The 256,957-nt window shown below is 46.8% G+C and overlaps 8 protein-coding genes, 1 long non-coding RNA gene and 1 pseudogene across 16 annotated transcripts in view; 3 read left to right on the top strand and 7 right to left on the bottom strand.

The window, feature by feature from the left end:
- Positions 1–4,126, bottom strand: part of SLC35C2 (solute carrier family 35 member C2) — an 8,237-nt gene extending 4,111 nt beyond the window's left edge. The window contains exons 1-7 of one of the 3 annotated variants that reach the window (XM_054046159.1): positions 4,061–4,126; positions 3,543–3,842; positions 3,102–3,252; positions 1,068–1,131; positions 756–828; positions 367–535; positions 33–116 (exon numbers count right to left, since the gene is read on the bottom strand). In XM_054046159.1, coding sequence (XP_053902134.1) covers positions 33–116; positions 367–535; positions 756–828; positions 1,068–1,131; positions 3,102–3,252; positions 3,543–3,662 — 661 coding nt within the window. In that variant the 5' untranslated portion in view covers positions 3,663–3,842; positions 4,061–4,126. Of the gene's footprint in view, positions 1–32; positions 117–366; positions 536–755; positions 829–1,067; positions 1,132–3,101; positions 3,253–3,542; positions 3,843–3,909; positions 3,945–4,060 lie in introns of those variants that run through there. The other 2 variants (XM_054046160.1, XM_054046161.1) reach the window with 2 other exon arrangements.
- A 9,443-nt stretch (positions 4,127–13,569) lies between these two features.
- ELMO2 (engulfment and cell motility 2) lies at positions 13,570–65,512 on the bottom strand. 6 transcript variants are annotated; one of them, XM_054046046.1, is made up of 22 exons: positions 65,472–65,512; positions 51,654–51,788; positions 51,479–51,519; positions 50,916–50,988; positions 50,426–50,476; positions 49,272–49,453; positions 47,247–47,346; positions 42,720–42,871; positions 34,026–34,104; positions 33,361–33,396; positions 29,670–29,720; positions 29,236–29,358; positions 28,782–28,916; positions 28,187–28,291; positions 27,996–28,104; positions 18,127–18,263; positions 17,632–17,795; positions 16,966–17,078; positions 16,583–16,690; positions 16,145–16,227; positions 15,681–15,758; positions 13,570–15,005 (listed from the first exon to the last, which is right to left on the bottom strand). In XM_054046046.1, the coding sequence occupies exons 2-22, from the start codon at positions 51,729–51,731 to the stop codon at positions 14,805–14,807; spliced, it is 2,199 nt and encodes a 732-aa protein (XP_053902021.1). In that variant the 5' UTR covers positions 51,732–51,788; positions 65,472–65,512; the 3' UTR covers positions 13,570–14,804. The 6 variants fall into 6 exon arrangements, with proteins under 6 accessions (XP_053902021.1, XP_053902023.1, XP_053902022.1 ...); XM_054046048.1 differs by having other exon boundaries at positions 51,654–51,791; positions 65,472–65,490; XM_054046047.1 differs by lacking the exon at positions 65,472–65,512 and adding an exon at positions 64,886–64,969 and having other exon boundaries at positions 51,654–51,791.
- A 2,657-nt stretch (positions 65,513–68,169) lies between these two features.
- Positions 68,170–72,571, top strand: SNRPB (small nuclear ribonucleoprotein polypeptides B and B1). The gene is made up of 7 exons (XM_054046227.1): positions 68,170–68,277; positions 69,006–69,157; positions 70,517–70,628; positions 70,877–71,029; positions 71,482–71,620; positions 71,947–72,072; positions 72,382–72,571. Exons 1-7 carry the CDS (start codon positions 68,275–68,277, stop codon positions 72,417–72,419), a joined length of 723 nt encoding a protein of 240 aa, XP_053902202.1. The 5' UTR covers positions 68,170–68,274; the 3' UTR covers positions 72,420–72,571.
- A 6,613-nt stretch (positions 72,572–79,184) lies between these two features.
- Positions 79,185–87,016, bottom strand: DDX27 (DEAD-box helicase 27). Its single transcript, XM_054046079.1, has 21 exons — positions 86,894–87,016; positions 86,681–86,812; positions 85,799–85,861; positions 85,426–85,582; positions 84,931–84,980; positions 84,673–84,759; positions 84,294–84,399; positions 84,035–84,208; positions 83,505–83,655; positions 83,262–83,361; positions 82,994–83,135; positions 82,691–82,844; positions 82,505–82,586; positions 82,239–82,416; positions 81,997–82,103; positions 81,571–81,673; positions 81,334–81,428; positions 81,112–81,238; positions 80,511–80,595; positions 79,724–79,798; positions 79,185–79,414 (listed from the first exon to the last, which is right to left on the bottom strand). Exons 1-21 carry the CDS (start codon positions 86,981–86,983, stop codon positions 79,399–79,401), a joined length of 2,274 nt encoding a protein of 757 aa, XP_053902054.1. The 5' UTR covers positions 86,984–87,016; the 3' UTR covers positions 79,185–79,398.
- Positions 87,017–87,141: 125 nt separating this feature from the next.
- Positions 87,142–114,229, top strand: ZNFX1 (zinc finger NFX1-type containing 1). The gene is made up of 14 exons (XM_054045459.1): positions 87,142–87,226; positions 88,894–88,999; positions 90,249–92,081; positions 93,462–93,593; positions 93,855–94,003; positions 94,292–94,435; positions 96,032–96,149; positions 97,599–97,849; positions 97,983–98,122; positions 98,420–98,574; positions 102,345–102,490; positions 102,862–102,972; positions 105,700–105,795; positions 111,387–114,229. Exons 2-14 carry the CDS (start codon positions 88,939–88,941, stop codon positions 113,817–113,819), a joined length of 5,769 nt encoding a protein of 1,922 aa, XP_053901434.1. The 5' UTR covers positions 87,142–87,226; positions 88,894–88,938; the 3' UTR covers positions 113,820–114,229.
- On the bottom strand, positions 103,439–115,341 carry LOC128846393 (uncharacterized). The gene is made up of 3 exons (XR_008446781.1): positions 115,253–115,341; positions 105,478–105,582; positions 103,439–104,828 (listed from the first exon to the last, which is right to left on the bottom strand). It is a non-coding gene; the product is annotated as an uncharacterized LOC128846393 (long non-coding RNA).
- A 110-nt stretch (positions 115,342–115,451) lies between these two features.
- CCNDBP1 (cyclin D1 binding protein 1) lies at positions 115,452–127,465 on the top strand. The gene is made up of 11 exons (XM_054045462.1): positions 115,452–115,748; positions 115,858–115,917; positions 117,803–117,882; positions 118,547–118,628; positions 119,101–119,197; positions 119,562–119,635; positions 119,923–119,999; positions 121,273–121,526; positions 121,908–121,968; positions 122,572–122,618; positions 125,226–127,465. Exons 1-11 carry the CDS (start codon positions 115,652–115,654, stop codon positions 125,332–125,334), a joined length of 1,038 nt encoding a protein of 345 aa, XP_053901437.1. The 5' UTR covers positions 115,452–115,651; the 3' UTR covers positions 125,335–127,465.
- Positions 127,466–139,354: 11,889 nt separating this feature from the next.
- Positions 139,355–146,392, bottom strand: LOC128846352 (protein-glutamine gamma-glutamyltransferase 5-like; annotated as a pseudogene).
- Positions 146,393–189,807: 43,415 nt separating this feature from the next.
- On the bottom strand, positions 189,808–215,020 carry LOC128846390 (protein-glutamine gamma-glutamyltransferase E-like). Its single transcript, XM_054045460.1, has 14 exons — positions 214,992–215,020; positions 213,200–213,302; positions 212,028–212,201; positions 211,547–211,786; positions 203,224–203,342; positions 200,854–200,982; positions 200,501–200,681; positions 199,821–199,956; positions 197,378–197,481; positions 197,045–197,287; positions 194,293–194,610; positions 193,301–193,464; positions 192,086–192,210; positions 189,808–190,762 (listed from the first exon to the last, which is right to left on the bottom strand). Exons 2-14 carry the CDS (start codon positions 213,204–213,206, stop codon positions 190,609–190,611), a joined length of 2,094 nt encoding a protein of 697 aa, XP_053901435.1. The 5' UTR covers positions 213,207–213,302; positions 214,992–215,020; the 3' UTR covers positions 189,808–190,608.
- Positions 215,021–223,285: 8,265 nt separating this feature from the next.
- Positions 223,286–238,877, bottom strand: LOC128846391 (protein-glutamine gamma-glutamyltransferase E-like). The gene is made up of 13 exons (XM_054045461.1): positions 238,795–238,877; positions 235,509–235,682; positions 234,917–235,159; positions 234,125–234,243; positions 233,354–233,482; positions 231,927–232,104; positions 231,580–231,715; positions 229,363–229,466; positions 228,956–229,201; positions 227,638–227,943; positions 226,447–226,604; positions 226,038–226,171; positions 223,286–224,441 (listed from the first exon to the last, which is right to left on the bottom strand). The coding sequence occupies exons 1-13, from the start codon at positions 238,799–238,801 to the stop codon at positions 224,294–224,296; spliced, it is 2,082 nt and encodes a 693-aa protein (XP_053901436.1). The 5' UTR covers positions 238,802–238,877; the 3' UTR covers positions 223,286–224,293.
- Between the last annotated feature and the right edge of the window lie 18,080 nt (positions 238,878–256,957).

Genomic DNA, 256,957 nt, shown 5'->3' with positions numbered 1-256,957 from the left:
AAAAGAGTCCCTCCTGTCACCAGCCAACTCACCCTCAAACACAGCAAAGAGAGGGAAGAGCCCCAGGAACATAAGAGGCTGCAGGTGGAACATGGTGTCAATTGGATTCTGAAGCCCTGTATGAAGAGAGTTGGGGCAGACTTGTCAGCAAAATTTGGGTGAAGAGGCAGGCCATAAAGAAGCCTTTACTAGTTCTGTTCCTAGGGCAAACACCCTATCCCATGTCCCAATGACCGCTTCTGCCTCCCGCCCCACCTCCCCATTTCCTCCCCACTTCCTCCCCTGCCTCAGGGGCCACCACCTCCCCATTCCCTCCCCTTGCTCTAGGGATGCTACTGCCCCTCCACGCCCTGCCTCCCAACGTACCCAGCTCGGCCTTCTGCATGAGCATCTGGGTGAGAGTCCAGCGAATGCCCCCAAGGAAGGAGGCACCCAGCACCAGCGCAAACCCCTCCATGTTGAACTGTGTGGACTCGTACGTGAACATGAAGAGCCCCCCGGCAATGAGCAGAACCACCAGCACCAGCGCCATCCTCTGAGCGAGAACAAACACAGAATCACCATGGAAGCTTCCAAGGCTGCATAAGGACAAGTTGCTCTTCTCTTCCAGACCCATTAATCAGGCAGCTGCTTCCCCTCAAGGTCCCTTCCTCCCTCTCCCATCTCAGGATCCAGGCCCTCACCTACACTCATCCCCACACCTTGGGCCCTGACCAGCTGCCTCCCCAAGGGGCTCACAACACTAGAGCCCTTACCAGCTCCTCCAGTTTGAAGATCAGGGAGAAGAGCAGGATGAAGAGGATAGCAGAGGATTTTGTCATTGTGTAGCTGTAAAGGTCAAAACACAATCAATCATTCTCCAGCATCATGTGGCACTTACGAACACAACACCTTGGGAAGCCAGACCACCCAGCCCCAAACCAATATCCATTTCCATAGGTCTGGAACCTGAAGACCGCCCCTATAAGGCCTGGTGCTCAGGCCTGGACCCGCTGCCTGGCTCTGCCAGAGCACTCACCAAACCCACTACTCATGTCTCCCAGGGTGGACATGGGGATGCTACTTACAGGGAGACTGTGATGTACAAGAAGCTCCAATTGCTCAACCCAATGTCCAAGGCAGTCGACAATGCTAAAGAAACAAGAACCCCCCAGCATTAATGTCCTTTTACCAAACCAGAATGTGCTGCCAACCATGCCCTGCTGCCCCAGACAACTCTGTGCCTGGACAGAGTCTCCTAGGTCAACCTGATGAAAATATTCATGGGTCCTTGTATTTTTCTCTCAAGCCTATTCTTCGATTAGTGCCCATCACTTTAATATCTGAGTGCTTCCCACGAGTAAGAGTTCTAACAATGATCTCTCCATTCTCTGTGTTTAGGAACACTGGGGGTCTGCAATTTTTTAAACCTTTTCAGAATTTAGCAGGGTGAGAGTCAGGGGCTACTAAATGGAAGCTGGAGTGAAGGGAGGATTCTGCGTTTAGCTCTGAATGCACCAACGTAGTGCTCAGTCAGATTTCATTTGGCAGGATAGTCTCTCATCTAGGTATGACTCCTGTGAAGGTCCTGTGTGCCCATCCACGAACCTCCCTCTGAGGCCAACAGTTTTATTGCTTCTGTGGAACACGGGAAAGAGGGAGGACATGGTCACATAAGGCGGGAGACGGTCTCTCAAGGAACCAGAGCAGGTTTCCTGCTGGTTCTGTAAGTCATGGCAGTGATTGTGGACCAGACTCTGTTCAGAGGAGAGCCACTGCAGAAAAGATCAAAGCTATGTTGCCAGAAACCTGTGCAGCTGAGTAGCAAAGGTGCTGTGTTATGAACTAGCTGGACATTTATCAGGGCATATACCTTTACTTCTGTATATGGAAAATTGCAGCAGCTGAGCCTGAGTATTATGAATTTGTGCATCACGATGGCACCAAAAATAATTAAAAACAAAATCCCACCCAAAAAAACCTTGACTAAAACTTGTTGAAATAACTAGGTAAATACTTCACTCATCTTAAATTAAAGGACTGGGAGTGACCAAGAAAAATAATTTCCACAAATAGTTTATGACTAGGGTTTGTATATTAACATGCAAGTCCTTCAGTACAAACATAGGTATAACTTGGACTATGTACGCTAATTGTCTCTGTTACAGATGGCAAGAGTGAAGCGAAAATGAAAGATAAGGCTAATTAAGTGAATTTCCACATCTCTGTATCATGGTTAATGATACACAAACTGTCAGCATTGCAGAATACTGCTGTAAATTGTCTTAACTGGTCACTTCAAGTCTTTTTAATGTTAACGCTGTAGATACATGTTTAAAGGATACATTTAGGGTCCTGTCCATTCTGCGGCCACAGAATCTATACCTTCCTACTGAATCATGCTCCAGCATTTCAATTTTCATGAAATAATTCAACATAGCCCTCACAGCTACGAAGAAAGTCTTGAAAACATGGCCTGACGGTAAACTGACTGCAGATAGCCAGAAACAATTATTCTAATAGGTGTGAACTGGCACGTTAATCACAACAGATATTATCTCCAAAACCTAAATGTGATATATTAAACATCAGCTGCATTAACTATTTGACTCCTGGTCATTATAGCAGACGCAATTCAGTGAAGGTGCTTATCCCACATCCCAAGCTGCTTCTCACATCTTACCAGGTGCCAACAGCCCTAAATGTCTCCTACCAACCTACCACACCCACCAGGATTCCCTGGCAGTTTTTGTGACTCAGCTTTTCAATACAAAAGTCTGTAACATCAAAAACTGAAAGCATATTTATCGTCAAGATTAACATAAAGGATACCATATGGTTTGTACTAGTCATCATCTACACAGTTAAACCATAGAAACCTACATTTTAAAATTTAATTTAAATGAAGCCATTCCAGAATGGATAGCCACACTCTTCTGCCACAGAACCCAGGTACCATGCCAAAAGCTGAGGGTCACTTGTAAAATACCATTTGTTATTTTAGTTACTTCACCAATTTTATCTGTAAGTTAACAATGATTTTTGTGTTGGAAAGAAAAGTAGAGGGCTCTCTTCTCTTCCTAATCTGTGGGCAATGCCCTCCATTCCATGGCTGTACATACCTGTTGGAGCCACCCTTCTGAGATAGTCATCCCAGGTCAGCACCACACGGGACCTCTTGGAGCAGCAATGCATCAGGGCCCTGGTCAGAGCGGAGAGCAGGAAAATAACCAGGAGGTGCAGCAGGGTCATGAAAAGAGGGAAATGGAAACTCTGCAGGGAGCCAGACACAGACACACAGATCCTGTCACAAGATACACAAGGCACTGCTAGCTACCCTGTCACCTCCCACCAAGTCACCCAGCACCTGTTGCCACCCACCCTGCATTTGCCCTCACATATCATCCCTTGCTTCTCATACACCCATCACCAGCAAGCTTCTAGTACCCCCACCCTAATCAGCTGTGCCCCAGCAGCGCCCCCACCTTGGCGCTGGGCACCCTTCCCATCCCCCTGGACAGTGCGGTGGGGCGAGGGGAGGGCGCTGCCCAGCCCTGAGTTACCTTCATCAGCCACTTGTTGTAGAAGGTGATGCCGATGGAGAAGCAGTAATAGAGCAGCACCAGCCCCAGCGTCAGCGCTGCCTTCCCCAGCAAGGGGATGCCTGGCGGCCGCCTGCCCATGGCACAGCTCGGGGCTCGGGCACAGGCCTCTTGGGGCTGCCACGCACCCGAGCGGGCCGCTGCAGGGCTGCCGCCAAGGACAGAGACAGCCCGTGGCCCAGCGCGCCTCAGAGACAGCGGTGAGGGGCGCCACCCTGGACAGCCCAGACGGGGAGAGAGACGGGGGGTCCAGGCTTCATCCTGGGGAGCAAAGGCCAGTCAACGCGGGGCAGCTGGGACTCCCACGGCCCCTCCCCCCTTCACCCACGCGGCCCGCCCCGGCGCGGGGCAGCTGGGACTCCCACGGCCCCTCCCCCCTTCACCCACGCGGCCCGCCCCGGCGCGGGGCAGCTGGGACTCCCACGGCCCCTCCCCCCTTCACCCCCTTCACCCACGCGGCCCCTCCCCCCTTCACCCACGCGGCCCGCCCCGGCGCGGGGTAGCTGAGCCGGCGCCGCTCAGTCCCTTCCCCTTCCGCCTCCTGACGTGTCCCCGCGCGGAGCATCACGGAACCAGCCTCGGCGTCCGCAGGGCCATGGGGGGGGGACCCCACCAGGCGGTGCCATAGAGCCCCCCCCCCCCCCCCCGCGCGCGGTGCTCTGCACACACCCACTTCGCTCTCCGCCCGTGGTGCCCTGCAGCTCCCTTCTCCTCTCCCCCCATCCTCCTCCGTGGGCGGTACCGTACAGCCCCCCTCCCCGCCCCCCTGCGCGTGGGGTACTGTACAGCCCCCCTCCCCGCCCCCCTCAGCGTGGGGTACTGTACAGCCCCCCTCCCCGCCCCCCTCAGCGGGCTGTAGGTATAGTCCCCCATCCCCTCCGTGGGCAGTGCTGTACAGCCCCCCTCCCCGCCCCCCTCCCCGTGGGGTGCCGTACAGCCCCCCTCCCCGCTCCCCTCAGCGTGGGGTGCCGTACAGCCCCCCTCCCTGCCCCCTTCAGCGGGCTGTAGGTATAGTCCCCCATCCCCTCCGTGGGCAGTGCTGTACAGCCCCCCTCCCCGTGGGGAGCCGTACAGCCCCCCTCCCCGCCCCCCTCCCCGTGGGGTGCCGTACAGCCCCCCTCCCCGTCCCTCTCCGCGGGCGATGCCGTACAGCCCCCCTCCCCGCCCCCCTCAGCGGGCGGTGCCGTACAGCCCCCCTCCCCGTCCCCCTCCGCGTGGGGTGCCGTACAGCCCCCCTCCCCGCCCCCCTCAGCGGGCTGTGCCGTACAGCCCCCCTCCCCGTCCCCCTCAGCGTGGGGTACTGTACAGCCCCCCTCCCCGCCCCCCTCAGCGTGGGGTGCCGTACAGCCCCCCTCCCCGCCCCCCTCAGCGGGCTGTAGGTATAGTCCCCCATCCCCTCCGTGGGCAGTGCTGTACAGCCCCCCTCCCCGCCCTCCTCCCCGTGGGGTGCCGTAGAGCCCCCCTCCTCACCCCCCTCCCTGTGGGGTACCGTACAGCCCCCCTCCCCGTCCCCCTCCGTGGGCGATGCTGTACAGCCCCCCTCCCCGCCCCCCTCAGCGGGCGGTGCCGTACAGCCCCCCTCCCCGCCCCCCTCAGCGTGGGGTGCCGTACAGCCCCCCTCCCCGCCCCCCTCAGCGGGCTGTGCCGTACAGCCCCCCTCCCCGTCCCCCTCAGCGTGGGGTACTGTACAGCCCCCCTCCCCGCCCCCCTCAGCGTGGGGTGCCGTACAGCCCCCCTCCCCGCCCCCCTCAGCGGGCTGTAGGTATAGTCCCCCATCCCCTCCGTGGGCAGTGCTGTACAGCCCCCCTCCCCGCCCCCCTCAGCGTGGGGTGCCGTACAGCCCCCCTCCCCGCCCCCCTCAGCGTGGGGTGCCGTACAGCCCCCCTCCCCGCCCCCCTCAGCGGGCTGTAGGTATAGTCCCCCATCCCCTCCGTGGGCAGTGCTGTACAGCCCCCCTCCCCGCCCCCTCCCCGTGGGGTGCCGTACAGCCCCCCTCCCCGCCCCCTCCCCGTGGGGTGCCATACAGCCCCCCTCCCCGTCCCCCTCAGCGGGCGGTGCCGTACAGCCCCCCTCCCCGCCCCCCTCAGCGTGGGGTGCCGTACAGCCCCCCTCCCCGCCCCCCTCAGCGGGCTGTGCCGTACAGCCCCCCTCCCCGTCCCCCTCAGCGTGGGGTACTGTACAGCCCCCCTCCCCGCCCCCCTCAGCGTGGGGTGCCGTACAGCCCCCCTCCCCGCCCCCCTCAGCGGGCTGTAGGTATAGTCCCCCATCCCCTCCGTGGGCAGTGCTGTACAGCCCCCCTCCCCGCCCCCCTCAGCGTGGGGTGCCGTACAGCCCCCCTCCCCGCCCCCCTCAGCGGGCGGTGCCGTACAGCCCCCCTCCCCGTCCCCCTCCGCGTGGGGTGCCGTACAGCCCCCCTCCCCGCCCCCCTCAGCGGGCTGTGCCGTACAGCCCCCCTCCCCGTCCCCCTCAGCGTGGGGTACTGTACAGCCCCCCTCCCCGCCCCCCTCAGCGTGGGGTGCCGTACAGCCCCCCTCCCCGCCCCCCTCAGCGGGCTGTAGGTATAGTCCCCCATCCCCTCCGTGGGCAGTGCTGTACAGCCCCCCTCCCCGCCCTCCTCCCCGTGGGGTGCCGTAGAGCCCCCCTCCTCACCCCCCTCCCTGTGGGGTACCGTACAGCCCCCCTCCCCGTCCCCCTCCGTGGGCGATGCTGTACAGCCCCCCTCCCCGCCCCCCTCAGCGGGCGGTGCCGTACAGCCCCCCTCCCCGCCCCCCTCAGCGTGGGGTGCCGTACAGCCCCCCTCCCCGCCCCCCTCAGCGGGCTGTGCCGTACAGCCCCCCTCCCCGTCCCCCTCAGCGTGGGGTACTGTACAGCCCCCCTCCCCGCCCCCCTCAGCGTGGGGTGCCGTACAGACCCCCTCCCCGCCCCCCTCAGCGGGCTGTAGGTATAGTCCCCCATCCCCTCCGTGGGCAGTGCTGTACAGCCCCCCTCCCCGCCCCCCTCAGCGTGGGGTGCCGTACAGCCCCCCTCCCCGCCCCCCTCAGCGTGGGGTGCCGTACAGCCCCCCTCCCCGCCCCCCTCAGCGGGCTGTAGGTATAGTCCCCCATCCCCTCCGTGGGCAGTGCTGTACAGCCCCCCTCCCCGCCCCCTCCCCGTGGGGTGCCGTACAGCCCCCCTCCCTGCCCCCCTCAGCGTGGGGTACCGTACAGCCCCCCTCCCTGCCCCCCTCAGCGTGGGGAACTGTACAGCCCCCCTCCCCGCCCCCCTCAGCGTGGGGAACTGTACAGCCCCCCTCTCCGCCCCCCTCAGCGGGCTGTACGGTATAGTCCCCCATCCCCTCCGTGGGCGGTACCGTACAGCCTGCCTCCCTTTCTCCCTCAGTGAGCGGTACTTTATAACCCCCCCTGCCCTTTTCCCCTACCGTACAGCTCGCCTACCCCCCCCGAGCAGTTCCGTATAGCCCCCCTCTCCTTTCCCCTCAGCAAGCAGTACTGTATAGGCCCCCCCCTCCTCTTTCCCCTTAGTGAGCAGTACCATATAGCCCCCCCCCCCTTCTCCTCAGCAAATGGTACTGTACCACTCCCGCCCCCCGGGTGGGCTGTAGGTAAAAGTTTGACTTTAACAGGAAAAACTAGCAATACTGTCCTTCCTGCCCAGCAGAGCACACCAGGAGAACCTGTCTCTAGCCCCTGTGCTGACACTGCAGCTATTGCAGAGCAGTTAGTGCAGAAGCGGGATATTTTACAAGGTTGAGGGGAATGGGCAATGTGTTGACTGCTGGGTTGGACAGACGGAGCTGATGGCTCCTTTTCACGTCTGTCTTCCATGGAACTTTGTGTTTCTGGCTAGTAAAGTTCTTAATTAGAAAAAATAGTTACCTATCTTTCTGCGACTGCTCTTCGAGCGGTGTTGCACAGGCCCATTCCCCTGTAGGTATGTGTGGGCCTCGTGCACAACCAGGGCAGTTTGAACGCCCTCTGTCACCATACGCCGCTACCTGCTGGTATAAGAGGGCAGAGCTGCCCCTGGTACCCCCCCCCGCCCAGTTCCTTTGTACTGAATAGACTCTGCTAGAGAGGGAAAGGAGAGCAGGTTGTGGAATGGACATGTGCAACATCTCGAAGAACAACAGTTACAGAAAAACAGGTAACTTTTTTTTCTTCTTTGACTGCTTCCACATGTCCATGCCCCTGTAGGTGACTCACAAACATGGAGCTGGGCTCAGCATCTACCTGATCAGTGATTGTCAGACAACCTGTCTGAAATTGGCATCATCCCTGGACTGATAGGAAATAGCATAATGAGAAGCAAAAGTGTGGACTCATGACAAAGTTGCTTCTTTACAAATGTCTACAATCAGAACTTGTACAACAAAGGTACTGAAGTTGCCGTGCTCTTGTACTGTGCTTCTCAACCTTTCCAGACTACTGTATCCCTTTCAGGAGTCTGATTTATCTTGCATACCCCAAGTTTCATCTCAATTAAAACCTACTCGCTTACAAAATCAGACATAAAAATACAAAAGTGTCACAGTACAGTATTACTGAAAGTGGCTTACTTTCTCATTTTTACCATTCAATTATAAAATAAATCGACTGGAATATAAATATTGTACTTGCATTTCAGTATGATACTTAAGCCTGTTTTTCACTTGTGAGCCTTGTCTGAAGCCTGAGCCTCAGCCATGGGCTGAAGCATCTATCTTAGCTTTACAGGAGTGTGCTTTTCATTGAAGCTGCAGCACTTGGCCCCGAGTCAGCCTAGGTCAGCCTAGTGTCCTTATCCTTTGTCTTAGGAACTAGGCTAACTATATGTATACACTATGTTCACAAAGATTGAGAGAAGAACTGTTCCAGTATAGAACAGAGTTCCCATGACTGTCATGGTCAGTAAGAAGGAACTGAGCATGACTAGGGGCTGCTCTGCCCTTTATACCTGCATGTAGTGGTGCACAGCAGCAGGGGGAAACTGAGGCTACTCAACGGGTACCACTGAGGGAAAAAGTTTCGTGGTCACGTGCTGGGCACACAGACACTAAGTGCAGAATGCACAAAAGAAAACTAACTGAAACAAGAATAACCATGTGGAATTTTATTTTCTTCAGGTATTTGTTCAACTGCCTCAAATCTAAAATAAGCCTGAGACCCCCCCTTTTGCTTTGGGGATAAGGAAGTAGAAGAATAGAAGCCTTTCCCCTGAGGCCCAATGGGACTTCCTCTGTGGCCACTGCCTGAAATAGCGACTAGACCTCCTGCTCCACACTGATCTCATGAGCATGGTCCCTGAAGAGGGAAGCGGGGTGGGTAGGAAGGGTAAAAACAAACTGGAGGGCATATCTCAGCAACACCATGCTTAAAACCCACTGATCTGATATTTCTTGGGCCCAAACACTTAGGAAGTGGGATAAGCAATTTGTAAAGAAAAGGTGGGAAACAAATGGAACTACAGTAACTGGTACACTGTCCACCAATACATCAAAAAGTCTAATTGGACGAGGTGGCTGGACAGGATGAGGAGGGTGGTGATGTAGTCTCCTAAACTCCTGCCCTTTCTCCTTAAGGGATCTTGAGACTGCAGAGAAACACCCTGGTGTCTGTATGGTAGCTGAGGACTGAACTGTTTCCTCTTTGGCACTGGAGTGTAGATTCTAAGAGATGTTAATGTTGCCTTGGAATCTTTCAGGCTGTAGAGTCTATTGTCCGTCTTAGCGGAAAACAAAGAAGGACCTTCAAAAGGAAGGACTGGAATTATCTGATGGACTTTTGTGGGGGCCCACATGATTGTTACCATGAACATCTTCTCATAGAAATGGCTGATGGTGTGGTTTGAGCCACCCGCATCTGCACCATCTAAACCGGGGCGGGAGAACTTCTTGGCCTGAGGGCCGCATCGGGTTTCCAAAATTGTATGGAGGGCTGGTTAGTGGAGGCTGTGCTCCCCCAAACAGCCAGGCATGGCCCAGCCCTGCCCCCTATCCCACCCCTCCTGCTTCTCGCCCCCTGACTGCCCCCCTGGGACTTCTGCCCCATCCATCCCCCCTCTGCTCCCTGTCCCCTGACTGCTCCCCGTCCCCTGACTGCTCCCCAAAACCCCACCTCTGACTGCCCCCCGCCACCCTATCCAACCCCTCCTCTCATTCTTTACTGCACCGCTGGGACCCCTGTCCCCCTTCAACTCCCCTGTTCCCCGCCCTCTGACCGCCCTGACCCCTATCCACACCCCTGCCCCCTGACCACCACCCGGAACTCCTCTACCCAATCCCCCCTGCTCCCTTACCGCACTGCCTGGAACACCGGTGGCTGGCGGCACTACAGCCATGTTGCCCAGAGTGCCAGGACAGGCAGTCGCACCGCCCAGCTGGAGCCAGCCAGGCCACCGTGCAGCACAGAGCACCGGGTCAGGCCGGGCTCTGCACCAGTGCTTCCCCAGGAGCTCACAGCGGAGGAGGGGGAACCACAGGGGAGGGGCCAGGGGCTAGCCTCACGGGGCAGGAGCTCAGGGGCCGGGCAGGAGGGTCCCACGTAGTGTGATCAGATGTCCCGATTTTATAGAGAGAGTCCTGATTTTTGGGTCTTTTTCTTATATAGGCTCCTATTATCCCCCATCCCCATTTTTCACATTTGCTGTCTCGTCATCCTAGTCCCGCTGGCCGTAGTTTGCCCACCCTCTGATCTAAACTGTCCTGGAGAGCAGTTCTGGCAATTAGCTTACCTTCATCCACCATTACTGCAAATTCCCGTCTATAGTCCTCTGCTAATTTGTGTTTAAATTTTATAATGTTCTCCCAGAGGTGATGTCAGAGGGGCTCAGTAGTGCCTGCTGGTTGCAATCCTGAGTTGTAGAGTCCCTGTAGAGTACTAAACAAGTCCAGCCTCTTCAAATCTTTACTTTTCGGCACTGATGCTTGGTGTCCTTGTCTCTTCTGTTTGTTAGCAGCTGCCACCACCAAGGAACCAGGGGAGAGTGAGAATACAAATGCTCATCTCCCGTAGAGGGGATGTAATAGCTCCTTTCAGCTGGCTTTGATGGATGTGTGGATGGGTAAGGAGTATAGTGTCTGCCACAGGGCTTTAACTGGCTCCATAATGGCTTTGTTAATCAGCGGAGCCACTCTGGCAGGACTGCCAATATCAAAATGTCCGTCGACTGGTGAGAACTTACACGCCCTCCTTTGCCTGAATATTAAGAAGAGAGGTCACCTTCTCAATAGATTCTGATGAGCTTTGTGGGCCTCTGGCAGTGGTGAATCACTTGCCACCTCAAACGCCTCACCTGGTGATGAGGAAGAGGACACTACAGCATTCTGAGGTGATGGCTGCTCCATGACTTGTAGTGGGGAAGCCACTAAGTGACTTCTGTCTGTTCAGTACCGACCTTGGTATTGGGTACCGGAGAACTGTGCTTGTGGTGCTGATGCTCCCAGAGTAGTTTCAATGACAAAGAAGGGGATGGTTGGTTACAGGGAGGTCCTAACAGGAGGAGGGACACCCCATGGAGTTCAGAATGGCCTCTGATATGGGCCGGGGACCCGTCCTTGATTGGGCCATTTCCCCTTCGGAGGCCAGCACTGTGACTGTTGCATGACCCATTTGGGACTCTTTGGTGGAGGGTATGCCCTCTGTCTTGGATGGGATAGACGAATGCATCTCCGAGTCCAAAGAATTCAGAAATGTCTGACAATGGGGGAGGGTGTGTGTGTGTGTGGGGGGGAGGATGTGTGTGTGTTGGGGGAGGAGATGACAGAACCAGTTGGGATTGGGGATAGATAGCCTGAGCCTGGGAATGGTGGTACTGGGGCTATCATCAGAGGCTTGGCCTTTGATTGCACCAGCCTTTGCGGAAGCTTGGGAGGTAATGGTACTGCGGGTTCCTGCGGTGAGGTAGGTGCTGCAAGCATTGGTACTGACTGCAAACCACCTTGCTCTGCCAGGGATACCAATACCGAGAGGCTAAGCAGATTCCTTGTGTCTGCAGGTGCCTCCACGGTAGTTAAGAGCAGCAATGACTGATGATTTTGCTGCAGAAATCTTTCAGGGGATGCCCTCGACAGACCTGTCACAGCCTCCGGAGGCAGAGATCCCTTCTTCTTAGCTGAAGAGTGCTCCAGAGAGAGACTCTCCCCCAAATGTCTTATACATTCTCTGCCTCTACTTGGCTTTGGCATCAGTACACCCAAGTGAGGTATTGAGCCTGAGGAGGGTCTACGTTTTTTCTTCAGTACTGGCAAATGGGACCGAGGAGCAGTAGACATCTGCAGTGCGCTTTGTACTGAAGCTGATGCACTTGGGGCACTCTCTGCATGAGACGAGTCCAATGAGGGGAAGGGAGAAGTTCTGCCTCCATGAGTAAACATTTGAGCCTTGCTGCTCAATCTTTGATCAGGGATTAAATGCTTTGCAGATGTGACATTTGTCACCTTTGTAGGCTTCTCCAAAACATTTCACACAGGCTGGGTGTGGGTCACTGACCGGCATAGACTTAAAACCTGGGGAGTATGGCATCGGTCCAGTACTGATTCCGATACCAAAAGATGAAAAATTGGTCCCAAAAGACCTAAGACTAAAATTATTACCAAAACTAGCTAAAACAAATGTAAACTTAACTAATTCCTAACAATAACAGGAAGTAGGTATACAAAGGAGTGAGGGAAGCATTTATGACAACAAATCTGACACCACTCCAACAGCCATCACTGGCAGTAAGAAGGAACTGATGTTGGACAGGGTGGCTCCACCCTGTTATAGAAGCACGCAGTGGCATATAGTGACAGGGCACTCAAGCTGCCCAATGGTTTTTGCTGAGGGAAAAAAGTTCAACTGTGCACGAGGCACACTCAAGCCTACAGTGGAATAGCCATGTGCAAGCCCTCGAAGAACAATATGATAGCATAGGCGCCAACTTTCTCCAGCACCGGTGGGTGCTCGCGTCCCCCCTCCCTGGCCCCGACTCCACCCCCATCCCATTCCCAAAGTCCCCGCCCTAACTCTGCCCCCTCCCTGTCCCTATTGGATCCCTTCCCCAAATCCCCACCCCGGCCCCGCCTCTTCCCCCAGCACGCCGCGTTCCCCCTCCCTCCCTGCCCCGCGAATCAGCTGTTTTGCGGCACAAGCACTGGGGGGGGGGGGAGGGAAGCAGGACTTAGCGGCACGCTCATGGAGGAGGCAGAGGTAAGCTGGAGCAGAGGGGCAGGGTGGAGCCACGGGGAGCTGACGGTGGGTGCTGAGCAACCACCAGTTTTTTTCTGTGGGTGCCTATGCATGATGGATGTAATTGGGGAAAGTAGCTGGCTTGAAAGTTTGTTTCACCTGCCAAGTGGCTGCTACATTCACGGTCTTCCCAGCCTCCAGGAGTGGGAGGGAAGGAGAACAACGCTACTTGGAGAACATTAGTTCACATATGATTCTCATTGCTCCATGACTCCCTGGAAGAGCACTCACTCCTGCTGGAAATTCCTCCTTACCTCTCCCTGTGCAGAGGCTTGGAGTATGTGATCTGGTGAAGCAGCAAAGAATGTCTGATGCCCTTGAAATACAGAAGCAGCATCAGTGTCTTGATGCTGGATCTTGGTATCGCATGGATGGATGGACGGACAAGGAGATACTCAATGCTTGTGGGAGGAAATAGCTACAGAGGACAAAGCATAGAAGCTAGATGCTGTGACCCAACTTAAACCCATCTCAGGCAATGACCCTTTCTCTGTAGCCTTGGACAAATCACTAAATGTCTGTCACGGACTCACAGATCGTGCCCCCTCTTGGCCCCGTGCGGTCCGTGGGGGGTGCCCCTTTTAGTGAGACAGCCCTTCTCGGGCGTCCACTCTTTCTCAGGGTCCGGCCCCTCCACCTCCTGGGTCCACACCTCTCTGAACCTTTGCACGTCTGTCTCTGCCGTGGGCCCCCTCAGGGAGTCCACTCGCTCTGGATCCCCGGGGCCTCCACCCCCGAAGGGGTTGATGCAACCCTGTTCTCTAGACCGGAGTGACTCTCAGCCAGCAAGAAACAGGAGGGTTTATTGAGAGTTGAACACAGCACAGGAATCTCTCTGACCCTCAGGCCTGGCCTCCCTCAGCACAGCACATCCCAGTCTCTCAGCATCCAGGTGGGCTTCCCCTCTCCAGCCCAGAGCCCCCCTGCTCGCAGCTGGGCATCTGAGATCCCCAGCCCCAGGCCCCGCCTCTGTCCATTGTCTACTCTCCAGGTAAACAGGGTCGTAAACCGGGGCCTCCTCTCCTGCTTCTGTCCTCTGGCTGGAACCGGCTGGTTAGGTCACCGGGTCCTCACTCTGCAGCCCATTGTCCTCCCACTGGCCAGAACCGGCTGCGTCTCATCAGCTGGGCCTCTGGGTCGCCAGGTCACCGGTCGCTGGGGTATCCATCCTCCCGGCCATCGGCGGGGTCCCCACGTCCTCTCTCCAGCCCTCTGCAAAACACACTCCCTCTCCCCTCACCTCATTAAACCAGTAACACCCAGGGAAACTGAGTCCCACCCCCTCTGCATGCAAACCATTGAAACTCCACAGAAAACAAGAAAACCCCCCACTTCGTCACACCCACCTCATAAAAAAAAAGGGTTGTAGGATTAACATTAATGCTTATGAAGCGCTTCAAAGAGTTAAATACTATAGATATGGTAAGGATTATTATTTATATTATAGTAATTCATATAAAATCAGACAATAATGAGTTACTGGGGGATGCTGACCCCCAACAGTTCATTGGCTTCTGCTCTCATCCCTCAGGCACCAGTGTCACTCCTGTAGTGACCAAGGGACTCCCTCTTTGCACCATTTTCTGCTGCAGCAGCTGTCAGTCACTCAATGGTTTTATTGTGTTTTCTGGTAGGTGGTGGGATTAAACGGAGACTCAACAGTTCTGGGATACAAGGGTGGATGGCAACCCTGTGGCCAGGGCAGAAGCTCCTCCTCTTGCTAGGCATATTCCTCACCCAGTGCCATGCAGTGTTGCTGTTGAGAGAATGGGGTGCCTCCCCCATATGGCACCCCAGCATCATGACTCTCACCCCATAACGAGGTGGTGAAACAAGAAGCTGCAGGCCTACTGGAATGGCTGGGGCATAGAGAGATTAGTGATCAATGGTTGCCATGTTCAGAACTGGTCCTGTACAAACAAAGAACATGATGTCAATCTCAGAACAAGCTCCAGGGTTCTGAGGCTCTTTTCAGCAGTAGCTGTCCCTTCCTCCCCGTCCCTGTCCAGTTCTGCCTGTGTCAACCGTAGTGATAGACAAAGTCGTAGCTGCTGGGCTCCTTGGGGATGGGTGGTGGGGCCTCAGGGATCTGGATATTCTCCAGGTCCAGGAGTCTCAGCTTCATTTCCATGCTCAGCAGGGTGTCCAGGTCACTCTTGGTTAGCTCACTGGACATGTCCTTCCCGAGGAGGGCATTGAGTCCATCGATCCAGATACAGTACTGTGGAAAACAAGTAGACAACTTACACCCCTAGGCATAAACCATGGTGAATGCCCTGTGGAGCCCCCCATCCCAAAATACACCAGCACAAACCAGGGGTAGGAACATCCCTCTGGAGGCCCCCTGAAATTGGTGACACCAGCAGGAAATAAAATGAGAAATTCAGCAAATGCAGTACATTAATCTGGGGGAAAGTAATTCAACCACAGACTCCTAATGGGAAGGAGAAGCTAGGGAAGCAAGAATGACTGAGACCCCCAACACGAGAGTGAGCAGACAATTGGACATGAGTTTGCAATGTGACATGGCAGCAGAAAAGACCATACAATTTTAGGAATCATGTCTCAGAGCATGTGAGGAACAGCCTGTTGATGGCCAACGCCAAGGACCATAGATGCCGACTCCATGGGTGCTCCAGAGCAGGGGTCGAGCACCCCCCGGCAACTTAGAAAGACGGCACCTCTACCAAGGACTAAGGGAAGTCATTCAGGGTGGTACAAGGGGCTAGAACTTGCCCTAACAGGATGATATTACAAACAAGGGAGATTTAGGTTGAGCATTAGGCAACATTTTTTAACAGTGAGACTGGTGCATCTTGTCCAAAGCTTGGGGGGGGGGGGGGGGAACTGGTTTTTCCCTGTCTCCTCTTTGCAGTTTGACAGCCCCATTTCTTACCTCATACTTATTAGGTGCAATGAAGTTCAGTGTCTCATCAGGATCATACAATATCGAGAAGGCCAATTCCAACACTTCCTGAAGGAAGAGGTTTTTAATCATCAGCTAGATAAATCATCATAACAGTCCTTTCTGCTACACCAACAATGTTGGGGGTCCCAGCTGCAGCCCAGGACACCTCCACAATGCAATCCTGTTCCCTGGGCACCTCCTCACTGTGCAACTAGTACCAGGGCACCTTGCCAGTCACAGAACAAGTTGGGTGGGCAGTGGTTCTAGGAGTGAAACAGCAAAGAGACCAGGGACTGGAAAGGAGATGTAGGGGTCCCAGATTTAGGCTGGGACTGTGTGTAAATGGTTCCCATAGACAGCTGTCATTTAGAGCTTGTTTCTGCTGCTTCCACCCCTCCAAGAACTGCTCATCAACCAAGGGACTGTACTAAAGAAAGGAAGAGAGCAGTTACCTTGTTCTGCTTCAGTGCACTTTTCTCCTTCATGTGTGGACAGTCCTTCCCTGTGACGACGGCCTTGATGTCTGCTACAGGGACTAGGAGTGAAACAGGAAAGTCACAACAGGAGGAACCCTGACTATGAAGAGATGGGGCTTTACCTTGACGTTATATGGCCCCATGTCCATCTGTCTGGTCACAGGCTTTTCTACAGACTCCATTACCAGACTGTTTGAGCCTCATAAACACAAATGAACTTATCCCCATAGCCCATAATGTGGGAAGTACCAAGTGACATCAAAGGTCACACAGGGGCTTGGGGAAGGGCCAGGAACTGAATTCAGATCTCCTGAGTACCAGTCAGTGCTGTAGCCACTGGTACGAATGGTCGTAGGTGGCAGAGCACAGGGCATTGCACATAGTGCCAGCGTCAGAGCAATAACCTGGACCTACTTTTTTCCTGCAGCGACTCGAAGGTCACTTCGCCCTGGGCATTGTCTTCCAGGTCTCCGTAGTGTAGAACCTTGTGGTTCAAGGCCAGACGACAGTACCAGAATCTCTCTGGAAAACACAACATACAGCATGGCGTAAGACGAGTCATTCAGACAAGGCCCCCATGATAGCCCTGTATAGCCCCACTCTCTCATTCTCTACAGTGCCACCTGCTGGCTGTGACAAGGATTGCAGTCTCCTGTATGTATGCACCTCTGTGCCATCCCAGCCTGTTGGCCGGTGTAGCAACCCTGTTTATCCACCCCCTTCCTTGCCAACTGGGAAACCCACTTGGTCCTATTTGCTTCAGTGCTCCTACACTGGGAGGCTGTAGCAGGCCCCACCTTGTCTCCTGCGATTCCCAATTTTTCGGAAGCTGCTTCCCTCGCAAAGCCGGTTCAGACGCTGCTGTTTTATCAGCTCCAGGATCTCAGGCTGGATTTTCTCTCTCAGCTCCCTGGAGATCAAAGACAATTGAGTAAACAAGAGTCTGGGGTTAGCAGCCAGCAATTCAATGCAAGGGAGGCCAGTATGTGGGGAAGAGAGCTGCCCCTGTCAGCAGGGCCGGCTCCAGGCACCAGCCCACCAAGCATCTGCTTGGGGCGGCGCCTGGAGGAGGGCGGCGTGGCGGGGCCGCAACTGGGCTCTCTGCCCTCCCCCCGGCACTCTGGACGGTCGAGGAGAGCGGGGCCCTGGCCGGGCTCGCCGCCCTCCCCCCGGCGCTCTGGCCACTGGGGAAAGCGGAGAGCCCCGGCCGGGCTCTCCGCCCTCCTCCCGCCGCTCTGGCCGCAGTGGGCTCTCCGCCCTCCTCCTGGCGCTCTGGCCAGGGAGAGCGGCGGCCGCGGCGGGCTCGCTGCCCTCCACCCGGTGCTCCGGCTGGTCGGGTATTGCGGGCCCGCGGCTGGGCTCGGCCCCCTCCCCTGCCACGCTGGGCGGGGGGGGCCGGAAGGGGGCTTTTTTGCCTAGGGCGGCAAAAAAGTCAGAGCCGGCCCTGCCTGTCAGGCACTTACACAATGGGTGGTGACTGAAAGTCATCTTGGCTCATTCTCTCCGACTGGCGCAGTCGCAGGATCTCAGAGTAGCTTAGGCTGCGCAGCTTGCTCTTGAACTGGTCCAAGGAGTTGGGTTTGGAGGGCAGAGCCCGGGTGATCTGCTCACGTACAACCTGCATCACCTAGAGGGATGGGATGGGAGAGAACAGGCAGCTTACATTCCTGCTGCCCAAGGGGAGCTGGGATTCAGGGCTGAATTCAGCCAAGGGCTGCAAGGGACGGATACAGCGAGAGTGTGGTCAGGAGGCACATCCAATTGAGGGCTTTGAGGGCCCAGGGCAGGGAAAGCAGAGGTCACAGGGCTGCCTTCTTCACCAGTATCCTAAACATATTCCTACATGCACTTGTACACACCTCCCCACTGCTCCATACTTTGCTGAGTAAAGAGTCTGTCTGTGTGCTCTCCCTCTCCGATACAGAGCCCTTCCCAGGGCAGGTTCCCATCCCCCTGACCTTGTTGAAATCCTCTGCCGTTGCTCTCATCTCCTTCCAGGTCTTGTTTAGCAGCTGGATGCAGATGGCAAAGAGCTCCTCAAATGCTCGGTCATGGGTGAAGAACATGGGGTGGTAGTCGTTCCGGCCCTCATTGGCTTCAGGGACAGAGAAGGAAATTATGTGAGTGTCTGAGCAGCCAGGGCAGGAGGTCCTGGAGCTCGTGGGAAGAACTAAGCTTGTTGCAATCAGAACAGACTGACAGTGTGCGTAATACACGCTTCCGACCGCAGCCAAGTAGTTCATTTTATCATCCATTAATCATTGTGATATTTGGGGTCATGGTCAATTCATATGCTATTTCATATATAATAAATGTTTGCTAAATAGATTTAAATTGTTGGATTATAGAAGTATAAGATTGACAAATATTTTGGATGGTTTTAGAATAGCAGCCGTGTTAGTCTGTATCCGCAAAAAGAAGAACAGGAGTACTTGTGGCACCTTAGAGACTAACAAATTTATTAGAGCATAAGCTTTCGTGGACTACAGCCCACTTCTTCGGATGCATATAGAATGGAACATATATTGAGGAGATATATATACACACATACAGAGAGCATAAACAGGTGGGAGTTGTCTTACCAACTCTGAGAGGCCAATTAATTAAGAGAAAAAAAACTTTTGAAGTGATTTGGGCTAGCTTGATTATCACTTCAAAAGTTTTTTTTCTCTTAATTAATTGGCCTCTCAGAGTTGGTAAGACAACTCCCACCTGTTTATGCTCTCTGTATGTGTGTATATATATCTCCTCAATATATGTTCCATTCTATATGCAGCCGAAGAAGTGGGCTGTAGTCCACGAAAGCTTATGCTCTAATAAATTTGTTAGTCTCTAAGGTGCCACAAGTACTCCTGTTCTTCTTTTTGCAAATATTTTGGAGTGATGAGTTTGTATTAGGTGTATCAGTAAAGCATGGCTGGAATGCAAGACCTGAGGCCTGTAAGATTTTAGCTTAGCCATACTAGGCCATACACTTAAGAATGCTTGACATGAGTGGGTGATCTAGAAATAACCCTATGCCAGTAAAGTCACAAGATTACTGTAAAAGATGTGCCAATAGGTGATATTACAGAAAACTAGATTGCAATAAACTACCATGTATTGTCTAAGACCACAAGACACCTGATTGTAACATGGACTGTCCTGTCCTGACTGCAGGTTACATGTTGTACATAGATGCTAATGAGAATAAGAGGAACTAAGAAACAACCTATGAAAAATGGGACACCCCAGTATTCATGGGGTGTGGAAGTACAAATAAGGAAAAGAGGGTTGAAACCCTCATGCATATGTCATCAGAACAACAATATAGAAGAGGTTAATTGGTTGGGTAAAAGTGGGAAGACCCCAAGGGACAACCCCATGGGGAAACCCCAGCAGGAACCATCCCTCTATCAATGGTCATCTGCTGAGAGATCTATCAGACGCTAGAATATCTTTGAGGATATGAATATGACTACTGTCTTAGTCATTGCATGAGTTTTTGTAGGATTTATATATGCATGGGTAATTTTAACTTTACTTAGTGCTTTAATAAAACTTGTAGTACAGATAAGACCTTTGTACTCGTGATTGTGTCTTTGGTCACTATCCTTGGTCTTCATGTGTTCCTGGAGTCTCCAAATTTGAAAAAAGCACCAGAGGTCATTTTCACTCTGCTGAGCTTGAAATTAGCAAAAGGAGCTGAACCCATGGTAGTTTAATGCAAAATTACTAAATTCAATTTAAATAAATAAAATAAAATAAAACTACATGAACCTGTGTATGGTTTACCTCCCCTGTCCCCATGCTAGTATATGTTGGGGATGGGGAAATTACTTCAGAGTCCAGATCTGAGAATCAGTCCGTGTCTTTAACCGGTGAGCAAAAATCACTGTGCAATACTCTGCTACTTCTGCTGCTTTATTCAGGCACCTTATTCATCGATTCTAAGGTCAGAAGGATCACTGTGATCATCTAGTCCAGTGGTTCCCAAACTTGTTGAGGAGAGGTTGAGGGAACTGGGATTATTTATATCTGCAGAAGAGAAGAATGAGGGGGGATTTGATAGCTGCTTTCAACTACCTGAAAGGGGGTTCCAAAGAGGATGGATCTAGACTGTTCTCAGTGGTAGAAGATGATAGAACAAGGAGTAAATGTCTCAAGTTGCAGTAGGGGAGGTTTAGGTTGGATATTGGGAAAAACTTTTTCATTAGGAGGGTGGTGAAGCACTGGAATGGGTTACCTAGGGAGGTGGTGGAATCTCCTTCCTTAGAGGTTTTTAAGGTCAGGCTTGACAAAGCCCTGGCTGGGATGATTTAGTTGGGAATTGGTCCTGCTTTGAGCAGGAGGTTGGACTAGATGACCTCCTGAGGTCCCTTCCAACCCTGTGATTCTATCCTCTTCATTATTTATCACTCCCCCAATTTTTGTGTAATCGGAAAAGAGTGATTTTATGTTTTCTTCCAGATAATTGATAAAAATGTTAAATCGCATATAGCCAAAAACCAGTCCCTGTGGGAACTCATTAGAAACACACCTGCTTGATGATGCTTCCCAGTTTACAGTTACATTTTGAGACCCACCCGTTAGTCATCTTTTAATCTATTTAATGTGTGCCACGTTAATTTTAGATCTTTCTATATTTTGTTAATCAAAATGTCTCATGGCACCCAGGAATATTGTATCAACAGTATTAGCTTTATCAACCAAACCTGTGATCTCATAAAAAAAAAAAAATATATATATATATATATATATATATATATATCAAGTTAGTTTGAAAGGATATTTTCTATAAACCCATGTTGATTGGCATTAAATTATATTACCCTCCTTTAATTCTTATTAATCGAGTCCTGATTCAGCAGTTTCATTATGTTGCTCAGGATCAATGTGAGACTGACAGGCCTATAACTTCCAAGGTCATCCCGTTTACCCTTTTTAAATATTGGCACAACATTCGCTTTCTTCTAGTACTTCCGCAGTGTTCCAAGACTTATTGATCATCAACATTAACTGTCCAGCAAGCTCCTCAGCCAGCTCTTTCAAAACTCATAGATGCAAAGTATCTGGCTCTGCTGATTAAAAATGTTTAACAGTCTCCTGAGATATTAGTGGATTTGGAAAGAATGTTATCATATGATATAACTATATCACCTGTTTTTTCCCCAAATGCAGAACAGAAATATTTATTGAACACTTCTCCCTTTTCTGCATTATTATTGATAACACTAACACTCCCATCTAGTAAAGGGCCAATACCAGTTTTAGGATTCTTTTTATTCCTAATATACTTTAGCTCCTCCTCATTGTCCTTAACTCTGCTGGCCACAGATTTCTTCTTCTGTCCCTTTGCTTCTCTTATCAATTTTCTACTATTCCTAATTTTTGATTTATAGTCATTACTATTGACTTCCCCTTTCTTCCATATGTTATTCCCCCTACTGTGATTTGCACTGTACCATAAAGAATTATTAAAAGATTAGTTTCTTACCCTATAGTAACCATGATTCGTCAGTGTGGATCCCACTGTAGGTTTGCATGCACCTCATGTAGCAAGCTTGGAATCTTTTCTGAGTAGCAGTGTCTGTCACAGCAATGCATGTGCCCCATGCCTCCTTGCATTCCTGTGCTAGAGCATAAAGCAGCCACGACCCTCTTTCAGTCCCCTTGCAATTCGTAGCCCATGACTGCTGAGGAGTGTGAAAAGCCTGGATGGAGGGGGAGTCATGGGATCCACACTGACTACAACATCTTGATGAACCACAGTTATTGTAGGTAAGTAACTGTTCTCTCTTCTTTGAGTATGTGTCAGTGTAGATGCCACCTGACTGGCAAGCATTGTCCCCTCAGGATGGTGGGAATGAGGAGTATCAGCTGCATCAGTCAAATAGAGATTGGAGGACTGCTCTCCCAAATGGACATCAGATCTATCAGCTAAGTACAGTCCATAGTGTTTGACAAATATGAATGGATTGTTTAACATAGCTACCTTGCAGATTTTGGATACCTGGCATCTTTTGAAAGCAGGCGGATGTTGCTTGGGCTCTGGTGGAGAGAGTCTTAACAGTCAGTGGGAGAGGTATAGTGGCCAGCTAGTAACACAATGAGATACAGTGAGTTACCCATTTTGATAATCTTTGTGATGAAATAGTCTGCCCCTTGGAGCAGCTGGCCACAGTCACAAATAGATGTGGGCACAGTCTAAAAAGTGTGGCCCTGTCACTATAATATTGGAGAACTCTGGATATATCCAGAGTGTGCAGCAGCTTCACCTCTTGGGTGGAATGTGGCTTTGGAAAGACCAGAGATAAAGTGATAGATTGGATTTGGAACTCAGAAACCATGTTGGGAATGAATTTTGCAGGAAGTCTTAGTACGATCCTGTCTTTATGGAACCAGGCATACAGGGGTTCTGCATGAGTGCCTGAAGCTTTCTCACCTTGACTTGGGTGATGGCCACCAAAAAAAGACTGTTTTAAGACCGAGATGGTGGATAGCACACTCCAAGAGGGGCTCAAAGGGGAGCTCCATTAGCCTTAGAAGGATGATGCTGAGGTCCTATGTGGGAATAAGTTCCCTGACCGGTGGCTAAGTAGCCATTAGACCCTTGAAAAACTTGGATACTGGTGGATAAGAGAAGATCAAGAGCAACTGTATTGGTGGATTTTGCCACCAGGTGGACCTTGACTGAACTAAAGGACAATCCAGAACATTTTAACTGCAGCAAATAGTTGAGAATCTTCTCGTCTAGACTGTATCAGGCAGCCCATACAGAGAACCTTTTCCATTTGGTGGTCAGTTTTCCTGCTCTGTACCAGGATTTCTTGAACTTGTAAGGAGCAATCCTTTACCATGGTGCTTAACCAGCCAGCATTCAAGTGCAGGGACTTTGGTTCCGGATGGAGAATCTGACCCTGTGAGAAAAGATCTAATTGGCCCAGCAGCCTGACTGGTGATTGCAAAGACACCTGCAACAGGTCTGTCAGCCAGAACTGCCTCAGTCAATAGGAGCTCTGAATATGGCCCTGTACTGTGTGACTTTGCCAGTAACCTTGGGGATTAGCGGAATTGGTGGGAAGGCAATACGAGGTCTTGATTCCATTGCAGAAGAAAAACATCCAGCAATGATCAAAGGCTCGTGCCCTCTCTGGAACAGAAGTTTGGACACTTGGTGTGGTCTTTGGTGGGACACGTCAGAGGTGTCGCCCACTGATGGAAAGTTGACCTAGTGACAGAATCCTGCATCAACCCTTGTGACTGATGACTGCCTGCTCAGGACATTCATCAGATTGTTGACAACTCCCAGGAGATGCAGAACTCCCAGGGTTATGCTATGCAGATGATACCATTTCCACGGTTTGTTCATTCCTTTGAAGAGAGGCAAAGAGCTGGCACCCCTTCTTTGTGCATGTAATGAAATGACAATATATTGTCTCTCAGTGTCTGCACTATGGAATGTCGTAAGACTGGGAGAAATGCCATACACATCAGTTCAATTGCTCTGAGTTCTATGACATTTATATGCAGCCCCGTGTCCTCTGGGGACTAGACTCCTGGTATCTGTAGATGGCCTAGGTGAGCTTCCCCAGCCTGTACCCGATGTGTCGACTAATGCCATAGTTGGCAACAGGGTCACTTTGACCTGCATCCCTTTCTGGGCTTTGTTGGGATGCAGCCACCAGTCCAGCGCTAAGAGGACATGAGATAGGAGTAGGACTTTCCTGCTCATCAGGTACTTAGCCTAGGAGTAAACTTACCTGAGCCAGAATTGTAGAGGCTTCAGATGAATTCTGGCAAGCAACATCAGGTATGTTCACAGGGACATATAGTCTAATAATGCAAGATAAATCTGTACCATCATAGCTGGTTGTGATTTCACTCTGTTCAGTGCTAACTAGAAAAAGAGGAATCTGTCTTCTGGCAGGTTAGCCTTTGCTGTCATGGAATCTATCCTGGCCCGTATAAACTATAATCTGTGATGGGATAAAAGACAATTTCTTGTAATTCACCAGGAGGCCCAGCTGCGCAAACAGGGAAAGGGCACAACTAAGGCTGGTCAGAGCTTCCTGATAGGATCTGCCTCTGATCAGCCAGTCATCTAGTCAAAGTTGCCCTCTTAGGTGTGCCACCATTGTGGCAACACATTTTGTAGACACTTGGTGTTGTGAAGAACCTGAAAGGCAATACTTTGTACTTGCAGTGATTGGTCTCTACTGTAAATCTCAGGTACTTCTGTGGCCCAGGTGGATTGCTGTGTGGAAGTACATTTCCTAAAAGTCAAGAGCCAGAAACCAGTCCACAGCCTGTCCTATGGATCCTAGATGAAGCAATAAGGCCACTTTTTTGTAACAGGCTCTTGTGAGGGGTCCATGAAGATGGACAGGGAAGGCGAGTGGGTAGGAGGCAAGGAAAAGAATTACATGGGGCACACCCAGCACTCATTTGCTGGTATTATTCCTGACCACACCAGATGGAAGTGGGTGAGGTGGTTTCTCAAGGTCAGCTCTGGGATGGTCTTGATGTGGTTCTCAACACCCCCATCAAACCTGCTGCATGACAGAGGAAGATGACAGGCGCTCCTGGAGTTACAGGCCTGCTTTCTGGATGCGTATCTGGTTGGTACCTGGCAACAGGATGGTGTTCTTTGCCTTTGCAGGGTCTGATGTTGGAAGAGCTTTGATATGGTGCAGGGATGTAGATCCCTAGGGACCTCAGCACTGTCCTTGAAGCTTTGAGGGAATGGGAGTGCCTCAGCTATCTGGTTGCTGAACAGGTGCCTGTAACCAGGAATCCTGGTGCATTGTGATTGCCATAGTCATGGATCTAGCAACCATACCAGACTTGTCCATTGCTACTTGTAGCGCTGTTTTTTGCTATCATCTGGACCTCTGATGGTTTCTCTGAGCTCTTCTCTGCATTCCTGTGGGAGACAAAATAGGAAGCGGGTGGAACAATCACACTCTTTCCCCCATAAAAAACTCTTTTCATGAACAAGATCTTATAGTTCATGATACACACCTGGAGGGAGGCAGATGAATGTGCCATCTGACTAATTTCCTGGGGTCCTTATCTTTAGGAGTTCCTTGGTGAATCTGGTCTTTTCTCCTGAACAACAGATACTACTAGCAACCCTGGTGCTGGATGCATGTAAAAATGTTCAAAGCTCTTGAACAGTATTTGGCAGTGCTTTTCTTCTTAGTTCCAAGCAGGGGAAAGCGAGACTGGGGCATGCCACAGTCCCTTTGCTGGGTCCAGTATGCCCTCATTAAATCAGGAGGGCAATCCTTGATGGCACTGAGGAGCTCAAAAAGTCAAACAGCTTGTGCATGTTCTCTTGCATCACTTATCTCAATAGCTGATGTTTCAGCTATCCTGGAGAGCACGTCTTGGAAGGCTCTAAAGTCAACAATGGTTGGTGTCTGGGCTGAAGCAAGCACCTCATTAGGAGAAAATGAAGACCCCTTTAGTGGGGAGGACAATTGGAGCATCTCTCAAGCTGCCTTGCCTTGCTCATGAAGGGCTTCCCCTAGTTCTGGTGAGGGGAGGGCTTGGCCATTGACCCAGTGGTGATTGAGATGTCATCCTTTTCCCCTACACATGCAACAGGGGTCTGCTCCTGGACTGTGGATGGCTCCAGGAGGGCCAGTATGGTCAAGGTGCAGATTATAAGGGTACTGGCCAGACTGGCAGTGGACTGGTCAACTACAGTCATGCATCAGTGCCTGGTAAGGAATGTTACTGGAACTCCCTCTAAGATCCTTTTCTGAGAGTAAGAGACAGAGGCGTAAGAGGTTTGACCTAGCGGTTATGGCTGGACTGGTGTCCACACAGTCAAGCATGGCCACGAGGGAGTAGTCAGTGAGCAGGGATAGGAGCAATCGCTAGAGATGGGATCAACAGACAAAAGTAAAGGTCAGAGTCAGGCTGAGTTAGGAAACTGGAGATCAGAAAGCTAGGGGAGGTCTGGAGTTGCAGCAGGCCAGAGGTCTGTGTGGTTGTCTAAACAACTTCCTGGGGCACCCTCTAGGGTTAAATAGTGAGCATGGGCCAATCAAAAGGCTTCAGGGTATTGCTGCTCTGGACCCAGTGGGCAGTTCTAATCCCCACAATGCTCCTTGGATGGGGCTCTGGATGGCTCCCTGGTGATGATGTAGGAACTGCAGCCCTGAGCTCTACAGACCTGGGTTCTAGTCCCACAGATCCTTACACTGATCTGATGGAAGAGGGTTCCCTACTTGAAGTAGAAGAGAAGGAATGGGTTGGATATGGTGAAGAGCATTACATCTCTGTGAACAGCAGTACCATTGTGGGTATGTCTGGTGCTGGGGCCTCCAGTGCTGGTGTCTGTCCCAAGTGCAGAGATGATGGCAGTACCTCTAAGGTGCATCTTGGTACCAGAAAGGGTTGTTGACTGGCACGGATGTTGGTACCGGTGTGAGTCTCAGTGTCAAAATTTGTAAAAGTACAACTGTCTCCTGTGCTGTCTTCATAGTCTGTACCTTGCTCCTAGCCCTCAATGTCATGGAGGGGTTAGATTTGTCTTTGGAGGAGTGTTTCAAATCCTCTTTTCGGGATAAAACTGCTGGATGCGCCAAGCTGCACTTGGAATCCGTGCCAGCCTGTTGGTACAGGGTCTTTTTGTCCTGGAGTTGGTGCTAAAGCGTTGAGCAGTAAGGCCATCTATGCCAGTGCTATGACTGGTCTTGGAGATCTTGGGGCTGATACCAATGGTCTTGGCACACTTTTTGATGACTTCTTCCCCACCGACGGAAACCAGGGGTATGTGGTTAGTGGAGCAGTTTCTGCGGATAGCCTCCACGACTCCAGCTTGGTGGAGCTCTCATCTCCAGGATTGGATGCATCATTCATGGATCACTCAAAGAGATGTTACTTGAGCCTCGTGTCTCTTCACGTTCGTATACTGGATGAGAAGGAACAGCAGAACGAGCACTTGTTGCAGATGTGCCCTTCCCCAAGGCAGAAATGGAATCTGTTGTGCTCATCAGTTAAGGACATGAGACTGTCGCACAATGGACAGGGTTTTAATCTATAGCATGTGTGAAGTGCCTCACTGTGCTGTGCAGGTTGTGTGCACGGGAGCTTTTAGGCAGATTTCCCCCTATCCTTTCCCCTTTTTTTAATGTCCAAGTCCAAGTTAATAACGAGAAAGTGAAGAGGAATTCCTTCACAGAATAAAGTAATCTGAAGTGAGTTTGAAGCTCAAGAAAGAGTAATGAGTCAGACACTCATTTTGTTTAGTGTCTCTGCCATGGGTGGCAAGACGGGACCAAGGGAGGGCTGTGGTCTCTTTTCCTTTTATGCCCTTGCACAGGGCAAACACGGAGCCCAGCAGACATTGCTATTCAGAAAAAGATTGAGCTTGCATGCATGAGTTACATGCACCCCTATAGTGGGATCCATACTGACACATACCTAAAGAAGAGCTAAGCACTGTCATCCTTGTAGCCCCAGAAGAGAGCTTCCCTCCTGACTCACACATCACTCAGGAGGCCCCAATAGCATCCATGGCCTTGCCTACATAAGGACATTTCTTACCTGCTCTTCAGCACTGGTGGTACCAGCTGGGTGAGCTGTAGTGCAGGCAATTTTACCACTGTGTCCTCTGACCCTGTACAACCCTACTCCAGCCCAAGGAGCCTAACTCACCAAAGAGAGCACAGACCCTGGTCTCAGCTCTCATGGATCACAAGAAAGCAGACTCCAGGCTCTCTGCCCTTGGGCACAGAATGTATACCCTGTGGGTAATTTCTTCAGGGGAGCACCTTCCCAGTACACAGCACATCTAGAGAAAGGTTCCAGGGGTTGGGATGGAGGCACTTACGGAGCTCCCCAACCTGCAGGATTTCACACAGCATCTTGGTGAGCTCAATGGCGCTGCGCCCAAACGGGCACTCATGCTTGTCCTCCCGACTGCTGTTTTCCAGGACAATCTAGAGAGAGAGAGAGAGATCACGCATGACACAGCACAAACCAGGGTGATGTTGTTTGCAGGAGGTACTCTTCTCTCCATACCCTTATATAGGTGTCCTGATGGAATTTGGCCAAGTAGAGCATGTTGTCCAAAGCCAGCATCCCTGGGGGAGTCTGGGTAAAGTCCATGGCTGGATTGATGTGATTCTGTGGGTAGAGTGTAGGAAAAACCCAAAACACATTAGTCCTAGGGAATCCTGAAAGAAGCCCCCCTGAATCTGCCCGTGCAGGGGGTCCCTAACCCTCCCAGAACCCTCCGCCTGAGATGAGCAATCCACCCAGGGAACACTTGAGTGCCACCTATCCAAATTGTCTCTGGAAATGTTATTTGTTGCTCCTGTGGAGATAAACGTGACTTGCACACAACAATCTGTGCCCTCTGAGAAGATCCTTGCGCATCATGCCAAGAGACCTGAGCCTAATCACTGGCTTTAACTGAGCAGTGAATTCACAAGGATACGAACAGGGAGCCCTGTCTCTGCAGAGTTCCTCTCTTAGGAGATGTCTTAGGCTCCGATACAGAAATGGGGTGTGATCTGTTGCCTTTGTGGCCTCCTTCTGTTCTCCCCTCCCCAATAGGGAACTCTTAAGCTGCCTTTAGCAAACTGTGGCATCAGCAATCCCTCTGGATGCATACAGTGAATCCCAGCATCTTGTAGTCCTTGGTGTACATGGCTTTGCGTTTCTCTGTCCCGCCCCCAGGTATGGTGTTGCCATCAGACTCTGCATCAAAAGCGATTCTTCTCAGCTCAAATATGATGTCTCTTTGTGCCTGAGGGACAGAAGGCAAGGAGATTGCAGCGCATCAGCAATCACACAGGCAATATTTCTACACAACACCATGCAGTCCTGTCTCTCTCCAGAGTTCATATTATGGGCATGGACCAAGTGCCAGGAATTGAACTGGCACTTTTTACAATGACACTCATTGGGAACTCCAGCTTTTAACACTCCTTGCAGCTGAGGTGGGCTAAGGAAGCCAGTCATGAATCAATTCCCCTCTTTCAGCACCTCCTGTCCCTCTAATCATACCCAGCCTGCTGACCCTGGGGCTTCCTCTACAGTGCACTCACTGCAGCCCTAACAATGACCTGATCATTGGGATCCATCTTGGTCATCATCCGCTCTTCCAGGAGGTTAAAGGTCAGGACCTGCAGCACGTACAGCTGATGCGCCATTTCTGTTTTGATTGGGCGGTTTCCTCTGATCACATGCTGCAATATCAAGGGTGGGGGTAAGAGTGAACAGTAAGAAAAACTACTGAGTGCTGCTTGCTGTAGGCACAAGTCAGGCTGCCCATACCCCTGTGTTCGTGAAGATCCAATACCTGACAGGACCTGCTCTAATGCCAGGAGGAAGCAGGCTGCAAACTCTCTTCTCTCTCTTGGACAAGTGGTTGCAATTCAACTCTGCACAGACTCATACTCCTGGAGGTGCCCTTAGGCAGCAAGATTTAAACTCAACATAAGCGAGGTTTCCAATTAGTAATGACTAAGAAGCTCCCTGTCATTTGTCACATACTCACATTCAGGATTATAGACCTCAGGTGCTTCTGGGCAAACGCATTAGCCATTTCCTGTTGGGGATTCAGAGATAAAAGAAATATGAGAGAAAAACAAAAACAGAATCCACCTCTTGCAGAAAGGAGAGAAAAGGCGAGCGACAGATCAGTGATAGCCCATACCATGTAGGACAGATAACTCATTACAGACAATCACCATGGGACAATTCCTCCACCCTACCCATGTCTCTTTAGAGCGCTGGTCACCCTGAGATCTAAGGGCCTAATTCATTATCGCTCTATGGCCCCTTTGCACTGGCATACCACCAGTGCAAGAGGATGTGTGGAGGTCTGGGGGCAGGAGAAAGTTTGGCCCTAGATGTCACCTGCTGGCCATGCCTGTTGGAACTATGGCAGCATGGAGTGTTACTTGGGCTGCCCTAGCCTGTGCTGCTGGCCAAGACTGTCCCAGATGCCCGTGAACTGGGGACGTGTACTCTGACCAGTGCAGGAATGAATGTCTGCAGAAGTCTTACTGCAATCAGGTAAACAGCCCAGCCAGCATGTTCCGAGCTGACACAAGGTTTCCCCTGTTTCAACAGCTTATCACTTTCTCAGAACTCTTCCCCTGGAGCTCACATTTCCCTTGTCTCAGCCCCAAAGGTGATTTTTTAAGGGGCAGTTTGAGGACAAAACACTGAGCTGATTTTGAGTTACACAAATAGAAAGGAAATAAGTTTCATGCTTGAAGTTTTCAGTTGCTATTTTTGTTCAGTGGCTTTGTTTCCTAGTGACTCCCTCGGCCTGTACCTCAGCCTGAGGAGCAAAGGCTCTCTAACTGCGCTCTTTCAAATTTAGCAAAGAAATAAAGAAGTGTTTAAACATCACACATGCTAAGGAGGTGCCTTATCCCAACAGACAGACATGTGAGTCTGCTGCAAACCTATGTGTCTGGGACCAACATGGCCAGCTGACCAGACATCATGCACATACCACCTAACCTGCCATCTCTCCACAGGCCTAGATGACATGTTGGTTAAAACACCAGCAACCTGTTTACAGTAGCAGGTGGAGCGGTGCCAGAGCTAATATAATGGTGGGAGCTTTTCAGAAATTTGCTATTGGGGCAAGGTCTTTGGATGGGCCCATGATAATAGGATGCGTACCTATCAGGCCACTTGCCATCTGGAATGGATTCAGCGGAACAGTCCATTTCAGAACCCCTGCACATTGTGAGCACTGGTGAACATAGGCTGGGCAAGCCCAGAATTGGATCTGAATATGAAATTATACTTAAATAATTACACCAGTGCAACTACCCCTCCTGATCTCCCTTGCATTGTCCCAACTCCCCAAGCCAATCCTGCTAGTTCCAGGCCACACAGGAAGTATGGCAAAATGTACATTTCAGCCTGCTCCTAGGTCCTTGTTTTCACTCTTTTGGTTCTATATTGCTGGAGACAGGAACCACTAGGAAGAGCAGAGTGACACTCTGGCTGATAGCCAAACCACCTAGAGCTGTGAGCTCAGCAGGGCTCACACGCTAACTATAGTCAAAATGAGTCAGTACTTGGATGGGAGACATCTTAACATCCAGCTGCTGCAGGAAGTGGTTCAAAAGAAGATACACTGTCCCTTGAATTAGCACTGTTTCTTATTATTTATAAATTCTATTATAATGTCCTTAGAGATTTGTGCCGTACAAACACAAAATAAAGGGAGTCCCTGCCCCAAAGAGCTTACAGGCTGTATATCTGATGAGACAACAGATGGATAAAGCAGGTAAATGGTTGGAAAGAAAGGAGACAGTGAAAATCCTGATTAGCATAGTAAGTAGAAGTGTGAGCACACACACACACTGCCTAACCACTGTCAGGTGATTGATATTGTCCCTAATGCCCCAGCACGGTCCTGGGGACACTGTGCTGCAGGGAATGGGGAGGGTGACTCTGCAGAGGGGCTTTCCTCTCCAAGTCAGTATTGTCCTTAATGCCCCAGGATGGTACTAGGGGCTCTGTGGGGTTGGAGGTGCTCTTTTGGATTGTTATTACTGTAGTGCTGAGAGCCCTAGTTGTGGACCAGGACCCCAATGTGTTAGGCACTGTACAAAGGATGCAAGGAAAATTTAAGTGGTCATTAAAGATCCCTTGGAAATGTTATGAGTTGGGTATTAGCCTTGGTATCTTGGCCAAACTCCTAGTCACATAATTACGTTCTTCCTCCCTGAATTATCTGTGAACTTTCCATTTGAGATGGTAAGCCCACCCATTGTCTGTCTTAAAATATTACATCATGTTTGCTAAGTACTGTTAAAAGCGTCAACAGAGCCACCTCAGAGGTGGCTGCATTTTTAGCAAGAATAAAGTGCTCTCTGCTGCTACAAAAGTCTGCAAAACGCTTTGAGAACCTACCAAATGGAAGTTTCTAAATCATACTCTAAACTGCATGGGCAGTGGGACACAAGCAACAATCCCGAGGCAGACAGCTGGAGGCTGAAGTGTATTCTTAGGGCACAATTGCTCAAGGGGTGGCCCCAGATCAGGCATGACATACACTACAACCTGAGAGCATCAGCATTGAGTACTGTGAATGTTCCCCTTCACCTCTGCTATCATAAGGTCTTGTCTACATAGCAAGTTTTCTAGGGCTTGGCTACAATTGTGAGTTACAGTGCAATAAAGCAGCCCCGGGCACCCTAGCTCACTCCCCATCCTGGCAAGGCACGTAGAGCGCTCCGACTCCACGGCTACAGTGCTGCTGGTACTCCACCTCAGCGAGAGGAATAACATTTGCTGCGCCTTGGCTACAACGCACGGGCGTCAGTGTGAACAAGGTGTTGCGTTACTGTGTTCTGATCGGCCTCCAGAAACGTCACATAATCCCCTTAAGTCAAGTGGCCACTCTTGTCATTGTTTTGAACTCCTGTAGGAATGTGGAAATGCCCTTTCAAAGCTCCATTTCTGACAGCTGGCATGCAAGCTGTTACTGTGGAATGCTGTGTGAGAGGGAGAGAGGCGGGGGGAATGGGAGGTCTGCGGCTGTCTGAACTTACAAGACAGCATGCTGACATGCTGTCAGCCCCCTAAAAACCCACTCTCTCCCCCAACATACACACAACACACTCCCTGTCACACTCCTCCCCCCCCCCATTTGAAAAGCACATTGCAGTCACTTGCATGCTGGGATAGCTGCCCATAATGTACCGCTCCCAATGCCGCTGCAAGTGCCCCAAATGTGGCCACGCCAGTGTGCAAGCAGCTGTCAGTATGGACAGACTGCAGCACTTTCCCTACTGCGCTCTCCAAAGGCGGGTTTAACTCACAGCACTCTACATCTGCAAGTGTAGCCATGCCCCTAGCCTATTTTAAAACCAATCAGAGCTGTTGCACAGACTCAGTTTTAGACAGTTTAAGGTGGCTTGGCCTGTTTTTACTGAACTGGTTCTGGTTTTAAAATTGGTTTAGCTGAAATGGTTTTAAAAGTTTCCCCAGCGCAAACAACCCCTTTATGGACCATCGTTATAAATATCCTCTATTCCAGCTAAAGTCAAGCAGACCCTCCCTATGGTTCCTCCAGCACCATCCTCTGGACCACCCCTCACCTCCAATCCCCATGCAGCATCTCTGGCACTAGGACAAATAGCTGGAGGCTAACTACCTAGGATGCCTACAGCTCAGCAGGCTTCTGACCCTCCCCCAGGGCTGGAATTACTTACAGTGACAGGCAGGTCTAGCGGGTTAAGGAGCTTGTCCTGCTGGCAGAAAGCAAAAGGCACAAAGAGAAGCAGACAGAGGAGTTAGCTCAGAGCCCAGAGCAAAGGGCACAAACAGGGCACTGGAGGAGGAAGGGTTAACAGAGCAAAGCTTCACGACACAGACGCATGCACACCCCACACCTCACTAAGATCTTGGGGTGCCTCAAGCAGAGCAGAGATCTTACTTCTCTTATGCATGTCATGGGGACACGCCCATGGGACTCAGAGATTGTGTATGTGCATGCTGGACAGTCCCATGGGGCTCCTAACTTCCCCAGCCCATGCTGCACTCCCATGTGGCATTTCCACAGGACTCAGCTTCTCCAAAGGGTGTCCATGCTCTACACACAATCACTCTATGCTTCTCCCCCAGCAACACCCCATTTTCCTGTTGGACATCCCCCACACCAGCAGCCTTCTGCACCAGTCAATCTCTCTATTGGAATCGCCGCATTCCCCCAAGGCTGAACCACTGCAAGAGAGTCCCACAGCAATAGAAAGAGCTTGGCTGAGTCTGGGCCCCATTCTGCCTAGACAGAGGGACTTCTCAGATGCTGCAGGTGCCAAACAAGCAGTCAGCCATTAATCAGGCCCGGGGCTTTGGCTATAGAAAGGAGGTCACAGACCTGTCTCTTGTCCTCAGGCGCCTTCAGGAAGAGGGCATTGATCAGGGCAATGGCATACGTCTGAATCTCCTGGTTTGAGCTGCGGGGACAGAGACACATGGAGAACTGGAGATGAAAGAAGCAGCTAGTGTTTGCAGAACAGGGAGGGGATTATTACAGGCTGTCACTTCACCCCATCTATTCCAGGATATCTGGAAGCAGGATCTGCACTGGTGCAGTGCCTCAGACAGGACCCAACTATTTTTACCATCATGTCATCTAGCTTTGCTCAGAACTCCACTGAACTGACAGGTAGAAACTGCTCTAGTTGGGGGAAAATACACTATGACAAATGCTTCCAAACATGGTCTACACTATTTCTTCTGGCTCACATGACAGGGACACTGTATCAAGAGTTTATAAACCATTCCCAAGCCCAACAACCTTTGGCCTCAGTCTCTGAAGAAACTCAAACTGCAGCAACTGCCAGAAGCAGCATCCACATTCTGAACAATGCAGCTCTTGGGACTCAGGGGCCAGAGCCTCAACCTCTGGGCTATGGGAGGTGGGGGTTGTAACATTACAGGCCCTGACTCATGAGCCTAGACTTTTCATGCGGAGGACATGGAGGCTCTATGGGAAAGGCTGACCAAGGGGAGAGGTTGTGATGGGTCGTTCAGGTCGGGGGAGGAGAGGAGGAACTGGAGGGGGCATGGTAGCCAGCCCCATGTGTGGCACAGAGTTGAACACACAAAAATAAAGAGTGAAGACATGAAGCAAACAAGACAGGAGCAGCAGCTGGCTCCCTGGTGGGAAGTGAATAAAAATCATGATTAAAAAGTTTTAGATTTTTAAAAATTTAATTAAAAAATTTAAAATGAGATATTTTATTTACATGTTATTAGTTCTTTACTTTCTCCTCATTTTATAGTCTTACATTATTAATAATGAGGTTTTGTACTTGTTTATATAATTAGTATCCTAACAGTTTGTGGCATTTCAGGGTCAGGTTTACTTAGAGGTTTTTTCTCTTAATAAGCTTCAGCCCTGAAATGAAGCATCTCTGATTTTTTGAGAGAACATCAAAGCTCAAACATGAACTCAATAAGCAAATAGTCAGTGTTATATCTGCAACTAGAGCTCAGCAAAATATTTCGAGCAAACAGTTTATTTCCTGAAAAATGCAGTGATGATGATGCCCTTCTTATAAAACTTTTAACAGCCAGTGATTGGGCACTTACCTGGGATGTGGGCAACTGTGATAGAATACACCCCTGTGTTCACACCCTACACACTATTGTAATAATGTTTGTACATGGTATGCTTTTTGAGGTATTTAAAAACTCATAATTTGCTTATCAATATCATGGCAAAAATGCACATAGTAGTGCAATATGTGAAATTATAAACAAAAGCTGAGATCTTGACTAAAAGTATGTTTCCCATAGAAGTCTGGGAAATAGCCAACCAGTTCCTCAGAGACAAAGGGCAAACTGATGCCTCAGCCAGGTGTAAACAAGACTGATGGACCATTACCTGCTAAGTGGCCATGCTTTGACAGGAAAGGAGGCAGGGCAAAAAAAAAAAAAAAAAAAAAATCTACATCTTAGCAAAGAAACAGCATGAGTTTCCTTCCACACAGACTGCCTGTTGCCTTGCTCCCAGCTGGAAATGCTTCTCAAAGGGGGGCAGAACTATAAAAGAAGGGGAAGACACCCCAAGATATCCCCCACACCCATGCCCATCAATTCACTGTCTATGATGGGACAAAGGAAGCAGCCATTAGATTGCGGGAGGGGTCTTGACCTAAAAAGTTTGGTCAGAAAAACTGCTGAGAGCACGTGGTGAGAAAACTTGGCTTTAAATTTAACATTGTTTGTTAAGTTAGGATATGGGTTCATAGCACTTTTGTCGGTCAGGATGTGAAAAAAAAAAAAAAAAAACCCACACCCCGACCGACGTAAGTTACAACAGAAGTGCTGGTGTGCACAGTGCTATATCAGCAGGAGAGCGTCTCCCACCACTATAGCACTCGTTGAAGGTGGTTTAATTGCACCGACAGGAGAGCTTTCTCCCAGCCGCATAGAGAGGCTACATGGGAGACCTTACAGCGGCAGCGGTACAGCTGTGCCATAAGGTCTGTAGTGTAGACATAGTCTTAAGTACCAGTAAGTGTTTTATCCTTATTTTTCTTGTAACCGTTTCTCGCTTTTATGCCTCATTACTTGTACTCACTTAAAATCTCTCTTTGTAGTTAATAAATTTGTCTTAAAGGATTAACAAACTAAATATTTCTGGACTGTCTGCGAGGGCGCTGGACAGTGCACAACATACAGAACATTGCCAGCAGATCGAGGGACATGATCATTCCCCTCTATTCGGCACTGGTGAGACCTCATCTGGAGTACTGTGTCCAGTTTTGGGCCCCACTCTACAAGAAGGATGTGGAAAAATTGGAAAGAGTCTGGCAAAGAGCAACAAAAATGATTAGGGGGCGGGAGCACATGACTTATGAGGAGAGGCTGAGGGAACTAGGATTATTTAGTCCGTAGAAAAGAAGAATGAGGGGGGATTTGATAGCTGCTTTCAACTACCTGAAAGGGTGTTCCAAAGAGGATGACTCTAGACTGTTCTCAGTGGGAGCAGATGACAGAACAAGTAGTGGTTTCAAGTTGCAGTGGGGGAGGTTTAGGTTGGATATTGGGAAAAACTTTTTCACTAGGAGAGTGGTGAAGCACTGGAATGGGTTACCTAGGGAGGTGGTGGAATCTCCTTCCTTAGAGGTTTTTAAGGTCAGGCTTGACAAAGCCCTGGCTGGGATGATTTAGTTGGGGATTGGTCCTGCTTTGAGCAGGGGGTTGGACTAGATGACCTCCTGAGGTCCCTTCCAACCCTGATATTCTATGATTCCATGATTTCTGGGGCAAAGTACTGGACCGGGAGTATGTCAGAGTCACCCTACAGTATAACCAAGGCTGGTGAAAGCCAGGTTGTGATGGGCATGCTGCAGTTACAGAGACACATCGGGGAATGGCCTGCATGCTGGTGGCTGGTTGTGAGCAGTCTAGGTTGGAGACTATAACAGCAAGACATTGTAAGGCATCCCAGGTTACAGGGAAGAGAGTCACATAGCCCCTCATTGGTCTGACTTATACCCAGGCATGTCAGTGACCGAGGTTCAATTCCCCATTGTGCGTGATGTAGAGAAGAGATTTGAACTTGGATCTCCCACATGACAGGAGAATACACTAGCCACTGGACTGGGGGTTAGTCTGAGGTGTGTGGGAGGGTCTCCCTCTCTCCTATTGAAGCTATTCTACTGTGTATAAATAGTTATTGGAGTATGGACTTGAACTTGGTCTCCTGCATCCTAGATTAATGCCCTGACCACCCGGTTATGCAGTCATCTGCAGTTTCCCGACGGCCAGGGCACTCATGGTCAGGGCATATTTAAGTTTGTGATGTTCTCACAACAAAATATACCAACAAAGATCAGAGATGCTTAATTTCAGAGCTGAAGCTTCCTTAAGAGAAAAAACCTCCCGATAAACCTGAAATGCCACAAACTGTTAGGAAACTAATTATACAAACAAGTAAAAAACCTCATCATTAATAATGTAAGACTATAAAATTCATTCCCTGCTCCAAAAACTATTTTGTTATTGCTACACAATGGAATAGCTTCAACGGGAAAGGCTGAGAGAGACCCAGACTAGAATATCCCAGAACCCAGTAGCTAGGGTGCTCTCCTGCAATGTTCAAATCTCAAGTAGAGGAGGGAACTGAACCTGGGACTCCTACATCCAAGCTACGTGCCCCAACCACTGAGTCAAGAGTTAGAAAGGAATGCACCATCACCTCCACATCCCTTTAAAAATGCCCTCCAAAAAATGTTTTTGGTCAAAAGACCTTTTTAGTTCAACCTGAAATTGATTTTTCAATTTGCCAAATTTTTTTTCACAATTTTTAGATTTGACTGGACCCAAAATTAGTATTTTTACATTTTTCAGAACTGCAAAATAAGTTATTCACCCAGCTCTATTGGCAACTGGCACCACCTTCCAATTTGTCAAATATCCACAAATCAAAGCTCAAGTGCTTCGACTAGGCAATGCTTCTCCCTCAGGGTTTGCAGTGGCTGGACATCTTCTGGATGAGGTGATTCAAGAGGAGATGAAATGTCTCTAGATGTAATGTGCACAATGCATCTATTGTGTATGCAATTGTCATTACTGAGGGAGACGCTGCTTACTTGTGTGACAAGCACAATAGCTCCAGTCATCCACACGTATCTGAATATTTGACTGATCACTAATAATCCAGTTAGAGGTGAAAGAAAATATGATGCCATGTGATTAGCTTTATGACAATGAATGTAGTCAGTATGGTTAAGTTAAGCAGAGCTTTGCAAGAAAAATCACAGTAACACACATTCTAGAATTATTCTCAAAAGTTTTGGAAAGAAAGATGCCAAAACATATTAGCAGCTGTGGTCCCAATATTGCACGCAATGCACATGGGAAGACCCCAGCACATGCATGGACCCTCACTGACTCCCATGGTGCTCAGCTCACGTGGATCCAACTGCAGGAGTGGGCTTGATGGGATTAAACAATTTTGCAACAACCACCTTGCAGCTGCCAATCACAAACAAGGAAGGTAGCCGTGCATTTGTCAGACCTTAAGTTGATTGCCCTCAAGCAATTCTGAAAGCACAGAGGGCATCCTCAGAGAATGCAAATACATCGCTACCTCGATATAACGCAACCCGATATAATACGAATTCAGATATAACGTGGTAAAGCAATGCTCGGGGTGTGTGTGTGTGTGTGTGTGTCTGCGCACTCCAGTGGATCAAAGCAAGTTCGATATAACGCGGTTTCACCTATAACGCGGTAAGATTTTTTGGCTCCCGAGGACAGCGTTAACTCCACCAGAGAGGTCCTTTGGGGCCATCTGCCTGTCCCAAGTCAGGATAAAGGAGGAGGGATGGGCGTGGGGCTAGCAACTCCACCCCGTAAAAAAATGAATTTGCTACAGGAACGCCAACAATAGAGATAACAGAGACTTTTAGCCTGGAAAAAGAAGGGCCTTCAACTCGAAGACTCATGACGCTGGGTGGTGAAAGTCGTGAGGAAGCCACTAAGCCGATTACCCTTCTTGCAACTAGGAGGATTACCATCGGTACATGGAACGTGAGGACCATGTACGAGTCAAGAAAGACGGTGCAGGTCACAGCAGAGATGAGGAGCAACAACCTGACCCTACTAGGCATTAGTGAGACAAGATGGACGCAAGCTGGACAGAGACGATTGGTGACAGGAGAGCTGTTGCTGTATTCCGGACATGAAGAGAGCGATGCACCCCACACACAGGGAGTAGGCTTCATGTTGTCCAAGCAGGCACAGAGAGCACTGATTGGTTGGGAGGCACATGGTTCCAGGATCATCACAGCATTCCTTCAGAACTAAAATGAAGAGGCTTAAGATGAATGTTGTACAGTGCTATGCTCCAACCAATGACAGTGAAGAGGGGGACAAAGACTATTTTTACAACAGACTTCAGAAAATATTAGAGACTCCCAGACAAAGACATTACCATCCTTATGGGAGACTTTAATGCCAAAATTGGACCTGACAACACAGGATATGAACAAGTCATGGGGACCCACGCTCTGGGAGAGATGAGTGAGAATGGAGAGAGCTTTGTGGATTTGTGTGCACTTAACAACCTGATCATAGGAGGTAGCATCTTTCCTCACAAGCGGATCCACAAGAGTACCTGGGTATCGCCAGCAGGCACGACAGAAAACCAGATCGATCATGTCTGTATTAGTAAGAAGTTCAGAAGATCTTTGCAGGATGTTAGAGTTAGAAGAGGAGCAGACGTAGCGTCCGACCATCACTTAGTGGTGGCCAGATTGAAGCTGAAGCTGAAGAAGAACTGGATAGACGCGTCAGATAGAAGAGCGAAGTACAACATCAGCCTTTTGAAGGATCATAAGATCAAGGAAGATTTTGGACTGACGCTGAAGAATAAGTTTTCAGTACTACAGGATCGGTCTGAGGAAGAGGAAGACAGTGTATCCAACAGATGGCAGAAAGTGAGAGAGACACTTAGGTCAGCATGCCAGGAAGTGCTTGGAATCAAGAAATACCAGCAGAAAGAGTGGATCACAGTAGAGACCTTGACTAAGATAGAAGATAGAAAGAAGAAGAAGGCAGTAGTTAATAATAGCAGGACTAGAGCAGCAAAGGCTAAAGCGCAAGAAGAGTATGCTGAAGCCTATAAAGTAGTGAAGAGGAATATTAGGAAGTATAAGAGAGATTATGTGGATGGACTGGCAGCAGAAGCAGAACAGGCAGCATACAATGGTAATATGAAACAGCTGTATGACATCAGCAAGCAACTGTCTGGAAAGTTCAGCAAGCCAGAACGTCCCGTCAAAGAGAAGCAGGGAAAGTCTATAACAGAAATAGAACAACAGATGAATAGATGGGTGGAGCACTTTGAGGAACTCCTAAATAGACCAGCACCACTAAATCCACCAGACATTGACCCAGCCAACGAAGACCTTCCAATCAATTGTGATAGACCTACCAGAGATGAGATCAGAAAAGCCATCACTATGATGAAGAACAGGAAGGCGGCTGGACCTGACGATATTCCAGCAGAGGCCCTGAAAGTAGATCTGGATGCTTCAGTGGAAATGCTGTTCCCCCTTTTTGAGAAGATATGTGGAAGAAGAAGTGATTCCGGCAGACTGGAAAGAGGGATACCTTATTAAAATCCCCAAGAAAGGAGACCTCAGCAATTGTGCCAATTACAGAGGAATCACAATTCTGTCGGTGCCAGGGAAGGTCTTCAACCGAGTTCTCTTAGAGAGAATGAAGGATGCCGTCGATCCACAGCTACGAGATGAGCAGGCAGGTTTCCGGCAAAATAGATCATGCACGGACCAGATAATAATGCTCCGCATCATAGTCGAGCAGTCTATGGAATGGAACTCCTCATTGTACATCAACTTTGTTGACTATGAGAAAGCATTCGATAGCGTGGATCGAGAGACTCTCTGGAAGCTCCTTCGGCACTATGGCATCCCAGCAAAGGTGGTTAACTTGATTAAAAAAACTTACATGACGGCATACACTGTAGAGTGATCCATGGAGGGCAGCTTACAAACAGTTTCCAGGTGCGAACCGGAGTCAGACAAGGATGTTTGTTGTCACCATTTCTCTTTCTCCTTGTCATTGATTGGATTATGAGCACAGGAACGGAATCCAGTGGACGTTGTGGACCCAGCTTGATGACCTGGACTTTGCCGACGACCTTGCACTCCTTTCGCATAGCAAACAGCAGATGCAAGAGAAGACTAACGTAGTGGCAGCCACATCATCACAGGTTGGCCTCAACATCCACAAGGACAAGACCAAGATCCTCAAGATTAACTCCATCAGTAATGACCCAGTCACACTGAATGGAAGCCCTCTGGAAGAAGTGCAGTCCTTCACCTACCTAGGCAGCATCATCGACCAACGGGGTGGCACAGACGCAGACATCAAAGCAAGGATCGGTAAGGCAAGAGCAGCTTTCTTACAGCTCAAGAACATCTGGAGCTCCAGAGAGCTGTCTTTGACAACAAAGATTAGACTGTTCAATTCCAACGTGAAATCAGTTTTATTGTATGGAGCTGAAACCTGGAGGACAACTAAAACAACCACCAGGAAGATCCAGACCTTCATAAATAGTTGCCTTAGAAGGATTCTCCAGATCTGCTGGCCAGACACCATCAGCAACATCTACCTCTTGGACAGGACCCATCAACTTCCAGCAGAGGAAGAAATTAGAAGGAGAAGGTGGGGCTGGATAGGACACACACTACGCAAGCAGCCAACCAACATCACTAGACAGGCATTGCGGTGGAACCCCCAAGGCAAGCAGAAAAGAGGCCGTCCAAGAAACACCTGGCGACGCGACCTTCAGGCTGATAACATAAAAATGGGCTATACCTGGAACCAGCTAGAGCAAATGGCCCAGGATAGAGGACTCTGGAGATCTGTGGTTGGTGGCCCATACCCCGATTGGGATGACGGGCATGAGTGAGTGAGTGAGTGAGGACAGTGTTATATCGAGGAAGAGGTGTATTAGGACTCCTTGGTAACTGGCCTGTGATTTTTGATCATGGATTGTAATTAAAGTTGAATGTGTTGCATTATGAAATATTCATGTTAATATCAATGTTTGTGAGTTTGTATAAACAACGTTCACAAATTTTAACTTTGTTAATGTACTGAAATACTAAACAACTTTACATTGGTAACACTGAAGTAATTTTGCTTTACAGTGCAAAAGATTTTGTGCTATTTGGATTTATAAAAAAAAGTTTTGACTAACAATACAATTTTAGGCCCCAATCCTGCCAACTTCTCTGTACATGCATATTAATAACATGATTAATCCCACTGAAATCAGTGAGACTATTCACATGAGGGAAATTACTCATGTCCTCAAGTATTTCCAGGATTAGTGCCATAATTTTCCAATTTCTCGTTCTTTGCCTTTAGCAGATTTGTAAAGTTCAGATAAGACACCCTACCAGTCATGCCATTTAAAACAGCACTGTTATGAATTTTAATATAAAATGATAATCTAAAAACGTTTTACAAATCTCAGTTTAGTTTTAGATCTCTCCACTCTGGGTTGTTGGATACTCACACCTGGAGGTGAGAGATGAGCTGCCCCACAGTTATCTCCTCCGCTATCTTCTGGTACAGAGTCTGGCTGTTCAGCACCATGCTCTCTAGGATGGCTAGGGATCGCTGAAGAATAGAGACGTCCACCATGGGCTGACTCACGTATCCTGCAATCTAAATCCAGAGAAACCAGCACCTCAGCAGATGCCCACCACAGAGGCTATGTGACAAACCAGATACCAAAGTACTTTGACGCAGGCCGGCAGAGGAGGCAGCCTCAGAACACCAGAAGGAAGTGTAGCAACTGCATCATACTGTTAAAATCAGCACCACCTCACCTTGCATCCAGCTGCCTGCAAGAGTCACACTGTTCCTGGAAGCTGCATCAGAGCAGGAGAAACCCACTCAGTGTGGAGCATGTGACGTGTACCACAATCCCAGAAGGTCCAGCTGCTGCAACTGTGAGAAGGACACTACCTCAACTCTGAGAGGCTGTGGCCTGGGCATCTCCTGCTTTTATGGAGTAAGATGGTCTATAACCTTCCTTAGCATAAGACTGTCTCACTCATGCCTCACGTTGCACCTACCACACAGAGAAGAGATTCTGACATCCCTACAATCCTTATTTGCAGCATGCTGCAGGATTTTGTATCAAGACCCAATAACTACATTGGAGAAGCTGGAGATCTAGGCACCTAGAGACGCATAGGAGCAGTTTGGGAAGCTGGTTGTTTCTGCTAGGATAGGGAACAGTGACACAATTAACGTTGACTTTTAAAATGGGCTGGACTACACCTATGGTTCACATTCTGGTAAGGCAAGTGGAAAAGTATAATTAGGCAGCCTTCAGATTCTATTTTGGCCCAACTACCAAATGCCCCAAAAACTAACTACAATTTTTTTTTTTAAGTACCTCAGAAGCAGGAAGCCTGCCAAACAATCAGTGGGGCCACTGGATGATCCAGGTGCTAAAGGAGCACTCAAGAAAGACAAGGCCATTGTGGAGAAGCTAAATGAATTCTTTGAATTGATCTTCACTGCAGAAAATTTGAGGGAGATTCCCACACCTGAGACATGCTTTTTAGGTGACAAATCTGAGGAACTGTCCCAGATTGAGGTGTCAATATAGGAGATTTTGGAACAAATTGATAAATTAAACAATAATAAATCACCAGGATAAGATGGTATTCACCAAGAGCACCGATGGAACTTAAATATGAAATTATTTACTCCTGGGGGAATTCTGCACCACTGCGCAATGCAGAATTTAACAGAAATTGTTTTTTTGTGCATAATTTCCTTTCCCCCACAGAAATGGGCTGCAGTGCTGCTGGCCACCACTAGGGGCTGCTGGAGCCGGCAAAGCCCAGCTCGCATGGGGGAGAAGAGAAATAGCTAGAGGGTTCCTGCCTGGCAACTGCAGTTCTTCACATGAGGGAAGGAGACAGCAGGAAACTCCACACAAGCCTGGAACCCAGCAGCAGGCTGTTTCTCTCTCTGGATCCCCGGCTGGTAGGGGGGCTGTGTTTGGGGGGGGCATGGCTGGGCCCATGGCTTGGCTTGGGGGGAGGGGCAGAAGTAGGGTCTGGGCTGGGTTCTGGGGGGGGGGGGGAGGGGTTTGGGTTTATTGGCTGGGGGGGGCATGGCTGGACTCAGGGGGATGACTTGTGGGTGTCTGGCCACCCCAGCTGGCTTCGGGGGGCAGGAGAGGGAGAAGGCAGAGAAATAGGAACTAGGTTTCTTTAACTCTCTACTCCTGTGGGAATTTTTGTGTCTCTGTATTGTTACAGACATACTTGCTGACAGGTATTTTGAAATAAATTACCAAAAATAATTGAAACTGGCATGATTATCTAGTGTTATTTTGACAAATAAAATTTGCAGAATTTTAAAATATTGTTTGCAGAATTTTTATTTTTTTGACACAGAATTTTTAATTTTTTTAGCGCAGTATTTTCCCAGGAGTAGAAATTGCAGAACTACTAACTGTGGTATGTAATCTTTCCTTTAAATCAGCTTTTGTACTAAATGATTGGAGGATAGCTAATGTGATCTCAATTTTTTTTAAAAGCTCCATATTCAATCCTGGCAATTAGAGGCCAGTAAACCTAACTTCAGTACTAGGCAAACTGGTTGAAACTATAGTAAAGAACAAGAATTATCAGACATACAGATGAACATGATTTGTTGGGGAGAAGTCAATATGGCTTTTGTAAGGGGAAATCATGCCTCACCAATCTATTAGAATTCTTTGAGGGAGTCAAACAAATGTTGACAAGGATGATCCAGTAGATATAGTGTACTTAGACTTTCAGAAGCCTTTGACAAGGTCCCTCACCAAAGGCTCTTAAGCAAAGTAAGCAGTCATGGGATAAGAGGGAAGGTCCTCTCATAGATCAGTAACTGGTTAAAAGACAGGACGCAAAGGGTAGGAATAAATTGTCAGTTTTCAGAATGGACAGAGCTACATAGCAGGGTCCTCCACAAATCTGTACTGGGACCTGTGCTGTTCAACATGTTCCTAAATGAGCTGGAAAAATGGGGTAAAAAGTGAAGTGGCAAACTTTGCAGATGACAAAATTACTCAATACAGGTAAGTCTAAAGTAGACTGTGAAGAGTTACAAAGGGATCTCACAAAACTGGGTGACCAGGCAACAAAATGGAAGATGAAATTAAATGTTTATAAATGCAAAGTAATGTACATTGGAAATCCCAACTATACATACAAAACAATGGGGTCAAATTAGCTGTTACCACTCAAGAATGAGATCTTCACGGCATTGTGGATAGTTCTCTGAAAATATCTGCTCAATGTGCAGAGGCAGTCAAAAAAGCTAACAGGATGGAGGATAGATAAGAAGACAGAAAATATAATAATGCCACTATATAAATCCACGGTAGGCCCACACCTTGAATACTGAGTGCCGTTCTGGTTGCCCCATCTCAAAAAAAGATATATTAGAATTGGAAAAGGTACAGAAAAGGGCAGCAAAAATGATTAGGGGTATGGAACAGCTTCAATATGAGCAGAGATTAAAAAGACTGCAACTGTTCAGCTTGGAAAAGAGATGACTGAGGGAGGATATGATAGAGGTCTATAAAATCATGAATGGTGTGGAGAAAGTAATTAGGGAAGTGTTATTTACTCCTTCACATAGCACAAAAACCAGGGGTCAAAGAAATTAATAGATAGCAGGTTTAAAACCAACAAAAGGGGTACCTCTTCACACAACGGATAGTCAACCTGTGGAACTTGTTGTCAGGGGAAGTTGTGAAGACCAAAATATAACTCGATTCAAAAAGGAATTAGATACATTCAAAGAGGATAGGTCCACTAATGGCTATTAGCCAAGATTTTCAGGGATGCAACCCCATGCTCTGGATGTCCCTAAGCCTTGGACTGCCAGACGCTGGTACTGGACACAGGGGATGGATCACTCGATAAATTGCCCTGTTCTGTTCATTCCTTTTAAAGCATCTGCCATTGGCCACTGTTTGAAGACAGGATACTGGGCTAGATAGACCATTGGTCTGACCCAGTATAGCCGTTCTTCTGTTCTTGTGTCTTATGGAGTTATTGTTTCAAACTGTCCCCAGACTCAGAAAAACAGCACTGCAGTACCTACACTAGAGTCATGTTTTCTCTGCAATAACAAGGGCTAGAAACTCAGTTTTATTTTTAACTGAAAGCTGAGATTCTGGAGCACAATTCTGTGGATGATTCCATTACCACAGAAAACACAGGCTATAATCTGATCCCTGGCTCCTGTGCCTGCCCACCACTCTGATCCCAGCCCTGCCTACAAAAGTGATCTAGTGTAGCAGGGCTTAGAGCCCAGACAGAAGCAGAATCCAAGCATCTATAACACTGGTGGTTGCTGCTGTGTCCTGTCTGCCCAGGTGAGCAGGAGCCAGGAGCTGCAATCACCAAACATGAATCTACAGGAACCACCATGAACAGAGACCCATTTCCGGAACGGAGTAGAACCCAACCAGAATTCAGGTCAGCAGGGTGTTTGTAACACTCCCTGCTAGCAACAATGACACTGCGGGGGGTGGGCTGTGCTAGAGCTGCAGGTGGGGTCTGAATAGTCAGCAGGAAAGCTTTTCACCTCCTCTGCTAACTCCAGACACAAACTGCCACAGAGACAAGCCTCCAGCAGAAAACCCACTGGGGAAATGTTGGAGTTAAGCTGTTCCTTTCCCAATCGTTCCACGCCATACCTGCACCATGTGTGTGCATCACGTGCCCTACTTCACCACTCTATGTCAGGCCTTCCTCCACATCATGTCTCCTTCCCTGCCCCATGCCACACTACACCCAATTCCCCCACAGTATCATGTTCTGTTCTCCCCACAGGCCATGCCATATCTCCGCCCTGCTCATGGCACACCCTGCCCCATTCTCCCCCTCCTTCTATGTCATGTGTGTGCCACACCACGTTCCCTTTTTCACTCCTCCCACTACCATATGCAACTCTCCTCCCCCTGATGCCACACCTCTACTGCTTCACACAGCACCCCTTCCCCCTTCTCCTCGAGCCACACCTGTTTGATGAAGGTTATTGAGACCATGTCCCAGGAGACGATGCCATGGTCCATGAGCTCCAGGAAGGCAGTCAGGGTGAATGCCAGCATCTCGCTGTAACTGAGAGGATGAAGGGGAGTGTGATTACAGGAGACACGGAAACCAGCCTGTGCAGAAGACACAAGCCACTCAGCAAACACTGTGGCTTCACAAGATTCACCCCACCCCCAGTCTTGCAGCCAAAGCATCTGCTCAACACAGCCCCTCAACTGGCCAGAGGGTTCATTACTAAGAGGCAAGATATTCCACTGCCCTGCCTCTGCAATGCTCCGAGCCCCAGCTCTCACAGCTAGGTCTCCTGTATGTCAAGGTTCAGAGTTATCCCTAGGACATTGGACTGGCTTCTGCAGTGCTCCCAGACCTGGCTCAAGTGATCGGGTCTCTCATGTGAAGTGCTATGCATGCTAAGCATTATTAGTATTAAGTGACATACACCATCCATGTCCCTGTAAATAACTCTCTGCATTGACTGGGTCCCACATTTCTACTTAAAGAGGCACCCTGGCAAAGCTGCTCCAGCAAGACCCAACAGGACAAATACCCGTGTAAGGCTTCCCAGCTCTCCAATACAACCTGACAAGCTGTTCTACCTTGAACAGGATCCCTAGACCCCAAGATCAGCTGCGCAGAGGCCTGTATCCTAAGTCATTTAAAGCAGGTGGAAGGCAACAAAAGTTTAGCTCGATCTGTTATAAAAACTGTATATAAAAAAGGAGAAGTTGGAGATCAAACACATTCAGTTTGTATCAGTTTTACACAAAGAGCTGGGATTCAGGGTCTCCAAGACTCCTGGGGAGGCCACAGGCTGACAACGAGCTATGGGATTCTGGAAATGGTCATATGTGGAATCACTGGATGTGTATTTTGATAACTGTGGATGGGACGGGGTTGCTACCCCCCTGTGTGCACTGCTTTGCTGGGGGTTACTTGGCAACTAGCTACACTTGTGACCTGGACAGCTGGCAGAAAGGGAGTGAACGGCACCATTATGAATGCTGCTGCGGCCACACACCCCTCTGCTCCACCTGTTGAGGCCCAGAAATCAACCATCACACCCCTGAGCTTTCAGTGTCCTGATGGTGAAAGATGTCCTGACCAGATCAGAGCCAGGGTTTGGGAATTGGAACCAAAACACATCACCCTCTCTATGGGTTGAGATGAATCCTGATCAACAGCTAGACTTGGACCCAAGGTTCCTGCTATCACCTCCTCCTAGTGTGTCATTTTACCTCTCCCACCATATTTCCCCTCTTTCCCATATATCTCTTCCTGCCTTTTTGCCTAGCAAGAGTCTGGCATAGTCAGCCACAACAATTCCACCTTTTGCAATTCGGTTGTACCCTGAGAAGCAGCTATAAACTATGCGAATACACTCTGGAAAAAGTCTGCCAGGTTTTTGAGTGGCTAATGGAGCCCATGTGCCCGCTGTACCTGTAATTTCTGAGCAGCCAGACTGCAAGAAAAACACACAAACTTCAAGACAGAAAACTCTGTCTTATTTTTTGCTATTCCTGTCTTTTCCATTTTGCGCCAGATTGTCTCATTTGGTCTTAAAAGGAATGGGATCCAATTTCAACAACTCAAGACCATATACTGCTGACTTTTCCCCAGCAAGAACATTTAACACTATCTTTTAAAACCATCTAAAGATGCATGAGCAAGACTTCTAAAAGACTCGATAACTAAAGTGGAAGGGATGAGGGTGACTGTTAAAATTAAGTTTTCCCCTGAAATTTTAAGTTTCAACAGTTGTAACGATTTCTCCTCTTTTCTGTGTGTTTAATAAATGTTTTTTATGGTGATTGTTATATTGGCAGTTGCCAGAGATAACCTGTCATAAAACCCTGAGTTTAACATTGTAACAGTCAACAAATGTTTTAGAAAATTCTAATCCCTGCTGGAACCAAGACAGTTGTTGCTGCACCCCCAGCCTCCTCACCCCCACCAGTCCCTGCTCCAAGAGTCCTGAGTACAGGAATACTTACTGGGACAGAAGCTTGGTGCCACTTTCCACCAGCCGCGTCAGCACTGTGATGCCCTCCATGTTGATGAACTCTGTGGCAAAGGTCACATCTGCAGACAGTTTAGCCAGTTCCTTCATGGCATCCAGTCGGGCCTCCATACTGTGTGACTGGGTCCTCTCCATCAGCTGTCGTGCTGCCCTGGACTGGGAGACAGGCGAGATCTTGCCAGTTACTCATGCGTCTGCTGACACTTTCTGAGCCTCTGCCAGGGATGCAGCAATGGGCAGAAGGAACACAGCAAGGCCAAAGGGTTACTGGAACTGGCAGAACAGAAACCAGTTGTCTAGGCAGATTGAGTTGGGATCAGGAATGCTGCTCTCAGCTGTAACTACAGCCAACTGGCAGGTGGGTCAAGTGTTCGTTTCTAATGCTGGATAAATCACCCAATCCCACTCCAGCAGGTACAGGCATTGAAAGTGGGAACCATAAGAAATATGAGGCCCCAAAAGACCTTTTAGTTCCAAAGAAAAATATCTCTAGAGCTTTTTAATGCATCCACCACTTTTTCCTTTTTCCATCTGTCCTCACACTGAAAGGAGATAGAACTCTTCTCCACTTCTCACACAAAACTGGTAAGCTACTTTGCTGTGTGGTTAAAAAACAACTGCCATCTCCCATCCCACAGGTGGCTGTATTTCAAAGGAGGACAAGCGATCCCTGTGTAAGCTGCTTTTTAAAATGTATTTATTTTTACTGTTATGTGACAGTGGTAGTCTCCAGCATCCATTCAGGATTGGGCCCTACTGTGCTGGGCGCTGTGCACTCAGGAAGTTACAGGCCTTGCTCCAAGGAACTTAAATTCTAATTTAAAACAAGATGCAACAAGAGAAGTGGGGATGCAGGAGGAGCTAATGGGGTGAAATTGTGAGGTTACATCACCTCACCAGAGATGCAACCCAATGGGTCAAGTCACTCAAACTATTTATTTTTCTCTTGTAAGTAAATCAGTAAAGCTGGCTCTTCTGCTTGGGGCTAAACTGCTGCTCAGAGTGAGCATCATCTTTCAGTTTAGTCCACCAAGCAGCAGGAGTAGGCCCAGCACTGGGAGGAGGAGCAGGGCGCTGAGTGGCTGGAACGAGCCTATGGCAGGGAGACAGCTGAAGGAAGGCATATACCGGGGAGACAGCCAGCTGCAGGATGGTCCCATTTTTAATGTCACAACGAGTCTGCAAAGAGAAAAGAGAAATATTTGAGCGGCATGAGGTGGTGATGGGGAAATGCAGTTGGCCATGGCCCTGTGCATCTATGTGTGCGCATACACATACACATACACATACACATACACATACACACACACACACACACACACACAGAGGGAAAGGAGTTATGTTGGACCATATGGTCCCTGTGTCCAAAAGCAAGTTGTGGGGAGGAAGGGGAAGTTGGGCCATGGGACAACTGTACTCAATCAGGTGTAGGGGAAAGGGGAAGAAGGGTTGGGACTGCACTGGTTAATATAAGTTTCCATGTTTAGTGGCCATAGAGGAGAATGGTGGGGCAAAACCCCACCCAGTAATGGAGACAGCTTCAGCTCAATGCTGGCCAATGTAGAGACTCCTTCAAACCCCTTCCCTGGGGACCATCACACCATCCCCCTGTACTGACCTGTTCTGTGATGTACAGCTGGGGCCCATCTGCATATCGCAGGGTATAGTATTCAGGGTTTGGCAGCGACCACCTGGCGGGGGGAGGATGACACGTAAGGCCCTGTCTCTTCCTTCTACCAGGTCATCACCTATGTCCGGGGCTAGGACTCAGACTAGGGGTGGCTTGTTCCAAGTGGAAAGAAATGGAGATTTGGAGAGAAGCCCCAATGAGAAGATTGTGGTTCCTGAAGAGGAGGGAGAAGGTGGGATCTCAGCCTGAATAAGACCAGGAGCTGAGGGAAACTCTGTGAAGGCCTGGACTGCAGAAACCTTAGAGGAGGCCAGGCCAAGCCAAGCTTCAGGAGCCCTGAGTACCAGGGCACAAACATATACAGCAGGGGATCCCGTCACTCAGGAGTTCACACTCCCAGCTAGAGCCTTGGCCTGCCCCATGTCCAGGTGGGAAGCCTGGAGGGAGGCAGTCCCACTGTGCCAACAGCATATTTGATAGGGTATGCGAAAGGCCAGGCCCACTAGGGTGACTGGTCTGCTGCAGCAGGGCCTCCAGAAAGCCAGACTCACCCATCACAGACCTCCTTGATAACAGACGCCAGGGGTCTTTTCTAGAACAGAAAGAGAGAGTGCTCAGCAGTGACCCTTTCTCCCAGCCACAAGGGGAAGCTTTATGATTCCGTTTCCCCACGTTCAGCACCATGCTCCAAGTCCCGCTCCTGCACTCAGCACCCAACTCTCTCACCTGGTCTATTTCAAGCAGCTGGGCATTGGCTCCAGGCCATTCAACAGCCACTTTAACAATGTCCGCAGGCGGTGGCATGGCTCCAGACTACTCCAGTTCCTTCTGAGATGGGGGAGACAGCATCCACCCCCAAACCTGCTGAAAGGGGAGATGGTGAGCAGCTCTTTTCAATCCATTTGGGTTCCTATATTGCTCCCATCCCCACAGCACCTGAGCACCTGCAAGAGGACCATCTCGTGCGAAGCAGGGTTGGGCCTTTGAATAGGAAACATCCAGGCAGTCTGTGGAGCGCACCCCACCAGTGTTGCCCTACATGGCAGTTGTTCTACCCCATCTCCTACAAAACCTCAGACTGCCCCTCTGGCTGACAGTCAGAGTGAAAGGTCCCACATGGTCCATCCTACCAGGGGCTTTCATGAAATGAACACACAGCAGTTGCATAAGTTACACCAACCTAAGTGCCAGTGTAGACAGCACTATGTCAATGGGAGAGCTTCTCCCACTGACATAGCTACTGTCTCACGTGGAGGCAGGAATTATTAAGCCAGCAGGGGAGCTCTCTCCCGTCGACTTAGAGCATCTTCACCAGAAGCTCTACAGCAACACAGCTGTAAATGATGTACTGTAGACATAGCCTGAGTCTGTAAATGTGTTGAGCTAGGACGAGACTCCTCAAGTGTTCTCCCAGCTGGAGGTCAGGGGTACCTTTCTACAGAGTATGGTATTTTACGTTATGAGGTTTTATGCCTTAGCAGCAGGCATTGGCCCCTGGCGCATTCAGGCCTGGTGCACCCATTTTATCTCCTTTTCACTGACTCTCAAGATGCTCATACAGGATTGACAAGATTTCTCTCTTGGTACATTTCAATCAGCTGAAGGAGCCAAAGGAACAGCCCCAGAGAGCGAGAGGGCAGGTATAACACAGGTCACAGCAGGCCAAGATTCCACACCCACAAGTACATCTCAGCCTTGACTAGAATGGCCCCAGAGGCAAGTTGAGTCTCCGTGACCCATTAAGTCCTTGGCTGTTGAGGAGGCCAAGAACTGCGAATTGTGGTGGTGGTTGTGTACTGGACACATCATCCAGCTCCTAGTGGACTGAGACCAAACCACTCAGTATAGCAAAGAAAATGTCAGCTGGAAATGACTCAGAGACACTTGCCCTGGGCCCTCCTACAGAGATGAATAGCTATATCAACCCACTCCTGTCTGCGCAGCACTGGAGGCTCCCCAGCCCACTCCCTGCTTGCCTCAGTGGCTGGGTAGTGCAACACAAACAGACCAGAGTCACAACTGTGCAGCTGGGGCTGGTGCCCAGGAGAGAAATGATTTTCAGAAAACAGGTGAGAAATTAACTTGTTACCAGGCTACAGCTTCATGCTGAGAAAAGAGCAGGGTTGGGGAGTTGCAGGTCTCAGCAGCGAGCCCCCTGGCCTTGCTCTGCCAAAACAGCCTGGTGATAGAGGTTAGGGATTTGCTGTCACTATGTCTGCAGAGCTATGAGCAGGAGAATGACACTCACAACAAAACCCTCTGCTAACTCCTACCGCAGGCTTCCAGTCTGTATTTGGGTCATGGTGCAAGAGAAATAAGGAGCTTACGGAGCCTAGTTGCCATCAGTGTGCAGAGAAAGTATGGGTGAAGGGGGAAAAGTGCAGACTGAGCATTAGGCCCTTTCCCACTCCGAGCAGCTGCAAACTGCACCCATTGTTCTGGGGACATGGGAACTTTGAAAGAGGTTACATGGTTCAGAGATATTAATAACCACCAGCTTGTCAGGGAAAGAGACTTAACGGTCAACTTCTTGACCCACACCAGGCACACAAGCAGGTTCCTAGACAGAGCCACAGCAACATCTCCATCCCACACCCTTAGTGCGGCTTGCTCCATCACCATGCCAGGCACGGACACATCTGAACTGCGAGCTTCTGACAGAGCTACGGTTATACCCAGCAGCTGCCAGGGAGTCAGGCCCTGCCCAGGCCTGAATGTCACATGGTGTCTGGGGTTCAATCCCCTGTGGCATCTGGCATGCAAGTCTGTGCTGCATCAGTGGCAGGTTGCAATTCAGTGAGATGCTATTGCTTGGTTCCTCTCTTTTCAGTTTGTAATACAGTTGCTTTTGCAGGCTGGAGGCTGCCTGTCTCCCTCCCACAGGGCTGTGGTCACTAACCACATGTGATGTGGGTTCCAGCTCCACCATTCGCTCTCAGGCTAGGAGATTTCAAACAGCCTATGTGAGATCTGAACTGTCATAGAAAAAACAGCCTCTCCCCAAAGGGAAAGGCCAGGTGCTGCCTGAAAAATCAGTCCCCAGCACAGAGGTGTCTTTCCCACAGGCAAGACCTGGCAGGAGATGGGTAACAAGCATCTGGAGTACAAAGTGATTTCTCCATAGGGCCAGAACCTGGGGCAGCCCCCTGCCACTATTAGACTGAGAGGCAATGCCACAGCCACCTGCAGAGCTGGAACCCAGCCTTAAGATGAATGCATGAGGATGATTTCCTTGATCTCTTAAAGAAGTGGAAGCCAGGACATGTAGACTGGGAGTGTTGAAGAGATGCTAGCAGTCTTTGCAGCAGTGGTTTCCTGACCCAGGCTGAACGCATGCTAGGAACACACTTCCCTAGAAGCCTGTGAGAACTTTCCACTGATGGGCAGACAGCAGGTCCATGGGGGTCAAGAGAGAAGCCTGCCTGGCCCAGGGCCTTAGTCTACATCCCACTGCACAGAAGAGGGTGTTTCTATATGAGCAGGTGAGCCTATCAAGAGACATACGTGTGCATGGCCTATCCTTTGAAGGGATGCTGTAGGACAGTACTGCCCATACACTTCCCACCTAGAGTTGGGAATCACTGCATGGAAAGGCATGCTAATCCACAGCCTTCGTTCTGTGGGGAGGTCTGTCTGCCCTGACTGACCACCTGACAGCCAGCCCACAGCTTTGCTCCACCCAGAGCAAGCCAGCTGCCTCACCCCCCCCCCCCAGCTTAAGCACACTCACTGCACTAATTGCAGCTCTCCTTCTGCTGGTGGAATATTCTGGCTCCAAAGCCAGGTTCCTGTGATTCCTCTGGTTCAGGGCTCTGTAATCACTGAGCAGAGGGTCGGTGCTCCTGGATGCGGAAATGGAGAACGTGGGGAGTCAGCTCAGCATTTCCCAAGGGGGCCTGGAAAAGCTCAATTTTAATGCTCCAACAAGTACCCCTGCAAATTCCCCCAAGCATCCATCAGATCAGAGTGACACCCCTGCCCTTGAGCCGAAAGCAACCAGCCGTAGGCTACAATGAGAAGGCGCCACTGAAGTTGCCTGCTGAACATACTATTGTCAGCAACTGCAGTCTCTCTTCAGCGCGTGAAAGGCTCTTGCGAAGCCTGAATTCCAAAACAAGCTGAGGCTTCAGCCAACAAAACCTCCAGGAGGGAGATCGCTGCTCTCCACACAGACACACACACAGGAGTCCCATCCTTCCCATTCATAGAACAGAACTGGCACTGGCCCAATTCACCATCCCACCTGCTCCCCAGCAGGTAGCTGGGATTTAGACCCAAAACCCAGCACAACCCATACAAGCCTGGGTATTTGCTCCCCTTTCTAGGATCCAAACTCAACACTCAGCATGACCCATTACCAGCCCTGGGATGTGGTATAGCATGGTCCTGGTACTCCACAATAATCAGCACTTTCCTTGTTTGTAGCAACAAATAACCAGCCCTGCACCTCCTGGCCTCTCCCTCTATTTCCAGCATCCATTCCCAAAAGCCTAGGAGTCAGTGGGATCTGTGTGTGAATGACTAGTGACAGAGAGAGGAAGAAAACAACTGATGCAGAAAAGTGCCTATTATGATGACGCACATGTGACTCAGTCATGCCGTGTTCTGGTTACACCAGCTCCTTTAAAAACCCAACTCTCTTATTTCAGAGATGTACAATCTCAGATCCTATAGCAACACTAGTAGAACAGAAAAGGCAACATCTGTTCTGCAAGCCGGAACTGGGGCTAGGCAGGAAAAGGCCCAGCTATAGGTATTCCAACAATGAATGCTGATTGATATTTGCTTTCCCAGTTAGTGTCTCCAACAGAAGGGGAACAAGTGCTCATGGAAAAACAGAATATTCTGGGTGCAGAGTGCATTGCTAAACCCTGCCATTCACAAGTGTAACCCACACATAACCGCTGCTCTGATGGGAGTGGAGCATGGACTGAATCAGTGAGATCTCCACAAATGGAGGAACCTCGCATGATTGCCACGGAAATCAAACAGCATTATTTGGAAAACACCTTCAGAATAAGAGAGCTCTGCTATTGCATTAAGAAAAAAATATCATGAGGGCTCAATGGAAAGCTGCAGAGGAACTAAGAGGTCTTCGAAGGGCAGATGCAGCACAAGCGCCAGCACGGCTTCCAGAGACACTGGTATACACATCACATATCCAGGAAGGATTTCACAGGGCACCTGGAATGTGAGCCCTTCAGCAAAGGATAGGTCTGATATTAAACTGGCACAGCACTTGATTTTAGCTCAAAGATACACACAGAACATCTTCCACTTTCCACAGGAATGCTGGCCTGAGCACCTATGCTTTAAGAAGGAACTGATCATAAGTGCAGAGACAGCACGGTACCGCAGTGAATAGGAAACACAAAACCTCAACAGGAGTCACACGCCCAGCTAGATGGAACCAGGCCATTCAGACAACATGACAAGAAAGCAGCTGGAAAGCCTATCCCAATTCCAAGCACTGTGGATAAAAGTTGCTAGGTCCATTCTCTCCCACACAAGAAGAATGTCTGCTATTTCACTCCTTTAACGCTGAGGCAACCCAATCGGGGCCACTGGAGGGAATGATATCCTTCTCCGGGATTCCCTTTGGATCAGGACTCCACCTCCCTCATTGGGATAACAAACAGAACAGGATGTCCCTGCAGGACAGGACACCAGACAAGATATCCACACCTTGCCACAGTCCTCTCTTTTAGACTTTCCTGTGGAATCACCTGAAGGAATTAAAAAACTCACCTGAGAATTCAATTAGAGAAGCATTTAGAAAAGCCCAGTGCTGCAGACCACAGCCATGGAGCAGTTCAGAGAGAGAGAGAGAGAGAGAGAGAACGCTGGATAAAAGCACCCCCCTCTCACTCTCTGCTTAAGATGCTGCCTCAGCACACCACTGACCTGTTGCCATGGGCTGCCGCTGCCTGTGTGTTAATGTTCTCCCATTTGTGGTAGGGTTTTGTCTTAACCCTTCCCGGTCTCTCACTGGAGAAGGCAAACATCCGGCTCTCTCCTACCTTCAGCTTGGGTCTAAGCTGTTCAAGACGTTATGTTAACATTGTGAAAATATGTCCCAGGGAGAACTCTGACATGCTTCTGGTGTCACTTCCAAGCTCAGGGCAGTCTGCAGGCTGAGCCCTGCTCCTGCAGCAGGGTCCTTTTGTCTGAGCTGGATAGGTCAGAGAATTTAGGGACCATGAACCTTGCCAGAAGCAGGGATGCACATTGTTCCATGGCTGGGACATACCAGGGCATGTAGGAAATACTGACATATCATTTGCCTTTTGGGAGCAACAGAATAATGATGCTTCAGGCCCAGGCATATCTGAGAAAGGACAGCCCAGGCTGGCTAGGAAGGAAGCCACATAACCAGTTCTGAGGCTGTTGAGGGTAGTATCCATAACAACTCTGCCTAGCCAAATGGTCTCCAGCCTTTCTCCTGAGTAATTAGGCTGCTACTGGCATCTTTATGGTCCCATCCATCCTGCTCCTCTCAATGCAAAAGCCTCTCCTGAAGCAGAGGCCGAGAAAGAAACACTGCTATTGTTAGCCAGATAATCCAGCACAGATCCGGGCATTTCCATGAGGGCACCCTGAACAAGGGATGACCAGACAGCTAATAGCACACACAATAATGAAGGTGGAGACCCTCAAGATCCCTGGGACAGTTGGACTGCCCCTTCTTCCCTAACAAAGCATGAAGTCTCAGTCCCTTGCACAAGCTGAAATCTCGCGACCAATAGAGAGGGCTGGGAATACTGAAAGCAAACTCTGTGCATAGTTTACAGTGTGTTAATCATAATTATGGAGTTTTGGCAATACAGACACACTGAGAAAAGTGCTCTTCTCACAGGTCTAATTTCTTGACAGTGAAACAGATGCCAGAACTCAGAACCAAATTCCTAATGGCAGGAGGATGCTAAAGTGCCCATAGCCACAGACTCAAAACTACCAAAAATGAGTCTCTCTCTAAAGCGTGACACCTGAATGTCCAGATCCACACTGCACTCAGCCTTAAGCCCTCTGTAAGAAACCCCAATCCTGGTTATTTCAGAGGCAGAAGGAAATCTCCCGCACAAGTAACTACCTACACATAAGGGGAGTGCCCTTCCTGACCACTGTGACAAGGGGCTGATGCCTTGAAGCCTGGATTCCCTTAAAGTCCAGTAAACTGCAATGATAATAAGGGTGAGGACTGAAATATAGACCCAAGAAAACCTGCTGAGGCAGGGAAACTCTGCACCTCCAACTGGAGAAATCCATTACAGAGCTCTCCTCATCCCCCTTTTTTAACAAAGAGGGGGGAAGAACCCATCAAGACAAACTGAGACTCAGCCTCACTTCTTGAGTCTCCTGAGTAACAGCGTCAAGAAGCCTCACCTATCAGAGAGTCACAATGCAGCAGCATCCAGAGTCAGACACAGGAACTAAGTCTTTATCTACATTTATTGTGATTAGGGTACAAGGAGCAGCACCACCCCACAGGTCCTCAGAGACAATGCATGATTTCCATAACAACTCCAAGCCTGTGGGACCTAACATACAGGTTCTCATCCACAAAGGCCAGCGACAGGCAGGGATGAAAACTTCCCACAACTGACATGGGATCCTTATTTCCTGCTCTCCAGTCAATACCTAACCAGGCCCCCAAAGTCTGGGAAATCCTAGTCATAGGAAGCGAGAGTTAAAAACACCTGAGGCCTGTTGGGATCCCCCAGTCTAGTGTTAGGGTTACGAAGGGTAGGGCTCTCCTGGCTAGAGTCAGGGTTACTAAGGGCAGGTATTCCTTGGCTAGGGTTAGGCCTGGGGCCTGTTGCAGACCCCAGCCTGGGCTCCCTGAACAAATAACTACTGCTCCCATAAACAAACCACCAGACCAACCTCACTTTGACTAACTGGGGCCAGAATTAAATGCACAGCAAGACCCAATCAAGAGAGGTAGAGCAGGTTCAAGGAAGGTTTCCTCAACTGTCTAAATCTGTAGCGTGCAAGTCCTGTAACTATTATAGCTGCAATTAATTTAACTGGAATGTATCCTGGCCATGAACCACATGCTCATATGAATACAAGAGAGAAGGACAAACAGAAGACAAGCTGAAAAGAGCTGGAATTTGTAGGGAACTGACTTTCCTAATATTTCTAGACACCTCTCCACTTCTCCTGGTTTCACTATAGCTAGAACAGAGATTTGTGTTTGAATAATATTCCTCCTTCCTCTTCTGCCACTTCTTGCAGGGAAATCACAATCCTGCGTTTGGGACCTCATTACCAGTTGCCACAGAAAGACATCACCTCCAGGATTCACAGACTGAGAGGGAAGAAACTCATACTGGGATGTAGAGGGAAATAGGATTAATTATGTGCAAGAGCTGTGGAGCAAAATGCTGGGTAAGGCTGTGAGGTGTCTTATAGGGTCTCTGGCTCCTTTTCTCATCCTGTGAGAAACGTGGGTCATTCTGGAAGTGGAAGTGCAGATTAAGATGAAACGATTCAACACTAAGGGGAAATTCTCAGGGTTATAAATAGATCTCCTGCTCTACAACTAGGCAGCACTACAGAGATCACTGCAGAACTCCCAGAGACAGCTGAGCCACATCTGCAGTTTGGACTGAGAATGCCTTCAGTAAATCTGCACTTTACAAATACGTCACCAGAAATTATATTAAACTATTTCCCCTTTTGTAAGAGACGTGTACAAAACTAAAATAAAGTTCAGGAACGCTACTCCTTATGTATAGTTGTGTATATTGTGGACTCAATTATGTATGTATTATATATAGTGGACTCAACTTATTCAAAGCCTTTGAACAGTCCTGCTGCAGACTGTACAGGGACCACTCAAGGAAGACAGACAAGCATCAAAGGTGAAATGACCAGACATGGAGCATGAGAAGAATCCCAGCAGTTTATGAAATAGTCAGTGGAAGGTTTGTACAGGTATAACAATGTGCTATACAGAGAAATCACTCAAGAGACCCACAAAAACAACGACTCAGCAGAAGAAGCTTTCTAATGCAGGAGAAGCAAGGCTCAATATATTATACTGGCGATACTTTGGGTCAGCACCTAAATACAGGGGATTGGGAGACTACCTTTATTAAACAAACAGGCTTTACTGTATGGCTTAACAAAAAATGACCCCGCAGGTGAGAGATGCTGTATTTTAAATTGGAATGAAGTTTTGCAGAGTTAAGGGAAGTTCAGCTATATCCAGTAAGATCTCAACTTTGAAACTCTCGGGAAGCAGCACAGGTTGATATGTTATGTGTGATTATTAGCATCAGACAGTTACTAGTCTCTTACAACACACTCCGCGACTGCATGATGATTTACAATTTCTTGTGGGGAGATAAGAGCTTCGTCAAAACTCATCAAAGATCAATTTACTATGCGCAGGTACCTCACTGGAGAAATGTCTTCAAATAAAGCGGTGACGGAAGGGGAGGCTAAAGCGCAAAGGCAATCAGCAGAGAAGCTCACAATACTGTGTTCAAAAGGCTCCTGCTCTGGGAAGCGGCAAATCTAGAAGACTGCTACACTCCAAATAGAATTAATTCTCCTATTCAAAAGCTCTGTTTCCTTTGCTTTATGGAGGGAAAGCAGAGTGTGTTGCACACAGAATAAAAATGAGGAGGAAGAAAAGAGCAACACAAGAAAAGAAACCACATGGCTGAAGCCCCCAAACAACGAATAGCTCCAGCTTCTGAAAATCTCTGGACGTGGTATAACGTACTAGGCGATTCTCAGAAAGTCCCCAGTTGGCACTACCAACAGACAACAAGCTCCCTACAACAAAGGGGTGAGGATATGACTAGTAGGGAAACTCATGACAGATTGTTCTCTTGTCCAAGCAGAGTAGGGGCAGGGAAAAACAAGGTCGTTGGAGAAAGCCTATGCTGCGCTACAGTCCCGTCTTGGGGCTTTCTTCCAGTATCCCACATCATCTCCCTCACCTCAACCCAGAAAGAAACGAAGGGAAACATACTTATTGTCTAGAGAACTCATCTCATACACGTTCTAGACTTAGCTTCCTCTGTGTCCCTCTACCTCCTAGCACCCTTATAACTTTTTCAGAGAGGCTGCGTATTATGACAACCAGAAGTTTGCACTGGGCATCTTTCATAGAATATCAGGGTTGGAAGAGACCTCAGGAGGTCATCTAGTCCAACCCCCTGCTCAAAGCAGGACCAATCCCCAACTAAATCATCCCAGCCAGGGCTTTGTCAAGCCTGACCTTAAAAACCTCTTAAAAATCTCTCTCATATGACACTTGATTCCAATAAATCTATACTCTGATGTGGTTGTTTTAACTTGCCTCTTGCACGATGATTGGGTAGAAAATACTTCATAGGAAAGATGCAGATACCTAGTCACAGATAAAAAGGGAGGAGAGTTAGAAAAAGAAAGAGAACAATACAAACCAGACAGATGGGCAAGGAAAGAAATGCTGTAAGCTGAGTCAGCAGAACCTGGAGTTTGGTACAAAATTCATCTTAAAAAGCTGCCTCCCAAAAACTGATCTGAGCAAGTGCTGTGCATTGTACAGCTTCAGGGATGCAGAATAATGATGTATGGCACCAAATATGGCATTCTTTAAATCTACTTTATCAATTGCCATATTTAAAAGAACTGTGGATTGTTAGCCAGAAACATACTCCCCAGGCAAGGAATATAGCTCTCATCATCCATCTCAAAAGCAGTCTAAATATTCTGCTGATTGAGAAGACAGGCTAATGCTCAGAACACAGAACAAATTAATACTGACCAATTAGACTGAAGCTGCTCCCCTAGGGAGCTGAGCTGTGAAAAGAAGAATTTTAAATGTATTTGAAAATTAAACCCTCGGGGGGAGGGATAGCTCAGTGGTTTGAGCACTGGCCTGCTAAATCCAGGGTTGAGAGTTCAATCCTTGAGGGGGCCACTTAGGGATCTGGGGCAAAATCAGTACTTGTTCCTGCTAGTGAAGGCAGCGGGCTAGACTCCATGACCTTTCGGGATCCCTTCCAGTTCTAGGAGATAATATTATAGATAGATAGATAGATATCCTAACAGGAAGTCAGACTCAGGACTATACAGTTGGAATAATGTGTGCGACCTGTGTCGTGTATGCTGTGGAGACAGGGGATAGGCTGCAGTCCCAGAAAACAAAAATATCAAATCTAATCAAGATAGACAAAGAGCATTTAACAACAGTAGCTCATTTGCCCTGAGCAACAGTCACAGCCTGCAGGTATTCCTCAAATGGCAAAATGCAATATTAAATGCAGATGTAGGCCCATTGATAAATCTGATGCTCCAGACTTTTAATACTTTAAAATGGAGTCATAATGGCAGTATCAAATGAGATTACAAAAGTGACTCTCTGCAAAGACTTGGATACTATCAGAAAAACATTGGGTTTATTATGGATGGCTTTAATAAAATCATGCACCAATGATTGCTTAATGCTACACAAACTACAAGACAAAGACAGACGTGTACCTTGATCATTTGAGTGTGAGGTGATGTATAACTGAATATTGTCTGTGTATTAATGGAAAGGTGGCTTGCATATTTCCATATAATGGGGACTAAACAGGAACATGTCAACACAACCCCAAGTGAGGATCTGAAACAGGTGTCTGAGAGACATCACCACAGAATAAAACAGATTCTGAGCTCCAATGACTTTGTGAAAGCAACAGGAAACATTTAGACAACAAAGATTCAAGAGGGACCAAGAATTGACTTCTGTCTGAAGAAGAGAATGCCATGGGTCACTGTGTCCAATGCTGCTGAGAGATCTTACTAACAGCAATTGTTATCAGTGATGCAAGATAAACTTCTAGCAGTGCAGGCTCTGTATTATGTGGTTTTCAATAGCTCTGTTGGAGCTTTCCACATAAATCAAGCAGGCCCAGGCTGGCACGCAGGAGCTCTCTCAAGCACTTTCTCAATAGGATACACAGCTTAGAAATTGGCAAAGAATTGACAGAATGGCTGCTCTTAACCCAAAGGAAGAAACAACACCAAATAACTGAACCATACAGTGAGGCAATTTGCAAAAGAAACTAAGGATGGTGCAGAGTGTGTGCGCACACGTGCAAGAAAACCTGGAAAAGCATAGGTCAGGTAGGACAAACTCAGGCTCACTGTGAGATAAGAATTCCAGCCACACCACTGCAGACTGTGATCACATTGGATCTTACAAGATAAATAGGATTTGGCTTGTTTAGTATTTTGATGAGAAATCTCCGAGAAACATCTAGACGCTGTAGGAAGTGGTGGTGGCGGACATTCTTCCCTCTGGTCCACTCAAGAGGTGCAGTGGGTGCATTCTTAAAGAGAAAAGACCAAAGCTCTGGTGTCCTGTCCCAATCCTAACTTAGGTAACTACTTTCTAGCCCTACCCCAATTCCTTCTAAAGTTTTGATCAGTGCTGCTGTGAAACTGGTGCCAGGCCCTCCCCCACATGTGGCTGCATTTCTGGTTTGTGATCCATGGGGATGGACAGTGCTACAGAAACATAAGGTTACTAACATCAAGGAAAGCACAGACTCAGCACGGGGCAAGGTGGGGCCCAAAGGGTTATTCTCTGGCACTGGCACTGCATAGAGGCAAGCTCAGCCAGGCAATGCCCAGGCAGCACTGAGTGAACACTGCCACAAGCAATGCCCACACCCCTGCTGGGACTCCCTCAACCCACCTGGCACCCCGCCCTCAGCAAGGCCCCCAGACCTCAGTTCCGTCTTGCAACTACCTTGAAGTACCCAGTTCCCCTCATGGTAGCCGGTTAAACCCAGCAGGCTCCCTGTACTGAGGCACTTTGCTATAAACAATACTGACACTCCCCCTCTCCCCCACCCTGGGCACTGCCTTCCGCTCCCAGCCCCCCTGTCCCAATGCCCCCCCCAGCTCGCCCAGGCACCGGCCCCCAGACCCAGCTCCCCACTATCCCCCCACCCACAGCCCCACAACATCCCCCATGAACTGGTTAAAAGACAGGGAACAAAGGGTAGGAATAAATGGTAAATTCTCAGAATGGAGAGGGGTAACGAGTGGTGTTCCCCAAGGGTCTGTCCTAGGACCAATCCTATTCAACTTATTCATAAATGATCTGGAGAAAGGGGTAAAAAGTGAGGAGGCAAAGTTTGCAGGTGATACTAAACTGCTCAAGATAGTTAGGACCAAAGCAGACTGTGAAGAACTTCAAAAAGATCTCACAAAACTAAGTGATTGGGCAACAAAATGGCAAATGAAATTTAATGTGGATAAATGTAAAGTAATGCACATTGGAAAAAATAACCCCAACTAAACATACAATATGATGGGGGCTAATTTAACTACAACAAATCAGGAAAAAGATCTTGGAGTCATCGTGGATATTTCTCTGAAGACATCCACGCAGTGTGCAGAGGCGGTCAAAAAAGCAAACAGGATGTTAGGAATAATTAAAAAGGGGATAGGGAATAAGACTGAGAATATATTATTGCCCTTATATAAATCGATGGTACACCCACATCTTGAATACTGCATACAGATGTGGTCTCCTCATCTCAAAAAAGATATATTGGCACTAGAAAAGGTTCAGAGAAGGGCAACTAAAATGATTAGGGGTTTGGAATGGGTCCCATATGAGGAGAAATTAAAGAGGCTAGGACTTTTCAGCTGGAAAAGAGGAAACTAAGGGGGGGGATATGATAGAGGTGTATAAAATCATGAGTGATCTGGAGAAAGTAGATAAGGAAAAATTATTTACTTATTCCCATAATACAAGAACTAGGGGCCACCAAATGAAATTAATGGGCAGCAGGTTTAAAACAAATAAAAAGAAGTTTTTCTTCACATGGCGCACAGTCAACCTGTGGAACTCCTTGCCTGAGGAGGTTGTGAAGGCTAGGATTATAACAGCATTTAAAAGAGAACTTGTCAGAGGGTGGACATGGATGGCAGGAGAGAGATCACTTGATCATTACCTGTCAGGTTCGCTCCCTCTAGGGCACCTGGCATTGGCCATTGTCGGTAGACAGGATACTGGGCTAGAGGACCATTGGTCTGACCCAGTACGGCCGTTCTTATGTTCCCATCCCGATCCCAGCCCCCCTGTCCTAGCAGCCCCCCAGCTCACCCAGGCACCAGCCCCCCAACCGAGGCATAGCTCCCCACTATCCACCCACCCACAGCCCCACAACATCCTCCATCCCGCTCCCAGCCCCCCTATCCCAATGGCGCCCCAGCTCGCCCAGGCACCGGCCCCCCAACCCAGGCACAGCTCCCCACTATCCCCTCACCCCCGCCCCACAACATCCCCCATCCTGGGCACTGCCTCCCACTCCCAGCCCCCCTGTCCCAACACCCCCCCAGCTCACCCAGGCATAGCTCCCCACTATCCACCCACCCACCCACAGCCCCACAACATCCTCCATCCCGCTCCCAGCCCCCCTATCCCAATGGCGCCCCAGCTCGCCCAGGCACAGCTCCCCACTATCCCCCATCCCAGGCACTGGGGCGCCCCCGCTCCCAACGGCCCTCCCGCCCCAGTACACCCGCTCCCCCCCTCACCCGAGTCGGCGGCTCCCCGTCCTCGTCCCCGCTGCGACCCGCCTCCAGTCACGCAGACCCGCCCCCAAGGTCGCTACCGGCCCCATTGCAGCCTCTGCTTGTCACGCAGCTCCTGTACCTCCCATTGGACAGGCGGCCTGTCTGTCACCCCGACGAACGGGGAGGCTTGTAACCAAGCCGCGCGTCGCTATGCAGACAAGCGAGTCCCGCCCCCTGCCTCTTGCTGGGACTGACCCTCCTGGGATGAGGGCGGGGGCGAGCAAAGAGGGGCATGGGGAACAGTGCAATGGTGGGGAGGGGGCGCAGTTGAGCGGGGATGGAGTGGATAGGTCAGGGAGGGAGGAATAAGTGAACTGGTCGGATGGAAAACGGGGGGACAGACGAAGACAAGGCCGGAGCGAATGAGGGATGAGGCTGGATGAGAAAGAGAAGCAGGGTGGTGCATTGTAGCCATTAAGACTGCAAAGCAGGAATAACAATTTGGCATCTGATGGGAGGGACAGAGACTCATGCAGCAGTTGGTGGTACTGGGTGATTTTTGTCTCCGTAGTTAGTGGGGTAGTCAGAAACAGCCAGGTGTCCAGAAACCCTCTGAGCTTCTGATCTAACATAGTGATCTGGGGCTGGTACCTTCAGTGAAGTGTGATGTTACGTACTTCCCTTTAGCCACCAATATCATAGGTCTGACCAAAGGTCCATCTAGCCCAGTATCCTGTCTGGCCAGTGGCCAATGCCAGGACAGATGCCCCCAGAGGGAATGAACACCAAGTGATCCATCCCGTTGCCCATTCCCAGCTTCTGGCAAACAGAGGCTAGGGACACCCTCCCTGCCCATCCTGGCTAATAGCCATTGATGGACCTATCCTCCATGAATTTATCTGGTTCTTTTTTTAACCCTGTTATAGTCTTGTCCTTCACAACATCCTCTGGCAAAGAGTTCCACAGACTGACTGTGCATTGTGTGAAGATATACTTCCTTTTCTTTGTTTTAAACTTGATGCCTATTAATTTAATTTGGTGATCCCTAAGTTTTTGTGTTTGAGAGTAAATAACACTTCCTGGTTTACTTTCTCCACACCAGCCATGATTTTATAGACCTCTATCATATTCCCTCTTAGTTATCTCTTTTCCAAGCTGAAAAGTCCCAGTCTTATTAATCTCTCCTCATATGGAAGATGTTCCATGTCCCTAATCATTTTTGTTGCCCATCTCTGTACCTTTTCCAATTCTTCTGAGATGGGGCATCCAGAACTGCACGCAGTATTCAAGATGTGAGCATACCATGGATTTATATAGAAGCAATATATTTTCTGTCTTATTATCTATCCCTTTCTTAAAGATGTCCAACATTCTGTTCGCTTTTTTGACTGCTGCTGCATATTGAGTGGATGTTTTCAGAGAACTATCTACAATGACTCCAGGATCTCTTTCTTGAGGTAACAGCTAATTTATACCCCCATCATTTTATATGTATAGTTGGGATTATGTTTTCCAATGTGCATTACTTTGCATTTATCAACATTCAATTTCATTTCTCATTTTGTTGGTCAATCACCCAGCTTTATGAGATCTCTTTGTAACTCTTCACTGTCTGCTTTGGACTTTTCACCAGTCACCTACATCGTCTCTTGGTTTTGCTTCAGCCAGCTATTCTACACTGAGACTGAACTTCTCCAGGCACCTGGATAGTTGGGAAACAATAATGTTTGCATTTAATATAAAGGAGCTCTAGAGCTGGGTGTTATCTTCATATTACTATCATTTGAGGTCCTATTGTCTCCTAGACTCAACTTGCTGTGCATCCGAAGAAGTGGGCTGTAGCCCACGAAAGCTTATGCTCTAATAAATTTGTTAGTCTCTAAGGTGCCACAAATACTCCTGTTCTTTTTGCGGATACAGACTAACACGGCTGCTACTCTGAAACCTTTCTTAGCTCTGGCTTTCTTGATGGTTATTGTCTCAAACCTTCTCTTTGGTAAGGGTTCAGAGGTTTGTGGCACAGCACCTTTGGTGTCAACACATAGGTCTGTGTTCCCTGGTTCCTTTAGCTTCTGCTATGATGCCTACAACAAAATAGCTTAGTAGGGCATCTGTCTGTTTAGATCAGCACTCAGGAGCGAGCTGGCCATCCATCCAGAGAGCAGGGGTGAAACTCGCGAGGAAGCAGCAGAACACTAGATGTGGGGAGCAGGAGGGAAAGCCTGGCGACTGGACTGTGTCTATGGGGCGGGGAGGCAGGCAAATACAGCCGCTCCTAAAACCCCCCGTCACCTGCTTGCAGGCCTTGGGCAGGGCCCGGTGAGGGAAGCGCCAGGGTAGTTCAGGTACCGCCAGCGTCCAGTAAGAAACGATGGCGACGGACCCTTTCCCCCCGGCCCCTGCCCTCGCGACCCCGGACCCCGCCAGGCAGGCCCCGCTCCGCGCGGCTGGCGATCTACTGTAGCTCAGGCAGGCACAGGTGGGGCCAGGGAGGAAACAGGCTACGGCGGAGAACGGACAATCGCTCGGTGCACAGGCAGCAGAGGCGCTGCCCCCGTTCTCTTTTGTGAAACCCCACCGGAAACGCTTCCGGTCCCCCCGGCCTGAGGGAAGAGGGAACACTTTGTGCGGGGGGCCGTACCGGCACCTCGGCAGGAGGGCGCTTCCGGTCTGTGTCCAAATAGCAGGAAGGGACCGGAAGTGTAGGGGGCACAATTATCAACGGACACTTCCGGGTCAGACGACGTTTCCGCTGTGAGCAGGCGGTCAGCAAGGCTGCGGCGGGAGAGATTGGTGGAGTGCTGGTATCGGAGAAGCCGCAACTATGGTGAAGCCCCGGGTGTAACGCGGCGGCGGGAGGAGGGGAAAGGAGAGGCCGGGCCTCGGGTGTAATGCGGCGGTGGCGGGGGGAGAGGCCGGGTACCGGATGTAACGCGGCGGCGAGGGGAGGAGAGGCTGGGCCCCGGGTGTAACGCGGGGAAAGGAGAGGCCGGGCCTTGGGTGTAACGCGGGGGCGGGAGAGGCCGGGCCCCGGGTGTAACGCGGTGGTGGGGTGGGTGGAGGAGATGCCGGGCCTCGGGTGTAACGCGGCGGCGGGGGGAGGGGAAGAGGCCGGGCCCCGGGTGTAACGCGGCGGCGGGGGGAGGGGAAGAGGCCGGGCCCCGGGTGTAACGCGGCGGCGGGGGGAGGGGAAGAGGCCGGGCCCCGGGTGTAACGCGGCGGCGGGGGGAGGGGAAGAGGCCGGGCCCCGGGTGTAACGCGGCGGCGGGGGGAGGGGAAGAGGCCGGGCCCCGGGTGTAACGCGGCGGGGGGGGGAGGGGAAGAGGCCGGGCCCCGGGTGTAACGCGGCGGGGGGGGGAGGGGAAGAGGCCGGGCCTCGGGTGTAACGCGGTGGGGGGGGAGGCCGGGCCCCGGGTGTAACGCGGTGGGGGGGAGAGGCCGGGCCCCGGGTGTAACGCGGTGGGGGGGAGAGGCCAGACCCCGGTTGTAACGCGGTGGTGGGGTGGGGGGGAGAGGCCAGGCGCCCCGGGTGTAACGCGGCGCCTCCTCTTGCAGACTGTGGGGAAGAGCAGCAAGATGCTGCAACACATCGACTATCGCATGAGGTGCATCCTGCAGGATGGACGTGTCTTCATCGGCACTTTCAAGGCCTTCGACAAGCACATGAATCTGATCCTGTGTGATTGCGATGAGTTCCGCAAGATCAAGTGAGCAGCGGTTGTCAGGGTGTGGGCGGAGGAGAGCGAATGCATCACATGTCCTGTGTATTCTCATTGAAGGACTTTGGAAGAGTAACAAAGCTGAGTGGGATTGAGTTCCAGGGAAAGACTGAAGGGGCTAAGCACCAGTGTCTGGCAGAGGTTGAGTGATAGTTTGTAAATATCTGAAGGGTGTAACCTCCAATATGGAAGGGGCTCTATTAGGTAGGTAATGGGGCTATAATTCAGTTTCTCTCCACTGCTCCAATGAAAATACTTAGCAGAATATATGGAAAAACATCCTGACTTTGCGCTATATCTAGCTCAAAGAGAGCCCCACACTTATACTTCAAAATAAATGGAATTCTTATGTAACTGATAAAGGCAACAAGGAGTCTGGTGGCACCTTAAAGACTAACAGATTTATTTGGGCATAAACTTTTGTGGGTAAAAACCTCACTTCTTCAGATGCATGGCCCAAATAAATCTGTCCGTCTTTAAGGTGACACCAGACTCCTTGTTGTTTTTGTAGATACAGACTAACATGGCTACCCCCTGATACTTGATATTCTGTAACTAATGTTATTGTGGTGAGTCTGTTCCTTTCTAGGGATAGGAGGCTATTTTAGCTGTCATGGTGTGTGACTTATAATGGCTTGGGCCATTGGCAAAGTTTGAATATAAAGCCAGCTAGTCTAAAAGTAGGAGCCTCTAGCAGTTGTAGTAGATTCATAGCCTTATAGATCAGCCACTAGTGGAGAAACCACTCTGCTAATGTGGGTTACTATTAGAGGAGTGTACGCTAGGGAACAATCTTATCCTGGCCCTGGAAAATTGGACTGACTAGATCTTGTAATAGAGCTCTTCATCTCTGCTTTCTGAATCACCTGCCTGCTGCTTCTATTGTGGACTCAGAGAGCTGGTTGACTTGGTGGTTGTGGTGTTTGAGATGAGGGTAGCACTGTACCTCTGGTTCTGATTATTTCCATGCTTCTCTATGCCCACTTTATTCCTGCAGCTCTAGCGGAGGAGTTAGAATGCAGGGATTGCAGCATTAAGTGTTAGTTTGAAAAACATGGGTGAATTGATTTGGTTGCTGTGTTGATAGGATTCTAATAACCTCTATGGATTTTGGGAGGTGTGCATACATGTTCTCTTCCCCACTTCTGATTCAAGCAGGTAAAACAAACCAGGGAAACAATTTTATGGAGCCTGTTCCCTCCCTCCAGTGACAGCTTTGGTGTGTTCTTGGGATGTGGGGGGAACATCACCAGTTTTGGAATAGTTGGATGAGGTATCTGTCACAGACTTGAACAGTGGTGTTCAGAGGAATGCTTTTCTCTAATAATTAACTTCTCTCTCTCTCAGACCCAAGAATTCAAAGCAGCCGGAACGGGAAGAGAAACGGGTCCTGGGTCTGGTATTGCTGCGCGGAGAGAACCTGGTGTCTATGACAGTTGAGGGGCCACCTCCAAAAGATGTAAGGAGAAGGATGGGTGCAGAACCAAAAGGGTCAGATAAATCCAGTCTCCATTGCCAACGGGGTTTAAATGGCTAGTCATTAGCTCCACTCTTTCCCAGCACTAGCCTGTGTCTAAATCCAGGGGATTTCACTGTGCAAAGTCTAACTTGATCTGCAGCAGTTTACACCCATTAGAGATGAATGGGTGGTCTGAAGCATCTTGCTGTACTGAAATCACTGATTGCTTGTATTTCCCTATGTTTCAGACTGGCATTGCCCGGGTGCCTCTAGCTGGAGCTGCAGGAGGACCTGGAGTTGGGAGGGCAGCTGGAAGAGGAGTACCAGCTGGAGCCCCCATGCCACAGGCGCCAGCAGGGTTAGCTGGTCCTGTCAGAGGAGTTGGAGGACCATCCCAACAGGTGAAATGCTGTGGTTCAGTAGAAGAAAGGACTTAACTCTTGATTACTGTATTTTGAATAGATTTCAATCTCTTGGCTCTGGTGTGGTTCAAGTGATTGTGCTAGGCAACAGCAATCCAAAAATAGACTGTTAACTGAGGTCCTGGGACTAGCATGTAGCATAGCAGACTCCTCCGCACATCTGTGGCTCATGCCCTGATAGGGAAGGGTTTGAAGGAAAAATGCAGCTTGCTGCATAAAACCCACTTAGTATAATTCTACACTGAATTCCCCCCACAGTAGTATGTTAAGGGTGTGCAGCCCTGTCTTGTAACGAGGACTCATACATTGAATGGAAATGGGGTAAAAGTCCTAAGGCATGAAAAATGAAGTTAAACCTTTCTTCTCATTGTCCCATTTGCTATAAAAGCAACACTTTGTGCAGTATTTGTGAATTTTCTTTCTGTTCACAGGTGATGACCCCTCAGGGCCGTGGAACAGTTGCTGCTGCTGCTGCTGCAGCCACAGCTAGTATAGCAGGAGCTCCGACCCAATACACACCAGGCCGTGGTGGTCCTCCCCCTCCAATGGGCAGGGGAGCACCTCCTCCAGGTAAGGAACAGCTTTTTTTGTGGTCTAGGACAAGAGAAGGACCATAGGGTGTGGCTGGATTGATGATGAATCTTGACTTTATCTGAACCCAATGAAGAATTGGTATTAAGCAGGATTACTCTGAGGTCCAGCCAGTAGTTTTAGCAGTGAGTTGTGGCTATATTCAACATGGAACTGTAGCAAACTGTAAGCAAAGAATCTGCTGGAGACTTCTGCTTATTTCTCTCTTGGTTGGGAGTGCTTCTTAAATGCCAATCTGTGGTGGAATGCTCATCTCGATCTTCGGTGTACCAGTTCTGAGACTTGTCTTCTTCCTTTCATTGCAGGAATGATGGGACCACCTCCTGGCATGAGACCACCCATGGGTCCACCAATGGGAATGCCACCTGGCCGAGGTGCACCCATGGGAATGCCTCCCCCAGGGATGAGACCGCCGCCCCCAGGGATGAGAGGTGAGTGAGCCTTCTTGGCATGTGGGAAGGGTGGTATCCAGTTTCTTCACTGTAAGCAGAAGTGTGGGACTGTGACAATGTATACACTTCAGTAGAGTATGGTGGAGCAGAACTATGTTCCCCAGCTAAGACAACTGACAAACTAAACTGCCCTGTAAAACCATTCAGTGTCCTAAGAAGGGCCTCTAGGCTTTTTGAAGCAATGAACTGTACTGTTGTTGAATAGCATTTTCTGTGTGGCCTTGCTTCAGATGCTTTCTTGTTCTTTGTAGACTTTTCAACTGATGGCCTTTGTTCTTTTCCTGCCAGGTCCCCCACCCCCCGGTATGCGCCCACCACGACCCTGATGTTCTGTGCTGTTACTGTGGATTGTGTGGGAGCTGGTGTTAAGTGAATGGGCTCTGTTTTGCCCCCCGAACGGCCTAGGATTTATTATGTATATTTTTTTCTATTTACTGGCTGTAAAATTTGCCCTTTTTAATAAAGTTAGAAAACTCTCCTTTGGGAATTATTTTTATTCCACCTGCAGGTGGTTTTGAGCCCCACAAGGCTCTATGTGGAAGGTGGAAAAGAACAGCCTGTATTTCCTCTTTGTCTGAGTGAAGGTGTTGTACTGGCTGCTTCTACTCAGTGCATACTACGCCACTGCTCTAAGCACCAGCCAAAGAATTAATGTTTAAGGTGGCTTTTCTGGTCTATTCTTACCATGTTTGAGGTAGATGGCTGTACCTCTGCAGAACAACTTTTGGCTTGACAGGACTATTCTCATTTGAGGGGTGCCCATGGGGGAGGCATATGAAGTGTGAGGGCTGAAGAACAGGTTCTATCCTGCCGAGGCTGCAATGTGCACAACATAATGTCCATACCGGATCAGACCAAAGGTCCATCTAGCCCACTATCCTGTCTACCGACAGTGGCCAATGCCAGGTGCCCCAGAGGGAGTGAACCTAACAGGCAATGATCAAGTGATTTCTCTCCTGCCATCCATCTCCATCCTCTGACAGACAGAGGCTAGGGACACCATTCCTTACCCGTCCTGGCTAATAGCCATTAATAGACTTAACCACCATGAATTTATCGAGTTCTCTTTTAAACTCTGTTATAGTGCTAGCCATCACAACCTTCTCAGGTAAGGAGTACCACAAGTTGACTGTGCGCTGCGTGAAGAACTTCCTTTTATTTGTTTTAAACCTGCTGCCTATTAATTTCATTTGATGACCCCTAGTTCTTGCATTATGGGAATAAGTAAATAACTTTTCCTTATCCACTTTCTCCACATCACTCATGATTTTATATACCTCTATCATATCCCCCCTTAGTCTCCTCTTTTCCAAGCTGAAGAGTCCTAGCCTCTTTACTCTCTCTTCATATGGGAACCGTTCCAAACCCTTAATCATTTTAGTTGCCCTTTTCTGAACCTTTTCTAGTGCCAGTATATCTTTTTTGAGATGAGGGCGTACCATCGATTTATATAAGGGCAATAATATATTCTCAGTCTTATTCTCTATCCCCTTTTAAATTATTCCTAACGTCCTGTTTGCTTTTTTGACTGCCTCTGCACACAGCGTGGACATTTTCAGAGAACTATCCACAATGACTCCAAGATCTTTTTCCTGACTTGTTGTAGCTAAATTAGCCCCCAACATATTGTATGTATAGTTGGGGTTATTTTTTCCAATGTGCATTACTTTATATTTATCCACATTAAATTTCATTTGCCATTTTGTTGCCCAATCACTTAGTTTTGTGAGATCTTTTTGAAGTTCTTCACAGTCTGCTTTGGACTTGACTATCTTGAGCAGTTTAGTATCATCTGCAAACTTTGCCACCTCACTGTTTACCCCTTTCTCCAGATCATTTATGAATAAGTTGAATAGGATCGGTCCAAGGACTGACCCTTGGGGAACACCACTAGTTACCCCTCTCCATTCTGAGAATTTACCATTTATTCCTACCCTTTGTTCCCTCTCTTTTAACCAGTTCTCATCCATGAAAGGACCTTCCCTTTTATCCCATGGCAGCTTAATTTACGTAAGAGCCTTTGGTGAGGGACCTTGTCAAAGGCTTTCTGGAAATCTAAGTACACTATGTCCACTGGATCCCCTTTGTCCACATGTTTGTTGACCCCTTCAAAGATTGTCTTGAGGCAATGTGGGACCGTAGAAGCAGTCTGATGGGGGGGAAGGGATTTGCTGTGATCCCACTTAAAATGGTGGTGGCAGGAGCCACCTTCCTCCCTTGAAGGAGGAGCAGCTAATGGGAGTTTTGCAAGGAAGCTCTCCAGCTGAAGGAGTGACTACATGACCATTGAAGTGAGTTTGTGTGCTTGCTGCCTGATCGAAGTATATAGTGTGGTTTGATTTTGGGATCCATTTGCTGAGCCTAGCAGCCTGCTAGGCAAGGCTGAGAGCTTCTTAACAAAGCTTTGATCTCTATTCCCTTTAGCACCCATTAATCCTTAACCAGGAGACAGGGCTACTCAGGGAGAGCAGGGATTTAAAAAGCCAGCTCCTAAGGGCTTGTCTACACTACCGCGTGGTCGATCTAAGATACGCAACTTCAGCTACATGAATAGTGTAGCTGAAGTCAATGTACTTAGATCTACTTATTGCGGTGTCTTCACTGTGGTAAGTCAACAGCTGACGCTCTCCTGTCAACTTTGCTTGCACGCCTCGTTCTGGTGTAGTACCGGAGTCGACAGGAGAGCGCTCAGTGGTCGATTTATTATTATTATTGCTGGATCGATCACTGCCCGCCGATCCGGCTGGTAGTATAGACAAGCCCTAAGTGAGCAGAGGAGCTAGTTAACAGTTTTGCAAGAGCTAGATGCACCTAATTAACATTCTTTAAACTTAAACCAATATACTCCCTCCCACCCCCCAAAAAAGCTACAGGAGTAAAAAGAATGCACGCAGAAGTCCAGCAGCAGAGTGGGGACTATCCAGTTTACTGTAGCGAATACAGCATATGATTACCGGCCAGGTGGCGTGTGCGCATTTGGAGCAAGGAACTCATAGCCCTCACAGACAGCATAAAGGCTCAGGAGCCCAGAGTGGCTGAACTGGAGGGGCGAAGGGAGATGGAGAGGCACATAGCTGGTCCCACCCCATCTGACAGTCTCTGTGCAACTGAGGAGGATGAAACTCCTGGCAAAGAACATCATAGTAGAGGGAAATGATCCTATAGCTGGGACCCTCCTTCCAGATGCCATGGTTATCGCCTCACACTGAAATTCCTCTCTGGTGGAGGGAATCCCACTTATTAGAAATAGCTAAGTAATAGCAATGGGAGATTTGATCACTAGAAATGTAGACGGCTGGGTTTGTGCTGAGCCTGAGAACCACATGGTGAATTGCCTGCTGGTTGCAAAGGTTGCAGATCTCTTGAGACATCTAGACAGGCTTATGTGATGTGCTGGGGAGAAGCTGGTAGTCATAGTACAAATAGGTATCAATGAAATAAGGAAAGAGGTCCTGAAAGCCAAATGTAAGGAGCTAGGTACAATAGTGAAGTCCAGGACCTCCATGGTACCGTAGCATTTTCTGATATGCTGCCAGTTACACAGGCAGAACTGCAAGGTGTCACTGCATGGATGAGACAATGGTGTAGGGAAGAGGGGTTTAGGTTCATTAGGAACTGGGGGATCTTTTGGAAAGGAGAAGCCTCTAGAGCAGCAGTAATCTATTTTTGGTCAAGGTCCAGACTCCAGAGAAAATTAAATAATCACACTAATGATAAGTAAATAAAAAGATTCCAGGGTTCATTCAAAAGCATGTGGCAGTCTGGATTTGGCCCACAGTCAGTCTATTGACTACCCCTGCTCTAGAGCAATGGTTCCTAACCTTTACACCTCTAGCTCCTAGGGCTCTTCCCCATGTCTCCTGCAGGAGGGAAGAGCTGACCTGTTGCTCATACTGGAGAAGAGGGGGGGGAAGAGAGGGAGTTGAAGCTCTGATTGGTTGTTCCACCTGTGGTGGAGGTGGGACAGTCAGGCAAACATAAATCAGAAGGCAGCGTTCCCCCTTTGTTCTCACATTACTTTAAAAAAATTTCATGGCACACCTATTTGGGCCACATGCACACAGGTTAGGAAACACTACTGTAGAAGGAGGATGGGCTCTACCAATCCAAAATGGAACCAAATTGCTGGCAACTAAAATAAGATTGTAGATAAGTTTTAAACTAAGGGCTGGGGAAAATGGACATTTACAGAGAAGCACATGGTTTGGGCAGAAACATTGGTTAGGAGAGGATCTATTAATGGGGATTCTCTATATCCTAATAAAGAGGTGAGGACGAAAGTTGATAAGTCTTAGGTAGGAGCAGAAAAGAAACCTGCAAATGCAGGGGTACCATTCAACTAAATCAAAAAGGCAGACAGCTAAAAAGGGACGAATTGTACATGTGCTTGTATATAAATGCTAAAAGTATAAATACTAAGATAGGTGAACTTGAGTGCCTGATATTCAGTGAAGATATTGATAAAATCTGCATCACAGAAACTTGGTAGAACAATGATAATCAATGGGACAAAGTAATAGGGTAGAAAATATTACAGGAATGACAGAAGGGTGTGCTGGTGGGGGAGTGGCACTACAAGTGAAAAAGCATCAAGTTAAATATATTGAAAATCAAATGAATCAAACAGTACTATAGAATCTTTAGGGCAGTAATCTCCAACCTTTTTAAGCACAAGATCACTTTTTAAATTTAAGTGCAACCCAGGATCTACCTCAAAGAAAATGTAGAAATAACCATCACACAAACCCAACACCCTTACCCTACTGCTTCCCTGAGGCCCCGCCCAGCTCACTCCACCCCCCCCACCCTCCCTTACTTTCACCAGCCTGGGACAGGCAGTTGGGGTGCAGGAGAGAGTGTGGGCTCTGGGTTGGGGCCATGGGGTTTGGAGTGTAGGAGAGGCTCCAGGCTGAGCCTGGGGCAGGAGTGGGCTCAGGGCTGGGGTTCAGGCTCCAGCTGGGCCCTGCTTAGCTCAGGTGGTGGTTCAGCAGGACTAAGGCTGGCTCCCTGCCTGCCCTGGCCCCACGCTGCTCTGGGAAGTGGCCAGCAGGTCCAGCAGCAACTCTGAGGGGGTGCGATGGGGGAGGTGAGACCAATTTTTTTAAAAAGGCTCCAGAGCGGATCCTGGCAATTACAGGCCAGTAAACCTAATTTCAGTACCATGCAAACTGATTGAAACTATAGTAAAGAACAGAATTATCAGATGCATAGATTAACATAATTTGTTGAGGAAGAATCAACACAGCTTTTGTAAAGGGGAATTTATGCCTCAATCTATTAGAATTCTTTGAGGGGGTCAACTAACATGGGGACAAGGGTGATCCAGTGGATGTATGATATGATATAGGTCTATAAAATCATGAATGGAGTAGAGAAAGTGGATAAGAGAGTTATTTCCCCCTTCATGTAACACAAGAACCAGAGATCACCTAATGAAATGTATAGGTAGCAGGTTTAAAATGAACAAAAGGAAGCACTTCTTCACACATCACACAGTCAATCTGTGGAACTCATTTCCAGGGAATGTTGTGAAGACCAAAAATATAACTGGGTTCAAAAAGAATTAGATAAGTTCATGGAGGATAGGTCTCTGAGTAGGTATTAGCCAAGATGGCCAGGGATGCATTCCCATGCTCTAGTGACCTTAGCCTTTAAATGCCAGAAATTGGGAGTGGACAATAGGGGACGCATCATTCAGTAATTGCCCTGTTCTTTTCATTCCCTCTGAAGCACTTGGCATTGGCCATTGTTGGAAGACAGGATACTGGGCTGGATGGACCACTAGTCTGAGCCAGGATGGCTCCTGTGATGTTAACCAATTGGTGGGAGTCCCCCAGAACTTATAGTGACAGTCCTCTTTCTCCTGCCAGAGGCCTCCTAGAACAGTGGGTTCTAGTATTTATCTTCTAGAGCTTTTCTTCAAGATGTCTGCAGCTTCAGGCAGCTATTACTGGTTTGGTTACACATGGCTCAGTTTTTAAACTTAAGAGAAAGCTTTGTGTTTGCTATAAGTAAGAGACTCCAGGAGCTGGAACTCAGCACTGAATTATGAAGTCAGCAAATTACAGTGGTTTGGCATCAGTCCCATTATGCCACTACAAAGGGCCCTGTCTACATCTCAACAAAGACAACTAAAAATGGAACTTGGCCTTCACTCCCAAATGAGTGTGACATCCCTGGTATACGTACATTTCACCTTTTCTGGACTGTGCTGCAGCAAGCTGTTCTAATCCAGTCATGTTCATCCGAACGTAGCTTCTGGTCAGGTTTCTGATCAAGACCCACACCTGTACTCTCCACTAGAGAATTGCTACCTGTCCTTTTATTAAACTGGATATTATTAAGCTTGCCAGACTAAGGTCAACTGTTTTCTCTATCACAGGGCCCCTTTCCTTATCAAGACTAATGCACTGAGTAAGACCTCATACAGTAGCAGCAGGCAGAGTGGTGGCTTATATGTATTGGGACTAGTGATAGAATATTTTTTCCAGCATCTTCAGCCTTCTGCACCCATTGCATTAGGACAGCAGGGAAGAAAATAGCTGGAGTGAACATAGTCTGAATCCAGGCATATTTGTCCCTACAGCATAGCATGACAGAGGGCTACCTCCTTCTCACAAGGGGAGAGGCAGGCTGTGCCCTTAGTGCTCCTGTGCTACCTCTAGTAGACCTTAGCTCTAGAGCAACTGCTACTCCTTGTGATTGTTCAACTCTTCCCTGTTTTAGAGCAGGGTTCCAAGGGCTAGATATAGATACAGCCCTTTCTGCTGCATTTTCTCTGCCACTAACTTCCTGGCAGTATCAGCAAGTGGTGCCACCCTTCAAGGAAAGTTGATGACTAGAGTTAAGTAACTATTTGCCCATTCACCACATCTGTTCCAGCAATTTTCGCATAGTAACATTACAGGAACTTCTTGTAAGATTCTTGCCTCCTTGCTAACTGATGTAAGTGTACAGCACAAGACAAAGAAGTGAGAACAATCCTAGCAGTTTTGTACCATCTCCCATGGTCTAGTTTTCTCAACTGCCACAGCTAAGTGAGCAGCAGGCTATGTTACAAAAGTATAAGGAAGTCAATCCTTCGCTGCAACTGCACAAGACATGGTTTTCCTTTATGTGCTAATTCAGCAGGTGCTGGTGCATTTGCACTGAGTCCAAGAATTTAACAGACATTGTAAGTTCAAGCCACTTAAGAGGCTACATTATTCTAGCAAATACAGAATGGAAAGCAGGGTTTTTCTGGAAAAGGCACAAAGTCTCCTACAGTTAGATTTTCCAGGGAATCCCTCTGGCAAAGAGCTGCTGTTACTTCCTCTTATACCTGTAAAAAGACAATATTGGAAATCCTAATCAGTCCAAATGCCTGCACTAGTGTTAAAGGACAGGGTAGGGGTAAATGAGCCCCTAGGCAAAGGCAATGCCAGCCTGCTCAGAAGTAGCCCACAAGTGTGCCAGTAAAACACAAGTCTCCATGTGTGTTCCCGGACTTGGGGCTGGCAGCACTGGCTGAACAGGGCTGACTTTGTATCAAGATTAGCACCATGGCTGCTTACCTGCTGTGGACCTTAGAGGAGGAAATGGGACAAACCAGGCCAACAGAAAAATCTTAAAAGATAATAAGGCTGTTTACCTGGACTTGGATTTGAAGTTTCCTCCTTTCCTGTGTCGGGTTAAGCCCAAATGCTTCCGCTCTTCAAAGGAGGGGCTGCACGGGAAAGAGCTCAGTGAGACATAGCCATGCTCCCTGAAATAGGATGCTCTATACCCCTCTGCTCAGTTCATGTGTTGCCCATGGGTTTGTTCTTACCTGCCATGATTCAGTACTTTTCTGGTGTTGACTGTGAAGATAGTCTTAGCTCAGAAAAGTATTCCTTTGCTCACCCACTGCATTGCCCCCTGCCCATGCAAGGAGTGTTTTGTTTTGTTTTTGTTTAAAGCTGGAAGGGACCCTGAAAGGTCATCGAGTCCAGTCCCCTGCCTTCACTAGCAGGACCAAGTACTGATTTTGCCCCAGATCCCTAGGTGGCCCCCTCAAGGATCGAACTCACAACCCTGGGTTTAACAGGCCAACGCTCAAACCACTGAGCTATCCCTCCCCCCACTCACGCCACCTGATTTCTTCCTGCCCCCAGATACCTGAAGTGGCCTTAGGGAAGCAGCACCTCTGGTCTGTGACAGAGGTGCTCTCAGACAGGACACCCTCTGCTCTCCTTACAAGCTATTTAAGGTAGACAGAATGACTCCTGTATAAACTCTCCCTTTCCCCTGCTGCTATCCTTCAAAAGCAGCAAGATGAAGCCTGAGCCCCTCTCTACTGCCTGCAGAAGCTATCACTGGTGAAGATTTCCATGGATGTGAAAGGAATAGAGTGCCTCCACCACAGCCTGTGCAAACCCAGTGATGTGGAGCCAAGTTACCCAGCACGATACTGTTTTAGGGCCTTCCTGCTTGTGTTGGTGAGCTCCTCATCGAAGACAGATGATTGCTTCTTCCGTTTGGGGCCTTGGAAAGCAAGCAACAACAGAGCCAGCGATTAGCAAGGCTTGATGTACAGAAGCAGGGTCCCTGCTAAGGTCACACAGTCCACAACATTATTTGCATTACTATAGTGCCTAGGAACACAAGTCATGGACCATAATCCCATGGTGCTAGATGCTGTACAAATGCAGAACAAAAAGACTGGCCTCAGCCCTCCTAATGATGGGTGTGGGCACTGGGAACATACATTTTATGGACAGGAAATGGACTCTCCCGTCACTGCCTGCAGTCTCCAGTGTTCCAGTCTTCCAGGTCACTTTCTATTGATTTGGTTTGTTAACAGCACAGCCACCAGTGACATTTATGCAATCAGCATTAAGATAAATGCTAGCAGCAAAACCCTCCTGCACCCCAGCAGTAAGCATGCTCTCACCTCCCACAAGCAGCATCCAGCTCTAAGGAGCAGCTATATTGCAACTGGGAAATCAGCTAAAGTATTCTCTGAGCTGTTTTTGTGGAGAACAGATGCTCTTCTCTTACCTGCTGCTGCTGAGGGAGGCTCATCCTCAGGCACAACTCGAGCTCGCTTTGCTCGGCGGTTCCTCTTTGCTACACGCTCTGCATACATCTGTGACTTCAGGATTTCAAATTGTGATCTCTCCTCTGGCTGGGAGAGACAGAAATCTAAGTTTACAGCTAATATGCCCCTGCATGAGACCAAGCCACCCAGGCCCCTGCCTCCTCTCAGAGCCCCTCACTCACTGTCATTTGGCCTTTTTTCTGAGTATCCTGCATAAATTTCTTCCTCTTCTTCTTTCCTCTCAACGCCAAGTCAAATTCCTGAAGGGCTTTAGTCACTGGAGAGAGAGAGACAGACAAAGGGTGAGGGAATACAGAAGGTTCAAGAACAGAGGGCAATTTCAGACCCAATTCAGAAATCCATGATTCGAATTAACCCATTGGTCCAGACCCAAAGACCTCTCTCTTCCCAGGACTCACGTTTCTCTTTCTTTCTCTCCTCTCGGCTCTGGAACCAGCTCCGCTCAGGCCCCTCTTCCACCTTCTGTTCTCCTGCCTCCAGTCGCTTCTTTGCCATGTTGATCTGTGGGACAGCCCAATCAGATAGGGAGCTCATGGACCTGCAGAGTGACCACTACCCAGTCTGGGGAAGCTAGGGCAGGAAATAGCTCTCCCCATCTCAACACCTCACTGGGTCACTGTCAGCATTTGTGCATAGAAGCCCCTGGTAGTAGGGATTATAGTGCATGGAGCCTCAACCTTCACTAGGTGACTGGGGGCACATTTCCCCACCAAGAATGCCCTACCCTGGGCTAGGGGCTTTGCCCACACACAGGGGAGTGAGTTCCCCATATCTCAGTGCCCTACCCAGCCCAGGCTGTAGGAGCAAGCTCTCACTACCCTCACCTGGGCCTCTGATTGCTGCATCTCACGCTCCTCACGCTCTAGACGCAGCACTGCATACACATCTTTCTCCAGCTTCTCAATCTTCTCCCGGAATTTCAGGATCACATCTGCAGACACACCCAGTGGGGGCCAGAGAGAAAGACAAACACGGTCCCTGTGAGAATTGCCTATGCTTTAGCACCTCCCTTCCCCGCCGCCCACGGGGCTACTTGCCTGCAACCCCGTCCCAGCAAGGCACATACCCTGGGGGAGGATTCTGGCCTTCACTGGCATCTTGGCTGTCTTCACAATCTCCTTCAGCATCTTGCGCTCCTCCTCACCCACCAGTGAGACTGAGCGGCCAGCCCGACCGGCCCGCGCTGTCCGCCCCACCCGGTGCACATAGTGCTTGGTGGTGTTGGGCATGGTGAAGTTGATCACCTGGTGGGGAGACATGGGGTTAGCAGGAAAGCAAGGCCAATATCAGACTCATGGTACCTCAAGTGGGCTCAGAGCCTCGCACACTTACCGTTTTGACACCCTCAATGTCAAGTCCTCGGGCCGCAACATCCGTAGCTACCAGGACATCGATCTGCTCATCTTTAAAGCGCCTGACCACAGAGAATACAATCAGTTATGCAAGCAATGAGCTCCCTCCCCAATTCTTGCAGAAGCCACTCTTCTCCCCCTCTGGGGCTACCCACTATTCCAGTACCTGAGGGCCTCCAACCGTTGTGTCTGAGAGAGGTTCCCATGTAGCTCCCCCACCTGCAGACCCATCAGCCCCAGCAGGATGTGCATGCGGTGAGCCTGCTTCTTGGTCTGTGTGAAAAGCATCACGTGATCTGTGAAGGTCCGTGTCAGCAGAGCTGAAAGACAAAGTCCTGTCAGCAAGCAGCAGAGGCAGCTCTAGGTGTCCCCACAAAGCTGCCTTGCAGTAAAACACTGCTTCCAGCTTTCCCATGCCACTTGCCAGGGCTCACCCATCCAACTCCTCCTCCCACGCCGCACTACTCACCTGACACGATAGCTTCTCTGTCCCCTTCTCTGTTGGGACGGACCCGGATGAATTCCTGCCGCAGGAAAGGAGCTACATCCGTGTTGCTATTCACAAAAATCCGGACAGGATTTTTCAGGGAAACAGCAGCCAAATCTTTCACCTATCCAAATGAAGGAAGGGAAGCATCACTACACTGAAAAAGGAAAGTCTGCCCAAACCCTCCATTCCCACCTTCCCATCTGAACTGAACATGCCTCCCAACAGGCTGCTTAGGCACCATCTTTACCTCATCTGTCATGGTGGCAGAGAACAGCATGGTCTGACGGTGGTGGGAGCACAGCCGAATTATCTCCTTCATCTGTTCCTCAAAATACTCATCCAACATCCTAGAAAGGAGAGAAGCTGTAGAAGACTCTGCTCTACCCATCAACCCTGACCAGCTGCTGTTCTAGACCAGGCAAACTCTCCTCTCACAGCAATGGGAAAGCTAGAAGCCAATGCCTCATTCTCCACCACCCACCCAGCTTACCTGTCTGCCTCATCCAAGATCAGCACTTCGATGCTGTTCAGGTGGAAGGAGGGGCAGTTATGGAGATGATCTATCAGGCGCCCAGGGGTGGCAATCAGAATGTCTGGCCCAGAGCGCAAAGCTGCCTCCTGAGTCTTCACATCCAAGCCCCCTGTAATGGTGAAAACCCAGAAAGGACCATGAGATCCTGGAGCAGGATGAGATAGAGAGCCCCCAGGCCTGTATCCATTGCGGGGGTGAAGAGTCCTTTCAGTGAGTACCTCAGACACCAGATACAAAAGTGACCCCTTGATTGCAGATATGGACCGTCCTCAGATGCCATGGGAAAAGTACAGGACACCACTCCAGGTTAAAGCATCAGGGTGTGTACACGCTGTGAACAGGTGCACCATTGCCTGACTAGCTCTAATCATGGGACTCCAGGTTCTCTATGCCCCCATCCCTTAGAGTTAGGGGTCACCTGGAGCAGTTTGGAAGGGGATAGCATGGTCCATGCAAACTGAATTCTCAGCCTCATGGCTCATACTCACCCACAGCTAGGCAGGTTGTGATGCTGCTGAACTGGGCCAGCTGCTTGGTGACAGAGTGCACTTGAATGCCTAACTCTCGTGTTGGCACCAGAACCAGCACCCGAGTCACTGGAGCCTGGCGAGGTTTGTAGATCAAGCGCTCCAGTACAGGTAAGGTGAATGCAGCGGTTTTACCTGCAGAACAAAGGGCATCAAGAATTAGTTCACCTCAAAAACATGACGCTTCCCTGAGCATCTCAGTCCTCATCCAGGCTCTTACCTGTCCCAGTGGCAGCACAAGCACAAATATCCTTCCCCAGCAGACCCACGGGGATACAGGCCTTCTGGATTGGGGTTGGCTGCTTGAAGCCCAGGGCTGTGATTGCCTGCCAAGGAAACAGAATAGTTAGGCATCAGATAAAAGAAAGGGAAATCTCAATCTGGATGCAACCTGTGCAGTGAAAGTCTCACCTTATTCTACACTAGAAAACATTAATTCCCCCAGAGCTAGCGCTCATGCTCATTCCCTACACTGTCTCCTGCTAGGAGAGACTGTGACTGGAGTAGCTGGGAGCTTCCCCAAAAGCACATGGGAGAGGCTGTGAATTCCTGCCCTCTTCCTTGCAATCCTTTCTGCAGTGACTGAAAGAGCTTAATACCTTTAGTAGAGGGCGTGAGAGGTTCATGTCCTGAAATGACAAATCATCATCGTACTGAGATGCATCTTCAAAAAATCTCTCTGTTTCCTGAAGGAAATAAAACCAAGAGGAAGAGCTGAAACAATTTCCAGCACACATTGCACTGCTGGGCTCCATCCTACACACTTATCGTTTGTCAAGTGGGTTTGGGTTCTTTGGAATGGAAGGTGCTTGAGAAATGCTCAGTGTTATTCTACCCTACCTTCCAGTGACACTCACCATCTCTCCTACTTTCTTCTGTCTCTTTCGTTCCTTCACCTTGAGGGTATCTGAAAAGAAAGAGATATGCTAAGCATTCAGTATCAGCTAAAAGCAACTTCACCTAAGCCCCAACCAAGGCATGTTTCCTGCACCCTAGCATGCCTGCCAGAGTTCTACCCGCATCTCCCCCCCCAGTCAGTCATTGATGTAGAGACCTGTGAAACTGATTCCCAAGCAAACTGGGGAATCAGTTGGCAAGCAAGTTCCTTTCCCCATGGAAAGGACATACCTCTGATGGAAATACTGGAAGCTGAAACTCTAATTAGACAAGAGCAAAATCTGGAAGAACAATATTGCAGGGACCAGCGGGAGGAGATATGACAAATAAAGGAGATTCCTGCCCATTCCCCTTCCATGCTGCCAGCTCTCTCTCATGAGATTCTCTTCCCCACCCTGCCAATGGCCCCCTACTAATTTCTTTCTTCCAGCCCCTTCCCCATACCTTGTAATTACCTGCTTTGGTGAGGATACTCTCATCAGTTGAGGAATACTGGGACTCTACATCCTCTTCCTCCTCTCCACTGCCTTCCTCACTTTCCTTCTCTTTGGTTTCATCCTTCTCCATCTCTGTGTCTTCTCCTTTCATCTTAACATATTTCGCTTCCCTTTCCTAAGAGAAGACATGAGATCAATGGCCTGGGGAGCGTGTCAGAAAGATCCCAGCCAACCTCTAAACAGAAGTTTCCAAGGGTTTTCTTGTGGAAAAGGGGGTGGAAAGAAGGGCAGAGTTCCCTCCCCTCCCGCCCCCATGGGGAGGTCCTTCCAAGGGTTGGTGGTGGTAGGAGCTAAAAGCTTTTGTCCACCAATCTACGAACATCCCACTAACCTGGGTTTTCCGTTTTTTTCTCACTTTTTCAATCTTCTCATCCAGTGTTGTTGCTGCTGCTCTCTGGGCAGGGCAAGACAAACAGTTAGGGAGAGGAAGGGGGAATCTGTAAGAGCCACCCAGCAGCGGCTCTGACACACAGCAATGCTGGCAAACAACAAAGGGAATAGGAAAACATGATCATCATCATTTCTATGCAGGCCCCAAAAGTCTGCAAGGTACATGACAGAGCAGTGAGAGAAGACTTGGTCCCTCTCCCAGAGGCCCTTCAACCTAAAGTCTGGGCCAATACAAATAGAATAAAACAACAGGGTATGGGACTTGGGTGTTTTGGGCATATATTGATCATTTCCATTAGTTTTAATTCACTTTACCAGACACAGACGTGTGGATGGTGGAATGGGCTCTAAGTCACCAGGGTTGGTTGTCAGGGTCATGGCACCCAACTAACATCTGGTAAGGTTCCAACAGGACCCTATGCACCCCAGGAGACTCTACCCATCGCAACCTCCATCCCCTTCGTTCTATGAGGGGAGAATGAAAAGTGCAAGTCTGTTTACCACAGAGAAAATGATCAACAGAGCCAACTGCTATTCACCCCATCTCACAAGACCAAGAAAACGTTCAGTGTAATTGGGAAGCTAGAAATTCAGAACAGATCAAAGGCAATACTTGCTCACACGATGCACAGTTAGCACTCACCGCTACAACGCAAGGTTGTGCAGCAGAGTTACAAATAGAGGGATTTACACCATTCACGTGGGGAATGAGACTATACACACATATTAAACAAGTTTTAAAGAATGCATAAAATTCGGGCTGCAGCCATAATCCAGCGAGAGGCCTCTCCCAGCGCTCCCCAGCAACCCCCTGCCCACGTACCTTGCCCCTGAGCTGGCGCAGCGCCTCCGCCCAAGCCCCGCTCGACGCGCCCGGAGCCTCCTTCTCCGCGAAGACGAAGCCGGCACTGAAGTCCCCGCCGCGGCGTCTCTGCTGCCCCCGGCCCAGCGGCTCCTGCGGACGAGAAGCGGGTGAGGCGGGAGCCAGACGGCAGCCTGGCTCCGGGGCCCGGCCCGGCCCGCGGCGGCCCCTCACCTCCTCATCCTCCGAGTCCCCGGACTCGGGCTCCTCCGGCGCCGCATCCCCGTCCCCGAGCGTGGCCACGAGCCCGAGCCCCTGCAGCATGGCGCGCGCCGAGAGCCTCCCCAGACCCCGCCCCTGGTCAGCAGGCACGCGGCGCGCGGCGCATGTGCGGGGGCCCAGTGGGCGGGGCCACGGGCGCTCCCGAGCTGCCCCGCCCCCGGGCGGAGTCGGACCCCTTCCGCCCCGGAAAGGAAACTGAAAGCGCCGGCGGGGTGGAGCCGCTTCCCCCTCAGGGTGCGGGGCGAGCTGCGGGGCCGGGGCGAGCTGCGGGCCTGGCTGGTGATGGTGAGAAGCGTCCTCGGTCTCCCGGCCGGGGCGGCTCTTGGCTCGGGCCAGGCTGGGGGTCTGTGTTCTTCCGCGCCCCGGGCCTGCCGCCAGGCTGGGCCCAGCGCGGGGGGTGGCGGGGTGCGGGGGGGAGGCACCTGGGTAAGGAGAAGCCCCTTATGGCAGTAGGGCGCCGCTCGTGCCGGAGGTCAGGCCGGGGGCGCGGGGGGAGGCTGGAGCGGAGGGCCGGAAAGGGGGAGGCTGGGGACTGGAGGGAAGGATAGGAAGAGGGGCTGGAGGGTAGGCTGGGGGTCCGGAGAGGGGGAAGGCTGGAGGGGAGGGCCGGGGAGGCTGGAGGGGAGGGCCGGGGAGGCTGGAGCGGAGGGCCGGAAAGGGGGAGGCCGGGGACTGGAGGGTAGGCTGGGGGTCCGGAGAGGGGGAAGGCTGGAGGGGAGGGCCGGGGAGGCTGGAGGGGAGGGCCGGGGAGGCTGGAGCGGAGGGCCGGAAAGGGGGAGGCCGGGGACTGGAGGGTAGGCTGGGGGTCCGGAGAGGGGGAAGGCTGGAGGGGAGGGCCGGGGAGGCTGGAGCGGAGGGCCGGAAAGGGGGAGGCCGGGGACTGGAGGGAAGGATAGGAAGAGGGGCTGGAGGGTAGGCTGGGGGTCCGGAGAGGGGGAAGGCTGGAGGGGAGGTCCGGGGAGACTGGAGCGGAGGGCCGGAAAGGGGGAGGCTGGGGACTGGAGGGAAGGATAGGAAGAGGGACTGGAGGGTAGGCTGGAGGTCCGGAGAGGGGGAAGGCTGGAGGGGAGGTCCGGGGAGACTGGAGCGGAGGGCCGGAAAGAGGGAGGCTGGGGGTAGGCTATAAGAAGCTGGGAAATAATACTGAAGAACTTTACATTCGTGAATGTTGAGCAGAAATTGGTGCAGTGGGTTTGTGTTTGGTGCTGGGTGCCCTGGAAACGCCCTAGAGCTACAGGAGCTCCTGGGCTGGGCTAGTGGGGAACCAGAAAGCGAAACGGACTCTAGAGAAGTGACAAACTGGTAAGCTGTTTTTCGGTAATACAGAAACCAACCAGCAGCAGCACGGTGGCGGGTAAGGACTTGGTATTTGTCTTCTAGACCAAGCCTCGGAAAACAGGGTTTGTGATTCCTGGGACGTTTGGATAACTTGGCAATGGGAATGAGAGGCAGTTACGGGAAAAGGGGGTAGTCCCATGGGGACACTTCTTTAAGGTTTGCACGTGTTGGGCTGGCCTGATTAGGACTTGTGTCCCACCTCTTAGGACAGGGACCACCATGGTGTAGGCAGGTTGCGCTGAGAGAGCAGGGTGGGATAGGGAGGACTTGGCTCAGAGGAGCACAGGGAGCATGAGGCCATCAGACTGGGGTGTTCCAATGCTCAGTGGAAGGAAACTGGATTTGGGACGGTGACAGGTTCATGTTTAGGGGAAGAGATGCAGATGGTGAAGTGTCCCTAGTATGCAAAACTTTAATTTATGAGCTAAGATGGTATAACTACCCTTGAATTGGCAACAGCAGATGTAATTGGTATTGCCTGTGGTAACATACCTTGTGGAATTAAATCTGTCCCCCACAGAGGTGCCCAGAGTGCTCCTGGTTTTGTGGATGCTGGGCAGTGTTGGCCTGGTCCTCTTTTAAAGATTATTGTTTGGCTTTGTCTCTGCCTGCAGCAGCACAAAGAACCAGGCAAAAGAGGACTTGAGTGACTCTCAGGAATGGATGGCAGGAGACCTGGACAGGAACCCTACCCAAGGCAGCACAATGTTAACTGGAGAGGTGAGTGGCCTGCTTAATGAATGGGGATAGAGGAAAAACTGAGATTGACCCACTTCTCTCCCGGTCACCCATTCCCAGCACCAGACACACCACCATTCTGTTTTAATCTAAGATCCTCTACCACACTCATCACTGTTGTCTCAGAGTAGGGATTGATTGGTACATATTTTACAAAAGCACCTTGTTAGATTTTTGTTTCAGTAGGTTGTATTGGTTTAATTTGACTAATGCCAAATAGAGGCAGATAGGGATGAGTCCTATGCCTTGGAAACTCTGTTATTTGGCTATCATTACCATAGTATCTGGTGCCTAATTTGTCCGCCCATTGACAAATTCTCTCCCCTGAAAAGGGGGCAGACTCTGTCCTGCTGCTCTGAGTTTTAACTCTACTGTAAAACTAAAGTTCTGAACCAACTGCTGCTTTCTCATGGGCTATTAAACCAGCCATTAACTGCTGGCAAAACCCAATCTGTAAAGAGGACCTCATCTTGGGCCCCATGCTGTTCAGCTTTTCAGCACATGGAAAGGGAGTCATTTTACTTTCTGGTTGATAGTTTGATAGTTTAACCACAATCCTAAACTCTAGGCTGGGCATTTTCCTCAGTGCCTGCTTATTGCTAAGGTTAAGATTCTGTCATGGGTATTTTTAGTAAAAGTCAGGGACAGGTCGGGGGCAATAAACAAAAATTCACATAAGCTCATGATCTCTCCTTAACTTTTACTAAAAATACCGGAGGGGAGGACAGACGGGGACTTACAGTGGGAGGCCTACAGGGATGAAGGGGACCACTGGGGTCATGTCTCCTGCCTCTGGGCTGGTGGCCACTGATGCTCCAGTGGCCATGAGGGCTGGCTGGCCAGCTGCTTGGGTGGCCAGCCCTGGGGCTGGCTGCAGTAGCTGCTCCAGTGGTAGGGGCTGGCCCAGTCCCCACCCCACCCCCCACTGCTTCAGCTCTGGCAACTCCGGGGCTGACAGCTGCTCCAGCCCTGCTACCATGGAAGTCACGGAGGTCCGTGGAAGTCACGGAATCCATGACTGAATTGTACCCTTACTCATTACGCAGCAGAAAACATACTGATGTAAATAAAATATTAGTTCTACAGTGTGATATGAAATGTCTGAAACATGCTGCTGCTGGCAAGTGTGGTGTCATGGGGAATGGGGATTATCCCAGGGAACATCGTGTCAGGAAGCAGCCTCTCTAAGGAGGCATTCTCTCTAAATATCTTTTCTCTTTGGGTCCTGTAGAGTGTCAAGATGCTGGCTTGCCACAAAGAGGCAGAAACCGAGCAATTAATGCACCAGGCTATCCTCGGAGAGGAGCAGCCCAACCTGGAGGAAACCCCAGGGTTAACGATAACCCTCTTCCCCCTGGGCAGAGGGAAGGAAGATACCGTGGTGCAGGACGGTATCCCAATCAGGGAAGGAGAAACCAGGGTGGACAAGCCAATGATGGACCCAGAGGACAGTGGAATGAGCAGGAAAATGAGGCCAGAAGAAGAGGAAATGAGAACCAAGATGGTGGCAGGTGCAGAAGAATCCACCCTTGTGAAAATCCTCGTTTCCATCAGAATCCTGTTCCAGGCGGTGCCCAGTGCCAGGAGCCCAATGAACAGCCTCAGCAAGTCAGGAGGATTGGCTACAAATTCCTGGAAAGTCTCCTTCAGAAAGACCCCTCTGAAGTAGTCATCACACTTGCCTCCAGTTCAGGGCTCAAGGAGCTTTTGTCTCAAACATCCATGAAACCCAGCTTCCTCCAGCTCATCTGCCAGGTTCTTAGGAGGGCATGCAGCTCCAGAATGGACCGCCAAAGTGTCCAGCAGCTCCTGGGCATGGTAAAGGAATCAAACTTCCTCAAGATCTGCCTGCCACAGTATGTTGCAGACATGATGACTGAGGTCATTCCTGCTGTACGACATCAGTTCCCTGAGCATATAAGCATCATCATCTCCCTCCTTCAGGATCTGGTGAGCATTTTCCCAGCCAGTTCTGTGCAGAAAATCTCCATGTTGATGTCTGTCCTGCCAGCATCTATAAATGCCTTGAGAGCATCTGGTGTGGACATAACAGAACAGATTGAGAAGAACATGGAAAAAGTCCTGACCCTTATTCAGCATCTTCAGGAGAAGAGGCGTGAGGGCACCCTGAGAGCTGACAACTACACCCTAGTGCAACCTCAGGCTGATGGTCAGGAAGAAACCTACCGCACAATGACCATCTACCCCACATACAACGAGGTGCATCGGGATAAAAAGCCCTTTCTTCGTCCCAATATTGTTTCTGGGAGGTATGATAGCACCAGTGTTTACCTGGACACGCATTTCCGGCTCCTAAGAGAGGACTTTGTCAGGCCGTTAAGGGAAGGCATCTTGGAGCTTTTGCAGAGCTTTGAGGACAAAGGTTTGAGGAAAAGGAAGTTTGATGACATCAGAATCTACTTTGACACCCGGATCATCACCCCCCTCTGCTCCTCATCTGGCATCGTCTACAAGGTCCAGTTTGACACAAAGCCCCTAAAGTTTGTGCGATGGCAGAATTCCAAGCGTTTGCTGTATGGGTCTCTGGTTTGTATGTCTAAAGACAACTTTGAAACGTTCCTTTTTGCCACAGTGTCCAACCGTGACAATGCAGACCTGTCCCAGGGCATTGTGCAGCTGTGCTTTAATGAGCACAGCCAGGCGTTGCTGGCAGAGGTCCAGCCCTCTGACTCCTTTCTCATGGTGGAGACAACTGCTTACTTTGAAGCCTACCGACATGTGCTGGAAGGGCTGCAGGAGATCCAGGAAGAAGACGTTCCATTTCAGAAATACATCGTGGAGTGTGATGTGTTGGTGAAGGAGCCAGCATACCTGGCAATGGGCAGCATCTACAACCTTGCGCCCCTGATAGAGGAGCCTTCTCCAGTTGGAAAGGAGGGTTTCCTGGTGAGCCCTGATGACCTGAGAAGACCTAGGGTGAATGTTCTAGACCTCAACCAGTGGCCTTCAATGGAAGCCTTGAAGTTAGATGAGTCCCAGATGCAAGCCCTGCAGTTGGCACTCACCAAGGAGCTGGCCATTATCCAGGGGCCTCCTGGGACTGGTGAGATACGCTGTTGCTTAGAACTGCACTGTTGGGCACCAGTTAATAAATTCCGCTAAACATCCCTTGAACCAGCCCAGTCCGAAAAGCACTAAAAGTAGAGGAAAATTCTAAAGAAAAAATAACATCCTTTGACAACCAACTTCAGGCACAGGCTGGACTCAGATGCTGTTCCTGGGCTTTGTATACAGAGAATGAGGAAGTCCTAACAGGTCCATGCAATGAATAGAGAGCCTTGTCATAGGAGGACAGGTGCTTGGCCTGTTTAGAAAGGAGAAGCTGGCCCTGAATCTCTGCCTCCTGGACCATGTTGTGTGTGGGCAGGCACAAAGCTTAGTGTCTTTCTGCTCTGCATAAGCCGTGCAAGGTTGGAGCAGCCCCTGTCAGCTGCACTAGTGAACAGGCATTGGTCTCAATGGGTTTTGTGTGCTTGGAGCTCAATTACTGGTGCCCAGCTGGTGCTCGTGTAATCCACTGCAGTCTAGGTTGTGTGACAGTGACCTCATCCCCTTTTTTTAATTTACTAAAACATCAAATAACAAAGCTAAATATGACCATGTATGTGGGTTTCTGGTGTGGATACAATGACACTGTGAGAGATCTGGGCCTGTGTCTTTGGGGCAGAAGGCTTTTAGCTCCCACTGATACCATGTATGTGGCTGATATGATATCATGGTGTCTGCATGTGTGGAGTTGGTGTAATCTTGCTCTGCATCTGTCACACCCATCCACAACATTGCAAAATGTTACAAGCTTTCAGCTCCTAATCCTCTGATGACCTTGCATTGCAATGATGACTACAGACCCTTCCATTGTAGCTGGTGTAGGGAAATGGGACTTGGAACTATAGACTTCTCCATTATGGCAGGCGTGGAGGAGAGCAGAATCTTGTCTAAGTTCTTGTATGGTACCTATTATAGTGTCCTTAATGCCTTGCATTATTTTATTATTTCTCTTTGGCACCTAGAGACCCCATCTCAGATCAGGGCTGCATTGTGCTAGGCACTTTATATACACACAAAGGCAGTACATGCCTCGAGTATCTTAGTCTAGATAGATAAGACTGACAAAGCCTAGGCGGAGAAGCGACTTGCTAAAGGTCACATGACCAATAAGAAGGGGAGCTGGAAATAGAGCCCAGGTCATCTGTCTCCCAGTCCAGTGCCCTATATACTGGACCATACTGCCATTTTACTGGTGGGTAACTGAGGCCTAGAGAGATTAATTGACCTGCCCATAGTGACACAGGCAGTCCCTTGCCAGAGCTGGGAATAAAACACTCAGCTTCTGACCCTGTACCCTGATCTAATGAAACCTCTGATTCCAAGACCACACATCTGGCCTGGATTTCTGATCTCTGATTCTGGGCTTCTCTTGCAGGGAAGACCTATGTGGGTTTGAAGATTGTTCAGGCTTTCCTGACCAACGAGCAGGTGTGGCAAAGCACTCTCCAGAAGTTTCCCATCCTTGTTGTCTGTTACACCAACCATGCATTGGATCAGTTCCTGGAAGGTAAGAGGGTCTGCATGGTGTGGGGTGGAGGTTTAAGTTCAAACAGCTATACTCTGTGCTGGAACTGTCCTCCTTTGAATCTGATGTTCGCATTCATGGGTTTGCTATTCACTCCAGTCCCCACTGCCCCCTCCCAACCTCCACAGGAGGGGCTCCCTGAGATGAGTGGAGGCATGTGGCCCTGATGTGATTCTCCCTGCTTTCCCCATTCCCAGAGAGAACAGAGAGTGGCTCTTTCATGCTAATGTTCTTCATGCTCAGGAATCTACACCTCTCAGAAGAGTGGGATTGTGCGAGTTGGAGGGAGAAGCAGCAGCGAGATCCTGAAGCAGTTTACCCTGCGAGAGCTGCGGAAGAAGTGTGAATTTCGCCGCAGCCTGCCCACGCACCTCCGCAGGGCATACATGAATGTATGTGTGGGATTCTGGAAAATCTTGGGGGGTGTGAGAAGGCTGCCTACACATCAGGGAACAGATGCAGCAGCTCATCCACCTGTACAGTTGTTACCTATCCAGGCCCACTTCTCCCCATCTCCTTTAATCCCTCTCTCATGCTGAAGCCCATCTGCTGGGTCTCCCATTCTCATTCGCTCTTTAGCCCTGACTTTTCCTTATGTGTTCTAGATGTTTCTTCTCAGAGCCTGGATTTCCAGAGCATAACCACTCCTGAAAGCCTCGCTCTTCTTTCCTTTTGCATAGATAATCACCCAGATGAAACAGTCAGAGCAGGAGCTGCGTGAAGGAGCACGGCACTTAGAGTGTACAGCACATGGAGTGCTGCATGAACGCCACTTGGAAAGATACATCACCACACAACACTGGGACAGCCTGATGAATGGTCTGGTAAGAGGAATCCTGTCATTCCAGGCCAGTAGCCCTAATGCCTGACTGTACCTCTTCTGCACATAATCCTTAGGTACAGAGATTCAATGTTAGCTGCTAGGAAAGTCCCAGCAGGCCTCACTGCTTTCAGTGAAGTGCTAGTTTCACTGACTGAGGAGTTCAAGGCAAGAAGGCCACAGTGAATAGTTTGGGAGCTTATCAATACGGCTACAATTTGGTCACAGATTGGGTGATTTTAGGTGACCTCTGTGACTTCAGCCCCAGGTGGCTGGGCTCAGGTGTCCATGATTTATTGTTTATTGCCTGTGACTTTTACTAAAAATCTTAACCTTACTTATGCCCTGTGTATTCCATGGCTGCAGAATTGTTTGCTGAAAAATTGTATTCTTTACCCTTACCCTGAGGCTGCAGAGAAGCCTTCCCAATTTGACAGCCCAGAACAATAGCTCTGAGAGATCTGAACTGTCCCATTCATCTCAGTAGAATGCTAACTGTGAAACTGAATGATGGCAATTTAACAGTCAGAATTAACTGTTTCTCTGCTGAGCATGTAAGTGCAGAGCTGAATGTGTCTGCTGCTCTCCAGTGGATGCAGTGAAGGAAACAGGGTAGGGACAATGGGATAGCTGGTTAATATCAAGAATCAGTGGGGAAGTGAACTGGAAGTTTCTCTGAGCATGCTCACAAGGGTTAGGGAAAGAGGAGATTTGTCCCCCTTCCTGTTGCCAAAACCTCAGTGCCTCTCCTGCCTTCCTAGGTACCAAAATCCTCAGCAGTTCCCCTAGCTGTTGCCAAATCCTTCAACTGCCCTCATGATGCTACAATGTGTTTTCTCTTTGTCAGTGCAGAAGTCTCGGGTAAACAGACTGGTTTGGGGCAAAGTGAATTCCAAGTGACCCTTTGAACTTGAATCCCATTTGTCTGAAAATGCTTTGCTTGTGCCTGTGACTAGAGCACTGTGTTCTCTAAGGCCCTGGACTTGCAAGCAGCTGGATGTGGGCAGAGCCCCTGTTGCAGAGCTCCTTGCAGGATCAGAATTTAAAGGGAAAAACCTTTCTCTTTGGTTGTCCTCTGTGCAGCTGGCAGCACTCTGTATGGAGTCAGCGTCACATTTTCCCCATGGAGTCTGTTTTCTCTGTGGGTCTCATAAAGCTGGGGGAAGAGAGGAGTTATTTAAGTAGAATATAACTGCTAACCCATAAAAATTGGCAGTGATCTTAGGGTAAAGAGGTGGGGGAGAAATAGGGCTGATGTAGGACCAGAAACTGTTTTCAGCTCATTCTTTGAAACTGCCTAGATTGCAAGCTGATATTCCCTTTATTATCAATATAAAAAAACACCAATAACCAAGGGAAATTGTTTTCTATTAAATTCAGTAAAAATCCTGATTTCTGAAGGTACCTGAAGCTGCCTCAGACTTTCCCATCTGCTGCACTGAGGCAGCAAGCAAGAGTCTTGCTGAGCTGACAGATTTGGGTCTGGCCCTAGTTAAGCTGCCTCTGTGTGTGTATATTGAAGAGGAGTGTGTGATAGTTTGGCTTCAAACTGCTGCTCTGAGCTGCACAGGCGTTACTGATTTATTTCTCATTGCACTAGGATGATGAGTGGTTTTGTTACAAGGGTTCAAGGAACTCTATGATTCTGGAGTGGTTGGGCCTTGGTGTTACTGCCTTCACCCAGAATGGTGCAGAGAACCCAGCGGCTGAGAATGCAGGTAAGAGGCTCACACCACCTGCAGGTGTATGAAGATAAGCGTATATCCATGTGTGACGTTGCACTCTATATGATTTTATGATAATGAGTGTGAATATAATGTAACTGGAATATGCTTCATGCAAAAGGTCTCCAGTAAGGCATCATTACAAAGCTTATAATCTACTGAGTGAGGTCATCCTATTTGTATAAATGTTTCATTTTTCTATCTGAAACTAGAAATATGAAATATAACTCTGAGGTCCTATTGTAATTATGTGAAGTGTGGGCCATTAATGGTGGTTTGGAATCTTGATGGCTCCCATCAACTAGGACAATTGGTTGTAAATGGCTCTGTTTACTTGCAAGCCTGTGAGTCAGGCCAGGAAGAATGAAGGCTTGGGGGTCTCACAGGACATGTGACCATGTCACCTGGTACTGGAATCCATCTTAAACCTGGTGCTTTTTCCCCTGGGGTGGGGACCCAGAGAGACAAAAGATTCCTGCCTTGTGCCAAAGCTGTATAAGGAGGTGGAACAGAACAAAGGGGGCTGCAGTCATGAAAATTCCTCAGGCTACCACCTGAGTTGGAACAAGGACTATACCAGGGGAAAGGATTGGGCCCAGGAGTCTAGAAAGGAGTCTAGTCTGTGAAAGAAGCTTATTGGAACAACTGAGGGTGAGATTTACCTGTATTCAGTTTCTTAATGTATTAGGCTTAGACTCGTGTGTCTCTTGTTTTATTTTGCTTGGTAACTTACTTGGAACCACTTAAATCCTACTTTTTATACTTAATAAAATCATTTTTATTATTGAACCCAAAGTAAGTAATTAGTATCCGGGGGAGCAAACAGCTGTGCATCTCTCTCTATCAGTGTTTTAGAAGGCGGACAATTTGAGTTTACCCTGTGTAAGCTTTATAGAGAGTAAAACAGATTTATTTGGGATTTGGATCCCATTGGGAGCTGGGTGTCTGGGTGCTAGAGACAGGAACGCTTCTTAAGCTGTTTTCAGTTAAGTCTGCAGCTTTGGAGTGCGTGGTTCAGACCCTGGGTCTATGTTGGTGCAGACTGGCATGTCTGGCTCGACAAGACAGGGTTCTGGAGTTCCAAGCTGGCAGGGAAAATGGATTTAGAGGTAGTCTCGGCACACCAGGTGACAGTCCCAAGGGGGTCTCTCTGACCCAACCTGTCACACCATGCATGAAGCCTGTGGTAGGGGGGGCGAATGCATAAGCCAGGAGGTGCCTTGTGAGGTGGAGCTGTGGTCCAGCAGATATTGAGAAGTGCATGATATTGAAGGGGAAGCAAGGGAAGATGATAGTGTTTGAAAAGTACCATGGATAATTAAAATCCCAGCATGCCCCTCTCCATTGCTGCATTCTCGTCCTGTTGCAGTGTCCCTCTATCCTCTCTTTAGCTGCATTGCCCTCGCCGATGCCTCCATGTATGGCTGATTTACTCTCTTATAGGTGGCCAGCAGGATGGAGAGGAGGAGCAGGAGGGGGAAGAGGAGGGGGAACAGCTGCTGGAGATCCCAGAGGAGGCCGACCTGATTCAGGCAGACCGAGTGATTGAGGAAGAGGAGGCAGCCAGGCCTCAGCAGAGGAGGGAAGATGAGAATGGTGCTGTCATGGAACTGGCAAATATGCTGCTGGCCATGAAGCTGGAAAAGCAGGGTCAAGGGGCAGCCCAGCCACAGCAGGGAGCTGTGGAGTGGGAGGTAAACACATTCACTGGGACTGGGAAGCTTGGTTTTTTGCTCTCTTGCTTTGTCTGGATAGAGAGGGAGTGCTGGGGGAATGCTGGTGCAGAGAACTGTAAGTGTAAATGCTTGATGGGAGTTCTTCCTGCAGATGCAACCAGCTCAGAGGAGGAAAATGAAGCAGAAGATGAGGGCTGAGCTCCGTAAACTGAATGCAATGACTGAGGCAGAGGCCAGGGCTGTCCAGGACTTGTGGCAGCTGGACCTCAGCTCCCGCTGGAGGCTGTACAGGTAACAGTGCTCTTGGGTGTGTTGGGCAGGCAATGCCCAGAGATTGCCCCCAGTTTGCATGCTCCCTTATCTATGTAAAGTACTCATCTGGCCTCCACTATGGTAATAGCTGAGCACCTTTCACACCCTGTGACAGAGGACAGGGCTGTTATCCCCATTTTCAGATGGGGGAGTAAAGCACTAATACTAAATGGCTTGCCCAAGATCAGTCTGGAAACTAGATCTCATGAGTCCTAGGTTAGCGTCCTAAGCGCTGGACCATCCTTCCTCTCATTTGGTGATCATGCCCTTCTCCAGGCGCTGGCTACAGATGTACCAGGGGGAGATTCGACGAAAGATCCTGCAGCATGAGCAGCAGTACCAGGTGGCAGCAGAGAGGTTGGCAGAACTGAGGCTGCAGGAGGATCTCTGCATTCTTAAGGAGGCCCTGGTTGTAGGGATGACGACTACAGGTGAGTGGCATTTAGGGAATAAACTAGCACTGCATCCCAGGTCAGTGGAGGGACACAGATCCCAATGGACTCCATCTCCAGAATCAGTAGGTGGTGTGTGTGGAGTCACGAACAGGGGCAGCTAACAGGAGAGTTTTGGAGATGGAAGCAGCGGACTCTATGTTTGGGGGTAGGGGACCTTGGTGAGTGGTGTATTGAGCTCATCTGTTTGTTTTTTCTCCAAGTATAGTTTGTGTAGCTGGGCCATGGGCCCCTGAATTAGCAGCTCAGATTGATCTGTTTGTTGGTGTCTAGGTAAAAGCCGTGTAGCTTTGACCTTTGGTCCTTTGATTAGCCCTCCCCCCTGTTTGAAGACTGAGTGACTAGTTGCTTCTTGCTGGTAGGTGGTGGAGCTAAGCAGGATAAAAAGTCAGTTATTGACAAATTTGAGCTACAAACTGGCAGCTAACAGGAGAGTTTCAGAGGGAGTTTGGCAAGGGAGTGTGAGGGACTGTACATAAAAGGAAAGTTCATCTCTCCATTACGCAATGGCCTTCAATGGAACAGCTGTGACCTGCACCAGATATGCCATGTTTTCTTTCCTGCCTAAAATCAGAAGGGACTTTGTGTATGACATGGAAGTTGGTGGCTGTGTTGGAAGAATAGACTCTTGGATTGGAAGGGCAAATGCAGATGTTACACAGCATCAGAGAGACTGAGAAGTTCCATCACAGTTGCAGATTTAGTGAAGAAAGGAACTGGCCCCCAAGGAATCAGAGGAGGCGTGGCAATTCATAACCACTGAATGCAAGATGATGAGGCAGACTATGACCATCAGAATGATGACCAGGACGAATGCCACAAAGCTAGAGGTTTCCAAATTATACCAGGTACTCTGTGTGGAAACTGCTGAAAATATCTCTGAAGCTCCACCTGGTCAAATTCAACAGAGATGTGTATGGGATATTCCTGTGGATAGCTGCTCAGCCCAACTTGCAAGAAAAATCTAGCATGCTGACAAAGATGTTCAACTGTCCAAGGAAGATAGACAAGCCTTGCCGGGGATTCTATCCTAAGAAGAATGGGTAGAACGTTCTGCAAGGGGTAGATGACAACAGGATGGTGTGCTGTTTTTCTGGAGCCAAGACACAAGACATCACTTTAGATTAGATAGGCTTTTAAAGTCGATGGGGGATGAATCCTCTGGGTGATGGTGCATGTCAGTGCTAATGACACTGCATTGTAGGATATCTCGCAGATTATGAATGTCTTCAGGTGAAGGAGAAAAATGTCCAAGTGATCCTTCCTGTTCCCTGAGTGAAGGAAGACAGAAAATGCTGGAAGTGAACTGCTAGCTAGGTAAGTGGTGGAATGTAGATAAATTCGGTTGTGTGGAATATTGGTCCACCTTTTTTGGGGAGAGGGGTCAAACCAGCTGTTCATAGCAGTGGCAGACTGGAGGAAAGGACTCCTGGTCTCATCTCAGAGAATATCCTCCTGGATCATGTCGTGCATTCGCACATGCTACGAGCTGGCCAACATACCAGCCCTGGCCTTTACTGCACACTCCACGAGGGCCCAGGCCTAGTCAGCGGTGTTCTTGGCCCAGGTCCCGATCCAAGAAATCTGCAGGGCAGCAACCCGATGGGTGCTATTAGGGGAAAAACTTTCCGACAATTGTGCATGCAGTGCACACACACCTAATTGGAATGGATATGAGCAACACATCTCGAAGAACAGTTACGAGAGGTGATTAACCGTTTTTTTTGTTTGTTTTTTTCTTCTAACCAATGGTGCCTCATCAGTGTAATGGAGGGAAAAAAAGTCACTGAAACTGATTGTCTCCTACTTCTATAACTATCTGGGTTTTTCCTTTGTTTTATCCCCCCCCTGCAGGCTTTGGCATTTACATAGCAACAGATGACCATTAGCCCATAACAACAGTTGATTCCACTGACCATCTTTGTTAAGTAAATTTGCATGGGCCACAATTTATTTGTGAAATTCCTAGTTGAGTGAGTTGGGTCTGGAAGCTGTGGCCCAGTGTAAACAGTGCCACATCAGTCCATGCTGGGTGGGGGGGAATATACACAGAAAGATCGTAAACATGCAGTCTGGGGTAAATAGCACTATTGTCTTTCATCCAATGCTAAGGTGAGAGAACTGTACTATGGAAGACCGCATATGGCATTATTTACCCCCTGCTCAGCCGATATCACGATGGACATGCAAGAATCCACACTAAGATCCCAAGGCTGTGAACCATGTGCATGGGGAGGTGGGCTCAACAAAGGTCTTAGGGATTTGGGTGTGGGGGGGAAATGGGTCTACATCATGACATATTAGGATGGGGTAAATATTGCTGCATTGTGAGATGCAGTGATAGTGGCATCCAAAGGCCTCGACACTGTGGATGGAGGCATAAAAACCCCAAACAAAGCCGGTCTCACCATATACTTTGCAATCACCAAAAGAGACAGGAAAAAAAACTGGAAGAGGAGAGGCGAGACTAGGTCATGTCTGGGGGAGAGAAGTGATTGAACATTGAGAAGCAAGGAAGAGGCGATGGGGGCTCCCACGAGAGAGAGGGTTTGTGGTTTCCTCTCTTGACCAGGACAGCAGAGAGTGTTCTGTCCATCGCTTTGGCTCCTTGTTGCATTTCCCTGGGAGCTGTTGCTGTGGGTTGAGGTAGTGGGGATTATCCTGGCTCCCCTAGCCATGGGGAGCTCCCCATCCCAGGGCCCCCTTCACATGCCCATTTTACCATCTATGTTCTCCCAGTTACTGATGGGCAGTAGGCTGCAGCCCATCAGTAACATGTCCTTGCAGCTCAGCTTGGGCTCGGGGCAGTAGGACTTCAGCTGGGAGTGGGCATTCCTGCTCAGCTTGGGGCTGGAGGAGACAAAGCAGGAGGTGGTGTTCCCTATCTTCCTTCGCCACCTATCCCTAGCTGTCTGAACAGGTGTGGGAGGATACTGGGGGAGCCTGTCACCAGCAGCGGCAAGAAGCCATGGGCAGCAGCGAAGAAAACAACAAGGAAGAGGTGACGGCTACTGCTGCTCCCTCCAGTTGCACTCACTGGCGGACCCCCATTCCCCCCGACACTGGCTCATCCAAGAATCCTTGCCCCAAGCACAGCCAGCAGAGCAGAGGGCGCAGCAGCTAAATCCTCCTGCCCTGGCAACTTGAGATTTTTTCAGGGGGCCCACAAATTGGCTGGGGCCCATGCGTTAATCCACCACTACCAGTATACAATGGCCAGCCGGGGAGACAAGTGTCTCCTACTTCCTGTCTGGTAGAACCTGCCTTAAGGCATGTCACTGCTTTAAAACCATAATTTTCAACACATACACCCACACACCTCTTTACATATTATCTATAGATACATTTTGCAAAGATTTTGACAACCACTGCAATACAGGCTGGCAGTAGAGGCCTCACGTGAAACTCTTTGGTGAACTAGTATGTAGAAGCCAGACCCAGGGGACTCCTGTAACTCTTATGCATCTCTCTGCCAGTTACCATCAAGAGGTCTTTGGGTCACACCACCTACTTCCTGCACCCCTAGGAGCCCTCCTGGGCATGGACCAAGATGCAGCTACAAAGCCTCTTTGGGGATGAGTCTTGGAATGTGCGATGCATGGCAGAGAACCCTTTGTGTCTTCCTGGGAACTGAGACCTGGAGAGGTTCTCTCCCTCCCTTAAAATATCTGACTTGGAGTTCCTGGGCACTAGCTTGCTGTCTGTAGGGGGAGTTTTGCTCTGTTGAGGGTGCCTCTCTTTCCCACCAGGTGCTGCTAAATACCGTCAGATCCTGCAGAAAGTGGAGCCTCGAATTGTCATAGTGGAAGAAGCAGCAGAGGTGCTGGAGGCTCACACCATCACCACTCTGAGCAAAGCCTGTCAGCACCTCATCCTCATTGGAGACCACCAGCAGGTAACGTGTCCATGTGGGGCCTCCTCCACTGTACAGAGACAGAGATTGGGCACAGCAAAATGCCAAGCAGGAGGTTCCCACAGGTTTATCATCTTCCCCCCCGGCCATACAGCTATATACACAGTGGCAGTCACTGGCCCTGCCTCCCCCCAGCCTCCAATGTGCTTCTGGGGACAAAACTCTTGTACAGCTCTGGCAGTAATTTAACCTCACTTCTAAGCCTGATTCATTGTAGCTGAGCTGGCCCTAATACTTGGCGTTGTTTCAAAATCTCTGTCTGTGCCCTTCCAGTGGTGGAGAGAGGAAAGCATTGTTGATGGGGGGGGGGGAGAGAACTCATAATAGCTGGACTCTAACACTTTCATTTTCAGTTACGGCCTAGTGCTAATGTGTATGACCTGGCCAAGAACTTCAATCTGGAGATGTCTCTCTTTGAGCGGCTGGTGAAAGTCGGCTTCCCCTTTGTCCGATTGAATTATCAGGTGAGGAGCAGCTCTAGAATTTCTGCTTGCTGTATTCATTCTCCATGATATAGGTGTGACAGTTTTGTCGCCCCTGGGGTGCAGTCTAGGAACTGTGGGAACTGCTGTGCCCCTCTAAAATGCAGCTGGGTTGGGGACACAGCCAGCCTCACCGAGACCCTGTTATCACCCAACATGACAGCAGGTGGCACCACTCATCCAAATGGCTGCTACCCTGAAACTCATCTGCAAACAGCAGACACTGGCCAATTTCCCAGTCTCCCTCCCTCCCCCCCCCCCTCCAAAGTATAAACCCAAAATTATACGGTCTTGCACCACACAGGGATCTGTACAGTGTTAGTTCATTATGCCTGCTCCCCCTCAATAGTGAGAGGAATATGCACACTTGTGGTAACCAAACTGAGATTTTCCCACGGACACTCCATTTAAAGGCACACTGGTTTAGGTTAAAACATGAAACCAGTTTATTAACTACAAAAAGATAGATTTTAAGTGATAGCAAAAAGATCAAAGCAGATTACCTAGCAAATAAACAACCACAATCTAAACCTAACATACGAGAAAGATTGGATATGAATTAGCAGTTTCTCACCCTGACTAATGATTAGGGTTCTACCAAATTCATGGCTGTGAAAAATGCATCATGGACTGTGAAAACTAGTCTCCCCCGTGAAATCTGTATAGTATAGGGTAAAAATACACAAAAGACCAGATTTCACGGGGGAGACCAATGTTTCTCAAATGGGGATCCCAAACCAAAAGACAATTGTGGGGGGAAGTCGCAAGATTACTGGTGAAAGGCGGCAGGGGGGGTTGCAGTATTACCACCCTTCTGTGCTGCCTTCAGAGCTGGGTGGCCAAAGAGCAGTGGCTGTTGGCCAGGTGCCCAGCTCTGAAGGCAGTGCTCCACCAGCAGCAGTAGAGAAGTAAGGGTTGCAATACTACACCATACCACCCTTACTTCTGTGCTGCTGCCTTCAGAGTTGGGTCAGGACCCCTACAGTTACAATACCGTGAAATACAGATATAAATATCTGAAATAATGAAATTTACAATTTTTAAAATCTATGACTGTGAAATTGACCAAAATGGACTGTGAATTTGGTAGGGACCTACTGATAAAAGCAGGCTTGCAGATTCTCAAGGCACAAGCTGCCCTTGCTTTGCAGCTTGGGATCCCCACCTCCATTCAAAGTCCTTTTCTTTCAGAGCTTCTCTTAGGTGTTGAGTTATTGTGGGGGAATGAAGAACAACAGATGTCACTCCCTGCTTTATATAGCTTTAGCATGTGGTGGGAACCCATTGTTCTAAAAACAGTTCCCAGCCCAGTTTGTAGAAAAATACAAATACAAAATTGAGTCCAGAGTCATGTGCTCTGGTCACATGCCCTTGCAGAATCATAGCAGCCATTACTTATGGGCTGTCTGGAGCATTCTTAGGAAGGCTCACCAGGTGGGGGATAAGCTTCTCCCTAAAGCCTATTGTTTTTCCTAATGGCCCATTACCCTGAATAGGCCCTTCACAACCAGCTGTTTAGACTGGAAGCATTTTGCCTAGTGGGTGTCACCCAGGTGTAACTACATATGAAATACAGATACATAGTCAATATTAATAACTTTAGATACAAAAATGATACATGCATATAAATAGGATAATCATATACAGCAATTCATAACTTTTCCAATAACACCTTACATGACCCATCTTTTACAAAATGCATCATAATTATGCCATAATCGTATCATAATAATATTACTATGACAAATATCGGGTGTAGTGTCACAATAGGAATTTACCTGGTTGGAATCTTGGAGTCTGTAGGAAGCTCAGTGTCATATTCCTGTTCCCATAGCAATCTGAAAAAACGAAACAAAAAAACAGGTTTTGTTTAATCCCTGAGAAGAGCGCTGGGATCTGTCAGATCCATGCAGACCAGCTTCTGTGTCCGTTCAAGACACAGGCACTACATCTTCTGGTACAGCCTTTCTGCTCTTGGGCTCTCTCTCTGTTGCATAAATAAATAAATTTAAATAGGATATCTCCATAAATTTATTTATCTCCTAGAACTGGAAGGGACCTTGAAAGGTCATAGAGTCCAGCCCCATGCCTTCACTAGCAGGACCAAGTACTGATTTTGCTCCAGATCCCTAAGTGGTCCCCTCAAGGATTGAACTCACAACCCTGGGTTTAGCAGGCCCAATGCTCAAACCACTGAGCTATCCCTCCCCCCTGGAAGCTGGTGTGAGAAGCAGACTCACAAAACATATAGCAACATCTCATAATTTCATATACAATGAAGATACATTGTAACCATTTAACAGATTGTGACTTTTCAAATGGTATCTCACAAAGCATACTTTGTACAAAACATAATCATAAAACAATAGTGAATATGTGGGTTCAGGGGGTTACATGGGGTACATTATGTCACAGTGATGTCATGCTGATGTGATGCTGGACAACCTGTCCACTGGGAACTGCACTAAAAGCAACAAACTTACTTACAGTCCCATATCTTCATGAAGATATATTTGGTCACTTTCATCTGGTTGGATTGGAGCTGGTGATAGAGGGAGGGTTCGTTCCCATTTCTGCGGCGTCATTGTCTCCCTGATGAAGCAGAAAAGGAGGGATGGTTCAGTTCATTCCATCATGTGAGAAATTTGCCCATTTATGTTGGCTACTGCTAACCCTAGCTCTCCTGTAACTTTTGTTTCTGTGTTCCAGCACCGCATGCGCCCTGAGATAGCCCAGCTCCTCACTCCCCACATATACAAGGAGCTGGAGAACCATCCCTCTGTTCTCAGATATGAAAACATCAAGGTGAGTTTGCAGAAGGCACCAAGCAATTTCTCTCTGAACCCCCCTTACTAGGTAAAATGACCCTCTCCTTATATCATCCAAACCAGTCACTTCTTTGGGTTTGTATTCAAGTATTTCTGTCTCTTTGATCAAGTTTAGCTGATAAAAATTGGTAACGTTAAATAAAGAAATCAGGTGATGTAGGAGTAGTTATCTTATAAAAAAGATGGATGGATGTTATTTATATTACCATAGTGCCTACAGCCCTAGTCAAGGACTTGGACCCCATTGTGCTAGACACTGTATGTACAAACAGAACAAAAAGATTCTCTGCCCAAAGAGCTAAGTACTTGCATGGAGAGAAAATACTGGGTTCTAAAGGGCTCTTTAATCTAGCAGAGAAATGCATAACAAAAACCAATGGCTGGAAGCTGAAGGTAAACAAATTCCAATTAGAAATAAGGCACAAATTGTTAACAGTGAAGGGTGATCAACCACTAGAACAAACTCCCAAGGGAAATGGTGGATTCTTCATCTCATGATGTCTTCAAGACTGGATGCCTTTCTGGAAGATGATTTAGTCAAACACATTAGTGGGGTCAATACAAAAGTTAACTGGGTAAAATTCTCTGGCCTGTGTTATGCAGGAGGTCAGACTAGGGTTCCTTCTAGCCTTAAATTCTATTAATCTGTGGACACTAATATGGAATCCTGGTTTTGCTCTAATGGGAAAAATGTGTTTCCTAGATTCATAGACTCTAGGACTGGAAGGGACCTCGAGAGGTCATCGAGTCCAGTCCCCTGCCCTCATGGCAGGACCAAATACTGTCTAGACCATCCCTGATAGACATTTATGTAACCTACTCTTAAATATCTCCAGAGATGGAGATTCCACAACTTCCCTAGGCAGTTTATTCCAATGTTTAACCACCCTGACAGTTAGGAACTTTTTCCTAATGTCCAACCTAGATCTCCCTTGCTGCAGTTTAAGCCCATTGCTTCTTGCTCTATCCTTAGAAGCTAAGATGAACAAGTTTTCTCCCACCTCCTTATGACACCCTTTTAGATACCTGAAAACTGCTATCATGTCCCCTCTCATTCTTCTCTTTTCCAAACTAAACAAACCCAATTCTTTCAGCCTTATAGGTCATGTTCTTTAGACCTTTAATCATTCTTGTTGCTCTTCTCTGGACCCGCTCCAATTTCTCCACATCTTTCTTGAAATGCGGTGCCCAGAACTGGACACAATACTCCAGCTGAGGCCTAACCAGCGCAGAGTAGAGTGGAAGAATGACTTCTCATGTCTTGCTCACAACACACCTGTTAATGCATCCCAGAATCACATTTGCTTTTTTTGCAACAGCAAAACACTGTTGACTCATATTTAGCTTGCGGTCCACTATAACCCCTAGATCCCTTTCTGCCATACTCCTTCCTAGACAGTCTCTTCCCATTCTGTATGTGTGAAACTGATTGTTCCTTCCTAAGTGGAGCACTTTGCATTTGTCTTTATTAAACTTCATCCTGTTTACCTCAGACCATTTCTCCAATTTGTCCAGATCATTTTGAATTATGATCCTATCCGCCAAAGCAGTTGCAATCCTTCCCAGTTGGGTATCATCTGCAAACTTAATAAGCGTACATTCTATGCCAATATCTAAGTCGTTGATGAAGATATTGAACAGAGCCGGTCCCAAAACAGACCCCTACGGAATCCCACTTGTTATACCTTTCCAGCAGGATTGGGAACCATTAATAACTACTCTGAGTACGGTTATCCAGCCAGTTATGCACCCACCTTATAGTAGCCCCATATAAGTTGTATTTGCCTAGTTTATCGATAAGAATATCATGCGAGACGGTATCAACTGTCTTACTAAAGTCTAGGTATACCACATCCACCGCTTCTCCCTTCGCCACAAGACTCGTTATCCTATCAAAGAAAGCTATCAGATTAGTTTGACATGATTTGTTCTTTACAAATCCATGCTGGCTATTCCCTACCACCTTACCACCTTCCAAGTGTTTGCAGATGCTTTCCTTAATTACTTGTTCCATTATCTTCCCAGGCACAGAAGTTAAACTAACTTGTCTGTAGTTTCCTGGGTTGTTTTTATTTCCCTTTTTGTAGATGGGCACTATGTTTGCCCTTTTCCAGTCTTCTGGAATCTCCGTGTCTCCCATGATTTTTCCAAAGATAATAGCTAGAGGCTCAGATACCTCCTCTGTTAGCTCCTTGAGTATTCTAGGATGCATTTCGTTGGGCCCTGGTGACTTGCAGGCATCTAACTTTTCTAAGAGATTTTTAACTTGTTCTTTTTTTATTTTCTCTTCTAAACCTACTCCCTTCCCATTAGCATTCACTATGTCAGGCATTCCTTCAGACTTCTCGGTGAAGACCGAAACAAAGAAGTCATTAAGCATCTCTGCCATTTCCAAGTTTCCTGTTACTGTCTCTCCCTCCTCACTGAGCAGTGGGCCTACCCTGTCTTTGGTCTTCCTCTTGCTTCTAATGTATTGATAAAAAGTCTTCTTGTTTCCTTTTATTCCCGTAGCTAGTATGAGCTCATTTTGTGCCTTTGCCTTTCTAATCTTGCCCCTGCAGTCCTGTGCTGTTTGCCTATATTCATCCTTTGTAATTTGTCCTAGTTTCCATTTTTTATATGACTTCTTTTTATTTTTTAGATCATGCAAGATCTCGTGGTTAAGCCAACGTGGTCTTTTGCCATATTTTCTATCGTTCCTTCCCAGCGGAATAGCTTGCTTTTGGGTCCTTAATAGTGTCCCTTTGAAAAACTGCCAACTCTCCTCAGTCGTTTTTCCCTTCAATCTTGATTCCCATGGGACTTTACCTATACGCTCTCTGAGCTTACCAAAATCTGCCTTCCTGAAATCCATTCTCTATTTTGCTGTACTCCCTTCTACCCTTCCTTAGAATTGTGAACTCTATGATTTCATGTAAAAAGCAACAGAGAGTCCTGTGGCACCTTTAAGACTAACAGATGTATTGGAGCATAAGCTTTCGTGGGTGAATGCCCACTTCGTAGGATGCATTCACCTACGAAAGCTTATGCTCCAATACATCTGTTAGTCTTAAAGGTGCCACAGGACTCTCTGTTGCTTTTTACAGATCCAGACTAACACGGCTACCCCTCTGATACTATGATTTCATGATCGCTTTCACCCAAGCTACCTTCCACTTTCGAATTCTCAACGAGTTCCTCCCTATTTGTTAAAATCAAATCTAGAACAGCTTCCCCCCCAGTAGCTTTTTCAACCTTCTGAAATAAGAAGTTGTCTGCAATGCAGTCCAAGAACTTATTGGATAGTCTGTGCCCCGCTGTGTTATTTTCCCAACATATATCTGGATAGTTGAAGTCCCCCATCACCACCAGATCTTGGGCTTTGGATGATTTTGTGAGTTGTTTAAAAAAGTCTCCACCACCTGGTTAGGTGGCCTGTAGTAGACCCCTAGCATGACATCACCCTTGTTTTTTACCCCTTTTAGCCTAACCCAGAGACTCTCAACACTTCAGTCTCCTATGTCCATCTCCACCTCAGTCCAAGTGTGTACATTTTTAATATACAAGGCAACACCTCCTGCCTTTTTCCCGTCTATCCTTCCTGAGCAAGCTGTACCCATCCATACCAACATGTTCAACCAGGCCAGTTTATTAAGCAGCCATTACTGTAACTACAGGCACTCAGAGCCAGAGAATTGTGCTCTGGCTGAAATGGCCTGATTGTCCCTTAGGGAGACAGGAGCAACCCAACTAATTGGCAATTCCTCTTTTGTCAGTGTCAGGGAATGAACATTCTACTGGCATGTTCACCTAGGGTGAATGGAAACTTTGGACAGGTGCAGGGGCTGCATTCTCCACCTCACTGGAGGAGGGAGCCAGGGATCAACAGGGACCCTGACACTACTAGCCCTTACTATGGAAGAGAGGAGAAACCATTGCTTTCTTCTCTGCAGTGGGTAGGGTGTGTGTTGGAGGGGCCAAGCACTGCGGTAGCGGTGTCAAAAGAGAATGGGGGTTGGGAGGAAAGTAAGATTAAAAAACAAAAAACACTGAAAAATAAAAGGAATGGTGTGAATTATGGGATTGGGAAAGCAAGAGGAATTGGGAAAGAAAAAGATTGTCATGAAAGACCAGAGACTGGCTATTTTAGATTCTTTAGTATGATGGGAGAATGAAGTACATACGCTTATTCAGAGTCCAATAACAAACTCTCTCAAACTCATACATATAAAGTTGTATTACGTGGACTACAAGTATTGCATATACATTTTCGAGAAAAGTGTATAAGGGTTCTATAGGGATGGGATACTGAAAGTGTGTTTCACCCTGGCTAGTAGGTATCAAGTAAAGAAACACTGTGCATGGTTATTTTATCACCCATTTCTCCTACCTATCCTAAATACATGAGTATTCACATTGAGTAGTGTGAATGAATGAGCCATGATTTCTCATTTATAGCCTGCGCACATGCCACTAGCACAAACTCCTTTTTGTAACCTAAAGAATAAATTGTAGTTGTTGGACTCTAATTAAGATAAGGAATCAAATCCTCTGCATCAGGGGTTGGCAACCTACGGCACGCATGCCAAACACTGCACGCGAGCCAATTCTGAGTGGCACACTGCTGCCCACTTAGAGGAGGAGGAGGGGCTGGAATGCACCACGTTGTGCAAAGAAGCAGGGGAGGACCCCCTCCCCACCGCTCTCCCCTGTGGGGGCAGGAGGCAGAAGCTTGGTCCTGCGGCAGCCAAGCTTCCCTCCTCCCCTGCTTCTTCGCACAGTGTGGTGCATTCCGGCCCCTCCTCCTCCCAGAGGAGCAGAGCCGAGCACAGCATGCTCACTGCTCCATAGAGCAGGCAGAGAGAGGTAGGGACAGGCCTGGGGGAAGGGGGTGGAACAGGGCATATCCCTCCCAGCCCCCTGCCATGAGCCGCTCAGAGTGGGGCTGGGAGCACCCCCACAAGCTGAGCACCCCAGCCTTCTGCCCTGCATCTCCACACTCCCCAGCCCTCTGCCCTGACCTCGAGTCCCCCCCCAACACACAGCCCTCTGCCCTGAACCCCCCACACTCCACCCAGCGGGCTGGCGGCATAAGATCAGCATTTTAATTTAATTTTAAATGACGCTTCTTAAACATTTTGAAAACCTTGTTTACTTTACATACAACAATAGTTTAGTTATATAATATGCACTTAGAGAGAGACCCCTTCTAAAAAAACGTTAAAATGTATTACCGGCACACGAAACCTTAAATTAAAGTGAATAAATGAAGACTCGGCACACCACTTCTGAAAGGTTGCCTACCCCTGCTCTACGTGCTGCTGGATTCCTGGAATAGTTAGTGATGTACCAGTGGGACACTGTTCAGCCAACAAGCTCCCAAACTCTCCCTTACTAGGTATGTTATGAGGGATCTGACTGAGGGGTTTTTGCCTTAAGTGTGCAACGACCAGGGTCCTGCACCCTGAATCCAAGTCATCTACAGAGGAACTGCTAAGTGGGTCACCATAGGCATGAAAGAGCAGATTTCAGTGTTGGAAGATTAGAATGGTTTTTCCATGGTAATGTTTTCCCCTCTTTTCTTTTCAGGGGATCTTATCTAACCTTTTCTTTGTGGAGCATGACTTCCCCGAACAGGAGATCCAGGAAGGGAAAAGCCATCAGAATCCACATGAGGCCCAGTTTGTGGTGGAGCTGTGCAAATACTTTTTGTGCCAGGACTACTTGCCCTCCCAGATCACCATTCTCACCACCTACACTGGGCAGCTCTTCTGTTTGCGCAAACTCATGCCTGCCAAGATCTTCACAGGTGTGAAGGTTCATGTGGTGGATAAGTATCAGGGTGAGGAGAATGACATTATCTTGCTATCACTTGTGCGGAGTAATAAGGAAGAGAGAGCTGGGTTCCTGCAGATTTCTAACCGGATCTGCGTAGCATTATCCAGAGCTAAGAAAGGGCTTTACTGTATTGGGAATATGGGAATGCTTGGCAAGGTGCCTCTCTGGAGCAAGATCATTCACACCCTGCGGGAGAAGGGTCATATTGGTCGCTCACTGATGCTCTGTTGTCAGAACCATCCTGACACTAGGACTCTGGTATCCAAGGGAGCAGATTTCTGCAGAGTTCCTGAAGGGGGCTGTAGTCGCCCCTGTGAATTCAGGCTGAATTGTGGACACGTCTGCACTCGAGCATGTCATCCCTATGACTTAGAGCACAAAGAGTTTCAGTGTATGAAGCCCTGTCAAAAGGTGCTCTGCAAAGATGGCCATCGTTGCCCCCAACTGTGCTTTGAGCACTGTGGACCATGCATGGTGAAAGTGCTGAAAACCATCCCAAAGTGTGGCCACCAGCAGATGGTCCCTTGCTCCATTCCTGAGAGTGAGTTTTGCTGTCAAGAGCCTTGTCAGAAATATCTGAAATGTGGGCACAGATGTAGCCTGTCCTGTGGGCAGGAATGCAGTGTTCAGTGTCTTGAGATGGTTATGGTCACACTGAAATGTGGCCACAACCAGCAGGTGAAGTGCTGGATCACAGTGGAGATGAAACATGGGATGCCTGTGAAATGCAAAACCAAATGCCCTATCCCACTGGATTGTGGCCATGCATGCCCAGGTTCCTGCCATACCTGCTTTGAAGGGCGATTTCATGAGCACTGCAAGAGCCCTTGTAAGCGCTTCCTGATCTGCTCCCACAAATGTCAGCAGCCTTGCACCAGGGAATGCCCTCCATGCCAGCAAGCCTGTCAGAACCACTGCATCCACAGTCGGTGCAAAAAGAAATGCGGAGAGATGTGTATCCCATGCATGGAGCCATGTGAGTGGCGGTGTCAGCACTACCAGTGTACCAAGCTTTGCTCTGAACCATGCAACAGGCCCCGTTGCGATGTACCATGCACTAAGCTACTGCGCTGTGGTCATACTTGCATTGGGTTGTGTGGGGAACCTTGCCCAAAAAAGTGCCGTGTGTGTCACCAGGATGAAATCACCCAGATCTTTTTTGGCTTTGAGGATGAGCCAGATGCTCGCTTTGTGGAACTGGAGGATTGTGGCCACATCTTTGAGGCCCAAGGCCTCGACCATTACATGGATGAAGATGAAATTGTCATCAAGCTGAAGGTCTGCCCCAGCTGCCAGACAGCCATCAGGAAGAACTTGAGGTATGGCACCATTGTGAAAAGGCGGCTGGAGGAGATAGAGAGAGTGAAAGAGAGAATCCAAGGTCCAGTAAGTGAAATTGAAACTAGCAGGCACAGACTGCAGGGTGTGCTGGAAGGGAAGGCTGTTCTGCGAAGAAATCTGTCCATTAAATATCTCATGCTGGAAGAGAAGCTGACACATCCTGATCTCTCCACAAAGAGTATTGGACTTCTTGAGAACCTGATTGGCTTCTATGGGCGCCTGGGTGAGCTGATGAGCTCCCTGAACAAGCTTGATGTGAGCGAGAAGGAAGGACTGAGGAGACGGCTGGCTGAAATTCAGGAGTGGTTGGACAAGCCCCGGCTAAGCTTCACTGGTCAGGAGCTCTCCGACCTCCAGAGTGAGATTCAGAGGCTTACATACTTGGTGAGTCTCCTGGCCAGATGCAAAACAGCAACTGCAAAGATGAATACTTCTATCTCGAGAGAAATTGCCACTCTGCGGCAGATCCTAGAGGGAACGAAGAAGTTCACCCAAGAGGATGAAAAGGTGGTGAAGATGAAAATGGAAGAACTAAAGACAGCTCTGCCAGAGTCTGGGTTGGGAATCACTGAGGAGGAGCGAGTGCAGATTGTTAGTGCCTTTGGCTATCCACAAGGTCACTGGTTCAAGTGCCCAAATGGCCACATTTATGTGATTGGTGACTGTGGTGGGGCAATGGAGAGGAGCAAGTGCCCAGAGTGTAAGGCAGTTATTGGGGGTGCAGACCACTCTCTAGAGCACAGCAACCGTCTGGCCCCTGAAATGGATGGGGCAACTCATGCGGCTTGGTCAGAAACTGCAAATAACATGCTGAACTTTGAGGACCTTCGCAGGCTGATATAGAAGAGCCCCATCTTCCTCAGTAGAAGACCTTTTTAACCCCATGAATGCCCTTTCTTCCCTACTGCCAAGCTGCATAGCATGTGGAGTAGCTAGCTGGTGCTCACTGGCTCTGCTTGGCAAATTGGGTTTCTTGTGATTAACACTTGCTAGTGTTTGTTGCTAGAACTAGTCCCATTTCCTATTGGCACTTTATCTGTGGAATCAAGTAACTCAATGAAATAGAAACAGAAAAAAATTCGTCTGGTTTAGCCTAAAGCCTGCATGGGGCCTCCTGCAATTCCAAGGCTGGCGGGCACCAGTCTGTGGTGGCATCGGCCCCTGCAGTAGCTCTGGCTATTGCTCATTGCACTGATTGTTTAACCTGAAATCTTTTATAGCCCAATAAATTTTATTCATAGTCATTTAAATGATATATTTATTTTATTGGGTTCTTCCCCAGGCTGCTGTCTGTCCCCCACCCTAAGGGCTGGGCTCTGTCTCTTCTCCCTTCCCCTAGCACTGCTGTCTCCCATTATCTTCCCTGTGCTGGGCCCTGTGTGTCTCGCCTAGCCCAGTGCTGCACTGCCAGCTGTGCCAACAAGCAGCTCTTTAGAGGCAGCTGCTGGGAGGAGGAGGGAGATGTCTCCACAATGGCTCCTGGCTTGTTCCTGCCGTGTTGGGGTTGGACATAGCATGCCCTGACCCCCAGAGAGCCAAGGATAAGAAAACAGCCAGCGTGTCCCTCTCTCAGGCCGAGATGTGGGGAGAGGCGAGACCAGGTCTGCAGCCCTCCTCGCTGCTACGTAGCTGCCCCAGTGCCTCCTTGTAGGGATCAGCAAGTCTTCCCTAATGGGTCCGGTGCTGGACCTGTCCAGAGGGGTTTTACTGTAAGGTATCAGAGGGGTAGCTGTGTTAGTCTGGATCTCTAAAAAAGCAACAGTCCTGTGGCACCTTTAAGACTAACAGATGTATTGGAGCATAAGCTTTCGTGGGCATGCATCTGATGAAGGGGGTATTCACCCACGAAAGCTTATGCTCCCATACATCTGTCAGTCTTAAAGGTGCCACAGGACTCCCTGTTGCTTTTCACTGTAACATGTCTACTCCCCCCAGGCTCACGCTTGACTCAGCGAACCTCACACTTCACTATGGGTTGTTTTGGAAATGGAGTAGAGTCAGTACTCCCACTCCTAGAGTCACTTCCCTCATTGGCCTGTAGAGCCTTGTCAAGGGGCCTGAACTGGAGCGTTGGCCTCTTCCCATTGGCCCTGGGGACTGTTAGTCCCCCACCTCCTTTCTTTACTCAGAGGGATTGTGCAATCAGGAGCCAATCATGCTCCCGGGTGGGAACTTATTTAAAAAAAAAAAAAAAAAAGGCAGCCCCTTCTTTGGAAGCCCAAAACAAGCCACACTCAATAAGCCCCTTAAAGCACGAAGCCCCAAATCAGAAGCACCTCGAAGCAATTACACGCCACGTTGGCTTCTTTTAAGCTGCTTGGCAAGCGTGGAACCGGTCTCGGCACTTCTCGTATGGGTTCCGGGTTCCGGGTGAGAGCGGAAGTCGCTCTGGTGCCACACTGATTGGGGTCCGTGCGAGGCCGGAAGTAACTGGAGAGTCACTGAATGGGGTCCGGGCTCGAGCGCCTTTAGCCGCCGGCCACTTCAGTTCTCGGCCGCTTTTTGCGCCCTCGGGTTCCGTCCCCGTGCAGCCCTTGAACGCGTTGCTGTCACGCTGCGCCGCGCGCCTCTTGGAGCAGCCGGCGAGCGACGGCGGTGTCTTCCTGCGCGGCTCGGGAGCATGCGCGGATCGCTCGAGCGAGCGCAGCCGCAGCCGGGACCGTGTAGCGGAGCGGATGGAGCGGGAGCCGGGGGCTGCGGGGCCGGCGCGGGCGTTGGAGCCGCTGCGGCACCTCCGCGAAGTGCTGCGGACGGCGCTGTCCCGGATCCGAGGTGCGGCGGCGTTCAGGGGTCGCGGGAGGGGAGCCTCTGGGCGGGGCTTGGGAGGGGCGCGGCGCGGCCCCCGGCCCCTGTCTGAGATGCTGCGCTGGTGTCTTTGCAGAAGGGGAGTCGCGGGAGAGCAGCGAGACCTTCGAGCAGCAGCGCTTCTGGGACACGCTAGGTAAATGTTCATTGCGTCAGTCATGGGTAAAAGAACCAGTAGACAAGTTATATCTTTGAAAATCTTTTGCCAAAATGCCTCATGAAGCTTTTAAATGAACAACATAATCAAGGGGTGAGAGGAAAAGTATTGTCATGGATTGAACAATGGCTAAGCGACCGAGAAGAGTAGCAAAGGGTGCCCCAAGGTTCTGTACTAGGAATGGTGGTTGAGATATATATTATGATCTGAAAAAGGGAAGGAGCAGTGTGGTGGCAATTTTGTAGATTAGCCAAGATCAGAGAAGACTCTGAGGGACTTCAGTGGGATCTAACCAAGCTAAATGAATGGCCAACACTGGGTGATTGGTAGTATTATAACAAGAAAAAGTCAGTGTTGACAAGGACAATGTTATGCATGTGGTAAGGAATAATAAATCAGGTTTCAAGTGAACTGTGGTTAGGAAAAAGATGTAGGCCTTGTTTTGGACAGCTCAGTAAAAAGCTCTGTACCGTCTGTATCAGTGGTCAAAAAAGATAAACAAAAAGTTAGGATCCACACAGGATGACCTAGAAAATGAGACTGAACATATTATAAATCAGTGGTGCACCCTGAGCAGTACTGTGTCAGTGCCAGTCACCCCATCTCTAAAGAGGTATAGCAGCAAAGCAATAGAGGGGATTCAAAGATAGGTGGCAAGAATGGCCTGGAGAGATTGCTATATGAAATTAATTAAAGTAATAGGACTGTTTAGTTTTGGAGATAAATAAGAGGGGACGTGATAAACGTATTCCAAACAACGAATGGGTGAATTACTCCTATCCACACTTTCTGAATAAGGGATGCTCAGTAATGAAAGGCAATATATTTAAAACTGAAGAGAGACTTTTTCGTACAGTGCATAACTCTGCCTGTGGAATTCACTCAGGAAAAGCATCTAGTAGGATTTAAAAGAAAATTCAACATTGTTTGAACTATGATTTATGAACATTGATAATACAGGGCACCACCAGACATTAACTAACCATCAATTATTTTATTAAGTCGAAAGGCCAAATGGTATATACACAATTGCTTTAAATATACTTAAAAAGCCTAAATAATAAGTAGTTTGTGACATCCAATACAGCAACACACATCCATAATCTTAGGATCAATTGTACTCAGAGATGGATTAAATCAGAGAATATTCCTCTCACCCTAGTTTTCCTCAGCATGATTGGGTCAGATCTGATAAAGAACCTTCAGATTCATGGCTCTCCTTATACCCTTCAGCTAACTTGCTAGTTTTAGCAAACACCCAGGCTAAAGCAGTTTATCACTGCTGCATTCCTTCCTTGTTTATTTCCCCTCCTTGCTTACCAACAGAACAGTGGGAAGGTTTGCTATTGTTTCTTTTAAGATATTTTTTTCTTTGTCACATTACTGTAGTTTTTTATTGTTTTAGTTACTTTTTGAACAATATATTTTTCCCACTCTACATTCTGGTCTCATAACGTAGTATTTTCACAGTCTTCATTTATTTGCTGAGTTAAGTCATTTTCTTACTTACTAGCAAATATATTATTTTCTTAACCAAAGTTAAGCTAACTTTAATTCTTTAATTTCGTAAGTATCCTTACAAACATTATAGAGTTTCTTACCCCTTCCTGTCAAGCAGCTGGTCCCACTGGAGACAGGAGTCTGGGCTAGATGGACCTTCGTCTGATCAGTTCAACAGTTTGTGTTCTTCTGAATTGCCGCCATCTCTCCTTAAGCTGAGTTTCCTAACTGGGAACTGATGTAGGCTTTATCTAATAGATGGGCAGATGGAGGAAAAGGGGCTGTATGACTGACTGATGCCTGGTATCTCCCCCTTTGCCAGAGACAGTGTCTAATGTCGTGACTCCATTGAATTGTTCCTTAGGTCAGACGTTTAAAGCGACATCCCAGGAAGCTACGAAGTTGAGTCTGGCATTCTCAAGGCCTCCGCTGCCTTCTGCAGAGGTGGGTGCATGGCCCACGTCAAGGAAAATCTCAAGGTTTCTACCACATTGCAGTCCCTTCTTGTGTCTTGATCCCTTGAACTAGGACAAAGTTAGTTTGGGTTAAAAAATAAAACAAATGGTTCTTCTCATTGACGTTTGTGGGATGTAATTGCACCCTTTCACTCTTCTTTAGAATGGCACAACTTCCCAGTCTTGTTGCATAGAGAATTGTCAGAGCTGAGGGAGCAGCTCATTGGCTGTGGAAGGTTTCAACCCAGGTGTTTATGGGAAAAGAGCCACATAGTTCAAGACAATAGTACGTGCTCTCCTCCTCCCACACCCAACTTGACCGTAGCAATTTACCAATATGTGAATGTCTTGGGGTGGGGAGAAGGCTATCTGATGCCTAGAGTATGATGTGGCATTAGACAGCTGAGCACCAAACTGGGCCTTACTCTGTTGTTACGTTTCAAAATAATTTTAAGTATATTGGACTCTGGTCCTTCACTTTCTTCCCCCATTACCCCCAGCTGGCTTTTTGCCTCTCCTCCAATTGGCAGAGTCTTCACTTTCTTACACACTGTTGTTCTCAGCTGATCTGCCTTCAGATGGAGCTGGTGGATTTTAATGGGATTGCACTGTCACTCCTTTCATTCCTGATCCTTTTTGTCCACTGTTTTCAGGACTGTCAGAAACTGAGCGAAGGCGTCCAGAATGCTGTCCTGGCAGCTGCCACAGTGTATTACTGGCTTCCCAAGGGCCAAGGTGAGGCAGTGAGACCAGGTTTGTGCCACTTCTCCTTCCCCTCAGAAAGGAAAGTTGACATTCACAAGGGAGCAAGTTGTGGCAGGCAAAGGCAAAGGGACTCCCATCCTCAGCTCTGTTACAGACGTGCATTATGGCCTTGAGTAGATCAAGCCCCTTTCGCTGTGCCTCAGTTTCTCTATCTGTAAATGGGGCTGATGTAGGGAGCAGTGAATCTTAATTCATGTTTAAGTGTGTTGAGATCCTTGTCCAAAAGTGCTATAGGAAAGTGAGGATGGGAACAGAAGACTCATTCAGGAGGCACAGGTACTTGTCCTGAGGGGGCTTTATACAGAAGGCACATCTGCGTGTATGTGTGAGAGAGAGTAGGAGCAGCTGCCTGTTTGACCTTGTCTGTGTTGGGAGGAGGGGAGGGGCTGGCTTTCACTGTGATAGTGTGAGGCTGCATCATTCCTTGCTCAATCTCATCTAGGTACCACTCTGCGGAAGATGGTGCGAGATGCCACTGCCGAGGTAGTGGAAGGAATGATCCAGCTCACAGACGTGATTCTCCGTACTCCACGGCAGAGGTAATACTGATCCAGCAGTGCCCCCATTAAATACTGCTAGCTTAAATAGATGGGGAAAGAAAATGAAAGCCCCATGCATATCCTCTCAATCCAAAACAGTAACCAACTGGGAGCGTGCCCCCCTGCACAGAGGGTTGAATGTAGCTCTGTATGTGACAGGGAGGGGGGGCCTGGGAGAATTAGGGCTCTTGTGAAGGAGGTGGGGGGAATATTTGTGTTGCTGGGCAACTCATGCAATTTGGAGTAGGTTGTCCTCAGCACAGATTCTTGGAGTGCCATATTTCCTGTCTCTCGTTAAGTACAGGGTATCCCCTTGTCAATGTTTATAGGTCCCAGCACCCTGAGGGACTCTCTTCTTTTTCAGTTTGTCTCAGGAGCAGCTTATATCAACTGGTAGCATATGGGAGGCATGTGAGCAGATTTCCCATCTGCCACAAGGTGAGTGACATGGATCCAAGGAATGGGCTTCAGAAATCAACAGTCCCTGAACCTACTAAAGGGGAACATTGCAGCTGGTATTTTGGAGCCTAGCTCCTGCAGCAGAAATGATGCCATTCCTAGAGCCCATTACATGCTCAGAAGCCAGGTGGGGTCACCTGCATGGTGACCTGCAGTTCTGTGGAGGTGACTGATCCAGTGACCCAGAGGAGTGTGGTGGATGCTAGGGAACTGGTAATATCCGTACAATCCCCTTTCATCCTTCTCTCTTTGACTATTCTGTGCAGATAACCAGGCAGCAGTCCTGTCAGCCATGGCCGCCTATCTGGGTGTGGTCAGGGATGCGGTGGAGGAAATGGAGCAGGTGAGGAAGTCCCTTTATTTTTGCTGGGGACAGAGCCCACTGTTGGAGGGCTTCCTGCAGTGATGCTGTAGTGAAACCGAGATGTGGTGTTCTATTGTGATGAACTGGGAATTCTGAAATATTTTTTGACTGATATGCATGGCAATGACTGACTTGATTATTGATTTGTTACCCAGTGTGACAAAGGGTTAAAATGCTCCTGAAGCAAAGCAGATGTGTGTATCACCTAACCGTCTGGGGTGGTATGACTGGGTCTAAAGACTGGCTGAAACAGACCCATATCAATGGAGGGTCTGGAAGGACAATGGGAACCCCCAGGGCTGAACAGTTGACGCCTATCCATAGGAAACTCCACCGGGGAACATATAAACTCAGCATGGTTTGCAGGAGGAAGACAAGTGACAGGAGTCTAGGATAAGAGCTGGCTTGAGAGGGACACAAAGAGAGAGAAAAAGGAAACCAAGATGGTTCCTAGAGAGGGCTTTGTCCAGTGTGGACTATGTCTTCACTTTTGCTTCTCTGTGTAATCTAAGGACTTCCTGATGCTGTGTTTCAATTGACTAAAAGCTGTACTCTGTTTTGAAAAGGCTGCTTGGTGTAACTGCAAATACTTGCGTAGTTCATGGATCTCTGAAGACGGTAAAAAGTTTTTGGACAGGAGTCTGTTGCAGTTAACTTCCTGGGCAGAGCTCACATTGTGAAACTGGAATGTTGGAGCCCAGAGGCTCGTCTCAGGAGTGTTGAGGCTGTGTGGCCTACCCCTGTGGACAGGAAGGACCCCCTGAGGGTCTGGCATGCTGAAGGGATACCTTCAAGGGACTGTTTAAAAGCTGGGGTGTAGCACATATCCTGTAAATCCATGACATTTATCCAGGTTGTCATGGCTCCTATATCTTGATTTTTACACAAACCAGAGTCATGCAAACCAGTGTTCACACCTCAGCCTAATTCCACTACTTGATATGTGGCTTCTGTGAAGCCAGTGCCTTGTTTTGTCTTTGCATGGCTTAGTTTGCTGGTGTAGGGTTGGAGCAGGGACTACCTGCTAGGCTGTTGCTGATTAGTGGCCAGGTGTGTCTGAGGAGTTGATTTTTTTTTTTTAAGCCAATTCCCGAAGGAGAAAAGGTCTCAGGTGTCTGACTCCAGTCCTGAAGACATTGCAGGGAAACCCTGAAAACTACTTAAGCGGACTCTATGTAGTACTCACCCCTTCCCTCAGGGGCACTATGGGGACAGATTGTGGGCTCTTGCTTTCCAATATATGTGTCCTCAGGCTCAGGGGGAAGATCGGGACCCCTACAGTGACATCATGGAGGATGAGGAGTTGGGCTCTCGGGGCAATAGGGACACCTACTGGTCTGAGGCTGACCGGAAGCTACTTGGTCCCTGCATGGGGCTGATGAAGGCCTCCAAAGCCTGCCTGAAGAAGCTCTTGGGTGCAGTGAAGGTTCACGGCAAAGCAGACACCCCAGAACAGGTGGCTCAGCTAGATGATCTTGCAGACATCACCAATGAGATCAGCCCGAGGTGAGTCAGTCTCTTTCCCCTCTCAGTGCTATCTGTGCTAGGGGAGTCCTTGTTGGCCGGCTAGGTCAGGGAACTGCATTATGCAAGGGTTTCCTTCTGCACTCATGAGGGCAGTGGGGCCCTGGAATAGTCTGTAGGAGAGTTGCTCTGACTGGGCCAGGGATAGTTGTGATGGGGGATGGGTGGCCACTGAGGATTGGGACGGAAATGAGACCGTATTTGCTAGATACAGCTGATGTTGGTTTCCTGCTGAGCTGTGCAGAGCCTGACTCACTCCCACAGTTAATGTGTTTGGTGGCAGGGATAGCCTTTGCCCATCCACTGGCTGGGCTGGCTGCTAGGCCCCCTTTCTCATACCGAAACTTCTGTCTTCTGCCCTAGTGTTGATGAGCTGGCACTGAGTATGTATCCACCCATGAACCAGCTGGCTGTGCGACTCAATGTAAGTACCTACCACTCCCCAGCTCACGAGCAAAGGGCATCAGCCTGACTCCTGCAGGGAACAGAGGAAATAAAAGTGGGAGCTAGTGTCTCTGAGGGCAGTTGGTAATCGTCCCCTGGCCCAGTGGCAAGTTGTTGGGTATGAAGACTGCCTGTTTTCTGTTGGGTCACACCCACTTGGCTTCCTGAGTAAGCTTGTCCGTGCTGTTCTCTTCCTTCTTTCACAGAGTCTTGAGCCCACCAGGAAGGAGAGAATACATGGAGAGGGTACATGGTCTGTGCTGACACTGCCATCCTGTCATAGCTGTGTGACCCATAGAGGTGTCTGGATGCTACTGCCCAAGGAAGCAGAGACCCAAAGCTGCCTCTGTTGTGGGGAGTAGCTCCTCCTCCATGGCAGCACTAGGCTGGGGGTAGTTCCCCACAACAGCTTTAGGTGGTCACCTCCCATGCTGGGTATAGAGGTGTCTCTTCCTACTCCCCGTCTATGCTAGGATGCCTCCTATGATAGAGGATTCCTGCATGTGTCCTCGACTCCCCACAGCAGTGCTGGGACCGTGCTTGCCACATTGGCTCAATTGTTTTCCCTTTTGCTTCCTTTTAGGCTGCCAAACTGGCCTCTGTATTAAAGAAAGTTCTAGAAATTACAAAGTGAGTATGGCATGTGGCCCTTCCTGAGCTCAGAGTGTTTCTGGAGGGGGAGGGGGCGAGAGGGAGTTCTAGTTGCCCTCTTTCTGCATGTTGTTAGAGAAGCTGTGCCAGGGGTGACTCAGCCTGGGCTCCTCAGAAGGCTTATGGAGAGCAAATGTGTACCCTTGGGAATTACCCTGACTGCACCAAAGGGAGCGATGGGAGAGATGATATGGGGGTTTCTTAGAGTCGAAGACCAGAAGGGGCCATTGTGATAATCTAATCTGACGTCCTGTGTAACACTGGCCAGAGATCTGCCCCACAATAATTCCTTTTGAACTAGACCACATCCTTAAAACAAAAATGGACAACGATGGAAAATCCACCACAACCCTGGATAAATTGTTCCATTGGTTAATTATCCCCACTGTTAACAATTTACACCATATTTCCACTCTGAATTTGTCTAGCTTCAACATCCAACCATTGGCTCATGTTGTACCTTTACTAGACTGAAGAGCCCATTATTAAATATTTGCTCCTCATGTAGGTACTGATCAAGTCACCCTTTTACCTTCTTTTTGGTAAGCTAAACAGACCCAAGGAGCTCAGTCGGTACGAGGCATGTGTTCTAATCCTTTAATCATTCTCTTGGCTTTTCTCTGAACCTTGTCCAATTTCTCAACATCCTTCTTGAATTGTGGATATGAAGTGTGGCAGAGACCCCTCCCTGTAGGGCAGGGGACGGCAACCTTTCAGAAGTGGTGTGCCGAGTCTTCATTTATTCACTCTAATTTAAGGTTTCCTGTGCCAGTAATACATTTTAACCTTTTTAGAAGGTCTCTTTCTATAAGTCTATAATATATAACTAAGCTATTGTTGTCAAGTATCAGGGGGTAGCCGTGTTAGTCTGTATCTACAAAAACAACAAAGAGTCTGGTGGCACCTTAAAGACTAACAGATTTATTTGGGCATAAGCTTTCGTGAGTAAAAACCTCACTTCTTCGGATGCATAAGCTATTGTTGTATGTAAAGTAAAGAAGGTTTTTTAAATGTTTAAGAAGCTTCATTTAAAATTAAATTAAAATGCAGAGCCCCAAACCGATGGCCAGGACCTGGGCAGGGTGAGTGCCACTGAAAATCAGCTCGCATGCCACAGGTTGCCTACCCTTGCTGTAGGGGGTGGGAATGCAGGGCACTGGATGGGCAGGCGGGTACAGAGATTGCTGGAAATTAGTGAGGAGTGGACACGGTGAGGGTAGAGATGACAGATTGTCTCCCCCTACTCTCTCCCGCCGCCACACACACACAGACCAACATGCAGCAAAGAATCATAGAACTGGAAGGGACCTCGAGAGGTCATCTAGTCCAGTCCCTGCACTCTCATGACAGGACTAAGTATTGTCTAGACCATCCCTGGTGGTGTTTGTCTAACCTGCTCTTAAAAATCTCCAATGATGGAGATTCCACAACCTCCCTAGTCAATTTATTCTAGTGCTTAACCACCCTGATAGTTAGGAAGTTTTTCCTAATGTCCAACCTAAACCTGCCAGAATGGTGAGGCAAAGGGTGGGTGTGTATGTGTTATCCCACAAACTTATACAGGATCGTTTTAGGGGTCAAGGCAAAGATGCCACATTTATTATTAATCTGTAACTATTAGCAAATACCTCAATGCTTATACACATACACTCACACATACACACACCAAAATGTTCTGCAGCTGCTGGATAGTTACCGGTCCTGATTGTAGTTTGAGTTCGCAGCTTGGGATCGTAGCTCGTGACAGCTAACTGGCCAGGAAAGCTGAGCACGAGGAGGAGCCGTGTCTCTGTCGGGCGCGCACCGATGCTCCTTGATGTTGATAGCAGAACGTTACCCAAAATCTCTCATCTCACCCTTCCTTTTTTATAGGAGTTTAGTTTGGATTCAAAGTCCCTAGGTCTCGCTGTGTCACGCCGCCTCTGGGTTTGGTGCTTGATCACCCGTCAATTGCAGGCGTGACTGTCAGCCTGGGACCTGGCTTTGATCTTCCTTCTGTTGTTTCTTTTTAGGGTGGATGCTTCTTGCTTGAGTTAGGGCTGTTGTCTAGTTCTTCAGCCATTGGTATTTGAACTTTATCTCATCAGGACGGGCTAGTGCTGGAGGTTGATTCTATCACCCATACATACCTCATTCACACACCTCAACTAGACTAATAAAATTACAGCAGGGTTTGCAAAAATGAAGGTTGCAGCAAGCCCTTACAAAATGGAGTAAGCGTTTTAAAATGGGGTTTGAATTACAATATGGCACAGAAGTTACAATGTAGGCAAAATGGCAAGTGTAATGAAATGGTGAACAGAAGTTACAATGGTACAGTGGGTAACTAAAAACAATTTCATTCACATTGGTTCTACATATGTAGGGTGTTGTCGAGAGACCACTCCCTACTGGGTGTAGGCCGAAGGTACAGATAACTCCCTCCCTGACAAGGGCACTCTGAGGCTGCAGAGACTTTTCCTTTATAACCCTGTGGTAGTCTAGTTCTTCATGACATGGTCCTGTGGTACCTGGCACTCTGTAGTCTGGAGGTGCCTAGATATACAGTACCTCAAAGTCATTCTAATGCCTCTCCCTTTTCTGCAGGTCAAGCCATGTGTGTCCCCCATCAGAGGAAGGCTGGGTTCAGTTTCTCACTGGTGCAGTAGATCACAACATGGACAAAATTAAGGACTTCACACAGAGTGAACTTTAGTGCTTCTGCGGCCGGGGACTCTAACAGCTGCCTTTCTGGTGCGTCTGGTCATTCCCTGAACACAGGGAGAGCAATGGGGTTGGCATTTGAAGGAAGAGCTTTTTCAACCTGGAAGAACTTTGCAAATGCAAAGTGTGACTTGCTGGTCTTCTCTGGCAATTGCCAACACTGCCACCCTTGATTTGTTTCCTGGGACAATGAGAAGCTGCATCTTGATGTTGTGAATGTGTCTTGCCCCCTTGGACTTGGCTCTAGGGCTGCCCTACAGGGCAGAAAGGGCAATAAAATGTCAGGTTCACATGGTGGCTTTGTTCTATGGAGGGGGAAGGGTTTTTCTACCTTCATGAGGCTGGTCTGGATCCGTGAAGGGTACATTTTCTCCTGCCAGCCTGATAATGTATGGAGTGATGCCCTCACTTCCCTCTGAATCATGGGAAAGGAACAGAGGAATTTGCTCCCTTCCAGTGAGGATACAGTGGGAACTGTTATCTGCTAGTTCAACAACTCCCTGGCCCTGTGGGCACTAGAGTGCAGTTTTAGGGAGATGCAGCATCTTCCCCTTAAAATCCCAGGCTGATGCTCTTTTTTTCTCCTTGATTCTCCTTGATAGCTGAGGCACCCTGATGCCATGGGGATGGGCATAGTATAAAGGTACAGTGAGAAATCAGTGCCTAGCTGGGATGGTTTTGCCTGGACTCAGGGGATGTTGGGCTAGATGGGCATTAGGCTGAGAACGTAATAAGACAATATTTAACATGGCTTAAATGTGCCTTGAATTAGAGTGAATGTTGCTGACTCCTGTGTAGCTCCACCATCCAGCATAAACTCCCCTCCCTGGAGAGAACCCACGTTGGGGCTGGGGTTCAGGATAGTAGCACCTGCTATACGCTGGGATCTAGCAGCCACAGTGTTGATGCTTCTGTAGCCCTTCATATTCTGGCTACAGTCAAGATGCACGGTGAGTCTTCTGGGCCCTGTCTGGATGGGGTGAGAGGAGATGGGTAAACGCAGCATCCTGCCAGGCTGTACAGAGCCCAATCTGCTATGTAGGAGGAGACAGTCTAGGCAGTGCAGTTATTTGCTTTGTTCATAGTTCTCAGGGGCTGGAGATGCATTTGACACCCACCAATATGGAGAAAGAAGAAAGGGCCAGAGTTCTGATACCAGAGCATTGGGGAAGGACTGGGGGCTGTAAGGGAGGGGAAGCTAAGGCAAAGGGAGTGAAAACTCTCAAAGGATGTACCTGTCCCCCACTCCTTGCGATTCCCCCATTCATGTTTGGGGATTATCTGCAAAGCCAGCGATAGACATTTAGTAAAAACCTTCTGGAAAAAGGGCAAGAGGAGGATGGCTGCACCTCGTGGTCTAGGAGGGCCCTATAGTTTTCTGAACTGCCTGGGGCAGTCTCTTCCAAGACCAAATCAGCCCAATAAAGACATGGACACTTATAAAGAGCTCAGCCATGTTTTGCTTTCTTCCTCTGTATCCCTCTCCTTGGGTTGAACTCGGGATGAAACTGGTTACAAGGGCCCCTGAAGAGCTGGAAAATCTGGCAGCTGGGCCAAGGGAACTGCCATCAGCAGAGCTAAGACCGCTGTGTCTCGTACAGGTGGGTATGTACTTATACTACACCCCAAGGAATGTAGCACTGTGCCAGACAAATTAATACCCAACCGTGGGGGGGAGAGCCTCTTGCACTCCTAGGGATGGGAGCTTTCTGCAAACCAAGGAAGTAGGCTTGTCTCTTACACCAGCAGAGAAGCAGGGGGGATTTGCTATACTGCTGGGCATTGCTAACACCCACACAGCTGCCTCAGAGAGATGGCTTGAAATGTCCCAGTCAGCATTACTTACAAGCCTTGGCTGAATAAATAGTTTAACGCCGTTGTCCAAGCAGCTGGAACTTGCTCCCTGACCCATGCTGAAAATTCCTCAGGGAGAACACGCACAGCTTAATGCAGTAAACATCTCCTCCATGTTTTGTTGACGTTTCATCTCCATGCCCCTGGTGATGCTTTAGTGTTACCCTTATGTGGTGGTTCTTTGACTGCTCTATCAGTGGGGCTGAAGCTTTTCCCAAATGCCATGTACTCAGTTTGTCTTTCAGTATTAAACATTTGTTGCAATTTTTCTTCTTTGGCTTGTCTCTTTCCTGTGATATTAGTGGAATCCAAGACATCAATTCTTAGTTTAAAAAAAAAAAAAAAAAAAACAGGTGATGGACTTCCAGGTATAGTGGTTTCTGACTGGTCTTTCCTGCCCCACTTTGCCAGTAATGCCAGCCTTGTAGCCTGTTCACCCTTGGGGGCTATAAAGCAATAATAAATGCAGTCTGTCTTCAGTGCATTAGTCTCTAGCTCTGGGTTGTGCCTATTGCAGAATAAGTTGCTCTGCTCATGGAGAGTCACTTTGCCCTTAGCCATTCCTCCTGTCTCTACAAATGAGCCCTGTCTATGACTGCCATCACACACTCCACCAGAGGCTCAGCCAGGGGGCTAGGAAGCTGGTCTGTGGTATGGTTCGCTGGTAATGCACTGCACTCTTTGGGAGCGGCGAAGAGCAGTAAATGATCTGGAGTTAAGAAAGAATAAGTGAGAAGCTTCTAGGGGTGGAGGAGGTTAGAACAGGCTGTCTGGGAGCCACTGATGGTTGTCTGTCTTCCTAGGTGAGACTTGATCTCTCACTTCTACCAATCTGCATCCCCTGTTTGTGAGCTCCTATAGTATCCCTTGTGCTCCAGACTCGAGTGCAGGGTTTATGATGTGCTTTAGGGATCTCCGAAGTCCATTGATTCTAAGGCTTGTGGTTATACGGTCCAAAAAGTGAGCTGGGGCAGTTTGGGGACGGCGGGGCAGGAGGGGTTGTACATGGCAATGCAGCCTAGCCGGCTCTCTCCCAACCCACACCCAAAGGTCCCTTAGTTTAGTTCCATGGTGGAAAAGATCACCTCTGAGCCACTCAGACCAACAAACTGGTTCTGCTTGTGGCCATGTAGGTCATTGTGTTCTTGTTGCTGCAGTAACAAAGTGACTGACCCAGTCCTTTTACCTCAGTAGTGAGCTGGGCTTTGCAAATGCTGATCTCCTCCTGTCCAAAGTACGTACTGGGGGAGGCTTCATCCTTCAGCATGCTATCCGCCTCAGCAGATGACTTTCTCCCAGTGCCCTCTTGGACTGTGCATCAGGCACCCAGGCTGGAACGAGTTGTGTCTAGTCTCAGCCTGGGTGATTCTGCTGGGATTGTAGTGCTCAAGACTACCCAGGCCCCATCATTTTAATAGCTACATGGTCCCAGCTAGGCTTTGAATTTGCATCCCAGTAATATGAATAGGGTCCCCATGTGGACCCCCACTAAGTAAATCAAGTTGGTGACACTTGGTTATTCGGTCAACTCTTCACACATTTGGGAACTAAACATACTTCTCTCCAAGTGAAGGGTAGGGTTTGGAAGTGGTTTTCTGTCCCTGGAGCGTCTGTGCCTGTTGGGTCAGACTGCATTGTGGTTGCATGTGGTACAGTCCTTAACTTGGTTATCTTTGAGAAGGAAATGAAGCTTTTCCTTCCAGAGCTGGGTAATGGCCATGCAACTGTACTGCAGGGAAAGGGACCTCAGCAGCAGATGCACAGCCTTCTTACCAATGGTCCTGTTAGACACTTCCACAGAGAGGTGGACATCCTGTCCCAGCAGCAGGGAACTCTGGCATTGGATGCAGGCAAAGAGCAGAGGTGCTGGTTCTTCAAGGGCAGGAGGAACAGTGCAAGGAGCAGTCTTGCTGGTGCTGGCAGTCCCAAGTTCTCTCATCTTTCTGCAGGCTCTCTCAAGCACCTCTCTTTCCTGAGAACCTGCTACACGAGATGAACACAGTCTCTTACTGTCCTTTCCTCTTTACTAGTGTAATCAGGTGGATGGAGCAGGACACAAACAGTGGAATTATTCCAGCAGAGCTTGACTGTTGTGTGTCTCGGTTCTCTTGTGTTATTAGAAAGCAGCCTGTTTATTAGAAATCTAATATTTATTATTAGAATCCTAGCCTAGAAAGGCCGCAATTCAGCAATCATATGTGATGAATTGGACAGGAAGGGGAGGAAAGATGTGAGTGCATCTCACTTAATTACCAGGATCAGGGCCGGCTCCAGGTTTTTTGCTGCCCCAAGCAAAAAAAAAAAAGCCGGAGTGCCACCCCTTAAAATGCCGACTCCAAAGGGCCAAAATGCTGCCCCTTGAAAAGTGCCGCCCCAAGCACATGCTTGGAACGCTGGTGCCTAGAGCCAGTCCTGACCAGGATGTAGGTGTCTGAGGTGACCGGATATGGTAGCTCTTCCAGTTGTTCCTATTAACAGAGCCTTCAAGGGCCTGTCTCGCTGTGCCCTAGTCTAAGTCTCAGAACTAAACTCTTATTGTGGCCCCCAGGCACCTCTCTGTCACCAAAGCTGGTCTCAGTTCACTTCCTCGTTCCATGCAGCTCTTTCTGCATGGATTGACCTCGCAGTGCACTAGCACTTCACTTCTTCCATGGGACGTGCAGGTGCCTTCCTAGGGCAGCGGCAGTTTGTATTGTGTACAGAACAGTGTGTGCTTTCAGAGCTTAACAAATAATAAACATAGACCACCGCTGAGGTCGTATTTTGCTCATCTCGACCCATGTCTAATGCCCTGTTCTCTGTCCTGCAGGAGTCACTCCTGCTCTGGATGTCTTCACCTCCTCTTGGGCTCCTTGCTAGGGCATGGCGGGTGCCTTGTGGCTTGTTTACCATCTCTAATTGCCAAGTTGCCTGTTCGTTTTTGGGGTGGAGCATGACTTTTCCTCTTCTTCCCCCCCCCCCCCCAACTTACTGGCCTGTTGTGCAGAAGTCAAGAGGGATTCCTTTATCTCACAGCCCATACTGCTGGGGCTGGGGCCTGTAAGTCTAAGGGTGGGGGCCTGCCTGGGTGAAGGGGAGCCAGAGAAGTCTGCAAATGCAGGTTGTCCAGTCACATTCCAAAGAAACATATCTCTGTTCAGGCTATCTGGGGACTTCCCAACAATAAGGAAACAGACTAACGAGGCATCTCAAAATATTTGTGTGTCCAGATGATAGGGAGGAGGGGTGAAGCAAAATATAGAAGGATCCCATTTGCTGCAGGTCCCGAAGCTCTGCCCTGGGGCTCTCACATGCACTGCTGTGTGTTCTCCTAAGTGTGAGTAACAGCAGGAGTGAATTAAGGCGTGTGAATGAAATCTGTAGTCTAGTTACTAATGCCCCGTCTAGTAGCTCCCATTGCAACCTGGCCTGATGCAGTTGAGGTGGGAGGGAGGCAGTATTTAAATGCCCTAATGGCTGATTTCCCTCTCCAGGGTGGGAAGGAATTGGGGAGCTGTTTGGCAAAGAAGCTGGAGGAGAAGCAGGCCTACCATTTACCTCCCTCCCCCTTACCTACCAGCCACGCCCAATAACACTGCATGAAGGTAACAAGGCACTAGTCTCTTTTGTTCTCTTTCTAGCCCCCAGAGGCACCATGGGGGGAGGGGCACAAAGAGGTTTGGTAATGTACTGATGTTGAGGGGGGCTGGTGGAGGCTTCTATCAATTGAGATCAGAACCTGAGCCTCCAGGCTTCTCCCTCCCTTGTCTTTTTAGGCATGCCTGGGCTGCAGTGTGGGACAGCGAAAGGTGGAGCTGTTGGGGGGCAAGGTCTGAACAGCCCAAACGCTGCACTGGACACTAAGATGCGAGTATAAAACCCTAGGACTCTCCTGGCTCCCTAGAGCAGCCTCTAAGCCAGGGTGCCCTAAGGCCTGTGCCCGACAGGATGGGCATCCCACTGGGCTGCACTCCTCCACTAGTGCTCAGAGTAGGAACTGTGATCAGTACTACGTCTGCTGGGAGGGAGGGGAGGAATCCCCCACTGATTGGCTGCCTGCCCATCTCTTGGATCAGAGCAGCCAGTCAGAGCTGCCACAGGAAGAGTATGCATGCACATGCTTGCCCTCCAGCCCTCTCCTGCTCTCAGCAACCTGAAGCCATTTTCACAGGAGAGGGAACGAAAAGAGCCCTGCAGCTCAGGGCAGCTCTGCTCCCATCCTCCTTGCAGTACCCACTCCAGGGGCATGGGGGGGTGAAGAGCCCCTGGAGCTGTCCCCCTTCCACCTCTCAGCCTGGAAGTGAGGGACGTTGCTTACGAGGGTGACCAGATGTCCCTATAAAATTGGGACAGTCCTGATTTTTGAGTCTTTTTCTGATATAGGCTCCTATTACCCCCCCATCCCAATTTTTCACACTTGCTGTCTGGTCACCCTACTGCTTACCCCCACCAAGAGGGCGGGGGAGGGGTGAAGAACCCCAAGAAAAGCAATAGGTGAGGCTGCGGGCTGATGAGGACTGGGAGGTTGTGAGGTAGAACTGATTGGGGGGGCAGAATTAGTTGCTAGTCAGGGCCCAGGCAGCTGTAAGGTGAGAGCTCTTGCAGCAGGGGCCCAAAATCCCCATACTCAACACATCTGAGGGAGTGAGTAACATGCAGGAATGTGCACACATGCACATGTGTGTCCAGGTACATGTGGGGGATGGGGTGTTTAAAAAAAATAACAGACCCAAAAAAACCTGATAGATTTTGAAAAAATTCTTGTGGTTTTTAGGGTTTGACTCATGATTTTTCATCTCTTGAGGTTGGTAATAGTGGGCTCTCTTTGCCTAGAAGAGCACCAGGATTGCACAGAGAAAGGGGGTGGATGAGAGGGAGGAGCAGTAGCAATCAGTTGATTGGAGTTGGGAGATATTTATCAGGCTGGTGTTCTTTTCCCCTTCCCCTTTTTGTTGGGTAGAAGGGAGGGAGAGGCTCAGTCATTCTTCTGGGAGCATCTAAAATCCTGACAGTCTTTGGTGAACATGAACAGCTGCTGTGCTTCTGGATTTGGCATACTTCAGGGTCCCTCCTCTATCTGTGGATCCCCTAGGCCAGCAATTCTGTGCATACTCCTGGGGCTATGCAGAGGTCTTCTAGGGGGTTGTAGTGGGGCAAATGCCCCACTCCCTGAGAGTATGGGCTGTGGTAGGCCAGTGGGCCTGCACAGATGCACCGCCAATGAGAGAAGGGCTTACTGGGAGCCAATCGGGGCCCAGATTGGAGGCAGCCAATCAGGGCCAGGCTCAGTCCTATAAGAAGGCTGCCCAGGAAGGGAGCAGTTAGTCTGTCCCAGGCCTTCGAGAGGGGAAGGTCTATCTCCAAGCTGGGAGACTAGCACCCTGCAATAGCGCAGCGCTGGGCAGGCCTGGGGGAGCACAAGATAACTTCAGCCTGGTGTCTGCCAGGCTGTAGGCCCTGAGGGGAAGGGCCTAGCTGGTGCGAGGGGCCGAAGGGGAAGCAGCCCAGGGAAGCGGGCAGATGGAGGGGAGAGAAGGAGGACAGCAAGGTTGCTGCCAGAGGGTCCCTGGGCCGGGACCCAAAGTAGAGGGTGGGCCTGGGTCCCCCCCTTGCAGTACACCCAGCCATTGGCCATAGGGAGCAGCCATTATAGACCACGCCAGATCCCTGACAGGAGGGATCACACTTTGGGGTGTGTGATTGACCACGGTGGCTGGAGCATAGAGACTGCTGATCAATCCCTCCCTGGAAGGGGGTGTGGATGGACTGAGGGGCATTGCTGGAGGCAGTGGTCCTGAAGAGGACACTGCGAGTTGGTGAGCGACGTGGGCTCAGAAGCCAACTGAGGGCAAGACAATGGGCGGGATACCACCAAGAGGGACGTGCCACTGGACTGAGCTAATTCCCGGAGTAACCAGTAGGAGGTGCCGCGGTGGTGAGTCCCAACCTTGTTACAGGGGTACATCAACTTGTCTAGCTATTTGCCTGTTTTTTACAACAGCCTACATGGAAAAACATTAGGGAAGTCAGTACAAACTAAAATATCAGCCAGTGACTTGTTTATACGGTTCTACGTACTATACACTGAAATGTAAGTACAAAAGTTGTATTCCAGTTGATTTATTTCACGATTATATGGTAAAAATGAGAAAGTAAGCTATTGTTCAGTAATGGTGTGCTGTGACACTTGTACTTTAAGTCTGATTTTGTAAGCAAGTAGGTTTTAAGTGAGGTAAAAGTTGGGGTATGCAAGGCAAATCATCCTCTTGATAGGAGCACAGTAGTCTGGAAAGGGTGAGAGCCTCTGCTCCAGGCTCAGGGCAGTTTGGGCCACTCTTAGCTCCAACAAGAGGATAAGAGAAGGGAGTGGGGGGATGAGGAGGAATGCAGGGGCTAGGGTAATGGAGAGGGGCAGGTGTTGGGGAGAGGGCTCTTTCTAGGTCAATGTTGGACTGCAGGCAGACAGCAAAAGTGAGGAGTGGGGAGGACAGAAATAAACCCTACAAAGCCCAGGGAAGAGAATAGATATGGGGAGAGGAGCTAGAACATAGGGTTGGGGGCATACAAACCCCAAGCAGCCTGTGTAGATCAGAGTGCAGGAGGATGTGAAGGGAGGGTATCCTGGCTTTTGTTAATAAATTGTCACCTTATTCCAGATGTGTTCCACCCCTGCCCTGCAAGCCTGGGATAAGGAGAGCATCATCCCTGGGAGCCCATCCACATCTGGAGAGAGGGAGTGTGCAGAGAGAATGAGTGAGAGGAGTGTGACTGGGAGGCAGAGGCTCAGTGAGGGTAGCAAGGAGATGAGAATGAGGGGTAGGGAGAGTGCAGAGAGAGAGAATGTGAGAGTAGTTGATTTAATTTAGGGGAAAGGGGAAGTGAACAGCGTGAGGAGTCTATTCTTGAAGGACCTGAGCTAAGTCCCCACAACTCGATTAATTACATCTCCACATTTTCTTGGTGACCCCAGCACATTTAAAGGCTGGAGTGGGGGAAGGCAACAAGTGAGAGAATCAAGGGACTTTTGGTGCTGTGATGCTGCCATCAAATTATGGTTTAAGTTTTAATAAGACTGGCACTTTCCACCTGAGGACGCACAGCAGAGCTTTACAGCTCTTAGCATTGTAGGACAGTGGTGGTTGGGGAAGTCAGTGGCTGGTTCAACCTGACAACACTTCTGTAAATTACCAGTGCCACAAAGAGTAAGTCAATTCCTGGGGCAGGAAGTTGATCCTGGATCCAGAGCTGTTCAGTGTGCCCCTTTCTTTCCTTGAACCTCCCATTTGCTCCAGGTTCTCCATAACTAGGGAGTGTGAATAAGAACAGACCCCAGCTTCAGGAGCACTCAAATGTTACATTAAGATTGTTACCCACAGGGCCGTGCAGTACCAGGTTTGCCATGCAGGAGCTCCTGCTGCCCAGCACCAGTAACCAGGACCTGGAGGAAGCAGGCCCCTCTGATAGGGAGTCCATTTGTGTTCTAACCAAGCTGGCAATTGAGATGGGTTGGATTGCAGTATTTTATTATTAATCCAAAAGAATGGACTGTAGCAGCCAGTTCTGCTGTCCCAGCTCATCTGGCCTCAAACAGCCACTAGGGTACAGGGCCAGGCACCCACAGGAGCCTAGGAGCTGCTGCACCAATGTACCACCCAGCAGGAGCCTTGCATAGACGTGGACTCCAACTTAGCACTTTCCTTGTGCTCAAGTAGCTACAGTGGTGAAAGGTCATTCTCCTTCCTGCTGTTGCACTACACTGTGGGGGGAGTTTGCGCTTCTTCTTTGTGAATTTCATTTCAGGCTGCACAGCTGTGATCATGGAGTTGTTAAAATCCACTGCTGGGTGCCACCATGAGAGTCTTGTACCCTTTGATATCCCTGAACTTGTTGCTCTTGAAGTTTACTTGGAGCTGCCTTTGGCCGCTCTTGAAGGGGATGATTTGGAAAGTGATGCTGGTCCTTTCTTGGGGTCTGAGGGCTCCCATGCTAAATATAGGAAATAATGATGATGTCATGTAAAATACCTGCTCTTCCCAGCCCTGCCTTCCACTCCCTTCACTAGCTGCTATTCTTGCCTCCTACTCTGCTGTTTCCCCAGTTCTCCTGGAAGCCAGTGTTCCCACCAGATTTGACCCTCTCGCCACTGATAACTCGGCAGCTCTATTTCCTCCCCTCCCTGGGGACTAAATTCCCAATGATAAGAGCTATGCACACATGGTAGGGGAATAGACCCCAGAGATCCTATTACCCATTTCTCTGAGCAGCCAAGCAGAAGAAAATACCCAATTACTTACTCAGTGCTGAGCTGTTCTTTGAACAGGCCGCTGCCTTCCACAGTAAGGACACAGTACCCCACTGGCTCATAAAGGGGACTGGCAATTACCACTTGGAGTGCAAATGGCTGCTTCTCCACAACCGGGGTCAAGACCTGAAGAGAGAGGCCAGAATCCACTTCATATGGTTGTAAAAGAGAAGGGCAGGTGCTTAGGGGATTATTGCCTTTAAATGTGATTTGGTGCCATGGTCCTTCATCCAGAGTACAGCACAAGCTGCTCCCATACCACCCTCTGCCTGCGTGACCATCGCATGGCTGGAGGGTCTCTCCTGACCGGTAAGAGAAGGGAGTTCAGTTTCTAGTTCCCTTTCAGCCCTGGCGTCCCTGCTGAGACCACCAATTGGAATCAAATGCCATGTGCACACCTGTCCCACTAGAAACTGGACTAATCACACCAGCTCATTTGATAGAGGCCTCTGAAGTCATCGGCAGGGAATGAATGTTGACCTGGCCCATCTGGAATAAGAATTGAGAAGTCATTTCCAAGCCACATATTCTATCTAGGGCAGGGGTTCCCAAACTTGGTTCGTGGCTTGTTCAGCGTAAGCCCCTGGCAGGCTGCGAGATGCTTTGTTTACCTGAGTGTCTGCAGGTACGGCCGCTCGCAGCTCCCAGTGGTCGCGGTTCACCGTTGGTTTGCTGCGGCCACTGGGAGCTGCGAGCGGCCATACCTGCAGACGCTCAGGTAAACCGTCTTGCGGCCTGCCAGGGGCTTATTCTGAACAAGCTGCAAACCAAGTTTGGGAACCCTGATTTAGGGCCACATAACCATCTTATAAGGGGTGTAAGTGCTGGGAGGGGCCAGGCTGAGCAATGCTACAGTGATGGGGTATAGCTGTCCCCTGATAGCCACTGTGAGCAACTGCAGAAATTTCCCTTCTCTCTCAGGATCTGGCTTTTCCTGCTGCAAATGCGTGGCTCATGCAAAGTGAGGCCAGTGTCACACTCTTCAGCAGCAATTGATGTCTATGTTAGGGTTTGTCTCTCAGAGAGCTCGTGCGCAGCAAGCCAGGGTGATGCTGTTTGGATCCTGCAGCTGCACACTGAAACCCAGGTCTCTGACATCCCAGGTCAATGCTCTAACTCCTGGACTATTTGGCATAAGGCGGTGGGGGCAGGCACAAGCAGCACTTCTGTTTTTTGGTTTGGTTTTTGCAGGAAGGGCTGATCTGGCTTAGGGGACTAACTCCAGGAGAGGGTGCCTAGCTGTGAATCCTGAGTGGAGACCGCCAACTCCTTTTGAGGGGCAGGGCAACTAACTCAAGGCTGTAGATTCTATGAGGCAGAAGCCTGTGGCAGAGCAGGGAATTGAAGCTGGGTCTTTAAGTCTCAGGCTAGTGTCGTAATTCCTAGACCATTCTTCCTCTTGCTTTCTTAGGTACTTTTCTGGGTGCATCTAAAAATGTACCAGATCTTCATCCCCACCATATGCTCCATGTAGCTCTCTGCCCTGATGTGACCCAGCTTGAGGTGGGGACAGATGCTGTGCTCCAGTGCCAGCCTGCCCCCACTATTGCAGTATTTCCTAGCTGGGACTAATGCAGAAGAGTCAGAAGTACAGCTTCTTTTAATATTCATGACTGCCTCAGCCCTATTCCTATAACCTAAGCAGCCGCCTCCAGCTTATCATTCTCTGTTCCACCCAGAGCCACTAAAAACTTCTTCCCATGCAGCACAGGGCTGGGGCCAGCTTCAGGGGAGCATGAGCTAAAGCTTATCTAACCTCTTCTGTGTTTCAGCTGTTGGAGGGTATGAAAATCCTGTCCAAAGAAACCAAGATACCCTTAATGTCTACTGAAAGAGTATGTCTACACAACAAGAAAAAAGCAGCAGCGAGTCTCAAGGTGCATCTACACAGCAAAGAAAAACCCGCAGCTGGCCCATACCCGCCGGCTTGGGGTAGCAGCACTCGGGCTACAGGGCTGTTCCATTGCTGTGTAGGCTTCCTGGCTTGGGCTGGAGCCTGAGCTCTGGGACTCTCCCACTCCACAGAGCCCTAGAGCCTGGTTCTAGCCTGAGCCCACAAGTCTACAGAGCAATGGAACAGCCCTGCAGCCCTAGCCTGAGTCAGCTAGCACAGGCCAACTGTGGGTGTGCAGTTGCTGTGTAGACATAACCTCAGAGGCCAGGTGTGCAGACTTGGGCTTGCACGGCTCATACTATGGTACTAAAAATAACTGAACATGAACCGGAATGTTTAGAAACCCACCTCTCTCCCTGGGTTTCAGAGCCGGAATGTCACGTGGCTATTTTTAGTACCATGGCATGAGCCCAAATCTTCAGAGCTGGGCTCTGAGACTTGCAGCTACAGGGTTTTTTGTTCTGTAGACATACCCCATACCATTTCACCAATGGAAAAATAATGAAGTTACAAATGAAAATAATATATTAAAAATTCTCTACATGCTGTGCTATTTGTTATTCACATGCTGGCCCCTGTAGGTTCCCATTTACTAAAGCCAGATGAGCCAATAGGGCTAGTGGCTTGTCAATGGGTATGTCTACACTGCAGTTAAATACCCGTAGCCATGCTGTTTAATTGCAGTGTAGGTGTTCAGGCTCAGGCTGGAACCTGAGCTCTGGGACCCCATGTTGGGCAAGTATCAGAGGGGTAGCCGTGTTAGTCTGAATCTGTAAAAAGACACAAGACGTCTGAAGTGGGCATTCACCCACGAAAGCTTATGCTCCAATACTTCTGTTAGTCTTAAAGGTGCCACAGGACCCTTTGTTGCTTTTTACATGTTGGGGCAGAGTCCCAGTGGTCAGGCTCCACCCTGAACCGAACAGTCTACACTGCAATTAAATAGCGCGTTAGCTCAAACCTGAGTCAGCTGGCACAGGCCAGCCCAAAGAGTTTATTTGCAGTGTAGACATAACCAGTGTTGCTCTGTCTCTAGAGCACTGATGGCTGGCTGTGCTGAGCCTGCAGTGCCATTCATCTAGCTGAAGTCAGCAGTTGCTTACCCATTTCTGTACAGTGGGCCCAACCAGGTGGGATTGTGATTGGATCAGCAACAATAGCAGCAGATGGATAGGAATAGTCAGATGAGGTATTTCACTCTCTTTAGAGTCAGAGAGATATGTCATCCATGGGTGGGTGCCAGGAACTTCCCAATTCTAACCCCAGTTACCCACAGGTTGCTGGAATATCAGGGTTGGAAGGGACTTCAGGTGGTCATCTAGTCCAACACTATAAAATGTGGACAATGCTGCTCGCCTCTCTCTTGGAGGCAGTGAACACGTACTATGGGTGTGCTAGTAATGAGACTCTCTCCATCAGGTGAGATAGATGGAGGCTCTGCCTAATCCAAGTGGGCAGCAGACAGTCTTCCGGAAGAGCAGCATTTGCAGGGAATGGAGAACCATCACCAAGACCTCCAGGCACAGAGCTTCCTTTTTAAAGGAGCAGTTCTCCCCTCTTCCTCCCAACTCTGTGGCCCTGGCTTTCAGTCCCAGGGGGAAACAATTAACTACACAAGACTGCCATACGTTAATGAGGATAGCAGGGTAAGCCAGGGTGATGATCTTTTCTATGAGTAGCTTCTCCCAGGTGGTGGTCTCCTCTCCCATGGAAGTGACCCAAACCAGCTTGTCTTGGGACAGGGGTGTGTGTGTGTGTGGTGGGTTTTTTGTTTTGTTTTTTCGTTTTGTTTTAATAGAACTGGAAGGGACCTTGAAAGGTCATCGAGTCCAGCCCCCTGCCTTCACTAGCAGGACCAAGTACTGATAATCCCCCCCCCCCCATCCCTAAGTGGCCCCCTCAAGGATTGAACTCTCAACCCTGGGTTTAGCAGGCCAATGCTCAAACCGCTGAGCTATCCCTCCCCTCTAAGTAGTGGTTCCTTTAGTAGGGGTACGAGATCGTCCATGGAATGGTCTTCTCTACAAACAAAACAGATATTCACAGAGCTGTAGGCCAGGCACTCTGGGCTCCACTGATGCTCCTCCATGCCTCGTGGGCTGACTTCCTGAGCCCATGCAGGGCCCATAGGGGCCCTGCACCAAGATTGGAGCAGCAATGAAAATTACCTTCGTTGGGATGGAAAGTGATGTACAGAGTGTCCTGCCAGAAGGGGGGTTGGGGGGTGCCATTGTGCAGCATGGACTGGGTACTCACGCTCAGCTTTAAAATCTTATACTCAAAAGCCAGGTTACAAGCCAGCAGGATCAGCTTGATGTCCTGACCAGTCTCAGGGGATTCAGCCAGTTTAAATTTCAGATAGGTTTGTGTCACTTTCAGTGGCTCCTGGGGTGGATGGAGCCGGTGAGAATCTCAGTGCTGCTGGCAGGAGCCTGTTAGCTCTGGACCCTGCTATGCTAGGACTTCTCATTGTTTTGTGCTGTGCCTGGGCTTGAGCCTTCACAAACACCTGCCTTTCCTCCTGGGAACCTATTTGAAAAGAGAAACAGCATTGGTGCTTTGCTCTCCATAAACTTGGCAGAGCTGGGTTGGAAAAATGTCCAACTATCCGTAACAAAGGAAAAGAGGCTGAAGCCCAGTCTAGGTTGAACAACCTCTAAGGCGTCAGATCCCCTTTCCCTACAGTTGACACTTTCTCTCAACTAAATGAGATATAGATGCCTTCCCAGCTCAGTTTGCAAATTGGTTTGTTGTATTATACCACTGTCCAAGCCTGCCCTTGTGCTGTGGCTAGTGCTGGAACAGCAGCCCAGCCTGGGCGTATCTGTACCTTCCTTGTACTTATAGCTATTGGTGATGTCCTCACACTCGTTGCTCCTGATGCCCTTGGTACTGATGTGGTTCCCAATAGTGTGTGTGTCCCGGTGAAGTATTTCCTTCCTTGCTCCATAGACAAGCCAGGCAATGCGGGCGGTGTTCACCATGGAGAACACAAAGGGAGCATTGTAACAGAGGTTCAGGTCCCCTTCTCTGATGGCTGACAGAGGCAGGCCACAGCAATACACCCCTACAGAGAGGAAGCAAAGTGAGCCAGGCCCTTGCAGAGCTGAAGCACTGTGCATAAGGACTAGACCGACAGGAGACCAGCCTTTACCATTGCTAGCTTCCTGCAGAGTTGCATACAGTATCTGCCACCCTGAGTATCCTGGAGGGCAGGTCCCTTCGTGCCATCCAACACTCATTCCAAACCTGGAAGTTCCTACAGGAGGAATTGGAGACAAGGATTTGCTTTGCAGATAATTTTGCTGTGATTGCTGTATGAGGCCCTTGGGAGCTGGGGGAACTGCCCCACTAGGGTGTGGCACATGGGTGTCACTGCACTAGGGTGAGGCCCTGGGGAGCCATTGTGCTGCACATGGGAGCCAGGAAAGCAGCCATGTTACCAAGCTGCATATGGGAGCCACGAAGGTCCATGCTGCTGTGCATAGGTGCTGAAATGGTTTCCATCATTTACAGTTTGTTGCAATGGCTCTTGGCACTCCCACTATACAAATTGTTCCAGCACCCCTGCTGCTGGGCCAAATAGGCAGCTCCTTGTCTCCTTGGAACATTCAGGGCAATTAAATTCAATTGCAAGGAAGAGCCCAAGCTGAGTGAAGGGAGTGAGGTGGGTGCTGTAATGCCAGTGAAGATGATCCCATACTGCCCACTCCTGCCGTGTGTGTAGGGGAGGGGTTGCTTTCCCCAGGCTTTGATTGCAGCAACATTCAGTATTGTTATTCTGAAAGATTTTTCTGCAATCCTGAAGTGTCCTTCTGAGTTGCAGTTATCCTGGGGGACCAGAGGGACGGAGCAAAGGAAGAGAGCATGGCCCTTCCATTGCTGAGCTATGTGGGAGGGTGTAGCCTAGCTGTTCCAGCTCAGAGCTGAAACAGGGACCCACAGCCAGAACTTCTCACCACACACTGTCCTTGCGGTCAGAGTCCAGGATCCTGCCTGTGGTATCATAGAACTCGTCAATCAGGTTGCCTTCTTTCTCATGGCCTGACTCAAAGTTGGTAACAATACAGGTTGGGATCCCCAGGCATCTCATCGCTGGGAAAGGGAGAGGAAAGTTACAGCTCCTGGGCAGGTGCTGATCCCCAGGCTCCATAGGCCCCCACAGCCTGTGACTGAATAGACATGACCCCATCTCTGTGCTTTACCCATAACAGGAGAGTCACAACAGCCAGCACTGAGGAACAGGTGGACCTGAAATCGCCCCTCAGTTTGTGTACAAATCAACTAACTTCTCTCTGAGCTTGCCATCTAGGGTGGTAATGGGGTTCGAGTCCTGCCTCTCCAATGAACTGTGAGCTGCTTCTCCCAGAGGGAGACTGTCATGTTGGGGCGTGTTAGTGCAGGTGTGAGAGCCCTCTGCTGTGTCAGACCTGCTGTGTGCCTTAGTTCCCTTCAGCTCGTTGCATTTCCGAGGTCTATTCTCTAGGGTACGTGTGGTTAGCTGGTGACTGTGGCCATGAAAAGCAGCCACGGTTACTAGAACTGAAGCATCTAAAGCAGGGGTGGGCAAACTACAGCCTGCGGGCCGGATCCAGCCCTTCAGGGCTTTGGATCTGGCCATCTCCGGCAGTGGTGAGAAGCTCCAAAGCCTTCAGGGCTTTGGATCTGGCCTGCGGGATTGCCCCCCGTGGCCCCATGCCACACTCAGCAGTGGCCGGCCCATGTCCCTGCAGCCCCCAGCCCCTTGCCTCTAGGCACTGCGCCCCGCAGCTCCAATTGGCCAGGAATGGGGAACCACGACCAATGGGAGCTTCAGGGAGGTACCTGGAGGCGTGGCAAGGGCAGGGCATGGGGAGCCCTCCGCCCTGCCTCCCCCAGGGGCCGAAGCGCTTCCTGGAGCGGCGGGGGATAGGGCAGGCATGCAGGGAGCCTGCCCTGGTGCGTACCACTGTCACCCTGGAGCCCGAACCACCCCCTGCCTGCACCGTGCATCCCTCCTGCACCCCAACTCCCTGCCCTGAGCCCCCTCCCAGTCTGCACCCCTCCTTCACCCCATCCTGAGTCCCCTCCTGCACCCCAACCCCTTTCCCTCAGCCCCCTCATACAGCCTGCACCCCTCTTTGGCCCCTTCCTGCACACCGCACCCCAACCCTCTGCCCTGGCCCTGCATACAATTTCCCCACCCAGATGTGGCCCTCGGCCCAAAAAGTTTGCCCTCCCCTGATCTAAAGCAAGTATTTTTTAAGTCAGTCTGTATCTGATGGAGCCTGTGTTGTCTATGGCATGCAGAGCCATCAGTCCGCAAAGCCACTTGGGGGCTTCTTCTCCTGGCTTTTACTGAGAATTTGCAGCTCTGAAAGTGAAGGTTTTTCTCCTCTTACAATGTGAGATTCAGAGCTGGAGCCCAGTCTATCCCCAGCCTGGGTAGCAGCAGTGCAGGCTTGCTCACAGCCTTTCGCTGTGTGCCTGGATTCTTCCGGGGAAGGGCCTGTTCAATCTCCATGATCCACCCAGTCCCTGGCCTCTTTGCTGCCATTACCAATTAGAGGACAATGAAGAACATGTGTCTTTGCCACGGTGGGTTGGATGTGAATGGATGGCTCAGTAGTGAGAAGCTCTGTTTTATTCTCAGACTCCGCTGCTTCCCTTGGGTTGTGGCAATGAGCTGTGTTATAAACACATTTTATATAGTTCGATGTTCGTTTCTTATTCTTTCTGAGCTAATCCCCAGAGTTAATATGAACTTTAATGTTATGCACATACCCTTCAGTGGCCACTTGCCCTACCTATGCACATCACAGCTGCAAAGACCCAGCATTGCCCATATTTAACTGGTTGGCCTCCTGCAGCATCCTACTGTCTCAGGATGACAACACTACCATTCCACTCAGAGGGGCACATGCCGTTGGAGTAATTTTCGCTCCAGTTCCCTTCTAGAACCCTGCTGTCATCATTGCTGTTGATCTGGAAGGAAGCAGGGATACCAGAACCCCCAGACTGCAGCCTAGAAAGCTCTTTGGCATGCATAGGTGGGGCACATCATGGGCATTCACATTTATGGTGACTGCATCCAGGAGATGATGTGAGCCACAGCCCATTGTGGGGATGGTACAGTTGTCCTGACAAGGCATGAAGGGGACATGTAGCTGCTACTAGAGCAGCAGAAAGGACTTGTGAGTTGTCTGTACAGCAATGGATAGGATGTAAGTATGATTGACCCTTCACTTACCATAGTGCTCACCACCCTACTGATATATATGGGATTATTTTGTAAGGAATAGTCTTTGACTGGGTCACGCTGGAAGTTAAGCTCCTGTCCAGAAGCTTCAGACAGGTATCCACAATATCCTCCTCAAACTGAGAGAGGAAAGAGACAAGTCTTAGCACCATGCCCTCCTGCCTGTGAAACGTGACCTAGCCATTTAAACAACAGGAGTTAGATACCTGCTTCCCATGTTCTGTATGAAATATGCCTAGCCCTTCATATACACAGACGCTTCTTCGCTTCCTGAGCCAGAGAGCAGCAGCTGGAAGAGCTTTGTGTGGCACAAATATGAAGGGTCATGGCGTAGATTTTTGCAACTAAAATTTTCCCTTGAGAGTTCCATCTGCATGTTTAATCCTATAGCCCTTCAAATGCAGAGTATCTGCAGCACAGTGACCCATAGCCTTCTTGCTGCTGCTCATGAGTACCTCTATAGCGCAGTGACCAATAGCTTCTCACTCTTCTGAGGTCTAGATCCTCAGTTACAGCTGAACTCTGTTTGGGACTAAGCTACCCTTCCACTCCCCCAATCCTAGGGCTGGTGGGGGCCATTTTGGCTCATAGCTTAACTTCAAATTTAAAAAAGCCTGCTTTAAATTATCTCTCAGAGAGATGGCTCTGCTAGACAAGGACTACACTGTGCTCCAGCCACTGCCCCTTTGCATTCTCTGCATACAGTGCAGCTAAAAGAGGTGCCAGGGATCTGGCTCTGTCAGCATAAGCTCTAAGAAGGTCCTGTTTTTTCCCCCAAGATAGCAATGGAGTCCATGCTTGGGACAGGTGAAATGCCCAACCTATGAGTGACAAAAGAGGCTGCATTAGCATCTTCTGGAAGACTAAGTGCCACACCTAATTTGCATAAAGTGGAGCTTATTGCAGCGGTCTTCTACTGTAATGCAGAGGTTTTGCCCACGGAGCAACAGCTCACAGCATTAGGGCTGGGCTGCTCCGATCAGGAGGGAATATTGTATACTGGAACTTCTGCACACCTAATTTCTGCATTACAGAGAAGGGCAGTTATAGGCCATGTACTACCCCAGGAGCCATAGCTGGTCACCCCTTGGCCTCTGCATGTGTTCTCACAAATGGTAGAGCCGAATGATCCCAAAGTGAGGAGCTAAAGCAGCAAGCCTCATTTAGCAAGGGGGAGCTGGCGCCAAGTTTTGTCCTTGTAACAGACTAACATGGGTTCTATCCCAAAGAGGCTGCTGGGAAGGCCCAGTTTACCTGTCCATAGTTCCAAGGATAGGGATGGATCCAGTTCTTGTTTCCCTGGTAGATTAAGCCATAGTCATTCATTACATATTCCTGCCTTCCAGGCTCACTTGCTAGATACACATCAGCTGAAAAATTGGAACACAAAGCGTGGTTGTCAATGCTGATCTCCCACTATGGCACTTCGAGTGCAGAAGGTGGGGGACCATAAGAATTTTAAAAATTAATAGTGGCCACTTCAGGAGGTGGTAAACTCCCAAGGTCACAGCTTCTCTCTGACCTTGGATGGGTAGATGCTGCCACTATCCAAATGCAAACCCCTTGGAACCCAGGAACGCACACTTGGAAATTCCTTCCTGTGGGGTACCCTCAAACCCTTTCACTCCCCCCCACCCCCACCCCGGGAAGAGCTGAGGAAGAAAACAAAGGAAATTTGCTGTTGCCCCCAGCTAGTTAAACAACATGCACAAACCTCTTAGGATACCAAGAATCCAATCCTGTTCTTAAAAAAGGGTAAATGTTATTAAAAACAAAAAGAAAGAAAATACATCTGGAACTTAGGCTTTTGCTAGATTTAAAAAACCCAATTACAAAAATTAAGCATCCAGATAGCTCTCTTGAGGTTCAGCTTAAAGGTTACAAGCGAAACAAAAGCATCTGGGGTTAGCCCAGAGGAGTCCACAAGCCTCACAAAATAAAAGAAATAAAACCTAATCGCATCTTTCTAGACATTTCTGATCTACTTACATATTTTGGGTTTCAGATAAGTAGGTTCAAGGTATGAATTGATGGTTTTTCATATCTGGCTTAAAGCTTCTCACAGCATAACGGCTCCCTGTTCCCCTCTTTCCCGGAGAACAACGCCACACAGAAAAAGGGAAGTTTTTTCCCAATTTTAAAAAGTTCTAGCCCTCCCATCTGTACCTCCACACTTTCTTAATTCCCACCTGGAACCCAGGAATGGTGATGAAGGAGCCATTATCCTCTCTGAGGGCAGCCTGGCTTCAACCTTAGTGGAGACTTTCACAGGGTGAGCTGGCTCTTTAGGAGAAGGGTCCAGGGAATTAAGGGCAGAGGGATGTGATAATGGTCATGGGATAAATCCCAGCTATTGGGTGTGTTTTGTTAGTCTATTAAAATATGTATATATTAAATCCAATATGTAGTTTATAAATATATAGCAGCAATTCAAGATGGAGTTTGAACTGCTATCTTGTGACAGCCATCTTGTTGTTTACTGTTTATCATGGCCCAGTCATAACTGGATCCAATTGTGTTTTCCCGCCACTGGCAACTCCAAGGACAATTTTACCTCAGACTGTTTCCTGCCTTTGCTGGGACTGTACCATATTTTCCTGCTAGTAAAGGCATAAAGGGACTGAACTCAATGACAAGTGGCGCAGTCCATCCCAGTGACTGTGCGTGTGTGGTTCAGGCCTTCACAGCCCCAGTGCATTGTTGAAGGGCACCACTGTTCCTGAGGTGAAGAGAAAGGGAAGAAGACATTCCATCTTACCTGCTCCTGTTCCTGGGTACGACATCACCAGAGGGTGTCGGGCTGCTTCTTCCACACTGAGGCATAGAGGGACTCTCCAGTGCTCTTCCTCTGCGGTTTCCAATTACCCAACGAGTGTAGGTCCTGGACTTCGCTGCCGCCACAGAGGGCTGATAACATAGTGAGATAAATAGGGTTTTCTCAGTGGGGGTTTATATGTATTCTTGCCAGGGTGATTTGTATTTTGGGCCTGAGCTTCATGCTCCTGTTTTAAAGCTGCTGTTTCACTGTTTTGTATTGTTTATCTTGTTACTGTTTATTCACAATTACCCCTTCCCTGATTTGTAAATTTATCCCCCCCAGTACACTTACCTGTTGTTTTTACCTATTGCCAGTTTTTATTATTTGCACTACACGTAGGGAAGAGGGAAGGAGACCTGTACACCAGTCCACTGGTGACAGACACGGCAGAGGGCGGCTCTGCTCTTCTGAGTAAAAGGGGCTTGTTTTACATCTTGATACCTACATCATTATACATTTAGAGTTACCTTGGCTCCCCTTTGAGGTAACACAGCAGGCCTGGTTTTAAAGAGCAGCCTATACCAGGGCTGGTTCTGGGATGCAGTACTCTCTAAAGAGTGGGAAGGTAACTAAAAGACTGAGAGACAAGAGGTTCTGGGAAGAAATAGGGCAGGTTGGGGTGGCATGTGCAGATAGCCTGGTTGTTTTGGGTTGCCAGGGCTTGGAATCCATAATAGAGGATATGCTGCCACTCATTCCAGAAGAAGGGCAGTGTTGGAAAAGTGTGTTGTGGAAGAAAAGACAGACACTCAGGGGTGAAGGCTTGTGCCTGGTGAGACGGGGCAGAAGGTCTGTGTGATACTGTAGAAGGGGTGGACTCTCTGTGACTTGGCTGGAAAAACTTAAAGCATTGGTGGCTTTCCATTGGAAAAAGGGAAACTGCGATGTGACATCAAGAGGAAAACTGAGGCAGTAGCTGGGCCTGAAACCAGTCTGGATAGGTCCCTGCTATGGAGATAATGGAAAATAGTGGCTATCTTTACTAGGGACAGTCTCTGGCCATCTTGCTTGAAGGCAGCCTGTGGTTTCAGTCCAACTGATAGTAATGGTAGATGGGGGGGGGCAGTTTTGGATAAGGGTAAAACTTTGCAAGTTAGAAGACAAAATCCAGAAATTCTGAGAACTCTTAAAAAGAATGCACAGTGCAAGACTTGTAGTAAAACTGAGAATTGGCAGCTTTATTTGCATTACATAACAGCAAGGGCAGGGGATCCCTCTCAGGGAGACAGAGCCCAAGTCAGACATGGGGAAATTCACTGGGGCACCTTTGCTCAATCAGGGCAAACTGCAAAGAATGGGGCAGATGATCCCCGAAACTGGTGGTTATTCTAATTAGATCAAGCCAGCAACCAACAGCTTCTACACTACTGGTTACCCCAAAGCCAAAACACAGCTCCCTTATAGCAACCCAGTCTTGGGCTCCCACCAAGAGAGCCACATCAGATAGGATGAGGATTACTGAAAATCTTGTTCATCATATAAAAAGTTCTACCAATCCCAAAGAATTGGACACATTACCCACCGGGTCAATGAATATTTCAGATCTTATCCTGTCAGGGTTCCCTCCCCACTCTGAACTCTAGGGTACAGACGTGGGGACCCACATGAAAGACTCCCTAAGCTTATTTCTACCAACTTAGGTTAAAAACTCCCCAAGGCACAAATTCTCCCTTGTACCTTGAATTAGGTAACGCTGCCACCACCAAGTGATTAGACAAAACTCAGGGAAAGGACCCACTTGGAGTTCCTACTTTCCCCTAATATTCCCCCAAGCCCTACACCCCCTTTCCTGGGGAGGCCTGAGAATAAACAAGATGAGCTCAAACCAACCTTTGGGTTTTTTTAGTAGTCTAAAAAAACCCATCAGATAAAAAAAAACAAAAAACAGAACTTTATTAGAAAGAAAAAAATTAAAAGAAGCACCTCTGTAAAATTAGAATGGAAGATAATCTCACAGGGCAGTCAGATTTAAAACACAGAGGATTTCCTGCTGGGCAAAACTTTAAAGTTACAAAAAGAAAACCAGGAATATACCTCCCTCTCAGCACAGAGAAAATCACAAGCCAAAATAAAGGTAAGCTAACACATTCCCTTGCTAGTATTTACTAATCCTAATGGAGTTGGATTGCTTGCTTTCTTGATCTGTCTCCGGCAAGCACTCAGAACAGACAGACAAAGAACAGACAAAACAAAGCCTCTCCTTTCCCCCCCCCCCATTTGAAAGAATCTCGTCCTCTTATTGGTCCTTTTGATCAGGTGCCAGCTAGGTTACCTGAGCTTCTTAACCCTTTACAGGTAAAAGGATTTTGTGCCTCTGGCCAGGAGGGATTTTATAGTACTGTATACAGGAAGGTTGTTACCCTTCCCTTTATATTTGACACATCCAATTACATGCTCACAACCAATTCATATTAACTAAACTAAGATTATTTAAAAAAGAAAAGAGTATTGTGGTTAAAAGATAACTAAACATACATATATGAATACATTTCTTAGGTCAGTTTCATAGTAGAGATGGTGAGCTGCTGAGCTGCAAAATTTTTTTTCCAGAATCAGTTCATCAGGATATAGTCTGAATAGGCAGTCCATATATAGCATTTGTTAAAATTCTTCCATGAGAATTAGCAGGGTAATCTAGACTGGAGCTAGAGACCTCAGTCTTGCAACTCAGGCTTCCCCTGACCAAGCTTAAGCAGATCTGAGATACAGGATCCGGGCCCTAGAGTTCTTTTATAGATGTCTGGCAGGCTATTGATATCCTCTTGACTGCAGGTATTCCTTGGGTGAAGAATAGTGGCTGTGAAGTAAAACCCTCCTATGTATACACAGGTTATTATTTGCCTTCTTCATAAGGTAATTATCCATGAAGCAGTTCATAGACAGTGCACTACAAACTTCAAAGATAAATATAGACAATGCTATTACACCCAAGTTCCCCCTTGATGTCAATATCCCCTTCTGATCTCTGAATCAGTAGAATATAGTAACAGACAGGAACCATCAGATGGACATCATACCAAAAGGACTGAAGGTAAAAATTCATTACAATCAACATACCACACAGACTATGGTGAGAGATTGTGCCACACACACACAAAGAAACCGCAGAACCACCTGATCCACATCCTGTACAGCAAACAGGAGAAGATCAAGAATGAGCTTTCAAAACTGGAGACTCATAAAAAACCAACCTTCCACACAAACTTCCTTGGGGCTGGACTTTACAAAAACTAGACAAACCATTTACAGCACACACTTTGCTTCTCTACAGAGGAAAAAGGACTCTAAACGATCTAAACTTCTACATGCCACTTCTACATGCTGCAACAGTGGTTCCCTTAACTCACCCAACAATATTGTTAATCTATCCAGCTATACTCTTAGCCCAGCAGAAGAGTCTGTCCTATCTTGGGGCCTCTCCTTCTGCCCCACCACCCCCACAAACATGATACAGTTCTGCGGTGACCTAGAATCCTACTTTTGCCATCTCTGACTCAAGGAATATTTCCAACACACCACTGAACAGTACACTAACCCATAGAAACCTTCCTATCAATGCTACAAAAAGAAGGATTCTGTGTGGACTCCTCCTGAAGATCAAAACAACAGACTGGACTTCTACATAAAGTGCCTCCACTGATGTGCATGGGCTGAAATTGTGGAAAAGCAGCATCAGTTGCCCCATAACTTCAGCCGTGCAAAACACAATGCCAGTCACAGCCTCAGAAACAACTCTGACATTATAATAAAAAAGGCTGACAATGGAGGCGTTGTAGTCCTCATGAATAGGTCGGAATACGAATGAGAGGCTGCTAGGCAACTGTCTGACACCACATTCTACTAGCCATTACCCTCTGATCCCACTGAGGGTTACCAAAAGAAACTGCACCATCTGCTCAAGAAACTCCCTGAAGAAGCAGAGGAACAAAGCTACACAGACACACCCCTAGAGCCCCGACCAGGGGTATTCTATCTGCTACCCAAGATCCATAAACCTGGGAATCCTGGATGCCCCATCATCTCAGGCATTGGCACCCTGACAGCAGGATTGTCTGGCTATGTGGACTCTCTCCTCAGGCCCTACGCTACCAGCACTCCCAGCTATCTTTGAGACACCAATGACTACAATCCATTGGTGCTCTTCCAGAAAACATCATCCTGGCCACTATGGATGTAGAAGCTCTCTACACCAACATTCTATACAAAGATGGACTACAAGCCATCAGGAACAGTATCCCCAATAATGTCGCAGCAAACCTGATGGCTGAACTTTGTGACTTTGTCCTCACCCACAACTATTTCAGATTTGGGGACAATTTATACCTTCAAGTCAGCGGCACTGCTATGGGTATCCGCATGGCCCCACAGTATGCCAACATTTTTATGGCTGACTTAGAACAAGGTTTCTTCAGCTCTCATCCCCTAGGGCCCCCTACTCTACTTGCACTACATTGATGATATCTTCATCATCTGGACCCATGGGAAGGAGGCCCTTGAGGAATTCCACCAGGATTTCAACAATTTCCACCCCATCATCAACCTCAGCCTGGACCAGTCCACACAAGAGATCCACTTCTTGGACACTACAGTGCTGATAAGCGCTGGTCACATAACCACCACCTTATACTGGAAATTGACCGCTATACTTACCTACATGCTTCCAGCTTTCATCCTGACCACATCACACAATCCATTGTCTACAGCCAAGTTCTAAGATACAACCGCATTTGCTCCAATCCCTCAGATAGAGACAAACACCTACAGGATCTCTATCAAGCGTTCTTAAAACTACAATACCCACCTGGTGAAGTGAAGAAACAGATTGACAGAGCCAGAAGGGTACCCAGAAATCACCTACTACAGGACAGGCCCAACAAAGCAAGTAACAGAATGTCACTAGCACCACCTACAGCCCTCAACTAAAAACCTCTCCAGCGCATCATCAAGGATTTACAACCTATCCTGAAGGACGATCCCTCACTCTCACAGACCTTGGGAGACAGGCCAGTCCTCGCTTACAGACAGACCCCCAACCTGAAGCAAATACTCACCAACAACGACACATCACATAACAAAAACACTAACCCAGGAACCAACCCCTGCAACAAACCCCGTTGCCAACTCTGTCCGCATATCTATTCAAGGTACACCATCATAGAGCCAAACCACATCAGCCACACCATCAGAGGCTTGTTCACCTGCACATCTACCAATGTGATATATGCCATCATGCGTCAGCAATGCCCCTCTGCCATGTACATTGGCCAAACCAGACAGTCTCTATGCAAAAGAATAAATGGACACAAATCAGACATCAAGAATTGTAACATTCAAAAACCAGTAGGAGAGCACTTCAATCTCCCTAGACACTCAATAACAGACTTAAAATTGGCAATTCTTCAACAAAAAAAAATTAAAAAACAGACTTCAAGGAGAAACTGCAGAACCGGAATTAATTTGCAAACTGGACACCATCAAATTAGGCCTGAATAAAGACTGGGAGTGGATGGGTCACTACAAAAAGTAATTTTCTCTCTGCTGATACTCACACCTTCTTGTCAACTGTTGGGAATAGGCGACGTACACCTTGATTGTATTGGCCTCGTTAGCATTACAAAGGTAATTTTCCCTCTGTTAATGTTCACCCCTTCTTACCAACTGTTGAGAATAGGCCACTTCCACCTTAATTTAATTGGCCTCATTAGCACTGACCCCCTACTTGTTAAGACAACACCCATCTTTTCATGTGCTGTAATATATATTGTTTACTGTATTTTTCACTCATGCATCTGATGAAGCGGGTTTTAGCCCACAAAAGCTTATGCCCAAATACATTTGTAGTCTCTAAGATGCCACAAGAAGTCCTCATTGTTTTTGCTGATACAGACTAACACGGCTACCATTCTGAAATCTGATTACATTGTTACCCTCTAACAAGATATAGATAAGTACCGACCAACACAATAATTATCTTCCAGTTCTCTAGCAATAAAAGCCTACATTTCAAAGCTCTAGTCTATCTAACTCAGCTTTGTTAGCTATTTATAAGGACAAGGCCTAATTACTATTTACATACTTTTCTAATATGTCTTTAAAGGTTGAATTTGGATCATTTAGCCTCCTAGCAGTATAACCCTTTCTGCCTTAGTGTCACCTTGATGCAAGAGGGCTCCAAGGACAACCTTTGGGAATACTGCTGTTACAAAGGCAGGAGCAACAGAGCTGAGTGGGGTGAGGGGCACATAAGGAGGAGTGGGATGGGGAGGGTCTAGGTGCCTTAATCAGGAATTGCTCTGCCTGCACTGGAGGATACACTGGCAGCCCCTGAAAATGGGAGGTGGCTTATGCCTCCACTTGGTCTCTAATGTTGGTACAAGGATGACTCTGGGCTGCAGTCCTCAAATGCTACTGCATTTCCTTTGCCCCAGATCTCTTTTTAAACTACGCCAGTCACTTGGCCACATATATTTGCAAAGTTATTGGTAACTTCACTGCAGTAAACAAATCAAACTGTTGCTGAGACTGAGAATCCCAAGGCCGTGGGGAGCAGGACAGTTCACTGCTGAGGCTGTCTGTTAGAGTAGGACTTCACGATGTTCTTCCTGAGTTCGGGGTGTGGGAGGGGGCTCTGGACTGGGGCGGGGGGCAGTGAGGGCTCCAGCTGGGGGTGTGGGCTCTGAGGTGGGGCTGGGATGAAGGGTTGGGCGTTCAGGAGGGTGCTCTGGGTTGGGACTGAGGGGCTCAGAGGGCAGGAGGGGGATTAAGGCTACGACAGAGGGTTGGGGTGCAGGAGGAGGTCAGGGGTGCAGGCTGTGGGTGGCGCTTACCTCAAGCAGCTCCTGGAAGCAGCAGCATGTCCCTCCTCTGCAGGGCCGGCTCCAGGGTTTTGGCCACCCCAAGCAGCCAAAAAAAAAAAAAAAAAGGCGCGATCTGCGGCGGCAATTCAGCGGAAGGTCCTTCGCTCCGAGCGGGAGTGAGGGACCGTCCGCTGAATTGCCGCCGAATAGCTGGACGTGCCGCCCCTCTCTGGAGTGGCCGCCCCAAGCACCTGCTTGCCAGGCTGGTGCCTGGAGCCGGCCCTGCTCCTCTGGCTCCTATGCAGAGGTACATCCAGGCGGTTCTGCATGCTGCCCTGTCCGCAGGCGCCACCCGTGCAGCTCCTGGCCAATGGGAGCTGCAGAGCCGGTGCTTGGGGCGGGGGCAGCATAGAGAGCCCCCTGGCTGCTCCTATGCGTAGGAGCTGGAGGGGGGACATGCTTCTGGCAGGAGCTTGAGGGTCAGATGAAAACGTCTGAAGGGCTGGATGTGGCCCCTGGGCTGTAGTTTGTCCACCCCTGACAAGCTTTTCTTGTTTCCTTAACTTTGATCCAGTCTTAAGTAGGAGTTTCTTAAACTGCAGGACACAGACGCTGAGTATAGGGCGTGTGTGCTGTCGTCTGAGCATCTCAGAGCAAAAATATGACATTTATTTATGTTGTGTAAGCGCTACCGGCTTTATGGTTTGCCGGGCAGCCCCCAGACCCTGTGCCCCCGGCCGGTGCTTCCCCAGCGCAGCTGGAGCCCATGAGGGGAAGCGCCCAGCTGGGGGCGCAAGGTCTGGAGGCTGTCCGGCAAACTGCGAAGCTGGTAGCGCTCGGGCTTCGGGCAGCCCCCATGCCTCCGGACCCTGCACCCCCGGCCGGGCACTTCCCGTCCCGGGCTCCGGCTGCTCTGCTCCTCCCCTGACTCTTCGGCTCTGTTTAAGAGCCGAGCTGCCTGAGCGCTCCGCCTTCGGGCAGCCCCCTTGCCTCCGGACCCCGAGCCGCCGGAGCAGAGCAGCTGGAACCCGGCAGGGGAAGTGCCCGGCTGGCGGCTCAGGGTCCGGAGGCAAGGGGGCTGCCCGAAGCCGGTAGCGCTCTGGCAGCTCGGCTCTTAAACAGAGCCGAAGAGTCAGGGGAGGAGCAGAGCAGCCGCGGGAGGGGAAGTGCCCGGCTGGTATTTTCCCGGACATGTTCAGCTTTTTGGCAATTCCCCCCAGACGGGGGTTTGATTACCAAAAAGCCGGACATGTCCAGGAAAAACCGGACGTATGGTAATCCTAGGAAGGGGACACCCTGACATTAGGCCCCTTCTTCTCCCCCCCCCCCTCGCACAGCAAGCAGGAGGCTCCCAGGAGCAACTCCAAGGCAGAAGGCAGGAGCAGCACAAGGCAGTGTGGGGAGAGACACCTGAACTGCCTGGTAATTGATAGCCTGCTGGGCGGCTGCCACATAGGGAACTCAGGGGGAACTGATGGGGGGTTGCTGGTCCACCCTGGTTCCAAGCCCCCACCACTAGCTCCAATGGGCTGCTCTTCCTGCAAGCAGTGGACAAAGCAAGCGGCTGCCAAACAACATTATAAGGGAGCATTGTGCAACTTTAAACGAGCATGTTCTCTAATTCTCAAACTGTGGTCCACGAGCTCCATTCAGGTGGTCAGCGGATAGTTCCCTCTAAGGTGCGTGCCTGGGCGGACGCACATGAGAGAATGAAGTGCCACCCACTTAATTAGTGGAGCCGCGCAGGCATGGCTCCACTAATTAGGTGCCTGGACCCCGGAGAAGATACACATGTAAGGTGAGGTGGTGGCCTTGGGGGGGAGGGGGGGGGAGGAATTTGGGACGTGCAGGCCTGCGGCGGCCAGAGAAAGAGGTGACTTTCCCCACTCCAGGGCTGTGGCTGCGGGGGAGAGATGGCCGTCCTCCCCAGCCTCAGCTCAGGGGCTGCCATGGCGGGGGAGAGAGGGCACATCCACTGCATTAGAAAGGTTAAGACTACTGATATTAAAATATGAGTTGTGTGCTTTTATGTGTAGAACAAAAAAACATTAATTATTATTAAGGGTTTTATTTATATAGCGCTTTTATCCAAAGTGCTTTATAATAGTTAGCTAGCGGTACAAACAACATTTGGAAAGATCATGAAGTGGTCCGCCAACACCTTCAGCAATTTTCAAGTGGTCTGCGGGGAAAAAAGAGTTTGAGAACCACTGCTCTAATTGATCAGCAACGTTACAACAAAACAGTGTTAACTGGGACGACTTTAAGTGAGGAAATACTGTATATTGGCTTACAAGGCAGGTGTGTGTGTTGGGGGGACTTGGACCTTTTCTGGGCACTACCAAAAATTATACAAACCTGCCACCCGTGAGCCCTTCTCCTTCCATATGCAGGTCACCTTTTCACTGGGCAACTGAATCTAGAGGCTCAACTGATCTCTGCTGTTCTTTAATACTCTGTCATTTTTTAGGTGCTAAAGAAAAGGGCCCTGCCCAAACCGCTCCTCATAAAAGTGAAATAATTCAAATGTGAGTCATTAGAACTGGAGCATGTTGATAAAAGGGTGTGTGTGACAGAGAAAACGAAAAAGGGAAGGGAGCACGCAAAGCCTCAGGGACAGAGATAATGGATCATCTCTGTACTATTGCCTTCCGGAGTCCAGTCCACCACAGAAAGACAAATCTGAATGAGGAAATACTTGTCACATAGTTTAACTGCTTAAAAATACACGGCTGCTAAAACAACAAGACTGCAAATAAAATATCTAGGACAGTCAGTAAAGGAAGTGCCTATGACAGGGCCTTGTAGAAGATATTCTTAAACAATTACATTAAATGATCAGGCCTTTACAGTTCATTCAGCTGTTTCACAGCTTGTTTTCTAGGGGAGCATCTAGTCTGGTCAGGTTGGGCCATTCTAGAAAGCACTAGAACTGATGTCCGTTTTGCTCCCTACCAGTTCTTCTAGGAAGTGTTGGATTTCCAGAGGTTAAACTGTGAGGCAAGTTGTTACTACCAATTCTCATCACAAGAGATGGTTTAGATCAGTCGTTCTCTACCAGGGGTGCAGGGCCCCTAGGGGGCTGAGAGGAGGTTTCACGGGGTCGGCCAAGCAGGGCCAACATTAGACTAGCTGGGGTCTAGGGCAGAAAGCTGAAGCCCCACCACATGAGGCTGAAGCCCAGAGCCCTGAACCAGGGACAGCTCCAGGCACCAGTGCAGCAAGTGCGTGCCTCGGGTGGCAAGCCGCGGGGGGCAGCCTGCTAATCACTGTGAGGGCGGCAGGCAGGCGGCTTTCAGCGGCATGCCTGCGGGAGGTCCGCCGGTCCTGCGTGGCACCGGTGGATCTCATGTAGGCATGCCGCCGAATCCGCATTACCAGCGGACCACCCGCAGGCTCGCTGCCGAAAGCCGCCTGCCTGCCGTGCTTGAGGTGGCAAAAAACATAGAGCCGCCTCTGCCCTGAACCCTGCCACCTGAGGCTGAAGCCAAAGCCTGAGGGTACTGCTTCACTATGGTACAAAGTGGCAATGACGTCATTTTCTCATCGCACACAGCCACTACTTGTTCTGACAGGCTGTTTATAGCTTACGCCAGCTCTGCGTTGTGGGCACAAGTATACTGCTTCACTATGGTACAAAGTGGCAATGATGTCATTTTTCTTGTTGCGTGCAGCCGTTACCCGTTCTGACAGGCTGTTTATAATGCTAAGTTTACTATTTTTCGGAGGTTGTCAACTGAGGCTAACTATTTTTGTTGAGTTGTTTCAGATCTAAGACTCTGGTAACTGCTGCTGCATCATTTCACTAATACTTTGTGTCAATTGTGTGTGTATGTTAAGTATTTGAGGCACTAGTACTGTATATACCTGCTGCCCTGAAATAATTAAAGGTCCCTTGTACAAACTAATGAATAATCAAAGGGAAAAATCCTTCTTGTTTGGACTCTGATCTAGTATTGGAGCAGGAAAGCATTGGATAGAGAGCTCAGAGGGCTGCTACTAGTGGTTGATCTTCAGCTCCCATCATACACTCAGAATTTTTTTTCCATGCACATGTTCTGTTCCAATATTTTCTGACATGATATGACCGACAAATGTATTTAGTTGGGTTAGATGCCGTCTAACAGTAACACTACCAGAGACGACAAGACCAGGTTATCAACAGCAGTCTTTTTTCCTACCAAATGACTAATTATAAACTACTTTCCCCTTAGTTACCAACAAATTCTTACTTTTAATGTACAATGTGAAACCAAGATGATATGACAGTTACACACAATGCACGTTCATGTAAGTGTATGGCCCTGAATCTCAACTCTTTGGAAAATTTGGCTTTTTTGGGCTTGTTTCTTATAACTGCTCAGCACAGATACCATAACTGTGTGTATATAAATTGGGTAACTGTAAACAGAAGGAATGTGGTCCCACTCAGCTGAATTCTACAGTACTCACTAACTATACATGCAGATTAGGTGTGCAGTTGTATGTGTTTTGCACATACAATTATGCACCAAACAATCTTAAAAATCAGACCGGAGTTTTGCTGTTTTAGGTATAAGATTCTTACCACCACTTATTACTCTATTGCAGAGGTTCTTAAAGTGGGGGTCAGGACCCCTCAGAGGGTCGCGAAGTTATTACATGGGGGGTCACGAGCTGTCAGCCTCCATCCCAAATCCCACTTTGCATCCAGCATTTATAATGGGGTTAAATATATAAAAAAGTGTTTTTAATTTATAAGGGGGGGTCACACTCAGAGGCTTGCTATGTAAAAGGGGTCACCAGTACAAAAGTTTGAGAACTACTGCTCTATTATAATGAAGTTTGATAGTGCCATCTGTTGGTGGAAATGGAAATGCAAGTAACACTTGCTAAAGCAAAACTGTATCAACTGTCCTCTACTAACTTTCATAATACCAAAGATGTGAATAAAAGGGAAAGCTTCTAATAGTTGTTCTTTAGTTTGCGAATTATTTCAAGCTGAGATATTGCATATAAGATTGAGGTTTTCTATTTATTTTGATTTATACAACAAATAAAGTTGCCGGTTGCTGTGGATTAAAAACTTTAAATTTAGTCACCAAAAGTTGAGAGTGTAGGAGGAAGATGGTGGACAGAAGAAATTAACCTATGATACAGAAGGTGAAGTGCCACAGTACAAATGTTAATAGTATGTAGATTTTTGTTGTTGTCTAATGTTAAGGTTCCAAACTTGCAGCAGGTTCTGGATCTGCTGGTTCCAATCCACTCTGTAGTTTCTAGGTTTGGGGTACATAAGAATGACCATACTGGGTCAGACCAAAGGTCCATCAAGCCCAGTATCCTGTCCTCTGACAGTAGCCAATGGCAGGTGCCCCAAAGGGAATGAATAGACAGATTATCATCAAGTGATCCATGCCCTGTCACCCAATTCCAGCTTCTGGCAAACAGAGGCTAGGGACACCATTTCTGCCCATCCTGGCTAATAGCCATTGATTGGACCGTTCTTCCATAAATCTATCTAGCTCCCTTTTGAACCCCATTATAGTATTGGCTTTCACAACATCCTCTGGCAAGGAGTTCCAGAGGTTGACGGTGTGTTGCGTGAAAAAATACTTTCTTGTTTGTTTTAAACCTGCTATTATTAATTTCATTTAGTGGCCCCTTGTTCTTGTATTATGAGAAGTAAATAACACTTCCTTATTTACTTTCTCTATACCACTCATGATTTTATAGAGCTCTATCATATCCCCCCTTAGTTGCCTCTTTTCCAAGCTGAAAAGTCCCAGTTTTATCAATATCTCAGTATTTTATTATATGGAGATATACCTATCTCATAGAGCTGAAACGGACCTTGAAAGGTCATTGAGTCCAGTCCCCTGCCTTCACAGCAGGACCAAGTACCATCCCTGACAGATTTTTGGCCCAGATCACTAAATGGCCCCCTTAAGGATTGAATTCACAACCCTAGGTTTAGCAGGCCAATGCTCAAATCACTGAACTATCCCTCCCCCTTCCTCATGGGCAAGCTGTTCCATACCCCTAATCATTTTTGTTGCCCTTTTCTGAACCTTTTCCAGTTCCAATAGGTCTTTTTTGAGATGGGGTGACCACATCTGCACAAAGTATTCAAGATGTGGGTGTACCATGGATTTATATAGCGGCAATATGATATTTTCTGTCTTATTATCTATCCCTTTCTTGATGATTCCCAACATTCTGTTCGCTTTTTTGACTGCTGCTGCACATTGAGTGGATGTTTTCAGAGAACTATCCACAATAACTCCTAGAGCTCTTTCTTGAGTGGTAACAGCTAATTTAGACCCCATCATTGTATATGTATAGTTAGGATTATGTTTTCCAATGTGCATTACTTTGCATTTATCAACATTAAATTTCATCTGCCATTTTGTTGCCCAGTCACCCAGTTTTGTGAGATCCTTTTGTAGCTCTTTACAGTCTGCCTGGGACTTAATGATCTTGAGTAGTTTTGTATCATCTGCAAATTTTGCCACCTCACTGTTTACCTCTTTTTCCAGATCGTTTATGAATATGTTAAATAGGACTGGGCCCAGTACAGACCTCATGCTGTGACTTGGGGTGGGAGGAGCCTGCATCTCCCAGCTCTCTTCCCCCACCTTCACACATCCCCCAGCACTGCAATTCCTCCCATGCCTTCTTCGTGCATCTTTGTCAGTTGCTCACGTTCAGGGCCTGGGGTTACATAAGAGCAGCCATACTGGGTCAGATCAAAGGTCCATCTAGCCCAGTATCCTGTCTTCCAACGGTGGCCAATGCCAAGTGCCCCAGAGGGAAGAAACAGAACAGGTAATCACCAAGTGATCCATCCCCTGTCACCCGTTCCCAAGGTTGTCCAGGGTGGAGGGGCCCCTACACCTAAGTTGCTGCCTTGCCCCAGTGGGCCTCTCCCCAGCAGCTCCTCTTCAGTGTGTCACAGTTCAACTTCTGCTGGGTTGGCAGTGGTGTGAACAGGGAATACACATGTGGCTAGATGTGAGTGCTCTCTGTGGCTACCAGCCCCAGCAGGGGCGGATTAACAAATCTGCTGCCCCTAGGCCGTCAAAAAATTGCCGCCCCGCCCCTCCCCCCGCCAGCTCACCTCCACTCCCCCGCGGCAAGCCGGGGAGGGAGGGGGAAGAAGGGGAGTTGTGGCGCACACGGGGGATGGCGGCAGTGGAGCAGGGGTGAGCTGGGACGGGCTGGGGAGTGGTTCCCGCCCCCCCGTTACTCTCCGCGCCCGCGGGCCCTAGCTCACCTCTGCTCTGCCTCCTCCGAGCGCGCTGCAACTCACTTCTCCCTCCCTCCCTCCCTCCTAGCGCGGCAAGCCTGGGAGGGAGGTGGAAGGAGGGAAGCGCGGCGCGCCTGGGGGAGGAGGCGGACGGGGGATTTGGGGAAGGAGTGGAGTTGGGGAGGGGGCAAGAGCAAATTTGCCGGCCTAGGCCTTGTTGGCCTAGGTGATAATACGCCACTGAGCCCCAGCCCAGACAGCCCCCACATCCCAGTCACCAGACGCCTGGTTCTAAGCATTGATGTAATCCTTATATGTGATCAGATTACATTTCCATGCACTGGGTATACAGGACCCTGAAAGATTGGGCCCTATCTACTGTACTAGTCTGGGGGGGCAATCCTTTTATATCTCCAGGGAGGGGCTGGCAGGGCCAGCGTAACCACTAGGCGAACTAGGCGGCTGCCTAGGGCGCCAAGATTTGGGGGTGCCAAAAGAGGTGCCCCCAAATTTTTTTTTTACACTATTGCTGGAGAATGAATGAATAAAGAAAAGAGAAACGTCGTTGAACTTGCATTTTAACTTGTCGTACTTCTCTCGTACATTACAGCTACAGCCTACACCAGCTCTCCATTGTGGGCACAAGTGTACTGCTTCACTGCGGTACAAAGTGGCAATGATGTCATTTTCTCATCGCGCGCAGCCGTTACCGGTTCTGACAGGCTGTTTATAATGCTAAGTTTACTATTTTTCGGAGGTTGTCAACTGAGGCTAACTATTTTTGTTGAGTTGTTTCAGATCTAAGACTCTGGTAATTGCTGCTGCATCATTTCACTAATACTTTGTGTCAATTGTGTGTGTATGTTAAGTATTTGAGTGTATATGTTTATCATGTGCGAATATGCATGTGTAGGTTGTTGAAATTTGTCGTATTGATATTGTTAGTTGTATGACGGAGTATCCGCCATTCTAATTTTATAAATTTTATTAATAACAATAATTGGATATTCTAAAGGTAGAATAAAATGTAGTAGCTTTTGATATGAAGGAATGAAGGAAGGAAGTATATGTGAACAATGCCACATTATAGAGTATTCATTTTTTAAAGTTTATAATAAGCGATGCTCCGGGGGAGCGCAAGGTGGAAGTTTCGCCTAGAGCGCAAAATATCCTTGCACTGGCCCTGGGGGCTGGCACCCCCACCTCCCTTTGTCTCTCCAAACTTCTGGGTTCTAACTTGAAATCCCACTCTGTTTGGACCCCCATCACCTCATGGACCCTGCTGTGACTGTACCACTAGCACCATTGTAGTTACACCACAGGACTGTATCTCAGGACCACTTGGTCAAATGACTCCAGTTTTGGATGACTGAGCTTACCCCAAATCCCCATAACGCACACGAAATTTCAAGGCTATCCCAATATCCATGTGGATTTTAGAGCACTTAGAGTTGTTCTTTAAGCAACAAGGGCTTCCTGACCTTAGCTATAGTGCAGGGGTTCTCAAACTGGGGGTTGGGACCCCTCAGGGGGTCGCGAGGTTATTACATGGGGGGTTGCAAGCTGTCAACCTCCACCCAAACCCTGCTTTGCCTCTAGCATTTATAATGGTGTTAAATATATTAAAAAGTGTTTTTAATTTATAAGAGGTGTCGCACTCAGAGTCTTGCTATGTGAAAGGGGTCACCAGTACAAAGGTTTGAGAATCACTGCTATAGTGGAACAGATGCTCCCCGGAATCACAGATGGCTGAATAGATTTAAAAAACAACAACGCACAATTCTGTGCAGCAACAAAGGATGAGAAATTCCAGTCCAAATGAAAAATCAATAGTTTCTGGGGAAAAAACTGAAAAAAGAAAAGAAACAGGGCTTTAGAATGTGTCTAGTTCTTTCAGTTTTGTTCATCAGACCCTTTTGTAAATGCACATATGGAATCGGGTCAGCCAGTGCAAGATTGTTTCCAGAGGCCTTACTTAGCTAAATGTGAGTCACATCTTTTAAGAGAAGTACAATATACAAGGAAATCCATTTTAGAGTTCCCTCTGTTCTGGCTTTGTAAATGGACAGTCAATTATCTCTGTGATGCAGAAGGGAATTAGTGATGGATGTGTTCATGTTGAAATCAGAAGTGTGTTGAAACTGCATGTCTGCATCATTTCTACCTACCAGAAGTCTGTGTCACTGCCTCAGTTCCTGACTTAATCTGAAACTTCTCCAGAAATGCTCTGCAGAGCTGAGAGCCCCTAGTTCCTCTTGGAGGAAAGTAGGGAGCTTTAATTATTTATTACACCACTTGGCAAATTCTCTCATTTCTACCCAATGGGAACAGAAGCCAATAGTTTCTCTCCTCCTTCAAATCTCTCTTCATAACTGCTTTTGCCCGCTTTTCCATCATAATTGCCATTCCAGCACTAACTGCTCCAGCTCTGCCACCGTGTCAGAATACAAATCTTGTTTTAAAATAAAAAATGCGCGCACACATTCTCTCTCATCATGTATATTATGTACACAGCCCTAATAAATCTTAAGAGGGTCCTGTGGCACCTTTGAGACTTTGTTAGTCTCAAAGGTGCCACATGACCCTCTGTTGCTTTTTACAGATTCAGACTAACACGGCTACCCCTCTGATACTAATAAATCTTGTTTGTTTTCATTTAAAAATCAATGCTTTCCTGAGCTCAATATTCCCTTTTTTCCTTGTATTCTGCTAACATTTTAACTTCCTTAACTGCCCAACCTCTGTCAGTCTTTTTTCATTTCTCTGTTAGATCTAATTTAAATTCACTGTGGGCCACTGGCCTGGTCCTATGTGTTGTTAAATTGCCATGTGCACCCATGCAAATAATGAATATGAAGGATCTAAGGCTGAAAGAGTCTTTCTCAGAAACAGTTTATTAATCTCACGTCTCAGAACGCAATTGGTATGTGAGTTACAGGTTCCCAAGATCTGAGCTAACAGTTTTAGATACGACCATTCTCTGCTACTCAGGGAACAAATGGAGCAGGAGCCCTAGTGTTCTGCCCTTAATAGGGCTTATCTCCCCCAGGTTTACACTAAAATTAAGTTTCAGAGTGGTAGCCGTGTTAGTCTGTATCAGCAAAAAGAACGAGGAGTACTTGTGGCACCATAGAGACTAAAATTTATTTGAGCATAAGCTTTCATGGGCTTTATTCTTTATTCAAGCCTAATTTAATGGTGTCCAGTTTGCAAATTAATTCCAATTCTGCAGTTTCTGGTTGGAAGTTTTTTTGTTGGAGTATTGCGACTTTGAGGTCTGTAATCGAGTGACCAGGGAGGTTGAAGTGTTCTCCGACTGGTTTTTGAATGTTATAATTCTTGATGTCTGATTTGTGTCCATTTATTCTTTGGCCAAATCAGACAGTCTCTATGCAAATGTACATGAATGTACATAAATTATGCTTGAATAAAGACTGGGAGTGGATGGGTCATTACACAAAGTAAAACCTATTTCCCCATGGTAATTTCCCCCCCGCCCCCACTGTTACTCACACCTTCTTGTCAACTGTTGGAAATGGGCCATCCTGATTATCACTACAAAAGTTTTTTTTTCTCCTGCTGATAATAGCCCACCTTAACTGATTACTCTCGTTATAGTTAGTATGGCAGCACCCATTTTTTCATGTCCTCTGTGTATATATATCTTCCTACTGTATTTTCCACTGCATGCATCCGTTGAAGTGGGTTTTAGCCCATGAAAGCTTATGCTCAAATAAATTTGCTAGTTTCTAAGGGCTGGTCTACACTGGCTGGGGGAAATTGATCTAAGATACGCAACTTCAGCTATGCTACTCGCGTAGCTGAAGTCAAAGTATCTTAGTTCGACTTACCTGGCCGTCCCCACGGTGGCAAGTCGACCACCGCGACTTCCCCGTCGACTCCGCTTACTCCTCCTGCCGAGGTGGAGTACAGGTATCGATTCAGGGATCAATTTATGGTGTCTAGACGAGATGCGATAAATCGATCCCCGATAGATTGATTACTACCCGCCGATCTGGCTGGTAGTGTAGACGTGGCCTAAGGTGCCACAAGTACTTCTCATTCTTTTTACTAAAATTAAGTGTACAGAGAAGTGGTTGGGAACCTATGGCCCAGCCAGATACTCAAAGCTCAAATGTATCCTGCAGCAGCTGTAGGCAAGGAGATGTCTATGCTGCTGATAAAAGCCAAGTGAGGCTATAACATTGTATTCAGGAGCTGCCCATTTATTTTGTGTTATTGATTTTCTAGCATCTCTTCCTCCTTTAGGCATCAGTGCTTGTGGCTTTGACCATCCCCTTTTTTCCCCTAAAGTATTTTGTGATGCTCTGTGTTTCCACCAACAGGGCACATCACCTTGGATTTGTGATCTCTGAACAAATGGCAAGAATACATTGTTCAGTACTGCTCTAGTATGGTAGTTTTGTTTATTTAACTAATTAAATTACTATCATGGAAAGCCCCTTCTCTAGAAGCTCCCAGGGTGGTGGCTCTTACAAAACTCAGTACAGATCCAACCAGCTGAGCAGAGACCAGAGGCAGGTGCTTGCCATGCGATGTGTGAGGAGGAGAGCAGGGGGCTGGAAGCTTTTCCTGTGCCTGGAGTATTTCCTTTTATCTTTTTCTTTCCTTTCATAAACCAAATAGCTTTATTTTTCTGGCATTGTTCCAGCTGGCCGCTAGGTGTCAGCATGAGGCCTACTGAGGAACTATATTTGTGTGAAACATGTTTGGTTCAGTCCATCACAGTAGGCAGCACTTTAAGGTAGGTAATACGGTGGTAAAAAGTCGGGTGAACAGATAGAAAGTATGAAAAATTGGGACGGGGTGGGGGGTAATAGGCGCCTATTTAAGAAAAAGCCCCAAATATGGGAACTGTCCCTATAAAATCGTGATATCTGGTCAACTTAGGTAAAATTGATTAAAATAGATTGAGCCTCGGACTCATGCATATTGTCTGGGGTAGTGCTGTGTTTCTGGGCCAGGGTTTCTAATGCTGTTTAAAGGCAAGAATGAGCAGAGGCTTTGCTGGCTTGTCACCTTGGTTCTCATTTTTTCCACATCACAAATTATAGTACAAGTTGGGACAATTATCTGTGTATGTGGGACATCTATGAAAGGCTTAATTGGCTCTGACGTTATACTCGGTAACTCTGCCCTGTCCTCTGGAGCACAGATAACCTAACAACTGTTCTAATGATGCCCTGTTCCAGTCTTGTTTTTAACTGGCTGAATAGATAGTGCTGGAACTAGGGGTGCGGGGTGTGCTGCTGCACTCTATGGCTTGAAGTGGTTTCCATCACACACATGGTTTACAGTTTGGTTCAATGGCTCTCACCACCCCCACTATAAAAATTGGTTCAGCACCCCTGGCTGAGTATGCTGTCAGTCACTACCTTGATGGGGAGACATTTCTGCGAAAGCTGATCTGATCTGATACTAGCTACAGTGATGTCCCAGTGCTCTTGTCCTTTCTTGCAGATGAATTAACCTTGCTTAACAACCTTATCTCTAGATGGATTATTCCCAACACAATGCCAGACTCTAATTGCATCTACTATTAGCTAGAATGTTGGGATCAGGCCTTACATGCGATTTTTGGCTGGGCGGTTCAGAAATATCCACCTTTCTGCTTTCATTTTAGGCATCTGAACACCTGCTCCTGCCGAAACCCCAGGGTGGCCCACAGATTGGGGGAAGATGAGCATTCATCCCCCCAAGTTGCATACATGGCCTGCATGCTCAGAGACTACCTACCAGATTGGGGTCCATTCAGAATCTAACTTCTCCCCCGCATAACTTCTAGCCCAGTGGTAAGAGCATTCACCTAGGATGAGGGGGACCTAGGTTCAATTCCCCCTTCTCTGGGCAGAGGGGGAGAAAGGATTTGAACAGGGGTCTCCCAACTCTCAGTACCGTGCTCTGACCACTGAGTTTTGGGATATTCTGATGTGGGGCTCCTTCATTCTTTCCTGTTGAAGCTATTCCAACTGTGGATAATAATGAAAGAGTGATTAGAGCAGGGGGACTCAACCTGGGGTCTCCCACCTCCCGGGGATGCCCTAACCACTAGACTACCATGTCATTCTCCCTCTCTCTGTCCCAGTGACTGTTCAACTGTGGATAAATAATTAAATAGTCATTGGACTGGGGTGGGGGAAGGACTATGTAATTAAATAATATAATTATATTATAATTAAAGTGTTCTCTCTCTCCTCCTATTTCTAGTACCTAGATCTCAGTAAAGATTCTTGTAATAATTTACATCTGCATTTAAGGATAGAGGACTCTATTCACTCTCTGTGGTCATCATTGATACCTAGGCTCTGGACTCCTGGTGGTGGAAAGCCCAAATAAGGAATGGTGTTTACAGGTGGCGCAAATTGCCCATATCCCCTGATCCACTGAGGACCCTGGAGCTAGTTGGTACAGCACAATGGCTGAATGGGCCTGGCTGGTGGTGGGTCATGATTCAGTGCATCTCCTGGGAAGCCCTTGCTAGTGATTTTCATATGGATCTAAAGTTTAAAACTTAAAGCTGCTCTCCTCTGACAGACACACCTTGGGAGAAGGCAGCAGTGCAGTCACCGCCTGTTCTTGGGGCCGACTTTCCCTCCTGGTGCAGCTATCCCCACCACTATGGAATACAACTTACACTTCCTGTGCAGTGTGAGGGCAGTGGAGTTCAGTGAGTTATGCACATTTATTAATGGAATAACAGAAGTAGTAAGAACATAGGCTGAGTTTTAATTTGTGGAGCAGGGAGAAATCTTTATCTTTGGTAAACACTTGTCTTATTTTCCAGCAGTGTTCTTTACCTGGATCAAGGACTCAATCTGTGGCCAGTGTAGTTCACACTGCCCCATTCCAGTGTGTAGTTATCGCTTTATTGCCGCAAAAGGGAATGATTTATGCTTTCTTCTTTCATTTACCTTTCCAACATTTATACTGTGCTTACTGCCATAGTATCTTGTGCAAGGTGAGGTGGTAATTGTCCAGTCCTTTATGTATCCTTCTTAGCTAGTGTGTATTTATCAAATACAGTTATAAACTGACATTGTTTTGTTTACTAAAAAATTACCATCTTCAGAGCCCAGTCTAACAGAACTGGATGCCTGCTAAATCTCCTTGATTGGTTTCCTTGTGTGGAGGATGGTTAGATTAGATTCACCTTTACAGACTTAAAATCTGAGAACCAGTTGGTAAGAGTCAAGATAAGGTAGATCTCCTGGCCAATCATGGGGATGCATCCAGCTGGCCTTTCATGCTGTCTTCATGGAGTTCTCTCTGTGCAGTTGCAGCCTTCCTTCTAGCTCTTCTAATCCTGGATCTTCTAGTGGTATCCACAGTAGTTGACACATGAACTCTGCCTGAACACTCCTGGGTTGTTGGTTCCTCCTACAGAACCTCATTGACTACACCTTCGCTGTCTTTTATGAGACTCTTTATTCCTCCCTTCTCTGACAGTCCTCTGGGCTCTCTTTGGTCCCTTCTTCTCTATCTCTCTAGTTGTTCCCTAGGTGACCTCTCTCTAATTTTCATGGTTTAGTTAACACCTCTACATTGATGATTCCAAAATATCCCTGTCCATACTCATCCTCTCCCTTCTGGTCTTATGAATTTCTGCAGGTCCCTCAGATGACTCTCATGGATAGCTCATGCACTATTTTATCAAACTCAGACTCAACATGGCCATAGCTGACCTTCTGATGTTTTCTTCTGAAAGCCTCCTGCCCCTTTTTTTGTCAATAACTGCACACCCTATCTCATCTAGGGTTGTAGTCTGAGCCACCTCTGATTCCCTTTTCCCCTATACCTACAGCAAAGTTCTTGCCAAATCCTATACCAGCAGCTTCTAAGGGAACATTTATCCTTTGTTCCCACTGCTAAACCCCTGACATGGGACTTTGTGACCTTTCTGTGATGGCTATAACCTCCTCTCCTAGTATCTCTGCTTCTCTCCTTGTTCCTCTCCAGGTTGGTTTGTTTTTCTCAAAGTATTGCAGTGAAAGTAATCTTCCTTGCCCACCACTCTGTCATTTCCCCTTTTTGAGTCTTCTCACAGGCTTACTCCCATTTCTGCATCAAGTCTGGTCTTCTCATTCTTCTATTCAGTGCTGTACAGTGCTGTGACCCTACCTGCTTCTCAGTGCCTTTCCCTCTTACATTTCATCTTGTGGTCTGCCCAGTCTCTTCTTCACTCACTCTTTATCCTCCTCCTCTTTGTGCCCCTGTGCCTACTTATATTGGTCCCTTTGCTTGGAACAGCCTCCTTCTTTCAAATCACTCCTTTAAGGTAATCTGTGCACTATATTGCTCCTCTGCATAAAGAAGGCCTTCAAGTGTTTAGTCATCTTAATTATTTTCCCTGCTTGTTTTTTACATTAGAAATTCATATCTTGTTTATCCAGTGTGTCATAGAAGATTCTAGGGATGATTAGGGACCATGACCTCACAAGGAACTGAAACTTGAATAATTTAAGGGGAAGGGATTTGATTTCTTTATTCAAACTGTTTAAAATGTGTTGTCACTTCTGTTAAATCTTGAGGGACATGCCCACACGCATGAGAAATTCTCTATCCAGCCTCTTCAATTTAGAGCTGAAGAGTCCTTCAGCAAAGACAGAGAAATAAGACTTGATAGTTCTAAGATATAAAGCAAGCAGAAAAATGTAGATTTAAAAAAAAAAAAACATACAAAAAAACCCACTTGATCCATCAGTAAAATGCAATAAAAAATCCCCCCACAAACTTTTTGCATCAGTGTTACCGGATGCCTCTTTCAGTAATACCTGATATTTTAACATTTCTGTTGTGTCTGGCTATGTTGGGACTGAAGTGAATAGGAGCTGCATCTGTCTCAGCATAGGAATCTCCTCTGTAGCTCTACCTATGTGTTTTAAAGTGTCATGCCCACCTGTGGCATTATATCAGTAACATAAAATAAATACACTAATGGAGATATCCCATCTCCTAGAACTGGAACAGACCTTGAGGTCATTGAGTCCAGCCCTGTTAGCCAAATGGGCTCGTTTCCCCCTGGAGCTGCCCAATTACCCCAAGGAGGCACGGGAGTCTAGAAGACGGCTTCAAGTTCTTTATTGATCAGTCAGCTGAGCGGGTGTCCCCCTCGACTCATGCCAGAGGGAGGAGCACACCTTACAAGCGGAGAGCAAGCCTTTTTATACCCAGTAACAAATGACTTAACGTGCATACATTCTGCTGACCTAAGGAATTTTAAATTCCTTTCTAGGGGTATATAGGATACATCTGTTGGGTCCCCTTGATTGATTGCCCTTCCAGGGTCCAGGGGTAGGGGTAATGGGATACATCTGCTGGGCCTCCTTGCTGTTGGGCCTCTTTGATTGATTGTCTTGCTATACCTTTATATATGGGAAAAACAGCTTGGATAATAGGCAAGTATTTGGCCTTTATTCTAACAAGGTTCTCCCCCCTTAAAAGCATTTTGAGAGCCTTATGGCCCCCAATCCTCAGCTTTTACCGGTTGATATAATGCCATCATGCGTTGGCATACAATTTGATTAGCCATTTGTCGGACTAATGCAATTACACAGGGAGCCACTCTTGAGCCCCCCACTTTTGGGAGCTTCCAGCAATCAATGCGGAATCAACGGACCGCCTCTTCCTAATCAAGTCGTCATATACCTTAATTCCTAACTTATTTCCCAAAATTTGGGGTAGTAGAAAGAACAAGGGCCTAATGTACCCAACTTAACATATTCCTGACCAATTTGGAGGCAATCTCCGATAAGCGTGTTGCCCACATATCCAGTAATGGCCTTTTAGGGCCCATTGTCCATTCGCAAAGGGGCCATCCCAGGTTTCGGGATAGTCCTTGGGGCCTGGTTCTTCGTAATACAAAGAGTTACCCATCTCCAGGGGTCCCCCTAATACAATAGATGTACCGTCAGGATTACAATAGTCACATTTCCAAGGCCCAGCCCCTTCCTTCCAAGCGCAATTACAACCAAATTTAGGGCTATTGGTAGTAGACCAAAAATGATTAAAATGGGTTACCCGAGTTCCATTAGAATGTTGCATGCCCACTGATACCAGCGTACCACGTGATCCTTACTGTCGGTATTATCTCGCTGGCAACTTAGAAAGAGGGCATCAAAGAACCCATCTTGTCCAACTGCCTTACAGCCCTCGCCGGTATGCTGTTGGTAGGAACAACTTACCCAGCTATGATTAGTGAGTTTTACGTGGGTATGGTTCCACCGTCCTTGATATTTAGAACAGTCATACGTATGGCAACTAGGGTGATCATAGCAGTCAAATCCTAGAGATAGGGTCCAGTCACATCGGCTTTTGCCCACATATACCCCTTCTTGTTTTGTTCGGTTTAGACAAAGGATCCCCATCTCAGAGGAATAGAGTCACCAAGGGCTACTATCCTCATCCCAAACTTCTGTTCCTTTGTGGACTATACTTAAATTACTGATCCACCATTTAGCTTGCACTGGCTGGGCTACCCAAGGCCATTCATTCCAATCCCCTGGACCTCCACAAACCCAGCAGCTACTAAGATTGAAGCAACTCGCTATTATTTCTCCCAGTTGTATAAACCTATTCTCCCAACCATAGCCGTGATAGACACCTATGAACAGAAATATCAATAATGAGTTCATTATTGCTTTTTCCTAAACAGTCCTTTTAGCCCATCGAGTCCTTGATACTCCCAGACGGTGTCTTCGCCCGTGCCACCCCGGGCTTCCGGGGCCGGGGCGGGCAGAGGGCCGGTGTCCTCTTCCTTGGGATTGGTTCCCTGGTCAGGATTCAGAAACCGCTTTACCCGGGTGTGATGTGTCCATTTGTCGCTCCCAAGAATTTTAACTGCGGCCTGGCTGATGAGCGAAATGGTGTGTGGACCGTCCCACCTTGGCGTAAGGGGGTCGCGTTTCCACTTCTTGACAAGGACCTGGTCACCGATCCGGAACGGATGCACGGTCTGGTCCAAGGGAAGAGCCTGGAATGGCGCCGCGTCGATGCAGCTGTAACAAAACAGATTGCAACCCGGAAACCTGTTTCCATAGTAAGTCATTTCCCACTTCCCAGGTTACATCCTCCCGGAATCCTGGGATAAGTATTCGGGGAGGGAACCCAAAGACCAGTTCAAATGGTGAAAGCTTAAGACCCTTACGTGGGGCCCTTCGAATGCAGTTAAGGGCGAGTGGTAACGCATCAAGCCACTTTAAACTAGACTCTGTGCATAGTTTAGTGAGGGTATCCTTGAGAGTTCTATTTATTCTTTCCACCTGACCCGAGCTTTGCGGCCTCCAGGGTGTATGCAACTTCCATTGTATACCGAGTGCCTGGGACACCTGTTGCAAGACTTCAATACAGTCATGAGTGGGGCTGGTCTCATAGGAAACCCAAGGGTCAGGCAATAGGGTAGCTAGGTTGAGGGAGCTAACTGTCCTAAAGGTTAAGTTAGGGGCTAGCAAGGGCCCTACCTCATATCTGGTATGTCGACTGGGATTTAAATGCTTTTCCCCAGCGCCCGTCCCCAGTATTTGAGGCACCCCGTGGGGGACCACAACCTCAGTGTCCCCTCCCAGGGTTAATTTTTCAGCCTCTTGTACAAGAAGAGCGGTTGCTGCAACGGCCCATAAGCAGGCAGGCCACCCCTTGGCGACAGGGTCCAACACCTTTGAGTAGTATCCAATGGGTCGCCAGGTTGGTCCCGACCTTTGGCACAGAACTCCAGCAGCCACCCCTCCCCTCTCATGAACGTATAGAGTGAACGGCCTCCGAGGGTCGGGGAGGGCTAGAGCGGGAGGCTGAACCAAGGCTTCTTTTAGCTCTCGAAATGCTTTTTCCATCTCTTTGGTCCACGTCCAATGGAGCAGACCCTCTTTAGTTAAGGATTCATACAGCGGTTTGGCTCTTCCCCCGTAGTCAGGGATCCAGAGTTGACAAAACCCAGTCAACCCCAGGAAAGCCCTCAACTCTAGGGGGTTTTGAGGTCGAGGGTTATTGAGTATCACCTGGATTCTTTCTTTACCTAGACTACGACTTCCCTGGCACAAATGATACCCAAGAAAAGTGACCTGTCGCCTAACCAATTGTGCTTTTTCCTTTGAAACCTTATACCCCTGTGCCCCAAGGTAATTAAGGAGCTTTACAGTCTGCTCTTTACAAGCTGCCTCTGTTTCAGTACTTAAGAGCAAATCATCGCAATACTGGACTATGTTACATGAGGGGTGTCTAGCCAGGAATGGGGCAAGGTCCCTTCTCAACTGGCTGCCAAAAATCTCAGGTGCACAGGTAAGTCCCTGTGGGATCACGGTCCAAAGGTATTGGGCCTTATAATGAGTATCTGGGTCCTCCCACTCGAAGGCAAACAGTTTTTGAGATTCCAAATCAAGGGGGATAGAAAATAAGGCATCTTTTAAGTCTATTACAGAGAACCAACTGTGCTCTTTGGGAACTTGGCCCAAAATAGTATGGGGATTTGGGACGACTGGATAGGGAGCCTCTATTAACTTGTTAACCTGTCTCAGGTCCTGGACCAACCGATACTGCCCATTAGGCTTAGGCACTCCCATTATCGGAGTGTTGTACGGGGACGTGCCTTCCCTGATCCACCCACACTGCAGAAACTTTTGAATCAGAGGTTTTAACCCGATTCTAGTGGTCAGCTTAAGAGGGTATTGTCGAATTCGGACCGGGCTGCTTCCTTCCTTAAGGGAAATATGCACTGGTGAAGCATTCCGGGCTCGAGCGACACCTCCCTCCTCTGCCCAAACCTCAAGGTTAACCCCTGACAGCTGGCTTTCTTCATTCCTCCCCAGCATTCCGGGAGGTGATTTCCAGCACTTATCAGGGTCATCTGGTAATTTGAAGACTGCTGCTTAGGAAGTCTAACTTCCATAGTCCCTTTATCAAACGAGATTTCTGCCTGTAGTTTAGTAAGAATATCTCGTCCAAGCAGTGCGATGGGGCAAGAGGGGCTGCAAACAAATTGGTGGGAAATTTGGTGGTCCCCTACCTTTACTAGGAGAGGCAAAGTTTTTTCCAAAGCTGTAGTTTGTCCCTCTATCCCCTGTACCATGGCACATTCCCGAGCTCTACCTCGGGGAGCCTTACTAAGGGGGAGCAAACTAAGAGTGGCCCCAGTGTCAATAAGGGCTTCAATTGGGCGGCCCTCCACATTAATTTTTACCGTGGGATCCAGACTGGCAGCTTGCGCAGCCAGGAGGGGCCGCTGGGTCCCTCGGCTTCCCTATGGGGAAGATCCCTCCCCTGAACGTCCCGTGTTGTTGTAAAGGATGGGAAGGGACGGGGTTTTGTTTTTACGTTCCTTTCCCATGGCCTGTCGCCGGGGGCATTCATTCTTCCAGTGCCCCTCTTCCCTACAGATAGCGCACTGGTTTTGACCCAGGCGGGGGTCCCGTCCCCTCCCAGGTGGCCCTGGCTTCTCCTTAACCTTGTCCCCCCTTTCTGCATATCCTTCTCTCAGGGCCATGGCCAAAACACGGGCCCCTTTCTTTCGCTCCTCATCATCCCTCCGATCATAAACCTTCATGGCTATTTCTAAAAGTTCCTCTATATTCTTGCCCGAAGCCCCTTCCAATTATATAGCTCACTAGTGGAAAAGGGAACATATACCATAGTGAGATTACCCTCAGGGGCTACAGTTTCCTGCAGTGGACACAAATAATTCTGTTGCAGGGGCCCTTGGAGTCCCGGGCCACCCTTGCTCGATGAGCTAATAAGGGTAAACCGAATATCCCCAGGGTTATAGTCAGATGACAAGTTCCACTGCGTTTCAGAGCTCTGAGCTGTCACGGGGCCAGTCTTTCTCCTGGTGTGGTTAGACACCTGGGAGCTCAGAGAGATCGGAGGGGGCTCCCGTTTGGAAAAGTCCTGGTCGCTTGGCTCACCCCTTTCAGTTGAGGCATTATCCTCAGAGGAGGGGGTGGGGATTTCAATTGAGGGTACCGGAGCCGGGAGGCCAGGAGACAAAGGGGGAGGGGGCATAGGATCAGGGGCAGAGGGAATCTCAGCCAGCAGACAAGATTTCTTAACAGGGAAACAGGGTTTCCTAACAGGGGCACGGGCCATTAAGGTTTTAATAGTTTGTGATCTACATTTTTGCAACCATGGGGGATGATTGGCCACAAGGTCCTGCCAAATATCTATATAGGGATATTGGTCCCAATGCCCATCCCAGGTCACAATGCTATGTACTGCTTGTACAACCCCTGGTTTGAGCGTCCCTCCCTCGGGCCATTCCACCCCGAATGTCATCCATTCAAGAGTACAGAATTTTACAAGCTTGTCTTTACATAATACAATTCCATAATTAGCCTGGCGTCTAAACGCCTTCCAGTTTTCCAGCATACATCCCAGGGGTGTCCAGGAGAAGGTGCTTTGTCCGGACCCCATTATGCTTTACCCAGAGTTTTCCGAGACAGAGATATCAAGAGGGGGAAGAGGTATAGATCTAGTTCTAACTCAGATATCCGCTGGGTCATGAGGTTCGGCTGACCCCCCTTGCAATCAAGATATCCTGGTCATCGGGTTTCCCCTTGCAGGAGTCTTGGGGCGGCTGAAGTCAGCTTAAGCCTCAGACCTGTCAGCAGCACTCATTCATCTTTCACACAGATCCTTTAATCAGTTACAATCTCGGTTTCCAACACACCATTAAGAGGAGAAACAAGATTACCCTTCCTATAAACAAGAGTAATCCCTGAGGTTGCTCCAAGTCCCAATAATTGTTAAAAACGGCCCATGGACTTGTGGAGTTAGTTACGTTACTCATTGGCCGTTATTTGCTTACCCTTTAACCAAAAACACAACAACAAGACATTTACAAAGCTACAATAATGTTAACATACCTTCCCGTATACAGGCTGCCTAGGGGATTTCCACTGTCCAACCCACACCTCGGGGGCGTTATTCCTCAAACCCAGGAGGTAAACGCACTTACCGCCCGAAGTGGCCGCGTCCGGCAGTCAGACTTCCCCTCCTTCTGAAGCCGTCTTGCTTCCGTGTCCTTCAGAGTTCTCTTTAGAGAGGACACAGCCGCCCCGGCCGATTGTGACGATCCGAGGCCCGAGCAAAGCAACAGCTCGAGGTGGCCACTCCTCGGAATCGCCCTCGGCCGTCGGTCAGTGCCCTCTACAGGGAGAGAAGTCCCGGCGGAGTCGCCATTTGTTAGCCAAATGGGCTCGTTTCCCCCTGGAGCTGCCCAATTACCCCAAGGAGGCACGGGAGTCTAGAAGACGGCTTCAAGTTCTTTATTGATCAGTCAGCTGAGCGGGTGTCCCCCTCGACTCATGCCAGAGGGAGGAGCACACCTTACAAGCGGAGAGCAAGCCTTTTTATACCCAGTAACAAATGACTTAACGTGCATACATTCTGCTGACCTAAGGAATTTTAAATTCCTTTCTAGGGGTATATAGGATACATCTGTTGGGTCCCCTTGATTGATTGCCCTTCCAGGGTCCAGGGGTAGGGGTAATGGGATACATCTGCTGGGCCTCCTTGCTGTTGGGCCTCTTTGATTGATTGTCTTGCTATACCTTTATATATGGGAAAAACAGCTTGGATAATAGGCAAGTATTTGGCCTTTATTCTAACAGCCCCCTGCCTTCACTAGCAGGACCAAGTACTGATTTTGCTCCAGATCCCTAAATGGCCCCCTCAAGGATTGAGCTCACAACCCTGGGTTTAGCAGGCCAATACTCAAACCACTGAGCTATCCCTTGGCTTGTGTCTTTTGTCTCACATCCAGTTACAGGAATGTGTTACATCTATCAGCAGCACAAAGTAGCGCTGCACCCTTCAGACAAACAATTTTTAGAAGCCTGTAGTGTACCCATTCAGCGTTTAGACTGCAAGTATCTGTTATCCATTAGACAGAGCCATTGTGCTATATAAAAGTTAGCAATAAAGACATGTTTGGTAAACTTAAATTTGTTAGTCTCTAAGGTGCCACAAGTACTCCTGTTCTTCTTTTTGTGGTGATCTTGTTACTCACACCCATTTATAAGCTGTTGAGTACATTTATTTCATTCCTATCATTGTTCATTACCAAGATATGTGCCCAGAGAATTTAGTCACCCTTCAGCACTGTTACAAACAGCATTTCATATTGCAGCTGGCTGGTGTGGGAGGTGGACATCTTCGCTACTGGAGTAGTTCCGGGGTTTATTCTTTCTGTAGAATATTTCAGCACTTAACAGTTACAAGAACAGGAGTACTTGTGGCACCTTCGAGACTAACAAATTACCTTTAGTCCTTTTGATATGATGTCCATCTGCTTGCATTTGACACGGCTGCTACTCTGAAACTTAGCAGTTACAGAGTTTCTGAAACACTATTCACACTAGACCATTTCTGCATAACAGAGACAAGATAGTACTTTCCTTCCTACCTAGATGTTTGTACTGTGCTTGTGAGCATGATAGCTGGGTGCCTGAATCAGGGGAGACAAGTGTGTGTGGCCCCAGAAGGGTCACATGGCCCTCCACAATTGCCTGGGGCAGGCAAGGGCCCAGCAGGAGCCAGAGCTTGAGTGTGGAATGTGATGAGTTCTGTGCTGCTAAGGGCTTCTGATGTCTGCCCTTGGTGCAGGGAGTTTGTTTATAAACCGAGGCAGGGTGATTAAGATAACAAATGCATCCGAAGAAGTGGGCTGTAGTCCACGAAAGCTTATGCTCTAATAAATTTGTTAGTCTCTAAGGTGCCACAAGTACTCCTGTTCTTCTTTTTGCGGATACAGACTAACACGGCTGCTACTCTGAAACCTAAGATAACAAAAGGCTTGTCATTAAATTAAGGATCATTAAATGATCCTGAAAGCCTTCCCAGGCACTTCAGTTAAAAGACAGGAAACAAAGAATAGGAATAAATGGCCCATTTTCAGAATGGAGAGAAGTAAATAGAGGTGTCCCCAGGGATCTGTACTAATCTGGGATCAATGCTGTTCAACAGATTCATAAATGATCTGCAAAAAGGGGTAAAGATTGAGATGGCAAGGTTTGCAGCTGATACAAAATTACTCAAGACAGTAAAGTCAAAAACAGACTGCAAAGAGTTACAGAAGGTTTGCACAAAATCGGGTGACTTGGCAACAAAATGGCAGATGAAATTCAATGTTAAATGCAAAGTAGTGCACATGGCAAAATATAATCCCAACAATACATACAAAACGATGGTTCCTAAATTAGCTGTTACCCATCAAAAAAGAGATCTTGGACTCATTTTCAGTAGGCTGGAAGCACTATGTTTCCAGAGTGCTGCAAATGTATAAGAATCCTTCTCTTTGTGCCTGTATCATCCTGAACTCATTCTCCAGCTTCAGAAGACTTAAAAATTATCTCCAGTCATCAATGGGACAGAGACAACTGAATAATGTAGCTGTCCTTAACATGCAAGTCCAGTGTGTGTGTGTGGGGGGGGGGGGGGGACACTTGCCCCCCTTTGTATTCCTCCAACATGGTGCCTGTAAAATTACTGCACTTCCTATCTCTCTTCCACGTATGGCCTCTGCAGAGCAACATTCTATAGATCGAGGTGGCCAAATTTACTGACCCTCCAAGCCGCATATGACAATTTCCATAAGTTCAAGAGTGGGGATGCGCCTGTTGGGGCTCAGGGCTTCAGACCCATGGGAGGTACCTGCAGGAAGGAGAGGCTTCAGCCATGCTCCTGCTGAAGCCCCGAGTCCTGGCAGGTGTGCCTGGGGCTGAAGCCCCAAGATCCCTCTTCCCACTGGGCAGAAGCCAGAGGCGATGCATGGGGGGGAATGTGGACACACACACAATTTTTGCCAGGGTTTTCTGGCCCCACTCAGGCACATGGTGCCGCCTGGCCCCCTTTCTGCATGGCAGCTGCAGGAGCTGGCAAGCTGGGAGCTGCAGCCATGAGGAGAGGCAGCAGCAAACAGGAGCAGCAGGGAGAGCTGCTACCTCTCCCCATAGAGCTGAAGCAGCAGCCCCTCCCTGCAGCTCCTAGCTGTTTGCCGCTGTCCTGGGAGCTGCAGGGAGGGGCTGCTGAGGGTAAGAAGGGGGGCATGCCTGGTCGGACATGACTCATTCTGTTGGGTGGGGCCCGAACTGTTAAATTGTGCTCCCCCATTCTCAGCAGGCACCAGTCATCCCTGGCAGAAGTCCCTACCCCTACCATCCCGCTGCAGGGCAGAAGCCATGAGCTCTCCTCCCCCCAGTCTGGTAGGCAACCACCTTTGAAACCATATTTGGGCACTGCATTATGATATGTTTGATGGTTTGGATGTTCTCATTGCAGTCTCATAAAAGTGTCTCTGATTTTCCACTTGACTGCACGTCCTATAAAGTGTGGCCAGTAGAAAGATTAATTCACCTGCATGAGCTGGGGGAACTGCGGTCTCCTCTGAACAGGGGAAACCAGTTCAATCTGTCTCTCACAAAACTCAGCCCACACAACTCCCCAGCAAAGATATTACTGTACATTACAATAGTTACATCAGCAGATTATTGCAATTGGCTGATCCGAGCCCCAGAGGATGGAATGCTGTTACCTAATAATTATTCAAAGCTGGTTTTAAATTAACTCTTTGATGAGTGTCGCAAACACCATGCTTAACCCTGATGTGCTGACTAGATATTGTAAATTGGCATTGGACATTTTGAAAATTCATCATAATTCTGCTCCATCTGAAGCAGAGAATCTAAATCAATGATCATCCAATAAAGTCTTATTCTTTTGGGCCTGTGACTGACCATGGCAAGAGAACTGGGATAGAGAGTTTACCTTCTAGATACTTGTAATGGTTAGTGACATCCAACTGGGAATTGCTGCCCACAGCCTTGGTGCTGATAGTTTTTCAGACCTCCTGGGGTCAGAGTATATTCTTTCCTTTTTTGTTGTTATGATAAATCCAAGTAACTTAGTAAGCATTCACCTCTGCTAACACAAAGGAGCTGTTGTATTCCAGGTCCATGTCACCTTCTTTGCTGGCTCTGACAGAGGCAAGAGTGCACCAAAATATACCTAGATTACAAGAGAAATTAAGTGACTGCCTAGGGCACCAGGAACCTAGTGAGATGGACCTGATTTAGGAGAAGGAATGTTGGGTGTTACCTTTGCTTCTCTTCTGGGGAGTTGCATCCAGAACCTGTCATCCACTGTAAAATGCGCACAGGTCTTTTCTGATGAATCAGCTTCTATTCTAGACACAGAAATTCGTGTAGGGGAGGGAGAAGAGGGAGCCTGACTAATCATATTTATGTTGTGCTGGAAGATTATTTGTTATGTACATGGTGCAATACCCTGTGTGATCCTTGCGAAGTGACTGATCCCTTCTCTGTGGAGCTTGGAGCCCAAGGGCACAAGTGGGTGTGATACTGTATAGTTCTCAGAGTGGCAGATGCTCCTAGCCAGAATGCTTCATGAAACAGGTTCATATGGGAGGATCCCCTCTGTGTGGGAAATACATGTGAGTGTACAGGAAGGCAGTTGATTCTCCTGAACCACATTTATGCCTGTGCATGCATTCCTTTGATAGTGGCAGCAGGAGAGACCACAGCATAGAAACTCCAGAGATTGAATTTACAATGATTACCCTTAACTTAGTGCCAATGAAATCTAGACATCCCATAAAATAGCTAGATCCACATTGTTCTTCAAACCTCAGATCAGTGAAATGCAGCTTTGCATTTGAGATACTCTATGACTGTAGTACATTTTGCACTGCCTGCATCTACACTGACATCAGGAGAGGAGAAGAAGACAAGACTGTCCCTAGCATATATGATTTTTTTAAAAAAAAGGCGAGACACACACACCCGACTATCAATGCAACAAGAAGGGAGAACAGTAGCTGGGGCCACGAGAAGATGCAATGAAATCCTCCTGTACCCACAACTGATATCTGAAAAGCATCAGTCACTCTGCAGATCAAAGAAAGGAAGAGCAGCCAGTATTCAGACAGATAGGATCCTTATGACCTATGTAGGAGAAGTGCACTTTCTAAGTAAACTGTAACAGTTTCCCAACAGAGTTTTCTTATGGACTTATTTATTAAGCAAAAATTAAGATTAGGAGTCTGATTTAAATTATGTAAAATTTCAGTTTTAGTTAACTGTGGAACTATTGCAGCTACTTTTATTTTACTCCTGCCTTCATAAAAAGCTACAGAGTTATAACAGATAATTAAAAAGACTAAAGTACATGCTTTAATATAATTAGGACCGGGCCACCCAAGATGAGAACTACACCATGGAAGAGTCCTACAACCAGGTATTTGAGGCCAATCCCTTTATCAATGGAATCCTCAACCAAAATATGAGGAAGGAGAAGAGTACACCCTCTAACTTTTGACAATAATTCAAGGTCAGCCAGCCACCAAGATGACCAGCACCATTCATATTCTGGTTTTGGATAAAACGCCTGATCTTGCCTACATCATAGAAACCTTCCTCCCTCCAAGCCTACACCCCACTACCCCCTTTAGCAATAAAGTAACCATTAAACAAGTTTTGAATCAGTAGTCTTTCTTCCCAATTTAGTTTTAACAAAAAAAGCTGCAACGTAAGTAGCTATGGGAGATAACAGTGCAACTACTAGGTATTGGTGGGGGAAAAGTGTGCTAGTAATGTCCTGGATATACTGGTCTGTTAAGTGTTATTGCTTTTAATATGCTAATGCAAACACTGTAATAGAGTATTAATGTCCCAATGTACTGTAGCTTGTTTTAACTTACCCTAATACTAGAAGTGGTACATGTGAAGCTCTCTTAAAAGCTGACACTACCGCAGTAATATTCGCAAGCCAGCATGCATAGGGCTGGGGTGGGGAAGGGGAGTGCATCTAGGTATAAGTAACATCTCTCACACCAAACAGGAACTTTTCCACAGTTCATTGCAATTTGGAAGTGTGATTATTATACCTTGTCTTACAAACACCAAACACCATTACATATGCACAAGGTCAATAATTCTCCCCCCCCCCCCCATACAGAGTTGTGCTTCTGCATATAGGGTGCTTCTCGGCGAGCTGAGGGGTGAAAACATTATCTACTGTCTATCTGAGATGAATATTAAGCTCCCAGCTCTTCAGGAAGCAGTAAAGAGTCAGCAGCCAAGCCACATGTTGAATCCTATTGCAAACAGTATGGGTGATGCATGAGGCATTCTGAAGCAAGAGGAGATTACTGGAAAACTTTAAATAAGACACAGAAAGAATAAAGTTTTCCTAGGTTTTGTTTCTGTTGGATTTATTGTATTATGTATAGTAAGTGTTTAATATAAAATCAGGTAGTAGGGTTTACAATGTTATAACAAGAGATTATGCTATTACCATTATCCAGTCAACTTGCACACTACTATTTTGAATTAGTGATAATTCACAGAGAGAGAAAGAAGAAAGCTGAATTTAGAGAACAATTATTAACCAGATTCCTGGTTATTCACCAGCCACTTTGCTCCAGTCCATAGCACAAAGCACCATAAACCCAGTAGAATCTGGCCAAGAGACTATTCACCTCAAATTGGCATCTGCTACACTTCCCCCCCGCCCATTCCCAGTCACCACTATTCAGGATATAGCTAAGTGAAAAGGTGGCATGGCTGAAGCATTTAGCAGGCAATTGAAAACTAGTATAGAGTCTGTACAGTCCCTGAGAACACTGTTTAATTCTGAGCACTGGGTCTGCAGCTAGTCAGCAGTGAGACTGAGGAGACATAACTGGCACCTTAAAGCACATTTACCCCTCCTTCCTTCACAAGCTGCACTAAGCACAGTTTCACTGCCCCGGGCACAGCACTGGGGGGGTAAGTACGGGACGGGGGGCAATAAACCAAAAGCGCTCCTTTGCCTCCTGGTTCTATTGCTCCCTCAGCCCCCTCCGCTGAAGAAAGACCACGAGAAAGAAACATCCCCCCCCCTTTTCCTTCCTTCTCCACCTCCTCCGCCAGCACCAGCTGGGCTTCAAGTTCAGAGCCACCTTCCCCACTGCGCAGCCGCCTCGCTCTGCATGGGGTGCCGGGGGCCAACGGGGCTGCTGCCTCTCAGCCCCCCACCCCGCTTCCCCTTTCCCTCCCAGCAGAGCCCACCTCAGCTTAGGGAGCCGGGCAGCTGCGGGCGGGCGGGAGCCTCTTCCTCATCCCCATGGAGCCTGGCAACCAGCCAACGATGCTTGCAGCCCCAGAGTGAGCGAGCAGGGCTGGGGTTGCGGGAGGGCGGTGCGGAGCCGAGAGCCAGCCTGCGGCTGCACGCAAAACCCAGCTCCAGACTTCGAGTCCGGAGCCCAGTGCTGGCTGCGTGGAAAGGCGCCGCTTTTGGAAAATGTGCTCAGGGGGGAGTGACTGCTCCCCCATAGCTACGCTACTGCTCCTCGTTCTTTTTTCATAGTATACCAGTAATTCACAAATATTCTTGAATGTATTTTCACAGCTCCTGTGAGACAGGTAAAGGCTATTGTTCCCCTATGGGGAGCCAAGGAACAATAGTGTTAGCTAATTTTGGATATCTATCTCATGACAGGTAGGCCTGATTTTTTTTCAGAGCACTTTTAATAGTGCTTTATATGCTCTAATAATTAGTTGTCACAACACCTCTAAGGGAGCAAAGAGTTGTTAGACTCATCTTACTGTGGGGGACATGGAGATAAAAAGGTGAAATGACTTCCTAAATGCTATGTAGTGTGGCAAAGAAGAGGGGAGCAGGGAAGGAACCCACACCCCCTTACTCCAGGTCCTAGCCCCTTCAGCTTCATGGGCTTCTTACCCTCTTTTCCCTTGGGTAGGGTTTCCCCTCAGTCCTTTGTGCCAGGGAGTGCCTCTGCTTGGGCAGGGTTTCCCTTCCCCTGGTACTCTGGTTAACAAACTCTAATCAGTTCTCCTTCCCTCTCTCTGTCTGACTGAAGCAGGGTTTTTTTGGGCGGGCCATAATTGACTACAATTACCCTGTAGTAACCTTTCCCTAGTCCACAGGGAATAAGGCCTTGATCATCCTAGGGCTTATATATCTCCCATCTACCACTCTCCTGCTTAGCCATCTACAACACCAGGGAGAGGAGGTTGGCCGACGGGATTTCCTGTGACTGTGGGGCCTATTTCCGCTCCTCCGTCCGTTCACGCATCCGGGCAGAGTTCCTCTGGGCGGCGTCTGCTGGCTCCCTTGACGCCTTCGAGGAGCAGTGGGTGCTGTCCGGGGTTCTCTGCTCGGTGTCCCCATCAGGTTCCCTTTGTTTAGCCCTATGACCTCACTCCCGTTCCTGTTTTTTTCATTAGTTGTCCCCCGTATTTATTTGGTATCACGGACCTGTGGATCCTCCCCTTAGGCTGGGGGGAGGTCCTTTCACTGTGGGAGGGCTTTGCCCGCCCACTTCCTGGATACCAACAGGACCACTCTCCAGCTAATCTCTGGCTCTGCTGTATCATGTAACGTGGGGATAAGCTGTGAAAGGGCCTTGAAAGTGAAGATTAGTTTGATTGATATCAGAGAAAAGAGGGCACCAGAGGAGGGATGGTATGGTATGGTGAAAGCAATGGGCTAGGAAGATATTGTGGTTTGAGCATTGGCCTGCTAAAGCCAGGGTTGTGAGTTCAATCCTTGAGGGGGCCATTTAGGGATCTGGGGCAAAAAAAAAAAAAAATGTTAGGGATAGTACTTGGTCCTATTAGTGAAGGCAGGGGACTGAATTCAAGGTCCCTTCCAGTTCTATGAGATAGCTATATCTCCATATGTTATTTATTAGCATTCTGAATGGAGATGATCAGGGCAGGAGTGCATTTGTCAAGGCCAGTAAGAAGAACGTTGCAGTCATTGAGATACAGATTATGAAAGCCTGATGTCGATGGATAGGAAAAGCCGGATCTGAGCGATGTCGTATACAAAGAATCTGCAAGACTTAAACATAGGACCTAGAGAGAGGTTATAGCTGAAGATAGTATCCAGGTTAAGGGCCTCAGTGACAGGTGTAGTCATTTGCAGAGTTGTTGTAGCCATGTTGGTCCAAGAATATAAAAGAAACAAGGTGGGTTAGGTGATACCTTTTATTGGACTAACTTCCATCAGTGGAAGGTACAAGCTTTGGAGCTAAACAGAGCTCTTCTTCAAGTCTGGGAACAGAAGCAGAGTGTCTGAGCTTAAACTGGGACAGATTTGAAATGAGCACTTCTAATTCTTTATGCATAACAGTCTAATCCCCAATTGCCCACTTCATTTCAAGTCACTGCCTCCTTCTGCTTAACACTCTGTCTCAACTTGTATTTAGCTTTATTTTAAACCTGATCCTGACCAACAAGGAGGAATTGGTTGTGAATGGGAAGGTGGAAGGTAATTTGGGGCAAGTGATCATGAAATGATTGATTTCATGATTCTAAGAAAAGAAAGCAGTGAGAGTAGCAGAATAAAGACCGTGGACTTCAAAAAAGCAGACTTTAACAAACTCAGAGAATTGGTAGGTAAGGAGTTATGGGGAGAAAATCCAAGTGATAAGAGTTCAAGAGAGATGGCAGTTTCTTAGGGAGACAATGTTAAATACACAACTACCAACTATTCCGATGTGAAGGAAAGATAGTAAGAATAGTAAGAAGCCAATATGGCTCCATCAGGAACCCTTTAATGATTTGGAAATCAAAAAGAAATCCTATAAAAAGTAGAAACATGGACAAATTGGTAAGGAGGAGTGAAAAGAATGGCACAAGTATTAGGGACAAAATCAGAAAGGCTAAGGCACAAAAGGAATAAGAAGAGTTTCTTTAAATACATCAGAAACAAGATAAAGACAAAAGAAAGTATAGGTCTTCTGTTTATCAGGGAAAGAAAGCTAATAAGTGATAACATCAAGACAGCTGAGGTGTTCAATGCCTATTTTGCTTCAGTCTTCACTAAAAAGATTTATGGTGGTCAGATACTCAACACAATTAGTATTAACAACAAGGAAAAAGTAACACAAGCCAAAATAGGGAAATAACAAGTTAAAGAATAACAAGTTGGGAGAGAGGGTTAAGCAGAATGAGAATAAGTGGTCAGTTTTAACTGTGGAGAGAGGTAAATGGTGCCCCCACTCCCACAGATCTATATGGGAACCAGTGTTCATCATTTTCATAAATGATCTGGAAAAAGGGTGAACAGTGAGGTGGCAAAATTTGCAGATGATACAAAATTACTCAAGATAGTTAAATCCAAAGCTACTTACCAAGAGTTGCAAAGGGATCTCACAAAACTGGGTGACTGGGCAACAAAATGGCAGATGAAATTCAATGTTGATAAATGCACAGTAATTCATATTGGGAAATATAATCCCAACTGTAGATGCAAAATGATGGGGTTTAAATTAGGTGTTACCACTCAAGAAAGAGATCTTGGAGTCATCATGCATAGCTCTCTGAAAACATCTGTTCAAGATACAGCGGCAGTCAAAAAGGTTAATGTTAGGAACCATTAGGAAAGGGATAGCATAATCCTACTATATAAATCCCTGCTACACTCCAGACTCCATACAGTTCTGGCTGCCCCATCTCAAAATTAGAATATATATATTAGAATTGGAAAAGGTACAGAAAAGGGCAACAAAAATGATTAAGGGAGTGGAACAGCTTCCATGTGAGGAGAGATTAAAAAGATTGAGACTGTTCATTTTAGAAAAGAGATGACTAAGGTAGGATATGATCAAGGTCTATAAAATCATGAATGGTATGGAGAATGGGACTAAGGAAGTGTTATTTACCCCTTCACATAACACAAGAACCAGGGGTCACCGAATGAAATTAATATGCAGTAAGTTTAAAACAAACATAAGGAAGTACTTTATCCCACAATGCACAGTCAATCTCTTGTTGCCAGGAGATGTTGTGAAGGCCAAAACTGTAACTGGATACTAAAAACAATTGGATAAATTCATGGAGGATAGGTCCATCAATGGCTGTTAGTCAAGATGGTAAGGGATGCAACCCCAGGCTCTGGTTGTCCCTAAACAGCTGACTGCCAGAAGCTGTGACTGGATGACAAGGGATGCATCACTTGATAATTGCCCCATTCTGTTAATTTCCTCTGAAATATCTGGCACCAGCCACAGTCAGAAGACAGGATACTGGGCTACATGGACAACTGGTCTGATCCAGTTTGGCCGTTTTTATGTTCCAAACCCATAAATTAGTGCTCTAAACTACCTAGTTAATGAATTGACAATACAATCTATTCAATCTCTTCAGACAAATGTCATTTAAAGAAACCATATACGAAAGCTTATGCTCAAATAAATTTGTTAGTCGCTAAGGTGCCACAAGTACTCCTGTTCTTTTTGCGGATACAGACTAACACAGCTGCTACTCTGAAACCTGTCATATAAGAGGAGTGATGCACTGAGTAATCAAATTAGGCATTTAACTCATCAGCCATGAGATTTCTTCCTTCTCTTCCATATTTCTGAATAGCTCATCGTATGGATGTAAGACTGTCAAAGTATATCCTGTCCTATCAACATTAATGATAAAGGGCTTAGGGTTCTCTTGCTACACTCAAGACAGCTAAAATTTAAACAAGGAGGGTGTGAAATGGTGTTTCTTCGTCCCTCATATACTCTGCCTGTGTCATATAATAGTCTAGTCTCCTGAGGGGTGCAATACTTTGGTCTAATTTTGATTATTGGGTTTAGTATGCATGTGCTTGGTGCTATTGGTAGCCTGTGATATGCAGGAGTTCAGACTAGCTGATCTGGTGGTCCTGTCTGGCCTTAAACTCTGTCTGTGTGTGACCTGTGGTTCTTAATTAGGATCAGTTGTAAACATCCTTGTAAGTGTCCTACTTAAAACATGTTTTGTTACACAATCTGAAGCTTAATTACACTTACCTAAGACTGGCACATGCCCAAGGAAAGATAAAGTGCTTCCCCAAGCTTTTATTAACATTTAACTCTGAGAGTGATTATCCATTGGAACAATTTAACAAGGGTCATGGTGGATTCTCCATCATGGGCAATTTTTAAACCAAGACCAGATGTTTTTCTGACGGATCTGCTCTAGTTCAAAAGGAATTATTTTGAGTAAGTTCTATGGGCCTGTGTTATACAGGAGGTCAGACAAGATGATCACAATTGTCCCTTCTGACTTTGGAATCTCTGAATACTCATGGACCAAGATTTCCTAGGTGGGATGTAATGGGGGAAACATGGTCCATAAGAAGGAAAAAGCAACTTCATGTTTGGCCAGTTTAACTTTGGGTTTTGGACACTAGAGGCAGGAGTCTTGGAAGGAAATGGCAAATATCATGCATCTGGTCTACAACTTGGTTTTATGGAAGAGAAGAGGGTAGGCCCTGTTAGCAGACCTGTAACCCATATTATTATGTTTTTATTTCTATAGTATCATAATTCTGTAGGTCACAGGCCAAATAAACATAGAAGACGTGTCCCTGCCCAACCAACTTACAAGGCTTTCTCCCCTGGAAACATTGCTGAAATGTGGAATTCTGATTTTATGTAAATTACATGACCGCCTGCCTTTAACAGGTAATTCTTGGGTAAATGCCACAATACAGTAGTCTGAGCTACATGCAGGCATTGTTGGCAGTGTGCTCTGGTGTTGAATTGTGCCTGTGCACATACTGGACATCCGGGTTTCCCTTTAAAAAGTTCATAGGTTTGTTTAGTTTCTGTCTCCACTGTACTCGTTAATTGTTTGTTAATAGTTTGGGCGTTAATGATATGTAGACATTTAGTTCCAGTTTGTTTGGCCCTTTGCCCTGGAGAAAGCTTTTGAAAGCAGAGCTGTTTTTCCTGAGTGAGTAAGACCTGCCTACACTAATAACCCTTGTCTTTCTCTCCTCTGCTTTTTTCATCTTCCCCGTCTCAAGAGTTAACTAGAAACAAAAGCTGGCAACTCATCCTGGAATGAGGCTGTTATGAGATTTCAGTACAATGTGATCAAATTCAAAGGGAAAGAACTAGGGGAGCTTCCTATCCTACTGTTCTAGGTATCACGTATCTTTGTATTGGGTTTTTCTTGTCTTCAATATTTCAAGGGTGCTTATAAATGACAAAAAAAAGTCTGTGTCCTTTTGCTGCTTTGATGTCTTATTTTTCACACACACAAATGTAGATCTTGTCTATGCTAACCTAGTTTTTTTCCTGAAAAACACTGACCAACTGAAGAAACAGTGGGATTATATCACATCAGATAACAAGCAACTGAAACTTGATTAATCTACTCAAACTTGTTACAACTCTTTGGTTCAGCTTTTTGGCCCTGTTAAGGCTTCTTTGCAATGTCCCAGTGACAATGCAGCTTTAAATGGATGGTTACTTGAACTGGTTGGGTTGGCATAGCAGTTCCTATTGCACCTTCTTTCACACCTTGATGTAGGGAGAGCAATCAGACAGCAGCTATGTCCACCTCATGATACCCCAGTTGCCAAATGGGCCCATAAGGAGCCACTGTCCCTTGTGCAATTTAGAGAACCCCTGAGGCTGCCCTTAAATTGTGCCTCAGGACTTGACTCTGTGTTTGGCAGTGCCAGGATCAGGGTGCTGTAAAGGTGACTTTAAACTGAGGTTTGTGAATGCAAACACCCTCATTAAAGTGTGCAGTGGTGATTACATATGCAAGTCAGGTCTGAGCAAAAGTATACATTTGAAGTTTTGGCCTGGCTGTACAGTGTGCTGCTTGTGTAACTGTGATCACCTTATTGGGGGAGAGGGGGAAATAACAATGGATTTTGCATGTAAATACAAGACTTTAATTTTTAAACTCCAAGACACTTATTGGTCACAGCATGCTGCCCTAAACTTAGATAGTGTCAAATGTGTACGGGTCATACCCCCAACTCTGTTCTATGAGTGGGACGATACTGACATGCACAAGAATCCTCAGTTTGTGGTGGTGATGTCTTTGGTTTCTTTCCCCAAATGCTTCTGAGGCTGACTGGGAACATGTGATAGGTGTATTGCATGGATTATGGAAATGCTTAGTGTCCTGAATTTGCTTTTCCAGGTCCCCAGAATTGGTTTTCCAGCCTCAAGGTGATTGCAATGTTTGTCTTTCTCATTCTTAGAGGTCAGACAGGAAGCTTGAAGAAAATACTAATTTACATTTTGTTTTGCTTGACAAAATTTAGCATGGTACAGTAACTTATTATGCAGATATAGAGGTAGTAACATAGCACAAAAGTACAGAAATGAAATGGGCACTGGCAAAAATATTCCATTACTGATTAATTTGTACAATCTGGAAAAAGCATCCTCAACACTTTGAATTTCCCATGCTATTTCTGTGGGATACATAATTCACAATATCACTGGCATTATAAGGAAAGTATACTTAATTGAAACCTTTCAGAGTAACAGCCGTGTAAGTCGGTATCCGCAAAAAGAAGAACAGGAGTACTTGTGGCACCTTAGAGACTAACAAATTTATTAGAGCATAAGCTTTCGTGGACTACAGCCCACTTCTTCGGATGCATATAGAATGGAACATATATTGAGGAGATATATATACACACATACAGAGAGCATAAACAGGTGGGAGTTGTCTTACCAACTCTGAGAGGCCAATTAATTAAGAGAAAAAAAAAAACTTTTGAAGTGATAATCAAGCTAGCCCAGTACAGACAGTTTGATAATAAGTGTGAGAGTACTTAATTGAAACCATTCTTTGAAAGTTTTATTAATTGCTAACAAACTGGGATTAGATCACAACCAGACCATAACTGTAATTAAACACCTATGAGAAAAACCAATGTTCTGACCAATCTAAACGCCAAGAGTCAATATATAAAGTCAGTAAAACACTGAAGCAAATACAACCCGCATCCCCTTAGGAATATTGTAATGGTCTCGTTGTTTAACTCTGTCACTCTCAATTCACCTGAGGCAGGAGAATATCCTACAGGCTGTACTTTATGTTGTTGCATTTGTTCTAGGACAAGAGTTGCACAGTAGAGAGGTGAAAAAAACACAAATACAGATATTTGAGATTAGACAAGGAAATATTGTGGAAGCAAGAGAAGTCATCCTGTTGTTGTAATGCAGAGAGATGAGCTATTTTCCTGCATTGCACTTCACAAGGACATTCAGAATGAAAATGTACTAATTTACAGTCATCACTATCATTGTGCAGGGGAAAATGCTTTTTAATGCTAGTGTAGAAATAGGGAATTGGCTCCGTGATCAGAGCCATTACAACTATTGCAACTGACTCACTGACCAAGGGCCACATCGATGGTCTCAAAGCCCTTAACATAGGCAAACTTGTCACAAGAGAAGTCCACCTGCAGCTGCATCGCACCGCTTCTGTGGGGTGTGAATTCAAAGTAAATCTTTGATCGCTCCCTGGGTGCCAGTGCTGCCACACTAAAACAAAGAAAACATCAGTGAGTTCAGGCCTTAGATAGGAAACTCTCCTATTATGTATCCCAGAGAGGCCCAAGGAACAAGCTAAATTGGAAAGGAAAAGCAAAGCCACCTATAACTGTCACACCAAAGAGACAATTTGAAGTATCTGAGGGCCAGCCCTGTTTCCTGTGAATTAGTTGGGACCCAAGGCACCTGTGCGAATCAGGAAGCAATAAGAAATGCTAGATTTATAAAGGGAAAGAGATGATAGGGCGGACAGTACTACTGCACATCTCCATATTTAGATGCAATACAGAGCTGTCAACTGTCCAGTTTTGAGAATGTTGATTTGGGTCCTCAAAATGGGCAAAAACTCATATTGTCAAGAGCCCCTTCCTCCTCCCCCCCCCCCCAGTTGCCAGGCACCTGTGTTACTGACACCCCATCATCATTGCCTAGGGGCAGACGTGTGGAAGGGTTTGTTTTCTTTCCCCTGAACTGGGCTGGTAATTCAGAGGCAAGAGCTTCCAGGGACCCTCTGTGGAATTTCATTTTGCAGACCCCTGTGGATTACTAAGGGAACTTTTATAGTTCCCACAGGAAGCATAAGCCAGACCAGCTCATGGTAAAACATGCTGTTAGTCCCAGTATGGAATATTGAACATTGTGGATTCCTCACTGAAGAGCTCAAAAAGTCAATGCCCAGCAAAACAATCATTAATGGGGCATTCTGCTCACATGCTTTGCAAAGGCACAATTTTCCCCCAGGTTCCCATTCACCAATATTTATTTATTTTAAGGGAAGTCAAAGCAACCCTGCTTGCTTATGCTGGGAGGAAGAAAGCTATGGCAGGCTTTTATCTATCTACTGTATCTTGGACTCATCACTGTACTATCTGAGTAGCTCCCATGCATTTAAAAGCAGAAATACAAAGCCCTGCTCTAGGTGCCGCACTGAAGACTTGCCCACCTGTTCCACCACACTTCCTCTTCAATTTTTTTAAACGAAAAGTCAAGAATAACAAATAAATTTCACCTGAAAATGGGAAATCTCCAAAAGTTTTACTTCTGTTTCGTGTGTTGCACTAAAGATTCCTGATGGACTGAAAACCGCAAAGTCACATGTTCAAGACCTGATGGCACACTGAGAAGAACACACCCAGCATTCTGGGCATTGTTCTTCATATGTATTTCCTAAGACTTGCAGTTTCATACTTAGTTTAAAATGCACGTTGAAGATGGAATGTAAGTGTTCTAAATCTTGCTCACCAAGAAACCAAGGTCAGGACTCTGTCAGTCTTTTATCAAAAGTGATGGACAGATGACGCCCCTTTTACTTACTCTATCTTGACCTCTTGATTCATCAGTTTCACCAGCACCACACAGTCCTTCACTGGCTCTGGGAGAGGATTGGCATACGAGATCTCTACAGTAACAGGCGTGTTCACTACAACCTGTGCAGGAATCTAAATGGGGGGACAAACATTTCTGATGATTCACAGTTCTTATGCTCTCTCCTCCCCCCCTTGCAGGACATTTACTTGTGAACAGCCAAAGGTGTTAATCTTTTCAGGAAGTGTCAGACACTCTCCCAGGAATGGAGTGGCAGACATAATGCTGATGTGGGCAGAGCATATTTCTCCTTCAGGGGATGGATGGGCTATAGGTAGAACTATGGAATTTAGCTTCTGGTTGATGTGCATCTCCCCTTTCCTGCCTTTCCTTGGTGCTGAAGCTGGGCTGTATTAGCTGTGCAGTTGAGTGGAGGCAGGGAAATGTATATATTTTAAAAGATTTGAGGCTCAGATTTACTCAGACATGTCTTTTTAAATCGGTTTGTCCTTTAGTTTGCTGCCTGATTTTCTGAAGTACAATGAGCACTAAACATGCTCTTGATAGTGATTAAAGATGCAAAGCAGTATAAATCAGCCTTCATGTTAGTGTGAATCCAGGCCCCAAGTCTATTTCAGGACAGGGCAATGTCATTTGAGAACAGCCAGAAAACTACAATAATTAAAGTAAGAATGGAAAATTTATAACTAATCCAAAACAAATGATCTGATGGCACTTGACTTGGAAGGTGACTTGGTAGGGAAAGTGCCTGACTACATTTGTACTACAGAAGAGAAAACACAAGTGGTAAATAAACACGGAGAGTCAGGGCAAAGTTTCAAAAGTGGCCTCTGATTTTTTCATTCCCAGCTTGACATCATAAGGGTTCTCAAACTGAGCAACAAGAACTCAGTAGCCACTTTTGGAAAACTTGGTCTGGATTTTCACACTTGATCCTAGAATTCCCATAAGAACATAAGAATGGCCATACTGGGTCAGACCAAAGATCCATCTAGCCCAGTATCCTGTCTTCTGACCATGGCCAATGCCAGGTGCCCCAGAGGGAATGAACTGAACAGGTAATTATCAAGTGATCCATCCCCCGTCACCTGTTCCCAGCTTCTGGCAAACAGCCCATCTTTTGAGCTGAGCTCCAGCCACAGGACTCTGTGAGAACTCTTCCCTTTGCTTTCCAATATGGTCAGCAGGGAGACAGCTCTTTACCTTGATGAAGATGGTTGGAGTCTCTAAAGTGATGGTCTTCTCCACCAACATCTTTGCCTCCTGTGTGTGCATGACTTCACACAAGGCAGTCACTAAGATCTTTTTATCATCAGTCAGGGACTTTTCATACTGGGCATAAGAGATCTTTAACTGAATTTGTTTCTCTGAAATGCAAACATATTTGGAAAGTATCAGACTCCAGTAATTTTACAGATGCCCCGGATGACTTTGTTTTTAGTCTTCTCTGTAGTATGTGTTTACAGGCTGGCACAGACAGAGGATGTTTGGTTCCATATGAATCTCTTGTCTGCAAGCCCCTGCTCTGCATCACTCCTTGCTGGCTGCTGCAGATAGTTCTGCTATCTGGTACAAATTCTATTTTGCTTCCTCAATCTAACCCTACTCTCTTCAATAGAGAGTACACTGGTGAAACTGAAAGCAGAATTTGGCCCTCCACATTTAATTGTATACCTGTCCTTATATTACTGACAACTGGCTGGGTAAGACATTTGGTTTATCCCTCCATGCATCCTTTTCTAGATTTTACCTCTGCTGACTGGGTGAAACATTGGTCCAATTATCACAAAGTCCCTTGTAGAGTAGCCCAATCCCCTTCCTCATTGTCTCATTCCTTACGGTTTTTCTGCTATGTATGGAAAAAGAATAGCTTCTCCCTCTGCAGCCCTCTGGGGTGAAGAAGTTCTGTATATCTTGCACTTGTTTTATTAACCCTAACCTTGTTAAGGAGACATGGAGCTTTGTTGAAACTTTTACTGTATCCTAATTTGTTTTTACTGCATGTACACCCTCCTCCGTTAAATTCTCTTCAGTGATCCCTGTTGACTGAGAAAGAGAGAGAACATAGCCTAGTCTTACAACGCTCTTACCCATTAGCCCACCACAGAGAGAAATTCTTTTATGGATATCATCTTTTTTTTTTTTAACACTATAATCATCATGCTAGTAAAGGATGGACAAGCAGATTTTGTTACCTTCTTTAGAACCAAGATCAATAGATGTGGCTGCCTGCAAGATCTCTGCCACTGCTCTCCTTGTGTACAGGATGGTTGATGCACTCAGGTTCACCTTTACAGGTTTATATTCAGAGGACAGGTTGGTGAGAATTAAGATTAGGTTGATATCTTTGCCAAACACAGGGGGTTCAACTAGCTTGAATACCCCAGAGACCTCAGGTTTTCTAACTGTTTCTGATGATCCCTCATTAGGAGCTTCTGAGAGTCTTTCTGTGAGGTTTGATCCACGTGCCTTAGCACAGGCCTTTTTATACACCTCTCTTTCCTCGTGAGAGCCTGGGTGAAAGGGAAACATCAGTAAATTTCATAGCCATGTCTCCATTACACAGTCCCTAGGTTAAGGTTATAAAGAGAGTCCAATATATCAGCTCTGCACTACCCACCAACCTGAGGTACCTGCAGATACACTTGTATAGTAGCTCCCTGGATCTGGGATTTGCACATCTACGTATTTGTGATACAGTGAAATGATAACAGTCACTAAAATGAAGCACATTGTCTTCCTGCTAATTGCTGGTTCATAGGGCTCCTATTGTCTCCTGTCTTTCACCACAATATGCAATAGGATTTTTCTCTGTAACTCTGCAGGCCCTTCTGATAACTAACTTCTACACTATTTATAGTAGCATTAAAAACATCCTGAGCAAATTTCCAGAAGTGGCCACTGATTTTAGGTGCTCAACTCAGGACGCTTTCATCTGAGCATCTCCAGCTCCCATTAACTTCAGTTCATGCTTTAAGTGCTCAGCACTTGTGAAAAATCAGATTCCAGGTGTTTGAAGTCAGGTATCCAAACACTAAAGCACCCAATATCAGTGGCCTCTTCAGAAAATGTGTCTGTAAATCACTGATGTCATAGCATTAGCATGATTTAAAACCACAAAAGCCAGGAAGCTAGCCATTTAGCAGAAAAAAGTTGCCCCCACTTAGCTCAGCACAGCATTTCTTGACAGTCTGATTGTTCATCCTATGAGCATTTCGTGCCATGAATAAACTGAACTGTATTTTGTGACAAATAAACTTCTAATTGCAGTATTCCAGAGCTATCATGCAGACAAATGACAACATTTATGATACAAGCTATATGGGGGATGATACACGTGCTCAGCTTTTAAACCTGCTTCCATTTAGTTTAATACAGTTTTAATCCTTAAAAATCATTCCTCGGATGAAAATGCTTGACTGTTTTCTGTGGGTTTATTACTCTGAGAGGGGTTGTTGCTGCTGGAAGTCAAGGAGGTTCACAGTAGCATGGAGCACAGAAAGGCTCGGACTCTTGTCGGTCGTAGGCTTGACTCCATCTCTCCACTGGGGGAAACCATGCTGGTGTCCTGCCTGTGCTCTATTATGCATCCGAAGAAGTGGGCTGTAGTCCACGAAAGCTTATGCTCTAATAAATTTGTTAGTCTCTAAGGTGCCACAAGTACTCCTGTTCTTCTTTTTGCGGATACAGACTAACACGGCTGCTACTCTGAAACCTGCTCTATTATTGTTTGTTATGTATATTGTAGTAGTCCCCAGAGGCCTCTGTCAGGATCAGGGCCCCACTGTGCCGTAGAAACATATTGTTAAGACAGTCCCTGACCTGAATCACTTAACAATTGTATTTAAGACAAGATGAAACAAGTGGGTGTAACAAACATTTGGAGGGAGGATCAGGGTATAAGTGATATGAACGTGTGGCTACACAGGCCACAATTAGAAGACAGTGTTTTGTGGGGGACTGGGGATGTTAAAATATAAATAAATGCAACTTGACGCCCATTACTACTTCTCCATCCATCTATAAGGCCAGAACCACAAGGTGGAGACAGGGCAGCCAAGAGTGAATGTGCACAGGAGTGTCTGGGAGTCAGAGGGGGAAATGAGCCTGTGGCTACAGGTAGGCAGGCAAGGAGAAAGAGGGATGATTCACTTCGAGGAAGGGTGAGGTGTCGGGGAGTGGTGGTGACATCTTTCTGATGAGGAAAGGGAGAAAAGGGGCTAGTGGGGAGGATCTGGTGAAGTTATAGGGTAGAAGGGTGACTGAGGAACTGAAACAAGTATTTACCCATCTGAATCTCCTCATATCACAGTTGTTAACGTGTTAAACTTTGCTCATTCAAAGTGAAACCATGGAATTGTCCCAGTTGTAAAGCAGAATTAATGACCGATGGAAACAAGCAGAATGATGTTCCTGTGGAACCCTCAGAATTTCAGGATGTAGTTAGTGCATGAGTCTGCCTGCGAGGATCCAGTTCCTGTCATAGCTAATAGCATGGGTGGAACCTGGACATAGCCAGTGCCTTGGTGGCACAGAGAGGTCTAGAGATTTCTTATGTAGCTGGTGGTGTAGATGGGTCTCAGTTTCAATGGTATTAGTGGTGTCTTCTACAGTCATTTTTTTGACTTCAGTTTTCAGGAAATTTTAATTGCTGGTTTGCTTTGGATGGCAACATGTATCTGTCAACTCTATGAAACAATTTATTGCGGAATATTGGCCAGTGCATTTCCTGCTAAAGATTCTATCCAGCGCACAACACCATGAATGTGTTACCCATTATTTTGTGAAGCAAGACTGAAAACAGTATTGCCAGGAATATTGTTCCAAATGAAGTAGAGAAGTGATTAAAGCAAAATATGCAACCAGTCCTAATCCTCCAGTGAATTAGAATTTTTTTTCAGTGCCAAGAACCCCAAGGGGAAATTAATTGTGATAGTTTTCCTTTACCTTCTGGATATTTATAATTGTTAGTGACATCCACACGGGAATTGCTGCCCATAGCTTTGGTGCTGATGGCCTTGCCAATTCTCTCAGTGTCACAATACACTTTTTTCCTGGTTCCATCTTTGTAGACAATCCATTGGTTGCAGTCAGCATTCACCTCCGTAAACACAAATAGGGTGTCATAGTCCAAGTCTACATCACCTTCTTTGATGGCTCTGACAGAAGCAGGACCGCACTGAAATATCCCTAGGGCATGAAGAAAAATCAGCAACCTTATTAGGCACTTTGAGTCTCAGCAAAGGGACATAATTTCATAAGAGGAACTTTATCTGTTACCTTTGCTTTGCTCTTGGGGAGTTGAATCTAGAACCTGCCATCCACTGTATGGTGTTCCCAAGTCTCTTCGAATGAACCAAACTTCGTTCCAGACATGATAATCCCTGAAGGTGAGAATGAACAGAGGTGCAGTTCAAAAGAAAGGCAAAATCCAGCCAATCAGTCTAATGATGGGACTATGAAGAGATCCTTTGGAGGACCTACATATTACCACCCTGGGCACAAGAATGGAGTACGATGCTTTTAAGGTGTTGCTGAGATGTAATATTGAGTCTCTTGGGATTGTAACAGAACATGATGGCTTCCCTAAGGGAAAATGATACTATCTCGGTATTACCGGGGTTCAGCCTTTAAGAAAGAGCATCCTGGGAGGGACAGTGACCCAGAGGAGTCGTGTGACTACTAGGACTATATAAGAAAGCATCTGTAACTCAGTTAGGGAGTCTCCAGATGGAAACATGACCTGGAGGGTGGCTCTCAATTAAGGAAGCTGGGTAAACGCTGGCCGAAGAGGGGCTGTAAGGAAAACCTGCAGGGAGGAGGAGGAGGCACCCGCAGAACTAGAAGGTGAAACCTGGGGAAGGGGTTCTCTGTTGAGAGAGTGAGAGAAATGGGGCTGTAGTCTGTGAGAGACAGGTCACAAAAAGAACCCTGAAAGGTGTGTGAGCAAAAAGGAAAGACCGGAGGCAATATAGCACTGGTAGGGGCTTGACAGCTCTGCTAAGAACATAGAATAGAAGAATGGCCATATTGGGTCATCTAGCTCACTGTCATGTCTTCTGGCAGTGGCCAGTGCCAGGTACTTCAGATGGAATGAATAGAACAGGCAATTATAGAGTTATCCATCCCCCTGTTAGAGGCTTAGGACACCCAGAGCATGGGGTTGTGTCCCTGACCATCTTGGCTAATAGCCATTGTTGGATCTATCCTCCATGAACGTATCTAATTATTTTTTGAACCAAGTTATAGTTTTGGCCCTCGCAACATCCCTTGGCAACGAGTCCCCAGGTTGACTGTGCATTGTGTGAAAAAGTACTTTTTATGTTTGTTTTTACACCTGGTGTCTATTAATTTCATTGGGTGACCCATGGTTCTTGTGTTATGTGAAGGGATAAATATCACTTTCTTCACATCATTCATGATTTTATAGACTTCTATCATATCCCCTCTTAGTTGTCTCCCTTCCAAGCTGAACAGTCTCAATTTTTTTAATCTCTCTTCATACGGAAACTGTTCAATACTCCTAATAATTTTTGTTGCCTTTCTCTGTACCTTTTCCAATTCTGATTTTATTCAGGGGCCTCAGGATGGGGAATTTCAGAAGGGAAGGAAAGAGGAAGACCCAATCCCCTTCAATCCTATATTATCAGGGTAAGGAACCAATTAGTCCTGGTGAGAACAAAAGGACCACTGACTGAATCCAGGGAGGGCAAAAGACTACTGCATTATGCCCTCCATCAATAAATGGACTACTGGTGCAAGGAATAAGCCAAGAAATGTTGCCAACTCTTAAAATTTTATGGTGAGTCTTGTGATATCTGTGTTTTTCTTAACGCCCCACATGACGGAGTCAAGTGGTTGTGTGAGAATCTTGAGAATCTCCTCTTTCATTAAAAAACAAACAAACTAGCCCAACTAGTTGTACAGAGAAGCTGGAAAACATGAAGTGAGTAGTCTAAAGGCTCAGAAACCAGAAGGCAGTTGAAAATGAATCCAAAATGTATTTTTTTAAAACCAACAACACAACATGATTTTTAAACTAGTGTCATGACTTTTTGGGCCTGGACTCATTATTTTTGAACACTTAGCTATTGGTAATTCTGGGCATGAGCTGGTATTTTAGCAACAAGACAGAACTACTGAACGTGGGGAGGGTTGGAAGATAGTTGTTTGTTTTTTGGACTGGTTTTTGTGTTGTTTATTCCCGTACAGGGAACGCCTAATTTTAAGGTTGGGCAACAAACTTTGGTCACCTACTCACCGGAGGAGACCCAAGAGTCCAGTGAAGGAGACTGAAGCATAAATGTGTGATGACAAGAGGTCATTACAGCAGTAAACTGGTTAAGAGCATGAGAGAAACAGAAACGTGACTGCATGGGCAGGAATAAGATTTTTTTTTAAGAGATTGGTGGGTGAGAGATTTGGTGCATGAAATCTTAAACTTTTAAAATTATTGCTAATTTTCAAGTCATATGGGTGTTTCGCCAAAGGAAAACCAGATACTGTTAAATCAAGAGCAAAGTAGCTCAGTGTACAGTTTCCTTCCAATCTGGAAGCTGTTTTATCAGGTTATTTTTTTTATATGAAGATTCTCTGATTTCCTTCAGCTCTGTGCTGCTGTTGTGCTGTGTTTACTAGTGCAGAGGCCAGAGCAGCATTGCTTTTATGGTAACTGATGCCCTATCCCTAAGTGTTGCTGAGATATAGAAGCTTTTATATTTACCATGAAGAGTCTCTGCCGATGTTAAGGCTCTTTCCAGCACTGTCATAGTATTTATCAATACTCAGATTTCCATCCGCATCATGGGCAGAATTAAAGTTTGAAATCAAACGAGTTGGAATCCCCAAACATCTCATGACTGAAACACACAAATATACAGAAATGCTCCAACTGTTTTATTGCAGATGTTTAAATGCTAAACACTCTGTTTCTCAGCCACTCCAGACTGACTAGATTCACTGGCTGTGACTAATCAGCATTTTCACAGTGTTTGAAGTGCTGTTTCTGAGTGTTGAGTGAGTCATTTTGTGTTTCATAGGGTATGTCTACACTGGAGCTAGAAAGTGCAAATTGCAGCTCAAGGAGGCATACCCATGCTAGCTCTGATCAAGCTAGCATGCCAAAGGAAGTGTAGATGCAGTGGTGTGAGGGGCTACCCACCCTAATTACGTATCTAGGGTATCAGATGGGATTGTACTTAGGGTGGCTAGCCCCTTCCTGATGCTTGCACTGCCAGGGTTCAACTTCTATTTTTAACGCACTAGCTTGGTCAGAGCTGGCGTGGGTATGTCTCCCCAAGCTGAAATTTACCCCTTCCAGCTCTAGTTTACGCATATGCTCATGAAGTGATGGAGGTTACAGGACACCTCCATTTCAGTAGCATTATTTGTTCTAAGATGTACCTGTGCACATCACGCCTGCAAAAACCCAGCATTGGCCGTACTGGACAGGCTTGTAATTCTCTTGACGCCACTTCCTGAGGATCACCACACTACCATTCCATCTGGATGGGTTTTCATGCTCAGCGAAATTGTCATTCCAGCTTCCCTCCAGCACCCCGTTATCATTATCATTCCCGTTGATCTAAAATATGAGAGACATAGAATTAATAAAAGGAGGAGTCCTTTGTCAAGTTCTTCAGTCACATTATTCAGACACAGATGGTTCTGTTGGACTTTGCTGAGTTCCACTACGCAGCTACTGCTTTTTGCTGGTAGACATGTTTGAAACCAAGAGCAAATAACCCATTCCTTACCATTGAACTGATCACCCGCCCCACATATTTAGGATCTCCTCTGCGGAACACATCGGTGACTGGGTCTTGACGACAGTACAGGCTCAGATCCAGCATAGTAAGGCAGATATTTAGAATGTCATCTTGGAACTGTAACCAGAAGAGACAAAGCCTTGTAAAGAGAGAGTTAATTTTTCAAACAGAATTCGAAGATAAACTCCCCAACAGCTTCCTCTTTCTGAGAAATCCAAACACAAAGATGGTACTGGGACTGTAGGTACACAAAGCCCTCTGGCTGGAGTGCAGCGCACACAGCTGCTGTGCTGGCTAAGTGAAGGGACATAACGGAAGGCTTGCACATGGAGGCTTGCACCAGACTGGAGAAGTATGGTATAATCAAAATAAGCAAAATTCATCCTGGTAACTGTTTGTTTCAATGGAGTTACACCAGGGATGAACTGGTACAGTAGAACTGTATTGCTCCAAAGGTAATTCAAGCAAGGCAAATTATTGTATTGATTAGATTTGTATTTGTATCCTACGGGCTCTAATCTGGATCAGGGCACCTTGGTGCTTGGCACTACATAAACATATAACACAGAGAAAGTCCTTGCCTCAAAGACTTTACAAACTAAGTCAAGCAAACTGATAAAGCCCAAGGAAATAGAATATTAGGAAGAACCTGTCTCTTCCTGCAAGTTCTTGTGTGGTACACTGCAGGGCGGGCAACATTATTGTCCTCCAGTGAAAGCGTGAGCTGAGGCTACTCAGAGTTTTAAACTCAGGATGAATGCAAGGTTTAATTCCCCACCACACCAGCTTCCTGTACACCTGCTGACTTACACTCCATCCCTTTTTCACCCTGCTCTCTTGAGTGAGTGAAGAATGGATGTCTAATAAGATACGTGTATAAGTATCATCCTCAGTTTGCTAATGAGGTGCTTAGCTATGTACCTTCCTCTCAAGCAAAACTTCTGCCTGTGCTTGATGCTAAGCGCACTCATTAACATTGGATTGGGTTCCTTTGTCCTCCTTATAGCTGCACTGAACAGCAGAATTGTCATACATAAAATCATGGTCAGAAGCATAAGATATTCTTGGAAATAAAGCAAATATCCTGACTCCCCTCATACTGCCCTAAATAAACAGGTACAGATACTAAAGAGACAAATGTGCATAAGAGAACATGAAATCAAAGGTGGGATAAGGACCTGAGTTCCCAAGTTCATCTCCTACAGTTGATACAATTGCAGAACTACTAACTGTGGTATGTAACCTATCACTTAAATCAGCTTCTGTACCAGATGACTGAAGGATAGCTAATGTGACGCCAATTTTTAAAAAAGGCTCCAGAGGGTATCCTGCAGATGATAAAAAATTACTCAAAATAATTAAATCCAAAGAAGACTGTGAAGAGTTATAAAGGGATCTCTCAAAACTAGATGACTGGGCAACAAAATGGCAGATGAAATTCAATGTTGATAAGTGCAGAGTAATGCATATTGGAAAACATAATCCCAACTATAATACAAAATGATGGGGTCTAAATTAGGTGTTACCATTCAAGAAAGAGATATAGGAGTCATTGTGGATAGTTCTCTGAAAACATCCACTCAATGTGTAGTGGCCATCAAAAAAATCTAACAATGTTAGGAACCATTAGGAAAAGGATAAATAATAAAATAGTAAATATCATAATGCCACTGTATAAATCTATGTTATGCCCACACCTTGAATATTGCATGCAGTTCTTGTTGTCCCATCTCAAAAAAGATATATTAGAATTGGAAAAGGTACAGAGAAGGGCAAAAAAATGATTAAGAGTATGGAACAGGTGCCATGTGAGGCGAGATTAAAAAGCCTGGGACTGTTCATCTTGGAAAAGAGATGATGGGTGGGAGGGAATATGATAGAGGTCTATAAAATCATGAATGATGTGGAGACCATGAATAAGGAAGTCTTGTTTACCCCTTAACATAAGACAGCAACTAGCGGTCACCTGATTAAATTAATAGGCAGGAGATCTAAAACAAACAAAAGGAAGTACTTCATTACCCAGCACGCAGTCAGCTTGTGGAACTCATTGCCAGGGGATGTTGTGAAGGCCAAACGTATAACAGGGTTCAAAAAAGAATTAGATACTTTCATGGAAGATAGGTCCATCAATGGCTATTAGCCACAATGGTCAGGGATGCAACCCCATGCTGTTGCCATCCATAAGCCTTGGACTGCCAGATGCTGGGACTGGACAAAAGGGATTGGATTGCTTGAAGATTGCTCTGTTCTGTTCATTCCCTGTGAACCATCTGATATCATCTGCTGTCAGATGAGTGGATGCTGGGCTAGATGGACCATTGTTCTGTCCCAGTATGGACATTCTTATGTTCTTACCTGTCCATAGTACCATCCTCTAGCTTCAATATAATTGGCATTTCCGATAAAGATGATTCCATTTTCATCCAGAACATATTCCTGTCTTGCATCTTCGTTAGCTATGTGGACATCATCACCTGAAAGCACAAAGTTAGATGTGCTGTTGCACCTATAATTGAGGACATTGTAAGAGGGTTCAGTGTAGCTTATTGATTGAGAGGTCACATAACCAAGCTCAATCAATTTATTAATCAATGATTATACATCAAAGATTAATCAGCACTCTCTACAAAAAGGGTTAATACTTGACCAAGTCCAGGGAGAGAGGTTGCAGCTCACTTATGTTCCAACTTTCTCTCTCTTGATCCTGGATTTTTATATCTTGCTTGTTTACAGTATTTTACTTGCCCATTACATTTTGCAGTTGGTTACATATTTACATTATCCAGTCACATGTTAATGTCATTTCTGTGGTTAACATTTCCTGTACACCTGCAAGATTCATGTTTCTCCTCCCTCTCCTCCATACATTTCCAATCTATGGGCAGTATAAAGCTCATCTGTGAGTCATTTTCCATTATTTCTCTTTGCATAAGTATGCAAAGCTTCACTCCATCATGTCTACCTATTTTTCAGTCAGAAGTGGGATGCTCTGGAACTACTCATATGAAGCCAGTCAGGACTCTGGGGGAGCATACCTCCTCCCTGTGAGCATACTGTCTCCAGGGCAAGAAGCTTACACAGCTTCGACCTTCCAGGGTCTGACCTCGGAGCATTCAGCATGCCCTTCTCACACCGTGCGCTTCCCACAGTGAGTCCGCACAGGTGGGGTTCCTGGGGAAGCCAAAGGGCCCTGCACCCCACCTCCGCAGTCAGACGTGACTCTCAGCTAGCCAGTAAAACAGAAAGTTTATTAGACGACAAGAACACAGTCCAAAACAGATCTTGTAGATACAGAAACCGGACCTCTAAGTCAGGTCCATCTTGGGGCCAGGGAGGCCAGACGCTGGGTCTGGGCCTCCCTCTCTTTCCCCAGCCAGCTCCAAACTGAAACCCCCTCCAGCCCCACCTCTGGCCTTTGTCTCTTTCCTGGGCCAGGAGGCCACCTGATCTCTTTGTTCTCTAACACCTTCAATTGGCACTTTTGCAGGGGAGGGGCCCAGGCCATCAGTTGCCAGGAGACAGGGTGTCGGCCATTCTCTGTGCAGACAGCATCATACTGGCCCTCTAAGGCTCTGCAACAATCACACACCCTTATCCCACCACGTAGATACTTAAGAAAGGCATAGGGGAGACTGAAGCACCCACACAGTATTCAGAGAAAACATTAAGAACATTCCCACTTCGTCACACCATCATGTCTACCTATTTTTTTCTTTCTTTCTGTTTTGGGTACAGTTTCATAACTTGCTATTCAAATAGCAGAGTCAATCACATTTTATCTAACAAGCACATTTCTTATTTGCTATATTGGCTAGCAAGTATGTGGTTAAAAACTACTTTAGACAACAATAAAAACTGGTTATGAAAATAGGTCAGACCTAGAGAGATTTCCATTCCTTTCAAGAGGGCACATTCTAAATTAGTTCAATAAGCTCAAACCTAGGTAAACCTTTTTCATTCCCTTGATGTAACCTGTGTGGCATTCTGTGAGCTCTAGGCCTCTTTGGCAACAACACTGATGATAAACTTCAGCCAAAGCCATGGTTGTTTTCTGGCCTTTCTGAGTAAGTGGATCTATTAGCAGGAAGAGCACATCTCATTGTTATGTATCCCTGAATCTGGACAGTTCAGTGTGAGTATGTTGTCCAGTATATGGCGGGAGAAAATTAATAAAAATAACTAAAGTTGATTGGGACTATCCCAGATTTCTATGTTGCACCTTAGAGTTCACTGTACATTGCAGCAGTGAAGATGCAGAAAAAGAGCCCAAGTTGCTTCTTTGGATTCATCTGCCTTGTTGTAGAAATTAGGGATGGAAAAGACCTGATAAATAATTCACCCTGTATTATTTTCAGGGCAGGATTGTTCCCTATTGTACATTTCCTAGTGATTTGTCCAGTCGAATTTTAAAAATCCCAGCACTGGGACTCCCCCCACCAGAGACACGTTAGTGTCAGAATTGTTTTACTCTGATATCCAGTCTGAGAGTAAGGCTACACTACCAGTGCTACAGTGCCTCAGCTGCAGCTACACAAGTATAGTATGGACACTGACTACGGTGACAGGGGTTTCCTGTCACTATAGTAAATCCACTCCCTTGAGAGGTGGTAGTTAGACTGACAGAGGAATTCTTCTGTCTGCCTGGTGTGTCTACAGTGGGAGTTAGGCCAACTTAACTACATTGCACAGGGCATGAAATTTTTCATAGCAATGTAGCTAGGACAACCTAAATGTTAGGTGTAGACCCAGCCTCAATGTTTCTTCTGTTAATTTCACTTCATGGCTCCTTGGTTATATCCTTGCATACCACATTAAGGTTGCCAGGCATCCAGTTTTCGAGCGGAATGCCCGGTCAACAAGGGACCCTGGCTGCTCCGGTCAGCAGTGCTGACCGGGCTGCTAAATGTACAGTCAGCAGTGCCGTGGGGCTAAGGCAGGTTCCATGTAGCTCCTGGAAGCAGCTGGCATGTCCAGCTCCTAGACACATGAGTGGCCACAAGGGCTTTGAATGCTGATGCTGCCCCTGCCCTGAGTGCCAGCTCCGCAGCTCCCATTGGCCGAGAATCACAGCCAATGGGAGCTGCGGCAGTGGCGTGCAGAGCCCCTGGCCTCCCTGCCTAGGAGCTGGACCTGCCGGCCGCTTCTGGGAGCCGCCTGAGGTAAGTACCACCACCCAGAGCCTGCACCTCAAACCCCCTCCCACACTCCAACCCTGAGCCTCCTCCTGCACTGCAAACCCCTGCCCGAGGTCGGAGCCCCCTCCAGCACCCAAACTCCCTCCCAGAGCCTGCACCCCAACCCCCGTCCCAGCCCTGAGCTCCCGCCCACACCCAAACTCCTTCCCAAAGCCTGCATCCCCTCCCGCACCCCAACCCCCTGTCCCAGCCCTCTCTCGCATTCCAGCTATAATTACACTAGACTTGGTCAAGTATTAACCCTTTTTGTAGAGAGTGCTGATTAATCTTTGATGTATAATCATGCAGAGTGGTGCTAACAATCTACATGCAGAGTGATGATGACCTTTCTGTGATGTGATATCTCTGCACATATTTAGGGTTGTATTTTTATTTTGCAGCCAAAGTGCAACAATTCATATCTCATTTGATGTCTACTATCAACCTGAGGTCTTTTTTCATCATTACTGCTTCCCAACTTTTTCCTCCCTGTTGAGCATATGCACAGTGTAAATCTCCCTGTCTTTTTGCAGTCACCCAGATAATTAGTGAACATTTTGTGTCTAATATTTTGCTGCCATATATGACTGTTATAAAGCCAGCCCTCCACATATTGATTTATTTAAATTTACGCAAATATAAAGACCATCTTTCCATTCATTAGAAGTATCCTTAACATAACTTAAAATCCATATAAAAAGTTCCCTTCTCTTCATTATGACTAAGCAGCAATCCCTTCTCCCTTGACCCTCAGCAAACCAGTTAAAAGAGACTACAAGAATCCTCACCTTTTCCAATTCTTTCCCACCCTCATGATTCTCCCCACCTTTATCAAATAGGTGTGAACTTTGAAGCATGTCCTGAAAGTCTGGGGCTGTTTTAGGACCAGGAGGGGGAACAATTTGAAAAGTTGAGGGGGCTTCACAAAGAACACCTTGCCAGCTCTTTTCATTTATACCAAGGGGCTCCAACTTGTGAGTCTCTGTTGATTGCAACTGCAGCAGTATAGCCTGGGAGAGGCATCTCTAAGGTAGTGTTTAAGCTATTTATGGATGTATAGATTGATTCCAACACCTTTACTTCCACCACAAAAACAGTAGACAACCAGAACAGATCACAGAGCACTGGAGTACTGTGCTTCACTGCATGATACTCTGCTTTAATGACTGAGCTGCTGAATTCTACACTGGCCTCAGTTTCCAAGTGGGTTTAAGGTATAACCCATATAGGCTATGTCTATACTAGCACTTTTGTCAGTAAAACTTTTGTTGGTCAGGGTGTGAAAAACACACACCCCTGCCTGACATAAGTTACACCGACTGATGCGCCAATATGGACAGCGCTATGTCGGTGGGCAAGCAGGTAACGCCGCTTATTGGGGGTGGCTTAATTGTGCTGACAGGAGAGCTCTCTCCTGTTGGCATAGAGAGGCTACACGGGAAACCTTACAGCAGAGCAGCTGCAACCATACAGCTGTACCACTGTAAGGTCTGTAATGTAGACATAGCCATAGTGTGTGGTGAGGTAGTCTAACCTCAAGGTGACAAAGGCCTGGATGACAGCTGCAAGATCTACATTCAAAGAAATAGTCTCCTGGCCATATGTAAATGTAAAAGTCCTTGCTATTGCCTGATGGCTGTTGCCTTGCTACTACCTGACCTTCTGGTAACACTTAATCTAATCAGACCCCTACATTGCAAATTTGAACTAATGATGGATACACATTTCATGAAGAAGCAGAAATTATATCCCTCAGTTGCTTCCTCAGACAACCAACAACATCTCAGTCCTGTTTGGACAGAACCTCAGCCATGCCCCAGTCTCAGCCAAAGGGGGTATGCTTGTCTACTCTCATATTACCATGGCTCCTCGACAGTGGCATGGCACTTGGAGAGTTCTTCCACTGAGGCTTCAAGAGCCACAGGATGGCTAATGTACATTTTTAATAGGCAATATAGGTTAGTGTGTTCACGCTTGCTAAAATAGCACTCAATGATGGGGCAATTAGGGATGGGCAAATGGTATGAACTTTTCTTGTGTGTGAATACTTAGTCAAATTCTGAAGTGTCTGCGGCTCTTGTGGCTTGCTTTTCCGTGAGCATTGGTACAATGGTTTTCTGTTTACAAATATTTGAGGAATAGTTTACATAAATGCACATATGTAAACAGGCATGTTTGCCTCATCAGTGTTGGCACTGGTATCATGTTTTTGTTGTTTTTGTAGGGGAGTGAGGGTGGTAGAAGGTGAAGAGAGACTAATGTGAAAAAGCAAGTGATGTAAAAAATAAAACTAATCTGTAGGAGCAGCTAAGCTCCCACCCCCTGATTTCAGCCTGTGCTGTACACTGCGCTGTGGCTGCTGCTGGTTGCCAATATGGAGTTCTAAAGTTAGGACCATAGGAATCTCCAGCCCTTCTACAGCTCCCTGTGGCCTTCTGCACTAGTGCCCTCTCCTTCCACCTCCAACCTGTCACCAAACAATCACGTAAAAACCAGTACCATTTGACCTTGCAGACCAGTTGCCCACACTGACTATCAAATACACCCAGAGGCCAAAGTATGCTGGAAAAAATTTGATATTCAGAATTGTTTTGTAAAGGGGTTTGTAGCTGCTGGAGCAAAGTTCATTGCACATACTAGAGGCTCGTTGCACCCCTCCATTCTACTGCCACAAACTCCCTGTGAGCCACCATCCCACACTCCTCTATTTCAGGGACTCCCTGCAACTCCCCGAATAGCCCCTCTGGTGGGGTTGTGTGTACCCCTCAATTCCTTCCTGTCAGTGGCTCTATGCCACCCATTTCCACTCCAAAAAAAGAAGAACAGGAGTACTTGTGGCACCTTAGAGACTAACAAATTTATTAGAAAATAAATACTCTGAAACCTGTCATTTCCACTCCATTCTCCCTACCCCCTAAGCCAGGGGCTCTCTGTGCACCACTTTCTCCATACCATGGTCCCCCACTCCCATTTGCTAGGGTTTCAGTGTGCCCTCTTCTACAGCAGGATCCTCCTTCTCCCTTGCAGGTGTCCACCTCTGTTCCCCATTCGCCCATATTCCCACTTTTGCCCAGGGAGTTTGTCCCCGTTACCTCTTCCCCCACGTAGCCTTTATGCTAGGGGCTCTATATGTCCACCTTTTCCCATTCTTCTCATCACCCCACCATTCAGGGGTTTCACATATTCACCACTATTGGGAGGCTGGGTAGAGCAGAGTTAGGGGTCTTGTTCTGCTGGCAGATGTTAATGGGCACCATCAACCAGCTCTTCCATGAATAGACAGTTACAGAGGTGCTTGAGTCCGTGTCTGTGATAAACAGATTGCAGGGATGGCGTGTCTCCCATTTTCCCCCTTTCAGTTTTTCCAATCTCCCCACTTTCCCCAACCCCGAATCAATAGGATTCTGCCCACTGATACCTAGAACATTCCCAGAAATTTTGAAATTGATCAGATATGAGGTCCAACAGTTCTCACGTTGTAGATCAGGGATAGGCAACCTATGGCACGCGTGCTGAAGGTGGCACGCAAGCTGATTTTCAGTGGCACTCACACTGCCTGAATCCCGGCCACCGGTCCGGGGGGCTCTGCATTTTAATTTAATTTTAAATGAAGCTTCTTAAACATTTTAAAAACCTTATTTACTTTACATACAACAATAGTTTAGTTATATATTATAGACTTCTAGAATGAGACCTTCTAAAAACGTTAAAATGTATTACTGGCATGCGAAACTTTAAATTAGAGTGAATAAATGGAGACTCGGCACACCACTTCTGAAAGGTTGCCGACCCCTGTTGTAGATAAACACAAATGCCATCAAGGTGGGTGTAAGGCCTTGCAAGCTGTGCCAAGGAGTGATCTATTCATCACAAACTGAAATGGGCTGTGTTTGCTGGGGATAAATTGTTCACATAGAGTGGCTGAGACAGCTCTTGTGCTTAGGGCAGGGATTTTGTGAGCACCTGCCTGGAGTGTGACTGTTAGTTACTCATTTCCATTGTGCCTCTCTTCCTGGCATCTCAGCACTTCAGTTACAGAGACTAAAACAAGAATAAACAAAATCTGTTTTGAATTTTGAGGCTCTTCCTTTTCCACTTCCTCTCAGTAGTGGTACTTGCTTCAGTGGTATCGCCCAGCCACGGGCAGAAGCCCTTCTCTGTGTTGGCATCAGGGAGTTGTTGTTACACCCGGTAGAATATTAGGTAGCCAGACAATAGTAATGCTGCCTGATGTTAGGGCTCTCTCCCTTATCTGGCCATTGCCTCGGAATCCTCTGATACCCTGATTTGGGGAGCTGATCTTCCAAACCCCAGAGTTTAAACTGGGACAACAGAAATGGGAGAGCCACATTTTTTTCCTCACCATATTTCCATTTTCAACCAGTAAAAATGAGACTTGACCTGCCACCACCAGTGCTGTCCCAGTGCCCCACTTTGAGCAGTGGCTCACCACAGTGTCTGCACTGCAGGCAAACGGGTTGTTCTGTACCTGCAGATTTATTTCCACCAGTCCAGATGCTTACCTAGCAGGTAGTGTTTCAGGTAGCTGTGCAGAAGCCATTTCCCTGGGAAATTCTGCATAGACACAGCCTCTGTGTCCTAAGTATTATTTATTAATTATTATTATGGTGCCTTGCAAGGCATTCTGAGCTAATTAGTAGGTTTTTTGATCTTGACTCATTCATTGGGGTGGCCTCTGACTCAGATCCCTAATTACTGATATGATGGCTGCTGCTCTGTAATTAGAGGAGGAAGCGGTTGCTAGTTCTGCAGTCATTTCTTTTGTTCCTCTCCCTTTACACTGGGGGTTAGTGGCTTGGGTGGTTAGGGATAATTCCCTTAAAATTAGGAGCCTAACTCAAGCCTTAAATTGTACAGTTCCATCATCACTTATTTGCCAAGACCTGATCTCAGGGCTCTTCATTTCTACAGAGGTGCAAAATGGGAGAAGCAGAGCTGTACCCTTCCCAATCCACTGTGAAAGAAGTGGGGAAGCACAGGACCCTGGCCTCCTTCATGTCACACACCTTCCAGGGATATGGGAATTCTGACTGGCCCAGCCTTCACCTGGCCAGTACCGTCTGTGAAGGATGTAGGAGGAAGTGCTGGGCTCTTTACTTAGATTTAGGAGTATATGAGAGTATTAACTTCTACAAGAAATCACAGTGCCTCTAACTCAGGCCTTGGCAGGTACAAGCATTTTTTCAGTAGATTTTAACCATTCTCTTGGCTGTGGAAATCAGGTGTTCTGGATCCCCTAGAAACATCCTACAGGGCCACCTGGCACAGCTGAATATTTCACTAGTACAGTTAGAACTTTGCCACCCATGCAGAGGTTGGATATTTTTTGTAGTCAAAAGGAATATTTAAAAATGTAAAAATAGCTGAATTTGCTACCTGCGATAACTCTAAATGAGCAGGGCTGAGGCATGAGCTCATTGTGCATGCTGTGAAAGCAATAACATTTAATTAATACCTTGAAGAGCAAATATCTCAGTTCCTACCTGAACACCAAGGGTTAAAAAGCAGTACAAAGTGCCCCAGGAACTTGGAGGAGACCTTGTTGCCAGAGGTGATCTGGAGGCTCAGTTTGTAACGTCCAATGACTGCATTAGCTGGGCTGGATATTGAGAAATTCATGTAGCCGGACTCACTGGGTCCTTGAACTGCAGTCCAGCCACTAGCCCCCGCCTCAGAGAGGTTAAAGATGGCCTTGGTGTGATGTGCCTGTGAAGGCGCTGGCCCTGGCAGAGAGAACAACAGACAGCAGTGTTTACTAAGAATGGGTATTTGTTTGTGGGTCATAGACAGAGGTCCGCACTGATACAGATCTCACACTTACAATGAGCATATTAGAGACACACTGTTACATAAGTGAAATGAGTGAGGGGAAATAACTTTTCTGAGTGGGATGAGAAGGGAGCTGAAATGGGGAAAGATTAGTCCTCTGTGAGGGGGGATTAGTGGGGTATCTGTAGGAGTTACCTATTTCTGTGACGAATGCTAAGTTGTCCCCCGTCTGCCATGGCCTGTTGAACCACAGGGTGATAGTGAAGACCTGCCCTCTCCTCACAGTCAGCTCTGCGTGGGCATATCTGTCAGTATGGTGTGCGCTAGTGTTGGCTTTAGGATGCCAGCTGATTTGTGTTGGTGTGAGATCTGTAAAATAAGAGAGAAGAGCTGAAGAAATAGCCAGTATATTTAATTCCCAGAGGCAGAAGTCAGTCACTGGCAGCAGGGACCTCCCTGAGGCTGGAGAAGTCACAGGTGCAGGGATTTTGCTGCTGGACTGAAGGGAAGACTGTTTAGTACCTTACCTAAACCCAATGGTTAATGAGGGCTTGAAGAGCTTGTTGTGTTGGGTTCTGTTACATTCATCTCACATGATATAATGAACTTCCACATTTCGTATAATGAAGTCATTAAAAGAAAAGTATTGCTATGTCATTATCACACTTTACAAGGATGGGCAGGTGGCATTTCAGACAACGCAGCAGAAATTAGAGTGGACACTAGTCTCTGAAGAGCTAGGAATCTGTCTAACTGGGGTAAAAAGGGGGACAGGATGATGGACTGTCAATATTAAAAATGAAGGAAGGGTTAGTGGGGTATAACAAGGAGTAATAGGATTACATAAAGAGGTTGAATTTAGAACATAATTTAGGCTGAATAGCTGGGAAAACTTGACAGGCTGCAGAATAGTCTCCTGAGGGAAACCTAGGATTTTTTAAAACTGGGTTAGACAGATTTCTTTCATCTCGCTAATTAGAAGATGAAGTCTTCTTCTTAGGACCCAATTCACTATTGCCCTCCACCTTGAATAGTCATTTACATTAGTGCAAAGTAGGTATAAAATTCTACTATTCAGATTTGTAGTATTTTACACACACTTTGCACTTGTATAAATGATTACACAAGGTGGATGGCAGCAGTAAGCTGAAACCCTAGTTTCTACATACAATCTACAGGATCACAAATACAGCTGACAGTAATAACAAAACAACATTAAAATGCAGTGCAATTGTAAATTACAATGCAAAACTGCCCTCTGAAATAAGCAATCTATGCAGACACTTCCAATAAATGCCTCTTAAGAAAACACTTTTAAGGACATGATTAATATGCTGATGAGCACTCAGATTACACATTGAACTCACCTGCCATTCTGTGTGTGTGTATGTACTGTATATATCTTCTACTTAATTCCTCAGGGAAATCTCATCCACATTAATAATAAAGATCAAAGTCTGCTTCTGTCATCTGAAATTCAAGAGAGATGGGTGAGGTACTTGGCAGTTGTAATTGATCCCTGTAGACTTGTCAAATACAATTAGCCAGTTCCTATAATTTATGTCAGTTTAATGCCAGTTTTCCTGCTTAACATGGGGTGTAACTGTGGGAAGAGATGCTGAACTTGTTTACTCAGAAGAAGTACATTTGCTTAGATACCCATGACAAGTAGGACTTCTTACCGGGAATCCTAGGTATGCCATGAATAAATCACATTTAGGGATGAGGAAATAGTGAGTGGGAGTATATGAGCCATATGGAACTCATGGTCACTTCTTGTTTGAAGAGTGACTTCTTTTTGTTTGTTTGTTTAGCAGCAGCAGCAATATATATATTGTTTGCAAAAAGCTACTTTCTCTGTACAATGCTGAATTTTCACCTAGAGCAAGTTTATAGCTATTTGCTACTCTGTCTGTGTGTTTGTATCTGCTCTGGGAATAATTAGAAATGTCACTCCAATTTTCTGTCTCGTATTTGGATAGCACCCATCACTGCAATATGCAACCCCTTCTAGAGACAAGGAATAAAGTATTTTTTGTGGGGAAATGGCTCCTGTCAGCTCCAACAGCCTTTTCTCAGCTCTCATTAAAGACTTAACAAGAAAGCTGTCTGGTTTTTAGTTTCAAAAAGTAAAACCTAAGAAAAAAACAGAACAAACCCCAGTAGTTATTTTCCTGGCAAAGGTCATAACTAAATGACTAGGTTAGACCTTATTAAAATGATTTCCCAAAACTGTTTTTAGAAATCTCCTTGTTTAAATATCTCCATGGTTAAGAATCTCCCTTAGTGGAAGGTGCTAACTTCATATTTCCCAGTGGGAGCCCCAACCTGATGATGTAGATTAGAACTCAGAAAATGCAGAACCATTTGAATATGGAGGAAACCAGGAGGCTTCAAAAGTTGAGGGCAGTTTTCTTTATTTATCAGTACTGTAACCCTTAGATCAATAAAAATTAATATTCCTATAGTTTCAACTACTGTTTGAAACTTTCTACTTCATCCTCCAAAAAGGAACCAAGTTTCAGCATTCAGGGTAGCCCTCTGGATTTGATTCAGAAAGAGGAACATTGCCCACTTTCCACATCAGGAAGCATGGCTCTGTTGTGACTATTTTGTATCTCCACTGACATTTTGATTTCAAAGATTGCTCCCTTTTTTGTAAGTGGTCAGAGCCAGGCTGTTCAGACTCTCAGAACTCCCGCTGGGAACTCCCTTGAGCTCATTTGATTGCTGCTCATGGAGTTCAGTCATTTTCCCCCCTCCTCACCTTAGATTCACCCTTCTTTGTATCCACCAGGGCCACAGACTCTGACATTTACCTGGACCCAACACCTAGCCCTAATGACAAACAGCCATCAACCAGTTCTGACTTTGAGGCACTCATTACTTGAAGTGTAGTGCCTTCACCAGTTTCCATACTGTTTCTGGAATATGACTCTTCTTTTTCAATCTTTCTGTTTGTTATTCACATTGTTCATTAAGTCACATAACATTTTTCTGCCTCAGCTCCATCCACCTCATTGACAACTGTAGAACACCAACTGTGGTGTTCACCAAGACACTAAAAAAATTTTAAACAAACAAACAAAAAAAAAAACAGCAGCAACCCAGCCCCAATCAGAAACAGACAACAGCCATCCCGTGCCTTCAGTCACTCACCACTCTAAAGCATCGGTAGTTGCTTTCTGTAATCCCTCTGGAACACGACTGTCTTCCTACTCAGAGTGTTCATTAAGTTACAGTCATTTTTCTTACCTCAGCTCCACCCTCTCATTATCAACAATGGTTCAGAGTGTTTTGTTCCTGCTTTCCTCCAGTTGTTGGGCTCTGAAGATGCTGTTCTATGTACCTCTTTCCTTGTTTCATAACTCAGAGAATTTCACCACAACGCTTTACTGCTGCCATTGTAAATTCCATCCAGTCCATCTCCTCTCCCTTTCTGTCTCTCTCCTCTCTCTATCCCTAGATGTTCCAGTAATGAGAATCATGATGTTTCAATCTTTCTCCTTATTTATTTCCCATACTCTTTGCATTTGTGTAAAGACACTCAAGTATGTTAACACTTGTGAAACAGAAGATTAAAAATAAAACAACCCAACTTCTGCCTTACTTTGTGTCTTGGAAGTACATAAGACACAAAGACAAAAGCTCTCCCTTTCCCCCCATCTTGCCTTTAAACAAATCTTGCCAGCTGTGAATCCAAGAGGTAATTTTTCTGCTTAAGTGGAGACAAATGCTATGTCTACACTAGAGACCTTACAGCAGCACAGAGAGCTCTCCTGTTGGCACAATTAAACCACCCGCAATGAGCGGTGATAGCTGTGTCGATGGGAGAGTGTCTTCTGCTGACATAGCGCTGTCCACACCAGCACTTCTGTCAGTGTAACTTATGTCACTCGGGGGTGCATTTTTCACACCCCTGAGTGATGTAAGTTATACCAACAAAAGTGTTAGTGTAAACATAGCCAAACTGATCTGTAGAGTCATTTGTGTATCACAGGAGTCTCCACTACTTCATGAATCTCCAACTCTCCTCCACAAATGAGTGCACGCTTTCTCCAGTATCAACTCCCCCTTCCCAGTTGCTATTTAAAGTCTCTCTGAATATTCCCTCCATTTTCCCAGGTTCTGTCCAGACTGTCTAATCAATCTAGGTATTTATATCACTCCTCGTGGTGGTGCCTCTGTGCCTGATCTTAATCTTATCCAGTCCTCCTTTACTTTAGTCACTTGTTCCTATAAAGTACAGTGGGCATTCTGAAGGATATATCCCACCATTTTTCTCCCGCAACCTGGTCTGCAGAAAGCAGCATGCTATACTGTGCTGTGCTGTTAATCTGCGTCACAGATATCTTGGGTCAGGATCTTGACTATGGAGTGCACAGCCAGAAGTGCTTGAGCAGCTCTTCTTCTCAAGGGCATAAAATCTATTGTGGTCAATGCTTCTGCTATTATTTTGCACTGCTTTAACCTCTTCCATCCAAGGTTCTGAAACCAATTCAGAATAATTAATTAGTCCTCACAATTGTCTAGTGAGGTAAGGAAGCATTATAATATTTACAGAATAGGGAAACTGAGCCACGGGGAGGCTAAATGACTTGCCCAGGGTTACACGGTGAATCGGTGGCAGAGCTGGGAATAGAGTAGAGGCCTCCTGACTTCCAGACTTGTGCTTTTAAGCATAAAATAATCTATCCCTGATAAGGTTGGAAGTCGGTATTAATGGCTTTTGCATTTACTGTTCTTCCTGGTTGCCATTATGTCTTTCTCCTCCTCCGTAACTGAGTCACGTGAACTCATCCTGAAGGGTCCTGGTTGTGTCTTCTTTCAAATTCTGTCTGGTTTGACTTTGATTTTTTTTTCCACAGTGATTTCATCTATCGTTCAAGTTCCTCCACCCTCTCTTTCATTAAGATACCCAGGTTGCACCTCTTTTTAGTGTAGCCTTGTTACTCATCATTACAAAGAGGAAAGTCATGTGATTTCCACTGCAGATGCCACTCAATCCTTTGGGACCATTCAGTATCCCAAATTGAATTTTTAATTTAAAAACTAATCTCTTAATTTGTTGGCAGTGATAAGTGTCCAGCTCTTTGGCTTCTCAAACTCCCTTGGAACTTTCATTACAGCTCATAAAGGACACGATTCTCCTCTCACTTATGTAAGTGCAACTTAATTGATTTCTGGGTTACACTGGTGTAAGGTGAGTCAGAACCTTGACAGCTGCCTCTGATTCACCCACTCATTACTGCTCATGGCTATGGCAACACAGCGATAAAAACCCCCCACAGATGGCCAAGTCAGCTAACTTGGGCTCATGCTCTGTGACTGAAAAATCATGGTATAGACATTTGGGCTTGGGCTGGAGCCCAAGCTCTGGGACCCTGCAAAGGCAGAGGGTCTCAGAGCTGGGGTTCCAGCCTGAGCCCAAATATCTACACAGCAATTTTTTGGCCCTGGAGCCCAAACCTTGTGAGCCCAAGTCAGCTGATGCGGGCCAGCCATGGGTTTTTTATTCCTGTATAGACAGACCCTAACTCTGCTGTTCACCTAGTATACACAGAAGGAGTCCTAGAAATGTACAGTCAGCCAGCCCTTCTTTTCTTAAATCACCAGGCTAGATAGAGTATCAGAAGCTGTTCTGGCTTTTACATTTGTTTCCACACACTACTTTGTTAGCTAACAGTTAAGGTTGCTAAATGCTAATTCAAAGAACATCTGCCATTGTACACGCTATTTAGAAACAAATATTAAAGACATGGAAATCAAGAGCTAAGATTAATTATGCCATTTTTTTGACCTCAAGCTTAACACAAGCTTCATTAAAAACACGCCTCAGATTGGAATTTTCTGTCTGAAGAGCACCTGAACAAGCTTAGCGCCACCCTCTGTTCTTCCCTCCCTAGTTTCTTTTGTACCCAGCTGACAGAGGTCTCCCAAAAAGGGATTTAAGTAGTCTGATTTCTGCCTCAGAGCTCTGTACTGCTCTGGAAGTTGATGGGTTTCCATATTTAATACGTTGCTGATAATCTTTCAATATTGGTGTCCCTAGCACTGATCCAGTCCGTAATGATGAAGATTCCAAAATCATTCTCACCTAGAAAATGCTCTGTGATTTACAGGGATCCCTTACATGATTCCTAAAGAGCTGTGTCAATGTTCTGAGAGTGATCAGATATGGTGAAAAATCATGACACATCAGAAAACAATTAAAACATCATTTTTGAATAAATAGCATAGCTACATCTTCAGCTGGACACCTGCCAAATTCTCTGAAAAATATTATTTTCATGCCCTAGTTCAGGCATCCCAATTTGCCCATCAGTCACCCCAGTCTAAAGTTAGGATAAAAACAGGACTTAGAATGAGTTTAAACTCCACTGTGGCGTGCTGACTAATATCCCTTCTATTTCTTTTCCAACCATATGCAGAATCCAAGCACCAGTCTAAATTCTATGCATGCGAGCAGGAAGAGTGGGAGAATTGGGGGCAGAAAGGGAAGCCGTGGAGGAGGGAGGCAGAAGCAATAGTTTCAGGAAGAACAGCCTCCCCCTGGGCAAGAAGCAGATGTCTTTTGATGAAAACCTGTGGCAACTGAGCCCATTCTGCCACCTTCTCTGAGTATGTTGCCCTTTTAGGCTGAGTGTCACCCTACTAGGTTAAAGATGCACATGCTTGATCATCTTCTCAGTTATTTCCCACACTGCTGTCAGGGACCAGGATGTGGGTGGTGGGGGCTACATTTCAGATTTGGGATGGGGGTGGAAACTGTAACTGTAATTCCAGGGGCTACTTAGACACTTGAAAACTTTATTTTTTTTTTTTTGTAGATAACTTAGAAATTAGCTGACAGGAATATTGTATCTAATTCCTATATAAAAAAGAATTAAATATTAGTCCTACTCAGCTCTAAGAGTAACATGTTCTCACATCCTGTGTCAAGTCCCTTAAGGGTTTAAAATTTTAATGTATATTCACCCACGAAAGCTTATGCTCCAATACATCTGTTAGTCTTAAAGGTGCCACAGGACCCTCTGTTCTCAGTGTGTATTCTGACTTTTTTACTATCTCTTTAATACAACAATTGAAACAAGTGTAGAAAAATCTAGACTACTTTCTATCACTTTTTTGCAGTTGACCAAGCTTGGAATAGATCATTTAACTTTTGGAAACATCCTACTAGGGCAAGGCCCCTGTAAGTTTACACTGCACCTGCCTGGGGCCCTAGGGGTGTTACCCCACTACAAATAATAGAAGTGAAACCAACACTTTCAAGTCACTGTCACAGTATTGGCAACCCCAAATGTTCAAAAATTATGAATCAGGCTCACCAAAAATAATGAGATTGGCTTTAAAATAATGATTATGTAAAAATAATAGATTTGGTGATCTTTTTATTTGCCTTCTGCTTTTTGAGCCTTTAGGGTGTACTGGGGTCTCACTGTGAAGCTTTCTCCACAACCATGAGGGCTAGTAACATCATTTTTCTTTAAGAATGAGGGCTGAAATCATCACATATCCACTTGATGCCAGGAGCTGGGGCTTTAAGGAAAACAATAATTATAATGAGACTCTTGACAAAATTGTGAGAGTTGACAACACTGCTTTCACTTCTGTTTAGAGGCTAGATACTTTCAAGAAGGCTCTTAAACACATCACTACAGTGATTGAGTTGCAGTTCTCACAGGAGAATATTTAAAACCAAACACCAAGAAAATTCTAGATTTTGAAGTTGAGAAAAAAAAAGAGAGACTTCTGAGGTCTATCAGGCCACCTGCAGACAAGAAAGGAAAATAAACAGGAATGGTAGCTCTGGGCAGCTCTTCCTCTTGAAAGAAAGTTGGAGGGTTAAATCTTCTAGTCTTTAATCAAGTAAAACTTCTATTGCCATCAGTGCCTCCACTCACAGATATTAACAAGCGCTCAGTAACTATACACTTCATACTTATATATCTGAACCATCTTATCCCAGGCTGCATATTTTATACACATTGGCTCAGGGACTACATTTTCTGGCATATTCTGAACACTGCTGAGCACATAGGTGGTGCCCAGTGAATAATACAAATCATGACAATCCTTGACTTTTTGGACTCTGTGGATGCAATTTCTGTTCTTTGTTCTGGAATTGGCCTGAATATAGCTGAAACCCTAAGAATTTGAGGCACAAACACATCAGATACTCATGATACTTTCTCATTCCTTCCTTTTCCCAAACTCACAACAAAAAATGACTGAAGAAAATGTTTTTGGTTAAAATGTAAAATTGCACATCAGCCATTGCTCTGCAGCCCAGCATGGGGCAGAACCTGCCACACCTGGGAGTTAAGTGATCTCCTCTCATCTGTCTCTCTTTCTTTCTTCATGCTTCCTGACCTCTGTACTGCTTTTTATGCTGTTAACCTTGACATCCTTCCCAGCTGCCTGGGATTATTTGCTGGCATCTCAGAGAACTGGCCTTCTTGGTTTTGCTCCCCTCTATCAGGGTCCTCTTTTCCCCCCCAGCATGCAGCAGAGAGGCTGGTCCAGTGGATAGGAGCCCCCATAGACTGCCTGTGTAACCTCAGGCTAGTGCCTTAGGGACAGAGTTTCAAATGTTTTTAGGCACCCAAAGATGCAGCTAGGCATCTAGTGGGATTTACAAAGCACCTAACCTTCTAGGTGCTTTTGAAAATCCCACTAGGTGCTTTAAATACCATTGAAAATCTGGCCCTTAGTCTCTCTATGCCTTAGTGCCCCACCTGTACAAAATACTGACTCTCTGCCCCAGGGGAACCTCTTCTCTGCAGAACTCACATTCCACACTAAGGCTCTGTCTACACTATGCACCTTCTAGGACACAGCTGTGTTACTACAGCCATGTCATTAAAGTAGCTGTTGTTTGTCCACAGGATAGAGCTCTCCTGCTGACACAAAACTCCCCTCCCCTCCATGAGTGGCAGCAGCTCACACAGGTGCTTTTCATCAATAAAACTTTTGTTGTTGGGGAGGGGATTTAAGAAAAAAAAACAACAACAACACACCCCTGAACGACAAAAGTTTTGCCAACAAAGTTCCAGCGTAGACAAAGCCTAAGGCTGTGCTGTATTTAAGAGCTCTGCCTGGGACCACACCTCCTGTATGAAACTTGGGCAGGGGAGGCATAGCCCCAATGACACCCCTGTGGTCTGGCCTCAGGAGAGCCAGGAACAAGGAGTCAGAGCCAGATTCAGGAACCAGGCAAGTGAGCAGGTCTGAAGCAAGGCAGGCACAGAAACAATCTGCTTCAGGTGTGAGCATTGCTGCTGAGCTTAAATGCAGACCTGTTGGTTCCTTGCAGCCAATTGTCTAGGCTGGCCAATCAGGTGATTCTGCTGCAGTCTAGCTGGGTACTTGACTGGCCTGAGGGATGAGCCCCGGACTCAGCTGAGGGAACTCAAGCCCATAGTTCTTGATAGCATCTGTGCATTAGTGTCGTGGCATGTAGATACTAAGGTGGGGCAGTAGATGGATGTGAGACTGAGGGGGAGCAGGTTTTTTTCAGCCAAGGGAAGTTGCACTATGTTTTTGAGTGGAAACTAGAAGGCAGAAAGATAAAATTACTGCAGCTGAATCTGGGGATTGGTGGGTGGGAACATAGGAACTGTGTGGTGGAGGGAGAGGAATTTCATTTAAAAAAACAACAACCCAACCTGTGGTGTCTCATCCCCTTGATCATTCTGAGTATGGCTATACTACTATGCTGTACAAGCCCATCTGGAATCCTGGTGTACAGGGCTGGCTCTGGCTTTTTGGCTGCCCCAAGGAAAAAAAAAAAAAAAGGCGGGGTGGCCAGAATGGCAAAGCAAAAAAAAAAAAAAAAAATGTGGCACGGCCGGAGCCAGGGTGCAGGGGGACTCCCTGTGCTGCAGATGTGCCCCGGCTAGCGGGGGGGGAGAGAGAGAGAAGCGGGGTGGCCCTGCCACCTGCTGGGAGGGCTCTGCGCTGCTCCGGTCGGCTGGGAGGGAAGGACGTGGGCTGCCCTGCCAGGCTTGCTGCAGGGTGCTCCTGTCCTCTGCGCCGCCGCACCCTACAGGGCGGCCGGAGCGGAACACCACCACCAAAAAAAAAAAAAAAACGGCCATTCCCCCCTAGGATTGGGCGGAATGCCGCCTTCTACAAGCTGCTGCACCAAGCACCAGCTTGCTCGGCTGGTGCCTGGAGCCGGCCCTACTGGTGTAACCCCATTGGGGTTTAGAGAGCATAGCCCCTTTAAATCTTTTTCCTAAGGGGGGAGGGGGAGCAGTGAGAGAAAGGAGGGAAACTCCAGGGGGTGGCTTTGGAGCTCCAGAGAGAGAAGGACTGTAGCCCGCAGGCCCTCACAAAGTGAAGCAGCAGAGAAAATGCCTGAAGCCTGGGAAGGACAGGGCGGCCAATCGGGGACACCCCAGGACAGGAGCCAGGAGGAGCAGTGTGCCAGGAAGGAATCACCCAAGCAGGACAGGCTGGAGCTGGACCTAGTATCACTGCTACCTAGAGCTGCATTGGACTGTGAGTACTGGGGCTTGTGACTCTGCATTGGGAATAAGGAGGGAGGCTGCTAGCTAGTTAAGTGGGGAGGTAGTCGCTTTGTGTGGCTTTGCAAAGAACGGCAGAAGAGGGTACCGGAGGGGTTTGTTGGGGAAAGTTTACTGGTGCTGAAGACGACTAGGAGCACCCAAGACTCACCACTGGACTGGAACTTTGCTCAGGACTCCTGAACTCTGTGTGTAGACACATTGCTCGGTGCCTGCCCTTTCAGACTGTGCTACCACTGGGCCTGTGGGGTTTTGGTTTGAATGCAACCCTGTTTTACTGCTTACCCCTATATTTCCCCTTGTTGTTTTTCTCCTCTCATCCCAAGGTAAATAAATATTTCCCTTTCTTATATCTAGTGTACTTTTCCTGTGGGTGTGTGTGTTCACTCTGGGAGGTTTGGAACAGGTGCCAAACAGGTGGAAGGGATTATTCCTGTGCATGCTTTCTCTTGGCCAGAGCTGCCTGCAGAGCAGACTCCATCTCAGCTACGAGGGCGCTAAAGTTATACTGGTTATGCACTTGTGTTGATAGCCTATGCTGGGGTCTATGCCACTGCATCTTCAGTGCTACTTTTAGCCATGCTAGGTAGATAAAAGCTAGTGCAGGTATGTCTACCCAAGCTACAATCACACCGGTATTTGCAGTGTAGATATACTGTCCGCCTAGAGGTCATATCCCTCTCTGCCACACTTCATCTGTCTTTATCTTTTTAAATTGTTCACTCTTTAGCATAAGGACTGTGATCTCCTCTGTTTGGAAAGCACCCGGCACAGCGTAGGTCCCACCAACTATCTCAATAGTGAAAAAGTTTTGGGGGAAGGGACCATAATGCTAGAGAAGCTGAGAATCCAAAACAGAATAGGTAAAACAATGTAGGACTGTAGCTCTTTAATAGTTAATATCTTTTAGAAAAACTTACAGAATTTAATAGAAAATTATACGCTTGTGATAGAATTCTGTCGGCTGGTTTAAAAGCCATAAAAAGGATCTTACTATTCTATATATATTTTGAGTAATTTCTATAGAACCCTATTGGTTTCCATCCTTATTAAATTCTATAGAACCTTTTCATAAGGGTGGCTTAAATTGTTGTAATATCCTGTCTTTTCTGCACAGTATAAGTCCTGTTCAATGTTAAAATAATATGAAGTTTTAGTGTTGCAGTACCTGGGGCCACAGGGAATAGTGTCCAAATTAAAAAAAGGCATAAGAAAACCAGACACACAATTGGGAGAGAAGTGCAGATAGTATATTTAAAATTTGGAAATTTACATCAGTACATGAAGAATCCCTGCCTCTCATTGCATATTGAAACATATAACTAGGGCCCTACCAATTTCACGGTCATAGGATTTTAAAAATCTTAAATTTCATGATTTAGGATATTTAAATCTGAAATTTCATGGTATTGTAACTGTAGGGTTCCTGACCCAACTCTGAAGGCAGCAGCACAGAAGTAAGGGTGGCATGGTATGGTATTGCAACCCTTACTTCTACGCTGCTGCTGGTGATACACTGCCTTCAGAGCTGGCCAACAGCCACTGCTCTCCAGCCACCCAGCTCTGAAGGGAGCGTAGAAGTAAAGGTGGCAATATCACAACCCCCCCACCAGTAATCTTGCGACTACCCCCACAACCCTCTTTTGGGTTGGGACTCCCAGTTTGAGAAACACTGGTCTCCCCTGTGAAATCTGTATAGTATAGGGTAAAAATACACAAGACCAGATTTCACGATCCATAACACGTTTTTCACAGCCATGAATTTGGTAAAACTATATAACATGATAATTCCTGTCAGACAGGGTGTGGATTTTGTTTCTGTAGCAGAAATAGATTGATTTACTAATTGTTCACAGAAGACAGGAGCTTTCTTGCACTATTTCACTCAAGGTTATACAGACAGACTGACAACTGCTCATCTTATAATCACTTAGCCACATTTATGGTCTCAAAGGCTTTGACATCTGGAAACTTGTCACAGGAGAAATTAACGAGCAGTTGCTTGGTTCCACTCTTGGTGGGAATGATTTCAATCGGTACTTTGGAACTCTGCCTGGGCTGTAGTGAGGGCATTCTAAAAAACAGAAACAAAAGGAGAAATATCAGTTGAAAACATCCTTGTATTTTATATTTGAGTTTCCCTGCCAGCCATCCTCCCTATGCATTGCTGTCAGTAGGGAGGAGGAGCTATACAATGGGCTTCCAAAAGGGTCTAAAGGAGTTAAATCTCCAATGCTGACTTGAGTACCTAGCTCCTTTCGGCCACTTTGGAGATCCCTACTGTGAGTATGCGATAGACGATTCAGAGTTTTGTTAGCATTTTCACTTCCATTTAAGGATATGCAGGTGTTAGACTAAAGGGCATAGACAAATAGAATTTTTGGCAGGCATCTAGAAGTTTGTGTGTGCAGTTCTGTGAAGGCCAGATGGAAGTCTGGCTGCAAATTTACCCTTCCTGGTTCTAATATAAGATACCAGCATTACAAGACATTAATGATCCAAATATACAAGAAAAATCAACTGGATAGCATCTATTGTATTCCAGTTCCTTATAGCTGTCCCGTTCCTCATCTATCAGTAGCAAATACACTAGTGCCCCCTAATAAGTAAGGGTTTCAATTTATTGATCTAACCCCTACTGTATTTCTACATCTCCCAAAACAATGACATTTCTTGAATTTCAAAGCCAAGGTTGAAAAATCATATATGCCATTGGTTACTATTTAGGAGAAATAGTCTCTTGTTTTAAAAAAGTATTTATCACAATATTCACCATTCCTTCCATTCTGTCCCTCCATAATTAATATATTTTTATCTCTAAATACACAAATTTTATAGCTTTCAAACTCTTAGCATGGCTGGTTTTCTAAACATTATGATTTAGGTCTGGATTATTAAAACCCAGCCTCTTTGTATCAGTAGTTTTCCCATATACTAGTTGCAGGAGGAATTTTGCACCAGCAGTAGTTGTACATGGAGAGAGATGGGGGTACATTTTTCAGAAGGATGGCCTTCTTTTGAGGGTACAATTTCTGTCTGAAAAATTTGAACTTATTGAAATGTTCACATTTTGAAATGCAGGCACAAATCTGCATACTTGCACCTCTACCTACCTGATATTGGTGAAAATCAGAGAGAGAGACAAATACTCAGATTTGCGCACACACACACAGTTCATTTCAAAAGGTTTTAAGAAGGACCCAACGTTAACAGGTACAGCTTTTTTGCGTAGAAACCATCACTTACTCTGTATCATGCCTTGTATAGTAGGGTGTGACCTGGTTGGCACTGCCAGAATATTCAAGTTTAATAGATTGCACCTGCAGACTGGCTGCCAGGGCCTCAGCTCCACTGAATGTTTACCCCACTTATATCATTTAGACTTTTACCCAACATGTGAGTGCAATCAGGTAAATGGGTGAATAAATAGCACCAACTTGTGCCCACAGTTATTGGTACCTACAAACTGCAGTGCCAAAAGAAAGGTCAGGTTCAGGCCTCATTAAAAAACAGTTCTTTTTTTCTTTGAGTCTCATTTCCACAGACAGACCTCCGTGGTCACAGCCAGAAAGAAAAAGGTGTCATGCCAACGTTTGCTTCAAAAACACCCAACCCTAAGTCCTGTTGTGCGTATCTTTTGTGTCAAGAAGTTGATGCTTCTTGTACTTACTCTATCTTGAGCTTTCCTTTCAGCAGGTCACTGCCTTCTGCCTGCAGCACGCAGTCTTTCACCTCTTGATCGAGAGGATTGGTAAATACCACTTCCACATTCACTGGTTCATTCACCTTTGCATCACTGAGCACCTGCACAGACCAAACACTTGCATGATCACATTCTGAAGCAGAAAATGATGTTATGATTCATCAAATGTTGGGCACGCTTAAGACACCTCACCATGGCAGGATGAGAACAGAGCATCTCTCTCAATGGTAAAGACAGTCGATGTAGGAAGCAAAAGATACAATCTAAACCACCTTTCACCTTCCCCTTTCCCCAATGCTAAAGCTGGGCTCAGATTAACTGTGTGAGGCAGCTGAAGCACTCTTTCTCTCCACGTGGCAAAGGGACAGATCTTTACCTGCATGACAAGGTCAGGGTTATCCAGACTGATGTTTCTTCCCACCACCACATCAATCCCACTTTCAACTTGACACAAAGCTGTTACTTGAATCATGTTATCTCTTGTTAAATTTTGCTGGTACTCAGCATACGTTATCTTAATGGGAAACTGTTTCTCTGAAAGGAAAAAATAACATAAAATTTAAAAAATAAATAGGATGAGATGCACTTGTAAAAGTCTAACAAATGTCATTCACCTAAAATGAGTATTTTCCTATCACCCAGTATCTGGTGCTAGACAGGACATGAGCTTTCCCTGCTTTTCTCTCACTTCTTGCTGCATTGCCTGTCTGGGACTGGACTGGGGTTGGTTTCTCTTCTTCAATTCCTTCTGCCTCATTTTCTGCCCCTTTTTTCCTCCCCATTGTTCTTTCTGGACGGTGATGAAGCAGATAACTTGCCACTTTGCATTTCATTAACTAGTTAGTGTCTATTTAATTGTCATGGGAAAGTCCTCTCAGGCCCTATCCAGGACTAATTCCCTAAGATGCACATCACTTGGACCTGCTTGTGTGTGTGTGTGTACTTGCATTTTCTCAAGCTTTCCTCTATCTGCTCTTTATCCAAAGTTATTTTACAGCATTTTCCTTCTGTACTAATAATTCAGGCTTCTTTTTGTTCAAAATATAGTATAAACAGGGCATTTCAGCCACTTTTGAATCAATAATTTCATTCCCCCCTATGAACCAGCTTTCTTCCTTTTACTGTGCTGCTTCTTCCCATTATAAAAATCCATGTAACTTTTCAGAAGCCCTTTGGCTGCCATTAACTCATCTTGCTTTTTTGTTGTCCTTATCTTTTCCATGCTAGCTTCTGTTAACAGAGTATTCTGGTTTACTTGCCACCACCTCTTCATTTCTGGTATGTTTTCCCCGCCTCCCTGTATCTGAGCAGTGTTTGGGAACCATATGGGAAATGTTTTATTTCTTAGATTTTTCTCTTTTAAAGGAACTTTAACCTGCTTTGGATTAATGATGGTGTCTCTTAGGAATCCTCAGCCTCCTTCCATACTGGAATTTAAGATCCTCTCCCATTGCACCTTTCTTAGTAGATTTCTTCGTTCCCTCAGTTTTGCCACCTTTACGTCTAATTCTCTCATACTGTTATGACAAACTTGTTTCTTTGGTTACACAATTATATGAAAAATTACCTTCTTCAGGAGCAAAAGTATGTGAAAGGGAGTCTTTCCAGACCTCATGAATTGGCTTCCCAGTGTACACGATGGTCCAAGCAGTCATATTTGCCTTTACAGTCTTAGCATCAGAGGTCAAATTTCTGAGAACCAAGATTAGGCTGACATCTTTGCCAATCTCTAAGGAGCCATCCACCTTGAACTTCCCTGAAATGTCAGGCTTTTGATCAATTTCTGGTCGCTTCTCTGATGTGGGACTGAAACCAAATGCTCGACGCAGCTTTGAACGAGCCTTTTCATACACTTCTCTTTCCTTCTGAGAGCCTATGAGAGAGAGAGTGGCCATGAAAATAATAAAAAAAAAAAACAGTAAAATATGTCCATTTTTAAATGTTGTATGCAGGGTAGTTGTAGCAGCATTGGTCCTAGGATATTTAGAGAGACAACCATCTTGTCTCTCCACTTTTAACTGACAAGCCTGATGCTTACCCAGCAGGATGTAGGGCCCTGGCAGATCTGCCTCCAGGGGAGACAGAGCAACTGTTTACTGCAGCCACTATTAACCTGTTTGATGAGTTGCTGTCCTTAAACTTGAGAGCATTAAATCTGTTAATTCCAGAGAGGAACTAAAGCTTAGTTCCCAAACCTTCCCTCATCCAACTTTTCCTAGGGCTGTATAAGTGGTAAATATAAATTTCAACTTTCTTCACTTTATTCTGTAACACGAAGCAGCCCTTTAAACTGATGGGATTGACAGGCCTGCAGCTTACGTGAACAGGCCCTACTCTATATGAGGGTTTGAATTATCAGCCCTTCCCCCGTTTAGACATTTTGAATAGCACTCTTTGTGTCTTACTCTTGTTTGCACATGCAAACTTAGCTAACAGATGTTTGTGTTCTGTTTTTTGTACTGGCAAAACTGAAGGTGCAAATTTAGAGGCCAGTTGAGGTCCTTTTAAAAGGATAGCAAACTCCACAAGAAGGGCAATCTGTCTATCTTAGGTTTCAGTACCTGTAAACTATCTAATAACTGTTCAATAGCAAATGCAATTTGAGCAGCCTGTGTTATCATGGACAGGACATGTTTTGCACAATGTAATTAAGAGCAACGTTACCCAGGTCTCATGAATCAAAACTGACATATCAGAAATGGTATGGCACAATACTATATCTTTTGTCTTCCTCCTTTTCTTAGCGCTGTAGGAGTCAAAAGTGTTACTTTTGCCCTGGCTGTTTGTAGTACTTGCTAAAGTACTGGCTCCTATTACAATGTTTCTGCCATTTTAAGAACTAAGCTTTTGTGCTACTATCAAGAAACAGAGGATTTTCTCTTTACCTTCTGCATATTTGTAATTATTAGTGACATCTACACGGGCATAACTGCCTACTGCCTTGGTGCTGGTGAACTGGCCAACTGACGTGGTCTCAGAAGAGATCGACTTTGCCTCTCTAGTCCTAATGTCGTAAGTCCAGGTGATACGGTCTGCATTCACCTCAGCAAATACGAATGGAGAGTCATAGTCCAGGTCTACATCGCCTTCTTTGATGGCTATAAGTGAAGCAGGACCACACTGAAATATTCCTAGAGTATCAAGGAAAAGAAAATTAATTAGGGCTAGACTAGTCAAAACACTCTAATAGAATGTAAGCAATGCACATTAGACATAAACTGTGTGTCAAGGACCTCTGAATTATACAGGGGTCCCCCTGCTTTAACATTTTCCTGAATTAAAATCCCTGTACCTTCACTTTGCTCCTGGGGAGTTGCATCCAGAATTTGCCATCCATTGTAGGAGGGCCCCAGGTCACTTCGGATAAACCAGCTTTCATTCCAGACATGGAAATTCCTAGAGACAAGAATAAACGTGGTAAACAACTAATGTGTGACAGTTTTGTGTAGCGAGTTTCTGAGGGTCACTGATTGTATCCACTTCTATAACCCCAGATTCTCTCATCTGACCAAATTGTTCAAGCTGAAGGACCAGCCAAACAAACAAAAACAGAAGCTTCATGTTGCCTGTGAGGTTCCTTGAGCCAGGAACCAGTTTGGCCCAGGACACAACTCACTGCAGCTTTAGGGGAGTTCTAAATTATGTTCAGCTGTTTACAGCCCCAAAAGCATATTGTGGCAGCCAGGGATTACAGGAGTACAGCAGTGCTCTGGCCACATCCTGTGAACTGGGAGTTGCCAGTAGAGTGATCCCAAAACTTCCCTTCCCCTAGGGGAACCCTCAGGTTGCTGATGAAGATGGCTTTCTGGCTACTCTTTGCTGCTAGCAGAAAGAGCATATGGGAGAATGGGGTCTATAAATACATTAAATGGCTGTACAACTTAATACATTTCCTAGCCACACATTATACCCCCTAACGAAACATTCTCAGTGAGGCATGGTTTCCCAATGGTTTCTGTATTGGTCTCTAATAGCTAAGAAAATAACAAAATGGTAAATGAAACAGCATAAATATTAATTACTTTATTGCTGTTATAAGCTATGTGAAATAAGAAATTAACCTGATTCTGGATCAGGCATGTCTCAGCAAGTAATGGTCCTCATTAAGGGCCCTCAACACTTCCAGCCTCCCACTAATTTACAGGAAATGCACTCCTTGTCTGTCATTTATAGCTTACTATAGCAAATGTAATTCTGTACATGTTCTCTCCTGAGACTGAATATTTCAGACTTGATCCTGAGAATCTCAACCTGAAGTTCTGGATGGGAGTTTCATTGGGAAATGTAAAATCAACAAGAATTTTATGTCTGAGATAACTGAAAACAATCCCAGACGTTTTATAAAAAGTGACAGAGTCCTGTGGCACCTTATAGACTAGCAGACAAAATGGGTATTCACCCATGAAAGCTTATGCTCCAATACAACTGTTAGTCTATAAGGTGCCACAGGACACTCTGTCGCTTTTTACAGATCCAGAATAACACAGCTACCCCTCGGATACTAAACATTTTATAGTTGTACAGGAAGCCTTGGACCTGATTTTGAAAGGTTCTGAGCACTCTGAGCTTTCACTGGGTTCAACAGTGTGCCCTGGAGCACGAGGACTGAAATGATGCCTGGTCCTTGCACCCAGGATGCTCTCCCTTCCTGACCACCTCTACAGTTGTACAGCATAATCTCACGCTAAATTTGTATCTTAATTTATGCATCTACCATTTAATTGTGGGCATAATTCTGAGGATTTTCACCCCAGTGACCTGATATGGGGACAAGTTATACCTGTATAAAGGAAGCCTGTGTCCTGGTCATGTGAAAGTTCACATCTTAATGTGCACCCATAGGTGCTGGAACTAAGGATGCTGGGGGTTCTGCCACACCCCCTGGCTTGAAGTGGTTTCCATTATATCCAAGTTTACAGTTTGGTTCAATGGCTCTCGGCACCCCCCTATAAAAATTGTTCCAGCACCACTGTGTGCACCCTTTTAAAAATCTAGACCCAAACTAATCAAGTCCCATTTTGTGATATTTTCAGGTTGACACCTTAGATTTTTGTATCCACTTTGGTCCTGTAGCTGTAATACTGTTATAACTCTTTCTAACTTAGCTTCAAGTGACTGTCGTAACTCTTTGTTAAATTACACTCTGTATTAAATGAGGTACATGTAGATTAAATAGTATTGATCATTGAGAATTGTTCTGCTCTTTGGAGAGAGAGAGAGAGAGAGAGAGACACCATAATTTGGGTGTGAAGATTGGGGTAATCCTAGTTGGTGGTTTCCATACTTTTTATCGTTTTGTTATTTATTTAATGATGTGTGTCTTGTTTTGAGTTGCAGTTTTAACTATACGTTAACAATATGTTTAGTGTGGGAATCTATGCACTTTGGTTGAGGAGTCTGTATCTATCCCGTCAATGCACGGGACCAAATCATGCCTTTGACTTGCATCTATAGGTCACGGTGATGTCAATGCTTAATACTGCAGATATTTAGAAGAGTAGTTGGTTACCAGATGCTGTCCTCCCCTATTTTCAGAGGATTTCCAGACTCATCATAATATTCATCCACACTCAGGTTTCTATCTGTGTCATGGGCAGAGTTGAAATTTGAAATCATACGAGTAGGAATCCCCAGACACCTGAGTGCTAAAGAAACCAAAACAAACAATTAAAAACCTGCATTTCTGAGATACAAAATTTCTATGCTACTATCCTCAGCTAATATTTCTGGATAGTGATCCTGGCCAAACCAGGCTCTGACATTGTCAGTGCTTTGAAACAGGCCTCAGTATATAGTGTTTAGCATTTCCCATAATGGAGCCTGTGCAACAAACACATCTGTGTAAATGAAACATACCTGTGGTCAGCACTGATGCAAAAACCCAGCATTGTCCAAATTTAACAGGTTTAAATCCTGAATCCTTCCACTTTCGCAGGATTTCAACGCTTCCATTCCAACTGCTTGGACTTGTTCCACCAGAGTAATTTCCACTCCAGTTTCCCCATATCACCCCATTATCATTATTACTATTGACCTGGAAAAAAATATACCCTAGATTAACACATAGCATGGTTTGCAGTAGAAGGAGGAAAGGAGGGAGAAACAGCCCTGTGTGGCATATAGTACTATTTAATACTTCTTATAACTGTTATGTAAGTGCTTTTTCATCAGTAGATCTCAAAGTGCAACACAGTCTTTACTATATTGATCCCCAGAATGCTCTTGTGTCATAGGACACTACTATAACTCCATTTTACAGATGGGGAACTGGGGCACAGAGAGGCTGAGTGACTTGCCCAAGGTCACACAGGGAGACTGTGGCAGAGGAAGGAACCGAACCTGGGTCTCCCAAGTCTTAGGCTAGTGCCCTAATCATTGGACAAGGGGCAAAGCTACTGCTTCAGGGAACTGGCTTGCCACAAAGAAGGCATCTTATTTTAAGGGAAGTAGGAGATGTATTTAATCAAGAAATTAAAATATGTAGCCCCCTCTGCTCCTCCCACCCAAAAATAACAGCAGTAGGTCAAAGCACTTTACAGAACTGTAAGTGCATCATATCCAGATCCATGTGCCAGCTGTAGATGTACTCCCCCAGCTTGAAACACGCTTAAGTTTCAGCACCAACAAGCCCTTATGTGGGGAAATGTATATCACAACTTGGAACAGCTTCATGGTTTTAAACTGAAAGTACTAGAAAAAAATTCTTGGCTGGATGCAAAAATCTTAATGCTATTTTGTCTCCTGCTTTTATTGCTACCTTTTATAAACTTTTAAGTCAATTTAGTGCTCGTGGAAGGAATGTTAGCCCTGGAGAATAAAATCATCTACTGCAGGGGCAGAGCAACTGGAGAGATCAGGAGTAACATCTAGGATGCTGTGGAAGAGCCTTCTCAATTTAAAAAAAAAAAAAAATCCCTTGCCTATAGAACTCCTTACCAGAAGTGATCAAATAAGCCAAAATGTAAGACTACCAGGAATGACCTCTGTAAATACCACCAGACCCACTCTCACTCTCTGTTTAAGGGGGAGGAAATTGAGTTATGAACTCCTTATTTTGTCTGACAACTGGATACCAAAGTGACACAGATGTCTCAGAAATACCATAGACTAAGAAGAACTTGCAGGCACAAATCGGGCAGTTATCCGTCACTGTGGTTTCTGAGCCACACAAACAGTGGATTTACCCTCACAGGGTAGTATCTTCCATCTGCTTTTAAAGAAACTGTTAGTGGATTTGGCTTTTGCAATGTTTCTAATGCTGAGTAAATCAACCCTTTTCTTACCATGGCACTGAGCACACGGCCCACGTATTTGGGATCATTTCTGCGAGACGCATCAGTGGCAGGGTCTTTACGGTAGTTTAGGCTTCTATCCAGTATGGAAAGGCAGATATTCAGAATGTCTCCTTGAAACTGTTTTAAAACAAAGTTAATATATAGGTGATGCAAATTGTTCTTCCTTATAAATCTTAAGGGTACAATAGTCTAAATCAGTATTTGAAATAATAGTCTACATATTTCTTAACGAGCCATTCTAGCTCCAACATAAATTATGGGCTTGGTGCAGGAGTTACTGGATACAAATATCTGGCCTGTGTCATTCAGAAGGTCAAACTAGATGATCACAATGGTCCTTTCAGACCTCAACATTTATGACTGTGTAATAAGAGTTGGGATAGTGCTGCCCAGCATCACAGCAGTTATGTCTGTGTACAGTGTTATCCAGCAGAGACTTTAAAACATTTACAGCTGAACTAATGGAGTCCTGGTTTATGAGAAATGCCCAGTTATTGATACTGACCTTTATGTGAATTGATATAAAGTGGAGCATGAGATGAGGCCTGATGCATGTGACCAGGCTCCTGTTGTCCAGATAAGTCACTGGAAGGTGCAGAGGAACATGGCTAGTGGCTGCCAGTGCCCCAGAAGGTGTCTCAAAGATAGTGCAGAATATAATGCAGCACAAAGTATGAACTAGAAAGAGCAGGCAAGGTACTGATCTAGCTTGTGAGAAGAAAGGAGGCCCAAACACCAAGTTGTTCACTTTGCATTTACCTGGCCATAATTCCAGCCCATCTTGCTAATATGGTTTATGTTGCCCACAAAGACAATTCCAAACTCTTCCAGCACGTACTCCTTGCGCTCAGTGCTGTCAGGCATAAACACATCATCTCCTGAAAATCCAAAGCAGAGGTGCTGTAAAACCACAATGAGGCAGGGGTTTGAAAGCCTCAGATGAGCTCCTGTAAACACCCATCTGCTCTGCTTTCAATGTTATCAATAGATTTTAGAAATTCAACCCTTTTGCAGTTGTGGGGTGAAGAAAGAGAGATGGGGGAATAGCGAAGACACACCCGTGGCTAAGTCTCTGTCCTGCAGGGGAAAGTTAGTGTGGGATAGATTCAGGGCCTTGTCTTTTTTTCCTCAGGGATAGTACAGTGCCTAGTAGTGCCCAGTCTCTGCTCTTCTATGGTGGTGCTGAGCTGTGGGGGAGACAGGGCTCAGTCTATGCCTTTCAGAGTAAGGCCTCTCTGGTAGGACTCCATAATCACACACAAGCTACAGAGTGAACATGATGAGTTTGTAGCTTCCCCGTTGGGAATCTCCCAGGACCCTGACTCTGCACAGAGAGGAGGTGGGGTGCACTCCCTACTGTGCTATATAGTGTAAATCTAAGACATTCAGCTGGTTTTTTTTGTCACTGGAAGGTATTAGGACACTCTTAATTCCCACTCTTGGCACTCAGTGTTAGGGTACATATCGTTACTGTTCAGTACATCAGATGGGCAAGCTACACATATTAAAGCTGCAGTGAGTTACTTAGAAAGCAAACCAAGGTGTCTGTACCTGAAGACCAAGGGTTAAAGAGCAGAACGAATGTTCCAAGGGCCCTACGGGAGGCACTACCACCTGAGGCAGGCTGCACGCTCAGTTTGTAGCGTCCGATGGCAGCATTAGCTGGGCTGGAAATAGAGATGCTGATGGAGCTGGAGTTGGTGGGTTGTTGGACTGCACTCCAGGTACTATTGCTCGCTGTGCTGGAGATGTCAAATACAGCCTGGGTCTTCGCTTGCAGTGACGGTTTTGGCCCTTTCAAAGAGGATTAAGAACATTGAGATTTCTCCTGCACTCTGAAACCACATACAATTTCTATTCAACCCAGCAGAGGCAACCCGTGATGAGTGAGATTGTACCATATGTCAGCATGTTATAGACAAATTGATGCCAAATACCATTAGCTTAAGTGAGTCATACATTTAACAACCTGCACAATTACCTGGATAGGTACAATTGTGTTAACAATGGCTCTGAGGGGATAAGTTCGTGTGGGCATTATTACCTCCTTCTGACAGGCCGAGTGGGCATCTGCGGGGGGAGGACATCACCAGTCTATGGGGCAGCAACCTGTTTGTGTGAGGGACTGAAGTGGGGGCATTACCTGTTTCTGCAATGAATGTTAAGCTCTCTCCAGTCTGCAGTGCTCTGTTGAAGGTCAGGATGATAGTGAAGGCCTGTCCTCTCCTCACAATCAGCTCTGTGCTGGAGTATTTATCAGTATGGTGTGCACCCGCATTTGCTTCAAGCTGCCAGTTGATATTTGTCAATGTCAGAGCTGTGAGAAGAAGGGGGGAAAAAAGTGAGGAGAATCCCAAGGCCTTGTGGGGGCAGAGGAGTCTCTAGGGATGGACAGAAAAAAATCTCCGGCATCTTCTTTGGAGTTGTCACCTGTACTTAAAACATGTACTTGGGGCAATGGGAGGCAATTTGATGGAGGAGGTTCTTCCTGTGTTTGTGTCTCCATCACACAGAGGAACCAATTGTTCATTTTGAAAGCATTTTATCTAGCTTCTTGGGAGATGGCATCTCTCAAAGCAGAGACTGTTGTAGCTAGTGCTGACTAAAATAGAACAAGAGTTGGTTAATGCAGTACTAGAGGGAGGCTGGGAAAGCATCTGAGAGGAGAGAGATGGTGGAGTTGAGAGTGAGTTGCTTGAATAAAGAATGCAGTTTTAATTCTACTGACTGCTTCTTTCAGTCAAAATACAACATACTGGCTGTGATGTGAGGCTGAAAATTTGAGGTATAAAGCAGGGTCATACAGGGGGAATCCTCTTGGCCTCTGGGAAGGAAGCAGGGGATTCCAAAAACCTATAGAGCTGAGCCATGTTGCTGTATTTTAAACAGTGATGTGACTCGCTTCTGCAGCAAACTCAGCCCCTGTGGCTCCAAAGAGCAGGAAGTCAGCTCAGGTCTCTGACACATCAAGACAAGGCACCTGTTTAGACCTTGGGGTCAGATTTAACATGGTCATCCAGGACTCTTCAGAATTAGATCTGATTTTGTTTAGGCATTTGTCTCCATCTCTCTCCCGTGCATATCACTTACAATATCAATTGCACAAGTGCAGTGTAGATAATATACAGAAGATGCGACCTCCAGCTAATACTGCATACTCTACTTACAAGTGAGAAGTGTCTCTTGTAATCACCATTCTACATGGCAGTGAATGTTTTCTCTAGGGTTTGGATCCAATATCTGCTTTGCATTTCCTTGAGCCCCCGCTTTATGGTTCTAGTGTCCACACAAGATATTCTGAGTATGACTCATACCTTAATTGTTTGTTATGCTACTAGGGCTGAAGGCTGAACAATGTCAGCCTATGACCTAGAGGAGATTGTGAAACAAGCAGCTGAATCCTTGACCGTTGGGATGTAGCAGGGGCTCCATGAACCCCCTTCTGGACACTGCTAAATTAGCCCTGCCATAAATGATTTACCTGGGTTCATTTGGATCTGCTGAAGAGCAAAATATTTCCTTTAAAATAGCCCTGATAGCACCAAGTGGCAGGTCCTGCATTTAAACAGCACCATGGGGAGGATCCCCCACACCTTTTCCCCAGGTCTACACCCCTTCCTCAGATCCCACAAATGTAACACTGGTCTGGGCTGTGAATGTGCTTTGAGTGTTTCACAAAAAGTCTGACCACATCCACCAAGTGCTAGCTTGTTTGTCAGGTGGGGCTGTCTCTTCCTCCAGTTAGGATTATGAGAATGAGTTTTGTTTAAATGGAGAAAATCACAAATGGACAGATTCCCTTTTCTCCCCTGCTTCCTTCTCTGAGCATATGCCCTGGAGGTTTAGTGGAAAATATTTGTGAAGCCACTTGTTAAAATATTGGTGTGGAAGCAGAGAAAGAACTGACAGGAAGGGGATGCAATGCATGACAGTTCTTTCTCTGCTTCCACTTGGCTATGATGTTGGTACATCATTGTGCAAGTGTTACACTGAGGAAATTGTGGATTTGTGGTTATTTCCCTGTTGCTGCAATCTGTGGTTGTTTTTACTGTCCAGTTTTAACACATACTCCTTCTGTTAACAAAGAGCTCTCTTAAACCGCCCAGTAGCATTTTTCATGGCTGTTTACTTAAGCAATATTTAATGGTGCAGATTTTTTGGTACCTGCCCATAATACACATCTGATCCCTTTCCAACCCTCCTGCTTCTCAGTTCATTTCTTAGAGGTGAACATTTAGATGAATGGAATGTCAGAACCCACCTGTACATTTAGAAATTCTTCAAGTGGGCACTGGCAGGCCACACACTGCACTTTCACCAACAAGTTAGGAAGCATTGGCAGAATGAATCCACGAGGAATATGCCAAGATAGTAAGTGGTTCAAATCACCCCAAGAAATTGTGTGTGTGTGGTGGTGGTGTTTTTTTTTTTCAACATCTTGTATAGATAAAATGCATGGCTTTTAGAGTCCATGGACCTGATTCTCTTCTCACTTCCCCTGTGTAGCTCCATTGACCTCAGTGGATTTACTCTTCATTTACATCTGAGAGGAAAATCAAGCTCTTTGTTTCTGCTCTTTGGACACTGTTCTCTGTGTCTCTTATCAGTTTCACCAAGTGATGGTTCCGATTCACCTTATGCCTGCAGAGCCCAGGCTCCAAACTCTGGCAAAGAGGGTATGCCAAGAGAGAGGCACAATCTCTCTCCAGGCTAGACTTCACTGCTGGGGCTCATATGAAGCCCTGTCTAGATTTAAAGGTGCTGTCCCCATTAGGTACAGTTGCTCCTGCAAGTACAAGGGGTGCAATGTACACTCCCTGCACCAAAAGGATGGTATTTAGCCCTGTATATGTGCTCAACACACAAACACTTACTTCTATAAGCACAGGCTCTGTTAACACACAAACGCCATCCTAAAAGCTAGTTTTCAGTAAGTATTTGTAGACATGAGACCGAGTCCACAGAAGTATATTATTAATGCTCACAAAATGTCTACCATAAATGCCTATATTAGTAATAGTTAGCTTTGATTCATAGCTCTAGCTTGCCTTCTAAATTCCTAATATTTAACCTGACCAGCATAAAATAGTAACATTCTGTACACTTTGGTAAATTCTTGGGTGATACATCTAATGGTGGTTCTAGTGGTTCTCCTCAACCCATTGTGCTCTGCATCTGTTTTGTAATACTGTACTCTAGTATTACAATGTATGGAATATTTATTTTTTCTGTTGTATTAAAAATTTAGGAAAATAAATGTTTAAAATATGTTACCAGTTATAAACTTATTCCAAATCCCAGAATATAGAGTATGCAATACTTAGAGCCCTTTGCAACAAACCCCCACTAAATAAACCATCCCGATAAGGGAACATAACCTTGTTCAGTTGCTTGCAGGTTATTTATTGAGAGACTTGTTTTTTACTCACCAGCCATAGTTTCTTGCTATTCTGCGACTCGTGTTCTGTGTTCCTCTGAGCAGTTATGGTGCTGTATAATAAGGCTTCAAGCTGTGTTTGAAACAGCCTTTATAGAAAAAACCTTGGGCCTCTCCTTCTGTGCAAACCAATTACAATTCAGATGAGGTGGGTGAGGCACTCAGACAATGAGTTTAAATTTTCAGATGACAGTATGCTATCTCATAGGCTCTAAAGTCACTATAGTTATGCAAGACAGGAGGAAAAGCCAAGGTAGTGGAAGCTACAAGTTACTTGTTCAGAGGGAACTGACTTAGTAAGAAAGGAGTTTCAGGTATAGTGATGTATCACTTCTAGGGATGAGGAGGAGTAATTCTTGAGTCAGTAAGAATTAATACCTTTTCCCCATATGTTCTATAGGCAATTATATAATTTATAGGTCTTTTTTTCTTGCTGTATGCTCAAAGCAGAGCTTCCAGCTCCTCAGAACTAGGGACTTGACTTCTCTCATGGATTAATCACTGGAGCCTGTTGAATTATGTTTTTCCCTCAGTTCAAAGTAGACTGGTTTGCTAGTGGTCACCAATCCCCTTTACTGCCACATATCCCTAGAGAGTAAAGTTCTCATATGGTAATAAACACCTACACAAAAGAGAATCACATTTTTAAAAGGGTGGTCTCCTTATTTCAGGCACAAATTACACACACATTTTCCCCTTGAATTGTGGGTGCACAACTTAGTATTTACCCCTCGCCCAAATTTACCTCTGGGCACAAATCAGATAGCGAGAGGTTCAAATATTCTGACTTGCACCTGTAGTTCATTTTATGAACACACAAATACAGGCAGAAATTTTATGGGCACAAATCACGCATGCTGGAGTCTGTTTGTTTAACACACAAACAGAGATTTGTTGTTATGGGGTAATTCATGAATGTTAGGATATACCCTCTGGGCTGTGGTATGGTCTCAGGGGACCATTGGTCTGTTGTTGCTGAATTATTCTTACCTTTTCCCCCCAAAAAAAAAAAAAAAAATCAAATTCATAGATTCAAGGACTGGAAGGGACCTCGAGAGGTCATCGAGTCCAGTCCCCTGCCCTCATGGCAGGACCAAATACTGTCTAGACCATCCCTGATACACATTTATCTAACCTACTCTTAAATATCTCCAGAGATGGAGATTCCACAACCTCCCTAGGCAATTTATTCCAGTGTTTAACCACCCTGACAGTTAGGAACTTTTTCCTGATGTCCAACCTAAACCTCCCTTGCTGCAGTTTAAGCCCATTGCTTCTTGTTCTATCCTTAGAGGCTAAGGTGAACAAGTTTTCTCCCTCCTCCTTATGACACCCTTTTAGATACCTGAAAACTGCTATCATGTCCCCTCTCAGTCTTCTCTTTTCCAAACTAAACAAACCCAGTTCTTTCAGCCTTCCTTCATAGGTCATGTTCTCAAGACCTTTAATCATTCTTGTTGCTCTTCTCTGGACCCTCTCCAATTTCTCCACATCTTTCTTGAAATGCGGTGCCCAGAACTGGACACAATACTCCAGCTGAGGCCTAACCAGCGCAGAGTAGAGCGGAAGAATGACTTCTCATGTCTTGCTCACAACATACCTGTTAATGCATCCCAGAATCATGTTTGCTTTTTTTGCAACAGCATCACACTGACTCATATTTAGCTTGTGGTCCACTATAACCACTAGATCCCTTTCTGCCATACTCCTTCCTAGACAGTCTCTTCCCATTCTGTATGTGTGAAACTGATTGTTCCTTCCTAAGTGGAGCACTTTGCATTTGTCTTTGTTAAACTTCATCCTGTCTACCTCAGACCATTTCTCCAATTTGTCCAGATCATTTTGAATTATGACCCTATCCTCCAAAGCAGTTGCAATCCTTCCCAGTTTGGTATCATCTGCAAACTTAATAAGCGTACTTTCTATGCCAATATCTAAGTCTTTGATGAAGATATTGAACAGAGCCGGTCCCAAAACAGACCCCTGCGGAACCCCACTTGTTATACCTTTCCAGCAGGATTGGGAACCATTAATAACTACTCTCACTTATGTTGAGAGACTGCTGCAAATGAAGTTCTGCATGGACATTGCAAGCAGAATTAAAACAAGGCAGGTGAAATTTTCAGCTTCACAGTGGCCTCTCCCTGTTTTGTTAGTGCTTGAAATTGAGCTGCGTAACAGAATTTTGTTTTTTAATTTTCTATCTTTAAAACCAGCAAGGCATGAAAGAAAAGTTTAGTATGTGTACATTCTGAATAAACTGACTCAACATTATTCCTTATAGGAAGATTGTTTCCACGCCAAATGTTGATTCAACAATGAGTCTTAGCTGTGACTTATAAACTTCCATTATGTTGTAATGCCAGGTCAAATATTTTTAAATTCATAAGTGCTGTCACACATGCACACATACATCTGATGGATTTCCTGCAGCTCTATGACGAGTTCTAGATCTTTGGAAACAGAGTCTTGTTTTGTAAGAAGCAATTTAATGTTTTGCATAGGAAGACAGGAACAGCAATACTGGATCAGACCAGTAAGCCATCTAGTCAAGAATCCTGTCTCTGACAGTACCAGCTGCTTCGGAGGAAACTGCATGAACCCTTATTTTGAAATAAGCAGTCCGGGGAAGGTTCTTCCTATCCCTGTCATTTAGGAGCTCACCACCTGAAGCAGGAAGTTTAATAGTCCTTCTCCTTTATGTAAATGCCTCCGCCTTTTTTAATCCTCTAAATTAATTAGCTTATGCTATTTTGTGACTGAGTTTCACAAGCTGTGCTGTGTTTAAAAAAAATTGTCTTTTTATTTCTGAACTTGTGTTTAATTGAACATCCCTTTGTTCTTGTGTTATGAGTAAAGGTAAATAAGTGCCCGTAACTTTCCCGTACCAATCAGTATTTTGTTTATCTCTTTAATATCACCTTTTAATTGTTTCCCCTCTAAAGTAAATTAATAAGTTCTAATCTTTTCTGTCTCTCTTTTCATACCCCGAAGTCTGTCCTTGGTCATATTTGTCACTTCCATTTCAGAGACTCTTTATTTCTCCTGTATCTTTTTTGAGATTGGAGGGTGGGGAATGGAACAAAAAATGAAGGTACCACGCCAGAGATATATATGATGACATTATACTGGTTTCAGTATTTTTTCCTCTTCTATTTCTTATGAATACTAGCATTTTGATCAAAGCTGCACACTAAGCAGAAAGTGCATGTGCCTCTCCTTTCCTTTTATCAACGTTCTTACATGGTAGATTTTGGTTTGTCTTTTTTTGCTCTTCATGATCAGCAAGATGTGTTTGTATTGCTTTTTCTCTGAACAACAATGTACAAGTAATTTGAACATAAGTATTTAGGAGGAAGCTGGGGCAGCAGTTGGAGCAACAAGGTGACAGAAGACGTTAAGTTAATCGCTTAGTAATGAAAACAACTTCAGTTGCTGGTGGAAATCCATTCCAACAAAGTATATTAATAACTTGTTTTAAATTCAACATTCTAATAACCTGTGCATGAAGAGGTCCAAAAATCTACTTATGTTTGAACTGTGGACTTCATAGAGTATTGTGTTTAAAGGCAGGGTTGGCTGAACTCATCAGTGTGGGTTGTTGTTTTGTTCTTCTTCTTCTTTTCCATCGCCGCCCTCCCCACCCCCCCCAATAGAGGCATTTTCAAGGCATCTTCTGGCCATTCAAGAAGACTTTTTTATATTGGCCTTCTGAAACTCTCCAAAGAACAAAGAAACAAAACCCCAACTTGTTGTGGATTAATCACAAATATTTTCATTCATGACTCTCAAAAGCCTTTCAACTATGAAATGGTGACAGCCACCTGTATAATAAATTATGCATGTGTATGAATACACTGCTTCAATTTCCTGTGTTGAAATCAGCCAATTGTCTAGCACAGCACTTCTCAAACTGTGGGTCAGGCCCCCAAAGTGGGTTGTGACTCTGTTTTAATGGGGTTACCAGTGCTGGTGTTAAATTGCTGGGGCTCAGGGCCGAAGCCTGTGCCAAAACCCCAGAGCTTCAGCCCTGGGCAGCAGGACTCTAACTTAGGCTCCCTCGCATGCCTGGAGCGATCTCAGGTTCCCCCCCGCCCACCACTTGGGGTCACAGCGTAATTTTTGTTGTCAGAAGGGGGTCACGGTGCAATGAAGTTTGAGAACCCCTGGTCTAACATAAGGATGGCATTTTTAGGGTTCTGGTCACTGTTTTCAGTGTGAAAATTGTCCTAAGAATTTTAATCAGCTCTTTTGGCTGGAATTGAAGCATGTTTGTCCCTCTGTCCATCTAGCTTTGGCACAGAGCAGTAATTTTCTTCTTTCAGTATTTGACCATCCAAACTTGAACACTAAAATTGGGAGTTATTTAATAAACATTTATTAGATGTCTAAAAGAGCCATGATTCCATGATGGAAAAAAGAGAACAACTGGGCTAAAAGCTCAGCCCGGTTCAGTGGCAACATGAAAGCAACAATTAGAAATATAAAGCAATATATAACAATAGAGAAAAAGAGGAAAGAGGGAGCAATCTGTATAAATTAGAAGCTATGAACTGTTGAAAATTTGGAAAGCTAAAGACATCAGGGAAAAGTCCATTGCTGGCAGGGCTAAGGACAATAGGGACTTTATAAATGTATATTAGGCACAAAAAGAAATCCTAGCAATGGCACAGGCCCTTTAGCAGATGGAGATGGTGAAATTGTTCATTATGATGCAGAAAAGGCAGAAGTGATCAATAAACATTTCTATCCCATAGGTGGAAAGAAGCAGAGTGATGTGCTTTTATCCCTTAAGGATGACAAAGTGCTTTCCCATCCATTTAGTAACCAGTGAGGATGTTCGAGAACATCTGTTGGGGTAAACATTTTCAAATTAGCAGTTTTGAATAACTTGCACCGAGCTGTACTACAAAAACTGGGTAAGGTGGTCTCTAGCCTACTGATGTTAATTTTAAAAAAACTTGGAATAGCAGGGAAATTCTCGGATACTGGAGGAATCCTAATGTTGTGGCAATATTAAGAGGGCAAGCAGAATGACCAGGGTAACTATAGGTTGATAAGGCTGACATCAGTCCTGGACAAAAGAATTAAAAAGTTGCTATGGGAGTCAATTAATACAGAATTAAAGGACAGGAATATAACTAATGCCAGTCTGTATAGTTTTTATGGAAAATAGGTCTTGTCAAAAAAAAACCAAACACCTGATTTCATTCTTTGAAAAGATTACAAGTTTGGATGATAAAGGTAACTGTTCAGATTTAATGGACTTCTCTAAAATGTTTGACTTTAGTACTGCATGACATTCTGATTTTAAAAATTAGCATTATACAGTATGGCTAAAAGCACACATTAAATGGATTAAGAATTGGCTGTCAGACCTTGTTGTCAGTAGCTACTGGTGTGGTGCTCTACTCTTGTTTGATGATAACAGTCGGCTGCGTGCGTGTTCCCTCTGTGTGCTGCCCCAGCTCTGCGAAGATAACTGACACAGCAAACCCAGAGAGAACCCCCAATGACCACAGACCAAGTACGAAGGAACCCGAGCCAGGTTTATTGTCAAACGAAGCACAGTAATAGTTTCCTATAGACTCTACAGGACATACTATGAATATGTGTCCCCTGGCAATCGACACAGCTCAGTCAGTGGCGGGACACTCCACTGCCCCCTAAGCTGGACAAAGATGCGCACTCCGGGACCTACTTTTATACAGTTACAGGACAGATTACTCATCCCTACTGACGCATTGAAGTACAGCCCCTTGATTCATTGGGGGCTGTCTCCTCCTTTGATCATGTTGTTTCAAACAGATCTATCCATCATGCTGTCCTTTTGACCCTGTCTTTAAGATGCACCTGCTTCTAGCAGCCCTCTTCTTGCCAATTTCTGTGAGTGGGGCCTGCCTCTGGCTCACAGCCCAGCTTTTGCTTAGCAATGCCTGGAAGTACTTTGGTTCAGGCTTCAGGCCTCAGACTGGGCCTCTGACACAAGAAGTTATGTTTCAGGGCCTCATCTTACTACATTCCTTCACTTTTTGTCTTTTTAAGGGGAGGATGTTTACCCATCATCCCAGAAAAGCATAATGCATGGACTAAAGATAACACAGTGAGCTAAACACTGTTATGTGGTTATCTTATTTTACCATCCATACACTCATGCCCCATCCGTCTTTTTAGTCTGCACATTCCCATGTACAACTGATAGATAGATTTTATTACCCAATTAATTTTAGTCCCTTATCGTGGGCCTGGGAATGTTAGGCCCAGGACCTCAACTGAGGAATGTAGTTTTATAATTGAGTCTTAGAGGCAGTCCCAAATCCTTAATATATATTAGTAATATGGATATGGTGTATATATTTGTAGTGTATATGGGCATACATGTATAGTATGTATGTATACATATAACAACACTTTATATGCAAGCATACCAATTCTTTTCCAATTTGTTGTTGTAGTTTGGCCCTTGTGGTACTGCAAATGGCAACCCACTTTTATTAGGGCAATTACAGTTACCATCTGTATTAGTAGTAGTAGGCTGAGCATTTTGAAATACTGGGATAGGGATTGTGATAATGTGTCCCACAGTGCTATGTATGTGAGAAGTAAAACAGAAATTTGGAGTAATGGCACTACCACTGAGGCCTGTCATATATAACTATATTGTGATTAGTTACTACACAGTACTGTCCATCCATGTTATAAATTACCCCTACTGCTGGTTGTCACCCTCTAGTAAGCTTCACTGGGCAGGAAACAGAAGTGGCTAGCTTCTCTGTTCCATTGGTTGAACTGCTCTGTGATACACCAGTTGTTTCTTATGGATGCTATCTTCCAGATAACCTACTGAATGGACAGTAACCAATTTATCAAATATTGCTGTGTCAGGATTGGTATCCAGACACTGAATAAGATTGTTTTAAATAACATGTGCCTCAGTTAGGATGCAGTGTCACTGACCTGACCCAAATTGTGACTGGTACTAACAGGCAATTTGTTTACCCAATTTGTAGTTACTATGTAACTTTGTTTGTTTACCACTTTGTTTTTTCCTTACCTTCACGTTGTTTGCTGCCATTTGTTAATTTTTACCTATGTGTTGGTTAAACAGTTTAGCAAGGTTATGTACATTGTAAATGTTGTACAGCAATAAGACAACAGTACAACAATAATACAGCAGTACAGCAATAATGCAGTTATTTTTACACAGTAACCAAGTTGAAATTAAATGACGGCTTATCCTGGTCCAGCTAGTGGTTTTTAGCTGATTGTTAACTTAATTTTCCATATATGGTAGATAAAAGTATATTTGACCAGTCTCTTATAAAGCACTTCACTTTTCTTTTCTTGATGCTTGGGGGTTTCTTCACTGTATACAGATATCTTCTGGTGTCTTTGTGGTGGGATATCTTCTGGTGTCTTTGTTCTTAAGTTAGGTTTCAGAGTAGCAGCCGTGTTAGTCTGTATCCGCAAAAAGAAGAACAGGAGTACTTGTGGCACCTTAGAGACTAACAAATTTATTACAGCATAAGCTTTTGTGGACTACAGCCCACTTCTTCGGATGCATCCGAAGAAGTGGGCTGTAGTCCACGAAAGCTTATGCTGTAATAAATTTGTTAGTCTCTAAGGTGCCACAAGTACTCCTGTTCTTAAGTTAGTTAATATAATAAAGTTTTTTTGTTTTTTCCTTTTTGTTTTTGTTTTCAGTAACCCAAACTTAACTTAGTTTGTTGACAATGTAATAGGGACAATGTAATATGGACCGAGTCTTTTATAACACAAGCTATACTTTTTGCAGTTGTTGTATAGACATTCATTTTCATTTGAGGTGCATTACTAATATTTCATAGTAAACGTAATGCTTAATGGCTACAATAGATGCTCACAATCTCCCATGAGAAGGTGTATTGCTTTCCCTTGCTGAACACTTTGTTTCAGCAAAAGGGTTAGTAACATAATTTTAACAAGCTTTTTAGAGTTAATTTGCTTGTGATATCAACTTCACTTTTGTTAACTGTTTAGAAGCACAAACTTTAACAACCATTGCTTCCTATTAACATAACATAACATAACATAAAATAAAAGCGTATAAGATTAATCAAACTATAAAATTATCCCAAAATAAATTTTAAATACAGGTTCATGCAAATACTTTGAGGGTATTAAACTTTGATGATGCTTTGTTGTGTTTGGGAGCCAAAAGTGGAAACTTGTTGAAAACATGGAGACCTGTTGACATTGTTTGGTTAGCTTTATGAATAAATTTTTTGCTATCACAGTCTTATAGCTATATTTAAAAGTACAAACAAGTTTATAAAAAGCCCAAACAAGAAATTGACATTTTGTTAATATTATCTTTACCTTAATGTTGTTTCACCATACCTTTTTTCTTTGAATAACAATAAAAAATATTTAAAAAACAAAACTGTTTTCAAAAGAGAATTCTTTTTGTTTGCAATTGCATTATTTGTTGAGGCATAAATATATGTACGTATATTTGTAACTGAAACCTTTTTGAACTTTGCACAAAAAATTGGTGCTAATAATACTATGATTATACCCCCAACCATGATCTTTTACCCCAATTGACTTTTGTTGCAACAAAATAAAAATAATAAAAAATAGTCACGTGACACACAACATACAACACAAGACACACACACATGACATACAGGACAAACTTACAATTAAAAACAAATGGGGCCAGAATTCTATTCATAACTATACAAAATAAGGCAAACAAAAATAAATAAATAAAAAGGGTTAAACATTTGAATAAACAAATTATTACCTTTTTTAAAACTTGTAACATAAATTGATAAAAATATATTAATATTTGCCAAATGTATTGTATTAATTTAGTAACAAGGAATTTTGCATTATTTAAAACTCTGCTATATGAAATTAGAAAAGCCCATGTTTCAACTATTAGTGCGTGGTTAGGATTAGAAGCAGAGTCTGCATTTCTGTTGTTTGGCAACCATATCTTCAAGAAAGTTAGGAATAATTCCAGCTGTTGCATTCCTGAAGGGTTAAAATAATTAATTCACTGGACTTATTCAGGGCCACCCGGGTGGGGGTGGGTGGGGGGGGAGGCAAATGGGGCAATTTGCCCCAGGACTTGCAGGGGCCCCCACGAGAATGTCGGAGGCTCCCCCCCGCCTCCACCTTCCCCCATCCCCCGGCGCCTCAGCACGCTACATCCAGGAGCGGCCCTGGACAGAGCTAAAGTGGCGTGGCTCCAGCGGGGCCTGAGCTCCTCCCGCTCAGAGCTGCATGGTAAGGGGGCGGGGCTGCAAGCTGCGGCGGGAGCTCAGCAGCCCTGTCCAGGGCTGCTCCTGGATGTGGTGAGCTGAGGCTCCGGGAGAGGTGGGAGGTGGGGGTAAGCAGCATGATAAGGGGCCGGGAGTCCCGGGACAGGGAGGGGGCAGAGGTTCTGGGGAAACAGGGGGTTGGATCGTGGGCGTTCCGGGGGTCTGTCAGGACTCAGCGGGGGAGTGGATAGGGGTTGGGGCAGTCAAGGGACAGGGAGCAGTGTGGGTTTGTGGGGGGTGGGGTCCCGGGGTGGTAGTTGGGGTCCCGGGGTGGTGGTTGGGGAGGTCTCGGGGGGCGGTCAGGGGACAAGGAGCAGGATGGGTAGGGGATTCTGAGGGGGGCAGTCAGGGGGCAGGAAGTGGGTGGGGGTCAGATAGGGGGCAGGGCCTGGCTATTTGGGGAGGCACAGCCTTCCCTACCCTAAAGCTCATTCAGCAGTTTGAGGCTTGCAGACAGCTATTTAACACAAAGAGCCAAGCTGTTATTTTTTCCCTTGGGGCTACCATCCCTTTCACTTCTCAAATGCCAAATTATAGTCTACATTTAATTTCAATGCTATAGGGAGATTCATATCAGGGGAGGGTAGCCTCATTTAAAATTAGCCAAGAGAGCCATGGGGGAGGGATCACATGAGAAGAGCAATATCCTACACCACCTACCTCCTTCCCAATCCTACCAAGGGAGACCCCTCTCCCCTGCATTCCCCGAGGCTCCAGAGGGGTTAATTTAGTGGTTCTCAAACTTTTGTACTGGTGTTGGGATCTACTAGGCATAGCTACCAGGTAACTCGGGAGAGTGGAAAGCCAAAGTGCCGATGAAGCTCTTTTGCTCTGGGCCTATCTGAAACCCCCAGACCAGACTCCATCTTGTGAACTCTCATCTACTTCTGTGCTAACTGCTTACATGTTAAAGCAGAAATGTATTGGTCAGCGTTTCTGGCAGATGGCTGCAGTTTCACTCACACTAGCAGAAATAATAGAGATAAGGAGGAGGGAACAGAGAGAGATAGTTAGTTTGCAGTTGCTTTCCCATATATCCCCAAGGTATTTAGTGCAAAGAGTCAAGGGATGTACCTTGTTCTCCCTTCAAAATGACAAATGTATCCGCAACAGATGTCTCTTGTATCCCCCCTCCCCAAAATAATATATGTATCCTGTGTAATCTATTATCTATAGGTCAGCATAATGACGTAAAAGAATGAATGCTAAGTTGTTTGTCTCTCTGTAAAAAAGAAGCTCAGTTGTGCTTGTAAGGTGTGTCTCTTCTGGCATAAGTCGAGGAGCACCCTCTCAGCTGACTGACAAATAAAGGAGCTGGTACCCGTCTTCTTGTCTCTCCGTGCCTCCTTGGTGTAATTAGGTAAGCTCCGGGGGGAAACGGGCCCTATTTGGCCAACACTGGTGACCCCTTTCACATAGCAAACCTCTGAGGGTGACCCCCTTTTATAAATTAAAAACACTTTTTTATATATTTAACACTATTATAAATGCTGGAGGCAAAGCAGGGTTTGAGGTGGAGGCTGACAGCTCGCGACCCCCAGTAATAATCTCGTGACCCCCTGAGGGATCCAGACCCTCAGTTTGAGACCCCCTGGGTTAATTTAATTTTAGCACCCTGTGTCCATTCACATGCATGTGCTATTTTGAGCATTTCAGTTTTCACAACATAGGCTCATTCTGGAACAAACTCAAATGCTCAGTTCGTGGAGTACGTACATAGTCTATACCAAAGACAAACCCACAGTAACCGTCTCCAGTTTAATAAATAAATAAATAAATAAATGGAGATATCCTATCTCCTAGAACTGGAAGGGACCTTGAAAGGTCATCGAGTCCAGCCCCCTGCCTTCACTAGCAGGACCAAGTACCAATTTTGCCCCAGATCCCTAGGTGGCCCTCTCAAGGATTGAACTCACAACCCTGGGTTTAGCAGGCCAATGCTCAAACCACTGAGCTATCCCTCCCCCTTTGTGAGGGAGGGATCCCATGGAGTCAGTCTCTAGGAAACAGATACATTCATGGAGGTTAAGTCTATTAATGGCTATTAGCCAGGATAGGCAAGGAATGCTGTCCCTAGCCTCTATTTGTCAGAGGGTGGAGATGGATGTCAGGAGAGAGATCGCTTGATCATTACCTGTTAGGTTCACGCCCTCTGGGGCACTTGGCATTGGTCACTGTCAATAGACAGGATACTGGGCTGGATGGACCTTTGGTCTGACCCAGTATGGCCATTCTTATGTTCTAACATAAATGAACCCAAAGTTATGGAGACAGATATGAGTCAAGGAAGCCAGCAGAGTATCAGAAACCTGGAAAAATCTCTGACTGGACGGGCTCAGGTGTTTGGTCACAAGCTGAGGTGGTTCAAAAGTTTTGGATTTTTTTTTTTAAGCAGAATTTTTTTATTGTTTCTTTAAACAATCAAACACAGCAAGCAGCAAATATTTGGCCACACACTTCTGAAACCCCAAACCATGTTCAGGTTTTGGCAGACTAATTTCAGCTTTTCAATTAAAAAGACCACAACAAATTTTGAAGGAAAGCAGAGATTGTTTTTTCTGCTTTTTAAAAATCCCTAGTTTTTGATCCAAAAAAAGTTTTGATGGAAAATATTTGTCCAACTCTTTTAATGAGCTTTAGTGCCTTTTAGCACTAGCTGATGCTGAGAACCAGTGATACCTTGTAAAGGTGACTTGAAAAGAAGTTTTCTCAAAACTGGGTTTGTGCCGAGATGCGGAAGGTTTTTAAATGTTTATTTTTCCCAGGGCCGCCCGGGGGGGGGCGGCAAGTGGGGCAATTTTCCCCGGGCCCCCCACGAGAATATAGTATTCTATAGTATTGCAACCTTTTTTTATGGAAGGGGCCCCTGAAATTGCTTTGCCCCAGGCCCCCTGAATCCTCTGGGTGGCCCTGGATTTATAAAAAGTAAAGTTTTTACCTTGTTTTCTTTTTGTTTCTTGTTTTGTTTTGTTTTCAATTGCTTTATCCTTGGAGGTTTCTGTAAAAACTTCAACTTTTAACTTTTAAAACCAAGAAAGAGTGAGCCGAAGTGAGGAGAGGTGGGGGAAAAGGGGTGGGGTGGGGTGAAGAGCAACCTAGGAAGGTAGCAAGACCTGAGCCAAGAGAGATTAACTTTATCAAGGTATTTGAAAGTACAGGCAGCAGCAGCAAGTTTAGCAAACTGAGGCAGAATATAAAGGACAAAACTTAACCGGTATGTAAAAATATTTGAGAAAGAAGGTTATATTTTCAGATATGAGCACGGAGTGTGGTTCCGTGGGTCAAACCGCGCCCCTGTTTTTTTATCCTGGCTCTGAGAGGAGAGTGGGGGTAGTTACCTGCTCTTGTAAAACCTGAATTTGTTTCCCCAATGTCTGTTGCTTTTGTGTGCATGCCAAATGGATTGCAGGAGTGCACTTTTTTGCTGCAGTTAACTGTTTTGGGGCAGATCCATGTGTTAATGTATTAATTATAAGTGTTAACCCGCTTAATTTCGTTTTTTTACTTTGAAATTATTTTTTATTCACTCCCCTGCGATCGAGTCGCAACTCCTGTCTCCTAATGTGCTCTGTGAGCTGTTCCATATTTTCCTTCATCTGATTTACCAATTCTGTGAAAGTATTGTTTGCTACTCTTTCCTTCTGTGCACTTACTTGTCCCATTCTGACAGGCACCAGTCTAGGTCCCGCTTTAGGTTTTACCAGAACCTTGCTTTTATCATAAGGTGGTGGTTGCAGTGCAGTGGACCCTGTTTCATCTTTTAATTTTACTAGGGTCACCTTTTTCCATTTCTGTCCCCATTCTTCAGGCACAGGGTAGCTAGCTGAAGCCTGCTGTTTACCACCAATATTTATAACAGGGGATGGCACATGTATTTTTTGTAGGTTCCTTGCAGTTGTTTCCAGTGTTTTATTCTGTTCCTGTGTTGGTTGCCTCTGGGCTGCTTGCCACCCTGCAAGGGGGGTGGGAGCATTCCTGGGCTGTGTAATTTCTTTTAATTCTTTTAACTCTTTCTTTGTTACTGTTACTTGCCCCACCAATTTTGTGGGGTGCTGTTTTAACCATTCAACAGCCATGGTTATAGTTTGCAATATTTTACATTTTAAGGCTACAGTCTCTGCCCTGGTCTTACAAATTACATTACATGTTTCTTCCCCATTATATTTTTTAAACACTGTGGGGATTTGCAAGGAGGGGTTAAGGGGGTTCCCTAGCTCGTGGTTTTCTGCCATGTTAGATTGCAATTCCTACAGCATACAGCTCGCTTACTCACCAGATCAGCGTGTTGCCTGCCCAGAACCGGGCCTTGAGATGGCAAACCGGGGTTCGTTGCCCGGTGTGCTTGGCACCAATAAGGACACCGAGGGGAGAAAGCAAGCCAAGTTTATTTCAGAGCTCTGAAATGGCACTAGGAGACCAGCATGTTTTAAATCAAGTGCAACAAATACAAACAAATTTTACTTTTTATACTTTAAACTGTTTGCATACATTTTTTTGTCTGGCTGTTCCTCCTTACTCCTTCCTTTCAGACAACTGTTACAATAAACTTTACATAAGTTTGTGAGAAAACTTTTTCAGTCTTTGCAACCTTGGATTAGAAGCCTGCAAACTAACTATCCCTCCTTTTCCTCACTCCTTATTTCTATTATTTCTGCTAGCGTGAGTGAAACTGCAGCCATTTGCTAAAAAGCTGACATTACATTTTTGCTTCAGCCTACTTCAGAGCATGTAAGCAGTTAGCACAGAAGTAGGTGAAAGTTCCCAAGATGGAGTTTGGTGGTTCAGGTAGGCCCAGAGCAAAAGCGCTTCATCGGCACTTTTGGCCTTCCACTCTCCCGAGTTACCTGGTAGCTATGCCTAGTGGACCCCAACAATCCCTCCTTTGAGAACACTCAACAAACCTTTGTCAGAGTTTTCTTATACTTTAACGACAAAATGCGATTAAGCTCCATGCAATTAGGATTATTAATGAGAGGGTATAAGGGGACTTCTGGGGTATGGGAGGTACAAATTTTACATATGAGCACTTTACAGCAAATGAGCAAAAGAAAAAGAACAAAACATATTACCACACCTGTGAGCAAGATGCGAACAATGCTTCCCCCTATACCTTCTAGTTCCCCTAAACCAGGTATTCAACCCCAAAGGGAATTCAAAATAGTGGGTTTTTTTTTCTGGGCCTTCCACTGGTTAAAGGCCCATTTAGCTGACAAGATGTGCTTGTTAATGTCCTGTGAAAACTTTGGGACATAGGTACAACACTTTTTTTCCAATAAGGGCACAGACCCCACCCCGTGAGGCTAACACATAATCTAGGGGAGGAGGGATAGCTCAGTGGTTTGACCATTGGCCTGCTAAACCCAGGGTTGTGAGTTCAATCCTTGAGGGGGCCACTTAGGGATGTGGGGCAAAATCAGTACTTGGTCCTGCTTGTGAAGGCAGGTGGCTGGACTCGATGACCTTTCAAGGTCCTTTCCAGTTCTAGGAGATGGGATATCTCCATTAATTTTTTTTTTAGGGCCTGACGATTTTGCAGGGATAATAATTGGAGTTGGTAAAGCTTAGAACTTATGCTTTTTTTTATGGCCAGGGTATTATTGGCAAACTGGGTGAGAAATTTAGACAGTTTTTTGTAGAGTTGGGTTAGCCGTCCCACCCCATAGGAAGGGAGGGATATTATCCCAAACTTGTCTTTTTTACTGATGGGTTTTAAGGTAGCTTTCAAGGACCGATAGTATCTGGGACGACCTGAGGGAGCCTTAGGTAGAACGCGGAGGGGAGGAGCAAGATAGCCTTTGTAACAGCTGCCATGCCAACCATTAGGAAGCCATTTGTAGGCATTAGTACCACAAACCCAAATACCCAGAAGATAATAAGAATTGTTGACACTAAACAAGTTAAAAAATAACAAGACCAAACACATAGACCAGGTCGGCCTTTTGTGAGAAAATAAAACCAATGCTTAGGGTTTTCGCGGGGAGTATGCTGTGGCTGTTCAGAAAGATTACAAAGCATTTTCAATGACCTTTACTGTTTTTTGAATAACAGCTTAAGTCCCAAATTGTTGCTGGAAGCTTTTTTTGCAGGCTGGACAGTTTATTGTTTAGGAGTGGGCACTGCTTTCAGTCGAGAGTGATGAATCCAGTTTTTGTGTTTTTTGACCTTTGCCGCTGTATGGGTGACAAGCAGGACGGTGTGGGGTCCCCTCCACTTCTCTTGGAGAGGCTCGTCCTTTTAGGTCCGCATGAGAAGGGAGTTACCAGGCTGCAGGGGGTGGACTGGAGTATTTAGCAGAAGAGGCTGTGAATTTTTGGTGTACCTGTGAAGAGAAAAAAGAACAGCAGACAGAGAGCACATGAACTAAGACAAGAAACCACACCCCACTTCCCATTCCCCTGCCAGAACTGGGGTACCATTCATAGGCCATGCTTTTTCAAACATAATTTTGAAGGGACTAAGCCCTATCCTACCCTTAGGGAGAGCACGAATGCAAAGTAACACAAGGGGCAAAGCATTAGGCCATTTAAGAGAGGCCTCCTGACAGACCTTTGAGAGGTGTCACTTGAGTGTTTGATTTGTGCGTTTCACTACTTCACTGGCTTGTGGTTGCCTGGGTGTGTGGAGTTTCCAGGGGATTTGCAGAGCACTTGATATCTTTTGAACAATTTGAGATGTGAAGTGTGTTTCATTGTTAGATTTTATTCACTGAGGAAGGCTGAAGCGAGGAATGATTTTTTTGACAAACTTAAGAGCCACTGTCTTGGCAGTGTTGTTGCGACATGGGAAGGCTTCAGGCCATCCGCTGAATCAATCCACTAAGACGAGAAGGTACCTGTACCCTTGGGTCCTGGGAAACTCAGTAAAGTTTGTTTGCCACAGTAATTTAGGGCCTGGGGTAGGTTCCAGGGTGGCTGGTGGCACTGCTACTCCTGGTCGAGGGTTATTTTTTTGGCAGATTAAACATTTAGCTTGTACCTGTGATGCTAGGGGTTTAAGTTTAGAGGTTAGAAAATATTTATTTATAAGCTGGGTAAGAGCCTCTCTGCCTGCGTGTGTGGTTTGATGCAGTTTTTGCAACACTGGTCGAATCAAGCCCTTGGGCAGGAGGATTTTTTCCTTTGTGGTATAAAGCCATCCCTCCTTTTTCTGGAGACCGAGACTGTCAGCCAGGTTTTTGTCCTCTTGGGAGTACTGAGGGGCTGCAAGCTTACCCACTGATGGGATAAGGGCATGCATTGGGGCATTTTTCTCAGTTGGTGATTTCAGGGTAGCAGCTTGCTCAGCTTCCCCGTCTGCTTTGACATTGCCCTTGGTTACATTTTGATCTTCCCTTTGATGGGCTTTGCAATGTACGACTGCTACTGCTGAGGGGAGTTGTACTGCTTCTAAAAGCCGGAGAATTTGAGACCCATATTTGACCGGAGAGCCTTGGGCTGTTAGCATTTCCCTTTGCTTCCACAAACCAGCGTGAGCATGCAATACCCCAAAAGCATACTTTGAGTTAGTGAAGATATTAACCCGTTTGTTTTTTGCCAGCTCGAGTGCACGAGTCAGGGCCACTAGTTTAGCAAGCTGGGCAGATGTTTTCGCCGGTAAACTCTCAGCTTTCATGGTATCATGAAGTGTCACAATAGCATAACCTGCCCTCCTTTGCCCATCCACAACAGTACTACTTTCATCTGTATACCATTCCAAGTCAGCATTTGGGAGTGGCTGATTTTTTAAATTTGGACGGCTAGAATACTGAACATTTATGATTTTTAGACAGTCATGTTCCTGCTTTTTTGTTTCTGGTAGCAGTGTAGCTGGATTAAGGGAGGGACAGATTTGCAGGGTGACTTCAGGATTTTTTAATAGCTTTGCCTGGTACGGAGCAACCTGAGCCTGTGTGAGCCAAAGACCACCCTTAGTGTTCAGCAAGGCTTGGACCATATGGGGAACATATACTTGCACAGTTCCTCCCAGTGTTAGTTTTTTAGCTTTTCCAAGCACTAGAGCAGTAGCTGCGACCGCCCTCAAACAGGCTGGCCATTCCTTTGAAACTTGATCCAGTTGTTTAGAAAAGTATGCTACAGGACGCTTTCAGGCACCTAATAGCTGGGTAAGCATTTCCAAAGCTACCCCTTTTTGTTCATGCACATACAGTTGGAACGGCTTAGATATATCGGGCAAACCCAGTGCTGGAGCTTCCATCAGCTTCCTTTTCAAGATTTTAAATGCCCTGTCTGCTTTTGGGGACCGTGAAAGGGATCATGATTTGCTTTCTTAACACATTTATACAGAGGTTTAGCCCACAGTTTAAACTTTGGAATTTATATTTTGCAAAAACCTGCCATGCCCAGGAATGCCCCAAGCTGTTTACGGTTGCTGGGGATGGGAACTTGACAGATAGCCTTCTTTTTTTTGTTTGAGAGCTGTCGCTCTCCCTGCCTGATGTGAAATCCCAGATATTGAACCTCTGAAAGAGCAATTTGGGCTTTGCTTTGAGATACCCTGTATCCTTGCAGTCCAATAAAGTTTAGGAGACTTACAGTAGCTTTGAGACAAGGGATTAGACCCACAGCAGCAATTAACAAGTCATTTACATATTGCAGCAGGAGGGCTTTGTTTGAATTATCCCACTCCTCCAAGTTTTTGGCCAAAGCCTGGCCGAACAGAGTGGGGGAATTTTTAAATCCTTGAGCCAATACTGTCCAGCAAAGCTGCTTTTTAACCCTTCGTTTGTCTTTTTATTTGAAGGAGAAAATCTCCTGGGACTGGGTGTCAACTGGAATTGTGAAGAAAGCATCTTTTAAATTTAGGACTGAGAAATGGGTATATTGCCCCCCTATAGAGGCCAACAGT

Source organism: Malaclemys terrapin, chromosome 12 (assembly GCF_027887155.1).
Source record: "Malaclemys terrapin pileata isolate rMalTer1 chromosome 12, rMalTer1.hap1, whole genome shotgun sequence".
NCBI classification, from domain to species: domain Eukaryota; kingdom Metazoa; phylum Chordata; order Testudines; family Emydidae; genus Malaclemys; species Malaclemys terrapin.
The sequence above is the reverse complement of the archived record's forward strand: the minus strand, read 5'-3'. Positions and strand labels throughout refer to the sequence as shown.

What these genes read in the sequence shown, in the direction of transcription:
- LOC128846390 (XM_054045460.1), bottom strand. An exon ending in TTTTAACCCTTGGTGTTCAG is followed by an intron (nt 203,343 to 211,546) that starts GTAGGAACTGAG and finishes TTGTGCTTTCAG; the next exon opens with GTGATGATGTCCACATAGCT. An exon ending in AATCAAGAGGTCAAGATAGA is followed by an intron (nt 190,763 to 192,085) that starts GTAAGTAAAAGG and finishes TCTTTGTTTTAG; the next exon opens with TGTGGCAGCACTGGCACCCA.
- CCNDBP1 (XM_054045462.1), top strand. Translation starts at nt 115,652, where the DNA reads ATGGAGCGGGAGCCGGGGGCTGCGGGGCCGGCGCGGGCGTTGGAGCCG. An exon ending in CTGGCTTCCCAAGGGCCAAG is followed by an intron (nt 118,629 to 119,100) that starts GTGAGGCAGTGA and finishes AATCTCATCTAG; the next exon opens with GTACCACTCTGCGGAAGATG. An exon ending in ACCAATGAGATCAGCCCGAG is followed by an intron (nt 121,527 to 121,907) that starts GTGAGTCAGTCT and finishes CTTCTGCCCTAG; the next exon opens with TGTTGATGAGCTGGCACTGA.
- ZNFX1 (XM_054045459.1), top strand. Translation starts at nt 88,939, where the DNA reads ATGGATGGCAGGAGACCTGGACAGGAACCCTACCCAAGGCAGCACAAT. An exon ending in CCAGGGGCCTCCTGGGACTG is followed by an intron (nt 92,082 to 93,461) that starts GTGAGATACGCT and finishes CTTCTCTTGCAG; the next exon opens with GGAAGACCTATGTGGGTTTG. An exon ending in TCAGATATGAAAACATCAAG is followed by an intron (nt 105,796 to 111,386) that starts GTGAGTTTGCAG and finishes TTTTCTTTTCAG; the next exon opens with GGGATCTTATCTAACCTTTT.
- ELMO2 (XM_054046046.1), bottom strand. Translation starts at nt 51,731, where the DNA reads ATGCCACCGCCTGCGGACATTGTTAAAGTGGCTGTTGAATGGCCTGGA. An exon ending in CTCATCTCTCACCTCCAGGT is followed by an intron (nt 34,105 to 42,719) that starts GTGAGTATCCAA and finishes CTGTCCCCGCAG; the next exon opens with CTCAAACCAGGAGATTCAGA. An exon ending in TGAGGTCTATAATCCTGAAT is followed by an intron (nt 29,359 to 29,669) that starts GTGAGTATGTGA and finishes TTGATATTGCAG; the next exon opens with CATGTGATCAGAGGAAACCG.
- LOC128846391 (XM_054045461.1), bottom strand. An exon ending in TGCATCAGTGCTGACCACAG is followed by an intron (nt 231,716 to 231,926) that starts GTATGTTTCATT and finishes TGGTTTCTTTAG; the next exon opens with CACTCAGGTGTCTGGGGATT. An exon ending in TAATTACAAATATGCAGAAG is followed by an intron (nt 227,944 to 228,955) that starts GTAAAGAGAAAA and finishes TCTCTCTCATAG; the next exon opens with GCTCTCAGAAGGAAAGAGAA.
- SNRPB (XM_054046227.1), top strand. An exon ending in GATGAGTTCCGCAAGATCAA is followed by an intron (nt 69,158 to 70,516) that starts GTGAGCAGCGGT and finishes TCTCTCTCTCAG; the next exon opens with ACCCAAGAATTCAAAGCAGC. An exon ending in CAGGGGAGCACCTCCTCCAG is followed by an intron (nt 71,621 to 71,946) that starts GTAAGGAACAGC and finishes CTTTCATTGCAG; the next exon opens with GAATGATGGGACCACCTCCT.
- DDX27 (XM_054046079.1), bottom strand. Translation starts at nt 86,983, where the DNA reads ATGCTGCAGGGGCTCGGGCTCGTGGCCACGCTCGGGGACGGGGATGCG. An exon ending in GAAAAAAACGGAAAACCCAG is followed by an intron (nt 85,583 to 85,798) that starts GTTAGTGGGATG and finishes GTCTTCTCTTAG; the next exon opens with GAAAGGGAAGCGAAATATGT. An exon ending in TTGTGCTGCCACTGGGACAG is followed by an intron (nt 84,209 to 84,293) that starts GTAAGAGCCTGG and finishes TTTGTTCTGCAG; the next exon opens with GTAAAACCGCTGCATTCACC.